This window comes from Xiphophorus hellerii, chromosome 5, assembly GCF_003331165.1.
Source record: "Xiphophorus hellerii strain 12219 chromosome 5, Xiphophorus_hellerii-4.1, whole genome shotgun sequence".
NCBI lineage: Eukaryota > Metazoa > Chordata > Actinopteri > Cyprinodontiformes > Poeciliidae > Xiphophorus > Xiphophorus hellerii.
Window position 1 is genome coordinate 28,189,297 of NC_045676.1, and position 260,750 is coordinate 28,450,046.

Here is a 260,750-nt window from a genome sequence, read left to right on the forward strand (position 1 = left end):
ACCAAACAGCATTATTCTTGAAGTCCTCATTCTTTCCAGCAGCAATTAACAAAGAGATTATTATGCCAGCTACTCCTGGTTCTTTGTGTGACCGACTATTATTTATTTATTTATTTTTTCCTTGAAGCTCTAAATTCAAACGGGAAACACAATCAGACTTTATCTTTGCTTTGCTGCCCCTTTCTAAAACCATCCAACACGCAAACTAACCTAATAGTGACTTTTACAAACTTCAACATAAGCATAAGAAATAATTCCTGTGAGTAGCTGTGGTGGACGAGAGTGGAAGATTAGCAGCCGGCTTAAAAAAAAAATAAATTATTATATATTTATATATGTATATATGAAAGAGCTAATTACAGAGCGAGAAAAAAAAAACAAAACACAGAGGCAGAAAGAAAACGAGAGGATTTAGAAATGCAACACACAAATGAACACACTGCCACCATTAACCCCTTTTTCTTTCTTCTTCTGTCACTCCCTGTGATATTCTCAGCCGGTCTCAGTGGTCGGTCTTGCATGAATGCTCGAATCGCAGTGTGGGGTGCAGTGGGGATTTTATCCTGTGGCTAAGCTGAAAAGCAAATGTGCTTTACAACTCAATAACTAACTAAATATAACCGACTGAACACACGGTCCAACAAATAAAGCTTGCGCCAAAGAATTTCTTACAATGAGGGAACTGACAAAATGACTCATGTTCCCTTTTGTATGGTAGTACATTCTACCTTTTTGTATATTGGCTCTCAGTAGCAGTTGCCAAGGTGACGTACAGCTGTATCAGAGCTTAATTTATTGTTATTCACCGTTTATGCAGGTGTAACTGCTCATATCCTGTAGTGTTATATCTGTTTAGACATAATATTTACTATGTTTATAGGTTTGGGCCAATTAAAGGTCCAGTTTCATCACAGCACTCATAAAGTTAAGTCTTAACAGGTGGAAATAACTTACGTTTTGCTCCATGATTTCTAAACTGTGTGTGAGAGAAATTTGGGAGAAAAATACTGGCAAACATACTCCACGATGCAATATGTCTGATATATTCTTGTCAAACAAATGAAAGGGGCAGTATTTTGATATATCGACTTCAACAAAATACAAAAACATACCTGGAATGTTGTTTTAATCCTTTCTTGTTACATGTTTCATGTAACATCCTTTCATACATGTCACATTTCTCTAACATGCATGTTTGAGAAATCCTTTAGTCTCCCATGGCAACCATTCAGCTGTGCTAAACGCCTGGTTGGGCCTAGCCCCGCCTCCAAGACACAACTCCTCCTCTGAGTTGCATTTTCCAAGCTTCCGCCTCACAGAGCAGCTCCTCTCCCGTGACTCTCCCACTCAGCTCCTTCAGACTAGCCAGCAGCAATTAGCAAACAGCTGATGGAACTGAGCTCATTGACTTCCTGAAGGTGGAGTGTCGGAGCCAGAGTTTTTAAAGAGACGGAGGCCCTATTTTAAGGTGCTAAAGATCAAAGTCAATTTTATTTTAAGTCATATTTGATATATAAAGCCTTTTCAGAACAACTGAAGCTAACATAGTTACTTGCTTGTGCTGTAAAATGGCATGGTGTGCCTAGAAAACGCGTACTGCCCCTTTAAGAATTTTTGCACTGCCACATTTTTATCAGCTTATTTATTTAGCACTGAAATACAAAAGCTGAAATGAAACCTCAACCGAAGCCGCAAATACCAGATGAGTTGAAGAGTAGAGCAGGAGCAAAGAGAAGAGAGAAAAGAAGGAGGAAGTCCAAACCATCTCTTCCATCGATCATAATGAGAAATGTGAGATTTCCGGTGTTATGTTTTGCGGATTTGTTTATTTAAGGTAGCAGAATTCTTCTCCTGTAAATTTAATTTATGTCAGTATAAGACGTACAAAATTAACACGAGCCATACAGAGTTTCAACTCTTTCAAATTATGGGAAGAAGCTGTCAAAAACACAGCGTCACGGCTGCAACTAAAGACAGACGTCTGCATGTGGCATTTAGTCATTTTAGAGGTTCACTGCAACAGAAACCACAAAGAGACTGTACGGCTTCATGCGGCACGTTGTATGCAAACAGTGTGAAAGTGGCTATTGAGATAAGAGAGCGTTTTTCTTAAAAACACTTTTTTTGGAATGTCCTAAAAATCCATAGGAACACCGGTCTTGTGGACGTGGAGTCGATGTGGAAAATCGTGACCTTCAAGAAACGCTAATAGAAAAGCAGCACTTTTCTTTGACAGTCAAAGATCTTGACCGTCTTTGTTCCTGCGTAGTGTTCATGTGTGAAGGGTGGAAGAAAGATCAACTCAGAGGACTCAACCGTGTTCAAGCGCTCTTTAATGAATTAATGCGGGTTGCTGAGCTAGACCTTCCTGGAAAGAAAAAGAAAAATCTATAGCGCATCATGAATTAGATGATGTGACGATGAGTGATCTGGCCCTTATTAAAACAGAGGAGCTTGCTTGTCCTTGTCAGCTGGCATCTAGCCCACACTGGTTCAGATTCATACATCTCGTATCTTTATGTCGTTGCACCACACATAAATATACCAGACGCTTTATGAGCGACACTTTGACAGGACTGGGTTGGATCTGATGGACGTCTGTAATGGAAAATCTTCAATTCCACCACATCCCAATACATAGAGACTGTAGAGTCCAACACGTTACTGGAAATATATTATAATATATTTTAATCCATTATTTCCCCGATATATTTTCTGCTATATTATTATGTAAATACACTCAATTATACATTGATGATACATGAATTATACAATAGATCATATTTTTATGTAATGTATTGAAATGTATTGCAAAATATACAAATGATTGCCAGTCATTACTGACTTTGACTTCCTTTCAACCATAAACATCAGCTAATATACTCTGAGCTCCGGTGGCTTTTTTTTTCTTCTTAATCTCGTTGAATTTTGCTGCCTTTGATACGCAAAATCCAAAAGAAATGTCCACTCATTAAACGAAATGAGCAATTACCACGGTAACCCTCTGCATCCCTGCAGTGACCCTCGTTTCGACCACCATGCGTATTCATCTCATCTGGACGACAGGCGGACGGATCAGACGGAGTGGAGATGAAGGGAAATGGGATGAAGGGATGTAGGTGCAGCATGGACACAGATTTCTAGAGGAGCAAATGTCCAAACACACACACACACACACACCGACACACACACGCACAAGCACGCTGGCCGCCGTTCCACTCCTGTTGAATAATTCAACAGAACAGAGGTGTTATACGGAGGGCAGCGGTCTGTGGAGTGCGCTCTGTCAATCTCACAGTAAAATATTGTGTTGCTTGCCCTTGTGTTTTATCCCTTGGCGTGTGATCTCTGGAGTAACATCCAGAGATGTTACTCACTCTGGATGTGAGTAACATCCAGAAAGCTAGTCTGGATGTTACTCACATCCAGACTAGCTTTCTGATACAAATAGTCGGAATAATAAAGAAAAAGAGGGCAGTTCTAAAACGATAATAAAATAGCCCAGTGATTCTGATTGTGCGCTAATGATATGCTCAGTCCAAGAATGAACAATTCAAGCTTTTTTTTTTTAGAGCACAACTGTCCGGACAGGAAGCAGTGGACTCCACGAACCCAAAGGAGCAACTCAGGAATTACTTCCTTTCTGACTTCAATATGGGAGTCTTAAAAGTAGACACTGGCAGAGCGTCTCACTCAAAGGGGCAGTATTGTGTAGCTTTGCATCATGCTATGTTATTCCCTCATCAGAAACATACCTGCGGTGTTGCCTTGATTCTTTCATTCATGTTAGAGAAATCCTTGAGCGTCCTGTGGCAACTGTGCAAAACGCCTGGTGGGACTGAGCTCCGCCTTCGAGGACCCTTCAGCTCCTTCAGACTAGCCAGCAGCAATTGGCAAACACCTGTTGGAACTGAGCATCTGCTGAGCTCATTATAGGAGCTACTTCTCAGTGAAACACTCATTAAAATATTGTTATAGGGTTAATAAAGGGGTGATATTGTGATGACCTCCTGAAGGTGGAGTGTTGGAAAGAGCAGGAATTTATTAAAGAGACAGAGGCCCAATTTCAAGGCGTTAAATTACAAGGTCAAATTTCTTTGAAGCCACATTTGAAATATACAGGATTTATTATAACAACTGAAGGTAACATAGTTATTATAAAATGACACTATGTGCCTGGAAAATGCACGATACTGCCCCTTTAATAACCAGAGTGTAGCAGTCACAGCTAGGTTGTATATCCCAGCATTGTTATTTTTTTTTCTTTTTAAGATTTCTATTGCCCCTCGAATGTTAGTAGAGGTAAGATAATTGCTGAAATTGTTTTAGTCATTGATTAGACCTGTTCCTATTTTTACAGTGTAGATAAATAATTCCACCCCAACATTATTTTCAGGACAGAATCAAAACATAACTGAATAAAGAATTTTTTTTTTTTACATTTTTTATGTTAATTCCAAAATTAAAAACCTTCACTGTAATATAGATTGTAAAAAAAAATCCCCCATAAAGCAATAAAACGTATTTTGTTTGTCTGGGTAAAATAAATAAATAAATAATTAAAAAAATAAAAAATAAAGATAGCTTTGTATCTCCATTCACTTTTCTGGACCTAAATATACATGAGAAATGTCCACAGAACCCCGTAACAGAATTATATAATGTGAGGTAATACATTTTTAAAATGTTACTTTTTGTTCAGTTCCACACTCACAATATGTCACTGAATTTACTCTGTTTACACGAAGCATAGTGATTTCCTGTGGTTGACTAAAATCTGTTTAGATTTATTTACTATCCATTGGTAAAAGTAAATTGAATAAAATAAAATAAATCTAATCGTTAAAGGAAATATTTAAATATTAGCAAGAACAAAAGAGAATAAAACATAATGTACACTGATTTGACTGGAATTTATATTCTGTAACATGGGTTTTAGTTTCAAAACGATAAGTACCAAATACTGATCAGCAGGGGGCAGTGGAGTGCTGCATAGTCATTAGGACTTGAACTAAAAGCGGAAGAGAAGCACAACTTCACTGTTAGATGGGAAACATAGTAACTGGGCTAGCCTGCTTGACGACGTAATAACTTTAAAGTGTAAAAAAAGAGAGAAAGAAACATTACATTTTGTGAACACTCAGAGAATGAATGAATGAATGAATGAATGAGTCATATTCATATATTCAGAGAATCAAGTGGAGCTAGTGGAAATAGTCATACCTCTTGATTCTCCTCCTCCCACTACATTTTTTCATTTTACCACAAAAATCAGTGGGACATTCTTAGGACTTATCGTATAACAAACAGCATCTATTTGTATTGGCTCATGGGGGATGAAAACAAATCCGTCATAGTTTTCAGGTTATTTGTAAAAAAAGATATTGAAACGTTTTTCAATCTTATAGTTCAATTTTTTATTTGCGTCTTTCTCCGAGAATCTCAATACAATATGTAAAAAAAATAAATAAATTGTGGTTGTAATGCCACAAAAGTTGGGAAAAAATGAAAGGGTCATCAATGCTATTGCAAGGTGCTGCATAGATGCAGATAAGGACTAAATTGTTGATACCTCTTGCAATTTTCATTCTACCGCTGACTCAGGCATCGCTATGACAACAACCGTTGACAGCTTGTCTTTGGTGAGGTCAGGACTCAGCTGGGCCACTCAGAAACAGAACCACATTAAGCCAGAAGACACATGTTGACAAAATTAAGTGCCATTTTATAGCACAATCAAGTAACTATGTTACCTTCAGTTATGTAAATGTCGTGTATATCAAATATGACTTAAAAAAAGGACTTTAAATTGGGCATCTGTTACTTTAAAAAAGTCTGTTCTTTCTGTTACTCCACCTTCAGGAAATTATCACAACATGGCCGCTCTATTAACCCCTTAGCAACGTTTTAAGGAGTGTTTTACTGAGAAGCAGCTCCTATAATGAGCTCAGCAGATGTTCAGTTCCACCAGGTGTTTGCTAATTGCTGCTGGCTAGTCTGAAGGAGCTGAGTGGGGCAGTTGTGGAGGGAGGAGCCTCAAAAGTGGCACTAGGTCCCCCCAAGCCTTTTGCACAACTGAATGGTTGCCATGGGAGATCAAAGGATTTCTCAAACACGCATGAAAGAATCAAGGAAACACTCCAGGTCTGTTTTTGATGAGAGATTTACATTATAACATAAATAAAGTCAATTTTGCATAATGCTGCCCCTTTAAGATTGTTTTAAAAACCTAAATTAGCCCAAATAATATTGGGCTTAGCTATAAATGAGAACAATTCTGCTGCATAACCAGACCTCCATCTCTGATCTCAGGTGGGGCTCTGATGTAGCATTAATGTGGTTTTTCTCCAGATCCTCCTTCTTCCCCCTACAGTCAGTTAACATGCATGCTAGGTTAACTGATGACTGAACTCAAAGCTGACCTCTGAAGAGAGAGAGAGTTCATGACTGTGTCTTTGGGTTGGACTGCCATCGTGTCCAGGGTATGTCCCGCCTCTCCCCTGCTGACAGCCAGGACAGAATCCAAACTGCCCTGCCACTCTACGTTTTTTAATTTGAAAAAAAACCAGTGAGGGACTTGGTGAATTAATAAAACATGAATTATTGTGTGTTCTAAAGTATTTTCCAAAGAAATTTTAATTCACTCAAAATGAAAAACTGCTCTTAAATGAGTCGCTATAGAGGCCGTGATGCGTGCGGTCTTTATGACAATTATCATGTTTGGTATGTCGGCCCATACCGCTGCCGTTGCTCGCCAGTAGCGGCAGATGGTACATCCACAGGAGACGGCCTGGCCGCAGGGCTTCCATGTCACCATCATACAGCACCATGGCCAACATGCCTCAGTGCACCGGAATTTAGTTTTTACTTTTTATTTTTTTCAATCAACTGAAAATATGGAATTGAAATGAATCGGAATCTATCTTGTTGATCGCGACATCACGACAAAAAACACAAAAAACCATCACACATGCACTCAGACCTTTCACTTGTTATATAGTATTATAAAAAATGGGATCTATTTCTACTTATTATATATGTTTTTTTTTTGTTCACTTGTAATTTGGAAAACATGAAAAAGTGCTCCATGTTGAACATCACTTCAAACTCACAAAGCATTTGACATAAACAGCAATAAACAGCTTTTTTTTGTTGTTTTTTGCAGAATTATTTTATTTTTTTAAAACTTGCTTAAGTGACTGTATGTGAATAGTCTTTGCTATGTAAAATGTAAAATAGTAAAATGCCAGTCCAGGTTCAGGACTTGTCTTAGCACAGTAAGACTTCTTTTAAGAGTCTAGCTATTTACTAGTGTCGCCAATAGCAATGTTGATGATTTAATTTTGTTGGATCTCAGTGTAAACTTTTATGTAGTTGATTAAATTCTTCTTTTTAAAGTCCAAACTTTCCCCACACTACATATTCCAATAAAACCCATGTTGCCACCATCAAACACGGGTGCCATGGTGACTGTTGTCTTCAGTACACTCTCATCAATATCATCCGCCTCGGTCAAACACTTGACTCGGTTTGCAACTGCTGCAGAACGCCATCAAATGTCGTCATGACTCGTCTTGACCCCAACCTGTCTATTCCAGCTCACGTCCTTATCCTCTCTTTAGATAGCCAGATTGCCAGTCGTGACACGAAATTACAGGGGAGACGAGGACAGACTGTTAAATGTCAAGAGAGACGGGGCTGGGAGGGGAAGGATGTGTACGAGTGTGGCCATAAAAATAGAAACTACCAATTGCAAGACTTCACTCACCTCAACTTTGTTTCTCGCTGGTCTGGAGCAACAGGCTACAGCTGGAGATCACAGACACTGAGGTGAACAAACTTTTAATATACCGAAGGGGTCAGTATTCGTCCTAAGAACAGTTATGGCTTATGAATTAGTCCACAGCTTTCTGAACCTCAATATTAGCAAAAATAAATAAATAAAAATTAGTATACATACAAGCTGAACTTTAACATGTATTGACAAAACATTGGAGCAACCAACAAGGTCAATATTCATGTTTTTTTTTGTCAAGGTCATGAATGTTTTTAAGCCTCAGGGTGAATTTGATTTGACTTGACCGACGGTCCTTTGAGTTGAGTTGGACCTAAAGTGGGTCAGCATCCGACGATTGCTACTGGTTTCATATGTGTTACTGTCAGGGTCATGAATTCAAATTAAGTTTTCTTTTGCAGCAGCAGCAGCAGAGAGGGAAGGTCAGGAAATAAGCAAAGTGATCACAAGTCTCTCTCTGGCGTTGTTTTGTGTGCACTGCAGCTGTCAAGATGTCCCAGCCTATCAGGCTTAAAGCCCTTTGCACTCATAATAATTGGCCATTAAAGCATCATCACAAGCACAAAAGAGCACCAGTCCCTCCACTTGCTGATAGAGCGAAAGACACTTGTGAGTTTTCTGGAGGAGCTGGGAGGCCCTCAGCTTCCCTGGAGCCCGGAGCTGCCAGATGATGAGGCAGTGCTCTCTGCCATTACGGCCTAGTCAGGGGCCACTAATCTGGGCTACATAGCCGGGAAGAATGCACTGGAGTGGATCCAGCTTCTCCAAAGACAAAGAACAGCATTGTGTGTGTGTGTGTGTGGGCGTGGGTGTGTTTGTGTGCGTCTATACCACACACGGCGGACGTTTTGTCTCTTGTAATGTGGCATACATGCGGTTTCATGGTTTAAACATGCACCAGGTGGTTAGGTGTCATAATGTGCATAATGTGTATGGTGACGGATATTCAAGATGTCCGACATGAGCGCCCACTTTTGTAACACACACACACACACACGCACACGCGCCGAGCAGTGCTGATCTAAAAGGCTGGCAGCCGGTGAAAAATGCTGTGCAGAGTATGGAGCGACCTCACCACTTGACCCGCCAACCTCACTGCAAAGCAGTTTAACGGCGTCGATTTCTTTCCGCTTGTGTCTTTTTGTGTGTCATCCGGTGCGCACGCACGGCGTGTGTGTGCGTTTGTGTGCGTATGTGGGCGCTTCCAGGTAAGCCAAGACCGTAGGTGGTGGGGAGTGTTTTGTTGGCTCATGTGGTAATATGTGTAGGATAGAATTCTGGACAAGTGTCCATTTAATCATCTCACCCAGAGAGGTGTGTGAGCCTTCTTATGCTACATTCAAATGAATAAAAAGATTTAAAGAGAAGGTTAGCAATGTTTGCTTTATAAAATATATGGAAGCATAAAAAGCACTTTATATATGTTTATTTGGCAACAGAAAAAAAGGTTACTTGCAATGTAACCCTGTCCATGGCAGGTAGGATTTGGTAACTGAGCTACAAACAGTAATGCTCTACACATGTATATAACAGTGCATGGTATTAGCATTCATTAGTTGGAAAACTTGATAATATTTTAAACTCAACTTTTCTTGACTTCTTTTTTTTTAATTCCCTGGGCTTCAGGAGAGTAATCCAGCTGAAAAATGGATTGTAGAAGTCAGAAATAATAACGATTATATCCTTCATTCTCTTCAGTGACTCCATCTCCATGTATTTTTAAATGCTTCATAATATTTAAACGCCTAGTTTAACCTTTAAGGACAACCAGAAAAGGACATAATTTAACCACATAGGCAACCACATATAAACTCTCTAGGCAAAGGCCAGAATGAATTTTTGTCTTCAAATGTCTTTTTATTGACATTGTCATATGATATGATGACAGTGAGTCACCCTGGCCATTACCTTCCTACACAATTCTGCTCAATTCTCATCTCCCCTTCAGAGACATTTCTAAATTAACATTTAAAGCAAAGTGACTTCCTTTAAGCCTTCCCAAATATAAAAACCTGTAAAATGGATACATTTTCAGACATATTTGGATTGAGATAATAAAATATTTCGTTTGAAAACGTGCACATATGGAGGTTTTTGACACATATTCTTTGTCAGCTGTTCCCGGAACATGCTTGGTACTACTTGCATGAATGTGCAGTAGAGTAAGTTTCCCTTAGTTGCTGCTGAATCCCTGGAGGCTACATCACCTGCTTCTTTCTGCTGCTGCTGCAAAAAAGCAAATAAAATAAATCTGACAACTGTTTGCATTTCAACTGGTTGCCCAGGACCATTCTTGCAAGAACAACAACTTGCGTGAATATTTATATTTCAAGCTTACAAAGTGAGGCATAGTGATTATTTGTGATTAATCACAACGCTAGAGTGTGATTAATAAATTTAAATAAAACATTTTAATCGATTGTCATCTCTATGTGTGTCTATATATATATATTCCCCACCCCTTTTAAATTCTTACTGGCCTCCTCTGGCCACCCCAATGGAAATTTTCTAGGGGCGCCACTGCTAATATACCATAAAACAATAAAGCATCCAGCGAGAGCATTTAACCCTCAAGGTCACTGAAAATGACCACAATGACAAGTTGGTTGAAATGGGGCAAAACAAGAGTAATCACCAAAGATGACCCCTCCAGGACATTTTAATGGTCTATTAGGCTGATGCACCGCTGATCATTCCAGGGACAAAATTTGCAGATCAGTTAAACAAACCATTTCCCAGCAACGTGACAAAACATCCATAAACAAGGACACTTGATTAGGCCTTTGCTTCAGCGGCTCCCTGAGTAACGGGCGGCTTTGGCGATGAAAGTCTTGTCAGGTCGACATCTAAGACCGCCGGAGTGTCGCCAACACACTGTCACATGGTGAAGAGGTGACTTTCTGGAGGACAGGCCGCCGCCCGTCCTTTATTTTAATGAGGAAATCTCTTCAGGAGGCTTTTCTCAACGTGTGATCAGCGCCTCGGAACACGTGACTGGCCTACTGCTCGAGTAAACACGGCGGGATTGAATTGAAGAGAACTATTCATAGCACACAACGATTTTAATGCAATATATTAGCAGTGTAAGAATTGAAAAATTATACCCCATTGTCTGTGTTAACCTGAAGAGATTGATAGCGACCATTGGGTACGTGACGTCAGGCTCTCCAGAGCTCTGCCCGCTCCGCCGTGACGGATTTCAAAGCAACCTATGCGCTCCTGTAAAGCTTGTCAAAAAAAAAAACAAATGTCTGGGAGCCTAATATCAATTTTACTTAGTCGATTTCACTTTAAAAATTATCATAAGATGCTCTGCAGTTGGCTGCACAAACAAGGACACAAACTAAACTTTGTCATTTTATTGTATAACTTTTAGTGAGGAAAAATACGGCGGCAAAAAATAGCAGCCATCAATAATAATGACTGCCTCGATGTAATCGTGCCTATGCAGCAAACACATTTTGCAAGGTAAGAAGATTAACGTACATATACTTTATGAGTAAGTATGATTAGAACGATACCAAGTATTGTATTATGATGCCCCACGGTCATGTAGCCCAGCATGTAAACAATTTCAGTCGCTCTGTTCGATACTACGGTCCCTCACTTCCAATGTCTGTCATGGCGCCTCGAGTGACAAAGTGAGTAGTTGCAAAGGGTCAGTACATAATTCTCATGTGACGTCACCCTTTTGTGAGCTTCGTAACTGACAGCCATCTTGGCAGGCAGTTGCTATGACAGTAAGTCAAAATACAAGCTTAGCGCTAGCTCTCGCCTCTTTCCTATCTAACTTATAAACCGTATGAGTGCATTACAATTATTACTCTAGCACAACTTTTGAGTACTCACATCAGTGTATTTATATTGTCCATTCCTCTTTGTAAAATTGCTGAGGCTTTTGGATTTAACTCTGGACTTTGACTAGACCTTTTTACCAGATGGATATGATTCCTAGTGAAAGGTGAATCTCTGCAACAGATTCAAGCATTCTGCAGCCTCAAACTGGTTTTGAGTGTTAACCTCCATTAACGTTCGTTCACCAGGTTCACTGACCCCGCTGAAGAAAAGCATTTCCCTACATGTCTTGTCTTACTTCTTATGTCTTTCATTCAGTTGTGGCTTTGACATACAGAATATAGATCTATATAGATCTCTCTATATATATATAGGTAGATAGATAGATCTATATATACAGTACAGACCAAAAGTTTGGACACAACTGTGTGTCCAAACTTTTGGTCTGTACTGTATATATAGATCTATATATGTATATAGATCTATATATTTATATAGATCTATCTATCTACCTATATATATAGAGAGAGATCTATATAGATCTATATAGATCTATATACATATATGTGATACTTTTCTATTCAATTATTTGTTTAAGATCTGAGTTTAATCAATCCCAATATTAAACTTAAGACTTTAGAAAAGTCATCAGTCATCGACTCTCATCGATGACTGATGACTCGTTGACTCGTTGACTTGTTGGGACTTTGAATCAGGTTACTTTTGCCTTGTCGTACAAAATTACCCCCTTAACCCGTAAACTGGTTTTTACATCTACAAATAAAATGCTCTACATCCTATCCAAAGACCTTCCTCTCCATGCTGTTGCAGCTTTTTGTTTGACTATGTCACCTGAAAATTGACACCTATTTCTTAAGGCTTTATTTTGCCTGGTTTGCCTTTGCTCGCCGAGTAAGTTTGTCCCAAGACAAGAATCCGTACAGGAAACTTCAAATAAAAATCAATCACAGAGTGTTGTTTCACTGCTGCTCGCAATATATAACTGCGTCCACCATGTCCTATTCCCTGTGGTCCATCAGTGGTATGAGAACCTGACATGAAGAGAGACAATTGAGCTTTGAGAAGACGGCGTGAACGTGACCGAGGTACTCAGCAGCCGGTCTTTACTTTCTGGGGAAGATCATTCTGTGGCGTCTTGGAGAACACTTGACCTTCCTTGTTGTGCTGGCAGAGGATGAGGACAGAGTGTAATCCAATGGGATTTTGATACATCACACTGCTGCTTTCTCTTTGTCTTTATGTAATTACCAATAAAAACACAAAGAGATGCTATTGAAGAGGACTGGGGATACAGAGACTGGGGAAGGAAACGCAGCTGACCAACGCTTGTCCATGTCAGGCTATTATAAAATATCAAATATATGTGAAACCAAAAAGTTTGGGTGAAAACATATTTTGCTTTATGTTTCTGAAAGTAAAACTAGACACTAATTTTATGTTACATTAGTTGCGGGGACTAGTTGTGGATTTCTTTGCCGATGAACTAAAAGCAGATCAAACTCCCCAAAAATGTAGATTCACTCTATCAAAGAAATAAGAAATCCTTCATTCCAACAAAAGTTGTTTCTAAGAGTTGAGTTTTTTTTGTTGTTGTTTATGTCAATATTTGGATTACTTTGGTAAATTATGACTCTTGCAAACTGAAAATGCTTTTATTTCTTCCTTGTTCTGTCAAAATGTAAAGGACCTGTCTTCACAAAGAGAACAGATGAGAGAAATCTGAGCCTTTTTGGTAGCTTTGGTTTATTCTTGATCTGTTTTAGTTATTTCTCCCTTTTTTTATAGCAGACGATTGAAATGAAAATGAATTCTGTCAACATCCACACAATTACAATACTGTCTCTATATGGTGTAGTGTCAGAGGGTGGTAACTCGAACATTTTAAAAAATATTTTAACGTCCTATGACCGCAAGGTAAGGAGTTTGGCTTTCATAACGGTGATGAAGTTTGCTGAAGGAAAAAAAAAACGTTTTAACATTTGGGTCAAACGTGAGACGTGAGTCGCATCCAAAGCAACGCGAAATCCTCTGCAACGGCCTTGATGTGAACCCAGCTGACTCAGATCAATATGTTTTATCAAACCCCCATCAATCCACCAAAAGAACCAGAAGAATGATGAATAATAAATGAAGAATGAAAAACAAAACTGTGAGATGTTGCAGGTTTGTGTCATGTTGGATTTTAATTTCCTTGCCCACATGCAGGTGCGCACAGAAGAACAGACTTTACGGTTAAGAGGGTTTGTTTTAATGAGGTCAAACGATGGTTCGAGAATTGAGACTGGAGGACGTCAGGAGGAAACGAGAGTCCAGGTAGGTTCGGGGGTCCCGGGCCGCAGCGGATCAGAACGGCTTGGAGGTGCCAACCAGCGAGACGCGCCTGACCGGTGAAGTTCCAGGCTTGGCTCCGGGAAGCGGGATCAAGGTCTGAGAGGTAACAGAGAGAAAAAGGACAAAATGACTGGACAATACTTAACATGGACTATGCGAGATCTTAGGGCTGAGTCTGACCAACAAGTGGTAACCATCGAGCGATGACTGGTGGTTCCACCGCTTCTTAAGAAGCCTGCAGCTGGTTACCGGAATCCGACGCAGGTGCGTCAGGCTGTCAAACTCCTCCGCGTAGCTCGTCTCTGGAAAGAACCCTCACTCCAACCTGAATCCTGACAGTTTGGGGTCCAGCTCCATCCTTAGCTTTTATTGTCGGTTATTTTAATTAGCAAGTTTTCATCAGATGTTGCCAGATTTATTTCGTCCACACTGCAAAACTTCTCAAAGTGAACAAAATGTTGCTCACGCAAATATTAGAACCATTCAGCTTCTATGCCCCACAAATATGGAACAAACTTCCAGAAAACTGTAAAACAGCCGAAACATTGAGTTCCGATAATTACTGGAATATTGACAAACATATTTGTTGCATATGAATGATTTTGATGATGACATTTGACAGAATGTTAGGTTCGTTGCTGGTTTCTGGATTGATGACTTTATTACGTTTTTATGACTCTTTTTCCTGTGTTTTTCGTGACGTAAAGCACTTTGAACTGCCTCGTTGCTGAAATGAGCTGAACATAAAAACTTCATGAGCTGTTAAAAATAACTGGGGTTTTTTAAAAGCTAAATTTTGCTAAAAAGGTCACTGTCCTTGGTGCTGATCCGAGTTTTCTGTAGAGAAAATCCCCATCTTTGTGTCGTAAGTTTATGTTTCCGTGCTTTCCTCACTTGCGCGCGACACGGGGCCGCGCGCGCGCGCACCTGCGCTCTCTTTTCCGTGTCTCTCTCTCTCTCTCTGCGTTCACGACTGCTGCCGTTTAAAATATTCATTCGCTGCACCTCAAAGGCCCTTCTACTTCCCACTCCACCTGTACCCAGCGGCAGACACAACCAGCGCCTCTACACGGCGGTAGCAAATATCAGCAAAAAGACACCACCAGGCACCTCACACGTCCAACATTTCATCTCCGCGTGCGTTTGAGATCCTTCACGTGGACCCTTTTCGCCAATAAAACATCCGGACAGGAGAGTGTAGTGAAATGGTTCAGACGGTCTTTCAGCCAGGGATGAAGTCACCCACAGAGCGCGTCCCTGCTTTGTACTGCGCACTCTTTAACGATCGCCCGGTGATGTCGGTGCGCTTCGGAACGTGCGCCGGGATCCCACAGTAAATAAATAAACAAATATATAAGAATAGTCGCAACAGGCGGGTGAGATAGCCAGCAAAAAGCTGCGTTCCGCTCTAGGTTTAAATGGAAATGTAGTTCCCTCCTCTCTCTCTCTTTTTTTTTTTTTTTACATTTTATTATTGTTGTTGGCGTGTGCACTGAGGAATTCCCCCGACTTTGCAGAGGCGAGTCCCGCAGAGATGCGCGTTCAAAACCAAGTGACGGGCAAGAAAGCTGCGTTCCGCTCGCACCGCGGAGCGCGAGGAGCGTTTGGGTCGCGCGATTGAAGTTGGTGATGGAGCGAACAGCCAAGAGGCACGCGACGAGGAGCCTTTTTCTGACATTTTGATTTTTGTTATTTTCTCTTTTTTTCCCTCCATTTTTTTTTTATTGTATTTTTTTTTTGCAACGGTGCCGATCTGCCACCCCGAGACGCGTGTTTGAGCTCCCCGATCTCTGGGGGCGCAGCGCGTCAAGCCCGCGCTGGCTGATGGAGCTGCCTCTGTTCAACTTGGATGCACTTCTCTCCGCCGGTCTCATCGCTTAAGTTTGTAGCGATTGCGTGAGCAGAAAGCGGATGGAGAAGGGAAGGAGGAAACGCGCTAAACCAACGTTCATGGCTTCAAGGCGCGTCGGGGTCCAATTATTTACCCCGTCCTTCTTTCACGGTTATGCAACAAATTTCACCACCGAACGACTCAAAACGACAAGGAAATCACTATTCGGGACTTTTTGAACTCCGAGGACGACTTCGGTTGTGATTGTGTTTTGTTTTTTTTGGTTTCGAGAACAAAGCGGTTGGAATATCGAGCCCGATCATGGGGGAGACGCAGTGCTCTGGAGTTACGGTGAAGAATTTGGAAAGTGGCGCTCACGTTTGAGGATTACCAGGCGGTCTTTTAAAAAAAAACTATCTTTCTTCTCCTGAACAACACAGACGTCCAGTTTGATGTCTGAAAAGGTAAGAGAAACCAACGCGTCTGTCTGTCGTTTCCCGTTGCTTGTATTCGGATTGCAATGAAACAAGAGTTTAGCTTTTAAAACACTACTGAAATCAAATCCCGTCGATATTAATAATAATTTTTTTTAAAACACACATTTCCGATTCATATGAGTCTGTTGCTTGTATCTCAGAGGCCTCGTAAATTTTGGGGACATTACATCACTTTTTAACATCAGCGTGACATTTATTTATTTAAATTTTTAGCTGAATGAACTGCTGCATTACAGATATTGAATTTGAGTTTGGACATTAAAACTCAAACCGAATAATAATAATAAACAATGTATCTAATTAATAGACCCGTGTTTCTCCCTTTTTCTTTGACTATAAAGTACATGCAGTACGTGGCGTTCACGTTTAGAGCCGCAGATCAAACAGAATGGCAAATTGTGTCACTACTTCAGCCTCGATTTTAAAATATACCGAAATCTCGCTCAAAAAATAACAATTCGTGCTATTTTTGTTGTCGCCGATGTTCCGGTTCAGACGGTTCGATGTCTGAATTATCTGAGAAACGAGCATCATTTAACTACGTGTACGAATATATTCAGTTCGTTTATTCTTCCTATGTGATGCAAAACGGTTGTCAACTGGTTGTGCAGAAGGAAAATACCTGTTAGGACCTCTGTCTGGGTCAACTCATGGCAAAAAAAAAAAAAAAAAAAGTTTCCCATCCAGGCAAATGGGGGCGCTCTTTCGGCTGAAATTATGTGTTCTGTTATCCAGAAAACAAAATCTCAAGTTTATGAAAAGTTAGAAATAAGATCCCTTAGCTGCAAGGCATTTCTATATCAGAATATAAATAAGTATTTTAGGTTCAATATGTTTTGAATATATTAGTCAATGTTCCATTTATTGTGGTTCAAATGCATGTCTAAACAGGTGGGGTTTTAGCCTTGATTTAAAGGAACTCAGTGTTTCAGCTGTTCTGCAGTTTTCTGGGTGTTTTTATTTTTTTTCCAGATTTGTGGTGTATAGAAGCTAAATGCTGCTTCTTAACATTTGGTTTTGGTTCTGGGGATGGAAGACATCTCTTCTGTCTTTCACTTCTCAGGCACTTTTAGAGGCTGTTTAGGAAGCAAATGCCAACTTTTCTTTGTGATAAGTGATGTCATATTCAAGTGACCTCTGAGGGCCTTCAACCTCTGTTTGCAAGACCGAAGGTGTATCGATCACCTGACAATATGTAAAAGTGACTTTTCTGAGCTTTACATCATGATATTAGTCTCTCATCAAAAACATATCTGGACTGTTGGTTTAATTCTTTCATGCATGTTTGAGAAATCCTTTAATCTCCCATGGCAACCATTCAGTTGTGCAAATCACTGGATGAGGTTACTCTGATTGCGCTTTTTGCTGAAAGCACTTCTCTGGGTGTCGAGATAATTACCACAATCATCCAGACTTTCATTGTACAGGAAATCAGCAGCGTCTTGACCGATGAGGCAAGCGGTTCAGTCCGTCAATGTATGGAACACAAAATCGAAACAACTATAATTGTATTTGATTCTCGTGGGGATTATTTTGGTGTTGGGAGATTGTAATTCCGGCTGTAGATTTGCTTTTATCTGGATGCTTATTATGAGATACGGATGCAGGACAACATCCATCTCTTTCCTGCCTCTAAGAATGCACAATATATTAGGATATCGGTATCAGCTGATGTTGGTAATTTAACATATTGGTATTCGTCCGATAAGTAAAACTACGCTGATGTAAACAATAGATGTTTATTTTCATTTTGTTGCTGCCTGTATTTCAGGAATTGGGGGTAAAGAGGTCGGCCATGTGGAATTTGTGCCATCATGTGATGACATGACTGAACAAGTGGTGCATCAGAGGATTATTGGGGTGTTCAACTAAAGCGGAAAAGCAATGTAGCAGTGTGTTACAAAGTGTTGGGAAATATATATATATATATATATATATATATATATATATATATATATATATATATATAATATTGGTAATATTGGTTATCAAATATAATAGCAATATTTATATTAGGTATCAATATCGGCCCAAACTTTTACATTGATCCACTCCAATTTAAAACAAGTTAAGGAACTACTTGCTAATGTTACCAAGCTCGTGACACTGCTAAACCAGAATGGCTATTGCTTTCCAATGCAATCCCAGTCGATTCTCATCTCCCATCAGTTCTCCATCTGGGATTTCTCCCATGGAGTCTGATTTCTCAGGAGGAACTTTTTCTTGGCCAATCAGCGAACAATGATGTTGATTTTCTGCTCTGTTTTAGAATTGTTATTGGACTTTGGTGGTAGTTTGACAACAACAGTGGAGGAAGTAAACAAAGACATTCAGTCCATCTTGGCCACGCCTCCAAATATTGAGCAAAGTCGGAGCAAGAGAAACGTGTAAGACATTTTACTGCTGTTAAGCATTTTGACTCCGCACTACAGTATGGGATGATTGTTTACAGCGCACGCAATTTTCTGTAAGCTAATTAGCATAGCTTCCTACGAAGGAAGCTATGCTAATTTCCAGACCCTCTGTACAAAGAGAAGCGTAGAACAAGGGGCTGCTTTTTACCAGGCTACTGTTAAACCTGATGGATAAAAATGTGGCCAAGAAATGTCTTTGCATGCTTTTATGGTTAAACTCTGTATGGCTCTGGTTAATATCTGTTTGTCAAATGTTTTGCTGTTGCCCATCTACAGATTTAGATGAGGAAAACATGGATTAAAATGTGTTTCAATTGCAGGTCTCACAGCAGTTAAACACTGATTACAGCAATTATCACTCCAGAGAGGATAAAACTAAACATGATCAAAAAAATGTTTTTAAAAACTCGTGAAAAATCAAAAGTTCTTAGCACTCTTACTTCCTCACATGCTTACTTTGACACCATCCTGCAGCAGGAACAACAAAGCCACAAAAAATTCTGCGAATGGAGGAGCGTAGTCCACACGCAGCAACACACAGATGATAATAAGCTATGATATACTGTAGCTTTGCTGACAGAGAATAAGCATTTGGGAAAGCAATAGAGAAACTGTGAGAATAGGAACAAACAATTCTTCAAGGTCAGGTCTCCTCACACACCAACACACTCCCCCACACGCATTCTGTTGGAGAAGAATCCAATTCTCCGCAGAATGAACTTTTGCCAAGGTGGTCTCCAGAGGATGGTGGGGGTCTCAGGCCTCTGGCCATGAGATAATCACATTCAGAGAGCGACCTCTGGTGTCCATCTCATCAATTCCTTGAAGGAAGTCCATCTTCCAGGCTTTGTTTTCTTTTTTCCGATTTAATAATAATAATAAAGTGGCCCATGTGGCCTTGACAGCTGTTAATATTCTATATCGATTTAGATGGACTTGGTGCTGCGGAGTTGCCCTGCAGCATGACAGTCCTGGATTCCGACTGCTGCTGCATGGAGTTTGCACATTCTTCTTTTGAATGCCTGGATTCCTTCCAGCTACAGCAGCTTCGCCCCAATAGTCCAAAAATGTAGATTTAATTGGCTCCTGCAAACCGACCCAGAGGAGTGCATTGTTGTTTGTCCCTGTGTGTCTCTGGGTTGCCTTGTAATAAACTGGCAGATATTGTCTAGAGTCATTACATGCTAAAAATGTAGCATAAGTGTTTATGTCTCTAAGTTTTGATGATTGTGGCTTCGAAGTAATAAAAATCCAACATTCGGTTTCTGAGAAAATATTGCTTAAAGGTACTTGCAGCATTATGAAAAACTGACTTTTTATAGGTTTGTGTCATGTGATAATTTTATTCCTTCATCAAAACCACACCTGGAGTGCAGCCTTGATTCTTTCATGCATGTTTCAAAAAAAAAAAAAAATCCTTAAATCTCCATGGCAACCATTTAGCTGTGCAACCATTTAGCCTGGGTGGACCTAGCTCTGCCTCTGAGGCACCTCTCCTCCTCTCTAAGCTTCTGAGCTTTTGAATTACAGAGCAGCCGTCCCCAGCGACTTTCTCACTCTGCTCCTACAGACTAGCCAGCAGCAATTAGCAAACACCTGATGGAACTACACATCTACTGAGGTCATTGTACGAGCTGCTTCTCAGTTCAATGCCGGTAAAAATGTTGTTAAAGGGTTAATAGAGGAGCCATGTTGTGATGACTTCCTGAAGGTCAGTGTCGGAGATAGCAAGAGCGTCTGTCGTGATCTGTGTTTTGCCATGTGTTTATTTTGAGTTTCCTGTGTCTCCGAGTCTCCGTGTTGTCCTGTTCTCCCCTTGATCATTCCCAGGTGTGTCTCGTTTCTGTGATTACCCTCTGTGTATTTAATGCCACCTGTGTGTCTGCGTCCTCGTCGGGTCCTTGTCTAATGTGCGCTTAGTCCTTCGTGCTGTCCATTGGTAACCGGTTGCTACCGGCGTCGAGCCCTGGCTTCAGCTCAGCCGTGCTGCCCGGTGTTAGTGGACTGTTTTGGTTTTTGTTCATTAAATCATCATTTCTCACTGCATCCTGGGTCTGCTGCGTCTGCCTCACCACCACCACCTACACCGCACTTCATGACAGCGTCTTAAAGGAACAGTGGCCAAATTTCAAGGTGTTAAAGATTGCAGTCAAATTTCTATTAAATCATATAAGATATATAAAGCATTTTTATAACAACTGAAGATAACATAGTTACTTGATTGTGCTATAAAATGGCACTATGTGCCCGTTTAAAACCAATTAAAACAAAAACAAAGAAATGATTTTTTTTTTAATACAGGAATGATTTAAAACTAATTAAAACTATGCCCATGTACTGTACAGTATACAAACTCAACGCTTGTTCAGGGATCCTTTGGTCTGAATTACTGCATCACTGTGGCATGGAGGTGATCCGCCTGAAACGCTGTTGAGGTGTTGACGAACCCCATGTTGCTTTAGAAGGAACCTTCAGGTTGTCTGCACTGCTGAATCTGGTGTTTTTCATATTCCTCTTTATCATCCCCCGTAGGATCTCTATGGTGATCAGGTGAGTGTAGTTTGTTGGCCAATCAAAAACAGTGATTCTGTGGTCATTACATCAGTTGTTGGTGTTTTTGGGAATGTGGGTAGGTGCTAGGATTGTCCCGATCTAATGTTGATATCAGAAATCAGTCCACATCGGTTGACCCAATACCATAATATTAAACTAATACCCAAAGCTGCAATATCGGTATCGTATCAGGAGAGAATAAGTTGAATTGAGACACCTATTGTAGATATGAAGTCTAACATGACTTGGCACCTGAAGCCTGGACTTTCAGCCCAAACTTTGGACATGAGAAGAAAAGATTTTTCCTACATTAGTTGATCATATGACTTCCTAAGTCATCCCTGATTATGGAAACTAACATCTTACTGAACATCAATTAACTTGGATATAGTTTAAAAAGTGAACTTTGGGTCACTGAGCTACACTCCTTTCCCTTGTCAGCCCAGGTAAGACTCTTCTGAAGTTGCTTAAAGTTCAGTAGTGTCTTAACATAAGCAGCCCATCTTAAACCATGGACTCCAGCTTTCTGTGACGATATTTGGTGGTACTATTGTGATAACGATAAAAGTGACAATAAGAACTGTGTATTGCTTGACTGACTGCATGACACAGCAATTATAGCCCCGCAAACCCAGATAACTCTCTTAAAAAACATAAACATTTTAAATATGCTTCTTTAGGACACTAATCGTATAATGAAGTGTGATTTCTATCACTGAACTGCACATAAGAGCTGCAATTTAACTATATTTTCAAACTTATTGATGCAAATAGTGGAGAAAATGGTAAAAAAAAAACCAACATTTTAATAATCTAGAGAGTTTTAGGGTTGGGTTAAACATTGATAGCAATTTATTGCGACAACGATAAATCTGAATTATTATCATGATAAACGATGCACCCTTAACTGTAGTAACACTTACACATTTCCTCTAAACTCTGTAAAGGGTTTTGCTTCACAAACCTTTCGAGACTTCTTTGCCGAACTCGGTTAAAGTCAGGTTGTTTCTCTTAAGTTTTTTCCCCCCCACATAAACAAAGAAATACTGGAGTAAAAATAAAGTGAAAGGACATACTGTACATTTGAATTCATAAGCAGATTTTTATTGCAAATTACACCAACAAGTTATCATTCTCGCTGCAGATGTACATGAAATATTCTCTCAAGTAGCCGCTGTCTTTAGAACGGCTCCGGCCCTGTTATTATGGAGGCCCTTTCATGCTCTTGCTGTAGTTTGTCAGAACATATTTGATCTCTCTCCATATTAACGCCTGTAGCTCTGTGAGGTATTACGGGAGAAGGAAATTTGCTTCGACTCTCTGGGCCACCGACACGCACATAAAGATTTTATGATGTTTAGATTTTGGCGAGGTCAAGCTTGGCGTTTAACCCCATCATGGCGGTCATGAAACAACAACATTTCTTTTAGAGCGTGCGCTCTGGGCAATGAGCCGTAAAGTGGGATCAGGGAGCCGTGTTAACCTCCTGCGTCTTAAATTATATATAAAGCGACCTTGCCACATCTTCCCGGCCTGGTGACTGGAGAGAGCTGGGTGGCAGTAGCAGTTTGCTGTGAGTTGAAGAAACCCTCTGGCTGTTTCTAGAAGTGAATTTGGGAAGATCTGGGTGTAAAGATGAAAGAGAATCACATTATTTTTTATATAGCGAAGGGCGGTGTGTCATTTCGCCTCTGATTGAGGGTCCTGGGATGAACATGCTCTTTGGGAGAACCTTGACAGATTTGTCATAGAGTCTGTCACGGAAGTGATGATTTACTTCATTAATTCCCTTTTTGAGCCAGTGAGTTATACTTTGTGTCTTTCTTTTTGTGTGTGTGTGTGTGTGTGTGTGCGTGTGAAACCTCCATCTGTTCCCGTCGGTGTCTTTTGACTCGCAGCTCCGGTTTTCTCTCCGTAAAAAGGCCGCTTTGTTAAATAAATTAGCAGTTTCTGTGACAGATGCACCTTCAGTTTGAGTTATTATTAAATTAATAATTAAATTAATTTAATTTAATGAATTTTTTTTGGTATTTGTAAGTGCTTGAGAATTTATGAGGATTAATTGTCAGGCCTAATTAAAGGCTGCCACGTTCTGCGAGTTAGCATTTCTACAAGTAGATGTTGACTTCTAAAACTGAATTCACACTTTTGAATGTAATATTTCCAACAACAAAAAAAAAAACAATTCAGAGAAATTTGATGCATGTAAACATGCTTTTATAACAGGCTTTGCAAACACATACAGCATTGTGATATTTCTTCTGTCCTTGGTTTTGATTTTATGCAAAATCAACAGACATTAATAACCTGGGTTAAGACAAAATGTTCCCAAATGATGATTTAGGGATAAAAATAAAGAAGCTGCACACACAAACCTGGCCATGTTTGAAATATTAATCACCTCTACTCTTCGATCATGAATTAACAGTAATTAACCGCATTTCTTGATTCAGTTCCACCTGTCTGACAACATGTAGCTTAGTAAAATATCTGAAAAATCAAAACATTTTGTCCCATATTGGGCAGGGAAATGCTTACATTTTGCTGAATTCATTACATAGATTTAAACGCTTTGAAAATTTCAATGCAATTGATCGCATTTATTTTCCATGCAAAGGTTCCAGGTTGAACCTTTGTATTAGCACGTTTATGGTACGCACCTAAATCTGATGCACATGCAACAACAAACAATAGCACTTTACACCAATCTGATGGTTTAATTATCTAAATAAAAGACTAAAAAATATAGATATGTTTGTTGCTCAGTAACTAAGCAGCATAAAAGGGTTTTGGATCAAAAGTGTTGCTAGTTTTTGATTAAAGCAAAAATTAACTATAAACTCGGCTACTAACTTGATTAAAATGTTTAATTTTAATCAATTTTAATTTCAATCCCACCACTAAGACAGGACTGGAGGTTATAGTTGCCGTAGTTAAGTTCAGTGTTCATGATTCAGAAGTGAGTTCTGAAGTTTTAAAGTTCTTTTGGAAAACGTGATCGGTTACATCTGGCATAAATCTAACACGGCATTTTACAATAAAGAATAACCGTACCTAAAGTCATTTAAGGTTCTCATAGTGCACGGCTTAGTGGGCAATTACATTTTAAAATATTTTTTTGTATTTAGTCGGGTTACTTTTGACCAATTTTTCTCCCACGATTCAAAACGTCTAAGTGTGACAAAGAGGAACAAAAATAATCTTAAGGTGTATGTTTTTGCATTTTTTTTGTTCATGGCCTTCCAAGCTCCTATGTATCATAAGTACTGCTCAAATGCCCATGAAAAATAAAATTTAGCTTTTAGTTATTTACTGATTGGTGTAAAAAAAAAGAAAAGAAGAAGAAATCCAGAAATATCTGTACGTCAACATTTGTCCTATTACATAGCAACTGGAAATAAAAACTCCTTGAGAGTTTCTAGTTGTGATTATCTAAAGCAACACAATTATTGCCACAACAACAATAGAGTCCAATGAAAGAAAAGAGTGTATCTTCTTGCCTATTGGTCGACTGGAATCGCCTCAAAATGACAGTCATCATGCCACAGCTGAGTCAAAACACTGTAAATGCAACTGTTTCAACGGTGAATCGACCATTTGGGCAGCCACGTCCAAACAGCTTGTCATTTACTCCCACAACTCGTCAGACACGCCAGTAACACCCACAGACATACCTCCGTTTTATGGTTAATAACCACTTGTTCGTCAGAGTCTTTCAAAGCAACCGCAGCAAAGTAGCTCATAAAAAAAGGAAAAGAAAATCAACATTAACTTGTTACAGATTTGATGAGAAATATTGACACTGTTTGAAGGGGAGTGTCTCAGAAACGGACAAGTGTGGTACAGTTGAAAGGTCGGAGGTAAAATGATGTCACATTTGGTTGCAGTGTTCTGCAGCCAAACGGGTAAATCTATAGTAAAGATATCAAACAAGCTGAGAAAAAGTGGGCAAGGGGGTGTCTGCTGAACCTTAGGTTTTTTTCAAATTTATTTTTCAGATTTTATTGGATCACCTCATTTGCAATGCAACGGGAAGACAAAAACTTAGCATGTAAGAATATAAAAATTGATGCTTTCTTGTTGAATTTGAAATTTTTGTAATCACGTTAAATGCAAAGGGTCACATTTCTGTCTGAACAGCCGCATTTTCCGAGCTTCAGAGCTTCTGCCTCATGGAGCAGCCGTCCCCCGCGACTCCCCCACTCAGCTCCTTCAGACTAGCCAGCAGGAATTAGCAAGCGCCTGATGGAACTGAGTATAGACGAGCCATGTTGTGATGATTTCCTGAAGGCGGAGTTTCAGAGAGAGCACAAGTTTCTTAAAGATACAGAGGCCCAGTTCATATTTAGTTGAACTTTGTTGGGGGTGTGGACTTGTGTTTGTTATCATGGGGCAATAGTAGAGGGGGTTTGCCTTCCAGTGAACTAATTACCTTAAACCACACTTTGACAACATCACCAGGATTTGAGATAGAAACTGCTAATAGTTGTAATTCCTTTCTATTCTGGCTGCTAGGCTCTAGTTGTCAGTTGTTTACAATTTTGAAAAAAAAAATATTGTTGGTTTTGCTTCTTGAAGAAAAATGTAGAAGTAAAAACACACAGTGAATATACTGTAGCTTCTCAGGTTTGATATTTTTAAACATATAATCTACATTTACTCAATCTTTCAGTAAAACCTCAAATAAACGTGCACTGGAATCATATTTGGACACGGGGCAGAGGAGGAGGAGGAGGAAACCGTTTCCTTTATTTCTTTATAGGCACCCCCAGGCTATTTTCACTGATATTGCACTTAAGCGACTTCCACATCGGCTTCAGTCTCAGTTTAGTTGTTGCTTTTTAGATCGAGCATAACGGGTGATTCATGAGTCAATCGCATCATCTGATGGCTCGGAAGCAATAAATTGAAGGAACTTATAACTCACCACAAGCGTGATAACCAATTTTTAGAGACCTTGATGGCACGCGCGCGCACACGCACACACACACACACACACGCCGTCCACTCATGAGGTGAGGCCATGATGCTGGTTTTATGGGTCAGCTTGGTGGCCCAGTAAAATCCTGCGCTGCTGCAGTCAACAAACCTAAGGGAAGAATATGTTCAGCATCAATTTTGGATGACAAATCGTCGGGGCTTTCTGGTGCACAATGGAGAAAACTCCGAGCACGACGACGAAGAACGACTCTGGTCACAAACAGCCCTCAATCATTGCCAGACTCACTGGAATCAATATGTTCTCATAACTCAGGGCCCCTGACCCTGACCACAGATTATTATTGGCCTCTGGAGACGTGGTACACACACACACACACACACACACACACGCGCACTCACACATATTTATATATACTGAGATGCAGGCATTCTTCCACATGCAAAGCTATTTTCTGTACTATTTGTGAGCTATATCAAAAGCCTCCAGTATTATTTAAACAGATATTGCCTGAACAAATAATAATTTTAGGAAAACTATTCAACTTATTTTTATGCCTGTGACATAATTTTGTGATTACGCACTTCATAAGCAGATGTGATTTAAAGTACTTAAAGAGAATCTCTACAAATGGTAGAGATAGATAAAGATCAATATTTTAAAAAATAAAATCAAGACCATGTTCTGTTCAATAAGATGATAACAATAGGGTTTTAGGCTGGTGAGAAAAATGTATGAGTGCCATTCAAATGATCAAAATCAGTAAAGTTCTGCTGTCTGGTCATATGTGTTTGTATTAGTTTTAATAGAAATAAATATGCAAAAAAAGAATTGAGAGAACAAAGTTGGTAATACAGTAAAAACTCCAAATTGGGAGATTTATTGCTGTGTAATTATGTGCTAATTACAGTGAGTACATGTGTAAAATGTGTCAGAGTAATTAAAATTGGGGTGGAAAGTATTGTAGCGGTTATACTGCTGTAGTTATTGATGGTAAAGCTGGAAAATCATGGTTATATAGGCATAACCAAACAATAAAGTCAAAAAGTCTACATTATGTATACTGAGGAATTTTTTTTACATATTCACAGTGTTAATTTGTTGTTTTTACGTAAATGGCAAGCAAAAAAGCTATCAATGGAGCTGCCTTCTTTGCTTCCTTTATTTAACTGTGACATGATAAAGTCACAGTTGAATGACATTAAATACAAACTTTCTTTTTAACAATTTACAATCGTTTTAAGAAGTTAATTATCAGTCAGCTTAGTAAAGTAATGAAGTGACGTTTTATTGTTTTACCTGGTAATAGCTTATGTAAACAATACTGAAACACACACTTTGTCTCAGTTTGTATATAATCATAAACCCTGACTATTAAGTCTGTAATTAACCATTTTTGATTTGTTACTGTAACATGCAACCAAAATTAAGATACCAAAATGTAGGTTATATGCTAATATTAGCATATAACCCTGATTGTACTCTACAGTTATTGCCTTGTTATTGTCTCATTGACTACCACATATCTGCATAATAGATTTGATAAACACATGATTCTGTACAATTACAGCCACAAGATACTTACCCAATTATTAGTGAGGTCCAGAGATTATTATCTGTATCTTTAGTGAGCTGTAACAGGTGGTGACATGAAAAGAGAAAAAAAAACAACAAAGGTAAAAACTACATTTTATTTTCAACACCTGTTTGAGAAATATTCATATTCCAGGTGGTTAACCTTTTTGTTTTTCTTTTGCAAAACCCACAAATGGTAATCCAGCAGTGTGTGTTGTGTTTGTTAACAGGTCAGGTGGCGCACAGGAGGGGAAATTAGTATATTCCACAGAAACTGGGATCAAAAATGACTTTTATGCAAATGTGATTAAAGAAGGAAAGCTCTGACATTTATGCTCCAAAACCAAAGGAGTAATCATTTACAAAATTGAATATTTGTCTCTGATTTGATCCTTAATCACCTGCACTGATTGGAGCTGTTAATGTGTGTGTGGGTGTGTGTGTGTGTGTAGGTCTCTTGAGGGCTCCTGCAAGCTAATTGATTGAAAACACCAAAGCAATGAGACTGTTAGCCACACGACGCAGCTAGCAGAAGCATCTATTTTTCTCAGTCTCCGTCTGTCTTTTAAATCAGATCCACTTGTTTGCTGTCATTTATTTATTATACCACCTTATTATTATTTTTATTTTTTTACCATTATCCATTTTAAAATACAGTTTGGAACAAAGACTCCCCCCTTTCTACAGAGGATCGCTTTTTTGGGAAAGTAGAACACTGGAGGGAGGCGGGAGGGGGAAGCGCATCAGTTCATACTTCATTAATATGCATAAAAGTTTGACATTTTTTGCCATCTTTAAACAGTCATATGCTAACAATATCATGCACATAAAAACAGGATTCCCATAATGCAGACATACGCCTATGGATAAATACATTTTGAGTTTATTTGCCAACAATTATAAAATAAAACAATAAGACAAGATGTCAACAGCTTTCTTCAAAACAACAAAAAAAAAAGCATTGATCCTGACTTTATAATTTTGCAGATGTTACGCACCGTATTTTTTTTAAAGACGCAACTAGGGTTTTCTCTTTGCTGCATTGAAACATAGATATAAAATGACAGAATTTCATTAGAAAACATTGACATCTACAGCTGCCGCTTAGGTAATAATGCTGAAATGACCCAGGAGAGACACTGACGTGCTCTTTGCCGAAGCTTATTTCGTTGTGGCGTATCAAAATAAAAGATGCCAGAGATTACCTTTGAAGTTTGACGCTTCCCCTGTGATGCAACGCGGGGAGAAGGCAGTGCAACACGGAGGCGCCGGTCTTGTACCGCAACAAAATCGCTGTGTGCAAGACACATGTAAATGTGGATTATTATCAAGAAACACAGTTGTTGTTAAATCCACGCCAATGCATTTGTGTTCTGAACACAGAGTCTATACGTTTCCTCTGGTACCCACGAACACGACTTGCAGACTCGCATCCCCTTTTTGCCAATTACTGCTCTCAATTTAGAAGCAGCAAAGCAGGTTTCTGAGAATCATTAGCCCAGACTTTGAAGTGCTCATCCTTCCTCCTGTACACTCAGACTTAGCAAGAGCTTGTTGGCGGGCTCTGCTTCATGAAACCAGCAGCTTTACATCGATGCGGGTAAACAAAACCGGAAACTTTCCAATAAAATGGATCCTTTCGAGATGAAAGACGAGGATCCGGAGATTCCTGTTGGGCAGGGCCTCGTCGGGTCAAAGCTCCTGTCAGGAAAGTTATGCAGGGAAACGCTCCTACAGACTAGCACCTGCAGGACATGATGTCCTGGTTCAATGTTAAGTGAACTGTGGGTGGAATCAGATAATGCTCATTTTCAAAAAACTTTTTGGAAGTCTGTCATCTTTTAGATTAGAAATGTGAGCAATAATTCGAAAGAAAATTCAATTTTTCCATCTTAAATGCGACAAATATTTTGAACAAAACTAAGAAATAAGCTAATCTGTAAAAACAACATATTAGCTCAGTTTACCTGTTTGCATGTGTGCACAACCGTCATTTCATTTTTTTAAAAGCAGCTTTCGATTCAATTTCAGCTGTCACTCTGTCTAATTCCTAACTTGTCATCAGCTCAACTTTTGTGGGATTTTCTTTTGAAGCCGGTTTGTTTGGAAGCTTTGGCTAAAGTTACAGAATAATTCATAATTCGGTGGCATTACATAAAGCGCATATTTAAGACGTTATTAAATAGTTGGAGGAAATATGTGACCATTCCAAAAGCTAGGTGTTTGTTTTTGGTTTTTTTATTTGTGAAGATGCATCAGAAAAATGCTGTCAAGAGGGTTACAGCAACACAGAACGAGTGTCAGGAATTTCCTCCAAGTACTAGCTGCATTCAGTTTCTCGTCGACTCAACATGTCTGGAGTAAAAACATTAGGGTTTTATTACAGTAGCCTTTTCTTTGAATGAAGCTGACCTCGGTGTTGTGTTCGGATGTGCTACCCGTCAGGTGAAGCCAAAAACACGACGTTTCGGCCGCGACTGCAAAGGGTTTTCAGCGAATGAACTCTGTCCCCGCAGTGACACATGGTGGTAACAACAACATGCTGAGACTGTTTGGTTTCTATTTGCCAAAGATGCTGAAATTGAATCAAAATGTTTTCCAACCAAGTATTAGTTTTAAGATGTGATCTCGCAGAAAGTTCCCCCTAATGAAGGACAATAAAGGACAGCTCTATTCTTAGCAAACAAAACAAGGTTTTGCCAGTTTGCACATTTTCCCCTTTTACATTTCTGTCTCTCATTTGAATCGTATGGGATACATTTTACATTACGACTGAATCCTTTCTACCGAAGGCAGCCGTTGCTCATGTGAAGCTAAAATCCCAGGACTACACAAAGAGCAGCACTTTGCACCGCTGTTTTACATTCACCTTCCATGCCTACACTAAGTGGTCACTAAAGGAATTTCGCATTATTGTCGTCCGGTAGAAAAACATTATCTCCAGAGGCTCCTGTTATTATATCTGGAGAACTTAACAAGGCTAACGTGATCAGAGCTGCTCGTCCTGAACCAATCTACAGCTAATCAGATCACTGCTCAGTCCTCACGCTGCCATCCCAGTGGGAAAAGCTGGAACATGAGCAAATAATGGAGGCAGTAGTGGGGTTACTGTACAGACATGTCCCAATTAAGGAACCTTAGACCAGTCGACGTCTGTGCAGAGTACAGAACGAGAACGACACTCGTTATTTCCGTTGGCGAGTAATAATAAAGTGAAGCATGAGATGAACTCAGGAAGATAATGAAAAGACTAAATCAAACTGAATACGACAATGTAGTTAAAAAGAGTAAATGTCGGCAAAAAAACGAAGAAATTTGGAGGTTAATCTCAGACATTTTCTAGAAGAAATTTGGGAATTTCAAATGTTAAAAATATTTGACTTTTGGAAATTTTCTGAGTTTCAAAAGTCGAAGATTTCTGACTTTTTTTTTTTTTTTTGCTGAAATTTAAAAATTTCGTCAAAGGCCAACTTGAAGTCCGGTTCACTGCAAACTACTGAATTCTCTCCTGCTTAAGAATACACTGGCAGGATTGCAAGCCGGTGTGACGACTACAGTTCTTCTGGACCGTAAACCTCTCTAAAGGATCGAAATAACACACAGTTACTGTAACGATGGGCAGGTTTTTCATGACAATGCAACCGACTTCAAATGAATTCAAATCAACTGAAACTTAACTATTTTACTCCCACAAATGTTCACTTTACAAAATTTGCTCCCACCCACCTTCAGTTAATTCAGATTTCCTTCTTTGTTTTGTCCCCATTCTTCTTTTCCATTTCCTCACACCTGTAACTAATCCTTGATTGCCATCTGTTTCCACAGAGTCTAAAATGTCTGCGTCATTGTTTTGCCGCTTCCCCCCCCCCGTTCCGTTTTGGAGAGGCACAACACCACGAACGCATGAGAGGCAGTCCTGATTTCATATCTGCTGGTGTCTCCCTTTGTTTATGTTTATGAAGGCTCATCGTTTCATGCATCCTGTTAAAGTGTTATTCCTTCTCTCTTTCTCTCTCTGCGTGGGTGTGTGTGTGTGGCAAATGTGTGTGCATCACTGTCATTCCACACCTGGTTGTCAGAAGTGGTTACTCAATGTCTGTGGCAGGCAGCTGATCATTAAAGCGGAGCTAGATAGACAGATGAGAGGGACGCGCAATGAAAGGAAACACGTGAGCATCAAAACAAAAGAAGTACATTGTCTTCTGAGGGAGTGAGGCTTCGCGCGCTTGAGTTAAAGCGCCTTCGGTCCTAATTTTGCTCAGTTTTTGCAGAACCGTCTAATTTAGATGCCGTTTCTCTTCCCCCATGTGCAAATCCACCCACCGCTGTTGGCTCACATTATCTTTTTATTTTTACTTTTGTGTTTGTGAAGCCACTGTCACACTTTTACCTGCACATTGTGAAACCAAGTCAGGATTCCACATTCTAATATGGCAGAGAAAGAAAGAAAGAAAAAATCTCCTTTTTTCAGGTTTGATAATATGATGTGGACGGAACATGTTGAAGTTTGTGGGGTTAGAATTTCTTTTAGATAGGAGAAGGGCTGCCGATGGACGCACCGGCTGGTGAGAAGCGAGACATTGTATTCAGTGATGGGAAGCAAGAGGTGCAAGTATAAAATGCGTGTGTCCAGTTCTGCCGTGTTTTGTAGTTTCTGAAGATGTTTTCCTAGGATTCCAACGAGAAGGTCTTCACAGTAGTCAAAGTATGAAGAAACAAGATCGTGAGCCGGTTTTTCTGCACCAGAATTTGTAAGAATTGGAAACAGCTTGACTTGGAATATTTGTGAAAACAGCAGCAGCAAAGCTGACAAGTGTTAGTTTTGGTCTTCCAATGTGAGCCGAGGATCGTTGTAGAGCGTGTTGCTGCTTTTACATCTGGTTTTGTTTTGAAACAAAGACTTTAATCTCAATGAGACCTGGATGTTTTTAACTGGGTAAATGAAGAATAATAGACGGATTGGTGGGTAGCTAGTGCTAGTGAGATGTATAGCAAGACATAGACTAAGACTTTCTGTAAGCAAGACTAAGACGTACAGCTAGATATCTAGACAGATTGACGGGTAGCTATAGACATTTATCTTTCAGTTTTTTTCAATTTATTGCTTCCATGCAGTAAGCTAACAGTGCTAACCACCATACCACAATGGCAGGAATAACTTGTGACAAAAAGAAAAACACCCCTGAGAGAAGTTGTGTAGGTTTGTCTGTAGCAGTTTAATGGTAATATGTCTCGAATGGTACAATCATATCCAATAAATTAAGAAATGCATTGCCATGAGGCTTGTTTGTTGGATAAAGAATGACAACCTTTAAAAAGGTATTTAACATACGTTTTGATTAAGCCCACGTTTATGCATTCAAAATGTGTTTTTGTCGGTCCGATGCAACATTGTAATCATAAATGTCATGTTTTTGTTAGTCGTAAGTGGAAAAAAAATCATAATTAACACAAATAAAGGCTCCAAGATATCGGCATAATGTGTAGTTGATCTGCATAATGTGTTTCACTCAGTGAAATGAGTCACTGAAATAAATTAACTTTTCAATAACAGTTCGATTTATTGAATAGGTCGGTACGCGTAGAGGCTCAATAAATCTCACCTTGGAAAGCGGCGCAGTGCGAGGCTTCGTGCTCTTCTGCGGTGCATCACAAAACCAACGTTTCACAGCAATAATGCAATAATAACGAAGAGGTTTCTGAGCGCGCTGCGGGGAGCACCGCTTATGGTCAGACAGGACATCTTAATTGGGAGTTTAACTGTTGCTTTCAGCACACACACGCACCCCCCACACACACACACACACACACACACCCACGCACCCCCCCACACACACACACACACAGTGCAGTCATACAAAACTAGGCTTCATGCTGAAGTCTGAGCAGGTTCCTGGAGGACAAGGGCAGCTGATAAAATTCCCCATCATGCAGAACTTTGCATTTTAGAGTAAAGTGGGAATGTCTGTTTTGGCTTCATTTGCTTAAACCAGCAATAACGAGACTTGAAAGCTGTATTGTGTTTCTGCTATTAATATCTTCAGTTTGATGTCGGTAATTTCGTGTTTACTGCAGTAAACCTCGACCTTGGTGCCACTGGGCCGTTTAATTTTAAAAATGCATAATCTTCTCATTGTGACATTGTTTTTAAGAAAAAGGTTACATCTTCAGAAGTCAAGTCTACTTTTGCCACAGGGTTCATCCCTCTTTAATTGATCATTGAGTAAACCATCAGCTGATCTAGGGGTAAAAAAAAAATATTTTAATGAAGTATTTCGGTGGGTAGTTTTCACATTATTTGGGTTTTTTTTCTCTCTAATGATTCTTCAAATGCCACAATGCTCAATTCGGTTCAAGTCAGTTCACTTCACTCATGTTGTACCAAAACAGCACAAATATCACGTCAAGTCACAATTTATCAAGCAGATCCAGTTCAAACCTAAACATGTCTGGGAAAACAAGTGAGTTACATCAAACCTCTACTCCCACCCCTAATCATGAGAAATGCTTGGAATATCCTTTTAGTAAAGCTTGTGGTATTGTCAGCCTGTCAAACTTTGAACATTATCCTGCGTGAGTTCTGGTGCTGCCCAAGAAAACTTAGAATGGCAGCACCGTGTAGTAAAGCAAATAAAAATCCCTAGACGAAAGTTTCTGCAGAGTCTGCCAGCAGTCACTGTGGTCCCAAGGTGTCCGGCTGGCAGACAGTTGGACACCAAAGACATGAGAGACTCTTTAACTCGGTACTAAGGCTGAGTGAAATGAATCGTCAACAAGAAAAAGTCGTGAGATTCAGGGATGGAGGTAAATGCCATAGTCCAGATGGAGAAGTTTGACCTTCTCTACCTCTCTTGACATTCACAGGCAGTCATGGACGCACAACTGGAAGCTAGGATTTGGATTCAGATGGTCACTTTGAGCTATAAAACTGGGGACACACGGTCTGATTTTATTATTTTGTCTGATCATACCCCCCCTAATTCCCAATAGAGAAAAGTCTACAGTTGTTGTCACAGGTTGGCAGAGCATGTTGAACCGAAAATCTGTTGGAGTGAGAGGAGTATCGATCTGACCCGATCTCAAAGTTTCAGGTTTCAAACATGTTTTGAGTTTTTTGAGTGAAATTTGAGCGCAGTTGCAGGGTGTGAACTGACTACTGACCCAACAGCAAATTGCGTATTTCGACATGACGTCGGCTGGAAGCCGCTGTTTTTCAAAACGGTTTTGTGTTTCGCCTTGTTCACACAGTAAAATTTCAAAGTTGCAGGTTGTCTTTCAAAACCCGAGAGCGCGCACATGATGATAAAAATGTGGGTTTGGTCCTGCAGCGTGTGCTATTCATTTATTTATTACCTTTTCTTCTGTCATTTCTTTTAATTTTTGACATTTAACATTTGTGAATCAAAAAAAAAAAAAAAAGAACAGGAGAATTATTAGTTTGGTTAAGTTTCTGGACTATTTGTTGTAAAGTTCCAGATAAATATAATACAGCAGTCACAAGTTAAATTGGCCTCATGATATGTTTTTCGTTCTTTGAGAATTTTCCCGTCAGTACAGAGAAACTCCCTTTTGTCAGTCATGAGGTAAAAAAGAGTGTCTTGTTTTATGTAAAGCAGAATATGAAATTTTATGCACACCCACATAATAATCAATGGCTTTTGCCTAGTTCCACTCCCACAAATACTGATGCAGCGAGCCCTAGCAGAGGCGTTTGAATGTCAAATATGATTCAATTTAATCTAGTGCAACAACTTGCAAATGGCTCATCAGAACTGTCAAACGATTTTCATTCCAGGATATGGATATTTTATTGAGGGAAAACAACAGGCAAATATGCAGCACTATGCTTATTAGTGGTAGAAAACGAAATGCTTAAGCGTAAGATGCTTTTAATGACATTTCTTATGTTTAACTTACAAAACGTACGTAAGGTTGATGTTGAGAGGATGGAAGTTGTCAAGTTAAAGGGGAACTTTAGAGCTTTGCTGTCTTTGAGAGGATTTTTCTTTGAAAAAGCAGACATGTACCAAGGAAAAAGCCTGGCGTAGGAGAATGGAAAGGCTACGGAAAAGTTTGCTCAGAAATGGGATCTGGTCACCATGGATTCCATGGAGTATATGAGGACTGAAGGTAATCGGAGTAGATGAGATTTGCCCAAGATGCCGAAGAGTCTGACAATGATTGGATTGTTGTGGTAGACATGTCTTTAATATTATAGGACTTGGAAAACACCTGTGAAGCGCCAAGCCAAGGTGGTGGTCTCGGCTTTTAGAAAGGGGACTTGAGATCCTTTTTCAAGTGTCCTTACTTGCAATTAGTTTGATTTGTAGAAAATTTGCCACCTTCAATTCAAACAAAATCTGTGCCAAATGTTTGTGAAGCAAAACTTTCCATTTGTGCTGCTATCATTTTTAAGATTTTGCTAAACGTTTCTGGAGGTCAGCCACAGAAACGTCTCGCCCGGATTTATGAAGCGTTGGTGTCAATCAAAGTTTGTGCTGCTAAGATTTTCATTTGTGCTTCTTTTGTTTTGAAGATATTCATGAAAGTTTAAAGGTCAAAAGTTCAACCTGCCCCTCCACTTTACCCAAATCAAACAAAATCGGTGTCCTAAGTTTGTTCTACCCTCTGTGCTACGTATGTGCAGGAAAATGTTAAACGTAGTTCACCGACAACAAATTTGTTTGATTTTGTAAATGTGGGAGGGGCTGGTTGACCTTCTGTGACCTCCACAAACTTTGACTAATATCTTAAAATGATAGCAGCACAAACATTTGACAGCAGTTTTGCTTGATTTCAAGGAGGTGGAATTCCAATAACTGGAATACTTAAGGATGTATTCCAGTTATTCTGGAAAAATCTAAACTGCGTCCTTTAAGGCATTTTCAGAGGACTGCTTTGGGAATATGCAGTTGCTTTGAATTACTTTTCTTGCATTAGAAAAGCAGGAAGGTTTGCATTCTCAGCAGAAAGTCAGTCTTGCTTGGACTCCATGTTATCGATTCTGTTTGTATTGTTCGTGCACAGAATCTCAAGGTGCAGCCATGTTGTTACCTCTAGTAATGTGAGTGCTGCTCTGGCCTATCATGGTAAACTGAAAATACTTAGAAGAAATTGTTTTAAATGCTACATCTACAAATCAGATCTCATCAGTGGTCGTTGGGACAAGATCCCGTAACTCAATGTCTGAGATTAGCTTCTTCCACAAGGTGGCTGGACTAGAGGGAGGGGGAGAAGCACCAACGTCTTTTAGGGGCTTGGAGTATATCTGATGGTCTTCTGCATCAAAAGGAATCATTCATTCAAGTTGGTTTGGGGATCTGATCAGAATTTCGTCTGTACACGCCCAAGAAGTAGAGTCTCTAAGGCACGTGTCAAACTCGAGGCTAAATCCAGCCTGCCGTAGCTTTTTATGTGGCCCTCTTCAGGGGTGTCAAACTCCAGTCCTCAAGGAACAAATGTCTCCTTACGAACATGTTGACCATGTTTTTTGTTAAGTCCTTTTCCTCTCTTTCTCCCGTGGTGCCTTGCATAGTCCATACAGTATGATGCCGTGTTGGGGCCATTGTAGGTAGAGAGGAAAAAAGAAGAGTACATTTCTGCCCAAAAACTCAGAAATTTTTAGATCAATTCCTGAAATTTTCTAGTATTTTAGGACAGTTTTTAGATGTCAAACTCCAGTTTGACACCCCTGTCGCCCAGTTTGTCTGCAGATTTTAGATGTGCCACAGGTACAAAACACTGGAATGAAATGGCTTAATTACCTCCTTCTTGTGCAAATCAGTTCTCCAGAGCCTTAATGACCCAATTATTCTATTCAGGTGGTGCAGCAGAGGCACATCTAAAAGTTGCAGGACTGCGGCCCTTGTAGACTGGAGTTTGAGACCTGTGCTCTAGATTATTGACAAAATACTCAGTGTGGTTAAATATTACATTATCAATCAAATCATTGTAGTTTTTATCTGTTTACTGCCAAATTATATTAATCAGTCCCCCCAGTTTTTTGAGAATTATCGTGGAAATTCACGCAAAATCAACAATCCATCACACTTTTTTCGCACTAATACATAATAGGTAGTTAATTGTAGATTTTCCACAAAAATGGTCAAAAACTTTCCTACCTTTACTAATCAGCTGCCTCAGCCTTAATTGGTGTCCGATTATAGCCCGCGATCTGAACAGCAAGTAACAAAAAGTCGCATTTGCCGTCATAAATAAGCGCAAATATCGCAAATGTTTCCTAATTAGTACCACAAACACTCACGATATCTCACAAAATCCTGGAGGAACTGAAAAGATGTTCAATATTATTATTTACTTTTAAGAATTCATTGATTTTTTTTAAAAAGTTTGTGAACAGGTTTTATCAATACATTCTGACACAACCGGCCCTTTAAGAGCACTCATGATCTTGATTTCACCCAAAGCGAAACATGAGTTTGACTCCCCTGCTCCAGGGCATCCTGGAAATCTTCCCTCGAAGGATTTTCTGAATGTCTTCCACAATTGGGAAGTTATGGGTGAATTAATAGATTTTGATGTTTTTTGTGTGTGTACTTATGTTTCCTTTAATTTTATTTCAATATAAATTGAAATAAAGAGGAAAAAAGGGATTTTTTTTTGTCCCTTAGAAATATCCCAAAATGTTTATTTAAAATAATAATAAAAAAGCTCTTGTGGCCCTTGTCAGTTGATTAAAGGAGCTACTACTTCACAACACAACAAGTGCACCTCATTAACTGGCTTGCTTTTCATGCTCAGACATTTTTTTTGTTCCATGTCCAAAATAAGGGTAAAGCTTCTGCAAAAACCTTTGGAAATGTAATTACTTGTGTGAGGTATTTTCCTTTCTTTGTTTATCAAATCCACCCTTTTTCTTTTTATGTGACTATTATTTTGTTGTTCAGCGTGTGTAATCTCCATCTGTTTGTTCTCTCCCCCATACCTACTGCCTAGCTATGTATTTTCTTTGGCATGTCCAGCTCTGTGTTGTCGGTGGTCCAGTCTAATACAGAGGTGTGACCAAGTCACTGTGTTGCAAGTCTCAAGTAAGTCTCAAGTCTCTGTCCTCAAGTCCGAGTCAAGTCTCAAGTAAAAACAGGCAAAAGTCGAGTCAAGTCTCAAGTCAGGAACCTTTAATTTCAAGTCATTTCGAGTCGTTTTTATTTTATTTTTTTAAATAATTTGCAATTATACATAAAATTCAAATAATAGACCATTTGTTCTTTTTAAAATATGTATTTGAGGTTCATTTGTGATCCTCTTATTCATCTGGCATTCTTCAAATCTGTCAGAAGTAAACAGATGTCAGAAAATAAATTACAGCCTTTCATGAATTACATTTGACTTTAGTTTACTCCTTCTATTCATAAATAAACATCAACACTACAACAATCATAGTTTTCAAAAAATAAAATAAGTATAAATGAAGTTATCACAAGTAAACTCAGGAAGGTCTGGTGCACAGTGTTGTATAAAGTACTGAAATCTCAGAGTCAAGTAAAAGTACAAGTACCTCTCCAAAATATGACTTTGGTAAAAGTCCAAGTCACTGACTGAAATGTTACTTGAGTAAAAGTCTTAAAGTATCTGAAACTTCTTGTACTTAAGTATGGAAATTACTGTAAAAATGGATGTACTCAAGTAATGTAATGAAAAGTACAAGTAAAAAGTAAAACAAAGCAAATGCAGTTTGAATGACATTTTTTATATTTTGGTAAACTTGTCAAATACACTTAAAATAATGTACACAACCAAGTGCAGGCAAAATTAAACCTGCTAATAGATATACCTGCAGGCATCATTTAGTTAAGAAAATTAGGTGCTTTACCTATAGCACAAGGTTAACTTAACCTGCTTTACAACTGAACCAGCTTCTTAGTATACCCTCCAGGACAGAAAATACAAAGTTTTTGTAAGCCTTAAGTTTTCCCTTCAAGTAAGGTCAGTGCTGAAAATGAGAAAAATAAATAGTACAGAAATGCGGCCAACATGAAGAAAAAGAGCTGTTACGATTACTCTACTTCACAAATCAGTGAATCAGTCAATGCTACAGTCAGTAGGTGGTGCACACAACTGGTCATTATGCAAAAGAAAAAAAGAATTGGGAGGGAAATGCAGCTTATTGGCATCTGTAAACCTGGTTTTGAACTTGCATGCCTTTCCTATATTTGTTAAATTTAGTCTAAATTGCTATCGCTATGGCTTCTGTCCCCCCTTGAACAGAGGAGTCTAGGTAGCCTGCTACAGTCAACATTAGGCCTAAGCTAAATACACCACGTATGGAACTGAAACAATGCCAAACAAAGTTCATTTATGGTCAACGTTTCACAATACAGTAGTGCCTAGTGACCAAGCTATAGTTACTGAAACAGGAGGATTATAACCATTTCATAAGAAGTTACCTCGATGTGTTTCTTCAAGTTGGACGGGGAATTTTTGTAAGATAGAATTTCCACATCTTCGGGCAGGAATAACATAAACTGCATGCGGTACGACGAATCTTTAACACCCACGAAAGAGTATATTGTGTTTAAATAAGGCCATGGGCTCTCATCACCAGCTGGTGGTTCCCCTGGAGCCGTGAACGACGTAGTTGCAGTCGTTGTGGTCTCCGTCTCCTCCTCCATGTGGCTGCTGCTGATTGCGAGACTTGCTTTGTGTTTAATGGGAGAAGCAAAACAGGTGTATCCTATTGGTGGTGATGAACCAGCCCAGGCAAGTAGGCTACCGACTTTGTTCGGTAGCCTACTTGCTAATCAGTAGGTGGGATCAAAACACTTGCGTTTCTCTCTTTCGCTTTTTTGTAACGAGTAACTAAACCACACATTGAAAATGTATCGGAGTAAAAGTACGCAATTAAGTTCGGAAATATAGTGAAGTAAAAGTGAAAGTCATCAAAAATTTTCATACTCGAGGAAAGTATGAAGTACTCCAAAATATACTTAAGTAAAGTAGTGAAGTATTTTTACTTCGTTACTATACAACACTGCTGGTGCATTTATTTTTCTGCTTTTATTTCTAAGTATGTTAGTTTCAGTCCTCCGTAAATATGGGACAGATATTCTAAACACAAAATTTATTTGGGACAGTCACTGTATTTGGTCTTTTTTTTTTTTCCCAGCAAAGCTATACTACTTGGAAATGGGTTCTGTGCGACATGTGACAATCATGCTGGTCAGTGCATTAAGTCAAAAACAGTTGACTTAATGCACTGACTGCAGTAAACAATATATTGTCAATATAATTTCCCAACGTAGATGTCTTCAAATACACCAACCATCCTTAGATGATACTAGACCCGGCTCATCATCATGATGGGACAGAGAGACTCTGTTCCCTGTGTTCAGGTCCAGAATCTGCTTTCTGTTCCGGAGCCCCGCTCACTATCCACCGGCTTCCTGAGCTAACACGGTGCACATTATTTGTGGAGGCATTTGAAGGACCGGATTTATGGTAAATCATCACCAATTTAACCCGGAGTACACATGCTAACACGAAGTTAGCTATAGTCAACTATCTTACAGCAAAAGAAAAGTGCCACCTACCGATCTTTGTGAAGCTTCAAATGCCGGACAAAGTTGGACTTCGTGGCATCTCCATCCGATATTCTCTTCTTGCATGTTTTACAAGTCGCAGTTCGTTTTTTAGTCGAAAGTTCATAACCTACATAGCCAAAAGAAATTACTCGCGGAAGCATATTCGAGCGGTTATTTTGTATTTCGTTCCCTGAGCTCTGTAGCTTTGCCGCGTTTTTTTAAACGTCCAAATCCTGTTAATTTGATTGGTTGTGCTGCAGCTACGTACACATACATACATAAGGAGAGAGGAAAAACACAGTGACGGTCTGCGCATATTGATACGGAATGAGTGAAATTAATTAATGACGCCACTTTATAAATAATGTGTTTTAAATTTTAAGACTTTGAGTAAAAAATATCAAGTCTTTTCAAGTAAACAGCTTCAAGTCGAGTCAAGTCCCAAGTCAATGGCATGAAAGTCAAAGTCAAGTCCGAGTCTTTGAGCATTTTTTCAAGTCAAGTCTCAAGTCGTGATTTTAACGACTCGAGTCTGACTCGAGTCCAAGTCATGTGACTCGAGTCCCCACCTCTGGTCTAATATCTCTAAACAATGCCCGGAGGCGTTTTTACAATACAAAACTATGCAAGACGAAAGAACCCCAGGCATAATTGAGCTTGTATATTTTATATTTTGCAAATAACCACAATGGTGAACTAACCGAGGATAAAAGTAAAAGCTGAAAAAACATGTTTTCATGCATTTGTGCCTAATGCGCAGGCCATAAAATCTTTGTTTATTTGTACTCGCAGTGAGTTGTATTTTTGGATGAACCAGAACTGAACTCTATATTTTTATGCTATTTGCTTTTGCTTAACATTTTGGAATGAGCATTTGATCGTAAGGACATTTGTCCATGGTTGGACTTTTAATTGTTGCGGAATGCGTAAGACATGCAAGGTAACTGTGTCTGCCACAGCAAAGTTCAACCAGTTAGTAAAGTGATAAGCTGAGTCAGACAGTGTGTGTGCAGCACATGCCTCCCTCACTAAAGCGGTGCAGGTGATATCGACCGTCTTCACACAGCTCCTGAACAACCAGGTTGTTAATTACAAATAGTCAGTACGACGGAAGAATTAAAAAAAACATTCAAACTTATATTGGGGGGTTGATGTATGTCAAAGGTCGTGCATTCAGAGGAGAGCCAATAAAATAAAGCACATTTGTTATTAATCTTGTATCAAATTCTTTTTCTCAGATTGTCATCAAGACAAACATAAATGTTTTAGAGGTAGAATTTCAGTCAGTAAGACCAAATTTGTTTTCTTATTCACACCAAGATTTTGACAGTAGCGAGGTACCATATAGAATGTTGCGAAAGTAATAAATATTGTAACTGGAGTCGTCAGAGGAGTACATCCAAACAAAATGAAGCATTATGAATTCCCACTGTTGCCATGATCCTCTAAACCCCTTGTTCACACTTCTTGCGTCTCCGCTTCGCTGCTCCCTGCAACGGAACGGACTCTGCAGTAAATACGCACCCATGACTACATTTTCTCAAAAATGTGGGTATATTTATACATATATGCTGTCAGTTAAACATTGACTTTTATTCTGAAACACCTTGAGGTAAGTTCTCTTGCTTAAGTTTCAGTAGGAGTGTTTGTCAAGGCAGACGAAGTAAGCGCAATGGAGGGACAAAAAATAATGATTTTGGAAGTTGAGAGCAGCCGCATTTTAGACAACACTACTCATTCTTTTTATGACTGATTTTATTGAACACACTCTCATTTCCTATGCATTGTTAGAAGCACTTCTGAGCAGAGCAGAACCACGTAGAATCTAAATTAGGGTGATCAGGAACGGCTGCGATCCCCCGCCGAAGTGCGCATAGTGGAGCGGAGACGCATGCAGTGTAAATCTGGGGTTAAGGTTGCTGGTCATTTTGCTCATTCACCATTTTGCACTGCAGTAGTTTTGATCATTTTGCCCTTGCATTTTTTAGTGTAGGGTTTGGGATTCATCTGCAACTGTACATTTTCTAACAACCATTGTTACAAAATGCTGTTCTATTTGTAGCCGTATCCGTGTCTTACTTATTTTGAGAGTCACTGATTTAAAGTACATTTTCATACCCACAATGTCAAAATCATTCATCCAGCTATTGACTATACCGACTTATTCTGTCAGGGTCACAGGGGGTAGGAGCGTCTAAAGGGTGACGGGGTAGTGGCCTATTGCCAATGGTCTTTGGCAATAGGCAAAAGGTGGAGTACAGCCTGGAAAGGTTGCATGTCCATCACAGGGCAACACAGAGACACATAAAGACAACGTGCACGGTCAATGTGGTCAGTTAACCCACAGTCACACTGTTGGACTGTGCGACTAACATAGCCATGAACTGCAGCAACATTGCTATCAACTGAATTAATATCTCTGAGATTATCAGTCGAGCAGCCCAAAACTGGATTAGAGAATGTACAATGATCAACTAAAAGGCTACAGCCAACATCTTGGTACTGCTGAAAAAAGGAGACATTTAAACCCTAATCTCTTGACATTACTGCTTGTATTAAAAATGTTCATAAACAGCAGATGATGCTTTGATGAACTGTTTATTAGTTAAAGGTCAGTGACGGGGAGTACGAGGTTTAAAAAGCCAACAATTCATTGGCGAGAGAATGTGAAAGTTAAGTTGAGCTGGGGTCCTGGGAGAGGAGCTGTGAGCAGGACAGTGTCGGTGCCCTTTCACGCGTAGCAGCCATTGCCCGTGAGAATACTCGGTGACATCTAACTGTGTAGGTCATCGGCTATTGGAAATTCACCAGGCCCCCTTTCTCAAGTGTCAAACAACAATATACGGCTGAATGTTGCAGACCGGATTTCAGCGCACACAGTTCAAAAACCTTTCATCTGTTGTCTGTCAGCTCCTGCTGAATAGCAGAGAATGACGTGACGATGGGAAGCCGGCCTTACTGACGCATTCACGAAATGATTTATCCGCTCACACTGAAATGATCGCTTACAAATCTGAGCTGTTTGTAACAACAAGTTTACTCTATCATCGCTTTTAAATGGTCTCTTGGGCCTTTCAAAGTTTCCCTTCGTCTCTGTTCAGACTTGGAAGACAGATCAAAAGGTCTTTCGCCAGTCTAGACTGTATTGTTATGATTATACAATCTACCTTATTTGTTTTATTTTTTTCCCTTTTGCTGTGTTCCAAACATGAATGCAAGTTAATTATTTCTTTCTCATTGAGCTGTGACTAGCCCATTCATTGTCCACTTTCCCAAGACTTCTAATTAATATAAAGCAACAACAGGTAGCAAAATAAAGGAATGCGATGCAATTCATGAGATTGTTGTATGTTGATGAACTTCTAAGAGAAAGCCAGAGAACACGTTTTTCCTCTTTTTAAGTCCTGTAATTATTCTGTCAACTCTATTGACGGATGAGTTGGTTTTAAAACCTCCTCAATAAAATCTATAATTGTTAGTCTCTAATGTGTTGTTGGACCTGGATTTCACTAATGTTTGAAGTTGAGGGATGATGTACTTGAAATTGTATTACAACCTTTGGTGATTATTATTGAGAGAGCAGTAAAACAAAAAAAAAAAGACAATTAAAGTGTTTAAGAAGTGTTGTAGTCGTGTTTCAATCAACCACTGGTGCGCAAATTGGAATAACAAAAACGAACTTCCTTAATAGAAACACGGCAACTTCGAAAAAAGCCTCGTTTTTTTTAACGAGAAGTTTATTTTGCGCTGCGACGGAGTGGTTTTTTCAGCTGAAATTTGCGTATTTCACAAAACTGCAGTGTAAAACATTTTTTTGCGTCACATGCGAAAAAAGTGACCAAACAAGCGCACGCGGCCACTGACGGAAACGACAAAGACGACGACAGGAAGAGGCAGGAGGATGATGGTGCAATGTTTTTTTTTGTTTTTTTTTATGGACTTGTTACATGAGCAAACTTATTCACATGTCTGTTCGACATATCGGCAAAGGTTTACAAGATCATATTCGTATGGAAACGTGTGTAGCAAACAAACCAGAGGGAAAAGAGACTCTGACTGGAATGGAATAAAACCGTTGAGGAGCAAAAGCTGCAAGTTATTAGAGTCGCACAAAGGAGCCGCAGCTATTAACACAGAGGAGACTGATTGTGGAACGAAGAACAGGTGTGCGATTAACTGAATATAACTACATAGGAAGCATGAGTGGTGGAGTAGAAGAAACACAAAATGATTGCAAAGGACCAAGAAAGAGGATAAAAAAAATTTTTCCAATAAGTGAACAGAGCAGCGATGACTAAGCAAAGCAAAATACGAGAGTTCGAGCAAATTACAAAGCTAATATATTAAAAAATCCAAACCCGGAGGCTTCAGTGCACCAGCTCCATTAAGTAAACCAAATGTCGCACAATAATTGCTTTCAGTCAATATTTTCTAAACTGAATGGTGTTCATTGATGCTTTTATGGAACGAGCAGCGGAAAACAATAGCTAAATGAATTCTAAACACTTTTTTCTCAATTTATTGACGTCTAACAAAATGATAATTTCCCATCCCTCCAGCTTGCCAATTGGTCATATTTTCTGATTAATCTTAGATTAGAGTAGAATAAAATAGTATAGAAATATCCCTTATTGCCCCACACTGCGGGAATCCAGATATCATAACAGTGAGTTAAGGTAAGTGGGAGCGTGCATGTTAACATAAAGATAAAAGAAAAAGAATTATAGAAATAAGAGACTGTAAAGACAAATTTCCAACATGCGAAGCAGGAAATCAAGCAGCAGAACTGATGGTTTAGTCCAATGCGTGCTCACAGACTTTACCGCTTCACATTTAGGTCCATTTATACGAGTATCTGTCAGCCACTTAAGGAAACATGCGAATGTAAACAGTCTCATGCTGAAGCTGGTTGAGTGCATTCAAGTCAACACAACCTTAAGCGAGTGAGATGACTAAATAAGAATGTCATTAAAAAAAAGAGCAAAACAGAAAGAGGGGAATAAAAGTTTAACGATACACCGAAACAAGAAACGGTTCTAAAACATATGAGAGGTGGGAAAGCACAACTGGAAGCGGATCAAGGAGCCATTGTGCTTCAGCTCTTGCGGATCAACAGAGGTGAAGCAGAAGAGTGGAAGCGGGAAGCACAGAGACAATCGGGGGGGGGAGGAATAAGAGCAGCTGGAACAAGAGCAGTAATGAGCCGAGGCTTTTGAACAACACCAGGTGAACGTGTCACACTCTTTAATGCTGCTGCAGCATTTTAATTGAGCCAGAGGCGCACAAAAAACACTCCACAGATGTTTTTCAAGTACCCTCAGAGTGTCCTTGTTTTCATCGTCGTTTTTGCTTTTAGTGTATTGTCTGAAAGTGTCATCGCTGGTTTTCTTGATATGCAAATGTTCTTTGGAGAAAAGAGAAAACTATTGGTATTAGGTACTCAAACATGCGCAGGCGTTTTGTGTGGCAGCGTACTGACTGTGCTAGATGACTTTTAAAAACACCCAAACAAATTTAAGAGAAGATAAATTAGTTTCTCTCATGTTTCCAGAAGTATTTATCTAGAATATTCTTTAGTGCCATCAGGTCTGAGTTTCAAAGATGAATGCATCTGTTTTAAAGGGGCAGTATTATGTAGTTTTCCAGGCACAAAGTGCCGTTTTATAGCACTATTGAGTAACCATGTTACCTTCAGTTATTATAAAAGGGCTGTATATATCATACATATTTGACTTCATAATTTAACACTTTGAAATTGGGCCTCTGTCTCTTTAAAAACTCCTGCTCCTTCTGAAGCTCCGCCTTCAGGAAGTCATCACAACATGGCTCCTCTGTTAACAACATTTTTACCAGCGTTACACTGAGAAGTAGCTCATAGCTCAACTGATAGGCAGTTTGATCAGGTGTTTGCTAATTGCTGCTGGCTAGTCTGAAGGAGCCGAGTGTTGGAGTCAGAGAGGGAGGGCTGCTCCGTGAGGCGGAAACACGGAAACTGCAGCTCACAGGAGGGGCTTCGTGCTTGAAGGCGGAGCTAGGTCCATCCAGGCGTTTTGCACAGCTGAATGGTTGCCATGGAGATTAAAGGATTTCTTAAACATATGAAAGGAAGGGGGTTTTTTTTATGAGGGAATCGCATTATAACATGATGTAAAGCTCAAAAGAGTCAATTTTCCATTACACTGCCCCTTTAAAGGCTGATTTGCAATCAGGTGGCAGCAGTGTTCACTATCAAAGGTTTAAAAGTTGCTCCAGAAAGACAATGTGAAGAAAGACAGATTGTTGTATGGAATTTGCATTTATGTTAGAGAATTTGCCAAAAAAACACAAATGAGCACGTGTTACTTCCGTTGACACCTGTTGCGGTACCTTCCACGAACACGTTGTCTCACAGCCAGAGCGATAACGTGCGTCGACTAAACGAGAATCTGCCGTGATAGATGCGAGAGCGCTGCCCGTTTCGCTGGGAGCAGATGGGAGGAAATGCAACACCCCGCTCGGTGGTGAATGGCTGATGCAATCGCTCCACATTTTCTGCTCCATCGAAACCGAAGTGCGAGCGTTTGAACACGCCGGCTGGTGCGAGAAGGATCTTAACACATGCGCTTTGTTTGGTTTTATGTGTTGTGGTAACAAAAGGAGAGAGTAACACTTTATCCCGGGAGGTGTGGATAACGCTGGCACGGGCCGCCGGCATATTTCTTTGTGTGACTGAGCGCGTTCAGACGGGCCGGACATAAAGAGTTATCGTGCTCTGAGAGAGATCTCTTATATTTCATACTAACTTAGTATGCTTAGTTAATTAGTAAAAAAAAAAAGAAAAGTAAAATTGTCTAACCAATCTTGAAACTTTCAGGATTTCTTTTTGGTAAATAATTTAGTTTAACTAATTTGGCTTGTGTGTCTCTGTGTTGCCCTGGCATAGACTGGCGGCATGTTGGCCACCTGTTGGCCAACGACCCGGTTCCCCTTTGAACATTAGCAAGTATGTACAATGGCTCATTCAGGTTAGCCTTACGCTATACAGGTAGCTCTCATTATATAACTCTTCCAAGCGCTGGCTTGTTTGTAGCCACTTCCTGTTAGCGCACCTCGACTGTTAAGTGAAGTAACACTTGCTTTTTATAAGTGGAAAAAAAGGATTTTTAATGCTCTCCAACAATAAAACTAGCAATGTTAGTCCCAGTTGCTATAGCTTCATGCATACTGTAATTTTAACTTGAAGCTGCAGCTTCACATATTAGTGAGTCGCGGTACTTAATAAAGCTCCATCTGTTCTCAAAGACATTACCAGTGAAAATTATGCGATGAATAACTCAGCAGACCAACTTGTTCAGCTGCAACGGACTGCGATGACGCTGCAAAACGTTTTCTTTTTTCACTTGCATGGCATGCTGCCATCACTTTCCTCATATTGGAATATAAATCCAGAATAATAATTTACAGTACAACTAATGTATTGCAATTATTTGTTTATATTTATTTCTAAAAAAGGCAATTACGTTTACACACACACACACCCCACACAAAAAAAACAAAACAAAAGTAAATATATATATATATATATATATATACAGTACAGACCAAAAGTTTGGACACACTTTCTCATTGAATTCAATGAGAAGGTGTGTCCAAACTTTTGGTCTGTACTGTATATATATATTAAGTGTGCTGTAATAAGTATGTTGTTGTACTAGTGCTGAGCTATCAAACTTTGTAAGTCAGTACGTTTATATCTGTTTAAAAAAAACAAAAAATAAAACGTTTGAGTCAATTCAGCACTGATTTTCTGTATCGTATCCGTATTGGTCGATACTAAACCTCTGATATCGATATTGGTATCGGAAGTGAAAAAAGTGAACTGGTGCATCTCTATGCTCTTCATAAGAAAATACCCATAGTGTTAATTATATGATCATTGCAATCATCGGCTCACTTTGCCTCTCCAACACATGTAGATGAATTGTATTTTTACAAATTTGTCCAGGTGCATCACATTTTTGTCAGCGAAATCAAATCGTTTATTTCTGCCAAAATAGTTTTTAACATTTTTTCAGAGGGTGGATGCAACGGACCGAAGTCCCAAACAGTGCTAACCCTTGTAACAAAAATATGTCATTTAGGGAGCCGTTCATGTAGATTAAGACGTACACGAGCGCTAAAGCTAGCTGCTCTAGAAACATCCGTTTCAACTCAGTTAAGTAGGAAATTGCAGCACTTTAAACCCCTGCTGCGTAAAACCAAAGCATGTCGGGATCCTTTTATTAAGCCAACAGAAAACTGTGCAAACTTGTTAACAAATGACAGTACCCGACTTATAAGCAGATGATAAGAAAATAATGAAATAAATAAGGTGAACAAGTGTGGTATTTCTTTGTGCCTCCCCCCGTCATGGCTTCCCTGCGGCATTTCCTTACTGTCTGTCTCTGCCTCTGTCTTCTTCTCACCTCAGTGCTCTGCGAACTCTGAGCTCCCATGGAGTGGGTGTGCTCCACACTTACATAAAACCAGCAGGTTACACAATTTAAATGCTCCCTCTACCCATGTATGTGCGCATGCATGTTCCCCTGCATGTGGGCTAGTGGGGCTAAAAGTCTTGACAGAGTCTAATATAAAAGGAAACGACTAATGATATCACTGCATGTGAGTGCGTGGGTTTTTTGTTGCTGTGCAGTGCTGTGTATATTTGTCGTGTGCATGGGTGTGTGTGTGTGTGTGTGTAAGCCTAGAGAGAGAGACTTTCCTTCCAGAAAAGAAGCACAGCTCCCATTCATTATGTGTTTATATCCACTTCCACTTTGTTCTCTATATGATATTTAAAATTGATGTGGAGTTTTTGATTATCTATATGTGACAATTCAAGGTTCTCACAGCTGACGGGTTGTTTTTTTTTTTTTGCACATTTAGTGGAGGAATGTAGAGATTCCCTCTCAGATAGCTTACGCCTTGCACATTGGTAAAGTACTGTTAGTAAAATAATTGTTCACCATCCTTATGAAGATGTTAAGCTATGACAGCATATTATTAGGCCCATTGTAGGCAGAGAAAATTAGTATATTTTCACCCCCCCAAAAAGCTCTGAGGTTAATCTCAGAAAGGTTTTAGGACAAACAAGAACATTTCGGATCTCCAAAAGCTAAACATTTTTTAGAAGAAGAAAAACCCTCACCTTTTGGGATTAATCTCAAAGGTTTGCTAGAAAACAAGACAAAACAAAGCAAAAATCTGAGATTCTCAGAAATATTCTATAAAAAAAAACTTGGAATTTTTTGAGTTATTTTGCTTTAGAAATTTCCAAGATTTTTTTTCTAGAAAATTTTCAAGAAATAAACTTCCAAGTTGTTTTTGTTTTGTTTTATAAATCTCAAAATATCTTTTTTTGGTGGGAACTTACTCCATTTTTTATTTTTTATTACCTACAATGGCTCTAATAAACAGTCGTAGTAAGTCGAGAAAGCAAGATGTTTGAAAGCTTGTATAGAAAGCTACAGACGTCTCGATGTCACAAGACCTTTCTTTGATCTCTCTTTACAGGTCTGTCACTTCCAACTCTTGGTTCCTTTGTTTTATTTTAAATTACGACATTTAAATGCGACACTTAAGAGACTTTTGAACATCACAAACTTGACGTGGCATTACTTTTTAAAAGATTATTCAGTAATCTGTAGTCGGATTCCTTTTTCGAGGCAACCATGGCTACACTGGCTGTTACATATTATGTTGAGTCGATTGGGTCGGATCAAGAATGGGGAAATAATGCCAACAATACTTTTCACAGAAGGCTTAACATGTCTATGAAGGTTTCACAAGTTAATCTGATGTTGACTTGAATGCACGTACATATAAGAGTTTGGAGACGAAAACCTTAGTAGAACGTAATCTTGCTGCAACATTTAAAGTAAGATTTACTTTAATTTCACACTACGCCATGCTGACGCTCTGTCTGCACTCATGAATGTTGCTGACTTTGGATACCGGAGTGGCTACACCTGACAACCCGCCTGATTCTGAGTAACTCACCGTCTCTTGAGCATTAAACTTTAACGCCCAGATGCATCAGTTGATCTTAAAATATAGCAAAAATTTCCACTTCACGCAATATTTTGCCAAAAGTAGCCTAGCCCATCGAAGGGCATTTTTAATTCCACACCATTCATTTACCGTTAAGAAATACGGGGCGCATAAAAAGTAAAAAAAACAAACACATTTCTTTCCTCATTTTTTCTTTCAACCTCCTACCTTTTTTTGTGTTATCACTAATAAAACTCCTTTGAAGCTCAGAGATGCGCCATAATGATTTTCTTCCCGTTTCGGTGCTCAGTCAGCGGTTCCGATGCTTAGAGAGTTACAGCGGTCCAGATATCGACAACCCAGCTGTCATCTTCGGTTAGCGAGTGTGTTGGTGGAAGTGTTTTTGTTTGTTGCTCACATTCTAATCTCACACCCTAGCACAACTTCTTTTCTTTTTTTGTCCCTTTCATTTGCTTCTTCCTCCCCCTTACCCTTGTCATCTGTCTAATCCACCTTAGGTCTCTCTTTTTATTTATTTTTATTTTTTCAAAACCCACTTATCTCTGCTTTTTTTCCCCCTGTGTCTGACTCTCTCTTTCTCTCTCTCCACTGCCGTACAATGGATGCTGTCGCTTAAGAGTACCATCCTTTCTTATCGTCTCTCTGCGGTGTCTCACACATCTTCCAAATAAAACACACACGGGAATCCAAGAGTATAAACCTATATATCCCGGCTCCTTGTGCAACACATGCTCACTCGCACAGAACTCAAGGGTGCTCCTGTGTAATTCCAGTGATGAGTTCTTTTGCCTCGGGGCTGATCTTTCTCGCGGGGTATCTGTCAAATCAACCACCCCACGCACCAGCCCCGTCTTTTCTCTCCCATACATCATCCCCGTGCTCATGCCTCCCTCCACCCTCCGCTCCCTTTCCGTCTCTCATATGCATACAAATTTCATCTTGTTTTATTATATCCATCTGATTCCCACAGCCTCTCCTGCTCCTAACCGCCAAACGCCGTTCTCCTAATGTTTCACCGTTTCAGGCCGTCTTCCGCTGTGGAACGTAGTTTCCTTCCATCATACACACTCGCGCGTGTGTGTGTGTGTGTCCGTCCGTCCGCGTTCAGCCACGGGGGGGGAGGGAATTCATCAGCGTGTTTGTAGAAGGGGGTGAGCAGCTTCCTCCCTTTTTTGAAATCAAAAGCCCGTCGATGCCACTAACGAATGTGTGCCAGGACAGAAAATAAGCAACGGCAGCCCTGATGGGGGTGGTGACTCACTGATGGGATTTATTACGGGAGTAGAAGGCTTTTAGACGTTTTTGAATATAAAAGATTGTGCGAGAAACGGCTACGCCTGATGATCAGCAATTAGTTTAGTGCCGTTTCTGCAGGTCGTTCTGCCGACAAACACATCAGATTTGACTGATGCGGCTCGACTCGACGGGATGCATAAAGAGCGACGCACGCTGGTTAAAACTCAAAGCTCAAGGTACCGCTCATTATGTCAGGGGACGTTTGATTGAAAGTCAGCAGCAATAATTTATGCTGCGCTCGGGATTTGAGCGTCGGGGTCGTCGGGTTTACATGCAAAGACTACGGTGCATCTTCGAACGTCGAAGTCTCGTGGCGCGTTTTCACAGACTTACCCAGACGCTGGAGTTGGAAAAGTCTGAACTTTTGCATCTGTACACAGAGCATCAACCAATCAGAGAGCCTGCGCCATGTGACATGGTGGTCTGTCCTGGGTGTCCTGCCAGGAGATGCAGGAAGGTGGTCAAAGTGGGCTCGGGTCAGATCAAATTTATGCTGAAAGGGAACCACTGAACATGGAGTAGGTGATCAAACTCGCCAAACTCAGAAAGACTCTGAAGTATCTGGTGAATTCAAACACAGTACAGAGGTACCAGACGACATGGACTGGTATAAATGGGTAGGGTTTATGGTAGGGGTCAGTCAGGGCTGGGCTGTAGAAAAATGCACCATGAATACCTTTTAATGCATCTGTATTTTTCACATAACCTCTCAAAAAGGTTGTTGAAATAAATAGAACATCTTGAGAAACATAGTTCATAACAAACCTTTTTGAAGGTACAAGACTAAATGTTGTAAAAGAAAGACACAATAAATAAATAAAAAACCCAAAACTATATATATATATGTATATATATTAATACACAGTATAAAGCATTAAACTTTACCCATGATGCACTACAAATTCCCAAACTTCTGGTCAATCACTGTGATAGGCTGCTTCCAGTAAACATGAGGTGTGTGTATTTCCACTCCTCCAAATACTTACTCCTCATGCGCGTGTCAATAATTTTATTTATCTCAGGAAGTGAGAGACTGATATACGGTCACTTCCTGTATCTCTCAGGGCCGTAGATAGACAGATTGTGTTAGCAGCAGAGGGCTACAGCTGCATCGCAATCTATTTTTACCAGCCATAGATCCTAGTGGTCTGATACTGTCAGAGCCTCACATCCAGACTAATGGAGGACAGGCTTAGAAAAACACAGCAGTTATTCACTCACACAGTAAAAAAACCCAAAAAACCCCAAACCTGTGGGTATACAGAGTCAGAAAGAAGCTAGCACATATTGAATTTAACCAAAAGATTGATTATTAATCTCTACACAGCAATTATTTTTGTTGCATTGTGAATGAAAAAAGGAACCCAATAAGTGAAAAAATTAAAAGGCATTTAAATAATAATAAAAAAAAACAAACATCCAGAATGCGATCGAATTGAAGATGTATCGTACATGTAGCATTGACATTTCCACAAAGCTGAATGCTCTTAGGAACTAGCTTACATCGACGGCTGGTATTGATGTTTACACCAGGAATCACAGCAGCACAGAATTTAATCCGGCGGGGAAGATGCATTTTTTTCAAAAATCCTTATTTATTTTTTTTTTAGAAAAAGAGCTGCAAAGAAATTCTCTTGAAAAACCCGATGTGACAACATGAACCGTCGTGCAGCTCCGTTTAAAGTTTGATCAAAAGCTTCGAGTCGGAGGCCAAAGAAACCGGAATAGCTTCTCCGGTCGACTTCTGACAGCGAAAAGAAGATTCTTAGACCCCAGTTGGTATTTTAAGTTTTCCTCGTTTTTCTGACTTAACATCCGAACTTCAGTTTCAATGTACTGTTGCAATCCCTTGATGTTTGGACAATTAGCTTCAGTGATTTTCAGTCTTGATCATTTCTTAATTGTTTTTCTGCTGTCTTGTTTTTTTAGTTTGCTCCTTTGTTTTACTTCAGTTGTTTTCATTGTTTGTGTTTAGATCTTTTTCTAGTAGATTAGTATTTCCACCTCAGCCCACCGTTCTTCTCCATGCTATCCCAGCTGCTCATCATTTCCTCATTTATCCCTACCTGCACCTCCCCCAACTCCATCCATTCATCTGTAATTAGCTCTTCTGGTCTTTCTGTGATTTCTCGTCAGTATATGTAAGCTCCCTGGTTTCATTATTCTCCACTGGTTCCTTCTTTTGCACCTCAGTTTTCCTCCAGGTCATCCTGTTCACCCATAGCCTCACGGTTTTGCAGGTTTTTCCCTCGTCTTCATTTAAAAATCTAAGACAATTCTGCTTTCTGGTCCGCAGACTTAAATACAGTTGGTTAAGCAAAAAATGAAAGCATTTGAAAATGTAGACTAACACTGATCAATACCTGTTGTGATGGTGCAGTGAGAGGGTGGAGAAGGAGTTAGCAGCAGGCAGTTAACCACACTAACCCGATTCAGCAGAACGCACGATTCCACACTTTGACTTTATTTCACTTTGTCCATGTAAAGCCAGCTCTCTTAACTTATTATCTTCTTATACATGAGAAAAGTAAGAAAAGTTGCACCGCTCTGCACCTTAGCAGATGTCTCTCCACTCTACAACATGGAAGCGAGTTCTTACTCTGTACAGGATTACAACAAAAGAAAATGGAACAGGCGCCCTCTAGTGGTGATACCTAGTCGTCTCTAGGAACCAAGCAGTATAATTACTGTAGACCGTGTTTCCATTAACCATAAAACTGCACGATTTGAAATTACGAAAATAAATTTCCTTTATGTGAACACGCAAATGAAAAAAAATCTCATGCTTTTTGATAGCTTTTGCGTTAGGATGAGGGCAGGTTGTTTTTTTTTAGCTGTACTAAAATGCACTTCACAAAACTGCAATGGAAACCTTTTTTTTTTTTCCGCATCACAAGAGTCACATGATCAACAGCCGGAAGTTACTACTGGTGGAAACGACAAAGAAGTCGACAGGAAGAGGATGATGTATATTTTTCTTTTCCCGGCGACGTGCAGCTGGCTCCACCAGACCTCTCAGAGCATCACATGAAAAGTTGTGTGTCATTTTGAACGTGTTGAACCCACAGCTCTTCTGTTAAATCGCCGATTACAATTTCCCTCATACGTAGCCGCTCCCAACCAAAAGGGGCTTGTTGCTCCAACGCCTCCATGATAGCCGATAGATGATGAACGCTAGCGTCAATTATTATTTCTGCTATGACTGTTCACATCTGTCTCTGCCATTATCTTTAATGACTTATCACATGTAATTTTATTTTAATTTTGTGTTCAATGGACACACCGGAATTGCGAAGTTGTGTTTTTTTGACATTACCAGAATATGGACAAAAATTTGCACAAATTTGTAACGGTGACGCAGCTAGTGAGTCATTGTGCCGTTTAGCAGGATACCTTTTGAAGATACATAGTTAAATCACTAGATTTAGACTTGTAAAATCACTTAAATACAACCTAGAATGACGCCCCCATTTAACACTATAGTCCAAAACAGACCCAATATTAGGTCTGTTTTGGACAATAGTGTTAAACACAACCTAGAATGACCCATTTAAAGAAATTCAAGAACAGATGAGAATCAGTGTATTTGTATATTTACAAAGCAAAGAAGAAACTATTTAAAAAAAAACAAACATCTTAGGCACTGAGTCAGGGCTTTCTCGCATCAGTAAATGTCAGTGTTCATAAGTCAATAAAGTGACAGTGATTAGGGGAAAAAATGACCTCAATGGGAGAGTTCCAAGTCACAAACCACTACTGAAAAAAAGGAAACACAAACACCGAACCCTGTGTGCCAAAGTCATTGTGAAGATTACAAGACACAGAGATGTGCTGTGGTGGCGTAGGGGGTTAGCACGCCCCACATTTGGAGGCCTTAGACCCGCGGACGTCGCGGGTTCGACTCCCGGTCCCAACGACCTTTGCCGTATGTCCTCCTTCAAAAATGGCGCCAGCTCAGCTGGCTGCCTGCAGACGCAGCTCCCGTCGTGTGTGTGTTAATCTGTGTATAAAAAATTCTTGCTGTAACTGCAAAATAATTTCCCTGCTGGGATGAATAAAGTAATTCTTCTTCTAGAGCCGCTTTCGAACCAGGACGATTTGCTGAAATTGATAGAATCTTGATTCTTCACATCAAAAGCAGAATGTCAAACCACATCAAGATTTAACACACTTTGGTTATTTGGCAAGACAATGGTCCAGAACACACCAGAATGTTCTCCTTTTAATGGCTCAACATGAGTAAGAGTTTGGAGTAATCTTCTCAAATCCTGGATGTTAAGACATTTGAAATCTTGTTGTGCGATCATTCACCGGTCACTGACACTAAAAAAACCTTCTATAGTGTCTGGATTACTATTGTAAGCCTGAACAAGACGCACTGGCTGTTATCCCAAATGTTTATTGCCACCAATAAAGGGTGGTAATATTACTGACCATCACTTTTGAAATGCTCTATTGAAGTGAAACGCCTCTTTTCTTGGTCTGTTGTTCTAATTTGCTTGATCAGAAACAATTGTGACAGAAAAAAATCAACAGAATCTGTGAGGCGACAAATACTTTTCCACAGCACCACACGTGGTTTTTTTTTTTTTCTGAGCCATACTTCTCGGTCTAATCCACTTTAACTCTGCGTCTGTGTCAGGCTTTCTCGTTTTATAGCCTCCGTACGTCCAGATGAGTCTTTCTTTGACCTGCTGGTGCATTTCATCACGAGGGGGACTACATCAGTGAAAGTAGTCGCTCGTGCGAAGCCACAGTAAAATGACTGCGGTCGTGGGGCAGTTTGAGGTTAAAACCCGTCCTTGAGGAAAGCACTCTGTTCTCGTGTGTGTGTGTGCGTGTGTTGCTACGGCAGGTTTCTGCTGGGCTGAAAAGGTTTACTTGAAGTACTAAATTTAAAATCCACACTGAGCTGACTTCTTCTCGAATAAAATCAAAGCTCAGGCATGTAGCGCGTCGCGCCACGTTAGCTTGTTGCACACTCCAGTTCATGGCCGAGCCAGAGCAGGTCAGAGACAACCAAAAGTTTACTCCTAGCAGGTTGAATTTCTCTCAGTTACTCAACCGGATCTCTACCAGTCGTGTCAACTCTTGTCTCGTTCCTGCAGCAGCTTGTTAGAGGCCCAACTGTTTGCACGCTGTAGTAGTTGAAGCAGGCTGGGACCTCATCCCAATCTGACGTTTTTTTGATTTTTTTACACTGTTTCAATCAGTTTACACATACATTTCTAACAAGTTCAATCATCTTCTTGTTTTCAAAGTGACCATGATTTTGTTCCGAAGCTTAATGAGTCACATGTGGAATTCGAGAGAGAACCAAAATGGAGGAAATATAGGTGAAAAAAATGTTTCTCTTTAAAGGTTAGAGCTCTCGGTCAAGGGTTTCGTGAATCCCCCCCAGAATCTGCTTCTCAGCTCGGGTCTTCTGGTTTTCACAACATCATTTGCATCTGGCTGGATCATCTGCTCCCCTTTGAATCTTGGGGTACCTGTAGTTCCAAGGTTCCTTCTGCAGAGTTCTGAACAAACCAGCGTCAAGGTTTGCTCCTTTCGGATGGATTAGATACTCGATGTGCCAGCAGTAACTTGAATTTTTGGATCCAAAACTCTTCAAGTTTCAGAAGCAGGTCTTCTCTCTGCCTGTAGGAGAAATGTTTTGTCCTCAGGCACAGGAGGAGACCGTCTCCTAATGATGGGAGACAAAATTTTATCCTAGTCGTGAGAGTTTGAAGGACCCCATGACGTTAAAGAGTATCTTTCCTGAAACTCTTCTTCTTTCTGTTGCTGGAACAAAGAGTGAACGCAGTGTATCGTTGGATCAATAGTTCATAACAGCCTTTTATAATCAGTTTTTCATTATTGGAGATCCAACAAAGTACAGTGAACCCTCGTTTTTCACGGGGGTTGCGTTCCAAAAAGAACCCGTGATAGGCGAAATCCGTGAAGTAGCTACCTTTATTTTTTACAATTATTATACAGCATAATTAAATACTCTACATTGAAACCAAAGAACAAAAACTGTTTTCAGGCCTAAGCATTTTTTAAAACAAATAGAATGTTTTCTTACAAATAACTACAGTAAAATAATCATTTTAATCATCAATACGAAGTACAGTAGGACAAATTGTGACTCGTGTATTTCGCTGTTCCTGTGGCTGTGACGCTGCTGCCTGACTCCGCTCTCTAGTGTCTTTTTCTTCTGAAGCCTGTGTGGTGCAGGTGTGTTTTTTTGAGAGAAGAACATAGTTATCAGTAGTTGTTGTCGCTCTTGTTTCTTCTGGGCAAAAATATTTGCCAAAATTTGCCAAGCTGTATTACGTATATTTAAATACCGTAACGTTATTGGCACATTACAGTATATAAAGAAGAAGCGCGGAGACTGTTTATCCAATCAGGACGCAGAACACAATGCACTGTGGAAAAAAAACTGCACAAAAAACTCTGCAAAGCAGCGAGACTGTGAAATACTCAATAAAAATGTAATGTTAATTCAATAAAGTTCAATAAAGTATATAATTCAATAAAGTTCACTTTATTTCTACATTATTAACTATCTGTAGATAAGAAATAATAATAGATCATTAAAATAATATTTTGGTGGGGCGTGCCGTGGTGGCGTAGTGGTTAGCGCGACCCGTATTTAGAAGCCTTGAGTCCTCGACGCGGCCGTCGCGGGTTCGACTCCCAGACCCGACGACATTTGCCGCATGTCTTCCCCCCTCTCCTTCCCTGCCTCCTGTCAGCCCACCATCATATAAGGGACACTAGAGCCCACAAAAAGACCCCCTGGAGGGGTAAAAAAAATGATATTTTGGTATCAGATTAACCCGTTTTTGTAAATGCTGGCCATCTTTTTTTTGTTATTTTACAATTATTTTCACAAGTGTCCGAAGGCCGTCTTGTGAGGTTTTCTAACATTAAAATGGCTCAAGCTATGCAAACATTAAACCTCAGTAGGATCAATTCTTGTTAATGCTTTTTTTTTTTTAAACAACTGTCATGTTTTAGCTTTCCAATTTCAATTTCAATTTGAAGAGTCGTACATGTGGCAAGTTATTGCACATACTTGCATTTAATTGTTTTAGCAGATGAACAGGGCGCTATCAGGCAACAGGAAGTATTAATGCATTGATGAACCAGACCTGTGGAGGTTAATGAGTCCATTCCACATATTTTCACTAGTTTTACTTTGGTATACCTTCACAGGAGGAAGCGACGCTTCTGAGGTGTTCCGTGAAAATATATCCTCTCTGAATAACTCCAATCTGTTTTAAAATGTTGTATGAGCTTTACAGGTTTAAGATCAAGTCGTAACATTCGATTCATAAATGTCGCAAAACAAAAAATGTCAACATTAAACGCTGAAGGAGGAAAAGCAGCGTGCCAATTTCCATGTCAGCATTGTCTAAAGATGCATAAAGAAATCCAGTAAAAAACAGAAGTGACAAAAACACACAAATTCAGTGACTTTGTTTCCATTAACCGTAACTGTGCAGTTTGACATTTCGATAATAAATTAGCTTAATTTAAAAATGAATAAATACAAATCTTGTTTTTTGGTTCATTATTTTATAATGTATACAGTTTTACTTGATCAAGTGTTATTTTAAAGAAAAAAAAAGGCTTTGCAATCTGGCATGCTTATCTATTTATTTTTAGTCTGTTAAATCTGCAGTGGATGAGGTGGTGTAAAAGGTAGCACCACCTCATCCATCGGGGCTAGAATGAGGTGGATTGTTTGGCCGTATCACAATTTGTTTGTTTTGCAAAACTGCGATTAGAACATTTTATTTACGTCACACGAGTCACATGATCAACAAGCAGAAGTTGCCGTTGACACAAACCACAGAGAAGGCGTTAAGAAGTAGCTGGAGGATCTACAAATTGTGTTTTTTTATTTAATGTAAATGCTGCCTTTGCACAATTGTGTGTGTGTTTGTGTGTGTGTTTTTTTTTTCAACATTAGGAGAACGTCGATAAAATCTTGCTCACATTTGGAATGGAAACGAAGCTGGCGGCCGGGTATTAGTCAGACTTAGCAAACAGATGCAGACAGACTTGCTCGTATTTAAACTTACGAAGGCAAAATCTCACCGGCATGAAAACACACAAGCCACTTGTAGCTGCATTAAACCCCGCCAACGTCTCAGCAACACCTACAGAGTTGGCACACCTACACACACACACACACACACGCACACAGGTTCATCATGCACACGGAGCATTCCTCGTGCCAACAACTAAGTCTGAATGTTTTGTAAAGCATCACTAGAGCTCTAAGCGCTGGCACCGACTGTCTGAATAGGGCGAATCCACACAAAGCCAACGTGGCTAATCGGAACTGCAGCAGCTGTAAAACACCTGCTGCAGTCCAGATTGCAGAGAAGTGTAGCAATCCTTTATTCCCTTAACTGCGTCTGCAGCCAAACGCCTCTTGTTGCTCAGCAGCGTTTCTCCTGCCTGGGTCTGACGGGGAGCCCAGCTAATTGCTGTTTATGGTTTGAAGTCGAAGTTTGAAGCAGAGGAAGAGAAACTGAGACCGGAGATGCTGGGTGGTTAGCTGACTGGAGCTTTTAGATGAATAAATCTGCAGTTAGTCGTCTCCGCTAACTGTTTGGCAACTGTATCTGGATGAAATGAAAAAACTATTTGTTCCTTTTGGGCATGAATAATTAGTTAGGTCAATCTTTATACGGTACAAACGCTGTGTGAAGCAGGAGTTTCTCATTTTGTGGAAAACGATTCAAATCGCCTTTTGTTTTTTAGAACTTAATACAGAAAACATTAGGAGACCTCTTGCTTTCTTCAAGGTTTCTGTGAAAAGTCGAACTTCTTGAATGGTGAGATTTACAAGCATGAATATCTGAAGCTCATTTGGGTCACTCAAGTGTGACTCAAATTCGCTTTTTTTTTCCCCCACATGCGACCCAAATCTGACTGTTTTTTCTGAACAACCTGATTCTGATCTTTTTACCCCCCCGCCCCCCCCCAAAAAAAAAGCCAGTTTTTGCCACTTCCATGTGCTACTGTTTCGGACGTGTATCCGGTTGTTTTCAAAGCCTCTGAACTCTGAACGATCGCGTCATATTTTATCCAACTTTTACGTCATCGACATGAGACACTCGTCTCAAGTTTACACCAGAAAAAGCCAAACGCGGTAAATTTGAACGCAAGCAAAGGCTGAAAATTCAGATCATGAGTTTATGAAAGAGGTTTGTGTCATTGAAGCGCTTCAAACCGCGGTCCCACAACTCTTAACTTTGAGTGATGCGTCCAGACTTCGCAAAAAGTTGCAGTCAGTTCTTTGCAAAAAGGCCGCTGCTTTTAGCTGTGCTTTCTTTTCATTAGTTTCCTCTGTGGTGTTGTGATTTTTTCGATGATGCAGTCTGCTCCCAATGCTGGATAAACTTTAAAATGAATCCATAAATGGCTCCATGCCTAATCATTCCATCGGTTTGTGACGTCTACATTCCCACATTGCATGAAGACCTGCTGTGTGGATGTAGCCAGAGAATTTCTGGAGAACATTGAGAGCTTTTGCAGAAGCAACGTTTTCTGAAAATGTGCAGTTCAAGGGTGAAATACAAGGAAGGAGTTGTAGGTTAGCATTTATCTTGAGGATGTTGCTCATTGCACCATATAGCAGGTAAATAATGTCAGATGAAGATTTCTGCATTCGCATAAGACCGAAGAAACATCTGTGTGTTATCAGCACACACTGCCTCTCTCTCTCTCTCTGTCACTTCAAGTAAATGCTGCTGCTTCATTCGTACACCGTCTCTCCAGCCAGTCTCCCAGAATTGTATTTATTTATTTATTTTGCTTGAGGGCTAGGTGTAGAAATCTCCACCAGTGCAGAACAAATCCGGCTGACATTTGCGGTCTCGCTCGCCGTCCAACCCAAAGACATCTCTACAGGATTTCAGGCCTTGCGGTGTCGGTGTGGAAACGGTTCGTGTCATGTGTCATGTCCAGCACTGCAGCGATCTGCGGGGCTTCCACCAACTCCTCCGTCGGGCTTTGCTGGGTAAAAAGCTTTTGTCAGGACACAGGATTTTTGGATTTATTTTCGATCTTACTTATCATTATGTTTTAGTTCTCTTTAGGTTAGCCCTTCATGGTCATTTCAGTTTTATTGCTTGAGGTTATTTAGTGTGATTAAAATTGCCTTGTTGTTTTCCTTATCTGCAGCCCTTCATAGTGTTTCTAGTTAGGTTTATTCTTTAGTTAGGTTCTGTTTTTCTTCTATGTCTGAGTCTGTTGAGCTTCTTTAGTGATTATAGTTTATTTTTATTTAATCCCTCTAGTTCCCCCTGTAGAGTTTCTAGATCTTATTTAGTCACTTTAGGTTTATTTAGTCTTTCTCTAGTAATTCTAGTTAGGTTATCTTTTTGTTCAGATCTTCTAGTTTCTATGACTCTATGTCTCCTTCTTATTGGTAGATCAGCCTTCTTTCTGTTTAGGTTTGTTCATGTTTTCCCTCATGTCTTTTTGTCTTCTAGTTTATCAGGCTTTCTTTAGTATTAGTGTTTCTTTTGTTTTGAGGTATTTTCAGCTCTCTGGTGTTTCCTCTCTGTTTTTCTCCAGTATATCTCCGTAGCTTACCTGTGCCATCTTCTCCCCACCCCTCACACCAACTACTCACACCTGTAAGTGTGAGTAGTTGTAGTGAGTAGTATCTCATCTCGTTGGGCCCATTGTTCCATTTACTACTTCTCAGTATTTAAGCTCCTCTATCCCCGTCACAACTCGCCTGTCCATCGTGTCACCCTGATCGTTACTACCCATGTTTCTCTCATTGGATTACCTGTTGTTCCCTTGTGTTTCCAGTTTGTTTTGCTTTTGGATTTTTTGTTGGTTGATTTCTTCATTAAACCATCCACTTATTTCTACCTACGTCTACTGCCTGCTGCGTTTGGGTCCACCGCCACACCCCACCATGACAGCTTTGGCTTCAGGCTAACACGAACAGGAAGTAAAAACTGGGAACATTGCTGTCCAGACATGAAACCACAGAGGCGTAAACACCTTTTTAACCAGTCACTATCAGGGAACTGGATCATTGCTCTAATGCTCTTTTGCTTGTGGTTATCAAACTTTCCACTTGGAATAAAAAAATATATTTATCATGCAATTATGTCAGTGATGACATATATTTAATGAATCTAGTAGAAAGATTTCAGAGATACTAAAAAATCTATCTATCGTGGAAGACTTGATGCAAAAGGATATGGGTTCTTGAAATGTCTTGCTATGTTTTTTGTTTTTTTTCTTACAATGAAAATCTATTGCGTGTTTAGACCATAATGCACTTGAAACTTTGGTACCACTTTATTTGAAGGGGTGTGCATAAAACTGACATGATCATAAATAGGATATAACACCTGTGATGAATATGAAGGGGTCTTTATGAAGTGTCATTCGGTAAATAATGACACTTTCAAAGCAAAGCTGCATTAAAAGTCAATTAAATGTGCCAACTTTGCATTGAAAGTGTCATTATTTACCGAATGACACTTCATGTCAACAGTCATAAACATTCATGAAGACTCCTTCACTGTCACAACAGGTGTTGTATCCCGTTTATGACAGTGTCATGTCAGTCTTATGAAAACCCCTTCCAACAAAATGTTACCAAAAATTGTTTGTTTTTGTTTGGCAGTCTCTGCCTGTTAGTTTGCCACATCAGTTGACCTTGTGGCTCTCAATGAGATTAGTATTTAAGTGGCAAAAATACCACAAGTATATTTTTTTGGTTGTTATGGTAACACTAGCGGGAGCCAGAACACCAGACAGTTTTGTTTGGTGTTCTGTGGCATAATTAGTTATGCCACATTTGAATAAATTTGTAGAATAGTTGTTGAGTTTAGCCTCTTCCCAATCAAGGAAAAAAGAAACACATTTCCTTCTGAATGAGTCGACTGATCGAATTTGTTCTTGCTTCCTGAAGGAGTACAACAGTGAGGCCTCTGTACCGCGTCGCTCTCGTTTTACTCTCTTTCAACAGAACATAATTAGATTGAAAACTGGCTGTAAAAAAAAAAAAACGTGTTTGTAAGCAAGTGGTAACTTCTTTAGGGCGCTACATGTTTGATTACAAGGCAGTTCTAGGATTTGACTCGACATCAGTTTCACAGGATCAGAATCGGTGGTGCTGCTTCTATTCGCACAAGTGCAAATGAAGTTAGACAAAACCTACTCAAAAAAAAAAAAGTCAGTAATGTTTAGGGTTTTTTTCTTCCAAAAGTCTATAGCAAACAGAATCTCCGAATGGTGACGCGTCTGCCTTTATCATCTCATTTCTAAGTTCCTTCAAAGTTTCGTCTCCACACCAGACGACTTGGCGCTATGTGGGATCCTCGCTCATTTGTCGGCTTGTTTTATATCTGAGGCGCAACGAGCCGAAGGCTGAAGGAAATGTCAGGAAGTGGGGGGCCTACTTAAAGCTTTTCATCTAGGGCTGCCTACGCCATTATTAGACTGCTGTTTGCTTTTTAGCTCCCTGTGCTTGGATGTAAATACGCCTGACCAGAGAGGGGGGCGAGGGGGCGCTGACGTGATTCAGTCCTAACGAGTGTCTATCATATTCAATATATACATTTGGCTTATTTCGGTTTTATCTTTAAGGCGATGCAAGTGAAAAATAATTTGGGATTGTACAGAAAAGCAGTATGTCATGAGTTTTATGAGTTTGTCGTTTGTGTGGAAGTGAGGCTGCAGGACAATAAGCCTCCAGCACGTCTACTAGTGAGGATGTGTGTCGCATCAAAACAGCCAGCTGTTAGCCTCTGACTCTGCTGTTTTGATGGTTTAAGCTGTGTGGGTGTATCACTGTGTTTGACTTCTGTGGTCAATGCATTTCATGGTAATTGATACCTGCCACCAGGGGCGCCGCCAGGAATCTTGGGCCCCAAGACAAAAAATTGAATTGGGCCCCTCCACACAGCTGCTGTTACAATTTCTTGAGTCTATCTGATCTATCAAAAGCATCACAATTTTAAAGGCTTGCAACGGCCTTACTTTCTTTGGTCCAATACTGATAACTAGCACAATATTTACTGCTCATGAATTTTACATCAGACAGTTTGCAAGTAGGTTGCTTAAATGTTTTCTATTAGTTTTAGATTACTGAAATGTCTCTCCCCACGAGCAACAGTCATAGGCAACATGCAAAATACACATAAAGCAATCCAGACTTCTCAAAAAATGCTATGTAGTTGCATTTTGTTCAAGCTGCAGTATTTAACTTTAATAAAAAAATATGTTTTCTCCATATTTGTTAAAGCTGGCACCATGTTGTGACAGTTTGTTATGAGACAGAAAATCTGTGAAAACAATCAATCTCCTCCCTGAGCTACTATTACTGGCTAAAGCAACGCAACGTTCCGACCAAAACAACCAATCAGAACCAGGAGGAGGGTCTTAGCGCTGTCAATCAACCTCATTCACTGCTAAATGTGCTAATGGTGGAGAAACAACATATCATTACAGGAAAAATGTTTATCTGCCATCACTGGTAGCTATGCTAACTAGACTGAGCATTTACAACAGGCTATGCTAGCTGCAGCATAGGGATGAGCAGCAACACGAGGTTGTGATTGACAGCACTAAAACTCTCCTGCTACTGACTGGTTGTTTCTAGCACTTTGAGAAAGCAGAGGAAATTGATTTTTCATAGATTATCTCTCATACTGTACTGTCACAACATAATGACAGTTTTAACAAATATGTGAATATATATATATTTTTATAAAAGTTACATACTGCAGCTTTAATTTCACTCAGGAGAGGGAAGATCAGGAGGAACTAGAGCTGCTGCTGACTGACTCACCTGTAGTTAAGTGGTAAAAGGTGCAGGAACAAGTTAAATATATGAATATCTTGGTAATTTTTTTTCCTTAATTCATTAGTTGCTAGTGAAATGGAGGCAAACAGTCTGTAGCTAAGCTAACTATGCTAAATGGTTGATAATCTCACACAGTCTACCCTCCTCTCAGAGAAAAACTGGGTTACAAATTGACACTCTTAACTTTTTCTCTCTCTCTCTTTTTTTTTATTTTAATACCTGATCATTTTTCTTAGCAGCGTAGTAACAGCCACAGTCGTTATTGTTTTCTACTTCTGCTGCTGAACATCGTCTCCGTCAAGCTCCAAGCAGGAACGAACCATTTCATGCAGATCCACGGGGGTTCAGGGCAAATATGGATGTGTGTTTTTTGGTCTGGGAGTGGGAACATTTAATTTTTACTGCTTAAAACAATCTTCGAAAATACAATATGATTAATTTTGTAATTAACAGGGCCCCCTTTTTAAATTTTTGTGAACAATAAATAAATTGTGGAGGGCCCCCTGTTGGTCAGGGGCCATTAGAATTGTCATAACTTTTCCCCCCTATTCGGCGCCCCTGCCTGCCACCATGCCTAATTGGCTGTGAATATTATGTGTTATGAGGTCATTTGCTCGGTGAAAGGTGCAGTAGGGAGTTTACAGTGTGACGTTGTCTTTTTAGCGCCAATTATGAGAGCTCACATCCAGCCTCTGGATTTTTTACCACAGGTTATTTCTCAACTTGTGTTAAGTATTTTTTTCTTTTTTTTTTTCTTGAGCTGATATGAGTTGTAACAATTTTGTTGTGGTGTGTAGTTGATTGATCTCTTTAATGCGTTTCTGTTTATTTTCTCATACTCTGTGCTTTGAATGTGTTTTCCTAGAGCGGTGTTTCTTGCTGATTCACTTTTTTTTATTTTTTTAAATCCGATACCGATATCTGAGGTTACGTATCGGGCGATACCGGTCCGATACAGAAATCAATGCTGAATGGACTGAAAAAGTTTCAGACACAAATGTACTGAATTACAAATTTGTTTGATGACTCTGCACCAGTACGGCACATTTAATTACACCAATAGCTTTGCAAGCTTGGTCAAACATGACATAATTACGTAACTTTTCATTCGTTCAGTTGGTGCAATTGGGAGTAGAATAGCCAGTGTGAAATAAAGAAACTCAGATTGAAAAAACTGCCTTGGTCAATCAATACCACTATCAACGAATTTTATTGGCATTGTATGTCGGATGATTGTATTACAGAAGTAGAAAGAAAATGTATTGTCTTCATGTTGTTCCACTCGTAAAAATGTATAAAGCATTTGAGGTATTTGTATTCTGACCCTTATTTTAGCGATTAGGCCAACATCCACATGCATGACTTGTTCTGAAAATATAATTCACTATATCAATGAAGTACAATAAAGAACAAGCGGAATCAAAGCTGACTTTTTGATACTCCTATATACTTTCTGCTTTTTACAATAAAACAAGAATGTGATTTTTTTTTTTTTAACGTACTTCAACAATTATCTACACTCTGCAGGACACAGAGAAGAGTACATCAACAATTTACTAGAAAAACATTATGCGCCATTGCTTATACCCAGTTATTGTAACCTAACATAGTTTTGCCGTTTATTTCTCCCCGTACACGGAGCACAACAGGAGACATCTTTGTTCTTGCACGAGGGATGAACATTATTTAAACAGCTTCTGTTTGTCTGTCCCAGTAGAACTAAAGAAAATATTCAAAATTGTAATTCAGTAACATGAAGCATTAGTTCACTGCCAGCTGTGCGGACACAGACGTCCATAAGAATCAGTCATTAGTTTTCCAGGTCGCAGGTAGCAGTCGTCATGTGACTGTGAGACAGTCATCTTCTCTGCTTAGCCATTTAAATTCATGGGGTTTTCTTATTGTCTTTTCAGAAAGCTGTTGCCGTTTGTTTAAAAAAAATAATAGACCAGACAATATAATATCTTTCCATAATTTGAGGGTGATTAAAGTCGCGGTGCTTAAGTAGTTTCAGACAGACGAACAGAAGCCCTGGCCCAATGTTTGGTTAACCTTCTGTTGAGGTCAATGATTACAGCCTGAATAATTCTAGAGACTTCCTTTTTTTTAAGTATAAATATTGAGTGTCTCAACATCTTTGAAATTGTCTATTTATCTTTGCTGTTCTTAGCATTTGCTTAAAGCTACAGGAGGTAAAAAGTGTTTGTTTGTTTTTTTATTTACATATTTGTTAAAACTCTGACCATGTTGTGACAGGTCTGGCAGAAGGCCAGAGGAGCTCAATTTTATTTTTTTATTTTTTTTAACATATTTGTTGAGTGATAGCTTCACCAAGCTATCAAATATGTAAAAACATTTTTAATAAAAAGTTACTGCAGCTTCAAAGAGGCGGTATTTTATATTTTCTGGGTACATAGTGTCATTTCATAACTGTCACGTAACGGTTACGTTCAGTTCTTACAAAAATGCCGAATATGTCAAGCATAACTTAAAAGAAATGTGACTTCACAGCTTGACGTCTTGAAACTGGCCACTGTCTCTTTAAGAAGCTCCTGCCCTTTCCACACATCATCACAACAGTTCTACTCCATTTACAACCGATCTTAGGAGGGCTGGACTGAGACGTAGTTTGTATAATAACCTCGACTCAAAGTTCCACCAGGTGTTTGCTAATTGCCTCTGGCTAGTCTGGAGGAGTTGAGAGGGGGAGGCGGGGAAAAGGGGCGCTCTGAGGCAGAACCTCGACTTTGGGACTGCAGCTCTGAGGAAGAGTTTTGTGGAAATAGGCGACAGTTTATAAAAACTGGCGTTCCCGTAGCAAATGGTTGCTATGGGCGATTCAATGATTTCTCAAACATTGATGAAAGAATGAAAGCAACACTCCAGGTGTGTTTTGGGTGACTCAGTAACATGATAACATGATGCAAAGCTAAAAAGTAGAATTCACATTATACCGCCCCTTTAAATAATACCCATCACCACCAAGAGGGTCGAAAAATGACAAACATCCAAACTTTGTCATTGACCTTTGCCGTTGTGTGACATGTTAATAGCAGAAAACATTCTTAAATCGTATCTCAATGTACTCCAAATAATTTGTAGTTATAGAAGGAAAATAATCATGCAAATCTAACTCGTAATGTTATGACAACCATTCAGTGTACGGCTGCTGAGAGTCGACACGATATGTGCTTCAGCAAAAAGCAAAGCTTGAAACCTTTAGTTAGCAAGCGGCACACTGTAAAAAATAACCCCAATTAAAATCAGCTTTACACACAGGGAAGCCAAACGGCACGTCGATGTGGACAATAAACAGGACGCACAGGCCAGACATTTGGTCCTAACGATCTACATTAAGTCGCCTTATCTGACATTTTAAGACAACCTTTATCAACACCGACTGGTTGGCTGAAGGCCTTAAACAAATGGGGAGGGGAGGACAGTCACAGCAGACCAGCTGGGATTTTCTTTTCTGTCATCTTGGTGTTAAATCTCCTTTGAAACAGCCGTCTGAGGAGGAAGGAATTTTCTATGTCTAACAGAGCATGAGAACAGAAATCTGACAGCTGTTCAAAAGCATAAAATAAACCTGCTTATGTGGCAGTAAATGGTTGCAGCTTATGTACATGGATCCTAAGTGTGGCTCGATGTGCCTCGCGCTCGCCAACCGCATCCATAAAAGCATTTCTCCTGGTCTGTCTTTGGAGATTTCTCCTATTGTTTTGCTAATAGTTATGATTTATTGACCTTGTACCTTTTGCATGTTATTTAAAAGTAACGCCTTCCGCAGTTTCTTGAGGAAATGCTTGACCGTCTGTATTGCTTTAAGTTTGTGGTGTTGTGCCCTCTGCAGTCACACATCAACGAAAATAGCAGATGAATTTCGACTTCCCTTGCTTTTTATTTTGCACCTGTTCTTTAAGCCTGATCACAATTTGCTTTGCCCTTAATAGGAAACTCTGCTGATAATTCGCCGCTGACTCAAACCATCTGTGATCCTCTTAAGCAATTAGAAATTGGTCAGAGCAGATGAAACGACTAAAACAACCAAAGTGTAAAGTTTGTCTTCACGCCGTTCTTACTCAGTAGCTTATAGGAAGATCAGTGTGTTCTGATCCCTCGTTTCGCTGCTGCTGCTCGGGATCTTCTCTGTTCCTGTTCCAGCCGCACACCATCGATTCCATTCAACAATCTAAGAATCCTCTCAGCCGTCTAAGATTCTGACTGAACCACTAAACTCTCCACTCTGACTCTCTGCTTACTCGCTTTCCCCCCCTCCCCTCTCTTTGGTGATCTTTTGCTTTTGATACCTTGTCCCCGAAGTCAGAGCACCTAAAATATCACATTTCTAAAATATTTTTGAATTGATCGTATTGTTTTTTTTTGGGGGGGGGGGGCGATCATATTGTTCTTTTGGACTAATTTGTGTGCTTGTGGTTCTATTTATCTTTGCCTTAAAAGTAGCTTACCACACCATGTTACTCATAAGAGAACATGGTATGAAGGGAAGTTAAAATATATACCAGTAATGGCATTATGTACTTTGACGGTTTGGATATATTAAGCAGCAAGTGATCATTTTGTCCTCAAAGCTGAGGTGGAACAAGCAGAACAAGATGGGCAACTATAAAGTTCAAGCAACTTTTATCGGTGCCACATTGCAACGGTCAGGCCGTTGAGCCTGACCGTTACCGTATGTTCAAAACTGCTGTTCCTGATGCCACCTCTTCAAAATAATTTCTGCAAAACGTCACATCAGCCCTTTTAATGACAACACAGACGTTTACAAATAGACATTCAGCAACAACGACGGCTGCCCCAGCAGGAGGTTAGAGAGACCTCGCTTACCTAGCTTTGATAGCACACTTCCACTTTTTGGCAATTGAATTTGCACAGGAGCGAAATATTTAGCTCTAAGCTTAATGTTAAAATTTAGAACTAAATATTTAGCTTGCTAATTAAACATTTAGCTAGAGGCAAAAATACTTAGCTTAAGTATCGTTCTAACTCAATGATTTACTTGCAAACAAAATAGTTAGCATGCTAAATATTTAACTTTACACCATTTACTTTGAAATGATGTATAAATGAAATGATATCATGGTAAAAATATATGTATATATGTTTTTTTTTAAATTAACCCCTATTTATTTTCTCTATCTTATAACCCAAATTTTTTCTGTAAAAATTCTGACTCTGTAACTTTAAAGTGACATCTCGTACTACTGAATATGTCTCTGCGTTCACTGGCTTAACCATAAGATATGTCACCAGTCCTTTGTCAGTGTGAGCTTGGACTATAATATGCAGGTCTGACTACCTACGTTGTTGTCGTTTCTCATTTCTGTTTTTTTGGGGTTTTTTCCCATTGTCCACAAGCTCCTCTTGTGCGCCGCCTCTAAAATAAAAGTGTTGTTTAAAAGTTTGCTCTCCGTCTCTCTCGCCCAAGACTCTTAGGTTGCCATGAGTGAGGAGGAGGAGGGCCCTGGTGTTGCAGCATCAGCATCCACGCAGTCAGCAGCGACAGCCGCCGGGACCGCACAAGCCGCAACCAAAGGCGGAGATGGCGTCGTTTCGTCCTCGCCCCCCCGCGGGCCCTCTCCTCGCTACCCCGTCTATCCCGAGGAAAAAGAGGCAGAAGCGGAAGAGAAGGGCGTCGTTCAGGAAGAGAGGCTCGAAGAAGAAGAAAAGGAGCTGAAGGTGGTGGAGGAGCGCGACGACGATTCCGACGGCGGCAGCAGCGACACCAGTGTGCTGGTCGTGCCCCATCCTGAGCTGGTTCCTGTGGTCTTCTTCTGTCTGAAGCAGACAACCTGCCCACGCAGTCTGTGCATCCGCATGGTCTGCAGCCCATATCCTTTAATCTGAGAGTGGGAAGTCTGGGAACAAAAATCTCATCTCATCATATCAATCAATCAATCAGTCAAATGTTATTTGTATAGCACATTTCAGCAGCAAGGCATTTCAAAGTGCTTTACATCATATCAAACACAGAAACACAATGCAATATAGAATCAACAATCAAAACACAGCATTAAGTCAAGTTCCATCAATAAATTTGTAATTGATTATGTTTCAAATACAATTCTAAACAGGTGGGTTTTTAGTCTAGATTTAAAGGAAGTCAGTGTTTCAGCTGTTTTACAGTTTTCTGGGAGTTTGTTCCAAATTTGTGGTGCATAGATGCTGAAAGCTGCTTCTCCTCGTTTGGTTCTGGTTCTGGGGATGCAGAGCAGATACATATCTGTATTCGTCATGTTTTACTCAGTCAGTACTTATTAATTTCCCTTCATCCTCTTTAGTCAGTACAATGAAGAAAATCACATTACGCCTCTATCAACAAAACCAGTGTTATGTTGATAGAAAAGGCAAAAACATCAGCCTTTTCTTTTGTATTTCAGCCTTACTGAATGAAGAGAATTTTTTGAAAAAAAATAATAATAATAATTTCTAAGTCTGACCAAACATTCTCAGTGAGATTTAGGTTTATACTTTTCCAAGAGGTTTGGTTGAAATTTTTCCACTGTAGCTCTGACCGCATGTTTTAGGAAACCTTCCCCCCAGCCTGGAGTCTCTTGCAGGTTTTCTTCCCCGTGTTTAGCTCCAAACTCCAGTTTCTTGACATCAACAACTTTGACTTGCAGAATAATTTCTTCTCCAAACACGGCGTGGCAATTACATCCAGACTTGACCTCATCGGACCAAACTTTATCTGACTCGTAGGTCACTTTTGTCGCTTTTGTTTTGTGCACAGATGCGATTGCAGATGAGTATTTTATGTATTGCTTTTATTGGAAAAGTGTGCCTTGTGTTTCTACGTCTTTCTGAAGATCTTCCTTGTTGTTTAACGGATCTCGGACAGATTGGTTTCATGTCACGTTGACTGCTGTGTCAGACTGAAGATGACCTCTAATGTGGCTGGTTTATGGTGAAAAGATGTCCAAAGTATGACTCCGGTTGCATTCACTGGAAGATTCAGAGCTTAAGAGATCTTTGACTGTCCCTCGATGGGGAAAAATCAGGGAATTCATGCATCGTTTTCATTCCGTATCAAAATAGTGCAACTCTTTATTTTGACCTGTCAGATTAAACCTCAGACTGAACAGAAATGTGTGTTTGGAACGTGGCGAAGTGGTTGTGAATACGTCTGCAAGTCCCTGCTAGAGGTGAATTGGATGCGTTTTATTTATTTATTTTTTTAGATTCGAGATCTAACACGTTCAGCCCTGGAGTTGTGCTGCTTTTGCAAAACACAAACACAAAGCTGACGATCGTATCAGACGGCGTTTGCAAAGTGTTACCTCATTTTATCTTATGCGAGTGTTTCGTGTTCACTTCTCTGTTTTGAATTGCTCTCGGGTTCTTGCCCTTCGGAATTCACATATTTGTGTGTTGTTGTTTTTTTTTTTTTATTAGTTAGATTTTTTTATTTCTTTTAAATTCTCGTAGTGTTTCCACAAACGGATTCATATCTTAGCTCTCTGCCTGTGCGAGTAATGACAGGTGTGTCAGATTGCAGGACACGCAGAGCATGCTGCCCCCTCAGATCGGCGCAGGGTGCTTATCAGGAGTCTTGAGAGCAACATTTACAGTGCAATAATGCGTGACTCACGGTGGGAGTTAATATATGGGTTATCAGGAACAGCACAGTCGAGTGAAGAATGCGAACAGGCGAGATATAGCCAACTGGTAGAAAGTCACTGAGGCGGCGAGAGAGAGAGAGAGAGAGAGAGAGAGAGAGAGAGAGAGAGAGATATGGAAAAGGGAAACGGCAGAGAAAACAGGGGAGGGGGAATGAAGAGAGGAGGAGAAGAAACAAAATATGATGAGGAATGAAAGGCATTCTGATATGTACGCTTGTTTCTTTTTGAAAGAAACAAATGTAGGTAAAGAAAAAAAAATACTTCTGACAAAAAATGTTTTATTTTAGGAAGGTGGTGATATTGTCATGTAATATAGTTGGTGGAACAATGTGCATACATATCACTTGAGTTAAAACATGTGAGTTTGACAACTGACCCTGTTAGATGACTTGATTTTTGATGTAAAAAAAAATTTAAAATAGACCATGATAAATCAACTTGGAAACATCCACCTTCAAAGGGGCAGTATTATGTGTTTTTCAAGCACATAGTACCATTTCATAGCACAATCAAATAACCATGTTACCTTCAGTTGTAACAGAAATGCTTTATATATAAAATATGACTTAAGTTAGGAAGTAAAATTTCTTTTAACAACTTGAAATTGGGCCTCTGTCTCTTTAAGAAACTCCTGCTCTTTCTGAAACAAAGGAGAAAAGGTGAGTATGTATGCGATTCTCCAGCCATTTGTTTACATGAGGAAGAGAGAGAAACGTGAGTAGATTGTTCTTGTGAAAAGATGCATCTTTTGCTCAGCAGCAGAGCAGGTGATTACTCAGGCTGTGAAGTGTTCATTAGAGAGACAGCCTGGGGGAAGAAACTGTCTGTGTGGTGGCTGATCTTTACAGACAGGACTCTGTAGCGCCGATCTGAAGGTAAAAGCCCAAACGGCTGATGTCCAGGATGTGTGGGGTCTGCAGAGCTGCAGTGGTAGCTGCCTTTCCCCCATCCCCCCAACTCTAGACCTGTACAAGTCTAAGAAGGAGGGAAGGTCAGCCATGATGATCCTCAATACCGATAAAAAGCTGAAATAAGGTAGAGCTAAAACGAGCAATTGAAGTTAATGTCGCTTTTGGTACAAACTTGTGGAAATTGGTTTTTAACACATTTTGTACTTGTGCTGGAAAGCCCAGTTATACTGGTTAGCTTTTGACATTTCTTTTTTTTTTTTACTTTTACTCCATGAAATCCTAAAAGGTCTTTTGCCTCGGTGAATTTGTTCTCATGCAGAGTGAGAACAATCTGCCGCACATGGACTCTGTGTCAATCTCACAACACTAAATATAATCAAAGAGGCTGAATGGGTGGAAACATGCGTGGCAGCGACTGTGTGTGAGTGCGTATGCGTGCGCTAAAAAGTGTGGGTGTGTGTGGGTGTGTGTGTGTGTGTCCGTTTTACTTTCCCCAAAATAAAAGGGCTGCTATTGACCAAGGCCACTTTCTCGCTTTGTGTGGTCAGACTGAGTGGCTGCGGAGAATTGATCTGCACAAGAAGTGTCCTTTGTGGCCAAATCCACTCCGGGAACTTCACTGCATGTGTGTTGTGATCGGAGTCGACGTGTGTTTGTTTTGTTTTTTGTTTTTCTTTGAAAAGACAGAGAGTTTGTAAAAATTTTAAGCTTTGATTTTGAAATTCTGGGTTTCAGGTTTAAAAAGGGAAACACTGAAATAATGACTGAGTAGATTACCCTTCTCTCAAAGGAGGCCGGTTACGGTGGGGCTTCCGTTCAGTCAGAAGGTTATTGATATTTACTGTATGTTTTTGTTCTCTGCCACATCTGCAAAATCTATCAGCAACATATCATTGTTTTAAATCCACATAATGCTTAATCCAGCAAAACTCTTATTGCAATTGTGCAAACTTGAAATGTTTTCCAAGCACATAGTCCCATTTTATAGCACAATCAAGTAACTGTTACCTTCACATAATATACATATATATAAATACCATATATGTCCAATATGACTTAATAGGAATTTGACTTTAACGGCTTGAAATTGGGCTTCTGTCTCCTGCTCTTTCCGAAACTCCGCCTTCAGGAAGTCATCACAGCATCACTCCTTTGTTAGCCCTTTAACAACGTTTTTACCGGTGTTGCACTGAGAAGTGGCTCCTATAATGACCTCAGAAGATGCTTGCTAATTGTTGCTGGCTAGTCTGAAGGATTCGAGTGGGAGAGGGCTGCTCTGTGAAGCAGGAGCCTGTAAACTGCAGCTCTGAGGAGGTTTTGCACAGCTGGGCGGTTGCCATGGGAGATTAAATGATTTCTCAAATATAAACAAATCAATGCAACACTCCTAGAATGGTTGTTGATGAGGGAATAACATCATAACGTGATGTAAAGCTCTAACAAGTCGATTTTACGTAATACTGCCTCTTTAAGGTGTTTTTTTTAATAGGTAAGTTTTGAGAAAACTAAGCTTTTTTTTTCTGTTAACAAAATAAGATAAAAATAGGCACCACCTCTAACACTTGTGTGACATCTTTCAGAAAATAACCCAAAACGAACAAGCGTATTAGAACTTTTAAAAAAGTGCCATGTTCACCTGTTCAAACAATTACATGCAAATATTAACGAAGAACACTCATTTTAAAAAAGCAGTTTGAAATATTTGAAAACCCATCGTTGGCTGGAAGTTGCATTTAATTGGGAGCAAAGAACAAACTGTGTCTAAATTAGAACTTTTTCCTCCAGACTTTACAGCAACAAATGTATTTTCTCCTTAAATCTAAAAGTGCTAAAAGACATTCAGTCTTTCTGTTTCAGATCTTTCTCTTCGGGGCATTTTGTACACACATCTAACAGAACAAACGCGTTTATTTGGCCCATTTTGCCTGGAAACAAGTTTTCCGTTTTCATACACTGCAACACATTCAGACGGAGGCGCAGCCAGCAGTGTCGCCGTCTGTACGAAATTGCTGTTTGTTTGTGCCAGAAACTAATATTCCCACGCTGGATCATCTTCAGAGTCGCCTAAGAAATGAAATGTCAGACCTTGTACGTCATGGAGTATGTTTTTATTTATTTATTTTTCTCATTTTACTTTTTCACCCTACATTGTACAACAAAGGCCGTTTCCATCAGGGACTCTTGTCACTTTATCCATTTCTCTGTGACTCGGGTTGGGAGTTGGGTTGAGCGTGTCGCCTCGTCATATTAAGCAGCTCTCAGGCAAAGACACAGTCCACTTCACTCTGATAGGGAAGGATTCTGAGAAAGAAGTGGGACAAAAAAAAATGCTGCTCTCTTAATCTCTACTTATGAATGTAGGGAAGGAAGTGAAAGGGAGAGAGGAAGGAGAAAGACGAGTTTATGCAGTCAAAAGAGATTGGGCTCTAAAGCGAGTCTGACAGGAAGGGAAGGGCAGATTAATAATTTTCAATTTGCTTTTATTTGCCTCTGGACTAACACATGTGGCCTTCTCCGCCTCCAGCATCACCGCACTCCGTCGCTCAAGAAATCTCACATTTGTAAATGTCTGCTGATTTATAGACACTCGTGTGGAAGCGCTGCGCCTTGTCTGCTCGAATGTTTTCCAAAGCTGCATTCTTAGTTTGTTTTTCAATTCCATACATATCGCATCAAAAATATAGCTCAAGCGGACCAGTGAGCTTATCATTTATGTTTCTGGGCTGAATTATATAGATGTGCTTGTTGTTGGCTGAGACTTCTCCCATTGTTACTTGATTATAGTTATAATCATGTTGGCTTTATGGCTGTGCTTCTAGTAACGGGGTCATGTGACGTGATGTCAGTCTGCTGAATGGTTTCATAATTAGCAGATGTTTAATGGGCCGTTAAATGTAATAACCCTTGTGGACAAGAGTTAGCCGTTGAAATGAATGGGATCCTTCATGTAGCAAGCAGACACTGGAGGAAGTCAAACCGGTTATAACTGGACCAGAATCTTGTGTGATCTTTTTTTTTTTTTTCTTTTCCCTGCAAAATGCAAATTCAGTTACACTTCGTGCAAAGTGACCGCTCATAGTATAGTGGGAGAAACATCCTCCGGTCAATATAATAATCTAATTATTACAGCAATGCTGCTAAGCTGGACTATCTGTGTAAGATGGTCTGCTCAACAGAATGAATCTGACCACTGAATTACTTTCATCCCTTTGGCTGCAGGTTTCGTTTTTAATGATGTATAACAGCAGGTTTTTGCTGACGTGCGCTATAGGTGACCGTGCGTCTCCTGCTGCTCATGCTCTGCTTTAAACAAGAACCATTAATTAGTTTTTTTTAATTTAAAAGCTGTGCCTAGTGTACGTCTTAGCAGTAATGAGCTGCTCTGTAGATACTGCGGTTTGTAGAGTTAAACCATAGCCTGCGCGTTAGTTACAAACTTGATTTGCGCAGAGGCGCTTTCATAATGTATTACATTTTGTTTTAACATATCTGTTAAAATGCTGTGCTGTTCGGTCGGATGTTATTTCTCACTCTAAAGCGAGACGCTTCACTAAAGATTGATGGTTGCTTCGCTAATAGTCGACAGATGTTCAACTTTCAAGACGTCTTCTCAAAATCGTTCAGGAAACTTCTCAGGTGATTTTGCATTAAACAAACTAACGATAAGACGACATTTAAACTTCCTGCCTTGATGTTTGCTACTCTGGACTCATCTGAATCTTAAACTGAGGGAACGTTCTTGCATTTTTTGAAGCGACAGGCTTTTGCTCTATTTTAATTTTGTTTGTTTGTCGCAACGTGAAATGAAATTAAACCGGCTAAAAATGTTGCAAGCGAACAAACCCAAGAACTGTTTTGGATCAAAGAAAACGGAATAATACAAAGTTCCTCACGTGAAACGTTGTAGTAATACCTGCAGGCTTCCTGTTACCTGTTGACAGACTCGCTCTCTTGTCACTCTTCTGCAGCCTTAATGAATCCCAGACACATTTGCAGATGTGCAGTTTAGTTTCAAGTCAGATCTCTTTCCCTCCGCAGAGCCAGTAAATTTAAGGAATCCGCCGATACTGAAAATAACCAACTTTGAGTCTTTTCTTTCTGCAAGTAACATCATGCAAACTGAAGCTCACCATCGTCAGCACTGTGTTGTTGATTAGCTGGTCACGAATTAGCGGCAATTGACCAAAAATGTCTGATTTCTCTCACCAGCCGATTTCCTAGCGCTGCCTTACTTAAACGTTTCACGTTTGCATGAGGTTCACAAAATCACCATGGCTGAGTTATGACTCTTATCTCATGTACAGTACAGACCAAAAGTTTGGACACAACTGTGTGTCCAAACTTTTGGTCTGTACTCAGTTCAGACCAAAAGTTTGGACACACTTTCTCATTGATTTCAATGAGAAAGTGTGTCCAAACTTTTGGTCTGTACTGTAGCTATTTACGTCCGTCGCGTGGGCAAGCTCATTTACGTGTGATTTTAATTTCTTGCTTAATGGAATCGCTGCTAATTGCAAAATTGTGGTGTTGTTTTTTGGACATTAGCAGAACACAGACAAAAGGTTGCAGCTCCTGCTGCAGCTGCTGATGGTGCTGCAGGGCTGGACTGTATTGGTCTTAAGACTGCAGACATTAAAACGTCCAGGGGAGAGATTAGAGCTGATTAAACAATGGGTGTGAAGAACATTATGAAATAATTTCAATTGCTTCTGTGTCTTACGAAGTAAGCCCTTATGGTTAACCTCCGCAGAAGCTCAGCCGCAGACTGATTTAAAGATGATAACGGCTCACAGGGTCAACGTGACATTTTTAGATCGAAGCTTGGGACGCTGCGGGCCGAGCCTTTCCTTTCTCTGACAGTAACTTCGTTCTGTTCGCCGCCGCTAACCTCCAGCCCAGATCCCGTGTTCAGCAGTGAAGACCCAGTCCACCTGGAGGGTGGAAGTGGATCTGGAGAGCAAACAGAGTAGATTGTAGCTGCACCTTGAGGTGTGCTGAAGAGGTGACAGTCGCACTGCGCTTTCTTTATATCAGCGCGATGGAGGCTGCCTGACCTGGAGCAGGGCACCCGTTAAGGCTGCGTGCTTTCTGCGCGGGGCGGCCATTCAGTACGGCGGTGGGGAAGCCTCATAAACTCAAAGTCAGAAGTTAATGTTGTTGCTAAGGAGCGAAAACAGCCCCAACTCTGATTTTTTGTTGTTGTTGAGTTTCTTTCTTTTTTTCTTTTTTTTTTGTCAATGCTAAAAAAAAAAAAAGAAGTTTTTTTTCTCTGAATTGAGTTAGTGAGAATAGTTGATCTCTTTACCTGAGTATCATCCAGGTGATGCCCCTCAAATTCTTACATTTCTTCCTCAGTTTCTTAAACAATGCGCTTTTTTAAAATGTGTTTATTTAGTTGTTGTTTAGTAGAATTATTCCCCCTGAAATCATGATCATTGATTGACTTTTTTTTTTTTTTCTACAAGGTTTTTCTTAAAAGGTGGATCTTCATTGCAGTCAAAGCTACTCGTCAGGACAAAACATTTTTGTTTTCTAACGCCCCACAGCATCCCGCTTGTTTAATCCCTGTCCTCTTCCCTCTGAAGTGTTCACCAGTGAATAGGTCGGCGTAATGCTGACGGGGACAAGACGCCCGCCAGGAAATCCCAGCGCCGATGCGTGTTGTTGGCGGAGAAGAATATGTGTGAATTAGATTATAGTCTCACATTTTTTTTCTGTCATTGTTTTACATCATGAGGATCAATGCAATCTCGGCATGTAAATGCTCTGTAGGTTTTTGTTTTCTTTTTTATCTGTAATGTATGTTAAAATGTCGTTTTTTGTTTTTTTTTGCTATTTTACCACATCTCAGCAAAAATAAAAAGAAAAGATTAAAGAAACCAGAGCGTGCCTGCTAAAATCCCTCGGCTCCAAGATAACGACGTTCGTCAGTGTTTACTGTGAGTCAGTCCTTTGAAGAACAATCACGGAATGAAGTGAGGTGACAGGAGATGAGGAGTAAACAAGGACGGAGCGTGTAGGTGATTTGCTTATTATACACAGGAGTAATTTGTACATTAAATTTATTTGCATATTGGATTTTTTTTTTTTAAAATGAACCTAAAATGTTGAGCTTTTGTCATAGAAGTTAAGCCCGAACCTGAGCAGATAGAGGTCAGGTTTCCCGGGATCCTGTGTGTGTCAGGATCCCGGGTAGTTTTGGTTTTTCTGCATTTGCTTCTTACTTTCTTGTTCGACTGTGATCTACCTTAGATGTGTGTTTTACTTTCAATCAGTGTTTACTTAAGTAGCAGTTGTTTGTTTGTTTACTCAACATTTATGTTCTACTGGTTTGTCTGTACCACTTCTCCTGCCGTCTCTCTCTCCCTCAGTCTGCCTTGCGCTGTTCCCTCCCAGCTGCACCCTGTTTGTAGTTAACACCGGTTGTTTGTCCAGTAACCAAGCTCCCAGCATTTAGCCACCTCCCCTCACTGGTTTCTTCCATTACCTCAATGTTACCCGTTCCCTTTTTAGTTCCAGCTGCTCTCCTTCCCTGACTCCCTGAGATTTCCTTATTTTTCCCCGAGTTCCTTTTTAATTGCTACGTCGTTATAATATTTTATCATGTACTCACTGCCTCTCCCTGACCTCACCTTGAATCCATCCATCTCCAGAAATCACGACAACTTAACCAACTAGTTGGAAAAAAAAAAGGTTAAATCCACCGCGATAAGAACTTAAGAAGTAGAAATAAATTAAATAGGTAATATTTTTTGTTTTAGTTTGTGTTGCTTAAAAAAAATACCAGTAGGTATTATGAAGTAGGTTTTCTTCTGATTTTACCAAAATGTCTCTTCTGGTTGGAGACAATAGTAGCGTTTTGGTGGCCCAGCTACAGTCCTTCACTTGAGTCAGACAATTTGTGGACAGAAAACAAAGTTAGTATGGAAAGTGACTTAGAATTAAAAATCTATCAGAGGTATTGATAATTTTGGGCTGGGATGAAAACAGAGCACGGCACGCATTTTTTTAATTTAAACGACTGTGTGACGGCATTGAGCCACAGTATATTAAAAACGTGTTTGGCGCCATCTCGTCAAAATGAAAGCTGGCACCGAAACAATAAATTGTCCAAATATTTAAAATGAATATAACTAGACTAAGTGAATTAACCATTTATGAAATTCATAAGGCTTCCCACAGCGCCTGGATTTAATTATGTCAATATTTACTTCATTTGACATGAGCAGTGCATACATTTTCTGGAAGGCAAAAAAAAAAAAAAGGTAAAGTCACTATCTTGGAGCAGTCATCTCATGCAGAGATATGGACCCCGGAGATTTAATTTAGAACTCTTACTTGCATGTTGATCCACTTTGCATTAACTTTCTCTGCTCCACACAGCCTTGTGCAGCTGGAGCCGCCCATTGCTACTTTGCCTTCCCGCTGCTTGCTGCCAATACGCATTACTGTCATCGTGGCATCGCCCACCGGGCCTGCAGGTGCTGAAATAACACACTGCTTCCTGTGGAGAGATGGCTAAGGGGTGTGCGTGTGTGTGTGTGTGTGTGTGTGTGTGTGCACAGGTGCGGGCGTGTTTCCATGTGTGTATGTGCGAGTAGGTGACAGGTCATCTTGAATGTGCCCAACCAGTCAAAAGATTTCGGTTCGCAGGAACTGGAACAGCAGCCTCTGTACTTATCGGAGAAATGAATTGTAAGTTTTAAACAGCAACGTATAAATGTGAATCCTCGTAGCTTTTATGTACAGCATGCTTTTAACAAGCGCTTTGCACATCTAGGTAATAGAAGTACAGTAGGAGTATATGGAGCTGAGGCAACCAAAGAGCGGAGCCAAAAAAAAACAGAATTCAGGTGTTGTAGCAAATTTCGCTTTGTTTATTATAATGAGAGATGATTCAGGCTTCTGTCTTCCTTTGTGCATCAGCTGGCACAAATTTCTGAACTGTTCTTTGCAGAAAAAAAAAGGAACTGAATTGTATGCGGTGTGTACATGACAAAAAGTACACATGGTTTAATGTAGTGGAAGAGTTTAAAGGGGCAGTATTATGTATTTTCCAGGCACATGGTGCCATTTTATTGCACAATCAACCAACTACGTTGCCTTCGGTTGTTGTAAAACTGCTATACATCTCATATATGACTGAAAAGAAAGTTGACTTCATAATTTAAAGCATTGAAGCATTAAGAAGCTCCTGCTCTTTCTGAAACTCGGCCTTCAGGAAGTCATCACAGCATCACTACTCTATGAACCCTTTAACAACATTTTTACCAGCATTGCACTGAGAAGTAGCTTCTATGTTGAGCTCAGCAGATGTTCAGTTCCACCAGGTGTTTGCTAATTGCTGCTGGCTAGTCTGAAGGAGCTGAGTGGGGGAGGGGAGAGTCTGCGGGGTGGGCTGCTCTGTACGGCTGAAAACTGCAGCTCAGAGGAGGAGCTGCGTCCCGAAGGCGGAGCTAGGTCCAACCAGGCATTTCACACAGCTGAATGGTTGCCGTGGGAGATTAAAGGATTTCTCAAACATGCATGAAAGTATCAAAGCAACACTCCAGGTCTGCTTTTGAATAACATTATAACATGAGGTAAAGCTCAAAAACTGTTGATCTTTACATAACACTGTCCCTTTTAAAGAAAACACATGCAAGATGAGCTTTTTCAATGAGGACCCGTGTCATACTCTGTTCATATATGAACGTTTTTAGATGATATATATATAAACCACCAGATAAATGAAGACATTCCCCGAAATTTGGTAAATGGCAGTCATTAGTCTGTCATTAACACTCGCCTCCAGTGATTGCTGCCTGCACCGCACTATCTTGGGAGCTGCTGAGCGGCGTGTGTTGACGCGTCGTCCGCGCGCGCGCGTGTGTGTGTGTGTGTGAGGGCGTGTACGACAGTGTTTTTCTGACACAAGCAACTCAATTTAGGAACCCTCTTGTTGCCACTGAAAGTGATCTTCGTCCCTAAGGATACAACACGTTGCTCCTCTCATCAAGATAATGAATATTAATGTCACCTTTTTCAGGTCACACTACAGTGACGGCAGACAACAGGAAACATTTTTAGTACGTACTGTATTGTGACAAACAAGGGTTTGTTCTTCCCTGTTTATCGTTTTTTTCCCTACAATTTATGTACTGTTAAATAAGTTAAATAAATAAGTTAATTACTTAACACTTTTTTACACTAATCTCTACTTTCAAATAATACTTTAAGATCTTGCTGGCTGTCTACTGGGTCTATTTCCTTTCAAATGTTGATGAGTGAATGCAGTGAAGCATTTAAGAAACCGATTCCAAATTGCAAAATCAGCTAATTATTTTGTGGCTCCAATCCAATTTAATAGTAATTAAATCCAAAATAGTATTTTATGTTTTTTTTTTTTATTGCTCTGATTGTCAAAAACACTCCTGACATTTTTCCTCTGCTATTATTTTATTTATTAAAATAAATCTGAACAATAGAGCTAAGATTTTATTTTTAACCTTAATATAAGATAACATGCTTTATTATCCATTAGATCCCCATAAAATGTACTATTCTTGGCATTATTTTAAAAATCCTCAAATTGCACCAATATATACACATACTCAGCTATAAAATCATATACATCCCAAACATATATCCATAGCATCTATGCGTACACACAAAGCTGCAGTTCTCAACGAGGAAGCGAGGGATTATTACAGAATGTTGTTCTATAAAGAAAAAAAAAAGCCACAGATGACGAAATCGTATAAATAAAATCAGAGCGTTTCCTAAAAATGGAATCCAGCAGAGACTTATTCCCACTTTTTGTGTTGTGCTGACAAGATGAAAATGTCCTCGTGTGTGAAAAATAATCAGAATTTAAATGCGGCCCCCGTCTCGGCACTTCCCCTCATCTTGCGCCGAGGCTCCTCATCTCTGCTGGAGTGAATTTGTCCGAGTATCGGTGGTCACTCTGTGCGCTTCGACGTTGCTTTCAGTTGCGAAATAATTTCAGTGAAGAAAGACAGAAACTCTGCGTCGCCGAATTGATGAGGTTAAAGAGAAAACCTGGACTTTATCCTTATTTCATCTATCGCCTGCCTATAAAACGCAGGACAGTGAGAGAGAGGCTGAAAAGCACAGACGAATAAAACAGATTGTAAAACGGGAAACAAAACTGAAATAACACCAGATGGTGTGAACTGGAAGATTTGCTGAGCTTGCTCATCTTTTAATAAAAGCAGAATGCTGCCTGCGATTGAAGGCTCTCTCTTGTTTTTTTTGTTTTTTTTCAATTTCCTCTCACCACAACTGAGACACAGAGGTACAGCTGTTAGTAAACCAGCAGAATCCATTTAATGTGTCCCACCAATCTTCACAGGTCCTACTGTGTACTGACTCTCCTCAACTGAAAGGAGGTGAGTATTTGCCAAATGAAGTAAAGGTTTTACTGCCTAAGCCATTGGTTTTTAGTGTCTGTTTTGAGAGATGCACATTTCTTTGAAAGCAGGAATGAATATGTTAAAGGATTTTATTACATTGTAGTTTTCTGGCCGATCGATAATTACCGATTTTAAAAAAAAATCTGACCTGCCGATTCCGATTTTGGCCGATACCAATTTTTTATCTTTTGTCTGAAATGTTGCTAAATGTAGCAAGAAAGTCGCTGAGTTGCTAGTATTGGGATGACTATTGTTAACTGCAAATGTGCAGACATGATCCTGTGGACTGGTCAGTCAGTCCGACTCTCTCACAGCAGAGCAGAAGAGGACAGCAGTTAATCACCGATCTCCCACAATTAAGGAAATCGGGGCCAATCTATTGGTGCACGCCAACATTGAGAAAATAATCGCAATACTGAGGTAAAAAAAAATCACAATTAGAATATTTTCCAAAATCTTTCAGCCCTAAATTAGAGTCTGAGAACTAAGTTTGGAAAAAATAGGAAAGGACACAAACCACAAAAAGGAAATGTAGTGATCTGGAAACTAAATTCAAAACCAAAAGGATTAAACAAAACCACAAGTGTCATTAATTTCATAGTCTATTACAGATGACAAAAAAATGTTGACAATAGTTGCAGTTTCCATTACAAATGTGCGCAAAACTTTGTCAATATGTCACTAATGTAAAAAGGCATAATTTCACAATTGCCGATTTATCAGTGAGCCTCTAAACTTCATCGCTAAAAAAAAAAAAAGTAAACATCAGTATTATGCTAAAAGAAGAACATATATTTCTAGATGGTCATGTACAATTTCATTTAATTCCTTTAGTCTTTTATTACAAGTTGAAATGATGGTTTCAAAATGACTCAGATACTGAGCAGTATCTTTGTGTTATAAGATTATTACTCTGGTGTAATAATCTAATAACCAGTAAAAGTTTGGTTTCTTTTTTCTTTAGTTAAGATCTTAATAAAAATGAAATGATCACAATTCAGGACATAATAGGGATTTGTTCACTGAAACTTACACTAAAAGTACACACACAAACACAACACACACACGTGGAAGCCCCGTCCAGTTAACACTGACATGTCTGCCTTGGGATGTAATTCTCTCACATTGTTTAATGCCGGATTTCCCGTTTTTAACATCCTGCTCACCATTTGGTGCACAAAACCTGGAAACATACAAACATTTTTATCAAAGATTTATAGCATGCCATTAATGCAAGCCTTCCTAATCATTGGTGTCTGGTACCTTGTTATCCATGGACTTTTGGAAATCTTTCAGACGGGGGGGAAAAAAATGAGATGTTAGACTCCAATTTTTTATTTTTTTCAGATAATCATCAAGGTCACAGCAGGACTACTCTCTGGTGCTAAAGGAGGGCATGCAAGACTAATGGTAACACAACAAAGGATTCTTTAATATTTTGAGGAGCGCTGGTTGCCACAGCAACAGGGCAGAGATTGTCTTGATGAATTTTACTGTATGGCAGCTGTGCGCCGGCCACCTGGGAGAGAAGCGGAGAGGACGCCTGATTTAGACGGGAGTCTCATTGATTTGGCGAGGTGGAGAGTTGGCATGTTCCTAACGTTTCTAATGACTAACGCTCAGGATTTATCTATTGATCAGAAAGGTGTAATTTTCAAAGATCCGTAAAGACCCACATATTCCATTCTGCAGCCACTGGTTTAATTAGTAACTGGTCAAGCTTGGCATTTGTTGCATCTATTTGGACAGCTTAGAGTCTTGGATGAATGAAGCACATTAATATGAAAGGCTGGTATTTAAAACAATGACACAACAAAAATAAATACAATTAAATGTCTATAATGTCCATTTGAAGCTACAGTGATGACAGTAGAAATGAAGTACACTCCCTTTTGATTCTAGGGTTTCCATACTGGGACATATCAAGAATGGTCATTAGTTTTAATTACAGCTCTGGAAGAAATTAAGAGACCATTTAAAATGATCAGTTTCTCTGATTTTACTCCTTATAGGTTTATGTTTGAGTAAAATGAACATTGTTCTTTTTATTCCATGAGCTACTGACAACATGTCGCCGAAATTTCAAGCAAAAATGTTGTATTTATTAGCAGAAAACGTGAAATGGTCAAAATAACGGAAAAGATGCAGTGCTTTCAGAGCTCAAATAATGCAAAGGAAACAAGTTGATATTCATTTCCACACAACAACACTAATACTTTAACTCAGAAAAAGTTCAGAAATCAATATTTGGTGGAATAACCAGGAGGCTTTCAATGGACCTCAGTGCAGTGGGCTCTTCATTTGTTCCAGAGCTGCTTAACTGCGTAGGATCTGTGCGAAAAGTGTACATGCGGCAAAGAAAACTCAAGATTTATAAAACCACGTGCCATGCGCATGCAAAGCAAATTCCTCTTTATAAATCACAGTTGCTCTTTGTATGTTTGTGTACAAAGTTTCACCCCAAGTGTTGCTTTCTACACATCCACATTCAACCAAACACGGTCAGTATCTGAAGTGTGTTTAGTTGATCAATAATATTTCGTGGTTAATAATGGCAACCATGGAGAAAAGAGTTAAAAACAAAAGTACAATTTTATGAGGTGGAAATTGATGTGTTGGTGAGTGAGGTGGAAATTCGGGAAAAAAAACCAACTTTTGGTAGCCACAGCAGTAGAGTGTGTGTGGGTGTGGGTGTGTATGTGTGTGGTAAATAAAAAGAACACACTCTCCACTGCCCACCTCCGCTGCACTCCTGGGAACTTGGTTCACATTGAATTCAGATAGTTCACACCTAGGTTACTTATTTCACCTGATTTCTGAAGCCTCTGGAAATTTGGGAAAAAGTTCAAGTTACCACTCCAGTATGAAGTATTTCAAATTCAATTTTTAACAAATGAAAAATTTGTAGAATAGCTAAAACAAAAAATGCATACTGTGTTTGCATCTGTTTGCTTTTTCCTAATTTCCCCAGCTCAAAAACGTTGTCCTTTAATATAGCTGATTTTACATACCGTATTTTCCGGACTATAGAGCGCACCTCACTATAAGCTGCACCCACAAAGTTTAAAAAAAAAAAAACTGGACACGTACAAATATAAGCCGCATGGTTCAAAGCGTGGGAACAAAGTAGCGGCTTATATTCTGAAAAGTACGGTATATTTTCTGATGCTATCTGAGAGTCAAAACACACTGGAATAAAGTCCAGGAAGTTGTGTGTTGAATTGCGACCACTTAAAACAACTCGGCAAACTTAATACTCTAATGTGTGCACAATGGCCAAAAAGAAAAAGTTAGATGTAGGTGAAGGAAGCAAAGTAACTATATATGTCTGACTTCCTGCGGTGTGCTCTTTCACCAGTTTCTGTAATTTTCACACAAGAATGCGTTCAAACCAAGGACAATAATTTTTCTAAAAAAGTTTAACTTAAAAAACGGTTTATTAGACTGAACTTCTACAACACTTTCCCAGATATTCTGACCACTCAAAGCGTTTTACACTAGAGTCACATTCACCCATTTCACACTCACATTTATACACCGATATGTAGGTCAGTGGGCAACTAGGGGTTAAGTGCCTTGCCCACATGCTCATTGACCTGCGACAGGAGAAAGCTGGAATCAAACCTTCAACCTTCCAATTGCAAGGCCCCTACTCTATCTGCTAGGCCTCCACTCGCCCCGAAGGAGGCATTATTTACTCTGGGATATTTGCGCTAAGCGTGTCTCACTGTTTCATTGTTAAACGGAATTGAACGGCTGCTGTAAACTGGCATTTGGGACAAATATTTATTCCATATGCAGAAACGTGATGCTGAAATGTCCATGTGGGAAATGAAGTAGCGTTTGTGTGAATCCCCTTTCTGACGGTTGACAGGTTGCCAAAGGAACGCGAGGCACTTTGCCTCCTGGACGTCTGTTTGGAAACAATTAAAGATTGCAGAGGAGAGGCGAAAGAGAGAAAGGGAGAGGTAATGGAGTCTGGGTTAGAAAACGTAACTCCATGCAGCGAGGTGTTAAGAATTTATCCAGCACCTGCTGTCGCATGCTTTCAGCTTTCCGTCTCTTTGCGGCTCTGTCACACTGAGGCTTCCGGCTCATGTGCGTCATTTTGGTAACGGTCCACCATTTGCCGCTGAATTGTGGAGCTTTTCAGTCTTTTTTTATTTATTTTGTTTTGACAGGTCTGTGATGTACTCACTGAATATTTTTCCAAGAGTTTTGAATCACACTTCTTTATTGTGAGTTATTCCCGATTAAATTATAATACACAATGGTCTCAAAAACTTTATTCAAACTAAAAATGGGTGGACAGAGAGTGATTGTCAAGTAGTGTGGCTTATCTTACTGATGTTGTTGTCAATTTGCTGGCTTTGATTTCTTGCTTGCCTTTCATATCTGTAAACAAACCATCTTATAGCCATGCATTCACATAATTTGAAGTGTCTGTCATGACCTACTGCAGGAATGTCCAAAATTGTGTGCAGCCCTTGTCCACAATACAACAGTAGCAGAAATGTATTGATCAAGATGTGCTTAAAACAAACTAAAGTGATTTTTTCACAGATAAAACAAATGATTCAAATATATTAAAAATAAGCAAAAAAATAAAATAAAATAAAAATAAATAGAACCCCTGTCATATTGTTGTAGCCTAGAATACTTCCAGGATGATTTACAGATTCTTTGTGTAAACATCAGTACATCAGATTAGGATTTTGTATTATTTTTCGGACTATCAGCCGCTACTTCCCCCCACCTTTTGAACCAGGCGGCTTATAGGCCGGTGCGGCTTTTCTGTGGATATTTCTTCAACCACCAGGGGGCTCTATAGCAGGAGGCTAGTCATTGGAAGTCAACATTGGAAATCAAAGAAGAAAGTGATCATTTTCATTTAGAACAAGCACATGCTAGCAGCAGGCACGAGTGAGAAATGTTTTCAAACTCATCATGGAAACCACAGGAAGAAGTTCATATGAAGCGGCTTTTAAATTGAGGAGTATCGATCTGGAGGATGGCAGCCGAGACGGAGGGCTGCGTCCTTAATAGTAGATTTATTAAGAAAAACCAAGAGCGATGGAGATACCAGCGGCTTATAGCCCGGTGCGCCTCATATATGTACGTTTCCAGTTTTAAAATTTTTTTAAAAAAAAACGTTGTAGGTGCAGCTTATAGTGAGGTGCGCTTTATAGTCCGGATAATACGATACACAAAACTATTTTCAATGGACGTCCAGAAGTAAGTGACAGCAGAATATAAAACAGCATGTGCTGGAAAAAGTAACACAGTCATTTGCAAACATCTTTATTTTTAAATACAGATGTTTAATAAATGCTTAAAGCATAAAGTGATCTTGAGCTACGTGAAACTATTTTGGAGGTAATCTCCCTCCAATATCCCTGCCGTGTTAGAGCTCTGTGCTTTGAGATCCACTATTGGAGAGTTGATGAGTAGCATGTGATTGTTACAGAGAAAAAAAGAAAATAAAATAATAGATGGAGACTTCCCCAAGGTACCCACACTAATTGACTCATTTTTCAGAAGAACCAGGAGACGGACTGACACGGTGTTAATGGTTGCGTTTGCATCGCTAGCGTTTCCCCAGGAGCCACCAGGAAGTCTTCGCCACTTTAGCAACACTTGGACTCTGTTTGTGTCGACTTCACTTGCGGTGGGATAATATAGCCTCCAGATAATCCTCATAGCCTTAAGGCTGTCATACCTACTTAAGAGTGGAGAAATAAGAAAAAGCTGACCCCAAAGTATTTTTTTTTTCCTTCAGTTTTGCTTCCCATTAAAATATGTATTTTTCCTGGAAAGGCTTTGCTGTTTAGAAAAAGTCCTCCATCCTTGAAAGTAGCAACAACAACAAAAAAACAGTGTCAGGTTCGTTTTTGTGTGAATGTTATCAAATGTCGATTGCAAAGACGATGATCAGCGTTTAATTGTAGGCGAGTCGTTCCTTCATTTTCAGCACATTTTCTTTTTGAATATTCAATGTCGTATGGGGGGAAAAAAAGTTACTGAAGCTAAAACGAATAAAACAGCAGCGACAAAGCAATAAATACAACGCTAAACCCTTAAAACCCATTTTCACCGAAACTTCCAACATGTTCAAGAATTCCAATAGTAAACAGAATATACCCAAGTAAAACTTTAATGGCATTTCATTCAAGATCATGGCATTCTTTAAAAGTTTACTATAACGTTTAACGGCTTAGTGGACCCACAGACAATAAGTGTGAGTTAGTTAACACACATTGGTTTAGTTAACACAGTTAGTTTGACACACAAACGCTGTATGTATGTCAAGCTGATTTTGAAAGATGGATGTTCAATAAAGTTTTTTACAACACTGAGAAATTCAAGTAGAATAAGTAAAACTTCAAAGAAAATGCCAATTTCTTGTGTTGAACAAAATCAATAGTTTCTTGAAGATTGTTCACATCTTACACGAGAGGAATAGAGTAAGAGGCTATGAAAAAGAAATGGATACATGAATCGATTTTCAGACACCTCCCTGCTCTCCACTTAACATTTGATGACTAAATTTAAGGATCTAAAGTTAAATTTATTAAACTGCTTCCCTTAAACTCTTACATTTCTCCTTAAGCATGTGAAACATTGACTTTAAACATGTTTTCCTGCAGATCTAACTATTTTTGAAAGACTGATACCCATCAGCTGGCACTCACTCATCCAGCCTCAGACTGAATGTTAGGTGTGTGTGCGTGGGTGTGGGTGTGTGTGTGTGCTCATGAAAGAAAGAGTTTAAATGTAGGTGGGTGAATGTTAGCGTTTATGTATTCGAACCTGCTGGGTTTCTTTTGCACGTTTTCTGCTCATGTAAGCACTGGGAAGTGGGTGTTTGTGTGCAAGTCTCGATATGTGTGTGTGTGCGTGTGTGTTGTGCGTGTGTATGCGTGTGTTTTTTGCCCACTCACAGCCTATCTTTATCCACGCTGTGATGTCTACAGTAACCTGTTTTCTCTGTTGAAGGGCCCAGAGAATTCTCTGCAGTTTCCTCTGTTTGGGATCAGTTTTCTAATATTTAAGTTACTTTCTTTTATGATTTGTTTCTTGTTAAGGCTGCTTTCCTTCTGTTACCAGCAGCCTGAGGGAGGACCTGGACTTCCTGGGCAGATCAAGCTGTGCAGCGACTGCCTGAACAATTCGTATTGTTTTCAATCTGTAACACTTTGACTCTTCTCTGGCAAAAACACCTTGAACCGCACTTTCTCTCTCCAGCCTGTTTGAACTCTTTTTGGTTTTTTTCCCCTCTTTCCTCTAAACTGGGCTTATTCATGCTGTTGTGTGAATTTTTGGCACCGTCACACATTCCTAAACTTTTGCTTCGTAGGGCTTTTTCAGATCCCGGAAAGAATCGCTGAATCAACACGAATTAATGGCCTCGCTCAAAGAAAAAAAAAGACAGAAGATGCTGCAGCTAAGTTCTGTGTAGCTGCACCTGTAGCATCGCTAACGGCTCATTTAGCTTTTTTTATTTATTATTTGAGGTGTATGTGTGAGTGCTCGTGGAAAGATTAAGTTAAATGGAGAATTTTGTTATTTTTTCTGGTAGTGTTCACGTCAGAGAACACTAACAACAAATTTTAAAAAATTGTAAAAACAATGTGTGCTTTTAGATAACAGAAATATAAGCTTTCACACATCTTTGTGTAATTCATACAATGTTTCTCTTACTGATAAAGTTTCAGAACTAAATTGGTTTTTCACTAATATTCAGATTTTATAGGAAGTGTCTGTACATGAAGAAGAAACTATAGGGCCACACTATGTACAGCAAGAAAGTTTACAAATAAGTTTTAATATGCAGCTCTGGAAAAATTAAAGAAACCACAGCAAAATGTTCAGTTTCTCTGATTTTACTTATTATAGGTTTATGTTTGAGTATAATGAAGATTGTTCTTTTATGAATTACTGACAACATGTCTCTGAAATTCCAAGAAAAAAAATGTGTACTTATTTGCAGAAAATAAGAAATGGTCAAAATAACAAAAAAAGATTTAAAATAATGCAAAGGAAACAAGTTCATATTAATTTAGAAACAACAATGCTAATGTTTTAACTCAGAATGATTTCAGAAATCAATATTTGGTGGAATAACCAGGAGGTTCAGTGCAGTGGTCTCTACATTTGTTCCAGAGCTTTATATAAAACATTTTCCCTATTATTCATAGCAGAGTTGATGTTTTTTTTTGATGTGGTAAACTATGGACCAATCGTTTTCTTTAACTGCCTGTTTCCACGTGGTTCGAGCGTGTGAGCATGATGGTCATCCTGCTGAACTGTGTGACCCTGGGGATGTACCAGCCCTGCGAGAACATCGACTGCTCCTCAGACCGCTGCCAGATATTACAGGTACACAAATCCGCACGTCATTTTCACAGAAACGGTGTTTAGAACTGGTCTGCATACACCTAAATTATGAGTAATGCACTAAAAAGGGATAACTGTAGGATGTCAACATTTGAACAGTTGTATATGGATATAATTTTAATCATATTCATTGTAATCTTTTACATTTTCTAATCATTTTAAGGCTAAAGTTTATTGAAAATTGTGATTTTAGTCATTATGCGATTATTACCACCATAGTTTCACCTTGTAAGTCTTTTGCCGCGTAAAACTGGTGCGAATATTTATTTATTTTCTTACACGGACATATACAGTACATGCACATTTTGTACATTTTTTCCTTAAATTACCCAACTCATTTCTTTTAATTTGAGTCATTTCTTTTAATTTGAGTATGCAAAACAACTGTCTAGTACTGTTTTTTCTAATGTTGTACATTTTCCCGTACTGTGAAGTCTCTTATTCTTATTTTACCTTTTGTGTGAACATGCATTCCTCACTCTTATTTTTAACTTACTGCAGGAGCAATATGGTATTTTATATTCTGTCATGTTTTAATAAAGGGTCACCATTCATTATTAGGGAGCGGTTTTGGTATTTTTGAATTAGCCTGAGTCTCGAATAGCTTTGGTATCAAGCTGCTAAACACAGAACAGCCTTTCTTTAATGCCTGAAGTGTCTTTAGTGGGTGCAACATCTGCACTCAAGTGTGTGCATACATGGCTTTAGTCTTTTGCTGGAAGCCACTTCTTAAACCAGCTTACTCTCCTTTTCCTTACATTCTCAAACCACACACACACACACACACCGGCGCACACAGACAGGCACATCTTGCAAACACTGGCAGTAGATTGATTTAACTCTCTAAGGGGGGCCGATTGTTGAGTTGGACCTAATAGAGTTTCCCCTCCAAGTATCTATGGACTCTGTTTAATAGCAAAAATGGATTTAGTGAGCAGCTTCACCAGAATCAATGGATTTCTTTCAGAAAATTTGTGGTTCAGTAACATATTGCTTAATGCTGAACATTCAGCTAACATCTGTGAACTCTTAACACACGTGGATCCTCGGGAGAGGCTTTGTCTTAACTTGTAATAGATGATTGGTGGCTCAGTAGATCTTAGTAGATTTTACACCATTGTGCACCAAGATGAGTGGGCAGCTGAAACTCACAAATTAACGAAAAGTGAAACTGAGAAAACATTTTCAGTAACTGAGATAAAGAAAAACCGCATTTCATAGTGGAAAAACTGTACCTAACTAGAACTATGTAATGCCTTTACAGAACTAGCTAAAACATATTGAAATTATGGACTTAATACCCTCCATTTTCATGTTTATGTATCTATTTGTTAGACTTTTGAACTGATGTGAAGTTGATTTATTTATTTATTCATTTTTGCCCCACACATACAGTTTAAGTCATGTGACATTAACTCACACTACTCCATGCTCCTCCTGGCGGCTACGCTACGCTAGTCTGCAAAATGGCGACAGCAAAAGTTGGGAGAAAACAATCAGTCAGTTGGTTGTTTAACAATAATTGAATCGATTTTTTGAAAATACTATCTTCTGTTGAGTGTTGATCACCCACTTCATATGTACATAATCACAATACAATTCTTTGACATTTCTGAATTCTACACCTAAAAAGTAACCAGAATAAGAAAAAACTCAAACTATTATTAGAAATATAAACCGAACGAAACAATATTTATCTAATACAAAGTAGCACACTCTAAAAACTAAATCTAACTGAATTAGACAACTAAAAAGTAACAAGACTAAACTAAACCATAGAAAAACTGAAAACTATTATGACCCTGCTGTACAGATATTTCCAATTATACCTGTGAAAACAGAATCAGAAAACAATCGTTGCAGCTTCGCACAAAGTACCAGAGAGCAAAGTCACAAAGTTGTTGCAGCTTCTCCACTGGCCCTCAAGATGACCATAAATTGACTTCTGTATACTTTGAGTGGCCCAGGGTAAATATCACACTCTATTGAAGTCGTCAGTCAGAAAGGTTGTAAAACATGAACCCAAGAGAAGTTGATGCAAAACTCCAACAACAGCAGCAACTTGTCCTCTTGAGTGTTTCAGACTGTGTGCTGCATAAATCCTGATTGTTTATTAAAAATCATGCTTTTCCCTTTTTTTTTTTCCTCAAAGCCTTCACTGAATATTAAGTCTTTGCAACATGATGGTTAAAGTGGAACAGCTCTGTGGATGTTATGTAGATCCAGTATGCAGTCAGAAGGCTTTTCCATCCCAAATATTCACATTGATAACTGCAGTAAGAGCTGAAACCTTCTGTAAAAGGAAGCAGCTGTGCCACCATGCAGCCATGTTTCCATGCGCTTATATAATGAGTCGCATCTCAACTCTTTTATTGGTTTTTGACTAGATCGTCCTTAAGATCATCTCAGCTCCCCATAAATCTTCACCATGTCCAATAAATGTAGATCGGACAGCCAAACTCCCGTGAACCCTTTAGTCTTTCTGCAAAGATGAAAGATTTGATCATGTGGTCAGCAATGATCTTTATATCCCTAAATTGAAATTCAGGAACGGGTGACCTCATAAAAATGCGTACATGTGAAGTTGGCGACATGAAAACAATTCACCGATCATAAATATCATGTTTCAAATTGTGCAATAAAAACCCCCCCAAAAATCATGAGTTGTATGAGAAACACAATATTGATTTATGAAGTAGGCAAAACAAGCAAGTTCTGTATATGGAGGTTTCTCTTTGCTTGACCTGAAGGATCTTGTAACAGTACAGATACAATTTTTTTTAAATTAAATTTTATGTTAATTTTTCATGATGATGGAAAAAATATATGAACATTTTTTCCCATGGTAAAAAAATTTTAACCCCCAAAACCTTTTTAACCCAATATTTGTTCAAATCTACCCAACCTGTGACCTAACAGGATTAGCCAAGCTGTAGACTTCCGATAAATTGCCGACTCGACTCCTGAGTTATGATTTTTGACCCAATGTTTGGTCAAACTAACCCAACCTGTGATCCAACGGCTTCTACCCAACAGACGGGTTACGAAAACAACCCAGCCTTTTTTAGGGGGCATTGATTGTAATATTTTGGTTCATTTCTGTAACCCTAACACTCATGTGATTTTGAAATATAACCTATTGAGTCAAAAACAAATATAACTACATCAAAGCTGACTATGTATGCAGGTACAACCTTACATACTTTTAAGATGCAGGAAGGCTCCAAGTCCGATGTCTAAGTATCTGGGTTGGTCTGCTACTGACAATGTAGAGAGGTTATTGAGTTAGTAATATTATTTATAAGTAATAATTAAAGTAATTACATATCTCAGTCAACAACAAATGTGGTAGAATGGATTAATTTTATCAGCAGTTCATCGGGACGTCAATAAAGAATATTGAGGATCTCATTTTAGTCTTTGCAACAGTTTTTGTTGTCGGGATCGTAGGTCAAATTGAACCCAGTTCTATCCTCGGGGATTACCCAGCGTACAAGAGAAGAGAGCTTGTACGCTTCATCATTTTTATGGCTCTGTCCATTTTCCCCTGGACGGTTGCAAACTTTAGTTCTTCCTCCTTATTAGCTGCCCAGCCTCGTGTCTCGAAAATAATTCCCCAGAAATCCGTAGGCAGCGGGGTGCGCTGCTCTTCGGCTGCGAGCTCGTCACCGAACAAAGACGGTTCGGCTTGAGATCGTGCCGCTTGCGGTCCTGCCCCCCCCCCCCCATGAAAATCAAATTACAAGCAACGCCGAGCGTGTCAGTTCGTCTCTAATCCCCCGTTTACACAGAAGAGAACAGTTAATCAAAGCTTTGTGCTCAAAACAGCAATACCCCGTTACAAGCTGAGATCGTTTTGATTTGTTTTGTTATTTTTATTTTCACCCCCTTCTCTCTCTCCATTTAATTAGATGCTTGATTAAAGCTGGGTGTGATATGAGGGCTGCCCATGCGAGGTTCATCTTTGATTACTTTTCAAACAAATTATTTTCTATTATCCTACCATTTAGGGGCAAAATGCTCAATTTCTACGGGGAAAAAATAAGAGGCTAGAGCAGCCTTTGGGCAAGAAAAAAAAATGTAATTCATATTTAATAGAGAGAAGACGAATGGGGCTTTGAGATGCAGATAAGAAATTAGAGAAAAGATGAAACATTAACTTAGAAGAACAAGAGGGAGCAAGTTTAGAGAAGAAGTTGGTATGAACTTTGATTTTAGGCATTTATTTTATGTGAGTTTGCCTCGCTTACCATTCTGTTCACTGTGCATGAACAGAATGTTAAGGCCTGGTGGAAAAGGCTAAGAGGAATTAACTTCTGTGTCATACTATATTTTTAAACCAGGAAAACAAAAGAGTTTTTAGGTTTTAATCTGATCAACTTAAAAAAATTATACATATATATATATATAAACTTAAGTGACATTTACTTTAAAAAATTGCAACAATTGTGCTATCAAGGATTTTGTTAGAAATTTTTGAAAGGATGGACATTCCATATTTTCCAGGCACAAAGATACATTTTATAGCATAGTTAAGTGACTGTTGCCTTCAGCTTTGATGAAAATACTGTATAAATTAAAAATAACTTCAAAGAAATCTGACTTTGCATCTGACGCCTTGAAATTGACCTCTGTCTCTTTAAGAACCTCCCACCCTTTTCCAGCACTCCCTCAAGTCATCGCAGCAACTCTCGACTGTCTGTGGAGCGTTACAGTTTGTATAAAAACCTCAGCAGATGTGCAGTTCCACCAGGTGTTTGCTAATATTGCTGCTGCCGCTAGTCTGGAGGAGCTGAGTGGGGGAGGCGCAGGGGAGGGTCGCCCTGTGGAGTGGGGGCTCGTCTGGGGACTGCAGGTCCAAGGCGGAGCTTTGGGGAAATAGGCGGGGCATCTCAGAAGCAGGCAGTTAGGCACCACCTGAATGGTTGCCATGGGATATTTAAACATTGCGCTAAATTTCATCAGTGAGAGACTATGCAACTGTGATTTTAAAAAAAAATTATATGTATTTCATCTTTAGTTCAAAATAAATAAATGAAAATGTTTAAATCTCAAGATTTTTCACATCTTTAGCAGCAGTGATGTATCCAGCTCTGTTTTTGAATTTGTATGCTCAAACTTTGAAAGTGCATGATGTAAGTCATATCCTCTTCATAAAGGAGGAGCAGACAAACATAATAACTTCCTCATATCACTGTGTTTTCTTGACAGTGGGCGATATGGACCCATCGAGTTGGAAAAATAACATGTTTTCTGTCTTTAAAATTTCATTGTCACCATCAAGTGATGTATAAAAGCTAAAGGTTTTGTTCAGTCATGTGGGAGACAAAACAACTGCTGCCATCATTACAGAGCACAGTCAGTTTGTTTCTCTTTATTACCTTCTAACAGAGGTCAAACACATTTTGTCTTCTTTTCCCAAAGTTGCTTTTATCAAAAAAATGTTCTTTTTATATATCTGCTAGAACTGTCACTGAATCATGACAGTATGTATATGAGACAGATTATCTGTGAAAAGATCATTCTGCTCCACCTCCTCCCTGAGCTGCTATAGACATCTGAATAAATGCAAACAACCAGTCAGAGCCAGGAGGAGGGTCTAAGCGCTGTCAATCAATCTGTTGTACGTGCCGCTAAATGTGCTAATGGCAGAGAAACAACTTACTAGTACAGGAAATCCATCATCGGTGGCTGTGCTAACTAGCTTGAGCATTCACAACGGGTTCTGCTGCGGGCAGAGAACAGGTGAGGGAGATGAAAACGGGCCAAATGGAGCCTGATTGACAGCGCTAAGACCCGCCCCTGGCTCTGATTGGCTGTTTCTAGTCAGCATTGGAAGCACTTCTTTCACTGATTATCCGTCTCATGCCACACTGTCACGATATAGTGACAGTTTCAACAAATGTGTCAAAAAATATTGTTTTTATAAAAGTTGTGTACTGTAGCTTTAAGGTAAACACAAAGTATTTATTTTCCTTTTATGCAAAACAGTTTTAAAAAAAAAACACTTTCCCTTCTGCTATAGTTTGAACCCATTAACTTTATTTGTGTTCTTCGTCAGGCGTTTGATGCGTTCATCTACATCTTCTTTGCCATGGAGATGGTCATAAAGATGGTCGCTCTGGGAATCTTCGGCCGGCGCTGCTACCTTGGAGACACGTGGAACCGGCTGGATTTCTTCATCGTCATGGCAGGGTCAGAACTTCCTGTTCCCGTTGTTCGATCCTCCTCTAGGCGGGGTGACACGTGTAGTGAAAATTCACAAAGTGGCACAGAAACATATGTAAATAAGATGCAGAATGTAGAACATACAGACCAAAATATAGCTGAATCATTTAAAGTTGTGTACCTTAAACATTGAACATTGCGCCGTACTGCAAACGTTCAGAATCGCAGCCACAGCTTGCCAGTGCAGCACGTTTGAATCGTTCCAAAGTTCAAATGTAACCATGACTTATGGCGGCTCTATTTAAAGACTTGGCCCTTGAATCGCTTTTTTCGTCTCAAACTGCTTTGTCTTCCTGACACGCTCCTTTGCGCTCTCATGCATGGCTGATCATCCCATTGTTAAATATATATGGCAGCGTTAAATATTAATATGTTGATAGTCGCCGGCTCTCACCTGGGACAGCGCCTCTATTAACGCTGTGATGATGCGGCTAATCATCGTGAAATAATTCAATGAATCAGCTGGAATGAGCCTGTCATAAATCCTGCATCGGATTCCTGCTGCTGCTTATGAAAGGAATCTCGGACACGTCTCTTACTGCTGGGATGGTTTTATGAGGAGTTTTTAAACATTTCACAGGCAAATGTTTTCTACATGTCGGGTCATTTTTGTTTGATAAGGACATTTGTTTAAAGATCTGAAACACAGATCCATAATAAATGGATTATTAATAATCCATTTATTATTAATAATAAATGGATCCTGAAATTTAGCAAATGTTTGTAAAAAAAAAAAAAAAAGCAAAAAGAAACTGACATTATCTACCATGAAGGACTTAAATGACTCCAAATCGAATAATTGAATTCTACCATGCAGAACGCCTCAGCGCTTCTGTCTTAGGCAAAAAGTCACTAGCTGTGTTTCCATTAGTAATAAGAAATTAGAATTAGGAAAATGAATTTGCTTAATGGAAATATTCCAGTTTTGAAAAACTACAATTTTTCAGTGAAAGGTTTTTTGCGCTAGGATTAAGTGTGTGTGTTGTTTTCCATATTTAAAAACTTTTTTTGCATCACACGAGTCATGTGACCAACAGTCAGATATTACTTCTGGCCAAAACCATGAAGAAGAGAACAGGAAGTGGTAGGTGGAAGAAGTTTTATCTTATTTATTTTTTATTTTTTTTATACGGGTTCAATAGCTCTCCTGTAAAATCGCTGATGACAATTTCCCCAAAATTCTACACACGTTACCGCTACCAAAACGCTACATACGTAGCCGTAGGCGGGGCTTGTGGCTCCAACACCTGAAGAAGACACTGACGTCTCCTCTGATTGGCTGATAGATGATGAGAGCTAGCACCACGGCTGAATTATGAATATATCTCATGTAACTGTTCACATCTGTACAACCATAAGTTAATTTCTTATGAATTTGTGTTTTTTCAACATTAGCAGAATATAGGCAGTGATTTGAGAACATTTGTAATGGAAACACAGCTACTGTCAAAATCTGATGCAAACTTGTGGCTAAAATCAATTTTTACTCATGATTAATTGTTTGACTCTACAATGGAGGTTCTGTTTGTTTGTTTTGTTTAGTTTGTTGGTTATTTTTGGGATATTGTATTGTATTGAATTTATGGGCTATTGTTGCCCTAAAAATTAGCGAAGCACGATATGCGGTGTCGGTATCGACCATATTGGTTTGGGTCCGATTGATAAAACTGGGCCAGTAGGGAAACATTTATACTATGTGTGTAACATCTGTAAAAATCAGTTATCAGCCATATTATCAACATTAATATTGAGCATCGATATTGGCCCAAATTTTCATATGGGTGCTGCATCCCTAGCAAAAATGGTTCCCACATTGCTGGATTCAAGGAAATTGATCATACTGACTTACCAAAGAGTACTGGGACTGTAGATTCCTAACATCTCACTTTCCCACATATTGCACACAAAACATTGCAGTGAATTGAAGTTATACAGAGTAACTGGAGATATTAAATGACCTGTCTTTATGAATCCCAATAAATGATGTTTAAATGTGTAGGAGGTTACCTGCGAGCTTCTGCTAAAACGCCAGTCTATTTAACCACGGGATCCTTTCTATCCTGTCTTGTGAGGAGGGAGAACATCAGGGTGTGGAAACCCTGAGGCTGTCCAGTTACAGGTCATTAAACTTCTTGACTCCTGCTCAGGTCACATGTTCTGTCAAAAAACTCTGTGATTTGGTGTCAAACTTTTGTTCCATCGGTGGACACCGCAGACAGCCTTAGCAGACAGCCTTTTGTCCTTCTCGGGTTTATTTCCGTTAATATATTCATAGAATAATTTCAAAGAAAGACAAAAGGCGGCTCAACTTCTAATCTCAGTCCTGTGGAATGCTAAAATTCATTCCTAAAAGCTAAAGTTTAACGTGTTCTTTCATAATTTATGTTTCTGCAGGAACATGTCTTTGCTCCTTACCAGGATCTATTTTTACAAGTAAACACCCCTCATGTGTTATCAAGCGACAAACTCACATTCTGAAACAGAAACATCTTGCTTAAAAATGTCAAAACATGTGGAAATGGCATGAGTGGAGAGAGATGCAAAAAATGATTTTAACAAAAAGTCAAAAGATTCTCTGAAGTCGGGAGAAATCATGACACTTTACGCCAAAACTGCTGTAGCAGATCCTACATCCTCAGTCTTAAAGACTAACATCTAGTCTTTAAGCCTCTGGAATAAAAGTATTTTGTTTTTTAAGAAGGCTTGATTTAAAGATTGCAAACAGAGGTAGATGAACACGCTGACATAGAGGTGACTAAACTGGTTTTAAGATCAATTTCATCTCTAATGCTTTTCTAATTTGAACTTGAGAGCTTGTTTGCAAAGGTAAAGAGAGACAAAAACTCAGACTTTCAGCCGTCTCTGCAGCGGAAGATGATTTTTTTTTTTTTTTACAAAAAGGCTATAGAAAATGTCTTTTTCGCATAAAATGTAAAGAAAATACATTGAAGTTTGTGGCTGTCAAGACATCCGGGATGTGTTTATTACATTTTTCCTGGTGTTCCTTTTTCCTCTAAATCCTCCTTTTTATTCCCCCATCTCTTCTTTTTCATTCAAAACGGAGGTATGTTTTTTCCTACTGTCATTAATATGGTTTTTCTCTTGACTTTCTAGCTTTTATCTCTCAGTGGCACAAAGTTTCAGCCCTAATGCCCGAGGGGCTTTTGCATAATGTTTGATCTAATCCCTTTTTCCCTCTGATTCCAAAAAATGTTCAGCTCTAATATCTTTCCTCATCCTCCTGCTCCTTCTCCCTCTCTCTCCCTCTCCTTCATTCATCATCTCTTAAGTATTAGGCGCTAAGTGGAGACCTTTTCCATCATCTTTTGGCCAAATCCCGATGCTTAACGTGTGCATGGCAGAGGGATTCCGCTGCCATTCCCCGATTTCGCTCTACTATCACACCGGCCACATGCAGAGTGTGTAGCGGCGTGGGAAAACGCCGCGCCCCCCGGGGAAACGCGTGTTGCAAATACGCAAACCGAACCGTAAGCAATCTGCAGGAAGGAGTCGACGAGCAGCGGGAGTTTGGCTTGGCTTGCTCAGATTGGAGCCACGCGTAGTTAAAAATGAAATCTGAGGATTTTTAGAACTTAGCTGAGAGTTGGAGGAGGCAGCTGGCCAACCTGAAACCAAACATTTCCTTTTGTACATTTTTCTGACAACTTCGTTATACAAGATACTTCATGACTGACATGTTTCCAAAGGTTGAACACGGAAATACTTGGTTGTTGTTGTATAGTAGGGCTGCAACTAATTAGTAAACGATTATTCTATCAGTTATTTGAATTTTGTGCCATTCAACAAATTTTTCATTCAACCACTTTAGTGTTTCTATGTACTATTAGAAATATATTAAAATATGCAGATGAACAAATGATTCAGTTCTTTTTTTAAACAGGGAAATATAGACATTTTATAGCTTAAAATGCAACAACATGACATTCCTCCAGTGAATGTGAACCAGGTGGAAGTTATCAATGCCACTAAAGATGTGTTTATCGTAAATCCAAACTATATGTGTATTTCTGAACAGTTTTGGCTTAGTTACTGCTCCGAATATGTTGTATATTTTAAGCGAAGGGTCTTTTTTTGAGTTCATATCGTCCAGTTGGTGATTCATCGACCACTAACTTAGTTGACAATTATTTCTATAATCGATTCATCACAATTAATCTGATTAATCCGATTATTAATTTCAGCCCTATTGTGTAGATTAGATTATCATTCAAAAATGATTTAATTTAAGTAATTCAAAGTAAGTTGCTGCGTAATATCTTCAAAGTGAATCTGTTTGTATGGATTATTTATATGCAAAGTGATCAATTTAAATGGCTAACATAAAATTACCTTTTTTTTCTTTCGTTTTTTTTCCAAAATAGGGCCTGGTTATATCTAGATGTTATTTATCTGTAAGAAATTTCTCCCTAAAATACAGAAAATCGTCCATCTGCATCAACCAACATGCCAGATTTCGCCGCCCAAAAGCCTTCAGAGGGGCACAAACTGCCCCCGGACCGCACTTTGAACACCCCGGTGCTAATCGCTTCTCGTTCCGCCCCGCGTACTACGCCATGCTTGACACGCTACTAGTCTGAGACTCGGCCCAATCGCAAAAAACTGTCGCAGTGCTGGAAAACTGGCTGAAAATGAACCAAAAATAGCCCAGTTCGGCCAGATGGCGACGACGTGATAAGGCTACATCCTGTTAGAGACACCGTGCTAATCTGTTAGCGATCAAACCTCTGCACCAAAGCTTGCCTGTGGCAGGCTGCAAGAAAAAATCATTTGTTTTCTTGTCACAAAAAACACACTGGACATTTAAAAGAAAAGAGCATAAGAGTGTGGAAAAAGCAGAATGAAAGCAGTCTGCTTTAGTTCGCTATAATTATCATGCCTTCCACCTCTGCTCGCTGTCAGCATCGTTTTCCCCAAAGTGACTCCGACTCGCCTTTAAAGAGATTCATTTCTACATTTTCTACAAAGCAACACGGAGGCAAGCAGTCCTGTGTCCCTGACACACTTCCTGTGTTTATATGTAGCTGCAGAAATGCGTGTATTCTCTATATTTAGAGGTGTGTGTACTCTTTTGTCAGCCTGTCTGGTGGGATGTGCTTGGGTTAGGCTATCGGCGTGTTCAGAAGAAGCTCCTGAGGCCTCAGAGCTCCTTCAGACCCGTCTGACCTGCTCTATCTGTCTGCAGCACTCAGCAGAAGCAGCACAGCAGAGAAAATATTCCATTTGATCACACTGCGAGTGGAGGATTTGTGTAATTTAGTCCCCGCCCCTCCTCCCCAAAAAAAGTGTCAAAGTATAATGCCAGAGTTTGTAATTTTGTGAATTTCTCCTTCTTTTTTTTTGCAACCCTAACATGAATCAGAACCAGGAATTATCCATCTAACACGAAGCCCCTTGTTCGTATTAAAGATTTAGCTGTTTCCATGTAAACCTGCCAAACTGACATACTCGTGGTCCACTTCATGCATGCCCACACGCAACATCAGCCGAGTCATTCTCCCAGTTCATATCTGCCGTGACTCCGGGCTAATTCAGCTAAAATGTACCCTCACAAAGCAATTACATTTTCACTTGGCATTAAAACGAAAGAAGAAAACAAAAGTGCTCTGAGGGAACTGAACCTCAGTTTGCCGCCTTATATGCAAATAAACACGTAGGTGTTGAAACGGTGGGCTGTTAGCTAAGCAGACAACAAGACCTAACCGTCTGCTGATGTATCTGTAACATCACAGTTTATGTTTTTGATCACTTGGGATGGATTCTAATTCAAACACGAGGTGTAAACTTTTCTGTTACTTTGGCTACAAGCTCTTGATGAGGCTAATTAAAGGGGAATTGAACTTTACATAGGTGTACAATTAAGCTCCAAATGAGCTTAACATGGATTTATTATTGTTTTTCTGAAACCAAGAACAGTACTGTGTTTGTTTTATCATTCAAAATGGCTTTTACCAACAGATAATGAGACGACGTACAAGGAGGTTCTAGATACACAACAAAAACTGCAAAAACACAAAATTTTACCAAATATTTTGGTCTAGTGCAAATATCTTAATGCACTTGACATAAGACAAAACTAACTTACAAGTAACATTTCAGCAAGATATAGGAGCTTGATTTAATATTAAGTAGTTCCTTAATATTGATGAAAAAGTACTACTTCCATTGGCAGGTTATTTCACTTATAACATGGGAAAACTGTCTTGTTACAATAATAAATGTTCACAACAAAGAAGCTTTGGAGTTTGTTTTTCAGCCATTCCTGGGGATGATTTGATCGATCTGATACCAAGTAAATACAGCATCAGTATTGCGATACTAATACTTTTTTAATACAGTTTGATATCTCATCAAACTTCTGTCCTTTTGGTGTTTTGTTTTTTTTTTTCTTTAAAATGTTTTGATAAAACTCAGGACAGGGGAGCTGTGGTGGCGCAGGGGTTAAGCACAACCCACATATGGAGGCCTCAGTCCTGGACGCGGCCGTCGCAGGTTTGATTCCCAGCCTGGTGACCTTTGCCGCATGTCTTAAGTCTCTCTTTACCTACTTTCCTGTCTGAGCACTTTCAAATAAAGGCCATGAGAACCGAAAAAAAAAAAAAAACAGAACAGGATAAACAGAAACGATAATAAACTGAATGTCTGAGATAAGTCAAAATTGTTTTTTTAATGTGTCTAATAAAAAAATCCATCTAAAACCCTAAGCTACTGAGCTAACGCTAACAGAATCTAGCAGTGGTGCCTCCCGTTTGTCAGGACGTTTAGCTTCCCGTCTGTTCACGCATCCACGCTACCCTACCTGTTTGTGAACACCAGCTTGTTCCTGTAGAACATTTGCGCTGCGTAAATGTCATATCCATGAATCAAACAGATGCTGGGAGGATTACACGTTTTAACAGCTTCACTCACATTGTGAACTGTCAAACCTTTCACTGTTAAGAACGGCAGACGGAAGGGCATCCCTGATGCAGATCTGCACCGACTGAACATCACAGCTTTTATGAAGGTGGGACTTCTTGCAAGGTTGCTGTTTAGATTAAACTGCAGCAAGTGAACCCCATCAAATGGCAACTGTGTGTGTGTGCGTGTGTGTGTGTGCGTGTCTACTACAGTCTGTTTTCTGAACCACTTCTCACACTGATGGAACTCTGGTGTCATCTTGTGAAAGGGCAGATTAAGAGTGCATCGCAACACAATAACAAAGACGTTTGCCACACATTTAAATAATAATAAAGTGACCTTCCCCGAACACACACACCAGGCCTTCCAGCACCGTACGCATTGCTTATTCATGAGTAAACAGCCCCAGTGACAACTCAACTGTTTGCTGTTGTATATTATTGCTCTGACAAGTCCAAAATGTGAAAAGACAATTTACATGTATATAGCAACAGATTAATATTCATCCCAGAGCGGTATTCCATACCCCAACCTTTCCCTTTAAGTGAAGACTATAAAGTAGGGATGCACAATATTGGATTTTTCGTTGATATCCAATATGCCGATACAATAAAACTTATTTGGCGATAACCGATTCCAATATCGATATTTTTTTGCCTAGATCTACTTACTGAAACTATATGGCTTTCTCTACTGTGGGTTTAAAATGCTGCATTATGTTTGTCCGTTTAGCCTGCTACCAAATGCAAATGCTAAATATTAGGTTGAAAATGTTTTAACACTTTCAACTTGCATTACGTTTAAATTTATTCATGACATTTGCTCTCTTTAAGACAATGACGACACTGAAACTTGCAAATTTGACGTTGTGCTGCAGGCATCACTGTCTCTGGTTTGTCAGATAAAAACAACACATTTTATATCGGTGAATTATTTTGACGAAACGGCCGATGTCCGATTTTAAACTTTACAGCTAATATCAGCCGATACCAGTAACGATAATATTGTGCATCCCTACTATAAAGTATTATAAAATACCTACTAGTATAAATGCAGAATGCAAGATGTACGGCATTCTCTGTTGGTCGAAACAAATGTAGTAAAATTTGAGAAGAGCTTTTAGCTTAGCCTCATTACATGGCTCAAACTAATGGACATAGTAGATTGAAATAATGCATTTCATTTTTAGTAATAGCTGTTGTATTGGAAGAGATTTGGGTAGAAACACAAAGTGTCTCAGATGAACAAGGTGCCCATGCAACACATATTCTGTATCTGTAGATCAAATCAAATTTTATTTGTACAGTACATGTCAGCAACAAGGCATCTGCCTTATATCATAAAAACACAAAATTACAAACTCATAAAACACAGAGTCAACAACTGAAACTTTACGTTTTGTCATCATTACATATCAGATTGTTGATTAATGTTTTATTGATTATGTTTCAAAAGCAACTCTAAGCAGCTGGGTTTTTAGTCTAGATTTAAAGGCACTCAGTGTTTCGGCTGTTATGCAGTTTTCTGGAAGTTTGTTCCAAATTTGTGGTACATAGAAGCTGAATGCTGCTTCTTCATGTTTGGTTCTGGTTCGGGAGAAGCAGAGCAGAACCAAAACCAGAAGACCTGAGAGGTCTAGACCTGGTGTTAAACTGAATTGGTTAAGTAGGGCGCGCACAATTCTATCCGACATTTATTATTCTTTTTATTTTTACTGCTATGTGCCTGTACATGCGTAGAATAAAACCTTTCAGTTGCGTATTCTGCTCGCGTGCATTTTCACACCTCGGTAGGATGCTTCACTCCGAGACTTGGTTTAAAAAAGATGCCGGAGTCAGAGATGCCGATCTCTGGTGACGAGTAAACGATCGGCTGGAAGGCGACAAAAATGTCACGGTTTCCACGTTACATACTTATGTCTAGAAAAATTACATTGATTGTTTATGTCTTGATTTCACCTACATTAGTGGGTATGTGTATGTCTAGATAGACAAAGTGAATGTTTTTCTAGTTAGAAAGAAGAACATCATTAATATGAAATTTTGAACATGTATTTATGGAAATGTACTGAGGATTTCTTGTTTTTTTTCCACTTGACACGTCTTATGCTTCTTAAGTCAATCTTCTCTCAGGAGTTACGGAGGGGAAAAAAGGCTTTAGTGTCTTTTCAGCAAAGAGACAAACTGTTGCCTTGTGCTTGCTGAAAAAGCAGATGTGAGCTCTTAAGAACCACGTCTTACATGAATAATCAGCTCTTATTAAAATATATTTTTGTGAAAACGTTGGGGATTACGCGCTGTCTCCCCGAGTTAGTTTTTCTCTTATGTCTACTTAAATGCACCGACTGTCACTTGTTTCTTTGATGACGGATGCATGTTGAGTGAGCCGCATAAGTCGAGAGACAACCTGATGAATTTACAACAGTTATTTTAGCAGCTTAGCAGCTTATTTATTTTCCTTTTTATAGTAAAATGACTTATTGACGTCGATAGCCAGGCGCTGTGGAGACCGTGCCATTTGCATTTTACCCTGCATGCACCATGAAGGCTAAGGAAAGAAATAAAAATGATGAAGTAAGAAGGGAGAAGACAGGATTGAATCATCCGTAACCAACCTGCTTGATATGTTAGTGGTTTATTACAGGAGTTGCTAAACTTTTACTGCAGCCCCCAAACAGGCTTGGCATCTTCTGGCCAGAGAATATGTAATATATGAGAATATTCTATAAAATATGTTTTATATATAAGCTTTTGAATAATGGAGAAATTCAGTGTTAGGACCTGCCGCCGAGTCGGGACCTGCGTCCGAGTCGGAATTGTCCCCTGAATCGCGACCGGCCTCCGAGTCGGACCGGCCTCTGAGTCCCTCCGAGTCGGGAGGTGTTGAAAAAGACAGAAACGTACTCCTATTCCTTCTGACAAAAACGGTGGGCGAATGAAGTCCAAACCTTTTATGGTTCCTGAGATATCAACATTTGTTTGGAGGCATCGTTTAGCACAGTGACTACAAAAACCATGCCGCATGCAGCACGAAAAAACCAACGTCAAAAGCTCAGATTATTCCCAGGTGTTAAACAGCATAAAAGCTGTTAAACTGTCCAACTTCAAAATGGCCGCTGCCTTGTGTCCTCCATCAGCCCTGAAACTGGATGATTGATTGCCATTGATAGACAGGACCTAAAACATCCACTGTGAAACACAACGGACATTTTATATTGTAATTCTCAATTCTGCCACAGGATGGAGCGGTTTCCCCCATGGGGTGAAAATTTAATAAAAAGCTGAATATTATTAAAAATATAAAGGTTATGAATACCAAGAGATATAGCCGGCATTAGGAGAGCAAGCTGAGTAGTATAAAAGTTGAATGGTGAAAATAGCCTACAGCATTCACACTAATTACCTTACCTAACTGGAGGAACAAAGCAACTTGATAAATGTGAGTGGCAGCCAATCAGAAAGATGAAAAAGACAAATAGTGTATTCCTGAATATTTTGGATATTTAAAATGTCTTCCATTTCCAGTGTTAAATGTTCATTAGAATTTAAAGTTTACTGAACTTTGAGAATGTGTTCTTGCATTATTATTTTGTCATTACCATTACATTACTTAAAAAGATGGTCTGAAAACAACAATATTATCGCTTATCGCAATAACGTCTGGAACAATTTATCGTACAGCAAGATTTGCTTTCGTGACAGACCCAGTCATAGTGACTGAAAAAGAGATTATGATTTAATCAATTTTTTTTGTCATCTTCTCTACAGTTTTCTGAGCCCTCCTGTTCGTTCCCTCTGGTGTACTAGATGTGTTGTACTGTTAGGTTGGAAATAATACAAAAAAAGAAAAACACAAAGCAGGATTGAAGAATTAGAGCATCCAAACGGGAGAGTTGGAGTTGGAGAGCAGGAGACTAATGAAAGATCTTGTGAGGTGAAAAGTTGGTGGATAAAATACGAGACCCGGGATGATAGCCTCGCGTCCGTGCGCTCCACTTCACTCCTGTAGCTTCTCTCTGACTTTATAACCACTTCTGGGAGACAAAAATGTACCGCGCTCATTAATCTCATTTTAATAATTGATGCTGTCTTCTCCAGGAGGAGTTTAGTCTGGACTGCAAGCGTAAAACGAGACGTTTAGAGCTCTGCGGTAATTGCCACGATAGTATATTCCTCTCCATTAGGCCGGTGTACGACCAGTTCCTACAATATTTATTTAGCTATAATATTTTTCTGACCAAACCCATCGACTGGCCGCGTTTCTAATTAGATAGCTGTGGTAATACATGTTTAGGCCATTGGAGAACAGCTCTTTTTGGCCGCTAATTAGCATTAGCAACTGCTTTCAAAGATCTTGCTCTTAAATAAAATCCAAACTTTGGTATTGCAACCCAGATTGGAGCAGCACTGAACTTCTTTAGCCTCCTTTTATTCTATTTTCTCCATACGGAACCATACTTAGGCGTCCACATACAGTCTGAAAAAGATTAATTGGTTTCTGTAAATTGCTCTCAGTGGAGTTTGTGCATGAATGAGGTTTTTTTGTCCTGTGGGTGTGTGTGTGTGTAGGTGGGGGTGTGTGTGTGTGTGTGTTGCCCTGTGATGGACTAGCAACCTGTACAAGGCCGCCTCTCGCTCAATGACTGCCAAAGATAATATTTCTATTCTGTGTTATAATTTCTACTACAGTTTTTGTTGTTGTTGTTTTTTATTCTTTGACTTTTTGACTTTGAACACAAAGTAGTAAGTAGTTAGTCTATATCAGGGTTACTATAGTTTAGGGTTTTTCATTATAGCTTAGTGTAACGCTAATTAAGGCTAGGCGCCTGACTACGGCCAAGTATGGTAATAGGCAGTCAGAAAGGTTCGGCTGTGTATGTGTGAATAAAACACCATCAGACAGGAAGTAAGTTTAAGTTATTGTATTAAAATTTACATATTTGCATATATTTAGAAAGGTATTCAATAATAATAATAATATTTTCCTAAACACAACAGGAAAACAACAACATAAATAAACCCTGATGACGCCCAAGAGTCCGTTCTTTTGTATCCAAATTGATTAATCCTCCATCCATCAATAATCCAAATGTTTTTAGTCCATGATCCAAGGCAATAGGTCCAGAAAAGAAAAGCAGTTTGGTTCAATAAAGTCCTACCGCAAAGCTGCGGTGATCCAGTAGCTCGCCATCCTGGGTTGAAACAGGGGTGGGAAAAAAAATCTGACCTAAACAAGGTCATAAATAAAAATAAAAATCTAATTAGCATTCACATTTAAACAGTTTTACTTCTATCCAAAACAACTACACATTTATCAGTGAAATAACTGCTGTGGTCCATAAAGCATTTTTCACGTTAAAGATCAAATTAAAATTACAGATCAAATTAAAGTGCACTTTCAAGTTATATATAATTGACTTAATTGTAAGTATTGTTTCAATAAACAATGAATTGGTTTTTTTGTTTTGTTGCGCAACTCCAAATAAATGAACCAATTCCAGAGTTCAATAGGCCGTTAACAAAGTCAATGAAAAGTAATTAAAAGTATCCTAAAAGGACAAATTTACAAAAATCAAAGGGCTTATTCAATATTTTGAGGGTCTGTCATCTATTCGGGAACAAAAAGAGAATGATCTTTTAATCTATAAGACCATTTGTTAGTCACCAATACATGGATTTTGAGTGGCCGTGTCGCCACCGCATTTTGTTGTTAGTTTCAATGAATAACTCTGGTCTAGATCAGACCTTTTCTTGGCAACAGATGTTGCTAAACAAACTGTCAATATTCAAGACATGTCCTCCTCCATTTTCTTATTTAAAGACATTTAAGAGACTCTGTCCTTCTTGAGAAGACAAACCTAGAGCTCAGATCAGAGTTTAGAAACTTTAACGAACCATAACGTTTTTATAAACTCAAATAGTAGACAACGGACTACACTGAATATGTTTAATTGTTAAAATCCTAATATGATAATATTTCTCCTAAATCTTTCAAGTATACATGTTTTCCAATGACTGTTGAAAATACATTAACAGATGATGAACTATGTCTGATTGATAAATGGTTTTTGTGGGGTTTTTTTTGACAAAACAGACATTTTGAACAAATTTAGTTGGTTTTGAATGTGTAGGGAGACCTGGATGCTGTTCTGAGAATGTTTTCTTTAGATTCCCTTTTTTCACTCATACTTGAATTCATGACAATACATTTGTATTTTATTTGTTATTGCTATGACAATATACATAGTTTTTACAGTTTGGTGGCTATATGCAGTGCGTTTCCTCTAAATATAACAGAAAAAATGAACAAAAAAACAAAAAACAGATCTCAACTACACAACTCTGTGTCATTAAAGGAAAATGCAGTGAACTCTGACCTAGCCTTCTGTCTGTGTGTGCTATTAGCACATTTTTGTCTGAGTAAGAAGCTGTAGAAAGAGAGGCTGGCTTCCTCCTGTCATGATCGGGGTTGAGACATAATCCTGTCAGCAGCAGTGATTTCATACTTCACGGGTCAGCAGCTGGACCCACACAGCTGCTCACAGGCCTCCCTATTGAAGCCTGGGTCAGCAAGACCCAGAACCTCCCTACACCAAAAATGTTCAGGTAGGTTGGTTGGACTGAAAGGCAAATGACTCATTCTCTATTGCCAGTAACAGCAGCTGCATTTCCTTTGACCATTTAACTGAGCAAATGGACATTTAAAAATGAATTTGCTTGATGAAAATATGACAATTAAAAAAAAGAACTCTAGTTTTTCGATAACGTTTTGGCACTAGGATGATGTGTTCTTTTTTTTTCTAATCTAAATTCGTTTACTTCCCAAAACTGCAATGGAAACACTTGTTTCGCATCGCACAAGCCACACGATCAACAACCGGATTTTACTACTGGCAGAAACCATGAAAAAGACGACAGGAAGTAGTTGGACGATGGTTTTTAATGACTTATCGCATGAGCAAACTTATTCACGTGTGATTTTATTTGCGTTTCCTATTAATGAAAACACTGCATTTGCGAAATTGTGTTTTTTCAACATTAGTGGAGCACTGACAAAGTTTTGCGTGAATTCGTAACGGAAGCCCAGCTGGTGAGTTCTTTTTTCTCTTGGGATTTCATTTTGTGAACAAAAGTATTTAAAAAAAAAAGTCAGAGAAGTCATTGTATACGTCATTGATGTTGAGAATGGATTTCCCCTCATCCTTATCACTCACACTTCCCACACTATCATGATACAATGGCGAATAATTTTTCTCAAGAAAGATCAGAACAACCTTGAATAATTGACATGAAGTACTTTAGTTTATTTTCCTTGAAGGGCAACTTTGCTCGCAGCAGAGTCTACCAAATCTGAAAGCATCTAAACAGAATCTAAACATTTACAAAACGATATCGGGACTCTTGGCACCGCTCGGCACCATGAATAATTTAAAGCTCCAAATGCTACGGAAATAAAAGAGCTCAAGGACAGGTTTGATCTTACCCTTTAGGCATCAGTAAACCTCCTTAATGAAGAAGTCTGAACTCTGAGGAGGAGAGTTCTTTCAGTCTTTCATGATTGATTTTCTGCCCTCTTTGTGGCTCTTTTTTTGTGGATCTGATTGAGGTCTCTCAAAGCAACGTGAAGTAGTGCGTTCAGTGTCAAGAAAGGAAATATAAGAAATGAGCAGCAGCAGACTGTGGAATTTAATCTTGACCATGTTTGTTTTCTGACATCAAACTTTTTAATTTTACTGGTTTACTACAGAATTATTTTTCTTGATTTATTTTGGGGCTGGCAAAAAAACCCAACAACAAAACATTAGGTATGCATTACTGCCACCGATTGGTATGGAGTGTGGCCCAAAACGTCTGTTTAATTGTAGATGTTATATTGATGATCTCATTTTGTTAATCAGCGTTGTTTTTTCCATAAAACCTTATCAAAAGTTGAATACTCACAACTTTCTCAATCTCCTTGCGTATTTATTTATTTCCTTATTTTTCCTAAATTCCTCGTTAACCTCCTTTCTACCTCCCGTCTCCAACATCTTAAAAATCCTGCTGCATTGTTTCAAATTCTCCACAATATTGACATTTTCCAGTATCGCGTTCATGTTTTGTAAATAGTGTACAACTGAGTCCAGTGTAACCAAATCTCAATCTTGTTAGTAATCTTCTGTTTCTGCTTCCTGTTCTCATCTCTCCCCCTCTTTTTTGAATGTTTTTATATCATCGTCATTTCTTACCTTTAGTCCATTCTTCCTGCCACTTTTCCCTTTAGTTCTTGTTTACTTGTGCTTCTTGCCCCTGATCTACGTGTGGTTACTCTAAAGTTGCCTCCTCTTATTGTTACCTTTTTTTTGCCACTCCATCCACTTTTTCCTTTTTCATGTCCTTCAACCCCAATATGTGCAGGTACCTATAAAAATGAAACTTCTAATCCCATCATTTGATTTCTGAACAATCACAGTTTAATATCTAATAAAATGCCCGTCTGGCGTTCTGGTGTTCTGTGTACTGATAAGTGCTGAGCTATAGAATATAAACACATTGTTGTTCTTAATGGTTTTATTTCTTCTACCCGCTGAAGTGCTCATGATATTGCTAACATGTCCTTCTACAGAATTAGGTGGAAAACCACCTGCATTTCTTTAGTCTGTATGATTAAGAAAAAGATCAAACCAAACAAACAAAAAGAGCCCCTAAAAAAACAGGAATAAGTTTGTAAATCTAATTTACAAACTCATCTACACAATTAAATGTTTTCCAAGCTAAAACAATTGACTCAAAAGGCTACTTTAAAGAGTATAAACGATAAAATACAGAAAAAGAGAACCGTCCATTTGGTTGGGCCCGTTGATACAATCAGTGACGTCATACAGGAAGTGCAAGGTCCGGCCGCTGACACAAACACCTGCTCCGGCTGCGGGATCTAAATGGACGAGCAGTGGTGGTGAGTATAAAAAAAAAAACAGAAATGATTTACCAGAAATTTACCTTGTAACAGAAGAAATGTGTCCAATGGTTCAGTAGTGTTCGCTTTAAAAAACACAAATGCTAATGTGACGTCATGCTAGCGCAAACAAACCCCGGGACTGTAAGTAAAGCACAATTACGACAGCAATGTTTAAGCTAAAGCATTCTGGTCAACTTTAGAGAGATGAAATCAGTCAGAAATGTGTTTAAGGGAGAAATGGTGAATAAATACAAACTTAAACATTTAGTCACAAGCAGCGCCAGCCATCTTTAGCCACGCTAATTAACCTGTTTCCATTTAGCATGCTGAAATGACCAAAACCAGCACACTATTCCAAAAGTTAACATAGATAAATAAGAAAAAAATATATATATTTTTAAGGGTGTGGTCAACATAGAAACCATTAAGATTTCTTTAAAAAAAAGAAGAAAAAGACAGAAATCTGAAGGCATTTTTCCGTGTTGTTGAAAGCACAGGAAATGAAATGTTTGACTTTTAAACAGGGCAAATCTGTTTCCACGTGCTGAGTAAAGGATTTTAAACCATGTGAACCTGATGTGTGATTTTTTTTTTGAAATCTTGGGTTGGAAAAACATGAGCTTCTTCTTCGGTTTTTATCGTTTCTTCTTATTATTTGAATTTTTCAGCATTAAATGACTCTTTACCATCAAATGTCCACAGAACAGGAAGTTGTAATTTTTAAATTTTTTTTACATGCCAGCTCACCAGTCACAATGTCCACTAAAGCCTAAATAAGGCTGAAAATAATGTATTCCTTCTCAATCCCTCCAGCCTCCGCTGCTCTTCATCACCTTCCTGCTAATTGGAAACATGACATGCCTCTTCTAACTAATACAAACGCCACAGAACATGGCAGATTTTTATCCTCTTTTTTTTTTTTTTAAACATTTCTCCAACTTTAGGAAGCCTTTTCCTTTTCCACTCTGCCATTTAATTTAATAGTCGTAGGAATTGCGTTTCTAATAGTTTTTTTTCTTCTCTTGAACTGCCTCTAAAATCAACTCAGTTACTTTCCAAGTCATCATTAATATTCTGACAATTCCTAAAAGACGATTCCTCCGGGTCGTAGGTCAAGTGTTTGAAAGTGAAAAATTCTCCAGGGCTTTTTATTCACCTGAAAAAAAATTCGCACATTCTCTCATGGAAATCTACTTAAAACGAAGAGTTGGAATATTTTAGTAAAAGTAGAACATTTGTGTCAAATACCTGAAACTTTCCTCCGTTTCTCACACTGTTCTTTTGCACCTCTTGACAACAGTCTGCCCTCTCACTTCCCCAGCACTCGGTTTTTTCTTTCTTTTTTTTCATTATTTAAGTCTTCAAGCAGCTTTTTTATTTCTGTTCAGGCAGGTATATATGTGCCCATTGCTCTCTTCTCTCTGTCTGTGTGTTCCTAAAGTTGTAATTATCTCCAACGCTTGATAAAAGCCTTGGGCTCCCTCCGACTCTCCCTCTCAATCTGACTTTATTGCCTTCATTATATTGCACTTAATCAACGCTCGGCGCCTTTTCAGCTCTGTTTCTGATCTCTTCCCTCCTCCCTCTCCATCGTGTGCTTCTTCTCCATCTCCTGCAGTATTTGTTTTCTCCTCTGATTTCACGGCAGCCTCGCCTCGTATTTCCCGCTCTCTCCAGCTGTCTTCCGTACCGCGGGCGAAGTATATTTGTCAGTGTAATGAATTGTCAAAAATGGGTCAAATAGCAGAACGCGTTCTCTTTGCCTTCCCCTCTCGTTTTCCATTATCGCACGCTGTTCTTGGGTTTTACCTGATGCCGGGGTTTCTCCTCCGCCTCCCGTTTTTCGCCGCCTTTCGTGACTCTCCGCTTTCGTCTCAGACGGCTGCACATTCAGTCTCGGGGCCTCTCTCTCTGTCTCTCTCTCGCTCGCAGATGCCTCGGGACCGACAGGACGCACTTTGATGCTTTGCTCCGTGTGCTAAAAGACAGCAGAGCCACTTTTCAAGAGCCCAGGAGGATCCACTGCACTTATTCAAGTGCAGTTTGACATTTTTTTTCTTTCTTCTTTTCTTCTTTTTTTCATCTGGATCCAAATGAGATGCCTCATGGTTAGCTAACAATTTAAAAGAAAAAAAAAAAAGCGATAAAAATCAGCTTGTTTGCAGAGATATCCCTCGAACTTTATTTGAATAAGTTGAATTAAAAAGTCCATTTATTCAAGCACATTATTCATATTACTCCCAGCACGGCAGGACCCAAGCTGTGTGGGAATGTGTGTGTAGGGGTGTGTGTGTGTGTGTGTGTTTCTGCCTCTGCTTTCTATTGGGAACAAATCTGGATGGATGAAATGGATAATGAATCATCTGAGGGCGCGACTAAAGATAAAATTACCACTAAATCATAACGCGATGCTAATTATTATCATCTGCTTTTTGTTGTTTGTGTGTGTGTGTGTGTGTGTGTTTTCCAGGATGGTTGAATATTCCCTGGATTTGCAGAACATCAACTTCACAGCCATCAGGACGGTGAGGGTGCTGCGGCCTCTCAAGGCCATCAACAGGGTGCCAAGTAAGTGGCCAAATCTCTTCAGACTTCATTTTATTTCATGTTCTGAGTAAACAAAAACCAAAACTTTTATTTCATCTGCTATTTATTTTAACCACTCTGTAATTTGGCAGTTTAGTTGTTCCGTACCCGACTTATCTGGGTTACTGAAAGGTTGCGTCTGCTGCAGAACATTTTGTAATAACAGTTTGTCGATCCAAACCCTTTTTGTTTTTTTTATTTCCTGCTTTGATAACGGAGGAATAAAGTGATTTTTTTTTTACTTTATTTATGTGATTTTGCCACTTTCTAACTTTAATTTAGAAAGTTTATTAGAAAATATCTGTTTTTATTTCTGGTTTTAGTCGTATTGAGTCGACTGGGCGTGTATAAAGGCATATAATACTACATATAATATAATAAGACATATAATAATATTTACTTAAAAATGTATACATGTGAACATTCTCGTGGTTCTTCATCTCCATCATGTATTAGAAATGGTTTAATTCCAGGTTTGACAGGTTTGGAAGCAGGTTGGGTTGAAATAAGAATTTTTAAAACTGCAACGTGAACATTCAGCTTGTCGTATTATTATCAGTGATGTGCGGTGAGGTGCAACTCTGGTGAGGCACTGACTTTATCATAATAACATATACAAATATAGAACACCTGCATGGTATTGTTTACATAATTAAATGTAGCACATGAGGACAACGCTGGAGGGCAAAAAGACTATTCTTTTACATGTCATGCGTAGCAGCGCTGCCGCCGTAGAGTAATTCTGTTGACTCAATCAAACTTGGACATGTAAATTTGCACAAAAATCTGTGAGGGACAACGGAGTCCCAGAGCGAAATTCCGTGAGAGGTGTACGGAGCCCCGTGCAGGAAGAAAAACGGCGAGTGACTGAGGGTCATTGCGCGTAACGGAAACCCTGTAAATTCCAGACACTAACAGGTACCACAGAATTGCACAAAAATCCGTGAGGGACGGCGGAGTCCCTGCTCGAAATTCCATGAAAGAGGTGTACGGAGCCTCGTGCCAGAAGCCCATTAAAATGCTGTCTACATCGTTTTAAACTGTGTAATTGTGAGCTTGAGTGGGAATAAAAATAGCAACAGGTATTTTGTTCCATATAACACAGTAGGAGTGTACCAGGTAAACCTTTATGGAGGCAAACTTGACTAAAAACTCACCTGTTCAGGATTGTATTTGAAACATAATCAGTTACAAATTTATTGATGGAACCTGACTTAATGTTGTGTTTTGATTGTTGATTCTATGTTGCATTGTGTTTCTGTGTTTGATATGATGTAAAGCACTTTGAAATGCTGAAATGTGCTATACAAATAAAATTTGATTGATTGATGTAGATATTATTAATTTCGTGCTGTGCTCCACAGCAAAGGGAAAAACAACTCAAGTAGGCCTACAACTCAAAACCACGTCTTTCTCGCTCTCTGTATTGGCCAGGCTACATGCAGACTCGTTGCCATAGGAACTGACAACAACGGCCCTAAAAAAAACTCTGAAATATTTCCCACAAAAAGAGCAGAACATTCAGTCTGTTGCAGTAGTATTGTTTTAGGCTTAATGTTTATGTTGCGATTATTAATAAGTGATTGCTGTGGTAAGAGGAGAAAAGTATAAATATATCGCTGCACTCTACTTTACTGTATGGCTAGCTCACTGCTACTGTCTCTTACTCTGTAGTAAGAGATGGATGGATGGATGGATGGATGAAAAATAAATACTTTAGAGCACAAACCAGAAGGTGAAAATAGCAATATAAATTATTTTACCATTATATTTTTCCATCATGACAGGTGAGGTTTTACCTCACTTGCCTCCCCTGACCGCACGTCACTGATTATTATGCAGTACGTACATGTACTTGAATAAAATGTATACAACAAGCACCATTGCAGGAGAACATTCTGCAAAATACATCCCAAAGGCCTTTCTGTCAAGTTATTTTGGATGTGTAGCTGTTGCCTTTTTGAGCTATTCTCTACGACTAAACCAACCAGGAAGTTCATGCTTCAAGATTTTGAGGACTAATCGAAATCTTGAAAATGAACGGCCTACGAAGAAAACTGTCAATCCAGAGGGGGCAAAAAAAGGAAAAAAGCTTCCAACAGTCAAAAGCGTCAATGAAATGATTAAAACGCGCCTTTGAAGCCGGTCACATCAATTCCACGAGTGTTTTGCTGAAGTTGATGTCCTTTTGATGAGAACTGTCTGAGCGTTTTTGCTCGCCACATTTTTTCCTTCTTTTTTTTTTTTTCTATGTTGATATGACTAAATTGTGCTTAGCAGGCAATCACTCTAAGTGGCTATGAGTACTCTCTAAGTTGGAGGCTGGTGCTTGAAGTTAATGTTTTGCTTCCTTTGTAATTGCTTGCTGCGCACCACCCACAGCTCATACATCTGCAGCGCAAACGAAGCTCTTTGTCTCCCTGCTTTTATAAAAGTGTGGGAAGCCAATATGGCTGGTGAAAAAGAAATGTGGTTTTATTGGTATTTTTTTTTTGTCGCAAATCATGTTGTGAAACGTCAATTGATCCTTTTTTTATCGTTATGTTCTAAATTCTTTTTAATTTAAAATTTATTTTACCAAAATTCCATGTTCTTGTTTTTATGTCATTCTTACATCCTTCCTTTATCACAGCAATTTTTTTTTTCTTTAACAATATTGACACCAGTTAGGTATAACATTCTGTTGGCCTGTTTAATAGGGTATTGACCCACTTTTGTACTGCTAATGTGAGTTTCTGGCATGATTTGAGAAACGGTGTGTGTATGAGCCAGTGTTGTTACACGAAGTGCTCGAAAAGTGTGTGACGGTGCGGAGGGAGAGTTGAGAGATGCGATCGGGTCAGCCCAGTGTCAGGAAATGATCGAACGAGACCGGCCGGGTCGGTTAACATCATTGATAATGGCCCAGAATATTCTGTTCAGCTCTGCCGAGAGGTAAATTGAACACAGTGATGCATATCGCTCAAAGCGAACTGCGCTCATGCTGTAAATACACAACATCATTCATGAAATTCATACTGGCGTTTAAAGGGGCAGTGTTATGTAAATTTGACTTTGAGCTTACGTCATGTTGTTCTCTCATCAAAACTGGAGTGTTGCCTTGATTCTTGCATGCATGTTTAAGAAATCCTTTAATTTCCATGGCAACCATTCAGGTGTGTAAAACGCCTGGTTGGACCTAACGAACGTATCATGTCAGGGAAATCAGGCAAAGCCCTCGGCTCCTTCAGACTAGCCAGATGCAATTAGCAAACACCTGGTGGAACAACACATCTGCTAAACTCATATGAGCTACTTGTCAGTAGGCCTGTCACAATAAGTAATAAATCAGTTATGCGCATGATAAATTCGGATCATAAATGGGCTCAATCATTTCCATTTGCGTGATTTATCATTTTTCTCTTTTCTCTTTTTCTACCAAAAACTGGACAACAAAAGTCGTCAGTCTAATTTTTTTAGTCTCAACTGGCTCTTTTTTGACGTACAATTTTGTTTACAGAGACTTCATAATTCATTTCGTTTGTTGTTTGTTTATTTTGGATATTTGAAATGTCCCCCTGTCCCAGTGTTAAATGTTCATTAGGATTTAAAGTTTATTGATATTTGAGAATGTGTTCTTGTATTATTACCATTACATTAATTGGAAATTGTCTCAAAACAACAATAATATTGTTTATCGCAATAACTTCTGGGACAATTTATCACCCAGCAAAATTTGTCATCATGACAGGCCTACTTGTCAGTGGTAAAAACTTTGCTAAAGGGTCAATAGAGGATGGATTTTGTGATGACTTCCTGAAGGCAGAGCTGCAGAAAAAGCAGGAGCTTCTTAAAGAGACAAAGGCCCAATTTCAAGCTGCCAAATTCCAAAGCCAAATTTCCTTTCAGTCATATTTGATATATATGGCTTTTTAAAAAAAACGTCAACTAGAAGGTGGCATAGTGACTCGATTGTGCTATAAAATATCACTATGTGGTTGTAAAACGCGTAATACTGCCCCTTCAGGAGAATCATTGTAAGTAGAAAGTGGTTTCTAAATCTTTTGGTTTGGCATAGCTTTCAAACCTTTATTTTTTTTTCCCTGTCTTGTTCACTTGCCGATCTGTTTTGCTTCCGAGACATCGAGGGCAAAATGTTAATTTGGTGTCTCCTAAATCCCAACAGTGTCATGGCGTCCTGAAGAAGAGATAATCAGTGTTATGCACTTAACTTCACCTCTCTTGGTTGATAATGTTAGTCATAATGTTAGTCTCCTTCCACTTGGTCTGACTCTAGCTTTCTTCAACCGTCTTCTCCTATATCATTTACATCATTTCATCTCATCTACTGTATCTCTCCATGGTATAGGCACTAGTCATCCTCTGGGAGCAATTTGTTCCACAGGGAGAGAGAAGGAGATGAAGGGGAAAAAAACGTATGATCTTGTCCTTTAAATTGTGAATTGTGGAGTCAGGAAGGCTGAGCTGATCAGCAGGGACAGCAGGACCATAACCTGACATTCTCACCAGATATTTCTGTCTTTATAAATAATGGGAAAATGAATTTCTCTTGGTTTTAAGCCAGATACCAGGTGTTGGGTTTATGCTGTGGTACTAACAGGATGCTCTCATGTACTGAACTGCAAGAACATGCATCTGTTGTCAAATTCATAACAAAACAATTAATAATAATGCAGAACTTCCTCTTTTGACATAAGCAATTAAGAAACAAACGCATGATCAGCACCTAATGGATTGAAGAGTAATTAGTAAAAGCCTGAGTAGAATGATACAGCATAAGTTGATTAAAAATGTCACCATTGAAAGCAAATATTGATCAGCATCATATCATTATTTTACATAAAATAAATCAATAAGATGGTGATTAGCATTAAAGGTGAGCTGGCAAATATGAAAATAAATGCAGAATCCAGCATTTCCAATAAGGACATGGAATTTGGGCTGGTGAAACTTTTGCACGAAGGGAAAATTCGAAGGTGATGGGATTGTGGGGGTTAAGCGAAAGAGATAAATGGAGTTGGGGAGATGGGATTATCCAGCCTTACGAGGGACGGGTGGAGATGGAGCGGAGGGAGGGAGCGATGACGAGAGGAGAGATGCTGGGGAACCCACATGAACAGGCCATTACGATGATAGATAGACGCGAGGAAGTGCAGGGGACAGAGGGAGGGAGTCATCTGTTGAATAGAGATAAAGCAAGCGAGGGACAAAAAGGACGAGAGGAGTGGCGTGAGGGGAATGAAGGGAGCGGCGATTATGAATGATAAAAAGAGAACGCGCGTTCAGAGCCATGCCGAGTTTTATTTCAGTGGATTTGTTAGCGTTGTGGTCGCCGTGTTCTGTGAAACACACAAAAAATTGGAATTCAGGTGTAAACAGAGTAATTGCTGATTAATTTACAAGTTTGAGTGTTTATGGTTTCTGTCAGATCTCGAACTGATGAAAGACACAAAACGCAGCCAGAAGCAGAACCTTTATACTCTGATTGGTAGGCAATGTGGGGTTAAGTGCCTTGCCCAGAGGCACATTGACATGTGGCAGGAGGAAGCTGGAATCAAACCAACAACCTTCCGATTGCAAGACAACTTACTCTACCACACAGCCACAGACGCCTGCGTTAGAATATGCATTCAAACTAAGCTAATATCACATATTTTTAAAATTCATTAAACACAAGCATACTAAATAACTTAAGCTTAGTGATTCTTTGCATTTTTTTAAACCCAGAACATACATTTATATTTTTAAAACATACATTTGACCAAAAACTAAATTATTTTCAATCATGTTTCTGAGAGTCACCTTAATTTCACCGTAATTTCATGAATTATGTAAAGCAAATTTTCAGAAGGTTAAGCAGATGTTAATTCAAAAAATGAAATAAAATATATATTTATATAAGTATAAAATGCCAACTGAATTGTTTTGTGATCTAAAATGACTTCTTTTATTCCCTCATGGAAATCTGCTTTTATCTTACCAACAGCTAGCTCATCACAGAGTTCATTTTATCGACTCTCACCACTGTTTAGTGAACTAAACACACACTTTGGTGGTTCACACACACCTTGCAAAAGTGTGTGTGGAAGAGAGCGGGAGGAGTGTGATTGGCCTGAAAATGAAGTGGCTGGATGGAGTTCAGCCACTAGCTGCTCTGACATGTCAAAATGCCTTCTGGGAAAAATCAATACCTGGAGTCCTTCCGTGGAAATCCAACTCTGGGACGACGCTGTCGGGCTCGAATTATGCAGAAAAGTAGAAGGTCATAACTGCTGATTTGTAAAGATTATTACTGTGAATTACCCTCATCATCCTCCATCAGCGCCGCATGTAAGTGTTTATCTGTTTAAAGCCGCGTCCCTGAGGGGATCCTGCCATCTTTCTTGATTTTTAAATGAATGTCACTTTTATGATCTATCAGCTATTGGCAAGAAAATGATCAACATAGATTGGAAGTGTCCCATATGATCCACTATTATTATTATTATTATTATTATTATTATTATTATTATTATTATTATACCCGCAGTTGTACCTGCAGTTATTTAGCTCCATGCTCTGTACTTGTAGCATGGATAGGGAAGCAAATCTTAGCTATAACAAAAACAATTTACCACAGAGCTCATCTCAGAGTGCAGCATCAAACACACACGCATGCATGTGTACACTAACACCTGTTAGCAGGAGATGACTGAATGATTGCGCTCGTACTCTCGGTGGAGGATCTGTGTGGTGCGAGTCAATTAATTGCACTAATGGAAGTTCTCCATGTCTGGCTCCCACCGGCCGCAGCTTAAAAGCCTGGGTCTGTTGTCTGCATTACCCGCAGTCCCCACGGGAGGCGCCGTGTTGGCAACCAAGGCAACGGCCATCAGCGTATTCCCACTCTGTTGGTTTGTGTCCATCTGCTCCCAATGCGCCTCGCCTTTAATCTGGTTTGAGCCCGTCTCAGCCTGGTTCTCACCTCGGCTATAGCGTTTCCTTCTGCTCACCGTTTCCACAGCTGGCGCAGGCAATTTCAGCTGGTCAAAGTTAAAGACATTATCTATTATATTTGGTATTATTAAATCAATTGTACGAGCTAATTGAATACTTGTTTTATGTTCCATCGCTGCTAATAAAAGATTGTAAAAGATTTTACACCCTGAAGACGGAACCATTGGAGATATTAAATTCTAAGCTAGAGGAATCCTTTTACGCTGCACATTATAACTTGAATAATTGATCGTCTTTCCTTTATAAATTGCCCGTAAATGGCTGCATATTTCAATCTTTTTTTGAATTAAAGCCTAGTTTGATAGTGCTGCGCTTTAAGCTGCTGCAGACTTCAAACGGACCTAATCAATGGGAGACGTCCGTTTCATCTTTCTCAAAGGAAATCCCGGCCTGTGATATTTATTACCCGACAGAAACAAAGTCAAGGTTAAACTACACCTTCGCTGCATTTTCACCTGAAAGAAATCCAGTTACAATCGTCAGCCGATTTAATTTCACTGCTGCTTTCAGATGATCGGTTAGAAGCATGTTCTGGTGTTTACTAGAGAACATTTTACACTGCCTGTAGAACATGTTCACCCACTGGGTGTTTTACCCCTTTTTTTTTTATTGCTTTTGCAAGTCATGATTAATAAAATTTGGTTTTCATTACAGAAAATTTTACCAAAAAAAACTTTAATGTCAAAGTGAAAACTGAATTCTGTAAAAAGTTCCGTAACATATTCAACAAATAATGACTGCATAAATATTCACTCCTTTAAAAACAGGTTTTAATGACGGTTTTATAAAAGAATATGTTTTACTTTCTTTCTTTTTTTTAAAATAACAGCAACCCCTCTTGGCCCCAATTAGCTAAATACTCCATCCGTCTTCAGTCTACTTTGCATGCAGCGTTAACCACCGGTTTAATTTTCTTCTGGAGATCTTTGCCGAAGTAAAGGCTGTTTGACTATTGTTACTGTGGAGTTTGATGATTTATTAATTATAATATTGCAATTAATGGAATGAAAATTTCACAAAACTCTTAATAGTTTCAGGATGAGCAAGAGGATGAAAGTGTTGATGTGGAATAATGGATATTTGCGTTCAAGATGAAACTACAGGAGTCGGTTGAAAGACTTTTTCTTTTTTCTCATGTATACGCTCATCTGGAACACAGCGACGTGTGTCTAGAACAGTTTTTATTTAAAATATTAAGTGTGGCATAAAACGTCATATTGCGGTCATTCTAGATAAAAACAAAAATGAAAAAGGAGTAAATGTCCACTAAAGTACCATCACCTTTTTTTATTAAACTTCTAGAAAAACGTGGAAATTTCTGAGTTTGAAAAGATATACATTTGCAATAACAACTTCAGAAATGTTCATATAAATCATCTGAAAATTTTCAGGAAACAATTTTATTGTTTTTTTTCCTTCCAAGTTCTCAAATTTGGAGCTCAGGAATTGATTTGGGTTTTTTTCTGAACATTTCAGAGTTTTGTTGGTGGAAATATACTCCTTCTTTTTCTTTTTCTCCCCCAATCTACAGTTGCCCTAACACAGCGTTTTAATTATGAGATACAATCATAAAACTCTCAAATTTATTGTTCAGTGTTAAGCACGTCATCTTTAAAATCTCTCTCTGGTGAGCAGGACATTGCTGAGCAACGTCTTGTTCATGTCAGTTTGATATTCACCACCCGGCTGTCACAGAGTGAGGACCTGAAGAGGCATAGCAGACAGCAATGACATGGCCTCCAAAGCACTTACCTCCCAACTTTATTAAAGTGTGATCCACACAGGCCCAACTTTAGAGCCCTGAGGCCCAAACCGATCCACCGTTCCAGGACCAAACAGTTCTACTTAATATCAGAACTGCATTTGAGTAAAAGTATTGATACTCATGGTCAAAACTTACTCAAGTGCATGTAAAAGTTGATTGGTCAAACGTTTACTCACCTTAAAGTACTTTTGAAAATACTTAACTATTCAAAAGTACAAATTATATTTTTTAATGTCAGTACTTTGCAGTGTTATTTTACCGAACCTTTTAGCTTGCTGAAACCAGCTGATGATGCATTGACACGTTGAGCCACTCTGCTACAAAAAGTCTACACCATGTGTGAAAACTTAAGCAAAAAAACACAATTAAAAAATGTCAGCTAATGTTATTATTTTAATACTTAAAATTCCTAACACACAATAAAAGCAACAACAACAAAAAAAAACAACAGGAGAGACTTTTTTTCTCCCAACAGCAACACTGGTAACTATAAGTAATGCCATATTTGACATGGAAGCTTACAAACACCAAACATGGCGCTAACATCTGGCCATGGCGGTGCTGGTTTCTTCAACCGTCTCCATTGCTGAGTTCTGTTTGAATGAAAGTGGGAGCTCAGCTCACGACACTTACAGAGGATGACGATGCGATCCAATATTTGTCTTTGAACTGTAGCAGAGAGAAAGTCTGACGTTCCCTCAAAAAAGAAATACTCAAGTAGAGATACTCAAAAAATGGTGCAGTACTCAAGAAAATTCACTGTTACTGTCCACCATTGATTAAATGTTTGTACACAATCCGATCAACTGATAGAGTACCCTACTTGGAAAAAAAATGTTTGACAATAAATGGCTATAATACTTCAGGGTTTCTCACAGGAAAACTTGCTAAGTCTGGTGGTAGAAGTGCTATGGCAGTCATCCAGTTTTCGAATTAAAAATGTTTAAAGTTGACTGGAAATGTGAAAATATGACTTGGTGATTATGTGTTATTGAAAGACATTATTTGCGATACCTAAACATCAACTGTAAAGTCGTATGAAAGGGAAACAAAAATTAATCATCTGAATTAAACAATTCTCAGCCTGGTGGCCCCGCCAGGCTGATAAAACCCTGCGGGATACTTTTTACACATGTATACTGTGCTACGTGTTAGTGTACTCACCGCATATCTGTATAAAGGTCAAGCTGCCTGCTTTTAAACGCTGCACTTAGCATGTTCACACTGCTTTCACTCGTCTGTGTGTCACTGCAGGCATGCGTATCCTGGTGAACCTGCTGCTCGACACGCTGCCCATGCTGGGTAACGTGCTCCTCCTCTGCTTCTTCGTCTTCTTCATCTTCGGCATCATCGGGGTGCAGCTGTGGGCGGGGCTGCTCAGGAACCGCTGCTACCCAGAGGAGAACTTCACACTGTGAGTCCAAGTCTAGTTTTGTGTGTTAACCTGTGAAAACGGGTGTAAGAAACCCCTAGTGCACTTCTGTCTCCATGGAAACGTGACTGTAACAACGTGCCCTAATTTCATTTTGTACACAAAAAAATAAATAAATAAAAAGTAAAAAGCTTGCATGAATTAGAAAATACGTTGCAGCTCTACATGTGAGTGACGTTTGCAGTGCCAGTGTCTCCCAGCTCTCTTCTCATCACCTGATCTGAACCGGTGAGAAGAATAATTACATCATCTACTCAATTTACTGTTATCACAGCAGAAAAAAGAAAAGAGATGAAGAGCCCCTCCGGCTCTCAGTCTCTCGAGTCCTAACATAATGAGGCTAACCTCGTTGTGCACGGCAAAATGTGCGCAAAGCAAATATCATTATCTCGGAATCGAGTTTGGCACTTCATTAAAAGTTGAAACGTGCGTGTGGTTTTTTTGTTGTCTTTTTTTTTTTCTTTTACATCATGTGAAACTTCTGCTTACGGTATCAGATGATAATTCATTATTAGTCAAGTGGAGATGCACCAAGCCATAGGTGAAACTTAAAGGTAATTTTAATCATGTTTGGATCAATAGAAAAATGATTTTAAACACTGAAGGTGTGATGCTGCAGTTTTTACCGATTTTCACTCATGGCAAAAAGATTCTGAGTTTAATTCCTCTCTTTTACCACAATTCAATATGAAGGGGAGTACTTGTTGTTAATGAATTTGAAAATGAAAATTTAAAAAAGCAGTTTGCTGCTAAAGATAACCAAAATTATTTAATCTATAACCAGTCGCATTCTGTCAACTGATTGCTAATCGGAAATATTTTAAACCTATCTGTCTGCGATTGGCTGCTCTGAGAACATGAAATGTGCAACCATTTTCAATTTAATTCACCTTTACTGTAATACACTACATGCACTGATTAAAAACAAATTCCATCTAAATTTCTGTCAGAAACATCAAAAATAAATTATTTTTTTTAATCTCTCTTTGACATAATGTCTGTAGATTAACGGACTTCCTCGAGCCAAAGCGCTGCTGTGTAGCGCGTGTATCAAAACTAAATATGGGCCTTTTAAAGTCCCAGAATCAAACTGTAATTCTTTAGAGAAAACTATGCTCAGTAAACAGCACACAGTTTGTTTGAAGATGGAATGAATGTCAGCTAAACTAAGGTTCCTCAGAAAACTCAGGGAAAAAGAGAGTGAAAGTTTACAGTTGTTTTCACAGCATGGGGAAGTATAGAGAAAAAGACTACAGATATTTTAGTTTCTTTTTTTCTGTATTTCTTGTGTGCATGTTTGTAAAGTGAAGTGCATTTCACTAAAGTGCCATTTTACAGCACAATCAAGTGACTATGTTACCTTCAGTTGTTGTAATAATGCTGTATATCAAATATGACTTAAAAGAAATTTGACTTTGTAGTATAACTCCGTGAAATTGGGCCTCCGTCTCTCATCACAACATGGCTCCTCTATGAACCCTTTACCAACATTTTTATCAGAAGTAGCTTTTATAATGAGCTCAGCAGATGTTCAGCTCCACCAGGTGTTTGCTAATTGCTGCTGGCTAGTCTGAAGGAGCGGAATTGGTAATTTGGGCGACGGGGGGCTGCTACATGATGCAGAAGAATGGGAGCTTGGAAACAGTAGTATGGAGCTAGATCCAAGCAGGCGTTTTGCACAGCTGGATGGTTGCCATGGGAGATTAAAGGATTTCTCAAACATGCATGAAACAATCAAAGCAACACTCCAGGTCTGCTTTTGATGAGGGAATAACGTTAACATGATGTTAAAGCTAAAAAAAGTCCAATTTTGCACAATATTTAGTTACTAATAGTGTTTTTAAAAGAAAAATAGATATCTACTTTGCTAGTTTATATAAAGTCTTGTTGGTGATCCCAAGTCATAACTGTATCTCGGGTTTTATTTATTATTCGTTCACTTAAATAAGAAGCAGGTGCTTATTTGTGCTTATGACTTTTAAATGTGATAAAAAATAAATAAATAAAGGATGAACTCTAATTGTAGTGTTTATCCATCCACCAGTCAGAAGTTAAAACAATCATTTTAATGTTCCCCAGCAGCATCAGGAGCAAATCAAAGTTCGAAGCCGGGATATTTAACAGGTGTTGTTTGTTTTTCCAACCGGTCCGTTAAGAGTAAAGCTGTGACTGCCTGGGGAGACCGAACTCTCAGCCAAGCGCTTGATTAGCCTGCTTTAGCGGCATGGAGGAATGGGTTTGACAGGTGTTAGCACTGCCAAGCCCAGTGAGAAAATAATGATCTGATAAGAAGCTTTGGGGTAGGTCATCACCATGGCAACCATGTCATAAACAAAATGGAGACTTTTAAAGGGAACACAATTATGGGATGTCCTACCCCTACACTTGAACCGATGGCGAGTTAATTGTGGTAATGTCGTCCAAAGAAAATAAATTATTTTTGTCTTGTTGGCCGTTTCATGTTTTTTTTTTTTCTTTCCCTAATTGCTGAAGGACAAGAAAAAAAAAAGCAACTTTAATTCTTTGCTCAGGTGTCAGTCATTTCCTCAGGTACAAAACGATAAAAGGTCTGTCATCCGGTGAAGTTAATCATCTTCATACACAGAGACACATCTCCAGTAGTCGGTGTAATAATGAGACGGGCTGCTGCTACTGCATGTGGGCTTAGTCACACACAGCAGTGGCGGAAAAGTAAAGTAGAGAAGGTGGGTGGGTGGGTTACCTCATTTATTTCTGGTGGCTTCTCGCCGCTGCCAGAGCCTGTGGTCGGCAACGAAGGCAAAAACACAAGCGGCAGAAGTCGCAGGTGGCCCACAGGAAATCATTTCTGGACAGACCCGCGGCTGGAAAGCCGATGCTTTCTTAACGCACGCATGAATGTGAGCTCATATGTAAATTGCCATAGAAACGAGAGCTTCGCTGTGGAGATCCGTGAAATGAAAGTGCTAAGTAGTTGCCTAAGAATAGTAAGATTTGAAAAAATAAATTTTTTTTTAGCTATGAGAAGGTTAGAAAATCCAATATAGGGTCAGCTGTGCTCCCCGCCTCTCTAACAATGACCGCTGGAGACAAACAATCCTGCAAGGATAAGGGGGGTTCAGCCGCTGGATGGGAGGAAGAAATAAGTGCTTTTCCTCATTTTTATGAGAATATTTGATAAGATTTGCAGTAGACTTAAGTTATGTAACATCTATGTCACATGGATCATACATAGGATCCATAAAAATGCCATCAAATAAAAAGAATACAGTCCACAACCCTCCAACAAAAAGTAGGTGGTATGAACCTGCTGGATGTCTAAGAGACTTCTTTTGTGACAGAGGTGGAGTTTTTATTTATTTATGTCTTCAGTGTAGGTTATGTACTGATTAATAATGTAATTTAAACAGGCTACAGCTAGTTAGATTTAAATAACCAAAAAAACAAATTACCAGAATATTGTTTCTATGAGAAGGCAGGAATGAAAGGATTAAAATTTTCACTCCGCTTTTGCAAACGGAAAGAAAAGAAACTTTTATGTAAGTCGAGTCAAATGGAGGTAGAGGTGAGGGTGGGAATAAAATCTAGCAATTAATTCTAATACTTATTTTTTTATTGGTAATAAAAAAATGTGTTAGCACTTCCTAAATTTGGTGGACTGCGGACAGTAATTATATTTCTGTGGGTCAAAAAAAGAGAGAAATCAGAAACATAGGTTTAGACCTCTACTTTTGAAAATAGGGGAGCAGCTTGACACATTGAGTTTTCACTTTTTCCTTTTTTTGTGTGCGTGTTTTATTCAAACCTTCCTTTCTTCGGCCACAAGAACTCTTTGAAGAATCTAATATAAGTTGCAACATTAATGTTCCTTGGGATCAGTAAAGTATTTTAGAATTGAATTGGATTGAATCACTCCACACCCCTAGTATCTCCGTTTTGATTTACTGTACAGGATCGCCATTACAAATCAAAAGACTTTAGTACAAACTTGTAAAATCACTTTGTTTTGGCAGAAAACAGAAGAGCCCAACACCAAAAATCAAGCCAAACCTTTTCGTCAAATCATCCTTTGAGAAAATGCTGTTTTGTTGCTCGGTTGCATTTGAAAAGTGTTTTCTTTTGTAAGATAGTCCATCAGGGTTTATAAAGGAGACGCTGAATGCTTAAGAGAGACTGACTGAGTGAAAAGCGACGTAGCGCCACAGTTCTTCTGTTGAACCAGCTCACACGCTAGGTCAGATATAATTGCCAACTGTCTGCATTTATCAGTATTTTTTTTCTGCTCTGCCCCTGAGACAGAAACTCAGATCACAGATTGTTCTGCTGTTCTTTATGTCCTACCTCTGTTTTATCCTAATGTGAAGACAAATAATATAAAAATGTATCTTTTTTCATTGTTTTTAGTATTCTTGACTTTAAATCTGTAAATGCAGTTCAGTTGGCTCATAATTCTATCATTTTCTTTCTGACATCCTGTTTCTTTGCCTAAAAAAATAATACATTAAAGCTTTAAATGCATTTTTGACTAACTCTGACTTCTAGCAGTTGACTATGATGGTAAAAAGATAAATTGGAATAAACTAGGTAGGTGAAACCAAAAGTGTCAACATATTTTTAAGTCTTAAAAACTGTGAAACACTTTGGAGTCCTCTGGACTTGATAGGGTGTCATACAAGTACAAAGCCATTTACCATTTTACCGTTTAGTAAAGCAGATTCAGTACAATGCCAGGATCTCAAACCAGACAGAAATTATACAAAAAGTGGAAACAACTGGGAATGACGGCAACTTGGACATAAATAGGTAAGCCACATAAAAACAAACGGCCGGTTCAGCAAATGCTGAGGCCAAATCAGTCGCTTCAGACCTCCAAACTTCATGAGTCCTTCGGAATCGACTCAAAAACTGTAAATATAGAACAGACTTTCATGGAATGGGTTTTCAACCAAGCCATATTTAAGCGAGTGTAATGTAAAGCAGTGAATGCAGCGGTGTAAAGCACACTGCACTCGGACTCTGTGGCGGTAGACGTGTGTTCTCTGTACTGAAGAATCATGCTTCTTTCGATGGAAGAGTTTGAGTTTTGTAGTTGCCAGGACAACAGCACTTCCCTGGATGCATTGTGTCAAGTGTAAAAGCCGTTGCAGATGGGATTATGGCTTTTGGCTGGTTTTGAGGAGGCAGCCTCTTAGTTTCAGTGGAAAAAAAGAAGATATGAATCACTTTGTTTCATTCTCAGGAAATAGACTCAACTATAAAACTTAACAGGCATATTTAAGCTCTTACTGTGATTTGCAGATTAGAGGGAAAGAAACCAGAAAAAATTGGTGAAATTAGTGATTCCTTGGGTTGAGCAGTTGGTCAGACAGCTCTGTGTGAGGCTGATCTGTCACCAGTGTGAAATCAGTCAATTTGACTGCAAGCAAAAGTGCAAAGTACAACATGCAAGGGTTGGCACACCGAGAAACTACATAAAATGGTCAACTGTGGGGACAGACGGTGCTGATGGCGCTGAGTTTGAAGTGTGCGTGTTTCTGTATAGTGCCGTCTTTTTGCCTGTCCCCGTCTGATCTCATTTTGTTCAATTTTACCATTACACGTATAATGAAGTCCCTCTGTGTCTCCCCATCCTTTCATCCACTCATCTCCATCTCAGAGAAAATACTGCTCTATGTTCCAGTCTCAAACGGCAGAGCTGCGTGAGATGACCATGAAGGACATGCAGTTTTGCTCGCTTAGAAAACATAAACAATACCCAAGGCTGAGTGTCCCCTTCATGGTATATAAAAGCATTTTTTCCCTAGTTTTGTCCCCACCCTTATCTCTCTGTTTCTACGAATCTGTGGACTATCTAATCTGAACGTCAAAATTGGACCCAACAGAACCTTAAACAGAAGGTGATTTCAAACCTTTTAAAAAACAGTAATAGCCAAAATAATTATACGACACTCAGCGTACAAAACATGAACCCCCGTCTCCACATGAAGGTTTTTATTTAGTTGTGCCTGGAGCAACACAACTTGCAGTTTAAATTACACTTTTTTTTTTAATAAGTCACTGTCTAAATCTAGAAAAATGACACAGAGAATTGTATTAGCATGATTTGTTATTGCTCTTTGAATCCCACACTTGTTTATTTTTAATGATGACTCAATTATGTTTTGGTTTTTTTTTTCTTTGGACGGAGACCGAGTCCTAGTCTGATACTTCATTAAAATCAGTACAATGGTGGATATTTGCAGCAAAATAGTGCAATCTACTCAGTCAGTATTGCATGAGCTACATTAGCATCGTGACAGAGGGGCACTTAACTCGCTCTGCCAGGACGTTCCAGATACGGCAGTCTCTCCAATCCCCTATTCCTGACAGCAACATATATTATTTCTGGAGCTTTCGGAAGCTTCGCCTCGCGATACTGCTCCAGCTTGACTAGAAAGCTGCTCTAATGTATTTAAACATCTTTATTGCTTAGGGTCACATTAAGATCATGAATTGTCAGCTTGTTAATCTATGATTTGAATGTTAAAATAATATTCAACCGCACAACTGCTATCTGGAAGATCTAAATAGTTTGGTAAACAGGGTTTTCAGTGGGTTTGGTTTCCACACCAAGTAATAATGGAACAAATGTTGCAATTTTTTGTCTACTAGACTATCGGGTGTGAAGACCTTCTATTTACAAACTGCGCATACATTTGTTTTTGGTTGACCTGATTTAACCCAATGCATGATTTTGGCTTTTTAATTGGTCCGCCAACAATATTTGTTCACGTTTATAACATAACGTCCTTTCAACACTTCCAGGACTACGGGTATCGGTCTCCCCCGACCTTACTACATGGCCGATGAAGATGACGAGCGGCCCTTCATCTGCTCGTTACCCGTCGACAACGGCATCATGTCCTGCTCAGATGTGCCAGCCCGCCGTGAAGGAGGCCGGGCCTGTTGTTTGGACAAAGAGGACGTTGTCTACCGTCAGTCCATTGGACTGAGTCCTGAACCTTTGACCAATAACAGCGTCAGTGTAGCTGGCCTGTGCGTCAACTGGAACCAGTACTACACCAGATGTCATACTGGAAGCAGCAACCCACACAAAGGTGCCATCAATTTTGATAACATTGCCTATGCCTGGATTGTCATCTTTCAGGTGAGTGAAAAGTTCCATCAGTTTTAATTGTTTTGTTTTGTTTTCTATGGCTTTGGTTTGAAATCGTGTTTAGCCTAATGGATTACGTCCTGCCCTTCCCAAAGTTCATGACAAGGCATTGTTCTGGTTTGAATATTGAAGTGGGCTCAAGGATTTGACGAGCCAATTCAAGCACTTCAAGTGGCTTCATGGATTAAGAGCTTTGCACAAAACTGCCTGTGAATCACCAGCAACAGAAAACAAGAGTGGGTCAGGATAAAATCTGTGCCAGCAGCATTTACCTTAAGCGTCCACAGAAAAGCAACTTCATGTTATGAATGCAGACCAAACTGTTAGAAAACATAGTTTATTCCAATTAAGTTGTGCAGCCTGAAATGTTTTGAATTGGCATTCACTATTGAGTGTTATTTGCAGTGTTCAATATGCTGCTTCCTTTTTGCCTCTTTTTCTGATAAGTTTAATAATAATTTAAATATTGTACATACAGCGGAGATAGATTTAGGCATATAGTACTCAAATTAGCAAAATTCGGTGTAACTAGACATAAACTCGACCACGGTTGGGTTTATGCCTATGCTTCTAATCAATCGTTGGTTAATGGGACATATATGCCATTTTGGCTGTAATATGATGTTTCAACTGGATTTGCTTCAATGGCTGTCCAGATAGATAGATTTGATTCATAGTTTAATATACATAATTTGGAACAGGTTTTGTTACTCAGAGATGTTACCTGATGTTTTACCTGATTTCAAACTTATGTTAGCAAAACTGACTGACTGTTAGCTTTAGCTTGCCTGGAAAAATAAACAAGCATATCGCCAAAAAGCTCAAATCCTTGATGGAACCTTTTACTGAATGAAAACTCTGTGGCCCTGAATTTATTGTGTCTTCTTTACTTTAGGTGATCACTCTGGAGGGCTGGGTGGAGATCATGTACTATGTAATGGATGCTCACTCTTTCTACAACTTTATCTACTTCATCCTCTTAATAATAGTAAGTCTTGACTGTACTTTTGTTTAAATCAAAAATGTTGAACACATTACACGGACTGACTAAATGCTTAATGTAAATGTGGTGAATCTGAATAGGTTAAAAAAAATCACATGTACAGTTTAGTAGAGTTTTCATGAGAGATTTGGTTACATTACTAATCTGGACAAATATGACATAAATTATGAATTGTGAGTTTATAATCATGTAAGGTTGGTTGAGTTCAATTTGTCAGTAGACCTGTATTGTTTCTGTCCTCTGTGTCTTACCTGTACGCATAGCTAGACGTGCACTCTCACAAATCCCTACATACACACACACACACACCCCTGCTGAGAGCTGCTACACAAATCCCTAAAGAATCCTCCCTTTTGTTCCCATAAAACACTTTTTAATTCCAGTCCTTTAGCTTCTCTATGTGTGCCACAGTACGCTTTTGTGTGTGAGCGTCGATGCGTGGCTTCCTCGGTATATTTCTATTTTAGCTTGTCGGCGTGTACTTAGAAGTGTGTGTGGAAGTGTTATCATAATGCAGCGTGACTGCTAGCTCCAGCTACTCTGCTACCCAGGGGCTGTCTTGTCTTTTTTATTAGACTTTTAATTGCCTCGCCTTCTGAGGCAGACACAAGCTTTTTCGCGCTCTTCCCTTTCCCCGCCGATACTCTCTTCATTCGTTAATGTGTCACTTCTCCTAGTATCACTCTATCTCCTTGAATGTGTCAATCTCTGCTCCCTGCACTTTCACACCCGCAACACATTCCCCTCCGTCTCTGCTTTCTCTTTCTCTCTCCCCAAGTCCATCTTTTCCATACGCCATTCCCCTTACACTATTTTTTGTCTTCTGACTGCCTTATATCTCTCTTCTGCTGCCTTCTTTTCACCTCTGCGTTCTCAGTCGACTGTGTAAGCAGTCGTCACTCATGTAACTGGATGCGATTCCATTACAAATGTGTGCAAAAACTTTGCTGATATTTTGCTAATGTCGAAAAAACAAAATAATAGTGTTTCGTTTAAATTAAGAAGCTCAATTAAAATCGCGCATGCGTACATTTGTTCACGCGACAAGTCAAAAACATCCAACTATTTCCTGTCGACTTCTTCATCGGTTAGCTCCGGTTGTTGACAGTGTGACTCATGTGATTTGACAAAAGCATTTCCATTGCAGTTTTGCGAAATAAACCAGTTTTGATACGGTTAAAGAAAAAAACCACCTCATTCTAGTGCCAAGACATTTCATCAAAAAGAATTGGCATATTTCCATTAAGCAAATTTATTTTCACAATTCCAAATTGCGCAACTACTGTATATGGTCATTGGAAATGCTGCTACAGTATGTCTACAATCTATTCTCAGACACATATTGTCACAAACAATAAAACATTCAAAGTTATTTTCTCACACACACACACACACACACACACACACCCCGACGCACGAAGACAAATTCTCACGGTCTGGCTCTGATTTGCTGTTGGACACTATCCAACACATCAAACCGCCGACATTGGCTTCCTACTGCTGATTTGTGAAATAATGGCCGCCTTTTGATGTGAATGCGTCGTTTACCAAAGGATGAAGAGAGGAGGAAGGAGAGAAGAGTAATAACCAAAGGCAGGAGTGAGGATTTGTGGAAATTAAAAGAAAGATGATGAAATGTGTGTGAAAAAATTTAGATAGGGGGAAGAATGGCCAGATATGCAGCATAGAATACGCGAGGGAGAACCGTAAGATACCGAGTGGGCTTAAGAGAGCCTGTGATGAACGGGGATAAAACGGGAATGACTGACAGATGTGAAGAGGAAAAACTGGGAGGTGATGGTGACGGACCGGAGTGTCGGCATGAAATCCAGGAGAGGATTGGAGGGCGAGCGAGCGAGGCGATGCGAGCGCCGTCTTTGATGTCAAGTGGAATGTCCTTAATTAGAGTGAGTCTCTCAGCGTGTCCTCTTATGGCTCACATGCGCAGGGCAGACACCCTGATCACAGGATCGGGGTAACAAGCGTGTCATACAATAAGATACATGCCAAACCCTTCAAATTAAGCCAGTGTAATGCTACATTAAGGCAGGTACATATACAGTTTGTGCCATACAGCATAAAACATCAAAAGCCTGGCATAATTTGAATCCCAGACTGAGCAATATTGCAACATTCATCACATCTGATCAGCCAAGGCCCACTGGGCTGGAGCAGGACCCACTTTTACCTCGCTACCTCTCACAGGCCCCTCTTCCAGCAAACCAGCTCCACTGTTAAACTGGTGCCAGTGCTTACTTTGCACCAATTCCCATTGGTTTCACTACTTCTTCTGACTCCGGAATCAATAAAGTGGTTCTTACGTAGCACCAAACCTGAGGTGGACCAGAGGAAGGAACTGCTTTTGTGGCTGCAGACTAACTGAGACCAGCAACCAATCTAAACATTGAGCACCACCATTAAAAATCTGGAGTGAACTTTGTTTCCAATCTGCATCGTTTAACTCAAAAACGTAAATTCACCACACTTAAACGTTAATGAAAAAGCCACATTAGGCAGTCCCTCCACGAAGTTGTGACGTTGCGTTCGCAACTGTTGACGCAAATTCAGTCGTCATTCACAAATTTTTGCGCAGACTTGCGATTTTCACCTGTCATTGTGACGTTTGTCAGATGTTATAAAAGCCCACTATTTTAGTGGCCAAAGGATTGACAATATTGTGCAGAATTTGTCAACATGGACATTCTGAATTAAAAGACACACACACAAAAAATCCAAGCATACAATAGTGCTTCAGCAATAAAATACTTTTTTGTTTTTACTATGGGGCATTTCCAACATCTTTACCACCCCTGGTTTTCCACAAGTAGTCAAGTTGTTTTGTTATTGTAATTTGTACATTAAAACCAAAAATATATTTATTTCTCTTTCACTTTCTATATTCCAATTTGACATTTCTCCCGCTTGCCATCGTCAAACCGGCGGACAGACGGAGAGGCTTTTATTAATGTCCAACAGACTTTCCAACACAGAGTACTAAGCCAGCGAGCAACAGCGGACTGAACGTATGGAGGGAAAAGGAAGTATGAAGAGAGAGAGAGAGGGAGACGGGTTTAAACGGTTTGGCGGTTTCGCTCTGATGCAGCTAAAATGAGGTAAATCAAACTGAGAGATGGCGTGGGATACAGAGAAGATGACAGGAGATACGGCTTGAGGGGAACTAGATGACATGAGATAGCATCAGATGGAGAGACAGATGAAACGAGTCGGATAAAGCTGACAAATTCCTCAGAGTGATTATCATCGTCGAGAGTTTGAACAAGAAACCCAGCAGAGTCGGAGCATTATTTGGAAAACAGCTTGACTGTTTAATTGAGATTTAGCATCCTCAAACAACATCCTCAACATTATTTGGTTTCAAAGTCTGTCTGATAAAGCCTTCTGCTCTGACATGCGACTGTGACTCAAACAGTTGAACGCATCTCAACAATTTGACAGTGTTAATCAGTGACAGAAATCTCTAAGCACATGCCATTAAACCAACATAGTTTAGAAGACTAATCATGCTTGTCGGCTCGGTTTAACTGCAAATTTAGGATTTTATTGTTTGCATCAGTTTGCACATCATGCATAAAGTGTCTCTCAGAAGTCTCTACAACCACATTTAAATGTTTTGTTGTAAAAACAATTGTAGCTATGATAAATCTTTTACACTAATGTAATGTTCTAATCAGCTGAAAAATTGACGAATTTGTCAGAAATAAAAATGCACGAAGCAAGAAAAGTTTCAAACACCTGGTTTTATATGTCTGCACATTCCTCAACTAATACTATGTTGAACTTTTTTGACTCTTTTTCAGAACTTTGTCTTCTGGAGTCAACACCTGAAGTTCATTATAGTGAATTTGAAAGTTTAGCTGTCGACTTAACTCTTCTCTGGAGTGTAAAGTTCTTTCTTAATCAGTATAAAAGCTTTGCTAACTTCTCTTTTGACATTTCAACGCACCCCCTTTATCATGGTGATTATGCTAGCTTTAGTAGCCTCTAAGCTATCATGGTGGGCTAGCCTGTTAGTACAGTCTTTTTTTTCACACGAGGAGAAAATGTCCTCTTCAGGGTTCTGCTGAGCGTTTCTCCTCTTTGCTTGTCCCCTTATATTCAACTGGAACAACTTTCTAATATCTACATACCGTTATTTGCCTCTCCGCCGTAGCGGAAGTCGGCTAGCTGCTGACTTGTGACATTCACGGTAGCAGCTTTGTGTAGCAGCTATGCTGTGCTAGCTTTGATTTGTTTATTTTGTAAGAGCTGACTATAGTAAGACAAATCTATGTCCTGTCAGTGTACCAAGAGAGTGTGAGTATAAATATTTCAAGGGGGAAGTGAATGTGCTGAATGGGTTCTGGGATCCATTATCGTTCTTTCTGACCACAAGTCTTGTAAAATCATCTGAAAAAACAGCGATTCTGATGAAAACTCAATACTTTGAATCGATGAAGTGGAGCTTTACCCATGGAGCACTTTTCACAGCACCCTATATAGACACGCTCATACGTCTGCTCTCACCTGCAAGTATTGACGCAGCAACGGGAGAAAACAGAATCGGCTGATCAGGGTTATTGATCACTACCTTCAGAGATGTATATTGTGTCCCTGGCTTGATGCATTTCTTCTCGCATTGGTTTTCAAAATGACCCCTGCAGGTTGGGATGACATTGATGTTATTTTTTTATCCTCCCACTCTCTTTCTACGGTAAAAAACTATATGTTTAAGTTCGGTGTATACAACTCTAAAAATGATAGTCTTTTTTTTTTCCCGGACGAATAAGTAAATTAAATAAATTCCAATAGTCTTTTTTTAATATATATATTTACAAATTGGAGCCTTAATGTGTGAAAGTTAGTTTTGATGAGGTTGTAAAGCCCAAGAATCATTTTTGCGCTTTTTCTTAAGCTTGATCCAGATGATAAAGAAACTGAGGCTATTGGTCCTCGAACCAGCCAATCAGATTTGATTTCTGATCTTGGTGCCTTTCCTAGCTGTCACTTGCTTCACTCAGTCAATCAGTCAAATTTTATTTGTATAGCACATTCCAGCAACAGGGCATTTCAAAGTGCTTTACTTCATAAAAACACAAAAACCAAAGTAATGCAACATAGAAACAACAATCGACACATTACATTTAGACAAGTGCCATCGTTAATTTCTTAATTGATTGTGCTTCAAAGCACCTAAACAGGTGGGTTTTTAGTCTAGATTTAAAGGAACTCAGTGTTACCGCAGTTTTGTAGTTTTCTAGAAGTTTGCTCCAGATTTGTGGTGCATAGAAGCTGAATGCTGCTTCTCCTCGTTTGGTCTTAGGCCTCTCTTTGGAAACTTATTTGTTCAACCAAACGTTCTGCACACCTATCACCCTCTCAGGTCGGTTCCTTCTTCATGATCAACCTGTGCCTTGTGGTCATCGCAACCCAGTTTTCAGAGACCAAGCAGCGGGAGCACCAGCTCATGCAGGAGCAGCGAGCTCGGTGCTCGTCCTCTTCGACGTTGGCCAGCGAGCCGGGAGATTGCTACGAAGAGCTCTTCCAGCTGGTCTGCCACTGCCTTCGCAAGGCCAGGAGGCAAACTGTTGCCTTTTTTAATAGTTTGCGAGGTAAACCCCGTGGGTTTCGGGGCGTTGGGCGAGGAAGACGAGTAGGGGATGAGAGGGAGAAGAAGGCCAATGGAAGGCGAGAACTTGAGAGGAGACTTGTGTCCAGGCCTGGTAGGTGGCTGTGAACATGATAAAGACAGCAGTAGTTATAATGCACACGATATATACTGACCTCCAAATGTTTTCTGTTCCCAGGTCATCCGTGCCCTCATCGTCATAAACAAGTCCACGCCTCGTCAGCCGAGCCTGTAGCCCTGACCGCTGCCTCGAAGGTAGACGGTTGTCCTCAGTGTGCTGCAGCACTGGAACTTAAAGACGGAGTGGGAGCTGTCTGTGTCGCTGGCGATGAAACAGAGGAGGAAGCCGTGGACAAAAACGACAATGAGGATAAACAAAAACAAGGAACCAAAGACGAGGACAAAAAAACCCCGAAAAGTGCCGAGAACCGTATAGGATGCAGTCCAAAGAAACAATGCAAAGAACTTTGGCAGGACACGAGGAAGAAGCTGTGGAGCATCGTAGAGAGCAAATACTTTAACCGAGGCATCATGATGGCCATCCTTATCAACACCATCAGCATGGGGATTGAGCACCATGAGCAGGTAATACAAGCATTAATTGATAACACACCTTAGTTAGCATATTTGACCATCTGTTTTTCCTTGGAACTTTATTATAGTTGTTAATACTCCAAGGATTTGACATCTTAAGGTCATGTCCAGGTGTGTCTGTAAAGGTTTTTTGTTACTTAGACTGTGCATCCTTACAGATTCAGCATCTCGGGAGACCAGAAAAAAATCATTTTTGAAACCAAGTTCCAGAGTGGATACAAAATGGCGGTTTAATGTTATCATGTGGCAAGACGGCATCATTTTTTAAATGATGGAGTCGAAGCTCCGTCTCTTCTGCATGTGGCTCACTCTGACATATAACAAATATGGCGCCATTCTGTGTTATTTGTGTCGTTGCCTCGCAGTGTTACAGTGCCGCCCATCGGCCCGGAATAGCTACTACATCATTTTCTGTGATGCTGCACATTTTTTCTTGATCATTTGCAAAATGATCTCGTCTCTCGCACTCGTCTCATTGAATACAGGTCCCCTCCAAAGCTGATAAATGAACTTAGTGCAAGGAATTGTGATGAACTATTTACATTTTTAGCATTTCTTTTTTTGGATTGACTTCCAAATTGAGCTATCCTCAGGGAATGTTGCAAGGTTCCCAAAGCCTAAAATTATCTTCCGTTGGCAGAGTAAAAGCAACAACAGAATTTCAGAAGTTTTATTTGCATACATTGCAATAGCAGAATGTGAAAGTTTGGTTTAATTTAGAGAGAAAAAATCTTGGTCCTACTTTTTGAGCCTTAAAATTATGATCAGAAACTAATTACAATTTTATTCAAATTCATTTTAAAAACAACTTATAATCTGAAGGGATATAAAACAACAAAATACATTGAAATCGAGACATTCACTTGTTCCACATTTGGTTTATTCCAAAATAAATTTATTTAAAAAAAAAATATATATATATATACAGTATATATATATATATATATATATATGTATATATATATATATATATATATATACTGTATATACAGTATATATGTATGGGTGTGTGTGTAATTGTATCTGAAATGTTTTAAGCTTTTTTTCCATATTCATCAAAAAGTAAAAACAAAGCTAAAGTTATATTAGCTGTGTTATACTGTATTATCAGGATAAATCAAAGTGATATGACTGAATATTGTGATGATGAAATCAGGTCATATTAATAATTTTTTCTCACTACTATAATTTATTACTAAAAATATAGTAACAAACTTCACATTGAACCTTATATTGAAGTTAAGTTGAAACAAACTATCTCACTTCTGACTCACTTCCAAGCCAGCTGTGTTATTACAAGAGCACTTCCTGCTGGAAATGTTCAAATAAACTATTTCCTGTTGCAAAGTTTTTGTTTTTGTTTTTACCTGCACACTTTTGCTATTTAGAATAGAAAACAAATGTTTTAAGTGTGGATTTAGAAAACATTTTCCAATGCCAATTAAAATTTCTCCAACTTGGAGTACAGAGAAGAAAACCTTCCAACTCCTACTGTAACACAGGGTTAAGAAGTGAATATGGGAATAAACTGGCGTGTTGTCACTTTGTCAGCCTGGGGTAATGTTTTGAGAAGTTTTGAGAAGGAAGTAAATTTGTAGGGATCCAGGCGAAATGTAGAATGTGACTTACTGATTATTTCCAAAACCTAAAGGACATGATTTTACCAAGCTTAATAAAAAGAAATAATAGAAATGTTTATGTTCGCCAAGCCCCACAGTAATAAAAGCAATGCAGTGGCATGTTTTCTAGCTTTTTCTTCCCCCTCTGGTTTCTATGTTTTGCTGTCGCTCAACTTTTTTGAACTCTTTGTATTTCTATCAATATTTCGCTCTCTCTCTCTCTGTCTCGCTATACCATCGCCCACTCATGCCTGCCACCGCCGCAGTGGTAGGTCGTCTCTCATCCTAGCTGCTGCTAAAAATAGCGAGACAGAAGGGAAGTGACAGAGAGACTTTGCTGTGTTAATGGGGAGGAAATACAAAGCTGGGTTTGCCTGTCTAGCTGCCTGGGAAGGAAACTGGAGTGTTCCTTCGCGACATGGTTAAACACCGGAATCACAGACGCTGTCTGTTGTGACTGTGATCTCGTTCTCACCTGTTCTGTTCTGGGGGGGAAAAACACACGTGGTTCTTCAAAGTCCTGTGGCTAAGGCCACAGCCGCTTGGGGAAGAAAGGTTGCATAATTTACAGCACGTATACCATTAGACGAGGTATTTCTGGTTGCACTTTATTATTTATGAGACACCGAGGTGGAAGTGCTTAGAGCGGTTGCCCAACAGCAACAAGTTGCTGAGTTTAAATCCAGGTTTTAAAAGCTTCTGATTCAGAGCTTGTTTTTTTGTATGTTCTTGGGTTTCTCCAAGTATGCTGGTTTGTCCCTCAGTTCGAATACATTCAAGGTGCAATAACTTGAGATAATAGGTTGTTATCGGGTGTAAGGGAATGATTGTACGCTGTTTATCACTTTCGGAGGGTTTTGTATTTCCCCTTTTTTTTTTTCCCCCCCGTCAGTTTTTGCGGAGCTCGATTGGCGAAGGAATAGTCTGGCAGCTTTTCCGTTTTTTTTTGTTTTTAAGCATGTGCACAGTTCGGTATAACCACTGAGAAACAATCACTGCTAAATCTTGCTAAAACTTGTGAAAAAAAAAAAAAAAAGCTGAGGAATTACACTTATGAGCCCAGGCTTTGCAGTTAGAGTTGCTTTAGGAATTATCTTTTTCCTTACGTTCTTCTTCTGCTGCCAACTGTTGAATCCAAGCAGATTTCATCTCAACTGCTATGCAAAGACACTAAGATGGTTGATGACGAATGGAATGCCAAAGCAGAAAAGGTAGTGCAGGAAGGTATTACAAAAAAAAAGAGTGAAAAACCTGAAGGAAAACGCTGCCAAATCTGCAAGAATTACATTAATCTACTGTAGATCTGATATCTGCAACAACAGACGTTCCACAGTGAGCTGAAGTCGAGTAAGAAGAGAGACAGAGTGAAAGCAGACGGCGTGAAGACGGTAGAGGTAGAAGTAACAGAAGCAAAGACAGTGATTTTTAAGACTTTATAGTTGGTGTTGAGGTATTAATCTTCCAATCTTTCGATAACACATAATTATCAAGTCATACTATCAAATTTAAACAAAATGCAAAAAATGTTTAACTCAAAAACACAACGGGCCGCTGGATGAACGACTGCCCTAGCGCCCAACCACCAGGCATAGCAAGTTTTCTGGGGGAACTGTGACTGTGACTACATGTTGTAGTAACATGCATTGTAGTAACAGGATTAATAAAGCTTAAATAAACATAAACATGACTACAGTTAAATCTGTTCAGCCAACCTTAAACATATTTTGGGAATTGCATCAAGAAATATAACAAACTCACTAAATACCATTTGTGGAATCCAAGCTTTGTTTTCACACCTGATGGTCCGGTAGACTTGGTTCGATTGGGATCGAAAATCACAACATTTGTTAAATTGTTTTGTCAAACAAACCAAATCTTTTGAAAAACCTGTACCCCCCCTCGCCTGTGGCGGCGCTGTACCAAGTACCAGATTTCAAGGGTTCTAGAATTTCCCTTTTGTCTTTCGTATAAGACCAGGAGCCATTTCTCTTGCTAGCGCTAAACACACCCAGAATGCTTTGCACTGCAGTCCACTTCCTGCTGTCGGAGCGGTCTCCAAACCAAACTGAATTAAATTCAATTACACGTCCTCAGTTTGAGGTTTTGCTGCAGTGTTGGCGACTCAAAATAATCGACTGTCCACTGTCGCTACGCGCTCATCCAGGAGGAGTGGTTGCTGAGTGTGAGTGACTTTAAGCAATCTGCTCTGTTTCCTTGGATGGAAAACTTTTTATTGTTTTTGCCAATTTAAGTGAGAAACTGAACGTGACCTGGCTGTATAAACGGACTGAATGTCCTTTTCTTTTTTTCTTTTTTTGTTGCCCCGAGATGACATAAGTTGTGAATCGGCACTATATAAATACATCAAATAAACATAAACGGTGGCGCAGTTGGTAGCACTGTCGCCTTGCAGCAAGAGGGTCCTGGGTCCTGCTGCTCTTTTGTTTTTCTTCTTTTTTTTTTTTGTCAGCCCACAGTAGTGGCACCTGGAGCTGCTATAAAAACAGAATAAAGAATAAAATACTGTACAGTAAGGGCAAAATATGGTGAGTTTGACACAATAAAGAGCTTAAAAGTTTATGCCAGCTGTAACCAAACTGCTGATGATATAAAAGAATGAATTATGAAAAATAGTCTCACATATTTAGTCTAACATTCCTACAGCTGCAAGAGCTTCATTTAACATATTTGATTACAGTTTCATTTGTTGCAACTTGCTTCAAGACACTTCCCTGCTACTTTCTCTAATTCTCTTGTCTTTCTTTAGTTTTAATCCTCCTCTCTCTGTTTTTATTTATTCATTTTTTTTCTTTTCGAATTTCTGATCTTGCGTCCTCTGGCGGTCAGCCGGAGCAGCTCACCAACGTGCTGGAGATCTGCAACATCGTTTTCACCAGCATGTTCTCCATGGAGATGATCCTGAAGCTCACTGCTTTCGGCTCCTTCAACTACTTGAGGAACCCCTACAACGTGTTTGATGGCATCATCGTCATCATAAGGTACAAGCAGAATAACCTTAGACCTCACACTTACGACAGGCCGAGGTTCTTAAAGGGCAGACGTGTCATAACTTGGTGCATTATGCTCACAATGTGTGAGTTTAATTCAAATTTAATGCGTTACAAGCAGGAACAAGTGCAGTTAAATCATGTGTCTTACTGTCATTCTGTGTTTCCAACTTTCTGTCTTTGACTCTTTTTCTGTCTTCATTTTTTCTTTTCTCTCTTCTGTCTTTCATTTTTTCATTCCTTCTTTTTTCTTTATCTTTCAGTCTTTCTTTCTGTCATTATGTCAGTCTGTCCTTTCCTTCTGTCTTTGTCTTTTGTTTCATCTTTCTGTCTTCGTTAATTTTTCTTTCTTCCCTCTTTCTTTCTTTTTTCTCTTTCTCTCTGTCCTTGTCTTTTTTTCTTTCTGTCTTTGTCTTTTTTTTCTTTCTGTCTTCCTCTCTGTCTGTCTTTGTTTCTGTCTTTCTGCCTCTGTGTTCTGGTTACTCAGTAGAGGTGGTTTCTATTAAATCACCCCAGTTTTGTCAAAGTGTCAAACACGCGCTGCCCGGTACAAATGCACCACCTGTACGGATCGCGATGCCAGCGTGTCAGGCAGCAACAGGAACATGTTTTGTCTTTTGTTGTGTGTGCCTGGAGCTTTCTGTGAATGGCTGCGGCTTTGATCTGCTTGTGCGTTTTTGTTTCCCCCCCCCCCCCCCCCCCCCCCCCTAGTTCATATGGTTAGAAGTCTTTGTCTGTGATCCCCATTAGACACCTCAGATGAAATACACATCAAAGCATGTAAAACTGAAAAAAGATCAAATGTGCAACCCATCACAGAAAGATGCAGGTTGATTGAACGTTTCTGCGTCTGTCTTCTAATCCCATGCTTCTCGGCCCGTTTTTTTTTTTTTCTTCCCTGTCTTCATCTTCCTGAATGTCCTCGGCCATTGAGGAAAAAGCCACTCTATGGAAGTGCCTCCGTTCAGTACTCAACGGTTCAGGGGAAAAGAGTATTTTGATGTGCTTACTGGACCCTTTGATGGCTGGTTGGTTCAGTCCGAGAGAAAAACTCTCAGTCAACGCAAAGAATATCCAAAGATGCAAAAACACCATAAGTCCAAGTTACGTAACACATCCAGTGTTTGAAACATATAAAAACATAACGAATACTGGAGGAAAATAAATCAAATGCACTTTGGAGAAGATATGAGTTTTTTTCTAATTAACCCCTTAGATGCCATGGTGCCACCAGTGTCCTCATGGACACATTGTCCTACATGTAAGCATTTTGAGGGTGACTGTTAAGAGGATTTAAAACAAACTCTCTGATTTAAATTGAAACGTGAGCCTGCGTTTTGTTTCTCTGACGCCGCAGCGTTTGTGAGATTGTCGGCCAGTCGGACGGCGGCCTGTCGGTGCTCAGGACGTTCCGGCTGCTGCGCGTGCTGAAGCTGGTCAGGTTTATGCCGGCACTCAGGAGACAGCTGGTTGTCCTCATGAAGACCATGGACAACGTGGCCACCTTCTGCATGCTGCTCATGCTCTTTATCTTCATCTTTAGGTAAGGCGATGCTCTGCAACACAGAGCTGATTCTTTTTTTTTTTTTTTGAGGTTTTAGCGTCACAAACTTGAAACACATCCTCATAAAAATATCTTCTGTTTCAGAAGACTTTGAATTACATGTGCAATACTTGTCGTTGTGTTACAAAGCGCTAATATGCCCACCTATGCATGCACTGTCAGTTATATTGTAACTGTTTTTTGCTCATATTTCTTGTTGTAGTTGTATTGACTTGATTAATAATTACATCACAGGCATCAGAATATGGAGGACCAAAGCTGACATAATTAATAAGAAAAGCAGAATTATATACAGTATAAATTTTTTTTTGTTTTTTCCTTTTCCTTAAACATGTGTTTTAGTCAAGAAATGTATGTTCTTGGTTATAAATATTTCAAGGTAATAGAATCTACATCTTTATATCCGTATATCTTTCCTGGTTCTTGTCTGCTCTGTTAGGGATTTAAAGTACATTTTATGTCTTTTTATGAGTTCTTTTGATCTTGAAATTTCCATTGAAGTTTATGGAATCCCAAAACTGTTCAGCAGCAATTAACCTAAGGTTCAAAATACCAAATAAATACAATTGAAGGTCTTTGTAGAACTCCATACACAGAGCCTTACTGATTTAGAGGGATGTTGTAAAACTCCATTCATATATATATATATGAATTTGTTGGAATTCATAAGATAATGTTTAAGTACTGCGGGGTAAAAGGTAATAATCATCGTTCAACTCAAGTCAGTTTTCTTTTAAATCAGAACAGATGAACTTTGTTATCCTCCAATTTGCTTTAAATGATCGGTGAAAAAATAAAATAAAGCTAACCCATATATCTATATTTAGGAGTCCACAAAGTGTAACGTATTGTATATTAATTAAAAATATTTCTGTGATGGTGGTGCTGTCTGGTCATGATTACCATGTGAATGCTTGCATTTTCAAATATTTGTGATACAATAAAAAGAAGTGTTTAAAAAGTTTTGCACATTAAGCGATCCACGTGACTCTTTTTAACCACTCAGTGAGTTTGCTTGAAAAAAAAAATTGCTTTTTAGGAATTAATGCTATCCATGTTTTTGGATTCAACCTTCTAATCAATGTTAACAAAGACAAAAACAACAATTTGTATAAAAAAAAGAGAAAATGACATGCTCTGCATACTGTAAATATAGAAGATTGCGATTATATTCTTTAGCCGATGTGTTTTCATTGCCTGTGTGGCTTTTTTTGTGTTGCAGTATCCTCGGGATGCACATCTTCGGCTGTAAATTCAGTCTGAAGACAGAAACTGGGGATACAGTCCCAGACAGGAAGAACTTTGACTCCCTGCTCTGGGCTATCGTCACCGTTTTCCAGGTAGCCGACGTGCCAAAGTTTCAGATCTAAAGTATTAGAAAAATGGAGCCAATGTGTGTTTTTGATAACAATCTACACATTTTTATGGAAGTATGTTTAGCTTTAATTATTGGTAGAATAGAATAGACTTATCTTTTATCTTCCCACAGTGGGGAAATTCAGGTGTAGCAGCAGGATCAAGGTAGGTTCACACAAAGATCAAGAAGTCTTGAAACTGTGTAAAAAAAAAAAAAAAAAATTAGAATAATTTTCTGTACTTTATGGACAAGATTATAACATAGAAATACTCTGCAGTTATCAAAAATAGGGATCCAAGAAATGTGCAGGTGAGTAGAAGGACTTTTTTTTTTATGTGTACCTAATGTGCACTTGTATTTGTGCAATAAAAAAGACAAAACAGAATGTTTGCAGCACATGAGAATTAAAAACAATGCAGAACAAACATGTGCAATACCAGCAGAAATGTTATTTAAAAATGAGTAAAACTGTGAAAATAACCAAAATAACAGAAGGGATGAAAACACTTGAGTTTGTTGGGAGTGTGACAGCTGCTGGGAGGAAGGATCTGCTGTGACGCTGCTTTGTGCACCAAAGATGCAGCAGCCTGTCATTGAAGGAGATCTAGAGTTCAACAGTTTCATGCCTGGGTTGGGCGCCGCCGGTGGGTGTTATTGTGCTGATTAATATCCATCTTAGTGATGGTAAACAACAACCAACTTGTGCTAAAGTGTGTGTGCAAAGCTTCCGTTAAGATTCTTTTTGGTTTCCTTTGCTTTTCTCCAAGATTCTGACCCAGGAGGATTGGAACGCCGTGTTGTACAACGGCATGGCAGCCACCTCACCGCTCGCCGCTCTTTACTTCGTGGCGCTCATGACCTTTGGAAACTACGTCCTCTTCAATCTGCTGGTGGCCATTTTGGTCGAAGGGTTTCAGGCGGAGGTAAGTCATGATCATAAGCTTGTTTTAAAGGGAAAAAAACCACAAAATATTATTTTGGGGCTTTTATTTATTTGAACTGTATTTTGTATTCTCAGGGTCACTGACCGGTGCACCGCACAAATTAGGGGGAAATATTAATGCCTCCAAATTCACCAAATAAGCAGCTAGATGTGTAAAACGTGGACACAATAACAGCAGGACAATGAATATAAACATAGACTGAAAGTGGGAACAAATAATGTTGCCTAACAAAAAGCGAGCCAGTTGTCCCCAACTTTAAATGTGGTCAAAATAAACATTGAACCAAAATTCAACCAGAAATATGTCAGAAGTTTCTTTATAACAGTAAAAGAAAAAAAAATGCGTGGTTTTCTCTGAAACTTGCCAAATATTATTGTGTAGATTAGGGAGAAAGTCCAGGGCAAGTTAAACATTTTACCACATAAGAAAAAAAGTATTCAAATATTGTATTTTATTCCACCCAAAGCAGAAGAGTCCAAATAAATAATTGAAAAAATTAAGACATTCCTCACATTTCCAAAGTTGTGTCTAGAAATGTAGACACTAGAATGATTTGTAGGCTAAGCTTATAATATTATTCGTTTAATATTTTCAAGACAAAAAATAACCATAAGAAATGAAAAATGATGAAAAAAAAGAAACCAGACACAACCGTACTAACAACTAGTAACATGCATAAAAAACTTCTGGAGTTGTTTATTTTTGCTTGTCTCAACTGTTTTGTTATAATCTCTGTTTTGCGATCGCGTAACACACTGCAAGTCTTTTTGCCCATCTTGCAATACATGTACAAAACAGCATGAATGAATAAATAAGTGGATAAAGATATAATTCTTTATAAAATGTGACATCCCAAAGCAATTTACTGCGGAGCAAAAACTACAAACTTGTATTGTTTGTAGTTTTTTTTCAGCCCCTCCATCCTTTCATCCTCAGGGCTGACGTCCATCTGTCTGCGCGGGTCGATGGCGTTTACACTGTGACCTTTGGCATTTAGAGCTAAATTAAGCTCAGCATTTGTGATGTACATGACGCCACATTTGACGAGGCAGATCCAATTCAAATGCAATCGATGCAGCTGTCCAAACTGGCTGCGTACGTCTTACATCAACTACTAACGCGTTTACATTATCACGGCTGCATCTAAAATACAGCTCAGCACTTTTTTAATCTGCAGGTTTTTTCTGCTTTGGTGCAAAAATGAAAACTATGTGGACAATGTGTTATTTTTCTGGGTGCCACTAAGATGTGTAGTATATCCAGCTTTCAATTACAAAAGTATAAACACATAACACACAGCAGCCTCTGGCATAATTAATGTATAAATAAAATTAAAAAGGGAAATCAACACACTAAATAACATGATTTTGATATGACCTGTATTTTGCAAATTCAGGTGCATCTTAATTCATCAGAACATGAAAACTTGAACAATTCATGTCAGTAATACATTTAAACATTTAAGTCATGTCATATGTAGACTAATTACACACAGTGTAGTTTCTATTAATTTTGATGATCAAAGCATGTGTCTTATGAAAACCAAAAATATCATTCTTCAGAACATTCATTTAACCAATTACAGAAAAAACCAAACATCTTTGCATACATGTTCAATTTAGTGTCATTGTAACAAATTGTCCCAGAAGTTATAGTGATTAACAATATATTGTTGTTTTGAGACAATTTTCAAGTAATTTAACAGTGATGGCATAATAACCCCATGTCTATTATTTCGGTAGGTTTTAGTTAGTTTTGTAAACGCACAATTTACTTCCACTTAGTTATAATTTCTTTCTGTTAATTATTCCAGTAAACAAAAATGTTTTCTCCCCGTCAGTTTTTATGTCATTAGTTTTAGTTAACTTGGTTAGTAGATGTTCAGACATTATTTTGGCGCTTTAGCATTTCTGAACCATCCCTCTCACTTGGTAAACGATGCTCCCATTAACTGTCAAGCTAATGTCAAAAATGATTTCATTCAGAAAGATTAGTTTAATAACTGTCAGCTTTTTAAACGTTGATCAGTGAATTACCGGATCCACTGTATAAGGCTGGGAACGTGCTGACACACGTCAACAGCAGCTGTCAGTCTTCCAGGATGTTCCTCTCCTTTTTTCCCCACCCACCGCTCCCCCTCAGACTCTCTCACCTTCATCGCCTTCATCCGCTTCACACACATATACGCACCCCAGGGATTATTGAGCCAATTTACTGTCGTAACAGCTGTAGGAAAATCCCTGTAGGTCTTAAACAAACCTGTGAGGGTCTCTTGAATGGTGTGTAACGGTTTTAAGCATTTACTGATTTGATCTCCAGAAAGAACTTCATATTGAGCCTCTTAGATTTATCACCCTTGCCCCGCAGGGATTTTTCTGCTTTTATGGTAAATCTGCAATGATTTCAAAAGAGATGACATTTGGAAACATAAAAAATGTGTATGTTTTTTTTTGTGTGCTTTTAAAACACTAAAATGTGAAACAAGAACTTTTCAAAAGGACATTTTTAAAAAGAAAAGATGCGGTATGTCGTTGAAGAGCGCCCTGTGAGCCTAATGCTTCACGCTCCTGGTTTGTTTCTCCGCCTGCAGGGTGATGCGAATCGCTCCTGTTCCGACGACGACCGCTCGTCCTCCAACTATGATGAGAGTGAGAAACGAGACTCCATTAAGCTGTCTGGTGAGTTCATTCGCCTCGCAACTCAAGCGCCGGTTCGTTTCTACTGCAGATATTTTGTTCCTTTGGATCAGTAATCTCAGCTTCAAGCCAAAAAAATAAAATATCTACGACAAAATCAAATAGAGTGGATGGATTTTGATATATTTCAAGATGTTTCACAATTTTTTTTTCAACTCCTATACTGATATCTGAGGTTTAGTATCGGCTTATACTGATCCGATACAGAAAAACAGAGCTGAACTTGACTTAAAATGTTTGGTTTTTCTTTTAAACACAGACACAAATGTACCGAATAACACATTTATTTCTTAACTCTGCACCAGTACACTTGAATACACTAATAGCTTCACAATCTTGGTCAAAAGTAACGGCAACAAACCTTTGCAATTGCAATCCTAAATTCTAAATATAATTTAAAATAAATAATACATCATGATATTATTCAGAGCACATAGCATAGAATTAGACTGAATAGATCTGCCATATTTTTATCAGGCACATTGTCATGATACCCGATCTAGTACTTTTTTTCTTTATATTGGGACCGATACCGATATTATTATCGGATTGGTGCATCTCTACTCAACACAGGATAATGTGATGGAGATAGAAAAAAATATTTCAAATCCCAAAGCACACATTCAAAATGTGTCCAATAGAAACTGTTTGAATCTTGGACAAATTCACATGCAGCATAAAAATAATCTTAATCAATGAAAATGCAAAAGCATGTAACCAAAACATTTACCATTAAACTATTAGATGAATTTAACATCATTCTGAAATTTTTTTGGGGAAAAAAAAAAGACTGTTGAAAATAAAACGCATACGTCATGCCACACTTTCCAGTTTTCAATTTATAACAAATCTGGAAAACGACGCATTATTTTCCTTCCAATTCACAATCTTTTGTTTCGCTCTCTCGCTTTGAATACATTACAGAAGTTTGTTGCCCAGAGTTTGTGCTCAGAGGGTTTATTCAGCAGTTTTACAAGATGAAATACATTTTTATCTTTGATTTGATCTCACAGCAAACCGTTTCAGCCTGCAGCCGAGGGAACGCCAGCAGCTCTTCAGATGTGATCTTTGCAGTGTAAAAAGCTTCGGCTTATTTCCTAACAACCAAAACAACAAACGTCCACACTTTCCACTTACATAAGCAAAACACACAGCTATTGTTTTCCCTTTTTTCTTCCTGACGGATCTGTTTATGTGAAGTGTGATTCTTCACATAACTGAACTCGGTTTCTGTATTGAGGATATTTAAAACATGTTTTTATCATGAAACTATATTTGACTTTTTTTATAAATTCTATATCTTCACAAAGAGTTGAACTCCAAAGAAAAATTCTACACTACAATTAAAGACAGACAAGACAAAATGTAAATTTCTACTCGCCTAGTTTTATTTTCTAATAAGAGATGCACTGATTTTTTATTTTTTGTAATGTAGGATGCATGCTCAGCACCCCTGTTTAGTCCGTTTGAATCAAACTTACCTGGAAAGTCCAGTTCGTTTGTGTATTCGTATTCGAACTCTGACGAAGAAAGCAAACTCTGGTCTGCATAAAATCCTAGGTCCCAGTTCGGTTAAAGTGAACTCTGGTGTGCTCCGAAAACAGGAAGCGAACTATAGCGCAGGGCATTTTGGGTAAATGCAACCAAAACAAATGTGCGAGTCTAGCAGCAGAAATGGCTCTTGGTCTTTTACCAAAGATAAATTCTGCCACCACTGAAATATGACCATACTCCATTTTTGTTTACATTTTGCAAAGAAGGAAGTTAAGTTGCGTTTTCTTCAGAGGATTTTGTTGTTTGCCTCAGTGGTTCTGGGTGCAGCGCCACCACAGGCGAGGAGGGGAACAGGTTTTTTGCGTGTTTGTTTTTCATTCTCTGCAGTGTGAAAACAAATCATGCCAGATGAAAATGCAACAAATTACGGGTGCTTCGATTTCGACCAGTCACCAATCTCCCAAAATTCAGGAAATCACCGCCGATAAATCGGTGCACCCCATAGCAAATGTTTTGATTTTGATCCCTGATCGAACCTAATCTACTTGACCGTCAGGCGTGGAAAACACCCTTAATCAAAAGACTGTAGCACAAAAAGGAAAACAATGCTTTACTTTTAGTTATTTTTCTCTCTCCTCACTCACCTCTAGATCCAAGGATTTGTACTCTGACACCAAACGGTCACCTGGAGCTCGGGGCCCTGTCGGGCTCCAGGGGGTCCTACTCCTCAGAGAAGCGCAGCTTCACCGTCGAGTCGAGGAAGAGCAGCTTGATGAGCCTCGGGCGGAGCAGCCTGGAGAGACGCTCCCTTTCTCTGGTACTTCATCGCCCTGTCGTCCCCACAGAGTCAGACTGAACATGCAGTTTATGTCACATTAGCTGTTTTTAAACTCCGTGTCATAATTTCACTGAGGCGTGTGTTTGCTGTTGCTATGACACCGCTGCGACGATGGAATACAGGAGGAGGAATTTGTTGCTATATCAGCACACAAAAAAATCCCTGAGTTTGTAACAGGTGCACATTGTTGTAGGATTAGTTTTCTAACACTGCCATCTATGTCTGTGTGGGAGGGATTTTAGATTTGATCAAGTGAATCGAGTTTGATGCGCTTTGATGTATATTCTATTCATTACAGCTCTGGTACGGTTTCGGTCTCCTCATTAAAATCACATAATTGCCTCGGGTAAGCCGCACGCACCCAGCTCTTAATGTACATGCACAAAATACATTCTTTTCTTTCTTTTTCCTTTTGTAAACTGAACTGAAGCCTTATGAAATATATACACATATATAAATATATGATGGCAACTCCAGCAGGGAGATGTAGAGAAGTGAAAACAAAGTAATCGGTGAGATAATGAAATGTGGCGGCGCTCGTACCTCAGAGGTTATGATGCTAAACTCAATGTGTGCATGAGATCCTCCTCACTTTGATACCTTTGAGGGTTTTTTCTATAACAAGGGACCATTTGTAGAACCTGGTGCTGAAAACAACTGGATGACAGGCATTCAAGAGAGGTGTTCATGAAAAACTTTTATTTCTTGTTCCGGCTGAAGTTTTGGCAGCGCTCATTTAGTCAGCACTTTGATGATAACACACTCCAGGGTGTGTGAATCAGATCCATTTAGTGGTGCTCTGCTCTGCTTTGCTTTGCTTTGTTGTTGTTGCGCTGCGTTGATGGGACTGGATTTGATGCGGCGCTGTGATACGATCGGTGTCACTCTTTTTAACGGATTGCTTCTGAGTTTGATAGATTCTGAATCAAAATGATTTTTTTGTTGTTGTTGTTGATAGGGAACTGAAATCTGGTGCAAATTGGAGGTGGAATTACCTTGACTTACTATTCAAGATTACAAAAAGTGCTATCAAATGTTAATTAGATGTACATAAAATGTGATACTTTATGCTGAAGTACTCAACTTTGAACATTAGGCTTTGTGTTTGCATGTGCCCTTCTACTTGTTTTTTTTCAGCTTCATTTTTTCTTTTTTCTGTTGCTCTTGTCTCAGATCATCAACTTTAGCTTTAATAACATAAAGCTACGTAATTTTTAAAGTTTAATCAGTAATACTTTTAGAACAAATTTATGTCGGATCATGATTTCTTGGTTAATGTCAAGTTGTCATAACGAAGACATTTTGAATAATGTCAACTTTGTATTAAAAGTGTCATGATTTACCGAATGACACTTTATGACAACAGTCATAAATATTCATGAAGACTTACTCATGTTTATGACGATGTCATGACCGTCTTATTCACAACCCGTCAAAGTTTTACCAAACTATCTAATCTAACCTGGTCTCATGTGTAAAATAACTGTTATTTATTAAATGATGGTTTATGGTAGCGCATCGTGCCATATACTGAGTAGTATGGAGTGGATAAAACAGGCTCCGTTAAAACATAACATTAACTTGTTACAGTTTTACTGCACTAACTTATTAAGCTAACCTAATAAATTTGAGTATCAATTATGTGCTGTAATTACTTAAAAGGCACCTAAAGCTTAATTTTTTTGTATATGTGAATAAATCCCACAGCTTTTTGATGTCACATTTTTTTAACTTGAATCTTCTTGTAAAAAAAAGAAAGTTTCTTTCTTTATTAACTTAGTTAATTTTGAAGTAATGTAATTTTTAAAATGTCTTTACCTCTAAGGGCCCTTAACCTATTTAAATCAAGTACTTAGTATAGCCAAAGCAACATAAGTCAAATCCAATTAACTTATTCAATTAAATAAGTAATTCTGTATTCCCTGGGCTCAAAGTTTCCCTGGACTCGATCAAAGCCAAGTTGTATTCATTCATTTTTTCAATTATGTACAATGTTACAATTTACAGCGTACCTCCTTAGCAAAATCTTGACTCTGTTTAGATAACTGTACTTTTTACTATTTGTGTTTATGTTTCAGCGCCATGGTCGCAGTTCCAACTACCACAACTGGGGGCGACCTTTTCCTCCACAGTCTGGATGGAGTCGCAGGTAGACAATTCTTTGCTGTTTATTTAACATTTTGTCTTAATAAATTCTTAATATGAAACCTGAACTGTCCATATATGTGATTCATGTCTCAGCTGTGGTTTTTGCAGTTAACCATTACTGCAGCAAATGCACAGAAGATTGTCGATTTCTTTAACATTAACATTTCATAAGTTGGCCACGAACACTTGTTGGTTTTTATTTCTGCTTTTCATCTTCTGCTCTTCAGGTCCAGCTCCAACAGCCTTGGTAGGCGGACATATGGTTTCAGTGGGGCGCCCCCTGTTGGCGGGAGCCTGCGCGTGCGCAGCACCCGCTCCCCCTACTCCTACCACCACGCTTCGGAGCAGGAGTCCCTTCTCTCGCACCCTCTCCACTCGCATCACTCCCATCATCCTCTGCCGCCCCCGATGTTCCTCTCCAGACATTTCGGAGGAAGACGGGATCGGCGGGCTCTTTCCCTGGAACTCCCAGAATTGCTCCGGACTGGCGGGCAAGCTCCGGCACCGCCGCCCGTTCAGCTCCCCGACCACGGGAGAAAGAGCGGGTCTGGGGCGGCGGGCTCGCTCACCGGAGGCTCGGGAGCCGGCAGCGGTCTGGGAGCGGACCACCGTGACTGCAACGGCAAGGCATCGGGTCACCACAACCATCTGATGACCGATGTCTTCCCTCAAGTCAATGCACGCAAGGACAGAGCAGATCTAGACGAAGAAACAGACTATGTGAGTGGACAAGCTCCATATTCTGAACACTACAATTCCCTTTTACATTGCCACCTAAATGTGAATTTTACATTTCTAGTTGCTCATGTTTGCACGTTGGACAATAATATAGCTGTTAAATACACCGTGTTCCAAATTATTATGCAAGTGATATTTTCTCAGATTTTCCTAAATGGTCAATGCAAATGATGGTCAGTATAATTTTCAAGTCATGAACTATTACAGTATAAATCAAATTTTCCTGAACTCCCCAGGAGAAATTTTTTCAAAAATAAAAAACTCAAAATGCAAAATGTTCCAATTTATTATGCACAGCAGATTTTCTAAACATTTTATGGATTATAAAGAATTGCAAACGGTCATTCTTTGAATGTGCAGCATTAAGTGTTCACATGTACTAACATCAAAAGCTGTTTCAATCAAAAACATCTTAACAGACCAAGTTACATGTTAACATAGGACCTTCTTTGATATCACAGCTCAATTCTTGATCCATTGAACTTGTGAGTTTGTGGAAAGTTTCTGCCTGAATTTCATTGCAGGATGTCAGAAAACCTTCCCAGAGCTGCTGGTTGGATATGAACTGCATTCCACCCTCAGATCTTCTGCTTGAGGAAACTCCAAAGGTTCTCAGTAGGGTTGAGGTCAGAGGTCAGAGGAGGATGGTGACCACACCATGAGTTTCTCCCCTTTCATGCCCATAGCAGCCAATGACACAGTGGTATTCCTTGCAGCATTCATTGTCATGCATGAAAATGATTTTGCTACAGATGGTACGGCTCTTCTTTTTGAACCATGAAAGAAAGTGATCAGTCAGAAAGTCCATCTACTTTGCTGAGGTCATTTTCACACCTTCATGGACTCTGAAGGGGCCGACCAATGATTCTCTCCTCATGATTTCGGCCCAAAGCATGACTCCATCACCTCCTTGCTGACGTCACAGCCATGTTAGGACGTGGTGGCCATCCACCACCAATCCACTACTGCGTCCATCTGGACCATCCAGGGTTGCACAGCAGTCATCAGTGAACAAGTCTGTTTGAAAATTAATCTTCATGTACAGCTGGGTCCACTGAGATCGTTTCTGCTTGTGAGCTCTGGTTAGGGGCCCAATAGTAGCTTCATGCACCGCAAGCCTCTGGAGGATCCTCCACCTTGAGGCTCCAGAGGCTCTAGCAGCTTCAAATAACTGTTTGCTGCTTTGTACGGGCATTTTAACAGCTGCTCTCTTAATCCTGTGAATGTGTCTAACAGAAACCTTCCTCATTATGTCTTTATCTGTACAAACCCATCTTTGTTCTGAATCAGCCACAAATCTCTTCACAGTACAACGATAACGCTTCAGTTTTTGTTAAATATCTAATGTTTTCATACCTTCTCATACGGCACTACACTATCTGATGATTTTGGTCAGCAGAGATCCTTTCTCTTTTCCATATTGCTTGAAACCTGTGGCCTGCTTAATAATGTGGAACATCCTTCATAAATAGGTTTCCTTTAATTGACTCACCAGACAAACTAATCAACCAGCTCTCTGAAATTAATTATAGTGATTCAAAGAGCCCTGACACACAATAACATCTATACATTTAATAGCACAACAAAAAATGTAATCTTTATGACACTTAAATCCAATTTGCATAAGAATTTGGACAAGGTGTAAGCAGATTTGTTCTCATTATTGACAAAGGCAAAGACATAGTTTATTTTTTTTCCTGTTGGTTTGCTTGGGTTTTAGTGAGATCTGAATAATGACATGTCTGTAATTAATTACTCGATGGATTTTCACCAGTTCATAATCTGTTAAATCATACTTGGTTACATCAACCTGTCCAAAAACTACAGTGGGAAATTAGCATTTTCTTGCCATAATCTCTCGTCTTAAAAGGTTAAAGAAATGTTGTACATTGTCTATGTGTAAATAACTAAACAGTATATAAAACAATACAATGTTATTGTGTTTTATTTGATTTGATTTCAGGAAACTTAAAACTTTGCACACCCTTTATTTCTACCATTATACCAGATTCTTATTCACTCCTTTCTCTGTTTTCATTAAAGAGTTTGTGCTTCCGTATCCAGAAGATGATGGAGGTTTACAAACCAGACTGGTGTGAGACTAGAGAGGACTGGTCTGTCTACATGTTCTCTCCTCAAAACAAGTGAGTACAAACAATCTTTTAACTTATAAAACTCAAAGATGATTTGGGTAAAATACATAATTTCTTTAAGATGTTGTTTAAGTCTAAGCACAAAAAGTTATCAAAAAGAATGCAGTTTTACAAATCCACAACATGTAAATCAGCTGTGAGATGTAAAGCTTAAGAAATCATTGGAGTGAATGAGACAAAATGTTTTGGCTTTTTGTAAAAGTATATGTATGGCAAAGTATTAGGGCCTTTGCAGACCCCCCCCCCAAAAAAGAAAAAAAAAAGTAATCGGAGAAATGTACTTCTTTTTTTTAATATCTACAATGGCCCTAATACACTGTTGTGCGTATACATATATGAATATATATCAAATATCAAATATTTAGTTTTGTAGTCAATTGTGTTAATTTATTATTAAACAAAGCTTAAACACAGAAATGCCAAGTGAGAATAGCATTGAGAGGAAAACTGTTTATTGACAGAGCAGAGATAAACACAGGAAATCAATCTACAAAGCAATCTTCGCAGGCAGGGCTTAATTAAAGACCAAATCAAGAATGGAGACGTAATCATCAGTGATGGGGGTTTGGGAAATGAAAATAAATTATGACAAACTTGCTGCACAGGTGGGTGAAGTTGTTGGCAGAACAACTATTAGTTATGCACTTCAGAACTGTATGAATAACACTAAACATAATCTCCAATAGAAAATCCCAAGAAACAAAACTGAAGTTACGTTTGGTCTAGAATCAGTACACTTCTTCAGCTAAAAGAGATATAAATTAGTGATCAGGTTTGACATCTGGGCCTAGTGATGGTCCTGAACATTCAGAGCCACCTAAAGACGGTTACAAAGTCGGCCTTCTTTCACCTGAACAAACATTTCCAGGATTAAAGGACTAATGTCTTAGCAAGATCTAGAGAAACTCATCCATGCGTTTATCTTTAGTCGCATTGATTACCGCAACAGTGTCTTTACATCCAGAATGCTGCTGCTAGAGTTCTCACTAAAACCAGAAAGTTAGAGCACATCACACCGGTTCTACTGACACTGGCTCCCTGCAGCTCAGAAAATAGACTTTAAAATACTGTTAGTTTATAAATCACTGCAAGGTTTAGCACCACAATACTTTGAAGATCTGCTGTTGTTGTATCAACCTTCCAGATCTCTCAGGTCTTCTGGTTCTGCTTTGCATCCCCAGAATCAGAACCAAACAAGGAGAAACAGCATTCAGCTTCTATGCACCACAAATCTGGAAGAAACATCCGGAAAACTGAAACACTGACTTCCTTTAAATCAAAATCCCATCTGTTTGGAGTTGTTTAAATAATTAATAACAACTGGAACATTGATTAAAATGTTCAATGTACATTTGATGGTGATTATTCTTGACAATTGTAATGATGACATTTTACAAAATATATTTTTTGCTTGTTTTATAATTGTTTATTGTGTTATGTGCTCATATTCTAAAGCACTTTGAACTGCCTTGTTGTTGAAATTGGTCTTACAAGTAAACTTGACCTGACATCAAGGTGTAGGACTGCTTTTTTTTTTTTCAGCATGACATGGGAGCTGGTCTGACTTGGTGGAAAGATGAAAAGTACTAAATAAAGGCCAATACTGGTAAAAAAAAAAAAAAAAACTGTTAGTGGCTTCAAAAGACCTGAATAGCTACCCCTCAGCAGAGCTACACTGGAAGCTCTAAGCTGGCAGAGTCTCAGTCTTCACTCAAAGTCACTAGAGAAACTGTCAAAAACGCCCTCCATTCTGACTCACCTTAACCCATTTTCAGAAGATGACTGGGCAAATTTCAGTCTGTCGGTGGGCAAACGACTGAGGGACAGTCGTTAGAAAATGGAATAAAAATAAAACGTTGAACGCATTCAGTGGTTTCTGCAGCGTTACCGAATGTTTAGAGAAAGTAGTCTGCTGCCAGGACATCGTTTTTTTCAGTCCCAAATTCTAATTGATTGGGATATTTCTCCAATAACTGTGATTAAAACAAAAAACAACATCCGATGACCTTTATTCAAGCCAGTGCAGGATTGGCAGTGGCTTGAGCTTGGGATGTAAATGCCACAGATGTAACTCGTCAGAGGGGAGAGCAACGTGGCGGGCATGTGTGCTCATTGTGTTGAGGTGCACTTTGGCAAAACGGTTCGGCTAATTCTTTGTTTAGCGCTCCGGTGCCAAGAAAGCCGGTTTTCTCAGTAAGACTTAAAGAACCTTAAAGCTGCAGTGTGAAACTTTTATAAATAATGTTTGTTTTTTTAAGATATTTATTAAAACTGTCACCATGTTGTGAGTGTTTGTTATAATGGCAACAGTCTGAGCTACTATTGCCATCTGAAGAAACCGCTCCTGACCAAAAACAACCAATCAGAGCCAGGGGGATGGGCTAAGCGCTCTCAGTTAAGCTCATGTATTGGCTGATGTCAGAAAAGTGGAGAAACCATTACAGGAAAACCCTTTATATGCCTTTTTTGGGGGCTATGCTAACTAGCCTGAGAATTTACAAGAGCTGATTAACAGCAGTAAGACCCGCCTCCTGGCTCTGATTGGTTGTTTCTAGTTAGCACCGGAAGAAGACAGAGGATAGTAATTTTTTCACAGATTTTCTGTCTCATGCCACACTGGGACGACATAGTGACATTTTCAACAAATGTGTAAAAACATATATCCTTTTATAAGTTACTGCTGCCTTCAAAAAACACAAAGGTTTGGAAATGTTTAAGGCCTTGCTGGAATATTGAGGAATGAGCAAGCAGTCAATTTTCAAATAATTTCAGTTCCAAAAGAGAAAATGGCTCTCTGGTTCCACAAATGGCTTAATAAAGAAAAGAATAATGCAGCACGTTTCTTCAGTGGCTGAGCTGCTGCTTTTCCAGAGGCTGCAGAAAACTCCCCATGAACACTGCAAGAACGAAAAATCACTGTCCTCCACTCGCTCGCTCGCTCACCCGACTCCCAGCGTGCTGATGACCACTTAAAGGAAGCCAAGCCAAAGGACGGTGTGTTGGCACGCCGGCAGGTGCCATCTGTCAAGCATCCATTTTGTGTTCCGCGCTCTTGTTCAGCCACATCTCTGGTAATAACTTGCTGCCTGTTGTTGTTCAGAGGGGCTCCGCATATGCGCGTGTGGGAGTGTGTGAGCATATGTACGTCTTTGCCTTGTTTATGCCTCATTCCACTTTGCACGCTTGGGTTTGTGTGTGTAGGCATTTGCGTATGTTTGTGTTAAAAGTCGACCCGGGTGGAGCTAGAAACAGGGAAAGAAGACACACTTGTGGTGATTTCACATCGGATAGTCCGGTAGACTCGGTTCGATTGGGGACTGACCCTGCGACCTTTGCTTAGATTTTCAGCTTCTGCGATTCGCTTTCACACTGCACTGTCAAACAAACCAATCTCTTTGGAAAACCTTTCCACTTCCTCACCTGTGGTGGCGCTGCTTCAAAAACCACTGAAGAAAGCGACATGAAAGCCTCCGCACAATTTCCTTCTTTACAAAATATAAGAAACAAAATGGAGCGGCTTTCGATTTTGGCGATTGTAGGATTTGTTTTTTATTTTTGACAAAACACCACAAGCCATTTCTCCCTTTAGCATTAGACTCACAGATTTGCTTTGGTTGTATTTACCCAGAATGCCCTGCACTATAGTTCACTTCCTGTTTTTGGAGAGGTCTCCAGTCCTATCCATTCAAAACTTGTTCACTTCGGGGTTTTTTGTTTGTTTGTTTGTTTGTTTTGGGCAGGGGGTAATATACATTTAGCATCCCGGTCCACACTCCACTCCTGTAGATGGCGGTATGGCACATCAATACGTTGCTTTCCAACCGCCATAAAAAAAAGAAGTGGAGTTCACTTCAGCCGAATCGAGACCGAGGCTTGTAGGCGGACCAGAGTTCCCTTTTTTTTTTTTGGTCCGAATCAGAGTTCTGTTATGCCTCGCCAAGCGAACTGGACTTCCCAGGCAAACCTGCTGAAGTTTGGTTAAACAGACTAAACAGGGCTGGTGTGAATCCATCCTAACGGAGGAATGAGCCACCCAGGTGGGTTGTATGGTTGTTATCAGTGCCTCAATGGCTACCCTGTCCCCGTCATCAGCTACCCCAAGTCGATGGACAGCGTATCCTGGTCTGCAGGAAAGGCAGCCAGATTAGCTAATTGATTTCCTCAGCCGAAGCGCAGCAGCAGGTATCGCGAGGTTCCTCAAGTCTGCAGTTTATGTCCACAAAGCAAGCACCTCATGGCTTTCTCGTGGTGCATGAAGTTAATATAGTTCTCAGCTTATACTTACTGTGGGCATGATCCGGGTCTAATTTTCTAGAAAGGGAGAAGCACAACTCCGAGTGCAGTGCTTTGTTTTTTGTTTTTTTATCCTCCTAAGATTTTCCCTTCCTTTCAAAAACTTTTGCGTTTTATTTTATTTTATTTTTTTTACCCAAAAGATCAAATTAATTGCTCGGAATAAAATGAAGCCAAGCTTGCCAAAGCAATACTTTGTACAGTAATTGGACAGATGCTTGGTAATTTCCTATACTCTTGAGCTGTTCATGGATTCTGAAGAAAAAGAAAGAAAAATAACTAAGATAATTACTGTTTAAGAACTATGAAATGGATAAAGTAGAACAAAACTACATAATTAAGAAGTAAATGTTTTTCTTTGTTTTTCTACAAATATGATTTGAGAAGTTTTACTGGTATTTAACCTACATTATTCCTATATTTCTTATAAAAACCCAATGCAGTCAACTTCGAAAGTCACCTGATTGGAATAATTATTCTTGCGTGCTTAACTTAATCACAACCACTCTGCGAAGGCCTCATAGGTCTCAATTTGGACATGTGTTTTCGATGTAAAATGCAGGCAAGATGAGGAATAGATCCAAAATGAAGAGATTTAATGATAGACTTAACTTTTAGTAAAACTAGAACTGGAAGTTGGAACATGAATCCAACAAATGACCAAGAAAACCAGGAGAGATGATTGTTGTGACGAGGCGCAGACAAGAGACTGAATAGTGGTGCAGAAGCAGCTGAGTCAGAAATCTGAGAGCAAAAATCCAATGCAGGGGTCAGCAACTCCAGTTGTCTGAGTGCCACTGTTCTGCAACGTTTGTTTGCAACCCTGCTCCAACACACCTGAATCAAATAAATAGGCGATAACCAGGCTTTTCCAAAAACTGCTGACAATACCAAGGAGGTAATTCAGGACTGGAGTTACAGACCGCTGATGTAACGGAATGAAAGTTTGAACAGAAACTACGCACACACACAGAAAACAGAGCACAACTCAACATGAGTGACCCAAAGACAATAGGAGACAGAGAAAACAGGAAGTAAACAGAGAAGAAGAAATCTTATTTTTCAAAATAAAACCTTTGGGCAATGCTGAGAACGTCAGCAACAAAAGACCAAACAACAGCACGTCATCTGAAACATAAGTACAGAACACATAATACAATATATCATGATGAGATGTTTTGCTAATATTTAGACTGAAACATAACCATGTGCTGGAATTTGAAAAGTATTTTTTGAAAATCTATGTGAAGCACTAAAATACTATTATTGTATCTCTGTCCTCTCAGATTCAGGCTTCTCTGTCAGTCCATCATTGCTCATAAGCTTTTTGATTACGTGGTCCTGGTCTTTATCTTCCTCAACTGCATCACAGTGGCTCTGGAAAGGCCTAAGATACTTCAAGGAAGCCTGGTAAGAACAATAATTGTCACCGTTACTTATTATTCTCTACACGCAGTAAATTTTGCAGTGTTAAATATGTAGTGCCAGATTTTATTGACTCTTTCAGAGCTGAACAACAGATTGAGTAAAAGCATCAAATTAATACCAATCTGATAAAGACAAAATAGACTCATGATAAAATGAACTCTTTAAGTGTTTAACTGTTTGATTCTTTAAGAAAAAACTAGCTATTAACTCACTCTTCACAAACTAGCACGGCTAATGCACAAATTAGCTAGCTAAACTAGCTAGCCTGCTAGTTTATGCACTAGCTAGCTGTGCACAAATTTAGAGGGAAAGTTGGGTAGACTTTCATTCTACAAAATAGCATTACTATTGATATGTTTGATTGAACTTTAAAATCACTTCTATTTTAACAGCGTTTAAATACAAGTAGCTACTTGATACATTAGCTACAACAGAAGCTACTAGCTACAGTAGCTGTTAGCAACAGGAGCGTCTAGCTACAAATAGCTACTTGTATTTTAAAGTTTTTAAAATACATGTGATTTTGAAGTTCAAACTTAGTAAAAGTTTCAATAGTAAAAGTTGGAATTGCTATCGTGTAGAAGGAAAGTCAACCCAACTATTGTACATAAAATGACTCTAGAAAAGACAAAATTATTGTTTCAACCATTTAACACAACATACATCCAAAGCATGGACTATTTATGCTTTTATTGGAGTATTTTTTAATAACCATTGATTTCAGCCCTTGACTGGAGTCGTGTTTTCGCTCCTGATCCTGATTCAATCCAGTTTAATGGACCTTATTAATGTAAAAAATAATCTAATTCATGAACGCTCTTTAAGAGAGTTCCTCAACAATCCTACGTTTTTCAACAGTTCATTATGTTCTGGCATCTGGGTGTATTTTGATTTGATGCTGAGCAGTTCGTTCAAGCAAGTGATGCAATTAAATTGAATCTGAACACTTCTGGCAAGTTTAAGATCCAAATCGCTGTTCTCTGACAACTCCTGTCAGAGAGGCTTCAGAGCACAGCACAGGGTTAACATTTATAGTGTGTTTTGAATATTTTGTTGCTTTGAACCTTCTAGGTGGGTCAAACAATTATTAAACTGTATCAAACAATTAGAATAAAAATTATTTTCCTTTTTTTTATATATGTATATCCATCAAACTATTTCTATTGTCTATTTGCACTGTAGGAAAGACTGTTTCTCACCCTTTCAAACTACATCTTTACGGCCATCTTTGTCGCAGAGATGACGGTCAAGGTAAAATGCTTCCAACTCTTTTTTTCTTATATTGTTTTTGCTGTAGTTCTGCCTGTTTTGCTGTCATTTTAGTTCTTAACACATTATCTTAAATCCATTAGGCATTTCTTTTTGTCTTAAAAAACAAAATGTGTTCCTATTAAATATAGAAATGTTTGAACTGAAATTATGAAACCACATTTGTTTAATGGAAACATAATTTTGAAAAAACTCCAGTGAAAGGTTTTTGTGGTGTATTTTGCAAAGCTGCAATTGAAGCACTTTGTGCATCACACGAGTAACATGATCAACAACCGCATGCTAGTGCTGGCAAAAACAGCAAAGAAGAAAACAACAGGAAGAAGAATGATCATTTTTTTGTTTTGTTTTAGTTTTTTCAGACAATCTGTAGCTGGCTCCACCAGACAGCTCACAAAAATTGTGTCATTCTAAAATGTCGAATCTGCAGCTTTTCTGCAAAATGGCCGACTACAATTTCCCCAAAATGCCACATATGTAGCTGCTCCCCTCTCTAAGGGGCTTGTCGCTCCAACGCCTGAATAAGATGCTGACATCTTCTCTGATTGGCTGATAGATGATGAGCGCCACGGCTGAGTTATGAATATATCTCATGTAACTGTTTACATCTATCGCTGCCATGACTTTTATTGACTTATCGCATGAACAAACTTATTCACACGTGATTTTAATTTTATGGAAAAACCGCAATTGCAAAATTGTGGTTTTTCCACATTGGCAGAATATAGACAAATACTCACGCACATTGGAAACTTAGCTAGTGTTACCTTTTTAATTTTGTTCTGGAACTTGGATGTTCTGGGCATTCTTTTACTGTATCATCTGATTGACAACCCTTTTTTGTCTTCCATCTATCCATCGGGAAAGGTGGATCCTTCCCTAACTGTTTATCCTCTAGCTTCCTATTTAGCTCCTCCTGTCGGTTTTACTGATAACTCTTGGTGTTTTAATCCGTTGCACTTGTATCATTACTGATGGGCAACTAGATAATGAATTTAATTAGAAGACTATAATTCTTCAGCTGGCCTTCAGCCACTCCTAACCTCCCATCAAAAACACACACACGCTTTCTGATTTATCCATTTTGCCTTGTAGAAGACATTAAACCGTCCATTATTAAGATCTTTGAGTCTCCAGGCCTTCTCTGCACCAGTATAAATCCTACAATGATTTTTTTAATAATTATGGATAATGAAGGCAAGTGTAGCAGATTGTTACCTAGATTGTGACAGTGTATGGTTCACTGGTACTGCTGGATGGAGCTGGTTGCAGTCTTGTATCCCTTTCTTTATTTTCCCAATTGGTAATTTAATCAAAGTAGCTCCATTATCATCTTTCAATTTGCTGCTCCATTTGCACTTTCTGATCTGGTTTCGAGTCTCTTTCTACTACTTTTCTTGCATCATACATATACATTGCTGTGCGATCCGTCTAACTTGTGACTTTCTTCAGATTCAGTTTAATTCACTTTAGTTTTGTCTGAAAGCACCAACTCAGAAACCTGGTCCAATCCAATGGATTACACAGAAATGCACAAATAAATAAAAATCACACTCACACAATGACACAAAATTGAAAGCTTTAATACAAGACAGACAAATTTCATTTACTACGACAATTCCTCTATGTAAAAAAGCCCAGTTAGAAGCTTTAAACTATTGATTTCCCAGCAATACCTCAGGTGGGCCAAGCAGGTGGTGACAGTGCAAAGAAATCACTTCCATGTCACATCAGAAACCCTCCAGCATAACCAGGTTTAGTGCGACTCCTGATTGGAAGTTTGAGAAAACAATAGTGGTCCAGAATTGCTCTGTATGGCAAAGAAAATCTCAGTATGTAGAGTTAAAGTCAGCAGCTGCTCACTTAGTGGCTCGTTCTAAGAAAAAAAGAAATTGTTAAACCAGGATAGAGAAATGATTATTGTGGTAACTGTGTCCTCTGTGGAAAAAAATACTGATAGAACTTGAAGTTGTTAGCAGAAATAATTACTGAGGCATCTCTCAAAATATATTAAAATAATGTAAAAGGCTCATATTACTTGTTTTTATTTACAGTTTACAAATTAATTGGAGAAAAATAACTTCTGAGACATGTTGTGTGATCTGTTGAAATGTAATTTTTAAGGTGTTTCACCATAACGACCATTTGCTACGTTTGCAGGGGAGAAAAGGGGGAAACAAGCAAACCTGTGACCCTGAGCTCACTACTTTAGTTGGCTATTGGACAACAAAGCCAGTTTCTTGGAGTGACCATAAAAATGTCTGTCATAGAAAATTTATGGGCAGAGTAGAAAGGTATTTTATATTAGTGCCCACAAACAGGACTCAATTCCACCAGATCAGTAAGGAGGAATGGGACAAAATTCTAGCAAACTATTGGAAGAAGCTTGTAAAAAGGATTTATGAAAGTGTCAGTGGGGTAGGCTGGTAAAAACAGGCCCTTTGTTTCATGCTTCACTATGTGCAGAAGGTCTGGCCCCTCAGCTCTTGAGAAACAATTACTTTCTGTAGGCATGAACTCCATTTGAAGTTTAAAATTTTACCTAATTGTTAGCATTTGGCTGTGACTTATGCAATGCACCAGATTGATGCTATGAAGCTTACTGGAAGCTACTTGTGCTGTAAATAACCGTCCTCTAATGCGAAGAGAGAAACGCCGAGCCGAACAAGATGGCTGTTAATGGTAATTCAGCATTTGGAGGAGTGGCCAACAGGAACTGAACGGCTTTGTTCACTTCCTCTGCTGCCTTTGCCAAAACTACAGGCAAACTACAACTCTGAAACAGTGCAGAAGATTGACATCTTTAGGCACAATTTCTTCTGTTCACTAATCGGCACGGTTGAAATTCTACCAGAGGAATATAGGTTAATGGCAGAAAGCCCAGATGGAGATGTGAAGAGAGATGATAATCAAGCAGAATTTCAATGCCCAGTCTAGTAGTGGGACAAAGTGTCTCTCTCTTCTTCTTCTTTTGAGCGTATCAGTTTTCTAAATTCCCTGTTTCAAGTGATTATTTATTAAAATTCCAAGATATACATTTTTCTCACATGAAGAGCCTTCCTCACTAAAGCAAATGTAACTGTCTTAAGATCTTTAAAGACCCTAGCTTTTTAGAATATGTTTGCTGGTGTCGGGCATTAGACTCCATTTAAACGCATCATGAGTAACTTCAGCTTCCTTCCAACTATTTCTTCGAGTTCCAGGGCTGAGGCTGTGATTTCTGATGAATGCCATTTCGTGTCTGGGTTTCCTTCAGATCTGCATCATTAGATTTTCTTAGAAGCTGAATAAATTAGGCTGAAAGAAATTAGATCAAAAAGACGGCCTGGTGTCTTGCTTTTCAGCCGTGCCACAGTCACTGAGCCGGATACGGCGAACACAATGATTGCCATTTCCCAAAGAGCTCTTCTGAAACTTCGTTTCAATGTCGTTCCAGTTCACCCTTAACAAGTACTGGTTTTAAATTCTGTTCAGCCAGGTTCAAATGAATAAATTTATTGTAATAGTGAGAAAGTCTCCAGTTCCTACTTGAGCTATCCATCCATCCATTGTCAAAAGCTGATTATCCTTGAAGGGTGGCAGATGATGATTTTGGTGTGGGGGGCTCTTTCTCTATGTAGGGTGTGTGTTGATAGTACTTTCGATTTAAGGTTTGCTTTATATTCAAACCACCGCTGAAATATCAATAGGCAATCTGTAAAATTATATGCTGTTCTCATCAGTCCAGTAGAATCATTTTGAAGTCACCGTTTAGCATCGCAGACGCAAGTAATCCCATTTTAAACTGAAAAAACACTTGAAGAGCAAGTCCAATAATAGCAGGGATGACTGAAATATCAGACTGTAAACGGAGTTTGACTGCAATCTAAAAGTGACTTTATTGTGACACACTCTGCGTGTCACACCACCGACAGAGTAAGAAAAGCGCGAGGTAACCTTTGTCACTGTTGGCATTGAAGTGCCAGACGTCCAATGAATCATGTTACCGGGGTGATGTTTAATCTGCTTTATTTATATCCAGAGGCATTCCAATAGTAGCAGTGGAACCTCAGTATAACCAGGCTGCTATTAATAACAGAACAGACATGTTATAACTCCATATGTACGCTGTCAAAACATAAAAACCTGATTTATGGGATGTGGCTTGGACGTACTGCTGTACAGTTTGGATCAGTGTGGAAAGATTAAGTTTTTTTTTTTTTTTTGGAAGACATTTTTTAGAATATGTTGGAGGGTTCTTAACAAGGCCTATCTTGTTGAACCCTATGTTCTATTATCTGGATGGATCCATTCTGAGACGTGCCGCTTTTTGTTTTGTTTCTTAATTTCTGCCTGAAAATTATTTGACAAGGAAGCTTCTCTTTCAAGGCTGTTGTTGCTGCCCGTGACATGGTGGTGCAAGTTTTTTCACAAGTTTGTCTAAATTTACGGTAAATGCAACTCAGGCCTGGTATTTATTTTGTTAAAGCTAACAAAATAATGAAAGCTGAAATTGAAAAAATATTTCCGTTTACTAAAATAAGTAAAAACTGTAACTAATGGGGTAAAACTGTATCTAACTGGAACTAAATTGTGCAATAAAATAATAAAACTAACTAAAACATGCTGAAGTTATAGACATATCTTTTGTTTTTATATTTATGAATCTATATATCAGCCTTTCAAACTGATGTAAAGTAGATATTATTTCATCCACTCAACCAGTTTACATCAGCTGCTGACAAATTACGACGCTCCATACTCCTGCTGGCTACGCTAGTCTGCAAAATGGCGACTGCAAAAGTTGAATTTCATTTCATTGTTCAACAATAATAGAATACATTTTTTGAAAATGGTATCGTCATCTGAGTGTTCATTACCCAATATGTGCATCCATAATCACAATACTACACTTTGGTTAATTTTTAGTTGCTGAATTAAAAAAGGTCAAAGTATGAAAAAACTAAAACCACTGTAACCAATAAAAACTAAAGCTAAACAATATTTAATAAGTAATGAAAACTAGCAAACACACTCTAAAAACTAGTTAAGATCAATTGAATTGGACAAAAAGTCACAATGAAATGAAATGAAAATAAAATAATAAACCCCAAACTGTTATTCTCGTGGTGTGAAAGTTTATAAAAGGTTATATTATAGAACAGTAACAAACACAATGATGCAATTATGGTCATATGTCAATGAAATGCTTCTGACTTATTTCCACATCACTTGATACATATAGTATACTTGTAATTATATTAACATATTAATATTATTTAGTTTTTATAAAGATTTACAATTGTTACTCCTCTTTGTCATTTTATTCCACTGAGATTTTTGTTGGGACATAAAAATGCTACAAAAACACCCCAGAAAAAGTTGCATTTCACATGTTTCTGACGACGTCTTCTATTTTTGGTCTTGTATCTGCCATTCCTTTCACTCCATCTTTCACTTTTATTCTATGTACATTTCTTCATCATACCTGAATTCTGCCTTTCAATTCACTGACTGGTAGCTGTCTCACACTTCCCTCAGCCTAGCGTCTTTCTGTTTTTCTCTGAAAAATTTGCACTGAAATGTTTTTTTTTCTTTGAGTCCCTGCTGGAGCAAGAGTTTGTTATATTAAATCAGAGCAATGAGATAATATGCAACATTCGGCAGTTTAGCCACATCTTTGTTATTTTTGCCTATGAGTATCGAGAAGTTTGATTAAAGGGGCAGTATTATGTAAAATCAACTGTTTTGAGTCTTACATCATGTTATAATGTTATTATAGTACGCTACAGAACATTGCAGCAGTCCTCCCTCTTGACTTTCCCACTCTGCTCCTTCAGACTAGCCAGCAGCAATTAGCAAACACCTTTAATTGTAGGAGCTACTTCTCATTGAAATGCTGATAACAATGTTGTTAAAGGGTCAATGGAGGAGGCATGCTGTGATGACTTCCTGAAAGCGTAGTTTCAGAAAGTGTAAGATTTTCTTAAAGAGACAGAGGCCCAATTTCAAGGCGTTAAATGATGAAATCAGATATCTTTTAAGTCATATTTGATATGAACGGCATTTTTGTAACAACTGAAGGTTATCATAGTTACTTGACTGCGCTATAAAATGACACTGTGACAGAAAAACACATAATGTTGCCCCTTTTAAAGAAGATTTTGTAAACAAAAGCTGAATAGTGTCCTCTTGGCAGTCGAGCAGAAAAAATGGCTTAAATTTAACTGAGCTTTACAAAAAAAACACACAAAAAAACTAGACTGCAGTTAATTTTAGATTTCACATCCTAAATTACTTTGTCTCACAGGTCCATGTTGGTATAAATAACTTCTTTTCATCAGTTCATTAAAGTTAGTTAATGTTTTTAAGAACAATTTCATTTTACCATGTTTCTGACCATGTTTAGCCAGTTTCTGACAAACACAAATTATTAGACAGAAACAATACTTTAATTGTTGTGAAAACACTTAAGGTAGTGTTTTTTAGAACATCTCTATGCATTTGCTTTGGTTATCTTTGTGTGACATTGAAGTGTGCCAAAACCAAAAACAGAAGAAATCTGTAAATTAGCTCATACATTTTTACAACACATTAAACACCAAAGATCCCATGTGTCTGATGAGTCGTCTATTCATGTGGGTCATGTCTCCATTCGCTTTCCCCCCAGGTTGTGTCCATGGGCCTGTACCTGGGAGAGACGGCGTATCTGAGGAGCAGCTGGAACATCCTGGACGGTTTCCTGGTCTTTGTGTCTCTGATTGATATTGTCGTGTCAATGGCAGGAGGCGCTAAGATCCTGGGAGTCCTGCGCGTTCTCCGGTTGCTCAGGACGTTACGGCCTCTCAGGTTAGTGACAAATGGACAGAATTTAGCCCATCGCCATAATCAGATCCTTTCTTTTTTTTTTTTGTTACCCTGATATTGATGAAAAAGTATTATTTCCCCTGTAACATCTGGAAAATATCTTGTTGTAAGTAGGTTTATCTGCCAATGGAACTAGTACTTTTTCATCAGTCTTAAAGAATTATTTACTTAAAACAAGGATAGCTATTGTTTCGTCTTATTTCAAGTGTAATAAGACATTTGCACTAGAAAAAAAAAGACTAAAAATACTGACACTTGGTGTTTTTGTAGTGTAGCACTTCAACTGTCCAATATAAGCTTGTTGTTACCTAAATACTACAAAGTCTGTCGAAAGTCTTACCTAGAAAAAATGCTTAGTAAAGAAAAATAGCAACTCATCTCTGAGTAGTTGCCAGGCAACATGCCGGACCACCACCTCCAACCACTGCTCCCAGCCATGCAAAAAATAGTCTGGGACTCGTCTGCCAGACATGGCGCTATCTGTCCGTCCATCTATTATCTTTACTCGGTTAATCCTCTCCGGGGTCATGGAGGGCCTGGAGACTGACGGGCTGACACTAGACAAGAGTCAGGGTTCAATCTGGACAGTCCATCACAGGTCCAATCACAGAGAGAGCGGTCTGACTCGGAGCGGGTAAAAGTCAGTGAGTTAACTGCTTTCTCCTCCCCTTCACTACCTCTTTGTTACTGAGCTCAAAGTCTCCTTTGTAGTGCAAGTTTTTTTTTTTTTTATCTTCTTTCTAGGTCTGTCACGCTCTTATTCTGTGTGCAATCATGTAAATAAAAAGGAAAATGCCATCACAGCACTGGTTTCAATTCATGAGCTACAACAGACGATCTAACAGACAGACTAATGAAATAGAAATATGGCTCTATCTAAGAGTAAGAAACCAAAATCTTGGAGACTTTGTGACTCTTAAGACCCCACTCTTTGTTTTGACCTCTCTAATAATGACTCTGGAGTTTATCTTACTGTCTTTACTCTCCTTCTCATCGTCCATAGTGGAAAAATAAACTTGGTACGTCATTCAGGCTTGTTCCCCAAATTCCTGTAGTGTTTTTTTGTTTGTATGTTTGTTTTAATTATTGCTCTGACTCTTCAGACTAGCATCCATTTTGTTGGAGCTATTTGCTGACGATTGAAGGTTAGGTTAGGTTAAACGTTATTAATCCCATAGGGAAATTGAGGTTATCTGTTGCTCACACATTAATTCACATCCACACAGCATTAAAATCGTACAGCTGGAGACATCCATAAAAGGTACAATAATGCAATAAATAAATATATTACCACTAAAAAGAGGTCTAGTAAAAGTGCTTAAATATGTTAAAATACTAGTTACCTCGTCTCCCTCCTCTTCCCCTCCCACAGATAGCAGCATTATAAAGCCTAATGGCCTGTGGAACAAAGGAGTTTTTAATCCTCTCAGTTGAACAACCCAGTGAGAGGAACCTGTCACTGAAGGAGCTCCTCTGGTTGGAGAAAACAGTGTACAGAGGATGGCTAGTGTTCTCCAGGACTAGACTGAGTTTAGATAGTGTCCTCTGTTCCACCACCATCTCCACAGACTCCAGGCTCACACCGACCACGGAGCCAGCTCTGCAGATGAGGCGGTTCAGTCTCTGTGTGTCTCTCTTCCTTGCATTGCCCCCCCAACAAACGATTGCATAGAATATAACAGTAGACACAATGGACTGATAAAACATGTACAGGAGCTTAGAGCACACAATCTCCTCAAAAAGTACATTCTACTCTGTGCTTTCTTTTACACATTATCTGTATTGGAGAACCAGCTCAGCTTATTGTCTAGTTGTAGGCCCAAGTATTTGTATGTGCTGACCACCTCCACCTCTATACCATCGATGGTAATAGGCTGAGGAGAGGGGGGCACCCTACGGAAGTCAAGAACTATCTCTTTTGTTTTAGAGATGTTCAGTTCGAGTTTATTCCAGTGGCACCAGGCCTCAAAATCCTTCACCAGGCTCCTGTACTCCCCCTCTCCACCCTCCTTTATACACGCCACAATGGCAGTATCGTCCGAAAATCTTTGCATGTGGCATGTAACTGAGTTGTATTTAAAGTCGGAGGTATAGAAGGTGAAGAGGAGGGGCGAAAGAACCGTGCCCTGTGGAGCACCTGTGTTGCTGGTCAGAGTGGTGGTCCTACAGCTCGCCATCCTGACAAACTGTGGTCTGTTGGTCAAGTAATCTGTTATCCAGCACACCAGATGGGGGTCCACAGCCATGATGTTCAATTTCTCCTGTAGTAGATGGGGCTGGATGGTATTGAAGGCGCTAGAGAAGTCGAAAAAAAGCATCCTCACAAAGCAGCCCCCTCCATCCAGGTAGGAGAGGGAACGATGAAGCAGGAAGAGAACAGCATCCTCAACACCCACCCTCTCTCGGTAGGCGAACTGAAGAGGGTCCCGTACGTTCTGCACCTGGGGTTGCATCATGTTCAAGACCAGTCGCTCTAATGTTTTCATGACGTGGGACGTCAGAGCAACTGGCCTGTAGTCATTTGGCTCACTTGGGCGACCCTTTTTTGGAACAGGGACTATGCAGGATGTTTTCCATAGTGTGGGAACTACACTCAGTCGCAGACTCAGGTTAAAGACCTGCTGTAGATGTTCCCCCAATTCCGCAACACAGACCTTTAGAGCCCTTGGACACACCCGGTCTGGTCCTGCAGCCTTCCTAGGATGAAGTCGTCTCAGCTCAGTCCACACCTGGTCAACAGTGATGGAAGGAGGATGAGTGGTAGGAGCGAATAGAGAAGGTGAGAAGGAAATGGAGGCAGAAAGAGGAGAGATAGAGGTGGAAGGATGATGGATAGGAGGGCTGGAGGAGGATTGCGGGAGGGAGGAGGTGGCATGGGGGAACTGAACCGATTAAAAAAAGAGTCAAGTTCATTGGAAGACCAACACACATCCGTCTTACAGACATACCTTATTTATTTTCTTTTCATTTTGAAGCAGAAAGCTCCTTTTTGTCACGCTACATTTATACTCCATAGAAACAAGAAATCCTGGATTCCTATTTTAAGGTTTTAATAGACTTTAATCAACCTCAAGATATGTATCTTAGAGACTTGTGTTGACTTCAGTTTACAGTTGATGCGGTTAGTGCCCAAAAACTAAATATTTCATAGCAGAAAGTTGTTGGGGTTTTTTTTTACCTCTAGAGATATACAGTACTTTCAGATAAAATGTTGAATTTTTCTACCTATGAAATGTCACTGCAGCTTTTTTTTTTTTCATCTTTATGAGGAAAGCCACCAAGTGTATTGGATGCTTTATTTTGTCATAAACACCAATTAAAAAGATCCAAGTCAATCCATCTATGACCAATTTAGTATACATCTGTTCTTCGTATATTACGGTGAAAACACAAGCTTTTTCATTTGCTACTTTGATGATAATGACATGGCAAACTCAGTTCCTATTTAACAGTTTTCCATTGAAAATCAGCTTTCTTGCTCTCTGTCTTTCGCTCTATATGTGAGTCTTTGTCTCACTTGTTTTCTCTCTGTCTGCCTTCGCGTGGGTCACAGGGTTATCAGCAGGGCTCCAGGGCTGAAGCTGGTGGTGGAGACGCTAATTACTTCCCTCAAACCCATCGGAAACATTGTTCTCATCTGCTGTGCCTTTTTCATCATCTTTGGCATTCTCGGAGTTCAGGTACATGAAAGCATCTTCAGAAAAGTACCTTCCCTCGTGCCGAATAAAATTTACAAGGGGTGCATCGATTGCAGTTTTCTGGCCGATCACCGATCTTTGAAAAGCCTGACCTGCTGATTAAGTTGGCAACAGTGGCGTGATAATTGTTGACCGATGGATAAGAACAGTTTCTGATTTCAGTATTGGCCGATGGTCGAGCTTCCAAAATGTAGAAAATCGAGGATTATTATTCTATTTGTTGATTGTGTCAAATAGTGACAGCATCTCTAGACAAAGACAAATCATCTGAACTAATGGAGGAAACTTGAATGAATGAGAACCTGCAGTCCCAAGTTGCTATTGGTTCCCCTCCCGTCATCTCTCGTTCCTCCCCAAAGCTCAACTGGCGTTAATTTCAATATCCCCCCGCCTGCATACGTTGCTTTCCACATTCTCCGTCTATGACGTATTTGATAGGAATGAGGCAGAAGACCACCTGACCGTTGCCATCAAGTTGCAAGTTGAAGCTTTATTTGAGAACCAAACGCATTACAGACGCTGAATATGAGATTTCTTCAAAAGCGTTGTAAAAGGCGGCGTCTGGCTGTGCTTACGAGTGTCGTCATGCCGTTGTCAGAATGTGTCTTTGTTCGTCTCGCTCACTCATGTCTCCCTCTCCATTTGCGTTTTTGCCTCAAAAGCTCTTCAAAGGCAAGTTTTACTACTGCGTGGGTTCGGACGTGAAGAACATCACGAATAAAACGGACTGCATCCGAGCAAGTTACCGATGGGTTCACCACAAGTACAACTTTGACAACCTTGGACAGGTACGGGACAAAAACATTACCAAAACCAAAAACAAAAAGATATTCCCTTTTGTCACGTCTGTATTATTTTTGAACCTGTAAAACGTAGAGCTGTCCACAAAAGGTCGTTCTGAAAACGTGGGAGATAATTCGGAAAGTATTTTGCTAGAAAATTCTTTTTAATAATGAAACTGATTCTTCTGATTTGGCATAATATTTTTTTATTTTTTGCAGCTCCTGTTTTTAAGAGAAAAACATTAAGAATTATTTACTGTCTTTAGATAATTACGGAAAAACTCAGTGTTCAAGATGCAGCATGAATCGACTAGTACATTATTGTGAGGGAATGCCAAAGTAAAACAAAAAAAAACAATCACCCATGTACCCTAGGGGCCACCGTAGACAACAAATGAAGTAAAAGTACAAATTCCCTATTAGACAGGTAAGATTTTTATCTAAGCGTGTGTTTTGTTTGTGTTCCCATAGGCTCTTATGTCGCTGTTTGTTCTAGCATCAAAAGACGGCTGGGTTAACATCATGTACCACGGACTGGACGCAGTGGGGATTGACCGGCAGGTAAACACATGTGGCGTTCAGTGACCCATTTTTCACGCTCAGTCTAACCGTTCTTAACTCCTCGGTGTTGCAGTCCATTGGGTTTATGCACAGTCGAATCGATTACCTTTTGTCAAGGTGTGACATACTGTCTTTTTAGTTGGACGGTATGAATGCGATCCTTCTGGTCCTGTGATTCCTCAGCCAGTTGGAGCTCCCTACTATTCCCTAAAGTTTTACAACAGCGAGGCACACTTGGAGGCATCGTTATAAAAACTGCTACCAAACTTCAAACAGCTCCTGTTGATCTGAATATTTTAAAACTCCAGCTGTCACCTGAAAAAACCTTTTCAGATGGTCTTTGGAACTGAGCTGGACTCCAGCTTTATGTTGTCGATACTACCGCTACACTAATCTTTCTTTGTGGAATTATTTCATGTTTGCCTTTGTGGTTAAAAAAAAAAAAAATCAACAAAGCTGATGGGAAAACCATCAGACAACGATGTACTCCTAATCATTTCCCCATTTTTCTCAGCTGATATGACAAATAACCGAGGAGGAATTATATAATACACAAGCCTTTTACATTTATTAGATCATTTATTTTAAACAATGTTCCAGTTGGTTTTGCAGTTTTATTTCTAATACAGTCAATATCAGGCTTCCAACTAAGTTTTCTCTCCAGAATGATCCCAAAAATTTTAGTCTCGTAAACTGTCGAATTCAACTTCATTTAGGGAAACATTTCTTAACATGATGACTTTGTTTTGCTTGTGATCGTTTGACCGCATTGCAGTAACATAGTTATTAAAACTTTGTTTCAATGATGCCCTCTTTAACAACATTTCACGTGTATAGGTTTATCTACAGTTATTTTTGGTCTGGTAAAGCACAACGTTACTCTGGGTCACCTTCCTAAAATAATGACCTCAGTCATTTTTTGCCAAAAGTGACTTGTTTTTTATGCCTAAAATGTCTTTTGGAAAGAAAGAGGCTTTGATTTTTTTTTTATGCCAAAATCTCTTTTGGCAAAAAGTGACTGAGGTCATTCTTTTTGAAAGTTGACAATATGTCAGTCTTCTTGTAAACTGAATTGACCTGAAGTGTTTCATGTGTGTTTTAGTCCATCATCAACTGAACAATCCCACCACTTCCCCTAGAGGCAGTGTTGGGTAGCGTAGCTCATGCAAGATCAGCAAAAAGAAAGAAGAAAAAGATGAAGATTCTGGACTTGCCAGAACTTCAGTTCACATTCTGCAACGCATTTAATGAACTACTGCGGTGCCTCTTTTCATTTCTCTGAGACTACGCACTATCAAGATCCCCTTCGCTGTCGCCATGTTTGTTGTCGTCTGAGACGCTCCTCTAAATTTGGAAGCTAATTGAAAAACGCCCTCTAGTGACTCGGTTGCCCATCAACCGTGGCAACTTAATAAACGGCTTTTAAAGTTGAGGGGAGTGACGCTTGACAACGGCCCTATTTACATACATAAACGGAGCATAAATGGGGCCTTAATAGAGCACATCCGGTGGGCGGAGGAGAAGTTAAAATACTAAGACGGCGTCTTCAGACAAAATGTTCTCTCTGTTATTCGGCTTCAGGAAAATAACAATGCTGCTGCAGCTAATTATTGCAGGTAGACATGCAGGAGGAACATTTGGAGAACGTGGTTATTGCGTTATTAGACAGATCCAATGACATCAGTATATATATAAACATAGGACACTTAAATGGGCAGTATTATGTGTTTCCCAGGCACATAGTCATAAATTTATAGCATAATTAAATAACTTTGTGACCTTCAGATTGCTGCAGATATCAAATATGACTTAAAAGAAGTTTTACTTTGTAATTTAACACCTTGAAATTGGGCCTCCGTCTCTTTAAAGGAGACGGCGTTTCTTTCTTAAACTTCTCCTTCAGGAAGCAATCGCAACATGGCTCCTCTATTAATCCTATAACGATGTTTTTAGCAGAGAAGAAGCTCCTATAATGAGCTCAGCAGATCCACAGTTCCACCAGGTGTTTCTAATTGCTGCTGGCTAGTCTGAAGGAGCCGAGTGAGGAAGGGTTTCTCTGTGAGGTGGAAGCTCTGAAGCTTGGAAGCTGCAGCTCTGAGGAGGAGCTTTGTCCCTAAAGGCGGGGCTATGTCCGCCCAAGTGTTTTGCACAGCTGAATGTATGCCATGGGAGACTGAAGGATTTCTCAAACATGCATGAAAGAATTAAATCAACACTCCAGAGAATAACATTATAACATGATGTGAATCTCAAAGAAGTCGATTTTTACCTCGTACTGCCTCTTTAACAAGTGAAGAAGAAAGTAAAAGAAAGCATTCTCTTCTCCGAGAAACTTCATCTTTGCAAACACCGCCCACGGTCACCTCTGCGGTCTGACTCCTCTCTCACTGCTGGAGCTCTCTTTAGTAACTGTGGCATCAGAGCTGTTGTCCTTTCCACCTCAGCTTTGGGTTAGAAGTGTTTACAATGCAGTGTTTTCCACAGGAGTGACCATAAAGCTAGAGGATATAATGCAAATGAATCATCTCTGGTGGCCATCTCTTAAAAAAACGACTCCATCAGTAAGAACGGGCATCATGCTGGATGAGTCAGTCTGCACGTCAGGGAATACCTCACCGCTCTCCAACTTTGCACAGCCTGACTAATTTCATTTACACTCCATGCTGAGCTTTCAGCACTTAGATTGAAAATGTGTCTCTCTCATCTCTGACTTTATTGCACCTGAAATAGATTTTTTTTTGTTTCCTGATGATTATCTCCTCTTCTCTAAATCACTCCAGTTTTTTTTTTCTTCCTCCTTCCCACATTGTCTTCCTGATTCTATCCTCTGCTTCGATTTTTGTCTTTCTTTTGTGTTTAGAGGCTTGACGGCCAATGGGAGTCGTCGTTTATGTGGTGGAGGCTTGGTAACGTCGCCGACTTAAACAAACAAGAGCTTATTTTATCTGTCAGGAGTCGCCTATAGAAACTCTGAGTCACAAACATGCTGACCTGTAGAGATTCAGAAGGCTGTAATTAAGCACAGGCACAACTTGATTCTTCTAGATTTAGCCCAAGCCTTCTAAACATTAACAAGTGCAAATATTTTAAGGAAGCTTCTTAAAGTCTCTCACTGGAGCACAGTTTTGGGTTTGGATCTGATCGAAATCTACTGAGGGTTGAAAGAAACTCAATATTTTCTTTAAGCACAATGCCAAATGATGGATTTGTAAGCTAGCAAACCTGAGACAAAGTGAGGGCAGGACTTAGAAAGACACTAAAATCGTCTGAACTGATGATTTTAGTGTCTCAAATCATCAAAAATTGCATCATTTTGTTGCCAAAGAAATAGCGGTTGATACATGGTAAACACAAAAACCTCCAATTTTTGCACAACACATCAAAACGCCTGGCACATGGCAGTGACCACACTCAAACACACACACATGCAGTACTTCCTGTTGAACTCTTCAATCCTGACCAAACTCTTAAGACCGGAGGGAAAAAAAATGTTTATCAAAATCTTTCCAAGTATTTTTGGTCTAGTTTCTAGTGCAAATATCTTATTACACTTAACATGAGACAAATTAACTGACAATTAATGTTTCAGCAAGACATAGAAGCTTGTTTTAAGTAAATAATTCCTTAATATTGATGACAAAGTACTTATTCTATTGACAGAGAAATTTTGAGTCTCAGGTTTTTATAGGCAAACCTGAGTCTGCCTATAGAAAGCTCAAGACCAAAATACTTGGTAAGATTTTGTGCTTTTCGGTGCGATGGTGACCGTGTTGTAAATCACTTCAAAATGCTAAATCAGCTGCTCAAAACTTTGAACACCGCAGTCTCAAAAAAGTCAATATGCCAGTAAAACTGGCTTTCATGTCGTTTTCCGTTAGGCGTTTACATGTCACAGTTCGCTGGTAACAGAGGCAAAGACACTTTCCGTCTTTGAACATCTCAAGATCTCTGAGCTTCACTGGCAAATACCTTTCTCCATCAGTAAGAAAGCAAATACCTTTCTTACTGAGACTGTCAAGGTTGAAGACAGTGAGACATTTTAAATGAAATCAGACTTTTCTCCCTTTTTAAAAGACTATGAGAGTTTGGACAAACAAAGATGGGGAAAAAAAGTGATGCTTCAGTCAGCAACAATGTCGGGATCTGTGAGAGAACGGCCTAAGCTACAAAAATATATCTTCAAAGGCAAAAAAAAATAAAATATCAGCTCTGTTTTGACTTTGCAAACAGCACTAAAGATAGAAAACAAAAATATGGATTAAAGTTGTTTTTTTTAATGAAAAAATGTTTACTCTGGACATGATGGCTTCCATGTCTTTAGCATCACAAGGATATCCAACTAAAAGAGTTTTTCCTTTCAACGGAAACATTGCATTAGACATCTGTCTTATTGGGTTTGTCAACAGGACAATGCAACGGTTAACAATGGCAGAAAGGATTTCTTCCTGGACCATAATGTCCTTTAAGGCCTTCAACACAAGTAGTGGAGCTACTCACTTCTGAGCCTGTTCTTTTTTGACACTTTAGTTCTATTATTTATTTTTATTTTTTTGCATTTTTATCTTAAATTTTTTATCAATAAATTAACATCGTCTTTAATTCTAAAGCATTTTGTCAACTCTTTTTCTTTTGTTTCCTTTCTCTGCATTTTGTTTTTCAAATTCAGATTCCTAACTTGTCCACATGATGCCTAAATATGAATACCTGTTACTGTTGACACAAAACCTTACCAAGTATTTTGGGTTTAGTTTCTTGTGGAAATATCTTCATACACCTGAAGTAGGACAAAACTAGCTTACATGTTACTTTTTAGCTGCATGCAGAAGCTTGTTTTAAGTCAAAAATTCCTTAATATTAATTAAAAATAAATAAATAAACAAAAATACTTGGAAAGATTTAGTGTTTTTCCAGTATATATGTGGTTTTGATATTGACATTTATACGCAGATAATCCTCTGGGTTTTTTTTTTTGTTTTGTTTTTTGCGCCAATGGTGTGGAACTGTTATCTTGTCATTTTTCAATTAACTGAAAAGCTAATTTTCTTATTTCACAGTTCAGTACTTTTCATTTATTACAGATTATTTTATATTTTTAATTCCAATCTGACCATGCTCGTGGTTTCTTATTCCATAAGAGTCACTTTTTTTCCCTCCCAGTCATTCATCATTTCATTTGTTTCTCTCCTTGTCCTCTCTCCAGCCGTTGACCAACAACAATCCGTGGATGCTGCTCTACTTCATCTCGTTCCTCCTGATCGTCAGCTTCTTCGTCCTCAATATGTTCGTGGGCGTGGTGGTGGAGAACTTCCACAAGTGTCGGCAGCACCAGGAGGTGGAGGAGGCGAGGCGCAGGGAGGAAAAGCGCCAGCGTCGCATGGAAAAGAAGAGGAGAAGTAAGAAAGAGAAAGTTGTGGATTGACATGTAGAGGTAGTAAATTAGGTAAGATTTTAGGAAGTGATGAGTTTATGAATCGGGGAAGGTGAAGAACTGAGCAGGGAGAAGTAGCTGGCATGGGGACTGAACTAGAAACAATAATCTTCTAAGGCAGGGGTCTCAAACTCCAGTCCTCGAGGGCCGCAGTCCTGCAACTTTTAGATGTGCCTCTGCTGCACCACACCTGAAAAGAATAATTAGGTCATTAGCAAGGCTGGAAGAACTGATCTACACAGGGAGGAGGTAATTAAGTCATTTCATTCCAGTGTTTTGTACCTGTGGCACATCTAAAAACTGCAGGACTGCGGCCCTCGAGGACTGGAGTTTGAGACCCCTGTTCTAAGGTAACAAAATTAAAATAGCATCAAATGGAGCACAGAAAAAGCTAAAACCAGACAAACATCAGTTTAAGAATTGATAAAGTAGAAGACTGATGTCTACTCTTAAATCTTGGAGTGTTTGAGAACAAAATGTAGTCTAAGAAGAAAGTTATGTAACATACAGTTATATTGGGCTGAAAACTTTAAAATAAGCTCCTGCTTTTAAAAAACATAGATAATACACGCTAAAGTCTTCCTGTAACATAAATGAGAATGAGTCTTTATTTGAACTCATTTAAAACTACTCAACCTTCGGCTCACAATTATGAAACTTCTTCCCTTAATATGAGCTCTTATTTTTATGTCTATCTTTCTTATAATTTCCTCTGCTCCTCATTTTTACTGAAACTGTTGTTAAACCTTGTTTGTGCCTTGTGTTTTCTACACTAATTCTCTTTCTTTGTTTTCTGTTTGTTAATATCTCTGACTTTATTGTTTTAATCGTTGCTGTAAATTGTCTTAAATGCTCTATACAAACAAATTTGACATTAACATTTTCTATTTGCCTTGTTTTTAAAAAAGCACAGTTTCTCCTTTGTTTTTTGGGTGGGGGGGAATTTTCACATGTGTTTTTACTAGCCAACCTCCTTCACATTGTATAATTGGTGTTCTTTTGTTTTTTTAAATGTCTCAAAACCATGTCCTGTTTATTTCGATCTTTCCTTTTTTTTTTTTAAATCCTTAATCTGACTTTTTGCCATCTTGTGGTGCAGAAGCCCAGAAACTGCCTTACTATTCTTCCTACGGCCGTACCCGGCTGGCCATCCATGCTCTGTGTACTAGCCACTACCTGGACCTCGTGATCACCTTTATTATATGCATTAACGTCATCACCATGTCCCTGGAGCACTACAGCCAGCCACAGGTGAACACACATCTTGATTCAGAGGGATTTTGTGGACTCGTGTATGGCGTCAGGACATCTGGTGATGATTTGCTGTTGGGTCTCTTGCAAACGCTTGCTGCTGATTTCTGCCTGCTGTTTGTTTTTGATTATTTTTTGTTATCTCAATAGTTTTCTGCTCTTCCATACCAAACGACTGTGATAGAAGCAGACTACACATAAATCCTTATGAGATTTTTACTGTACAGTAATTAGAAGTTTTCCACATCCGATACGATACCGATATTGCAGCTTTGAGTATTGGCCGATACCGATACTGACCCGATACGATACCAGCACGAATAATGCAGACTTTGATTACTTATGGAGAATGTTAGAATATTTCTGATCAGGTGATATTACTCAGAGAACAATAGTCAATAGCAATAGGTATGACCACTGAACCGACCCATGTATTATTATCCAGTGGGTTTGCATGCAGATTACAACTGCTGCTGAATAGAAATGCTGAGGCGGACTAAATTCTGGAGAGGACTGCTTCTGTTGGCGTTCTAATATCTGAGATTTTAGACAGGGGCTAATATAATCCGATACTCCTTTTTTTCTTGGCTAATATCCAACCGATATCCAATATCAAATTCGAATCAGGGCAATACTTATAGTAATCTTGAACAAAAACACCAACATTTCACAGTCCTACATAGAATTATGACATTACTTTTACTTAAAACCAACAAAACAGCTCATATTTCTGCCAAAGTGATGGAACATATTGATTATTACTGTAGTACTAGCAGTAGACCTGGAGTATTCATGGAGGTTAGAGCCCAAAACCCCTCATGAATACCTGAAATCTGAAAATACTTAGAACTATATTAATAGCTTGAACTAAAAAATTTACGTATGCATAGATTTTAATATTTATTAATAAACACGGACAGTGGATACCGTCCGTGTTTATTACCACAGTAGCTAACGTCCAAGATTATCTTCATATCTGTCCTTATTAGGCGTACAGCCAATCAGCACCTAGGAAAACAAATGGTGCTTCTGGATTGGCTGCTTTGTAAACTGCAGCCAATAGCGTGCCAAGCAGTAATGCACATTTGTATTTTTAAGTTCCCAAGCTGTATTGGCTAGTAACTGATTTATTACTAGCATATAAATCAGTTAATATGCTAGTAAGCGCCACAGGAAAATCAGCAAGTATGTGAATTCACAAATGCTGAACTACAAAGAGGCAACGGTTCACTATATGGCGTTTCTATTAGTTTACATGATGACTTGCAAGGAGTTCACTACTCCTTTATTATAAAGCATCATGTAACTGAAATTGTTTGTAGGATATGATAGAAATTACCAAAGCTTCTTTAGCGTGTGCTTCGCCTCTCCATCTACATGCAAATAAGATTTAATCATCATGTGTTTTCAATACCTCATTAATTGCAGAGTAGTAGCTAAAAACAAACAAAAAACAAATGCTGCGCATTTCCTCTCCAGAGTCTCATATAATTTACTTGTCTGTCTCAATTAAACTCGCCTCTATTAAGAGAGATTTGTTGGCGAGATCATTTGCTCCTTCTGTCAAAACACACTCGCAGAGCAACAATCCTCATAACCAGCTGAGATTATGTTCTTCTGAGTTCTCAAAATGAAGCGATAAATAAATGAGCAGCAGAATCAAATGAAACGAACAAAAAAAAAAAGTCCAGACAGAAGACATATTAAAGTTTGCGTTCCTGATGCCGTTTTTGCTTTCAAACTTACATTTTTTTCTCTTTGAACTTTTCTGCTTTCAGTCGCTTGAGACCGCCCTGAAGTATTGCAACTACTTCTTCACCTCCACCTTTGTCATTGAGGCGTCTCTCAAGCTAGTGGCCTTTGGATTCCGCCGCTTCTTTAAGGACAGGTACACCTCTGGCTTTTTACCAGATGCCTGCTTTCTCATTTCAACTTTATCTTTCATTAATGTGCTTATTTTAATGGCGTTCTGCTTTCAAATATGTTAATACTGGGCTGATCTTGTGGAAATGACAGTTCAGCCTAGTTTTTTTTTGTTTGTTTGTTTGTTGTTTTTTTACCGCTGGCAGATTCAAGTGTAAAGTAATTCTATAATTTTACCAGCATGTTGAATGCTAAAGTTTTTACAGTTCTCAGCCAGTAGCCAAAAATGATACTCAAGTAGGAGTAGCACTACTTCAACATATTCCTACTCCTCTCCATCTAAAAGTAAAAAGTCTCCATCCAAGAAATTAGTTAAGAGTAAAAAAGTATTTGGTAAAAAGTCTACTGAAGTACTGAGTAATATTTAAAAATTATGTAATCAGATGGGCCAAAATATAAAGTTAAGTGGAAATTTTGGTATTTTAAGAATCAAAATGACAATAATCCTTGTACGTAACAAAAAATGACCAAATTTGGGAAAAGAAAGTTTTTCCAAATCAGTGTCTTTCAATAAAAAACTGATGAAACGTCAACATAAACTGCAGGTGTGTCTGTGTCTGGTGAATTTTTGGTTAAAACATGTTTGTTGTTCATTCAGTGGGTAGAGAATCCAGAAATATTACTCAAGAGTAGAAGTACTTCATAATAAAATTACTCAAAGTACAGTGTAGTAAAAATACTCCTAAAAGTAAATTTTTTCCAAAATGTTACTCAAGTAAATGTAACTAGTTACTATCCAACTCTGCGTATGAATGCCTGAAAGCATCACTGATGTGATCATAGGCTGGTGGGCAGCTTCTTAATGTGTTGATTTTTGTGTCTTTTTGTCTCGTTATGACAAGCAGCCTGATGCTAAATCCTAAATTTCATTTCTTGTCTGTAGACTTCCAGCAGCAGAAAAGCCCAAAAGTTACGATGCTGCCAGCATTCACAGTTGAAATAATATTCTTGGTCTTGTGCAAGCTTCTCCGTTTCGACTCCAAATGTACAAATGGTCATTAGGAAATATTTCCCAGATCTGAGATCTTTGTCCCTGAGAGGATTTGTCAATTGTAATCTGGCTTCTTATCCTTTATATATATATATATATATATATATATATATATATATATATATATATATATATATATATATATATATAGTCCTGATCAAGTTTTCTGTAATTTAGCAAATAGAAATAAGTTTGGTCATTCTAACTGAGCAAACAAGAAAAGTTTAGTCTGGTTTAACTTCAGATGATAAGAAAGAAAATGGGTTTGTGTCTTTTTAGTCAGTGTATGTAAATATTTGGCTTCTTCTGCAGATAATGTGTGTGTATCTAACCTAACTAGCATTGCTTACAGTAGTTACTCATCTTAAGAAAATGCAAATAAGGTGAAGTAAATTTGGGGCCAAAATATTTGAGACTATACTTTCAATTAGCTGTTAGCATCTCCATTCCATTATTGTTATTAATATTAATGACAGCAACAGCCTTTCAAATTATGGCCAAATGGTAGCAATTCATCTGCCAGGTTGGAAAGTCAAGCAAATTGCGCACAGAGTTCATACAAAGCATTAATATTCATTGCAAAATTAGTATAATTTAGGCTTTTTGTATGTGAATTCCCAAATTTCAGAGCTACACACTTAATTAGGCAAATCTCTGCTCCTTTTTTGCCTGATTAATGTCTAATTTTACATCTCAGATATTAGAGATTTTGTTGTTGTGTGTGTGTGTGCACGTTTGTTTGTAATACCTTGTGGGGACCAATTTGCTGACACATACTACGTTGTGGAGACCCACTGCTCCTTGCGGGGACCGAAGCCTGGTCGGTCCCCACAAGGGGAAACACTGTTGTTGGGTCAGGGGTTAGATTTAGGACTAAGGTGTGAATTGAGTTTTGGTTAGGGATAGGTATGTAAGGGTTCGGTTTAGGCTGTAGAAATTAATGGAAGTCAATGGAAAGTCCCCACATAGATAGCCACGCCAACCTGTGTGTGTGTGTGTGTGTGCAGGTGGAATCAGCTGGACTTGGCTATAGTTCTGCTGTCGGTGATGGGCATCACTCTGGAGGAGATCGAGATCAATGCCTCCCTTCCCATCAACCCCACCATCATCAGGATCATGAGGGTGCTCCGGATAGCGCGAGGTAATTCCCCCTACAGTCGATGCAACAACAACAAAAAAAAAGTGCAGAGACAACAAACACTTCATATCTCAAGCAGCTTCATCACTTGTATAGCTGCCTTTATTGCTGCTAAATAAAGCCAATTGGTTAGCGGTTTTAAATGTCTCCCGTTTGGCACTTTGCTTCCTCATATTTAGAGGAAATTAAAGCAAACCCCCGTCGGGGCTTACAGTTTATTTTAACTTCACACTGAAGAGGATGAAGTCTAATTACATCAATCTTGTATAATCCTCACCCGTTAACGTTCACCCTTTGCCCTCCGCTGGGTTGCTGAGGGACTGCTGAGAGGACCCACGGGTGATATGCTAATTACTTTGCAACAGCTAGCTGTAATTTGGAAGCAAGAGGGGCATTTGACCGTGTGAGGACTACAAGTCACTTTCAGTCTTTCTTTTATGCTCTCGTTATACTTGCCACATTGTTTGACCTCTGGAAAAACTTTCCTTGACTTCTGAAAACAACACAGAAAATATTTAAAGTTGATGTTATTTTCTGTATTATGACTAAACTATTATTATTCTGTCATTTACTACCTTTTTGTGTTTCTGCCTGTTTATGGAAAGTGTAAATATTACACATTTTGTTGAACGGAATGTAAATGTGATTGACTAATAAGAAAATGCACTTCGCAATGTAAAAAAATCTATAAGAACTATTAGAAATTGATACCTAGGTGCCTTTTGAACGTTACGGACGTATTCACACCAGTCCAGTGTAGTCTGCTTTAATCAAATTCTAGTTTGTTTGCTTGGAAAGTCTAGTTTGTTAGAGGAGGTGAGAATGCGCAATCAAACTTTGATACGGACAAGAGATTGAACTCTTGTACGACTCTGTTCGGGTAAGATTAACTCCTGTGCATTTCGAATCCATATGTGTTCAGAGATCACTCCAAAAGCAGGAAGCTGACTGTAGCACAAGGTATTCTGGGTAAATACAACCAAAACAAACTTGCTAGACTAGCCCTAGTGGGAGAAATGTCTTTTGACAAAAGTAAAATCCTACAACCGCTAAAATATGATGCCACTTCATGTTTGTCTACATTTTGTGAAGGAGAAAGATGAGCTCATGTCCTCTTCCGAGGTTTCCATGTTGTTTTCTTCAGTGGTTCTTGATGCAGCGCCACCACAGGCAAGGAGGGGAACAGGTTGCTCATAGGGCTCGGTTCATTGGATGCCTTGCGGTGTGAAAGCGAACCACAGCAGCTGAAAATGCAACAAAATATGTTTGGTCCAAAATCAGATTGAGTCTACTGGGTGTGAAAACACCCTGTAAAAATAAAAAAATAACCTATTCTGCAAAATATTTTTTCTTTCTGTGAATTATTAATTCTGGCATTATTTTTCCGTGTAGTTTTTGCTACGGTGATTCAGTTAGATTATTTTTTCTATCTCTGAACTCATCAAACATCACAATCATCTCACACAGTTTTGTCTTATGTAAGCAGAGCACAGCTGACTAAAGCTCCCATATTTCCAGCCATCGAGCACACAGCCAAACAAATACAGAGCCTTGACATTATAGCTCTGCCAAGCCCAGCCGCCTCTGCCAGGAAACCAAGACTAATATTGAAGTCATCATTTACAGACCTAATATTGAAATCCTCTGCAGCAAGCCATTCACAGAGGCGCCACCAATCTGAGAGCAAACACAAAACTTCAGATTTGGAATCCCTTCTCTGGAATAGAACCAGTGATGTTTGGATTTTAGGATTTGAGCTGCTTACATTAAGGTCTTACATGGACTGGCAGCGGCATTTTTGATCTGATCACAACAATACGAGCCAAGAAAGTAGAGGAGCAACCAGATATTTTATGTAAACATAAATGTGATGATACCTTTGCAGTTTCTCCTCTGTCTGAGATGTAAACGTTTTAATTTGCACATTATTTAGACTAAAGTTGAATCTCTCCTTCAGGGCTTTTAACTGAAGATTACTATCGGGCAATAATAAAATAAAATGCATATTACTGCATGCCAATAACAATTAAACTGCCTTTTATTGTTATTTACTGTTATCTAGTGGCATATCAACTTTTAACTTGTAATTATTAAGCACAATTGGGGGGTTTTAATGACCGAATTCTGCCATGAATATTTGTCAGTACCCAACTACTGTACTTACTTTAAATAAACTGTAAGCGTGGATGTTATTACATATTAAATCTGATATTAGAACGAGCTCCTGTTAAATGCCTTTTATAGGAGTAGTGTAAAGAAAATGGTGTTTCTGCTGTAATAACATAAAAAGTGTAATTTATTCAAATATTTTGATGCTCCAAACTATTTTAGTGTCACAAATTGATGGTGCTGCGGTTTGTATTGAGTCTCCAGATATCTACCACACACGTTGCCCCATAAAACATTTTTTAAGTGTGTTTGGGTCTGTTAGCATTTTGGAAAATGTCTTCGAGTGTCGACAGGTCTGCCATTGAGCTCCAGAAGAATTTCTACTGGGCCAATTAACATTAACAGCCGCTTTGTTCGGCTCACCAGTTCTCTCTTTGCAGTGGAGGACAGTTGTTTACAACGCAGGCTATATCCGCTAAGCTTCTGAGCGTCAAAGTAGCATGCCACCGACACGTCCAACCTTTGGCAATTGGGTAAAATTTAAAACTTCAACAGAGTCCACGCCTGCAGGAAACGAACGTTTCTCAATGTTGGAGGGTCCAAGTGGATGAAGTGAGGCGTAGAACAAGGGAGCTGTGTTTCATCAGGCTAGCATCAATCCACATAGCTTAGCTTTTCCAAATCCTAATGATAGGTATTTTCTCAACCTTTATAAAAAGAACCACAGACAATGTTATAGTTTTTCAACCAAGCTTTTGCAACAGGAGAAGGCACAGTAAACCTGGCATTTCTGCCAGGCTGGCTTCTGCCAGCTGTTCACCGTGCGTTCTGCCATCCTACTGCAGAAGCTTGTCTTTTATTAGCAAAAAGACAAGACAAGAATGGAATGTGGGAGAGTGAAAGCAACATTTTATCTTGACAGCGGGGAGGGGGAACACAGAAACTAAATTCTGCACACAGGCAGTTTCACAACAACTAAGGAGAATTCCTAGAAGATAAGACACCACCTGTAAAAACATGCTTGAGGTTAAGGGAAAGGCCAGTTATGTCTTTACACATTTTATCAAGTTCTTTCTCTCTAGGATGAGAACACTAAAACCTTTAAATGAAAAACAAACTAGTAATATAAAACTACTAATGTAAGAGTGATAACAAAACATAATAATTCTATCTCTTATTGACATCTAGTGCTAATACGTTTCACTTTTAAGTAATTAATTTTAAAAATTATATGTTTCTCTTATCATTGAGTTTAATGAATGCTTATGCTATATAGCGGCTGTTTAACGGATATTAAGTGCTACCGTGTACATCTATTATTTTCGTTCGTTAGTTCCAAGGAACAGCATGAAATCTTTTGTAAAAGTAAAATATTTTAGAAAACTGCACTTCATGACTACAGTCTTTGTAGAAAGATATGCATTTTTAAACAAATAAAATAATCTGTCTTTATGTTTGAATTAGAATCATAAAACATTTTCCATTTCTATAAAAACTTTAGCAATAGAATATTTATCTTTGTAAACACGCGTCCATATTCCTGCTATCTGTGAAGCAGTACACATCCTCAGTGATGCACATGTGGATTTCTCCCCGGCAGCGTCTGTGTTCCTTCAGAAATTGGACGCCTGGGAACAGCGGAGGGTCTCCTGTGTGGCGTCCAGAAACACATTCCCCCTCTATTGATCATTTCTCTCTCTCATGTTCCCTGTCTATCTCTAATGTATCTTGATTACTCACCTCTATATCAGGCAGGACTTTTTTTTTCTAGTTTTCTGTTTCACCGGGGGTTTTTTTTTTTTCGATACCTGAACTCCTTTGCCTTTTAAGCTTGTCCGTAGCGTTTCAAAAATCTACTAAAATTGGATGATTTGTCCTGCGGCCAAACTTCTCTTATCGTCTGCCATCTCTTCCCAGTGCTGAAATTACTGAAAATGGCAACCGGCATGAGGGCCTTGCTGGACACAGTGGTCCAGGCTCTTCCTCAGGTATGTCTCATCACACACACACACACACACACACACCGCTCACAGTATCTTCCCTTAGCTTATTGCGAGGACACCTAGGAGTTAATTAACATTTGCTAAATGATAAACGACCAGAAACTGTGACTGGTCCCAGAGAATTACTGACTTTCAGGAAGTCAGGTTATGGCAAAGTTCTTCTCCCTAATGCCATAAAAATCTGTCTCAGGCCTTTTTATCTGAATTTTGGGGAAATAAAGGAACTCTAGTAGCACAAAGTTAAGGGTTTTATTCCCACAGCTATTAATGAGACAAGAGCAGCTGAAGATTTTGTGCTCCTTCAGTACACAAAGACTCGGCACTCAAGCATTTCCTTCATTTTCATGTGCTGTTAAGTGTGAAAGTATGTGAACAATAGCTGGATTTTAGTCCTGTTAGCGTCACTGAGACGTGTAAGGTTAGAGTTTTATTGAACATTGGTTTCCAGTGCTGACTTTCAGCTTCAACAAAGGGGTGTTCACATAAAATATGAAAAAAGGTGGAAGAATCACAAAACCACAGCTGGCGAGAGAGTAAACATACCTGCTTAAAGGGACAGTATTATGCTCAATTGACCTTGACGTCATTGTCGTCATCTTGAAAATGCAACTCCAGCTCCTTCAGACTAGCCAGCAGCAATTAGCAAACACTGTGCATATACTGAACTCATTATACGGGCTGCTATTCTGTGCAGCACTGGTAAAACGTTGTTAAAGGGTTAATAAAGGAGCCATGTTGTGAAAGTGGAGTGTTGGAAAGAGCAGGACTTTATTAAAGAGACATCCTCAGTGATGCACACTGAGGCCTAATAGACGCCTAATTTCAATGCGTTAAATTACAAAGTCAAATTTCTTTGAAGTCATATCTGATTTAAATACAGCATTTTTATAACAACTTAAGGCAACATAGTTACTTGTTTGTGCTATAAAGTGATTCTGTGTGGCTGAAAACACATAATGCTGCCCCTTTAAATAGGTTATTTAAAAAAAAAAATCTAAAATCTTTTTCAACAGATCTTCCTTTTTTATTTATTTGAATCATTTAATCTTTTTCATTTGCATTAATCCTTCACACCATCTGTGTTCTCTGCTGTCTCTGGGGCGTTTCTCTGTGTATCGGGAAAAGCTTCGTTCCGTTTCCAAGTCATCATCAATTTATGAAGCGCTCTTAGCATTATCGTCTTTCACAACAGATTAAGTAATAACAGAGTGACGAGCTCGGTCTCACTTTACATCTAATAGTGAGAGAGCACCCAGGATTCAGCTGTATGTGTTTATCAAGTATCTTCAAATGTAACGGTGCGTACAGAAATGTGAGTCATATATGAAAAGGTGGATGGTGCGTGTGAAGAATTGACTCCTGAATGGAGCCTCAGTGGTCTAACTCCCTGGTTAATATGTCAGTGTTTTTGGGGAAGGGATCTGAATACTTGGTTGATTGACGAAAAAAAAAAAAAACTGCACATGATGTATATTTTAGAAATTCCGAGTTCTTCCCAAAATTTGCAAAGACCTAGAAATGTGTTTCTGATAGGAAATTATATAAGTATGTATCTCTCAAAAGATGATCAATATAAACTCGGGAGATTTGGAATCTCTAAACCTTCATAATACAGCATGAAACATGTTGGTACAATGAAGTTAAGTTTATTTTAAACCTATATTTGCTATTATCTGCTAATAAATGTAAAAAAAAACAAGAAAGAAACAAAACAGTAGTATAACAGATGGGTAATTGTCAATATGTGACACTATGCTACTCCACTTTACAATCGAACAAAATTATAGATATCAAGAGTTTTGATTATTAGTAGAGAATAAGTGATTCGTAGTTATTCCTTGCTTTTCAAACTGGCACTACTTTTTTTTAATCCAAGTACTTTTGTAATGAGATCTTGCCTGGATACAAAACTGTTGTGATAATTAGGAAAAACAGATGCCTATTTATTAAAATTGCTTCCCCAGAAGTGCCACTAATACCCTTGGAGTGCAGAAGGTGATGAAGACAAAAAACAGCAGGTGCTCCATCATAGCTGCCGATCAAAATGCTATTTTTTTTCTTCGTGGTAATGAGGGGACTAGTATGTTGAAAAGATGCCTGCAGAGATAAATTAAATCAAATTTTCAAAATGGGAATATAAACTCCCAAAACCAAGTGTTTAAAAAAAATGACTTCTTTTCTTCTAATAATGGCAAAATAGGAGGACATGTCATTATTCTTTCTCTGTGTCTCTCTGAAGTGTGATCAGCTTTTCTGCAGATAACATAAAACTTACATTTGGTCCTTTGTCTCCTTTCTCAAACATTGTGGAGCCATGTATTTATGCTTTTTTTTTTGGTTTTTGAATGCATTAAAAATGCCTAATGGAACTGGAGTTGTTTCTCCTTGAAACAGCTCTTTATGGAGGATGCCACTAATGGACTCAGGTGTTCACCAAATTTTCTCTTTCAAAGTTTTTTTTTTCTGATTATTAGTATATCATTTTAACAGCAGCCTTTCTCTAATGTGTTAAGGTAAATTTCCACAAAAATACTTCTTGTCCAACGTGTTTGCTTGCTCTCCTTTCATTATGTTCCTCATTTTGTGTGACAGAAGGTGGAACCAGAAGGAATTGCAAACACAGGGCATCGCAAAAATAAAAAAGTAAAGTAAAATAAAATACATTACAGAGATTTACCTTTAATATAGCTGACCTATCAACTGAAATTACGTATAGTAAAAGAAGAAAGAATATTGACTTAAAGTCAATATTGGAGACATGGCTTACTACCGACTGGATTAAAGTCAGTTAATCCAGTATTCTTCAATAAGGATAAATTACATGTTCCCATTGTTTTTTTTCTTAAAAACATCACAACTGGGCATATATATGAAATCTCAAGTCATAGTAAATTTTGTTTAAAAAAATCAGTTTCACAGCATTATGATACTAACACAACAGTTTTCTGTATTCAATAAGTCAGAATGCTGAATATGGGTTGAACAAGGCTTGTTTGTCAGATTAGAATATGTTCTGAAAATACTTATTATTTCTGTTTTAGAAATGGTATTGATATGATGTAGTAATATAATCTTAAAGTTGTGCTTTCATCACCTGTAAACAAAGAGATATAATATTTAACAGAAATAAAGGCTGGAAAACCTCAATCTGTGTGTAATTAATCTACACAATGTTTCACTCAGTAAATTGAGTTGCTGAAATAAACAAACATCAACATTCAAATGTATTAATTGTGATTATATAACATGACCTTATTGTTTGTATTACTTATCAAAAAGCATCAATTGCAGCAGAAATCAACAATGATTATCAGTTCTGAAATCTATTACCTCTATTTTGATAGACTTGATCAGAAGCACACACTAACTTTAGTTGTAGTTTTTAAAGAGGCAGTATCATGTATTTTCCAGGCACATACAGTAAAGTATCATCTTGATTTGTGAGATGCCAGATTATGTGATATTTTTGTAATATCTATCAAACAGATGTAAACTTTTAACTGAGAGACATAGAAAATCAACTACTTTGTAGCTGTTAGTAAATCCCCCCCCAATTTTAAAGTAAATTATAGTTGAAAACATTATAACAATGTGTAAAACCATGTTCCCATTATAAATGCAAGAGTCTTATTTGTGTTTTGCTTAGATTTCTATACAGTTGGGACACTGTAGGCGCATAATTAAAAAAGTATGCTCAAAGAAAAAGCTGACCAGTGTAGGCGTGCTAGCAACAGAAAGAAGCTGTTTGCTTTTGTACCTTAAGCTCGTCACTCACTGGCTTTTATGCTTTATCGGTCTTAAGCAGTTTTACGGCACTGTGGTTTGTTTTCATTCTCTTCCCAAAGGAGCGAAAGGGATCACACTGGTTTGAGTTACTTGCCTCAAACTGCTATGGGCTTTCCGTGAACACAGCTTAGCGCTACTTTCATCTTCACTTCCTGCGACGGTTCTCTTTCATCTTTTCCTTGAGTGACGACTGTACATGTTATTGTTTCCTCATCGACAATCACTTTATTTTCCTGCCTCAAAGATTAGCACAGATACATATTATTCAGAAGCACCCCACCGGCTTCTCTGTGAAGCGACTTAGCTAATGGTGTGCTGCTAGCGCCCGCTACAGCACCCCAGTGGGGGTTCCTTATCCATTTGCTTTGCATATCTCCCCGTGGAAATGCTAAGTAACCTTACAAGGATGGATTTCCAGGCAATTTATTTCTCTGTGAAGTAAAGTGATTTGCCTTGACACACCAGTGTGTGACTGCCTACATAATAAGCCTGTACTTAGATTGTTAGCATTTACTTTGGATCTTATGAAACATGCTTATTTTTATTTAATTTTTTTTATTTAGGACAGGGGTCGGCAACCTTTTCTATTCAAAGAGCCATTTGGGACCGCCTCCCAATAAAAAGAAAGCACTTGGAGCCACAACCCATTTGGACGTCATATGTATAAAACCTACAGTATATGCTATGTACAAAAATCGATACCATGTTGCGTTTATGAAATCAACGAACTGCTGCAGAGAACACAAAATTTTATTTCTGCATGTAACAAAACGCATTTTACACTTGTTGATGCTCAATTTCAAACAAAATACCCTCTGTCTATTTGGGTCTTTGTATTTAAGAAATAAAAATCGAAACTTACCCAGCCCGCACTGAAGGAAACATAGAAACAGAATGCAGTCACCTGTCCTCCTCTTATTCAGGAGATAAAAATCAAAACGTATCCAAATATTATCCACCGGTACTGAACGAACCAAGCAAACCAAAAAATGCGCAGTCTGCTTCTGTGTCCCGTAGTACGGTACGGAGCCCTCTAGGGGACATGGGGAATTTTTTTCTTTTGCGTTACCTCGCAAAACTTTTGCGTTGCCTCGCAATACCGTACGGGTCAGTTATGCAGCTAATTGAACACTGCAAGCCTTTCTTACGGTGGGCGCCGTACTTTCTGCTTTAATATAAGGTTATGTGAGGTTTTTCCATGAATGTTAGTATGTTTTTGTGAAATATCTGAAGTTTTATATCTTTCTTTAGGATAGAAAGGCACCACAAACCTACGATATAAACAGAAACCTTCCGTAAGTAGGAAAGAAATTAAAACACATCCTAATTTGGACTATTTCTGAGTTATTATCGCGGGTAATAAATCATCTGACAGGTTTGATTGTGTCTCTGTTGTGTTCATAGTCTGAATGGTTTAAAGAGCTGCTTTCAGTGCCGCTCCATCTTAGCCTTAACAGACATAAACATGCAGTAAAAAAAAAATCGATTTTCAATCAGTGTTTTGCACCAAACAGTTTTTACTATTAACAAGTTTTTATTATTAAAAACACGACAAACTAATGATGGTAAAGGGATTAACTCTGGATTAACTCGGGGAATCTCATCTGTCCGTGTATCAATCAACTCCAAACCTTTTCTTTATTCTGTCACAATTATCGATTTATTCCATTTTGATGATCAGGCTCAAGATGATGTTGATCGATGAAGGCCGGGATCTCTGTAGGTCTGATGAGCTTCTTCTCCGCATGGATGGTGAGGTCACACAGGACTTGGGTGCTTGTCTTTGCCTTTGTCTTCATCTTTGTCTTTGGGGTCTGAACCCAGCTGATGAGAGAAGTGAGATTCAAAGCCACAGGTTGTGGGCCTGACGGCTTGGTCCCCATGCGCAGGACAGTCTTCGGCCCTGTGGTCCCAGCTCTTCTTCAGCTGCAGAGTTCTTTGTCCATCTCGATCTTGGCTCGAAGCTGCCTGGAGGATCCAACCAAAGATTCCTCTTTTGCACCCACCTTTTATAGGGTTTATCCACCATTTTGGTGCGTTTGCATTGGCTAGCACTGTTGCTGTGCTTGTTTCATTGGCTGTCTGCTTAGACAGATGATCTCATATCCATCACTGTTTTACAGACATTATGTCCTGATGTCTGTGCTAATGTCTCAGGGTTGCCCAATGGTCCTCCTACGTCCATTGCCTGCACAACCTTTTCTTTGAAACATTTAAGTTGTTCAACAACCTGTTTCCAAATAAGGCGTTGATCATCTCTGCTCTCCTGTTAGTTCCTCTTTTTCCCTTAACCTTTCACCTTTCACCTACCATCTACCTCCAACATATCAGTGATGTTTAATTGCAGTTACACATTTTACACCATTTCAAGTTCAATGTCAAAATCACATTTATAACTTCTTTAGCTTCTCTGATTTAGCATTCATTTATAATTTTATAACCATAACTTATTAATTACTCTTATTATAATCTTAATGTGAGTTATTACAGATGTTTTCTGAAAAGAAACCGATAATAATCCATGATTCTAATTATTTGATACCAAAGTTACAGTTACTTGTTTTACTTGCAAGCATTCCCACAAATGTAAGTGTAAGTATTATTACAAGTAAACCAGTATTATGATGGAAAATTTGGGTGCTAAAAATGTTCAAAACTTTTGTTTTAATGTTACAAGTTTAGCATAATCTTCAGATTTAGAAATTTATTTTAAAATGATTTTAATTTATAATTTTTTAATGATTTAATTTTAATAAAATATTCTATTTCCCGAAGTCACTGGGAGCCACAACAGAAGGATGAAAGAGCCACACGTGGCTCCGGAGCCATTGGTTGCCGACCCCTGATTTAGGAGTATGATAATAAGCTTAATAGTGAATAAATTGAAGCAAATAAAGTTTAGTTTGTTTATATATCCAGTGCTGGTGCTTTATCCATGTGGATAAAAAATAATTATGATTATAGTAATTATAATAATGACTTAAAAATGTGTAAAGAGTGTTAAAGTGGCAGTATTATGTAAAAATGACTTTTTTTAACTTTACATTGTGTTATAATGTTATTCCCTCATCAAAAACATACCTGGATTGTTGTCCTCATTCTTTCATGCATGTTTGAGAAATCCTTTAATCTCCATGGCAACCATTCAGCTGTGCAAAACACGTTGGTGGACCTAGCCCCGCCTTAAAGACAAAGCTCCTCCTCAGAGCTGCAGTTTCCAAGCTTCTAAGCTTCTGCCTCACAGAGCAGCCCTCTCCCACCCAGCTCCTTTAGACTAGCCAGGAGTAAATAGCAAACACCTGGTGGAAGAGCACATCAGGTGAGCTCGTTATATGAGCTGCAAAAAACAATGTTTTTTTTTTTCTCCGAAGGGTTTTTGCGGCGCTAGTGGCTCGTATTTTTTCTACAGTAGGCAGACAGGAAGGAAGGTGAGGAGAGGGGGGAAGACATGCGGCAAAGGTCGTCGGGACCAGGAGTCGAACCCGCGACGTCCGCGTCGAGGACTAAGGCCTCCAAACGTGGGGCGTGCTAACCCCCTGCGCCACCACAGCACGCCCCGCGAAAAACAATGTTAAAGGGCTAATAGAGGAGCCATGCTGTGATGACTTCCTGAAGGCGCAGTCTTAGAAAGAGCAGAAGTTTCTTAAAGAGACAGAGGCCCATTTTCAAGCCATTGAATTACAAAGTCAAATTTGTTTTACGTCATATGCAGCATTCTGAAGGTAACATAGTTACTTGATTGTACCATAAAATGATAGCATGTGACTGGAAAACGCAGCCCTTTTAGCATAAATATTTAAGCAAACACTGAAATAAAGTAAGATGTTTCTGTATGACTGGTAAGAAAATACATATTTCTAGATGTAAGGATCATGAATATCAAACTTTGGCATTCACAGTCTATTATTTAAAGTTCAGCCTGGTTTAGCCGAGATGACAATATGATGTACGATACGTTTTGTGCTTCAGGTGGGAAATCTAGGCTTGCTCTTCATGTTGCTGTTTTTCATCTACGCTGCTCTTGGAGTGGAGCTTTTTGGCGAGCTCGGTATGTGCTTGAGTTAATATTTCTGCACAAAATGCAAAAAAAGTACTTTTTATGTTGAAGTTCTCTGTGATATAACTCCACATGATCTTATGAGAGCCCCAACTGATCTTTTCTTCTTTTTTTTTTCTTCTCATCCTGTATCTCTTCTAGTGTGTAACGCCGACTACCCTTGTGAGGGAATGAGCCGCCACGCCACATTTGAAAACTTTGGGATGGCCTTTCTTACACTCTTCCAAGTATCAACAGGTGACAACTGGAATGGCATTATGAAGGTAGGAGTTTTGGTAAAAGTTTAGTTAAAACCTCAAAATTTTAAGGAAAAGATGAGTGAAATTCTGAATATTTTCTTAAAGGGGCAGTTTCATATAAAATCAACTTTTTTGAGCTTTACGTCATGTTATAATGTTATTCCCTCAACAAAAACATACCTGGTCTGTTGCTTTGATTGTTACATGCATTTATGGGGAATCCCTTAATCTCCTCCTCTCAGTTCCTTCAGACTTTGTCAGCAGCAATTAACAAACACCTGCTGGAACTGAGCTTACAGTATTATATGAACTACTTCTCAATGAAACGCTTGTAAAAAAATAAAAAAATTTAACATTTAATAGAGGAATATTGTGATGATGTACTGAAGTGTCAGAAAGAGCAATTGGTTCTTAAAGAGACAGAGGCCCAATTTCACAGCCTTAAGTTGCAAAGTCAATTTTTTATAAATCATATTAGACATATATGGCATTTTTATTATAAGTGAAGGTAGCATGGTTACTTAATTGTAATGAAAATGGCTCTATGTGCTTGGAATGTATATAATACCGCTCCTTTAAGAAGCATTTAGTGAGGCAGAAGCAAGTAGAACTAAAATTGCCAATCCACGCAAGTACTTAAAATGTACGTAAAATCATAAAAATGTTTCCTAAGTTTTAAGTATTTCCAGTTCTGCAGTCATTCTTTGTAAATGATTAGGTGTCTAAACCAACTTTCCACATGTCCTGTTGGTTTCTTCATTTCTCTCTCGTTGTTAGGACACTCTGAGAGAGTGCCCACAACATCTCCCCGGCACCGACTACGGCTGCCACGCCGGGCTGCAGTTCATCTCCCCGCTGTACTTCGTGTCGTTCGTGCTCACGGCTCAGTTCGTCCTGATAAACGTGGTCGTCGCCGTGCTCATGAAGCACTTGGACGACTCCAACAAGGAGGCGCAGGAGGACGCGGAGATGGACGCGGAAATTGAACTGGAGCTGGCTCAGGGGGGCCTCTGCTGCATGATGGGAAACATCGGCGCCATCGCCGGGGCGACAGGCGGGGCCGCAGCCGCGGCAGGTCTGGGGGGTGCGGTCGGGAGTCTGGGCGGCGGAGTAACGGCGCCACTTCAAGACGGAGCGGGAGGAGGAGGAGGCGGCGGCTCTGCTCACGACGGACACGCCCACCCGCGATGTCGGCTCTACTCGCCATCTCAAGTAAGTGGAATATCAGGCAATCAAGAAAACGATCGCTACACTTTTACTTTAAACATGCTGATTGGAGCTCTTTAAGGAGAAGCTCAGCTTAACCACTTTGCAATCATGCAGTTTAGAATACATTAACTTTGATCACATCTCTCCTTAACATTTGCATTTAGATGATCAGAGGAAAACATATGGAACTTTTTCAGTTTTTCTTCAACTTGTGGCTCATAGAATCCGTCCCGATGTGTTTGTGTTCTGTTTTTATGGAATAGGTGGTCATGATAGTAATACAGTTGCATTTTTGTTAAATTTCAATAGAATACTTCATAGGATGCAATAGAATTAAAAAATAGAGAATGATGATTTTGGTTTGTGCAGTAGAGCTTAAATCTGCCATATGTTACTTTTATGAAAAAGAAAATACATTTTTTTACATATTTGTTAGACCTATCACTAAGTCATGACAGTAAAGTATGAGACAGATGATCTGTGAAAAAATTCAAGCTCCTCTGCCTTCACCCAGTGCTAAATAGAAACAACCAATAAGAGCCAATAGGAGGGTCATAGCACTGTCAATCATCCTAGTGCATGCACTGCTCACAACCTTCCCCTACGCTACAGCTGGTTTGCCACAGCAAAGTCTGACATGAGTGCTAACACTAGTTAGCATGTCTACTGCTGTCTGTGGATAAACAGTTTTTCCGGTTTGGTAATTTACCCCATTTGCACATTTAGCAGCCCGTACACGACCATGATTGGCAGTGCTAAGCCACTCCTCCTGGCTCTGATTGGTTGTTTATGGTGGGGAGCGCTGCAGTTCTTCAGATGGCAATACTAACACAGGGAGGAGGATTGAGCTTTTCACAGATTATCCGACTCAAAGCGTACTGTCACGACACGGTAACAGTTTGAACAAATATGTAAAATAAACATATTTTGTAAAAGTTAAATACTGCAGCTTTAAATAGGTTAACTGTGCAATTTCTGATTGGATTATTCTTTTTCTGTTATGATCATTTCTAGACTTTATTAACTTCTCTCACAACACCAGTTGACAGGCTTTTTGGTAATAATGCAGCCAGAGTTGCTTATGTTGATATGAAATGCATATGACCTACTTGAGCAAATACAACATGAAGACACAAGGCGATACTGGAAGTCACACAGAGGAACCCAGCTCACAGATTTACCAGGATATTAAATAGCGGCTGTCTCCGTTATTCTAAAAATACCACCAGCGAACGCTCCGCCTATGTTGACTTTCATTCCTCAGCCGCCTGATTCATGATATCATAATCGCACTAGTGTAAAATTATAAGCCTTCTGCAAAATGGGAAGAGGCGCTTTGAGAAGGTTGTGAGCAAATTCGAAATGAAGGAAGTAAATGTACCGAAAAAGTCCGTGTGGAAATAAACGGGAAGGAGTGAAAACAGGAAAAAGAAGGAAGCAAAGCTCTGCATTCGAGGACAAAAAGGGGGGATGGAGGAATTGTTGAAGTAGATGAATGAGTAGGAAAAGAAAAGAGTGCATAAAAGTTCTGAATGTACCGAAAGAGAACTCTGCTTAAAAATGAGAGATTAAATTATCTGAATTTTGTGGTTGATTTCTTATCCCTGGAGTCTGTAAAGCTTTAAACCGTCTATTTCAGTTTTTGTTGAATATAATGTCTCCTTAAGAGCTCTATTATAGGAAGATATAAAGTAAGCATTGATTTTTCATTTCAAGCCTTACTTCTGTGACGATTCATAATTAATTATCCATGTTAGAAATGGAGGTGGCTTCTCTCCGTGTGTGAGAGAAAATTTTATTTTTATTATAAAGAGACAATGTTGGTGTGTGCTGAAAGTCAAATAAGTGGCAATGAATTTTTGGACACCATCCTGATAATAAAAATAGATAATTGTAAGGATTACATTTCTCACTTAGTAACAGCATCAACACTGAAAAGTGTTGTTACCACAAACTGATAGTTCTTATTTATGGTGCGTTCACTGGCTGAAGTGAGGCTAGATTTTGATTTTGGGATTGCTCAGACACTGGTCAGAGCTCACGAAGCTGTGAACTGTCAGGTTTCAAGTCCCGACTAATTTCCTCCCACATTTCAAAAAAATAAATAGGAATCAGACTCCGCCTCTAATTCCTACATTCACATTTTTGTCAGCTGTTCAGATCAAAGTTCAGAATCGAGGGGAAAGTTGTCTGATTCCACTCATCTGCCGTTTTATCAGTTCTTCTGTAATCAACAGGGATCCAGTTATTTCATAGTCGTGTTAAGTAACCGATCATTTGAAGTGACATTGAAATATGAACCGATATCTTTGTGCATCTTGTTATTTAAGTGCCAGCTGTGACTTAAACTCACATTGAAAATGATAATTAAAAAAAACTTAGCTTCTTTTTCAAAAGTACTTTTGTTAACAAACTAAATCTCGCAAGAAGTTTAATTTCGTCACCACATTGTCTGGATGAAAGGCTTCAACTGCCAGCTGCTCCTATCTTTTGTTTGATTGTCTTATTTGATGATGGACAGAAACAGAACAATGACTCTGGAGGTTTTTTTTTTTTTTTTTGTTAAAACCAGCAGGTGACGATTATTTTAATAAGAGCTGTCAAAGTGAATAAAAGATAATGAAAAAAAAATTTAATGAACAAAATCAGAGTTGAGATCTGTGACATCAACTGCAGAGGTTGGGATTCTTTTTGTGGCTTTAAACAGAGTTTGACTTTATCTACTTAATTATGTGGAAATGCTCGTCCTGCCTGCTTTAAGTAATCCTGGCTCAGACGTTTTAACCTGCTGAACTGTACAGAGTTACTGCCCAGCATATTGTTCTGTTTTGCTGTATTTACTATCTATTACACTTTTCTTTTTCTTTTTTTTAAGTACTTGTTTTGTTCCCAACTTGAAAAGACACGACGTCCTCTTCATATTAGTCATCTTCACAGCAACTCTGATTAGACTCTTTTTGGGAACCCTATCAGCAAAAATGCTCTGTAACCTTTCGTAGCATTGTTCACTAGCAAGAAATGACCTTTGTCACCCATCAGATGAAATAGCATTGAATCAATGGCGGAGCGGGAAGGGAAGAGAAAACAGCAATAGATGCTCTCAGAGGAGGGAAAACGGTGAACTGTGAGTGGGTGGCAGGCTCTCCCACAGGCTCATTGTCAGCTCACTGATGTCTTTAACTTTGCAAGATTGAAAAGAGAATGGAAAAAGAGAGGGAAGGGAAGACCTCCTTTTTCTTTAGAATTTGTTTATTTCAAGGAATATTCTGATTGGTCAGCAAACAGCCATTTCAGACATACAGCTTGCATATTCCTTTATGCTGATAGTAAGAGGTTTTTCAGAATGAGGGGTTCCCAACAACATTTTGCTGATAGGCTTGACTGAAAGTTGTCCATAACAAAGAGAAGGGAGAAGTTGGGTTGTGTCCCGATTGGCTTATTGGCTCTAGGAAATTACAAAGGATTCTTTATTCTTTTTTATTACTTGCGGCTCATACCAAAAATTCATGGACTGTTAATGGTCTGCATCTGGTAAATTTAAAAAGATGATGTGGCTTTTGTCCAAAAAAAAGAAAAAAAAGTTGAAATTTAGCTATAGGGGGCATTCACACAAGCTCTGATTAGTCTGCTTCAAGTAAACTGTAGTTCATTTGTCTAGAAAGTTCATTTTGTTTGGGGAGGCGTGAATGCACAAGCTAACTCTGGCCCGCTGAAAAACCTAGGTCTACGTTCGTTTTGAAGTGAACTCTGGTGCATTGCGAATGTGTATGTGAATGCCAAGCGGGCCGGAAACCGCTCTGCTGGATTCTGGTGCAGTGCATTCTGGGTAAATACATCACACACAAATGCATAGGTCTAGCGTTATCGGGAGAAATGGCTTGTCATCTTTTACTAAAGATGAAAGAGAAATGCTACAACCCCAACAATCTGACTCTACATCAGTTTTCTTTACATTTTGTGTATAAGGAAGTTGAGCTCAGTGACTTCTTCTGATGTCACTGTGAGTAGTTCTTGCTGCAGCGCCACCACAGGTGAGGAGGTGCACAAGTTTTTCAAAGTGTTTGGCTTGTTTGACAGTGCAGTCTGAAAGCAAACCTCACCAGCTGAAAATGGAAGTTGGATTGGTCCCCAAACGAACCGAATCTACCGGACTATCAATTACATTATCTAAGAATTCCCACCTTTTGTCTTTGCTGTGTCAGAATAAAGACTTGAGATCTGACGTGTGGAATCCCAGCTCTTCATCTAAATCTGGCCTTAAAACAACATCATAGTCCACCATTTGCAATAGCTTATTTCCAAACAAAACACTTACAAAAGCCAAAACGATATTATTTTAACGTGCCTGTTCAATAATTCATGTTGTCTGAATAATTTCACTTACTAATGACTCCAGCATGAGGAATCTGTGACGGGGTTGTTTCAAAGAAATATCCAAAAAAACAAACAAAAGAGCAGTGACCAATTACCACTAAGTAGACACAGTGTGAATTAAGATTTGTAAGGCCTTGAAAAGTGAAAACGAGCAACACCAATGCATTAATATGTTAATGCAGTTAATAAGAACTGCCTTGCCACCTTTATTTGTGTAATTAAAATGTTTTCCAGTCTCTCTCCCCCTGTCTCTCTCTTTCTTGCACACTAAGAGAAACAGAAACGGAGGGAAAAGTGAAACTCATTAAGGGCTAGTACAAAAAATATTATGAGTACATCCTATCTATAATAGTATATTGGCCAAAGAAATGGAAAGCAGATTGATGGGGCGTTTCAGCAATTCTTTTCAAAAAGTGAAACTGCTATTATGTAGATTTATTACACACAGTAATGTATTTCAAGCACTTATTTCTAATAATGTAGATTGTTAGGGTGCAATGAAAACCCAAATTTTCTGAAAAATTGAACAATAAGTACAGTAGAGCTAAATGTTTTTAATAACAAATGTTATTAAAATGCTAAATGTTTTTAAAAACAGCATTGATGCTGTTACTGATGGTAGTTTGTTTACTATCACTGTTTGTTTTGGAGTTGTCTCTTTAGTTTAGTGCTTCTTTTTGTTTACAGTTTATATCAGTTTCAGGCTTTTCCCTTTTGTTCACAGAGCCTTGTTTGCTTCCCAGCTCTTAATTATTTACCTCCACCTGATCCCTTCCCCAGCTGCATCCACTCACCTGTAATTAGCTCTTGTCCTTTTTTGTCATTGCCACGCCTTCCTTAATATTTAAACTTTTCAAATTGCATTAATTCTCACTGGTTCCTCTATTATATTTCCATGCTCCATTGCTTTTTTGATGCCTTGTTTTCTATGCTGGTCTTTGTTTCACGTTCAGAAGTACCTTTTTTTTTTTGCTTTTTTTCCCCCCATTTATTAAAGTCATCAAAGAATCCTTGCTCCACCACGTTTCTGAGCTTGGGTCCAACATTCTTATTCATCATAAAACTATCATGTAGTTAAAACTGTTAACTACAAAAAACATAACGCGCCTCCAAATCGTAGTGCAGCAAATAGAGCGGCTGCTCCCTCCGTCTTTTATCAAACGCCTTTTCTATTTGTTACATCTTTTATCGCTTAAAATGAGTCCACAAACTATCACTGCTGCTTCTAAATGGTCATCCGTGTTTGTTTATTGTAAATTCACATATTTTATGTTGGGGTTTTTACTGGATTTTCTTCTGGAATCGGGATGTTCGTGAGTGGAACCTGTTGGACTTTTATCGGCTCTGTGGTCACAGAGATCTGTGAAATCGGCCGACAATCCTTAAATCGTGCCGTGTGAACCAGACCTAAAACTCACAAGCTCTACTGTCTACTCCTATCCTCTCGACCTCTGCCCTAACACTCTCTGACTCTGGTCGCTATGGTAACGTTTAAACATCCCTTCAAAATAAGATACAGATGTGCAACAAAACCAAACATTTTACTTACGATAACGATTAATAGGAGCACTGAGCTTGTTTCTCTGCAGCAAGATGATCCCTTCTGGGAATGATGAGAGACAATAACACCCGAAGTGTTGCTTATGCTTGGTCTGTAGTAGCGAAGCAGTTTGAAGCTTCATTGCCTCATTAACGAGCCGGTCACCATATCATACAGAGCTTGGAATGTGGGAATCATCAACCGGGATAAATCCATTCTCCTGTCTCTTCTCTGGGTCTTTTCCCTTCATAAAGAAACTTTCCAAAGAATCTGATCTGTTTCTGACTCATTTTGCTGCTTGTGGCTCAATGTTGGCACGCAAGATGTAACCGAGAGAATCCGGTTAAAGGATTTTCAAAATAAAAGATCCTCCAGACTCAGATAATACATAAAACGGAAATATTTAATTTCCCCGCTGCCCGGGGGTTGGGGACCACTGCCTTACATAAGTGTTTTTTCAAACTGGGGACCACCAGGGGGCACTCTGGGGGCCTCAGAAAGTTGGAGTGAAGAAGAAGAAAAAACATGGGGAAAAAAAATATTTAATCTTATGAAAACTTTTAAATCTTAAATTTTTTCATCATAACTTTGGCTTTCCAATTATTTTTAATAAAATATAAGTTAAAATAATTGAATTAAATGTCATTTATGAAGCTCAGTTAAATTTATGTAGCTGCTTTGCTCCTCTAACTATCGTAGCAAGCAAGAAATGGAAACGTTTCTGACAAGAGAAAGATTGAAGGTTTTAAAAAAAAAAAACAAGAACTGGGAGAATAAAATCAAATTTGATGCTTTTAATATAAAACATTACATATTTTATTATTATCAAAAGAGGGGATTGTGTTGAATATTTGTATTATCTGGTAATAAAGCCATATTTTCTGAAAGTCAAATTTTTCCACAACAGAACTCATGACCATCTGAAATCAGGAGGCATGAGGAAACATTTATGCTAAATGAATGTAATAATTATACAATATTAAATAAAAAAACATTAAAAGTTCATGTTTCTTTACATATATTTTTTAGCATTGTCTGTTAGCTTGCAGAGGGGACCACAACCAGAGGTCAATGCTGTACAGGGGGTCATGGGATGGAAAAGTTTGGGAACCCCTGCTTTGCACTACAGTCAATCATTCATAAACATATTCACACACTGATTATGGTAAGCTACATTGTAGCCGCAACTGCTCTGGGGCAGATTGACAGAAGTGAGGCTGCCAATCAATCTGCGCCGCCGGACCCTTTGACCAACACCATCCGTCAAGGCGGGTCAAGTGTCTCGCCCAAGGACACATCGACGGAGCCGGACGGAAGACGAGCTCGTAACATCTGAAACTCAGTCCCTTTGTGCCGTTTTCCCTAAATACACCCAAGCAGTACCTTCATTGTGACAGCTTCACTAAAGAAGCGCAAATCTTCATAAGTAGTTGAGCCACACGGCACATCTCTCTGTGGCACCGTCTGAATGTTTTGAAGGAATATAAAGCGTATATTGAGGAAGATGAGCGTGTTGCACAATAGGGGCTTCAGAGTGTGAAGAACCCAGGTAGCAGTGAATCAAACGGGGTCATGGGCAAAGTTTACCACACTCACTGCCCAGGACAATCAATCAATCAAGCTGCCTCGCCCCCCCACTGTGCGCCTTGCCAGCATGTGAAGCGATGTGTACACTCAGTGAATACTTGGGCGCTGCCAAGGACTTGCTATTGTCTGTTGCCCTCTTCACCTTCCACCCTTTAGCAAGTCTTTTTAATGGTATCTGGATGGGCAAGGAAAAAAACAAGAGGAAAGGGTAACCACTGCAGGAACAAGCACAAAAACATTAGCAAGAGATGAAGAGAGAGGAAAGAGAAAGTAAAACAAAAAAAATAATTACCTGTTAATTAAGCGTCCAGTAGTTTAGAAAGAGCTTTGTAACCAAACTGCTCCATAAAAATAACAAGATACCAGGAGGCAAACTCTTAGGAGATGAATAGATTTTGACTAGGTGACAGAGACAAGATGGAAAAAAAAAAAAAATCACAATTAAACTTGCGAGGTTGACATTTGTCTCCGACTCCGGCCCCGTCGGCAGGAGGTACAAGTGCAAGAGTCAGTGATAACCGTCTTGCTGCTGCCAGTCGGAGCTGAAAATAACATCGGCTCCAACGTATTGCGCTTAATTAAACAGCAATTCCTGCGATGCACTCGGCATGTTCTACAGAGGAGGCAATAATGAAAGAGAAACCATAAAGGAACGGCGGAAAAGAATAGCTGACGCTTTAGTTTCTTCAAGTCTGAGTTCGGCATCGGAGAAACCCGACACAGATGATCAGATGTCGGCTAAGTTGACTTTTATTGACATCTAGAGAATAGGGATTTGATTGTCTTCTTGTTGCTTCTGAAAATGAAAGCTACATTCACTCTTCATCTTATGAGGTTACAGTAGCACCAAGCTACCATGTTTTTGCTCATGTTCCCAGTGAGGTAAACGGCGTGTTTGTTGATGTGTGCTGCAGGAGAGCCAGTGGCTGGACAGTGTGTCTCTGCTGATTAAGGACTCATTGGAAGGGGACATGATTGACAACCTCTCTGGGTCCGTTTTTCACCACTACTGCTCTTCTCCCGTCTGCAAGGACTGCAAGAGTCACCCGCAAGAGGTGAGTGTGGAAAACGCAAAAACACACACATTCCCTCCCTGTCTGTTACAAACTAATTCATTTTGCTGACCCTGAGGAAGGTGGAGACGGTACATTTATTATCTTATGAATTAGATGTCAATGTGCTGTTGCTTTTTTTTAACGTTGAGAAGTACAGCGTTGAAAACATACATTAACGATGTTGACATTTTTGCAGCTTCTGAGTTCTTCATGTTGGTCGTTGTGAACATTTGTCGCACATTTCATGTCAGTTACCCTAAAAGAAACATATTTGCTGAGAAAGACGGTGACCTGTTCAATGTACATTTTCTAAGCTGCGTATAAATATAACCTGATAATGTTTGGCGTTTTATTTACCGTGTTGCCGTCTGCGCACTGCAACGTGTGTGCTTTTGCTTCATGAATGGATGAGCTAATACCACTCCATCAACATTCTCATTTGAATAACGTGGCTCTTTTCAAGCCAGATGTAGACCACGTAGATCACCAACGCATTAGAGACACTTTGAGTGTCAGGCTTATTAGTGTATCTCGTCCCCCCCGAGATGCATCTGTCCCTGCAGGTCAACACAAGACCAAACGTCACTGTTGATCCACCACATGCTCCACTTCTAAAGGCTGTGTCCAGGTGCGTATATTCTCTAAAAAACAAATATCAGTGATTCATGAATAGACGAATCAAGACAGACAGTTTACATGAAAAGCAACAAAAGTGTTGAATATTTATATAATTCTTCTTGTTTTTAAATCTGTGGAGACAAATATATTCAATGAAACGAAACTCTATAACCTAATATCAAGTAGTAATATTAACATTATAGTAAACATTTAGTTCATTAAGAGGTATGTTTATGCTCAATAATCTTGCTTTCATTTATTTAAGAAATAAAGAAACCACCCTGTAATCCAGTCGATAATACTGTTAAGATAGTTTTTCATGGTAATGTTGTCTTTATTAGGTTAACAATTTAAGCTCTTTTTGTTAAATAAGTTCATTTCCACCTTACAAAATCAGTTTTTATGTTCATTAAGGTCACGTGATGTATAGTCTTCCATTATTAGTCAAACTTTTCTTTTTTTCTTTCAAAAATTATTTTTCTCACATCCTGGAGGACAGACCTCATAGCTGATTTATTCAGTGACCTGCGGGAGTTTTGTGACATTGTCTCTGCATAATACAGTCATGAAATGTCCAGTTTTTCAGTGACAAACATTTGACACATGCTAGTGTCATGAGCTAATGTGTTGCTTCAGTAAACTAGCTTCCTTGCTATTGAAAGTTCAATACACCCATTTTGCTTATTCTATCTACATAATCACTTAAATGTTTGTGTGGAAACATGTTTTATTTTATGAGTCAGGTACATTTGCTGTAAAAGGGCTTTACATAAGAGGTTGTATTCAACAGTTTTGAACTAACGTGTCTTCTACGCATAATCTAGCAAAGTTACCTTGGACTGCTGTGAAGAGTCATTTACAGTTAATACAGCTGACATTTCTAACGCAACTCAGTCAGTTCTATTTTCTCTTCACAGTAACTCCTATGCGCTCGTCTGACAACAGATGTTTAAAAAAAAACCTCATCAAAACTGCTTTGACGTTTCATGAGTTAACTAGTATCAGAACAGAACTCGTATCTTGTGTTGTAAGCAGTAAAGTTGACCTGTTTCCCAATCAATGGCCTTTGTTTTGTGATCCCAGTAACTATGCCCTAACTGCACCTATGGACCTACAACTGAAGGGTGCCCAGGAATGTTGCGGTACACATTGGGTGTATGGTCTGCTTTTACAATGGAAACAGACAAAACTACATACTGAACTACAACAACCTGTGCTGTACAGTGGAAGTGAAGCATTACAGATTTTAGTACTGTTTGGCTTAACAGTGCCACGCAGTTGCTGCATATTTGTTGGCTCTATATTCATGATCCATCCATGTTCCTTCATATCCCAAAGAGACTGCATTGGATTGAGAGTTGGTGGCTGGTGGTCAATGAATCCATTGAACTCATTGTCTTGTAAATAGACAAAACGTTGAGGCCTGGAAGGTGTGCAGTAACTTTAGTGTTTTGAAGTTGTTGTTTTTTAAACTGAATCTACATTTCTAGCTGTTTATATGAATTGTATGTGTATTTATTGTTTGTCTGGGCGGCTGTTTCTATGCAATATACTGTACACTTTTGAGTCCATTACAAAATTCCGCTATGGGACAATAAAGTTTGTTCTATTCCAAGTACCAATCAGATGCTATGTTGGTACATAGTGGTTATGCAAGGATATTTAGGTCTGGTTATGTTCAAGGGACATTTATGTAAAACTTTGGAACCAAAGTTTTACAAGGGAATACCCTCAGCACACATCACTCTACCACCAGCATGAACTGATGAATTCATACTGTCATGTTTGCATTAAATTGTGTCTCTACCATCTGAACGGCACAGCCGAAACAGAGACAGTATCAGACTAGGGAACGTCTTTCCAAACTGTTACTGAGAGTTTATAATCGCCCATCATGTGTTTTAATACTGTAAATTACTCCAGTCTAAATAAATGTGTGTACAAACTGTGGTTTTGCGTTGCGGTGAAGTGTGTGACCGAGACGTGATCCTGATCTTGTGCATGTGTTTTATTTTGAATCAACGCCGTTGTGAATCTGGGTTTTTGTTAAAAGTAAAACTAATCACTCATTAACTTTTAATGTGTGTTTAAACAAATTAAAAAACTGTTTACACTAAACAGAAATAAGTCAAAATCTTGTCCTGTTTTAGTTAGAAAAATACTTATTAAAACACTTAAGACTTTTACATTCTCCTTCACTTCAAATCAGTTGGTATTCCTAACCTATACGTCACATTTTGTTTCCTGATTCCTGACTGACTGTTTGCGATGCAGGTCCGACTGGCAGAGGTGGAGCAGGCGTCACTGATGTCAGAACAGCTGTCAGACAAATCCTCCTCTCCAGCGTTACCCGATGACCTCAGCCTGGATGAACACAGCAGCTACCAGCTGCTTGTCAGAGACAGTCAGGTGTGTGTCTCGACTCGCTCGCTCACGCCTAACAAGACCTTTCCAACTCACTTGTCACACTTGTGTTGTTTCACACCGGTTACCCATAATTCTCTCCATGGACGAGATATTGTTATATTGAATTTTACGCTTTTTTTAAAAACAATTTATAGCACCTAAGGGACTTTTTTTTTTTTTTTACGTCAAACTTTAATGAATAGAACAATAATTGAAAAACCATTCATACCTCTTGAATATTTCCACTTTTTCATGCTAAAAAGCAAAGTTGAGAGCATTTTAGGAGGTTTTTATGTGATAGACCAACACAATGTGGTGCGTAATTGTGAATGGGGAGGAATATGATTTATAATTTTCATGTTTCAGACGAAAGGAAAATCTAAAAAGTGAGTCTTGCATTTGTTTAAACTCCCTGGGTCAATACTCTGGAGAACCACATTGTATACCACTACAAATATTTAGGAACATTCTTTTACAAGCTTTATCATTTAGGCACTGAAACTAATGTCCATTCTACTTTGTGAAATAAGTTAAACTCAGTCTGATTGTATGGATCGTGTCTCTGAATTCAAATTTTCTAAAATTCTCAATTACATGTAAGCGTGGACTTTGCATGTGCCATATTCTTCCATTTTGTTTAGAAGGTTTGGTTTAAACTGTTAACGCTACATTAAAGCTGCAGTAAGTAACTTTTACAGAAATATGTTTTCACTTATTTGCTAAAACTGTCACTATGTTGTCATGACAGTATAATGTGAGACAGGTAATCGGTCAAATCCTCCACCTTCTCCCTGAACTGCTATTTCCATTTGAAGGAATGCATCAAAAACAACCAATCAGAGCCAGGGGGAGGGTCTTAGCGCTGTCAATCAAGGCTGCTCAAAGTCCTGATGGTGGAGAAACAACTTGATGTTACAGGAAAACCGATTCTCAGCCATTATCTGTGTTCATGCTAACTGGCCTGAGCTACCACAACATGCTATGCTAGCTGCAGCTTATCGGTGAATAAGACAGAGAGTGAGGATGAGCCTCACAGGATTGTGATTGACAGCGCTAAGACCCGCCTCCTGGCTCTGATTGGTTGTTTTTGGGGCAGAAGGCAGAAGAGCTCCAATTTTTCATAGATTATCTGTCATATTCTATACTGTCACGACATATTGATAGTTTCACTAAATGTGTAAAAAAAAATTTTTTTTTGCAAAAGTTATATACTGCAGCTTTAAATATCTTTGTAGCTTCATCCCCAGCTGGTCTGGTGTAGTTTGGTTTTCCTCTGTTTGTTTTCTGATGTCCTTTAACAGACCTTCACTGAAAATCTGCATTTTACTCACATTTAATGACACACAGGTTGACTTGTTACTTCTTCTAACAGCGACTGGCCGCTCCTCATTTACAGGTTTCAGTATAAAGGGTATTGAATACAAATCCATGCCACACTCTTCAGTTTTTCCTATGGCAGCAAGTGACACTATGTATCCTTTCCTGCCACTTCACAGTCATGCACCATTTGGTACTGTTGTTCCACGCCAATTCCCAACAAAACATTTGTAGATTTGCTGATGTAATGAGACAAAAAAAAAAAATTTAATAAAAAATGTAAAAATTCAAGAGGTGTGAAAACCTTGGTAAGACTTCAAAAGATACTGTCATTTGGGCTTTAAAGAGCTACAAATCATCCTGACAGGCTAACTTGCTAATCACCTTTAATTACCATTTATGCTTCAGCGAGTGACTGAAACATGTCTCCCACTGTGTTTTGATGTGGTTGAACTGGTGTGGGGGTGTGTGTGTGCGGTGTAAGACCGAATGTGTCTTTCATATTTCCATCCTCAGACTTGCTCTTTGCTTCCAGCCCACCTGGCCTGTTTCATCTCTGCTCAGTTCATTTGATCCCGCGGTGCAGTCGACAACAGTGACGACGACGACAACTAAGCAATTTGATGCTTTGAAGGCGGTTGTTGTTATATACCTGTTAGCGCTAGAAATTTCAAATCAGCCTTGCATGAATGCACAAAGGTGGGGGCATGATGAGCAAGCGTTTTGAAAGTGGAAACAAATTGATTTCCATCACGGCGCGAGGAAATGAAAGGCTTCAGTGAAACTTCAGTGCATTTTGGGCAAAGCGCCAAGTCTCTGCATAGTTTTCCTTCTGGACTGACCCAGCTTCTTAAGAATTTCTTCTGTGTTTTTTTGTGGGGGGGGGGGTTTCTTCCAGAGGGGCAGCAGTGACTCCCACAGCTCAGAGGAGTTGCTCATGCAGGAAGGCCGCAGGAGACTTTACCCCTCTAGTTCAGGAAGCGAAGAGTTCCTCCATCCACCTCTTAAACCTCCTTCTGTGGAGCAGCAAACCTCAGCACACGAAAAAGGTACTGCAGAGGATTTTTTATTTTTTATGTTTTTTTAAAAAGCTTCTTTTTTAAATTTTCTTTTTTCCTGTTGTGGAAAAAAATGTATTTAAAAAAACACTGTTAGATGTAATCACTCAATCAGGTTTATTTGTATATTGTGCACAATACAGAGAGCTTGTAAGACAGTGAATGATGAAGAAGTTCTGAATGAAAAGCTCCTCCAGGCAGAGTCAACACATGAGTTGTACACCAAGGATAAGAATCCAAAACATGGGAAACAGCTGCAGGAAAACAACTTCCAATCTTGTGTGTGTGTGTGTGTGTGTGTAGCTCAAGCAGGTAATATAACATTTAATATGTTATATTAAATGCTTGTGAGAGTTCACAAGCATTTAATATAACATAATCAGCAGATGTTAACTTATAATCATTTTCCCACCACATTTCCTTATGTAACGTTTTCTGGAGAAACATTTATCCGCCGCTAACGGTGGCCATGCTAGCTAGCCTTAGCATTTGTGGCTAGCTGTGTTGTGGTGAACTAGTTGTAGCGTAGCACGGAGGAAGAGGGGAGTAGTTGGGAGGGAGGGGTGAGAACGGTGTGTAAACGAGAGTAATTGACAGCGCTAAGACCCCCCTCCTGGCTCTGATTGGTCGTTTCTGACTGGTGTATTTCTGCAGTCAGTACTGGGAGAACTGGGAGAAGGTAGCAGATAGATTTTCTGTCTCATATGTCACAAAATAATGATAATTTTAATAAATATGTAAGAAGAAAAAACATTTTTATTTTATAAAAGTTCTATAGTGCAGCTTTAAGAAAAATGCCAAAAATGAGAACAAATATGATTATTAGTAGTGAGGCAGATAAGAATCTGATACCTCCTGATTTCTCCTTGTCTCAACATGAGGTGAAATGCTTACTTTAGATAAATGATGACCCATCTGATGACACTTATAGGCCGTATGGTTTGATGTATGCACACGCTAAAATGCTGATCAGGAAATTCGGCTGAGTGCTCAAGTTGTTTGAAAATAGCTCTTTTTAAAGCCTTTCGTAAACGGCCCATCTGTGGCGACGGCGGCGCACAGGAAGCAGCACGCAGAAACTTTATCCGGCGTACATTACTGGTACGAGGCTACAACTCGACGTGCCACATGGAGTAATGCTAGCCATCTGTTTGTGGATGTTTTTGTTCCCCCATGCCCTGCAGTGCTCAGGAAGCTCATGTGTAGATTATCTCTCGTTGCAATTTTGGAACGCGTCGACTTCGATCTCTTTTTACTTTTTATTTTATTTTTTTACCTCTTTGCACTTCAGACCCTTCACTGTGTCCAGAATAAAGATGGTCCGATTCATTTTTGATGTATTTACAAAAGCTGATCTTTACTAAATTGTCGCCTTCCTTCCGCAGAAGGCGATGAGAACACACACAGTGGGGCTGCTGATGTGGCTTCGCCCGTGTTTCAGCTCCCTGCAGACTTTTTCCACCCAGCCGCCGCAGCGCATTCAGACGGTCAAGGGGACAGCATGAGGCCGAGGGACATGGACCTGTCCCGGCTGGCGTCCCCTGCCTCCTGGGCCTCTCTACACTCTCCCGGAGCCAACAGCAGGCCTCTGAGCTCTCAGGTAAAAGCACAAGGCTTTTCTCTTTTAAACATGGAAAACACATCTAGCTATGTTTTCCATGTGTCTAATTTAGAGAGAGTCTTGACGCTTTAATATCCTTGAATCCATGGATCTTAAATCCCAGGTTTTTTGGACTTCCAGTAACATAAATCTGTTGGTTTTGCCTTTAAGTCAACACTTAACTGAGTGAAGTGAGAGTTTTCAAACAGTCCGGCCTTTCTTCCAGACAGTAACTGTGTTTTTTTTTTTTGTTTTCTGCAGCTGAACATTTCTTATCGCTGTTTAATGAGAATCCTACTCCACAGTGAAACTAACACAACGCCTTTTGTTGGCTTCTGCATGAAACAACCCAGAATTTAAAAAAAGCAGCTTTTTTTAGTTCTTGCTCTTTTTGTAACCATGGAAACAGATCCCCCCCCCCACTCTTGTGTACCTGCTCGGTTTGTTTACCTCGTGCCTGAGAGTCTCTGTGATCCTCAGCTGCTACAGTAATGCTCTGCGGCGCTCGGCTAATTAGCCTACCCAGCCCAGAGCCTGATACTGACGCGCTGCACGCTGTTTTCCCCTCTGGCTCAGGTTCTTACTGTCTCCCATGTTGCCTTTTTATTCTGTTTCTTGCATTTCTCCCTCCCTGGTGCTCTTTCTCTTCGTGTGTCCCTTATGAGCCTTATTAGTCTTTTGGATACACTCATGTCAGTCTGACTTTGTTTCAAAACACAAACATGAGAAATAGATAGAAAGGTGGATGGATAGTTAGATAGATAGATAGATGGGTGGATAGATTGATTTTTAATCTCTGAGTGTACTTTCATTACTATGCCATTATTATTGTAGTTGTTGAAAACAGACCCAAAATGACAATATTATCATTTATAGCAATCATTTCTGGGACAATTGTGACAGGTCTACCAACATTCTGTTTTATAAAACTCTTTTTCTTTTTTTGCAGTATTCAGATTACCATAACTTTGGGTTTTCAGTGGCTGCACAATTATCATCAGAAAAATAGAAAAATATCACTGTGTGTAATGAAATGCATTAACTTTTCAAAAACTCAGTAATCATTCTCTTTGTGCAGCATCCATCGCACAGCGACTCGTCCTTGGCCACGGGCAGTTCAGATGGCAGCCTGCAGGCCGCGCCGGATGAAGGGCTCGGCTTTGGCGTGTGCCCACCTCGACATCTGGATCTCCCCGTGCCCGTCCTCCGCCCGGTCGCCGCCATCGCGTTGCGCCCTAAAGAGCAGCCCACAGCGGACCGGGGGCAGTCACCGCAGATTGGACAGAGTTCTGCCACTCGGAGGAAACAGAGGAGCCACAGCAGCAGCGGCCCCGGCTGCCCCCAACAGGACTGCGTGGACCCTTCAGATGAAGAGGCGGGCACAGGGACTGGAAGGGACGGCTGCCACCAGGCCCTCTGCGGCGAACACTTCTCAGAAACGCTCAACAGTCTGTCCCTCACGTCGCTGCTCGCCCCGGGCTCTCTGGCACCCACGGCGATGAAGAAATGCAACAGCACGGGATCGATAGTCGGCTCGAGCCCGTCCGCCCGGGGTAAAGACGGCCGACACACGTGCGCCGTAGATCCCCCCGGATTCTCGTCCAGTCCTTGGATCGAGGGGAGGGGAGAAGCGTCGCTGGAGGACAGTAACGCGATGAAGAGCAGCGCTCGGCATTTCAACACAAAAGACAGGAAAAAAAGATGAAACGCACGTTGGTCTTCTGTCGCCGAACAGTGAAATCCTCTGCGTTTGTGGTGTTTGAACGTAGCAGGAAGAGACTCCTCAACGCGTGTCCTTTGTTCAGTGCTCTGTTGTACTCTGTCGGGATCAGTCATTTCTTTAAAAGATGCCTAATTCTTTCCTTTTTGCACAGGATATGGTTACTTTTTGACAGGTTTTAGCAGTAATTACAAGTTGATTCACTTTTTTTTCCTTTTTTTTGGCATAGCCATGATTTGGCTTTGAACTTTGACAGGCTTGGGGGTTTTATGGAAGAAGCATTTAGAGAGCACAGGCCTGAAGTTTGCAGTGATTACTATGATGACATTCAATTACAAGAGACGGGGCCCCATTGACCCCGTGTGCCCACAGCCTTTGTGCAAAAACAAAACAGTCTTACGTGACTGCAGACGACCTCTGAAGCTCCTTTTTGAGGAAACACTGAACTTTGTACAGCTAGTCTTTTAAGGTTTTTTTAATATCCACGGATAACAGTAGCATCCCCTTTTTTGGAATCTTTGGTGAATCTCATAGATTAAGACAGACTATGTATTTTTACTTTTTAGACTATTATTATTATTATTTGTTCATTTGTTGATTTTGAAGACACACCCACCGGCCTCCGTTTGTGGGAACCAGGCAGAGGACAGGAATATAAAGGAGCCTCTGACCTGACAAAGGGACTCTTGTTGAAAAGAGTCCATGAATGCTGCTGAGAATTAGAGTGAGGAGTAGGTGGGAGCATTGTTCACTTTAACAGAGGGAACCATTTTTACTTTTCAAGTGCATATGAAGGGCTATAATGTACTGAGGGCAAACCTGGGCTAAATGCTATGGTTCTTATTCAGTTTTATTAGAAAATATTATCAAGGCACCTCCACTGACCTGAAAGACCTCACGACTTTAGACATGGAAAATGTAGGCAATAGTTGTTTCCATACTAAATGTTTTAAACCTCCAAAATATATTTCAGAAGAGTAAGTAACCTTAGAAGTGAGATAATCACTTTTATATCAGAATAATGAATACTTTTCGCAGTCTCTGCAAGAAGACAGCAGGTCCTTGTTAGCTGTTGGGGCAGGTCTTTGGATAGGCTTAAAGGGATCTGGTTTAATCCAGTCTGACCAGCTTAGCTAAAGCACAGCCTTCATTAACACCGTTTTCTTTGTTTTTGGGGGATTTTCTTAGAGGGTTTTCTTGTGAGTCTTAATTGGCAGGGTGCTCAACAGTTTGCACCTTTGCTCTTTCGTACTTTTGCAGTTCGGTTTGTTTCATACGTCGCTTTGGACACGTTGTTGGTACCCGACTGTCCGTCAATTCATAGCAGCCTTAGGGAATTTTCACACCCGCACTGGTAAGAAGGGAGTCCAAATACTTTTTGTTAACATCTATTCATAGTCTACCGCAAAGAAAAGAAGTTATGTGATTTCAGCTGAGAGAACGAATTGCCATAGAGGCAAACTGATCCAAAGTTTTTTTTTGTTGTTTGTCCTTTTTTTTTTTAGCAGAGCTAATATCTAGCTTATTGGCTTGGAAACCCTATCGGTTCTTTGAGTTGCAAAGACACATATCTAACAAAAATGAGTGCTGAAAAGGTCATCCTAAAGTTATATACTACTGATCCAATCCAAACAGAATATAAAGAGACCTCTGTTATGATCCTTAAACTTACAGTATGTAACTTTTACAAAAATGTCACCATGTCATCACATTATGGTATGAGGCAGATGATATGTCTGTCTCATAAAAAAAAAAAAAATTGAGCTGTCAATCACCCTCGTCCACACGCCGCTCATACACTTTCCATCGCAGGCATGGTCATTTCCGTGGTTTCGGTTTCCTGAATAGAACGGTAACTTGTTTCTCCGCCATTAGCACATTTAGCAGCACGTGACTGAGGATGGCTGACAGCGCTAAGACCCTTCCCTTCGCTCTGATTGGTTGTTTTTGACCGGGAGCGGCACATTTCTTCAAACGGTAACAGTAGTTCAGGGATGAGGCGGAGGAGCTCCATTTTGTCACAGATTATCCGTCTCGTATCGTGCTGTGACAACATGGTGACAGTGTTAACAAATATGAAGAAACAAACAGAACAAAACACAAGTTTGGATCCTTCTTTACACAATCGACCACATAGATTTCCTTTAAAATCTATGTGGTCGAGTCGGTTTTTCAAAAGTGAGCCCAAAAGTTATTTGACCCAGGTCTGCTTGAGTGTAGCACGTCTTTAGAAAACAGCATAGCAAGCAATGTTGGTTAAATTGATGTTGTATGTTCATATTTGAGTTGACTAAACGGGATTACAAATTGTTTAATACATGTCACAGTCCATAAATAGCCAACCAGGTAGACCTCAGGTGGACAAATGCACACAAAAAAAAAATCATACATACCATCGGAAATATCATACAAACACCTTCATACCAAGATGTTGATGTCAACACTATGCAGGATTTCTCTGTGCTTGTTTCAGACAAGAGAGAGGAAACCTCGGTGTTTATGATCGCTGCTCTGTCTTCATCCCCTTCGTTAAGCTAACCCAATTGCATTACCAAGTATTAAATGACTACCCCACCTCTATTTGAGATATGCAATATATGCGATGTGATGATGTACAGCCAGATGTGTGAGACTCATAGAGACAGACAATATAAAGAGAGGAGATTGTAATTCATGAATTTATGTATTGGAATAAAATGTCACCATCATTCAAAAAGGTCACCAAAAGGAGGATTGTGTATTCATGTATTCTGAATTGTGTTTCCTTTCACCGCCATCTCAACCCAATTTTAGTTTACCAAATTGCATGTTTTTTTTTTCCCTTTCTTTTTCTTTTTGTTTTCTTAAATGTCAAACTTGTGTCATAAAACAATGGAATAGCTTTTCAACCGTGTTTGATGTCCTTTCGTAATGTTTTAATGAGACAGTAAGTAAATCTTTGTTTGTGTGGGATACCTCATGTGGGGTGTAAGGATGCATTAGTCCTGTCTGTGCTCTGAACCACCATCTGGATATTCAATGGAAGATCTACTGGGAGCAAATGCAGTCGGTTTAGCAGTAGAATCACACGGGAAACAAAAAATGACTAAAAAAATGTAGTCAGGATCATGGCAGCAACATTTTGTACAGACTGCAACCGGTCCAGGAAAGTTTTGCGCAGATGCGTGTAGAGAGTGTATTACATTAATACAGAGGAGACAAAAAAGCTTGAAGAAAATATTCTACTTTAGGAGAAGAATCAATGGAGCTCAATGTGGCATTATTACTCCAATCATACAAACTGGATCAAACCAGATGATTGATATAAATTTCAAAGCATAAAAGTTAAGTCAAAGGTTATCTCAAGGTTTCTAACAGTAGATTTAGCTAAAAACGCCAAGAGGTCTAAGGATCTCCTTTAGCTTTAGTTTGTTTTTTTTTATGTGGTGCAAACAAATTTAATAGTTTTTTTTCTCTACTTACTTGAAGACATCTGTCAGCTTTTAGTTGAAAGCTTGACATTTCACTAAAATGTGCTGTTTTGAAGCCTCATTAGGAAGACGAGGAATATTCAACCGGATATCAACTGCATTACAGACATATCCTTAAAAGAGATGACAGCAGAGCAAAAGCAACAACGGGCCCTATCATCCAATTGTAATTCTGCTGGAATGCTTTAAATAAAAATCCCAGACCTGGAAACAGCTCTGATCCTACTCCACACCAAAAACTAAAGGTTTACTCTGTTCTTAAAGGAGCTGCAGCAGACTGGAGAATCGCAGCGGATCAGGAAGATCAGTACAGATACTCAGCTAAGGTAACTCCACATAGGAACATGGACAATGGTTAGCTGAAGAAAACGGCACTGAGCATATCAATAGTGTGTTGTGAAACCGTAGAATACTAACACAGTGTGTTATCTCACTGATAGACACGTTCTGTTTTTACTGTTTAAAAAATGCTAACATTTCAAAAGCACATGGGTGTACATCATGCTAGCTGTTAGCTCGCATAACTTCAGTGATGCAGTGAAATAAAAATGAAACACTGAATCAAATAGCATCATCAATGTGAAGCCCTGACTGGCACGCAGTTCTTATGCTCATTGTTACCAACCTTCCTAAAATGTTCCTTAAGGTACAGCTTAACTTAGCAGGTGGGTTATGTTGTTGTTAGCTGAAGTTAGCTTAAAAAACATAGCTTCTGAAAGAAAGAAAAAAAATCACTGTTGTAGTGCTTTCCACTTGAAACAGCTGTCAAGTACTGCACATGCACTATTTATTTACATAGTGTGGAACATTTTTTTACCCTATTTAGAAATTCTTCAAAACATACAGTAGTTGCCGGTTAAAGTTTTGCTTCATGCGTTTAAGGCTGGTGAGGTACAGAGGTACTCTACATGTTTGGTAGGAACATCTCCCTCTTTGCTAGCTTATTTACTGTATTATACTGTAGGCAGGGCTGCCTATGTTTTATGACGTTGGTATGATTTTCTTAGACTAGCTTATTTAAAATTAGGCAAAGTTGCCAAATAATGCTATGCTGTACCTGCTGGCTAACTAAGTGTGATGCAACCTCTTTTATTGTAGTACATCCCTAATTTCAGCTAAACATTTTGTCATGTTCAGAACATCCAGTAGTCTCTCTACTGCGGCTGCATGTTACGCTTTTTCCTTTCAAAAGGAAATATTATCTGCCTCCATCCTGGAGAAGACGCTCTGAGGAAATTACTAAGCACAGTACAGGATTGATAGTTGGGTCGGACCCACATAGCAGACTGACCCGGCCCGGATCTGGCATTCTGCTGCCACATCTGGCAAACCTCTGGCGCGGCAAATTGGATGTCAACCAGACCCAGGCCAGGTCTGGCAATGATGGCAATGGTTCACATGAGGCATGCCACACCTGAGCCAGATCTGTCCATTCAAACACGGGCCAGTTATGGTAGTAGTTATGTCACCCAGGTGACAATTCATTTTCTCATAACTCTAAAAGGGAGTTAACACAGGAAAGCTAAATTGTCGTGGCAGAAGTGCCCAGTTATGGTCCAACGCTTAGCCCTCTAGGCTGCAATTTATTCACTCACATGTACATTTATTATTATTGATTCTTTAATTAAAGATGAGTTGTACAAGTTTATGTGTGCATCAGACAAATTAGTCCTCAGTGTCACAATAGCCCTTAGACTCAAAAAGGTTGGTGACCCATGTTACCAACCTTGGGGGGTGTCCCAGGGGGACACTTGAGTTTAAATGTCTTATTCAATATCACTACAGTGGTGTTGTGAAGTATCTGATAAGTCAGATCAGATGCAATGTCCAGTCAGTAACTGTTATCCAACCAGGAGATCATTTAAATTTAAAGATTCATTTTTGTTGTGGTTTGACTGCTGTATTTTTTTAAACCTACTTAACACAAAATTAATGTCATTCAGCTGTGAGGATATGGAGAGAGAAGACAACAGAGGAAGAATCAGGACAGACAGCTACTTCATCCCAAGCAATAATGTTTAAACATTATTTTTAAAAACTGTATTAAGATCTGTAATTTTTACAACTATATATAATGCTTTTTTGACCATATGACTTAGTGGCGAATGCCACAGACAAGGGGTGAAAGAGGCAGACATGAGGTCAGTGATAGAAGAGACAAGTGATGACATCAGGTAGGAATAATTACATTATGGAGGCAACAAAAAACCTATATACCATGATGGTTGGAATTTCTGATGACCATCTTTCATTGTGTTTTTTGGGGGGGGGGGAAATTAGTGCAGGCAGACATGGCGAGTCAATCACCACAAAGGAGAATGTAGAGCAGTACATGGTTGAAAGTGGCCCACAGAAAGTTCCTGATGGCCCATATCCAAGATCAGAGAAGAGTAAGAGGTGTTTTTCCAAAGCATACTGTTTTCGTTTACTGTCTAATGGAGAGAAAGTTGAACGAGATTGGTTACTGTATTCTAAAAATACTAACAGAGTCTATTGTTTTGCATTTAAGCTTTTTGGTGAAGCTAAAGTTCTTGACACATGCCTTGTGGCAGGGTGTAATAACTGGCGATGTCTTTCAAAAACACTGAAGCACCATGAAACCAGTAGTTCTCACATAAACGCTTATCTGATGTGGAAAGAAATGGCATATCGCTTACGCCTAGGTAAGACTATTGATAGTGAACTGCAGAGAACCATGGCAGCTGAAAAAGCACACTGGAGAAGTGTGTTGACTCGAGTTATTGACTGCATACTTTTCCTTGCAGAGAGAAACTTGCCACTAAGGGGGAAAAATTCTCAGTTAGGAAATCATAAAAATTGAAATTTTCTGGGAATCCTTCAGCTCATAGTACAATATGACATCACTCTGGCAGAACGTCTTAGAACGGCTGCCTCCAAACAAACCACTGGATATGTGACATGGTGCACTCAGAATGAATTTTTAGATTCAATATCAGTGTGTTTTGGGTAAAATATCTGCCCAGAACTGGACTGCACACCTGATATTTCAAAGCAAGAGCAGGCCTCAGTCATCATTCGATGTCTTGATACAGATCAGAAGAAAAAAGTCACTATTGCAGAGTCTTTTGTGGGGTTCACTGCTGTGAAGGACACAACTGGGAAAGGCCTCACACATACACTAACAGGGGTACTGGAGAATCTGGGGTTGGATTTGGCTAATTGTAGAGGGCAAAGTTACGAAAATGGCTCTAATATGAGGGGAATAAACAAGGGTGGTCAAGCTTTAATACAACAGAGATGTCCAGAGGCCCTATTCATCCCCTGCTGTAGCCACAGCCTGAACCTTTTGTTATGTGACGCAGCCTCATCTAGCAGAGAGTGTCTAGCTTTCTTTGGCACTGTTCAAAGATTGCACACAATCTTTTCGTCTTCTGCGAAGAGGTGGGACATTCTCACAGAGTTTGTCGACATCACACTGAAGCCTCTGAGTGACACCCGGTGGGAAGCAAAGATAGACTCTGTCAAAGCTATACGTTTCTAGTTGGGGGGGAATTTTAGATGCACTTCAAAAGCTTGGAGAAGTGGCAGGAGACAGCAAAACTGTCTCAGAGGCAAAGGCACTATCTGCTGAGATTGTTTGAATGGAGTTCCTTGTGTGCCTCATAGTTTGTTATGACTTATTATGTGAGATCAACTTTGCAAGCAAGGCACTACAAGCAGCAGATGTGTCAATGGACACAGCCATTAGGCTAATCGAGTCTCTGAAAGAGTTTTTGCTCAAGTACGGAGAACAGGACTTTCAGAAGTCACTTGACATTGCAGGCAAGATAGCCGTCGAAATGGATGCTTCTCCTGAATTCAAAGAGAAACGACTTAGGAAGCAAAAGAAGTTCCCAGATGACAATTCAATGCACTGGTCATCATGAAAAGGAACCCACAAGGCACTTCAGGTGCATGGTTTTCAATGTTATTGTTGACACACTCCTGCAAGAGCTGCCTGAAAGGTTTTCCAATTTTCAACTTGTGTCTGGGAAATTTAAATTCATCACTAAAATGGAGCACATGACAAAAGCTGAGCTGGAGGAATCAGTGACCACATATGCCCGGACCACCTGTGATGTTTCAAGGGATATAATTCAAGAAATATACCCAGCAAGCCGTCTACTGAAGGGTTACAAGGCTCTAGAAAAGTTAATTTCCTCATTCAAGAGAACCTTGATTTGGTATTTCCAAATTTGACAGTAGCCCTTAGAATATTTTTAACCATGCCTCTCACAGTTGCATCTGCAGAGAGATCATTTAGCAAGCTGAAGCTCATCAAAACATACCTTCGTTCAAATACGAGCAATGATCGCTTGTCCCAGTCAGCAGTGATCTCTATTGAAAACAGTGTGGCACCGTCTATTTCATTTGATGCTATACTTGACAAATGGAGAAGTGCAAAGCCACTGGGTGTTTGTGAATTTTTTTAAAAATTGCAGTTGTGGGACAATTTTGGGTGAAGTTTGGTGAGTTTTTGAATATGTTAAAGCCACTTCTTTTGTTGGAAAAATAATAATGATAATAAATCCTATGATTCCAATAGGCCTTTGCAGCGCTTCGCTGCTCGGGCCTAATAACACCAGCTGCACCACTAACAACAGATTGCAGTGTGAACATACTCAAAAGTGACAATTCCACTGCAATTTTAGAAAAAGTGGTAAACCTTACTGAGAACAAAAAGGCACGGTTGCCTGGCAACCTAATTTTTGTTCCAAAAGTAAGCAGAGAATGTTTCATAAGAGTTTTCTGCAAGAGCGGAGGAGAAAGGTTTGAATACAAACATTACAAGTTTTGAGAAGAAAGACATGAAGTCCTGCTTTCAAAATGAAAATGTACAGTAAGCAGCAGTATTAAACGTTTTGAGAACAGAAGACATGTAATCCTGCTTTCAAAATGAAAATGCGTGCTCTCAAATTATGGCAGAAAATTTCCCCCATAACGTTCACTTTATGCGTTCAATTAAAAAGGAATATTTTCACAAATGGATATTTTACAGCACTGTGCGCGCCACTGTTGGAAGGTAATAAATAGCGTACACATACCAAATTTGGTGCTTCTCCAACTTTTCCAGATGGAATTCTGACTTCAGAGAGTGTTCTGGATCCATTTCCAATTAGGAACTTGAAACATCTAACCTTCGAGTTCAAGGAAAATGCACGATTATTGCAGTTGAATGGTTATTCGAGTTATAAATAACGGCTTTTAATCCTAAATCTTTTTCATCCTAGCTGTTCATAAATTTTTTTGGTTTTACTTTTCCCTTTCTTCTTTCATTCAGGCAGGTGACAAACATCTTTGCAAAAATCATCGCTTAACCTAAGAGCTAATTTAGTAAAACTGTTCACTGCTATACTTCCATTCACGTGGAAAGCAAATTTTTCCCAGATTCACACGCGTCCCGTTTGGGTTTTCCCCAAATCGTCTCACTTCTCAGAGCTATATTCCTGCACAGAATTGGCACTAAGCAAATGTCACAGCTGAGGCCCCCTCTTGTGCCGACACCTGGTTAGCTCTACATACCAGCTTCATCAAAGCTGGTATGTAGACGAACAGCTGGCTCACAGGTAATCCAGCCTAATTTAGCAACCTGTAATGAGGACTGGATCAAGCGAAGAGGCTGTAGAGCAGAAAGTGTGTAGACTTGTTTTTTTTTAATACTGTTTGTGGTAAAATGGATCTTCAGTTTGAGATAGTACCTGTCTATTTGTTGAAATTTTAGCTTTTCGAATTTACTACTGCAGATGAAAATTAAATAGCACTCAAACAGTTAAAAGTATTCAGTTTTAACTTATGTAACTATTAAGTTAAACTTATATAATTATAAGCTAAATTTTGGACTGTTTCCTATTCATAAAAGCAGTTCGAGTAAGATGTTGTCTGGACAGAGAAAATTAGTTCTAGGGGGAAAAAAACCTGAAATTTTTCTGAATTGATTGAGTGCAAAAGGTTTTTGTAATGTGGTAAGCTCGACAAAATAAAAGTATTTAGGCATTCATTTATGTTAAATAGTTGAATATGTCATAATTTTGTGGGGGTCATTATTCACGTTGTGATTGAAGGGATTTATTTTGTTGAAAAAGCCAAATTTTGTTTATCATGGCTTATTTGTAAAAGCAATGAAAGGAGTAAAACATCCAAGGAGGTGAATACATTGTATAGCCATTATAAAAAGATAAGCAGTAAAGCCAAAAGGTTTTGTATATTACAGTTATGTCACAAACAAAATATTATTTTGAGCCATATGAAAGAAAAAAAGGCATATTATACCTTCCAGTAGATTAAAAAAATGACAAAAGGAAGGAATATCCAGTTTTACACAAATATATACAGTAATAAATACCATAAGAACAAGACCATGCCTCAGTACTGTATTGCCACTCAGCCTTATTTAACACTGATGTTTAATAACAGCCTACCAAGATATTTATTCCAAACACATGAAATCAGTCATGCCTTTATATTTGCTAAGTTCCTGTATCTAGAGGAAAACTAGTCTAAGGCGTAAAAAAAAAAAAATATTGACAATTACAAATCATTACCTTAATATCTCTACAATACACAGAACATGTAAAATCTCAAAGGCTACACTCAGCCCAAGCAAAACAAGTGACAATGGTTTAAGGTTCTGGATAATTAGCTGCGCGGTGCCAAGCATGTGCACTGCCTGGAATGTCAGCTTCATCCTTTTTCAGCCAAAATGGTTGGAGGGACAATGGGCGAGTAGCGGCCTCTGAATCAGGGCTGGCAGGGTTTGGTGCAGTGACTGGTGTATTTATGGGAGTAGAGCATGTGTGGAACCATTTAACCACATAAACTGAGAATTTAAACTTATTACAGAAACTGAGTGCAAATGAATAACCTAACTGTTCCACGAGTTGTGAACTAAAAGTCTTACCAGCAAAGAGAATTAGACAATTCATTTCATGACTTTGGGCACTGTTGTCCACGTTTGTTGGTCATTTTTGACAATCATTAAGGTTGCATTCACACCAGCCCAGTTTATTTCGCTTCAATTCAACTCTTTTTCGTTTGTCTAGAAAGTTCGGTTCGTTTGGGGAGGCGTGAGGGCACAATCAAACTCCGGTGCAGACCAAAAGAAGGAACTTGGTCCCAATAAAAGTCTAGGTTTCGGTTCAGATGAAGTGAACATATGTGTGGATACATGCAGAGACTGCTTCAGAAGCAGGAAGCAGACTCTAGAGCAGGGCATTCTGGGGAAAAAACAGCCAAAACAAACGCGCAAGTCTAACAGTAGTGAGAAAAATGACTCGTGGTCATTTACCAAAGACAAAAGAGCTAAAACTGCTAAAATTTGATGCTACTCCATTTTGTTAACATTTTATGAAGAAGGAAATTGTGCTCATGTCTACTTCGAAGGTTTTTGTGTCATTTCCTTCAGTGGTTCTCGTTGCAGCGCCACCACAGGAGAGGAAGAGAACAGGTTTTTTTGATAAGTTTGGATCGTTTTACACAGTGCACTGTGAAAGCAAACCGCACCAACTGAAAATGCACCAAATGTTGCAATCTTGGTCCCCAATAGAACAGAGTCGACCAGACTACCAGGAGCGAAAACATCCTAAAATGCCAAAGGTGCATTGAACTTTACCAGCAACTTGCGTACTGCTGAGTCTTTGATAGACAATACATTTGTAAGGATTTGTGGGGGTTTCTATGTATTCATTTAGTTTTTTGTCTATTGAGTCTCCATGTTGTCCTGTCTACCCCATAATTGTTCCCAGCTATGTCTCATTTCCCTGATTACCCACCTGTGTATTTAATCCCACCTGTGTTCCTTGTTCCTTGTCGGGTCCTTGTCTATCTGTCTTGTCAAGCTGTCTTGTCATGTCAAGTCTATAGTTAGATGTCCATTGTTACCAGTCGCTACCAGCTAACAGTCAGTAGCCTTCCGTTCATTCTGTGCTGCCTGGATTTTGGACTGTTGTTTCTCTGACATAGAAATAACTCGGAAATCACAGATCTCAACATTACTTCAGCCCGGAGATGAAGTAATGGCCGACACGGGTTCCCAGATGACGAAGATTCTGTCAGAGGTGGGAGCAACACTTATCATTCCTCCACTTAAAAAATCCACCCAACTCAACATGGAGGACACCCAGAAGACCCAGGGTATTGCTCGACTGAGGATTTCAGTGGAGAGGGACATACGAAGGGTGAAGGAGTACCATGTCTGGAATGGACTTGTTCCTCTTTCTATGGTAGGTTCAGTCAATCAACTGTGGGTCATCTGCTGTCTCCTGTCAAACTATCAGGGGCCTCTTGATTTAAAAGGAGACAAACCAGTATAGAACCTCTCTATTCCTGCAAGTCACAGCTCTTGGATGAACATTCATTAATGCAAGCAGCTGTGTTAGAAATGAAATCTCTCCATATAGATGTAACCTGTGTTTTTTTAATCTATTAATGAGTGAATGGATGTTGTGTACAACTCTGTCAAATCTATTGTAAATAGTTTGTCTTGAGTGATCTGCATATATACAACTTTTGCATTTTCTTGTACATTTTATACATCTGGCAATGAAGTATTTGGAGGAGCACCGATGTCACCCAATGCAGATGGAGGGCAGGAAGTAAATGCAGCCCATTTATTTCTGTTGATCCAGCATCAAAATGCCTAAAGTCTGTGTCCTGTACGGTTTTTCCAACCATTCTCAGATAAAAACAGGCGGTGTGAAAACTAACAATGCTAGAGTTTGCAGCGGCCACTTTCTAACAGGTAAGGATCGCATGGTTTAAATTGTATTTTCAAATATTTTATTGGGCAGTTACTTAGAAAGAAAGTGATCAACAACCTGACGTTATCACTGGTGGAGAAGACGGAGAATACGACACACAGCGGTGGGAAGATGATGGCGCTGCGTGTTTTGTTTTTTTAAACGACTTATTGCGTGAACAAACTATTACTGTGTGATTTTAATTGCATTTCTTATTGGAAACACAGCAGTTGCAGAATTGTGGGTTTTTTCGACACCACCAATAAAGTTTTGCGCACATTTGTAATGGAAACGCAGGCAGCTGCAGAGAGATTACTTACTAACAGATCAAAATATATGACATTTAAAGAGAACAGAACAATCCCTTCGGCATTTTGAAGGACTTTGAACCCTGCAGCCTAACATGGCTGTGCAGGGCCATGAGCAGCAGCAGTGGCACTGCCTCGTTCAGAGCCAATGCTGAGTTGGCGTTGTGAGCATGCGGCAGACAACAGTCTTATCCTCATTAACTGGACAAATGTTAGCAGTAAGAGCATGAGGTGCTCGTTAGAACTGGATCCCTGTCTCTCAATTTCTCCTTCAAAACTTTGGAAAACCAGTTCAGCTTCTCATTTTATGTGCAGATTAAAAATAAATACATTTTAGCTCTTTGTCAAGCGTTCTGATGTCAACGTAGCGGGCATAGCTTTGTGACTTTTGTTAAGGCACTAATTGGACGTAATAATTTGCCAGAACCTCGCTGCTTCTGGCAGCAAACTAACAGGTGAATTTCCTTTGCTCTATCCCCTAAGGCCCAACACCTCGGAGACGTTCGACTTCCACAAACCCGGAGACGGCAGAGAGTTTTGTGACATCCAAATTTCAACCCCTACATATGCTGTGTCAGCTTGTTAATTAACAGAGAGCATCTGCTGGTGCAGCAGAGAGAAGGCTGCGGAGGTGCTGAGCCAAAGAATGAGGAAACTGACCCAGAACTCGGCCCCCCATTCTCCGACCGCCCCCCACTACCAGCAGACAGATGGGTAGGCCAAAAGTTTCTCACTGTGCACTGCTGCAGCCAGATCTGGTGTAGAATCTCAACCCTGATGCTTTGTCACCCTGTTTGTGGAATCCAACATGTCCAAGCATCACATATTTTTTTCGATTGTAACTTTGTCTAAGGAACGCTATCTGAAGACAGGTCCAACAGCAAAATACTCCTTTTTCTTTCATGACAGTAGCTTTGTTTCTATTACAAATGTTTGCAAATTTTAATCTATGTTCTACTAACATCGGAAAAACTGATATTCGCAATTGCGGTGTTTCCATTAAATAAGAAACGCAATTATAATCATACGTCAATAAGTCATTAAAAATTATGGATGTAAACAGTTACATGAGATATATTTTAATGCAGCCATGGTGCTATGCTAATCATCTATTAGCCAATCAGAGGAAACGTTGGCCTCTTATTCAGGTGCTGGAGCAAAAAGCCCCGCCTACTTGGGAGTGGCTACGTACGCTGCGCTTTCAAGTACACCTCGCTGCAGCAAACAGAATGGGGCGGGGTCGGACAACTGTCAGTCTCATACCTTATATGGAAATGGTGGGGACGGACCACTGTCCGTCTCATACCTTATATGGAAATGGGACTATTTCATTCCGGAAATGAAGGGGGCGCTAGTGACACTATTTCCTGTACCGATCGTGTTATAATAATTATACTAATAATAACGTATTTTATTTGACAACGCCTTTTAAAACACCCAAGAACACTTTCAACATTAAAAATACAAATTAAATAGTAAAAAAATGGCTACAAAACGTGATATGTCACGTGGTATGTCTGTCACGTGGTAAGTCACTTTTTTATTTCCAAATCTTTATTAAACCTTTATTTAAAATTATATTATTAACAAACAATCTAGAATAAGCAATAAGGAAACATTATGGAGATGTATTTATCTATCCTTACACCCAATCTATCTCAAACAAAAGTAATAAAACATGAATCAAATCAATATTTTGGAGACAAATGTACATTACATTAAGAGCACATTTATCCATTCATTAATTATCATGAATTATCCCTATAGTGGGGTCATGAGGGCTGCTGACCCTGGACAGATGGCCTGTCCGTCGCAGATTAAGAAAACAGATATAAACAAATGAAGTTCAAATAATATATTTTGATGCTGTGAATGGTACTCTTAAAATAAATAAGTTAAAATCTAAAATATAATAGCCTCTGGCTTATTAAATAAGAACTAGATGGTAAAGAGGTTTGGTCTGTAAAACATTTAGTCAACAATTTTGGCCAACTTAGTATGTCCATTCACAGCGCACTTTTGTTGTTTATTTGCCAAATATTTTTCTTATTATTCACATTGTGAATATAATTTACAAACAAACCAAAGGACTTTTGAACTTCTAACAAGTGAAGTTCAGAAAACTAGAATATTTTTGGTTGCAGGTGACCTGGCTCAGCTGTTATCATTGTTTACCATAATGTCTCATTGGAAACTTTTGCTATAAGGACTCCAGTTCAACCAGTAAACTGATTGGTGTCCCACTATTCCATTTATAAATTCCATATCAATTCTATCAATTGCAATCGATTCATAAAATAAAGCCCTTAAATATCCAATTGTTGCAAAACCCAAAGAGATTAATTTAAAACTTTAAATGTAGCTTCAGCCTGGAAAGACTCACACAGAGAGAAAGTTTTAGAAAGTTTATTTGACAAGAAATAATCTTTGGGGCTCGGACCCCGGCAGTAGACACTGCGCTGGTAACTGCCAGAGAGAATGATCTTTTTTCTATATGAAAACCTTTTTGAATAAAGTCACTGGTTACATAAATTAAACCAGTGTGTAAATTCTAACTATAACTGTCTTCATCTCAGCTGCTCAGCCAATCACCTGATCATGTGTCTCCATCCCAGCCTAACGGCGCCGGGCTCACCTCCTCCACCCTTCATAAAGTCCGGCTTGATGTGTGCAACTGCTCCTCATCTGAGCTATCATCACCTCCACCCCGACTACACCTTCGCTCTGCTCGTTTAATCTTGTTTGTAACCGAACAATATGTTTCTGTATGTGCTTGCTTTATTACAAAAAAACCCCAAGTTGATTCTGACTGTTAAAACATAAACAACTTAGCTGTATGTCAGGTTTGTAAAAAAATTTGTATTGATTCCAGTCATTGTTCAAAATGTATAGGAAACATTGTATTTACACATATAAAATATTGCAAGTTATTAGCTTTGCTTGCATTTAAAATTTTTAAAACAAGGTTATCCTATTGTTAAACAACGCTGTTACAATATATTTACAACTACTTTATTGGTTCTACTCTCTCCAACAAATTACAGCCACAATGTAACTTTGTGTGGAAACGGCACCATTTCTGTGAAAACTAAATAATGTAAATCAACTGAGCTACAACAAAAGGAACATTCAAAAATGTAAATAATATTGAAAGAACACATTATTAAAAAGGATGACTGCACAAGTCAAAAGGCAAATATTATTTAGCAGAAATGATTTAAAATGGCATGTCACAAAAAAAACGAACAATGTGTGACAACTGAAATGTGTGAAAGACTGAGGAAAGCAACTAATATTCTCCTTGCATTCAGTATTGACAGTCAGTGCAGTGTCCAGGTCGGCCATCACAGTAGTAACCAGGGTACTCTCCTCGTCTTCCATTGCCGGTGAAGCCCACAGTCTTTATATCACCGGTGGCAGGAAAAACACGTTACAACCGCAAAAGGAATCCGGTTTTCTGCCTTGAATGTTTTTTGAAAATTTGCCCCAGTTGATCTCACCTGTTAATGAAAAATCGATTTCATGTAGTTGAAATCTAATTTCACATGTTTTAGGTGAAAAAAGTCAAAGGTCCTTACCATCCAGCCAAGCAAAGTGAGTCTTCTTCCTGAAAACTGGCTCAGACACAACGGCTTCAAAGCACTTGCAGGTCAATGCCAAGGTGAGGTAAGCTGAGTCTCCCTGTGCTAGCGCCACCTCCTGGAGAACAGCTTCAAGAACATTCAGAGGCATCTGAAAAAAACAAAAAAACAAACAAAATAAAAAATCACATTGCACATTATGATCAGTAAAACAGTAGTTAATAATAGCCATTTCACCAAATACTTTGTTACTCTTACTTGTGTAGTTTATTGCAGTTACTTACTAAAACTATATTGAAGTAGTGCTACTCGTCATTAGAGTATCACATCTGGGTACTACACCCAACTATAATGGCTGCTGTTAGTTTATAAAATATATTAAGACTTTCCAGAAATTTAACATTGGTGTACAAAACATATTTAAAAAAGATCAACCTTTAAAAATAAAAGAGAAACACTAGAAAACTGGTATGTAAAAAATATTTTATATTTTTCAAGTGTAGTTATACATACCGTTATGTTGAACCATAGTAGTTTGTGCTAAATGGTTCTGTAGCTTGTATGAGCAACGGGAACAGCAATATTTATGTTCATGTTGCAAATAGATACGTGGATCTGTATAATGAAAATAAAAAACAGTTTGAGCATAAAATACATTTCTCAATTATACATGTTATCTACTTTTCTATTTTTATCTAATGGTGCCCTGCGGGATAATAACTAGCTATGCTACATGCTAAAATTAGCCTTCCCCTGTATGAATTACGAATTTCACTAGCTCTTAATTATATTTTCAACCTAATCTAGAAAAGTGTATTGATTTACTATGTGAAAAAATTTAAGAAGGTAAAAATACCTTTTGTTGACTTTGTGAGTTTTGCATTGTTGATCGTGAGCCGAACACCAGTGGAAGAACCACTCAAACTTCTTTCTTTCTTCTTCTGTTCCTCTTAACTCCGCGTCTTAAGGTATTTATACTAGTGATTATGAAAATAGCGCCCCCTTCATTTCCGGAATGCAATAGTCCCATTTCCAAATAAGGTATGGGACTGACGGAAAGGTCCGTCCCCGCCCCTTTCTGTTTGCTGCAGCGAGGTCCTTCTCTGCGCTTTGGGGAAATTGTAGTTCATTTTTCTGAGGCATACACAGTGAGTGTATCGTGATTTTAGTTACATAAGAGCGATATTTCGTTGTCCATCTATGGAAGCGTGGAGCATCCAGACGGACAATAAAACACGTTTTAATATAAGCTTCTGCTTTGACATGATCACAGCAGTGCCAAAACACATGTACAAAAATCCTCAATAAAACATAAAATACAGTATTTGAAAATCAGACATGTGACCAGACAAGTGAATCACAGCACCGTCATCAGCCGGTGTGCCGCTGAACTGATGCGGTGAAGCTAACAGTAGCAGGAGAAGCTAATAAACACTGAAGAGAAGGAGAGCTGCCATCGATACAGTTGCAGCCATGCATGTTTTAATGTTACACAATACAGTTTTAGCAGGTTGCTCAAAGTCTAAACTGGTATTGTTGTGCATTTAAGATGTAAAGTTTACCTTCGAGCAAACGCCCCCCAAAAGAATCCCAGCGACCCCCTTTTGTAAAAATACCCACCAGCGCCCCCTGCTGTCCTCTGAACGCCCCCCAGGGGGCGGCACCGCCCCCGTTGAGAAACGCTATTGTAGTGTGTGTTTTTACAGAACAGCTGTGGATTCAACACGTTTGAATGACTAACTCAAGCAATGGTAGAACCAGCTGCATCTCCCAAGAATGCCGATGGCTGCAAATAAGTGCGTTGCTGCTGTTTACTAACTGGCGTGACGTGAAAAAAGTGTTTCCATTGCAAGTTTTGCAAAATTTCAATGCAGCTGAAAAAACCACCTCATCCTTGTGCGAAACCTTTAATCGAAAAATATTAGCTCTTTTGAAAATTGGCCTGTTTTTGTTAAGCAAATGCATTTTTTGTAATTCCATTTTGCGCGCCGTTGTGGTCGACGGAGACGAAGCTAGACGAAAGAAAACTGTAGAACGTATAGTTTAAACTATACAGGTTGTAATTCAGCTGAAAATGTTACCGCGTTGAACACAAAGCGCTGTGTCCATGAAGCTAAAGAACACATTTATTTGAAGTTTTCCCTGCATGTGCTTGAAATGGAATCTCACGTTTCGAGCTTTGAATTGACAAGTTATAACATGCTAATGTCAGCCTACCACCTTGTCCCTCATTTTATTAAAGTCTGTACCTGTTAACGTTGAGACAGACATGTTGTTCAAAACATAAGGATGAAGCAGAAACTCGAGTTGTCTGAGGATGTCAGATTCCACCTTCTTGAAATCTACCATGTTGCTTCCTTAGTCGACAGATCAAAATAACCTTAGGGGAGTGGGGGAAAGTTTTTAAAAGTAAAAGAAAAGCCTGGATATTTGTGCATGTTTTTCTTACATTACCCTTTTTACTTACTTGGACCTTCGTTTTCTCCCTCTCTCTCTCTCTCCTATTTTTTATCTTGTTTTGCAGCCGTTATAAAAACTGGTTTTCTTGTCTCACGGTGTCACAATGAAAAATAACCATCAGTTTCTACCAAGTCATACAAGTGGTGGTGACATCAATAGTGTTTCAGATGATGCTCTGATGCTGAATGAGCTCATCAGCCTCTGTCACTCTGACAGAGGCTGAACTTGTTTCTGTCACCGGCTGCCAAAAGCCAATCAGATTTTGTCAGTTTTCTTCTTTCACAGCCCCTGTCATTTCATAGACTCGCTTGGCAAATGGGGAAAACATGAAATGTGGTTTACAGGGACTCTAAAAAATGTTCCTCCTATTGAATGCAGCAACAATGTTGAAAATCCCCCCCCCGCCCCATTTAATTCTGTTTGTGCATATTTAGAATACCACACCAATTTCATTTATAAAAATACAAAAACATAAAGACCGACGCAATGAAACCCGTTAAAACAAATAAGGTCTTACTGACGTTAAAGTCAGCGAACAAAGAATAAAAGTGGCTTGGCTCAGTTTGGTTTGTGTTATAAGTGTTTGAATCTGTTATTTTGAGGAAAATTTGCCCATTTTCTTTAGAAAAACTACCATGGTGTTCTCAGGCTTAATTGGATCGGTCCTTCGTAATTACATACACTCTATATTGTGTTTCAAACTCAGTGTCATGATGGGTTCCAGTTTCTTAACACCAGGAGAACGGGAAATCAGATAAATAAAGTTTATTGAACAATATGGAAAGGTTGGTGAAAGGGTCTGGTCCTTGGGAAGCCACACGGATCGTCTGCACACTGAAGAGCAGCAAAGGAAGACGGTGAGTTTGGGGAAAATCAGTAAACAGGGACTTCAGAGAAATTAGACTGATCTTATTTGATTTGCAGGTTACTTCCACCAAGAGGAGGGGAAACTATGGGTTTGTGGTTTCAGTTCCTTTGTGGGTGTCCTTTAGGTGACCCAGGTTCCAGAGTGAGGTTTCGACTGAGTAAGAGCAGGGTTGACGATGTGGAGGCTGCACTGGAGAAGGAGAACTGAGGAAATCCAGGAGCGGTTTATGGTTAAACTGCAGAGACGACGAAGGGGCTCGGGCAACCAGCGGGTAACTATCCACGGCGTCATGGGGGAGGAAATCCAAAGCCAGGCCTAGGGTTTCACAGGGAAACTTCCAAGGCATCACAAGGAATCACCTGAGAGAGAGAGGGGCAACAAGAATCAATAGCTAGAAGGTCTCCTAAGGAAAACACAACGCACTAACTCAGGGGGCTCAGAGTACCATTACTGGCAAACACTCAGACATCAAGGTGCTGGCAGTCTGCTCCTCTTAAGCTCCAGGATAATTGGGTGATGAGACACAGGTGCGCTGAACAGAGTCAGCGGCCCCTCCAGGAGTGCAGCCTCTAACACCATCTGGTGGATGAAGGATGAAGCAGCAGGTGAACGGAGAAAAAACCCACAAAGAAAACCAAAAAACCCCGGTTCCCAACACTCAAACCGTTAATTTTGTTGTTAAACTGTTCCTTAATTTCACACTACGCGTAGCTACAAAACTGACAAGTATCTTTAGATTTAAGGTTTTCTGACTGCAACTCTTCCTTAAATCAAACACAATTAGTCTTCCTTAGAGTTCACCACGACCGAAAAGAACTGCTGGGTTTTTTTTCTTAATTTTGTAAATCTTTGAAGTATTTTGTTGATTCATCCAGAATCCATCCCCACCATCCCTGTTTAGTCTATTTTAATCAAACTCTAGTTTATTTGCCTAGAAAGTTTGGTTCATTTTGGGGAGGCATGAACTAACTGATGTGGACCAAAAAGGTGAACTCTGGTCCACCTACAAACCTCTGTCTCGGTTCGGTTGAAGTGAACTCCGGTGCGGTTTGAATGCAGATGGAGATGCAAGTGGACCAAAGAGTGCTCCAAAAGCAGGAAGTGGACTACAGTGCAGGGCATTCTGGGTAAATACAACCAAAATACCAAAAAAACACTCGAGTCTAATGCTAGCAGGAGAAATTACTTGTGTTTTTTTATTTATTTATTCTTTTTACCAAAGACAAAAGAGAAAACAACGGCTAAAATCTGATGCTACTCTATTTTTGTTTACATTTTGAGAAGAAGGAAGTTTTGCTCAATTTCTTCTGAGGTTTTTCAGTCCTTGTTGTTGCAGCGCCACCACAGGCGATGAGGGGAACAGGTTTTTCAATTAGTCTGGATCTCTTGACACAGTGGAGTGAGAAAACGAACCGCACCAGCTGAAAACGTAACAAATGTTTACAACTTTGGTTCCCAATCTAACCGAGTCTGCTGGACTATCTGGTGTGAAAACGCCCCAAATCCATCGCTGCATATTTTTTTTTACCGTTCTTCTCTCTCAATTCAGTTGATTTTTAAAAAAAAATTTTGATTGTAAGTTTGCATGTTTTACTTTTCTAAGCTGTCGTGTCTGTTGTTGCGAATCTTGAGCTTGAATAGCTTGAAGAAAATATGTGAAAATATACTTAATGAATGTTAATGGATGCTTGCTGTCTTTGGTGCTGCTCCAATTAAAACGCCTGTCACCTTCCTCAACGGAGAGAGAAAAACCCTGATTAGAAACCCGATGGAGACGGAGTGGAAGACGCGGCGGCGTTAGGAGAGCACTCAAAGGGCGCACTCGGAGCAAGTCGCCTGCCCTCTCTCGGAGCTCAAACAAAGGTGATTTACATAAACGCGGCTCCCTTTTCTTTCTCCCTGCACCTTTTAATAAAATGTGAGCTGGTAGTTTTTGTACAATTGTGACAATCAGTGCAGACAATTAGGAAATAATAAGCTTGGAACTGCGCTTTTACACACAACACTGGGAGGAAATGAGTCAGTCTGCTTCGCCTTCACCTACAGTCAAATGATTCTCTGTTCCTGTTTTACTCCATAAAGTCTTTATTACTTTTTGTTTGGTTTAATGAAAAAAAAAAACATCTTGAAGATGCCCAAATATTATTTGTTCTTAAAATGTTTAGTTTTTTTGTTTTTTTTCAGGGGATGATCTTTAGAAAAGTTCTTTAATGATTTCACAGTAAAAAACAAACAAACTTTTTAAAACATATGTCCAATCATCTGTGCATGTTACCCTTTGATGCAAAAACAATTAAACAAAGAGATTATATAAGAACTGTTTATATTTCAGTCCTACAGTGAGAGCATTAGCTGCACTGCTTAATAATAAGAAAAATGCAAATTCTTGCATTAGCATTCACTTATGTCATTTCCATGGACATAACTCCATAACTCTATATATATATATATATAGATATCCACTCTTCACCTATCTCTTGATATTTTGTTAAGCTAGTCCTCTATTTCCTAGTCTTTCTTTTCTTTCTTGGGTTCTTTGTTTTCTTTTATTCATGTAACCCTGATACATCTTTTAGGTTTATGTTGTGTGGGGATTACTTGGCCTCGCCCTCGTTTCTTTACGGTTGTCTTCTGAAGATTTTGTCTTTGATTTCCTCAGCCCTCGTCAGGTACCAGGTCCTGGCTGATTGCTTTTTACTTTAATGCATTTTTCATCAGAGGGCCGCCACAAAGGCTTTTGTCACTTGTCTTTTTGTTCCTCCCGGATCTTGTTGATGTTCTGACCGCTTGATATCTGCTCACTGTGTCCGTAAAGCTTGCCTGTGGGGTTTTTATTTTTTATTTTTTTGGATTATTTTGCCGTTGGTTCCTGCAGTTCTCGCCTGTTGTAAGTCAAGCTGTCAAATATCTTTTATTGCTTCTTTTTTGTTTGTTTGTTTTCTTGCCAATTTGTCCAATATTTTAACTACTATTTTATGGAATCTGATGACGTGAATTATAATAACAAAAAAAGAATCATGGGCACAAACCCATTTGATTATTGTAATGGAAACGATATAGAAATTGCATTTATTTTATGAAGTTTACTTGACAGCTACAGACACAATAACACAGACAAACTGAACTAAACAGAAGTCCCATGCTTGCATCATGTTGCTTATAGCTAATTTGTAGCACTTGTCGCTAAATTGGCTTTTCTTCTTCTTTTTTTTTTTTCAAACAAACAGCATACCTGTCTGCAAAAACAGATATGCTGTTGCTATTTCACTTCCTAGGAACTATTAGGAAGTGAAATAGTAATAATAATGCAAAATACTAAAACCTGACAGTGGCAACATATGCAAAATCATACATATAAAACAAAGAAATTAAAAAGATGATAATAAACAGAAACATTAGGCGTGAACACGATGCTGTTTTTGACGTAGCCAGAGTTTTGTTTGTTTATTGATGATCTAACCACTAAAAATAATCTTTAGCGATCGAGCATTTAATGTAGAGGACGTTTCTGTCATCTCTGCTTGCTACAGGAATCTTTCTATGCTTTGTGTTTCTGGACTCTGATCAGTGTAGGCCGGCCCGGATCTTGTTTCTTTAGACTGACGCAGATGTGGAATTTGCCTTGTGTGGCTGGAACTTCCCAAGGAGGCTAAACTCCAAACTCTGAAGACATTCAAACCTGCACCAGCTGCTGCTGGATTCTGTCCTCCTCCCACTCCACAGTGAAAGTGTTGCTACAGTTTCGCTCTGACAGTTGACAGAAACATTCTGCATCTAAATCTGCCACAGGAAAAACGAGCGAAGTTCCTGCTACATCTTTTTTTTTGGTTGCCCAGCAACTGGCACCGAACTCAAACACGTTCAATGTTTCCTTTAAGCAGTTTTAAACCTTTTTAGGACCGACTGTAACTCGTTGCTCTGGCCATTTGTGGTTCCTTACTTTCATTTTTGCATTTTTTTTCAAACAAAGGATTTTGTTTTTGCTAAAATGTTGGCTCCAGGACAACAGCTGTTGCGGTATGTTTTGTTTTATGTGTTAAAATACCTTGCGGTGGATTTTCACAATCTTTTAAACTTGGAGATTACTTTTATTTTTTGCCTCTTTTGTCCTTAATATGAGATAAAATACAATATGCTGGTGCAGATCCTCAGCCAATCAGGACATGACAATCTGAAATACTTTTGACTCATTAATAAACTTGTTTGTTTACTTTTTAGACATTAACTTCCCTACTTACTTATCTCTTCATTTTGTTATTTATTTACTCTTTATTTACTGTTCTACTGACAAATTTATTCTTCATATTGTTTATTATTTACTTTTCAGTTATTTACCTACTTGTGCTCTTTTTTTTAAAGATTTTATGGTGCATGTGGATTGTCACTTATCACACAGGAACAGCATTTGTCAATCATATTTAATTATCTTAATTGCATTTTTACTGTTATCCATTTACTTATTTATCTTAAAATATGTTCTTAGCTTACATAAGTATACTTATCTTTGTATTTGTTTTCTTCCCTTACTTGTTAACTTATTTGATGCTTATTTTTTTTAATGAATTTATTTGGTTCCCTTTTTCCTTACTTACATACTTACCTCTTTATTTAACTGTACACCAAGCTATTTATCACTTTCCTGGCTTGCCTTTTTTCTTGGTTTTAAATGCAATTTTCCGAGACTCATGCTTCCATATTTTTATATATGACAAGTGTAGGGTAATAATTGTAATGGCAGAAATTCAAGGACGCCCACATGCACAGTACGCACACAGCTAACGTATATCACACACACGCCCGTGGGCCAGTCGGCCATATTTCTTTTTTTATTTTCCTTCTGCGTAGTTTTCAGCGTGTCCTGCAGAGAGCTTAAAGCTGAGCCAAACTTCACATTCAACTCCAGTCCTCATCTTAGAAAACCCACATTGGTGTAAATGACAGCTTCTGACTGGGGAAAAAAGAAAAAAAGAAAAAGATGCTGGTAGTCTCTGTGTCTCATCCAGTCATGTTGACGGGCAATAATTTCCCCTCCACTTTATACAAGTCAGATAAACCTTTTAACGTTGGTTCTCAATGTGAAAATGGTTTATCTTCTTAGATTAGCTGCTCGGTCTGACGTTGGCCGTTTTTTTTTAGTTTTCAGTAACTGTTCACGTTTGAACGTTGAACCAGCTGCGCTCGCTCGGATACCCGCTGTGCCTCTGAGTGCTGCATCCATAATGCGGGTTTCCTGCCTGGCCTCGCTTTTCACACAGTGGCACGACGTCTGTCGTCTTGCCCAACTCGCGTGTGTCGCTAACTGGTGACAATTTATGCAGGTGAAGCGCTTTTTAAAAAGTCTAACCTAGTTGATGTTTTCGATTTTTTTCTTATTATCCAGAATTGTTATGGTTGTCTATTTCCATCAGTGTTATACCAGTAGTAAGTTAAAGTTACTGAAACTGTTTGAAAGGGTAAAATTGCACCGCAACGTTTACTGCTTTGACATTTCATGCGACACACCAACACAAAGCCTTCACTTGAAGTAGTAAAGAAAAATAAATGGCAATGAAAACATTTTGAACAAATATGCTGAAAGGGTAAGTATTATTTATTATCCAGGCACAACGTGTCATTTCATGACACAATCAAGTAACTGTTACCTTGAGCTGCTCTAAAAATGCTACATATTTTTAACAGGACTGAAAAGAAATTTAACTTCGCAATTTGAGGCCTTGAAATCAGGCCTTTGTCTTCTTAAAGAGACAGCTGAAGGTGACATAGTTACTTTATTGTGCTATAAAATGGCCCCATGTGCCTGAAAGATGTAAAATACCCTCTTTAAGATATATTGTGTCAAAGAATGGGCAAATATTTCAATCTGTAGACGTGCATAGCCAGTACAGACAAATTCTGAAAGACTTCTGGGGAGTGTTGATGCAGGGTAGCCCCACTTTCCATGTTTTTTTTTTGTTTTGTTTTGTTTAAAAAAAAATCTAAAAATCTCTCATCTTTAACCTACCAGTTCACAAACATGCCCAGCTTTGTATATTCATAACCAGCAAACATTTCCACATTTTCTCATATAAAACGCAAATATGTTCCAAGGATACGAAAACTATACACACATTTTGGTGATGTGACCTTCATGTTAATGAACAATAAATAAATCAAAGTCCAAGCGAATCAGATTCCTCGAACGGCACAAACAGTCCTTTCCGCTGTAAGTGGAAGGCTGATAATTGACAACCAGCATTTTCTCAGTAAGTAATCACACTAGGTCAGTTTGGTCTGATCTGTTTAGCGGCAGCCTCAGGATGCACATTGTCCGCATGTCATTACACGCTTCCATACAAACAGACGAGTGCCTGACGATTTAACTTCCCATCGCTCGGCCGGCGATCTTCTCCGTCATTAATAATGAACGCCATCGCAGCCGCAATGAAAGGCATGTCAATGAGGAGCAAGATGGAAGAAAGCGAGGTCCTAGCGATGATAAACGCGGCAGGTAAAGGCGACGCAATCATTTTGCTGATGAGAAGCGATGCTAGCGATGCATCTCCCAGGCCTCCAGTGGGAATGTATTATCAAAGAGCAAGAAACAAGGAGAGGGCTGGGAGGTTTCAAGCTCAATACTGAACCACGTGAACTGTAGAAGAAGAAATGTCGATTCAGTTTCAGCAACCTGACGACACAAAATCTCTTGGTCGCTATTAGGGTAATGAGCCGCAGCTCTGTAAACCTCCCCTGAATGCGATACTGAGCCCAATTATCAAATCCTTCTTAAATCCTCTTAATCATGTATGCTCTTGTAAGCTACACTGATGAGGTGCCACATTAAAACGGCTAATAGGTGAAGTAAATTATGTTGCTGCTCAGATAAATGCGACGTCTTGCCGCCGAGCCTGGCTGTCAGCCTCCGTATGGATGTTTTCCCAAGTCAACAAGCGTTCCTCCACGGCATTAGCTTACATCGCTTCTGAACTCCTCAGTAATAACTCAAAGAAAATAGTCAGGACCCAGGCTGTTGACTTAATTTTTAGTTTATCTCTGATCTGAAGCTCCAGTCTGAAACCCAGTAACGTCTGTTGGCAGTCTTTGGTTGCTCGTACGTGCAAGGACACAACTCACGTCCTATACAATATTCTATGGATGAATGTACTGCTGCGGCTGATTATGTGTTTTAAACTCTTGTCATTTTCAAATGAAGGCCTCTGATGTATTTTAGTAACAATCTACGAAAAGGAATCCAAGCAAACCTTCACTGCATATGTGTTGGTGTGGTATTCATGCGAGCTTTAGGGTTTTTTCACACCTGCTGGTCTCGGTTCCGTAAAGTTTGCTACATTTATTACATTTTCAACTGGTGTGGTTCGCTTTCACACTGCCACTGTGTCAAACAAACCAAAACCAAACCCTTTGAAAAACTTGTTTCTTCACGAAATATAGACAGCGAAGGAGTGGCGACAGATTTTAGCTGTGTCAGGATTTCTCTTTTGTATTTGTAAAAAGATCACAACCTACTTCTCCCTCTCGTACTTTCGAGGTGTTTTCACTCCTAATAGTCCGGTAGACTCGGTTTGACTGGGGACCAAGATTGCAACATTTGTTGCATTTTCAGCTGATGTGGTTCTCTTTCACACTGTCTCGTCAAACGATCCAAACCGTTTGAAAAACCTATTTCCCCCTCCTCGCCTGTGGGGGTGCTGCACAAAGAACCACTGAAGGAAACGACACAAAAACCTCTCAAAAAGACAGTGAGGAAAACTTTCTTCTTCATAAAATGCAAACAAATATGGAGTAGCGTCAGAGTTTAGCAGTTGTAGAAAATTTCTCCAGCTAGCGTTAGACTTGCATTTTAGTCTTGGTTGTATTTACCCAGAATGCCCTGCTCTGTAGTCTACGTCCTGCTTTCAGAGGAAGCATTTGGGATTCAGACTGTGCCAGAGTTCTCTAGAAAACTATAAAACTATTGTTGGACGAAAGCTCTGACTCCCATTTAATGTTTTACTTATTTTGTATGGAATAGTGCCATTAAATTTCTCCAACTAAACAATGAACTTAGATAACATACATATCTGGTTTTCAATGTTTAAAATGTGCTGTAGCGTCCCTACATTAACCATTTAAACATTTTGTTCTTATCCAGAGAATTTTCTGAATGCAACACTTGAACCCTTGGTATTAATAAATAAAAAAAAACATCTCAGTAGCTTAAGTCTGCAGTGATTTATCTGGCAAATACGTAGAATATATCAACATGTAACAAAGACATCCATGATTACTCGTGCGCAGAGCAGTGTATAATGGTAGTGATATAAATAAGAGCTTTCTGCAGGAAAGGTCAGAAGAAATTGTTACAAATTGCTTAGCAACACCTCTCCTTTGGAAGATATTGTATTCTTCTCTCCCGTTTTTGGCCAAAACGATATATTTATTTATTTTCCGTTAAATAGATTCATATCTGAATACAAATGCATGCACACTGGGAGACAGAGAGACACTCTTTGCTGACCTTAAGGCCTCTTAAGGTCAGCAAGAAAGTGATATTTAATAGCCTGGAAAAACTCTGCATATAGAGCGAGGTAAATTACATTTCTCCCGTTTTACACGGCTGTGATTTGTTTTTGGTTGGGTTTTTTTATACACAACATGTAATCCATCCCACTGTTTCTATAGTTCTCACACAGTTGCAGGAAGGCGGGGTCACCAGTGGGCAGTGGTATGGGAAGCTACGAATAATCTGGACTACACACGACTACACACATATGGCCACATAACATGAGGCCATATGAGAGAATCCCATTTCAAAAGTATAAAAGTGTTAGAAGTATTTTCTTTTCTTTATTATTTCTTAGGTTTATTGAAACCCATTGCTAGAAAGAACATTTCCTCAAAATGTGTATTTTTCTGTTTTGATTTACTTTGTGTTTATTACAAGAACATTTACATATGATCTTCATCTAACAAATTTACTCTATTAACAAAATTGAAGAATCTATCATTTCATATTCCTATCAATTAGTCCAAACCTGAACATTTGTTATATTGATTGGCTGCATCTCCAGTTGGACGATTTTGTTAAGCACATGTCTAACTGATGATCAAGTGTTCATTGAAATCATATCTAGGCCTGTCGCAATAATCAATAAATCAATTAATCGCATGATAAATTGAAACAACCTCAGTAATTTCCGTTGGCCTGATTTATCGCTTATCTCTTTTTTTCTCTCTTTCTACCAAAAACTAAATGATAAAAGTTTTCAGTGTGGAGGTTTGACCTCAACTATCCTTTTTCTCTGAAGGGCAATTTTGTTTACATAGACTTCAAAATTCCTTTTATTTGTCATTTTATTTATTTATTTGGGATATTTAAAATGTCTTCCAGTGTTAAATGTTCATTGGAATTTAAAGTTTACTGATCTCTGAGAATGTGTTCTTGCATGATTATTTTATCATTGCCATGACATTGCTTACAAAACGGTCTCCAAGCAACAGTATTATCGTATTTCGCAATAACTTCTGGAACAATTTATCGCACAGCAAAATTTGTTATCGTGGAGCAAATATTAGCTGGGAAATACCACGTCTCGTTCTGAATTATTTCAGTATGCAGCGTCCATGTTCCTCTATCGTACTGGTCTGGCTCTGAAGTGAAACTGTGCTGGCAGCCATAATGCATAATGCATTGTTAACTTACTGGTGAAAAACCTTTTTAAAAAAATGACACATTGTTCTGTCACCATTAGGAGAAATTGACCCAGTTTTTGCTACTTTTAAAAACAATGTGGCCCCAATATAAAAAATGGAAGAAAAATAAATGCACTCGCATGTTTGCACTTTTCCTTGCAGATGCATCCTCAAAGAAAATTAGCATCATTCTCACAGTCTACACTTTATAAATAAAATAGCAGAAAGATAAATGATCCAACACTATGCTCTTTCAAATGTGAAATGATAATTCAAATCAACTGAGAACCAGGTTAGTCACATTTGTTTATATGAAAATATTAACGCCAACATGTCATTTTGTTTGTGAAATGACATGTTTACTTTTTTTTTTCCTGTCAAGGAAAACAAAGTGTTTTGCTTTTTTTTTTGCCTTTTGTTCTTTATTCTTAGGTTCTTTATTCAGTATGTAACAATAACATTTCAGCTAAGGTAAAGAAGACGATATTTTAGATTAGATTACATGGAATGCATATGTAACCAAAAGGCAAGGAGACAGGGACCAGGCTCAGGCTGACAAGTTGTCCTGCAGAAGAAAAAGAAGATGAGGCCCCTGGAGGGAGGCAGAGCGGGGAGTTAATGATCTTTCTGCATGCAAGGTTCATGGTTCAGGAGGCAGTGAGACGAAAGAAAGTGGCAAAACCCCATTAACTCCTTGACAGAGTCTGCCACAAGTAGTAAGCTTTATTTGCCCCTTTTTCTTGTCTCTTTTTTTTTGTTCTTTTTCCTGCTTTGGGTGTTTGTCACTTAGCTGTCTGCCTTCATCCCTCACTCCTCCTTCGCATTCCAGTCTTTCTCTTGGGATCTTTTTATTCGTCCATAGCTGTTTTTCTCCTGAATGAATCTTTTTTTTTTTTAGCCTTTATCTCCCCCATTTATGTTTCTCTTCTTTTTCTCCGGAGTCTACCGTACCTCTTAATATTTTCCAATCTGATTTCTGCTGAAGTTTTTTTTGTTAACTTGTTCTGTCCTCTGTGTGTAAATGCAATTTATTTCTTACATTTTTAAAGTGCGCTTATATTACCATGTACATGCTATGACGAACTAAATCTTAGTTGTTTTCATGACCATTTGAGCAGATGGCAGTGAATATAATGTGAGGCGTTATTTAACTGTGTGGAGAGACCTGGAGAATATTAGATCTCAACAAAGACACATAAAAACACATTTAATTAGATTTTTCATATTCTATCTTTGACTTCTGCACACTGGTTCTCACAAGTATAATTATTTAATATGAACTCTGTAGAAATCAATAGTTTGAACTAGGAGTGGGGATTTATCATTTATCATATATCATGATAAATTTCTTCTCATGATAATGAATAATGATGCTTCAATACTCCCAAAACTGTCTGTATGGTTGCAATTATTAATTTGACTATTTTCTCCACTGTTTGTTCAGTGAATGCATTAATAAATACCAATCAATTTTTAAAAATTACAGTTACTATGTGCAGTTTAGTGATATAAATCACACTTCTTTATGTGACTGGGGTCCTAAAGAAGTGTGCTACAAATGGGAACGTTTTTCAAGAGCATTAATTGTGTTTGTGGGGCTATAATTGCCGTGACACACAGTCACGGTTAGCTACAAAAGACGTGATAAATAGTTCTTATCGTCACTTTTATCGTTATCACAATAGCACCGCAAAATACCGTGATGAAGTTTAAGTCCATATTTATGCCTCACACCTACTTTGAACCATGTTTTTAGCTAATTGTAAATCCTGTAAGATCAATAATTTAGTGACGTCAGTTGATCTACGACCAGTGCAGCAAGTTCAAATTTAAGCTAGCTGATCGCTGTCATTTTAATTCATCTTTTTGTTTATATGTACGTATTCGGCATATGTTTGTGCCACCCCCACAAAATGGCACCCTGCGTGGTGAGCCATACTGACCCATATAAAAAGTCTTCACTCAACCCTTTTAGAGTAGTTTTGTGGTAATCTAATGACATTAAGGATTCTGCGTTGTTGGACCCAGAAAACCAAGCTCCGTCTAATATTTGAGGGTAAAAAAATCAAAAGGTAAACACAGAAAATACAAACCTACGTTACACATCCCGGTGATATTTTGTTAGGATTTACTGACCCAGTGAAACGACAGTCATAGTGTGTGACTCTCAGAGACCCTGGAATGTGCTTTTACTCTTAACGCCTGGCCTGCCAATAAAGTCTGTCGGTGTTGGATTTAATCACTGTAAAGTCTTTTTAAGCTCATGAAATGCTTTAATGTGAAAATTTTGTACGGCCTCCGGTGTCCAGCCCACAGGGTTGATTTAAACTTTGCTGGAGAGCTGTTGTTGCTTCGTTTACAGCTATATATCACAGAACGGACAAAGAGCCCAACCTCAAAGGCAGGACCAAATACAAGGAGTGATGTGTCAGAAGCACCCAGCAAGACACATAATAATGGCCTCCACCAGCTGCCATTTAGTCCCGGTCATTCCTGCCCAGACTCAAAATGCCACCAACTGCGTGCATATAAATCATCAGATGAAGAGACAGAAAAGAAATACCATGTGCTGTTTGATCGTCTAACATCAGGATAATTGAACGTATCTGCCGATAGTCGTCTTTCTTTGATTAAATATTAAGTGTGACCGCAATGACCGGGGCACATTTAGCCTAGTCACTGACTGGCAGACTACAGCAGTTGTGTTTCCGTTTACCATAAAATGGCGCAATTTGGGAATTCACTTAATGGAAACACTGACAAAAAACCTGTTTTGTGATCAAAAGTTTTTGCGATAGGATGAGGTGAGTTTTTTTTAATTGATTTTCACAAACCTGCAATGGAAACACTTATTTTGCATCACAGGAGTCACATGATCAACAACCGGATGTTACTACTGGTGGAAACGTCGAAGAACATGACAGGAAGTGGCAGGAGGAGGATGGCGGGACATGTTTTTCAATGACTTATCCAGTGAACAGAGTTATTCACGTGTGATTTTAATTGCATTTCTTAATTAATGGAATTACAAAATTGTGTTTTGTCAACGGTGGCGGAATACCAACAAAGGTTTTGCGCACATTTGTAATGGAAACACAGCTAGCGTCAAGAAAACGGACAACTTGACTGAGTTTAACAAAATAAATACAATCCCCAAAATGATTGTGAAAATGATTATTTCAGGCCTAACAGAAACCTGATTCAACAGGAGCTAATAAACAGCTAAATTAAATGTTTAAATCTAATATTTATGACACCGGGACTTTTGTAGCAGTTCTTAACTGAGATGGAGAAAACACAAACTAACTAAAAAGAAAAGAACAACTACGACCCAAAAGGAAAAATTTAAGCCTTGGGCTCTGACGATTTTAAATATTATTAAACTCATTAAGGATTTAACATTAAGCATTTTCTGAGTCTCCCATGAACCTCAGAAAGGGATTTTGGGGCCCATATTTTATTCTAATCTGCAGATCAAACTAACAGAGGAAATGAAAAGGGAGGATAAACCAGTGTTGTATAAAGTACTGAAATCTCAGAGTCAAGTAAAAGTACAAGTACCTCTCCAAAATACGACTTTGGTAAAAGTCGAAGTCACTGACTGAAATGTTACTTGAGTAAAAGTCTTAAAGTATCTGAAACTTCTTGTACTTAAGTATGGAAAGTACTGTAAAAATGGATGTACTCAAGTAATGTAATGAAAAGTACAAGTAAAAAGTAAAACAAAGCAAATGCAGTTTGAATGACATTTTTTATATTTTGGTAAACTTGTCAAATACACTTAAAATAATGTACACAACCAAGTACAGGCAAAATTAAACCTGCTAATAGATATACCTGCAGGCATCATTTAGTTAAGAAAATTAGGTGCTTTACCTATAGCACAAGGTTAACTTAACCTGCTTTACAACTGAACCAGCTTCTTAGTAAACCCTTCAGGACAGAAAATACAAAGTTTTTGTAAGCCTTAAGTTTTCCCTTCAAGTAAAGTCAGTGCTAAAAATGAGAAAAATAAATAGTACAGAAAATGCGGCCAACATGAAGAAAAAGAGCTGTTACGATTACTCTACTTCACAAATCAGTGAATCAGTCAATAGGTGGTGCACACAACTGGTCATTATGCAAAAGAAAAAAACCCCCAGAAAACTTTGGAGCGGGGGGGGGGTGCTGCCCACTGAGGCGGCTCAGGGATTACGTGACACGCAGCGCCGTGCGCAGTGCCCTACAATGCACTGTAAGCTATGTAATGTGTTTTGAGGCAATTGACCAAAATCCCGGACAATTTTTAAATTCCCCCCGGACATCTTTTTAGGTCTGAAAAGTAGGACATGTCCGGGAAAAAGAGGACGTCTGGTCACCCTATCACCAGCTGGTGGTTCCCCTGGAGCCGTGTCCGACGTAGTTGCAGTCGTTGTGGTCTCCGTCTCCTCCTCCTTGTGGCTGTTCCTGATTGCGAGACTTGCTTTGTGTTTAATGGGAGAAGCGAAACAGGTGTATCCTATTTATAATCAAATGCAGAATAAATATAATGAATATTTGCAAATTTATACGGATGGGTCGAAAGACCCTAAAAGTGAAGCAACCAGTATAGCTGTAGTGATTCCTGAATTAAAGATTAGTATTTCAAAAAGAACATCTGATTATTTGAGTGTATTCGCAGTAGAACTAGGTGCTATTTTAGTAGCTTTAGAATGGGTGGAGGAAACTGATAGGAATAAAATAATAGTTTGTAGTGACTCTCTATCTGCATTGACGAGTATCGGAAAGGGACGTACAAAAAATCATCAAAATATTTTATATGAGATTATGGCGGTTCATCATAGGATATGTGAACAAAATAAAAATGTTGTATTATTCTGGACTCCTGCTCATGTAGGTATTATGGGGAATGAAAGAGCGGACAGGCTGGCTAAGGAGACAATTAAAAAAGATGATATTGATATGCAAATAAAGTTATCTAAATCTGAAGGCAAAAGTATAATTTGGAAAGAAAGCAAGAAGATATGGGAAGATAGGTGGGTAAATGAAATAAAAGGAAGACATTTATTTAGAATACAAAAAACAGTCGATGTAGAAAGGATCAGAGGATTAAACAGGAGGGAAGAGATAATTATAAATAGAATACGAACTGGGCATAGTTTCCTAAACGGAACTCTTTTTAAGATGGGGAAACACCTTACTGGTTTATGTAGATGGTGTGATGAAGTAGAAACAGTGGAACATGTTTTGATTAAATGTAGGAAATACGCAAGTCAAAGAAGATTATTAAAAACAGAACTAGGTGTTAGTAGGGAATTGAAATTTGACAAGGTGATCGATCAGCTGAATAGTATTGAGGGGAAAAAGAAGATTTTTCGTTTTTTAAAAAACACTGGGATTTTTAAGAGTCTTTGAGGAGTAGGTGGTAGGAGGCAATAGAGGGCAGTAGTGCAACATAATTGGATGCAAGCTGCCGTTAAAATCTAAAGAAGAAGAAGAAGAAGGTGTATCCTATTGGAGGTGATGAACAAGCCCAGGCAAGCAGGCTACGGACTTTGTTCGGTAGCCTGCTTGCTACTCGCTAATCAGTAGGTGGGATCAAAACACTTTGTTTCTCTCTCTCGCTTTTTTGTAACGAGTAACTAAACCACACATTGAAAATGTATCGGAGTAAAAGTACGCAATTAAGTTCGGAAATGTAGTGAAGTAAAAGTGAAAGTCATCAAAAATTTTCATACTCGAGGAAAGTATGAAGTACTCCAAAATATACTTAAGTAAAGTAGCGAAGTATTTTTACTTCGTTACTATACAACACTGGGATAAACTGAATGCTGATGGAGGTAGATTAGAGTGTTGAACTTAACATAAAAAGCAGATACAGTGCAGCACACAATGGAAACAATGAATAGCATAAGAATAGATGTAATTTGCACAAACCACATAATTTAGACGAAGGGAAACCACCACAAAGATGTAAACAAGTTATCTCCTTAGCTAAAACTTATCCCTGAGAAACCTTTCTTCTCACCATTGTTCTAAAACATGTAGGGCTGGAACGATTAATCGGATTAATCATGATGAATCAATCATTGAAATATTCGTCAGCTAATTTAGTAATGAATTAATTGTGGAGCATACAGACTCAAACCAAAAGGCCATTTGCTGAAAGAACAACACGCTCAGAACAGGAAATGAGCCAAAACTGTACAAAAAATATGTAGCCAACATGTAGCATTCAACATTACCAAAAATAAAAACCTTTGTAAATATTTTCTTACCAAAACTCCTCAAGTGGCGAAGTTTTAGCTTTACCTGGTTCAAATTCTGTAGAAATAAATAAATCTCCAATGAAGCACCTTGTGTTATCCAATCATTATTAGCTAAAGGAATGTTATTTAAAGAATTTAACATGCCTATTTGCATCTTTTAATATACTTCCAACACTGTAAACAGTAAGCTTCAGTGGTCAAATGACGAATCTGCAGAATGTGCCGATTAAAAAAACAAACAAAACTTGATTAATCCTCAGAATAACTGACAGAATAATCGATCACTACACTAACATTTTGTTCCAGCCCTAAAAACCTGCCCTTATTCCACTGGATATAAAAAGGTTTACATTCAAGGACGGATCATTTCTGTGCTTTTTACTCCATCGGAATTTGCTCAATTCGATTAATCGAGACATTTTGCGAGCAGAACAATGGTGGAGAACACAACCCATGTGGAATAAGAGCAGACCTTTGCTCAAACTAACGAAGTGATGCAGTTTTGTATCTGAAAAACAAACAAACAAACAAAACAGTCAAGCTATTACAATCATATATGTAATGAAAACCTGGAGATTTAGGGGCAGCTATGAAAGCAAACGGATCGCAGTCTGCCATGTTGCTTCTAACGAATGAGCTCGGTGACAGGGCCTCAGCCTTTTGCCGTCACATGGGGGGAAAAAAAATAAAAATTGTATTGCATAATGACATCAAACCCTCGCTGACAGCCGAATTGCCCTATCTGTCTCACTTAAGTAACCCAGCTGGAGTAGTGAATGATCAGCTGAGGAATCGTTCCTCAAAGGCGAAATAATTTTGCTTCTTGAGAACATATCAGTCTCTTTCTTGTGAGAACACCACTGGACTGCTGATCAGCGTTACGGCCACTGATACAGTGAAACGTCCTTCACACTCGGCTGAACGTTTCTTTGGGGCTTCACGTTTCTACCCGGAGAGCTGAAAGAGCAAAGCTGGTGCAGCCGCCTGCGAATCACATGGACAAAATCCTAACAAAATCCTAGAGTACCTGTAGGAACAGGAACAGTGTTGAACTGCTGCCACCTACTGGCCAAATATGGCATAAGCGTAGTCTGAGGTTTTGCTAGAAGGCATGGTGGGTTAACTGGTGAAGAATCACTGCTTTCATTTATTTACATGCAGATGTTTTATGCACTTGCTTTTAACTTTCAATAATTTTTTTTATGCTTGTTTGTATTTCTTATACCTTTTTGCTTCTGTTGCTTACCTGTCTATATTATTTTAAGCAACCCCTTGGATTAAATTAATCTTTTGAAAAGGGAATTTTAATACATTATACTAACATGATCAACAGGTGATTGAATGGTACACTTTGTTTTTTAAAAATTTGACATTTTTCTCAATTTTCACACTGCAGATTAAAGTTAATATGAAGATAATTGTACAGGGCTGAGTGATTTGGAACAAAGGTTTTGATTAATTTCCTTGTTTTGATATATAGATGCAGACTGGAACAATGTGTGGTTTTATTAATCAGTTTTTATAAATTATAGGAGACACGAATAATGAAACCGAAGAAACAGGACAGAGAGTCAAAGCAGGGGTTCTGTTTTTGTGGAAAAACAACAAGGATGTCATTATTTCATGAAAAGTGTTTAGCTGAATATACCTCCTGCTGTGTATCATCAGGAATCTGCTGTTTGAGTCCATAGCACATGATTTCGAAACATTTTGCATAATTTCTGTGGAAACCGTTACAAATTCTGAAGTGAAGATCTGGTTGTTTTTTTCAAGCCCTTTCCAATTTAAATTGTGATTAATTGGTAATTTAACTAAAGTACTTCCCTTTCTCCCTTTGTATTTTTGGAAATTAATATACACACCCAATTAGAGAAATTGGAATATTATTTAAAAGGCATTTCTTTCAGTAACTATCACCGTTGAATAGATTAATTACACAGAGACTGATGTGTTAACACCTTTATTTCTCTCAGTAATGATGATTTTCCAACAGTTAGTGGAAACATGACATTTAAAATTTAAATATCACATCAGACCAATTTAAAAAAAATATGTATTTTTAAAAAACAGGAATACGAGTTTAGTGAAAAGCTTGTTGAATACCTACTGAAAGATAGTTATTTTCAAAAGCTACTTTTAATCTGACAAACTAGACTCATTCTAATTTATGGAATATGTCCGTTTACATCCACTAGACATAATGTTATGTCTGCTGACAGTAACTGTTGTTGGGCGGAGAATACACGGCTGCATAGCTGTAATGTCAGAAGGTGGTATAGCTTTGCATTTCAGCAAGACTGACACGTGCCGAGGGTTCGAATAGCACAAGTACAAGGTGCTATTGTCCAGGTTTCAATCCGTCTGAGCATTTTTGGAAGGTGCCGAACATGTCCAAATGACAGAGGGCCCACCCCGTAACTTCCACGAGTCCCAGCATCTGCTGCTAACATCTTGTTCCCAGATACCACAGCACAACTTCAGAGGTCTATCTGCATCCAGACCTCATCCATTCAGGGCTGGTTTGGCACCAAAAGGTTGACCTTCTGAGACAGTTGGTCACATAGCTAGGAATATGTTCATGTTCTACGTCTCTCAAGGCCTTTATGAATATATTAGGGGTGAACAATATATTCAAAGTGTTCTGAACTTAACATTTTCCATACCAGTGTAATTTTTAGCCTGTTGGACGGCGTCTCACGACAACAAAGTCTCATTCCAGACACAGTGGCATTGCCCAAAATGCTAAAGGCTACAGAGGGATGGAAGCACAGATGAGAAACATGGTTGATTGTCTAGTGATGGGTCATGCTAAAAAAAACAGACTCCCATGAAGTGAGAGTTGGCTTCAATTTTTTTTTCCTCGTTTGCTGCTCAGCTCTCACTCTCAGTAGCTCCGCCCTGCTCAGAACGGTTTGATTGGGCGCATGATGGCTTGTCTTTTTTTTTTTTTTTTTTTTTTTAAACATTCTTTGGTTCTGTTTTTGTTTAGTAGATTTTCTAGCAATATTTTTGTTCATTTGTTTTTTGTTCTTGTTTTTTTTCTGAAAATTAAAAGTTTGATTAGAATACCAGACAATTTTATTTTTTTTTAATTCCTGCTGTTGTAACAGAACAAATACATCAAATTAGGAAAGCATAAGGCTTCTCATAAAAAAAAAGCAAATGCAAAAGTATTTTATTAACGTAGAGAACATTCATAGCTCGTGAGGTGAAATACGAGGCTATCGATGGTGGCGAATTAACAGCCGTTTGGGAGACGAGCCAAAAGAGCCGGCTCTCTGAAAATACCTGCACTTCCCATCCTTAATAACGTGATCAGAATTTCTTTTAAACCAACATCGCCATCGCAGGATTTTCTAACATCGTGCTGCTCTGTAGCTCTTAAAGTTTAAAATTTGCTTGACGCAGAATTTGACATCTTTATGGCATCTATTTATTATACAATATTATATGTGCAGCATTATGGATGCTCAAAAAACTGACTGTTTATACAGACGCACACACTACAGCTGGAGGTTTT

The 260,750-nt window shown here is 39.0% G+C and overlaps 1 protein-coding gene and 3 long non-coding RNA genes across 5 annotated transcripts; 2 read left to right on the forward strand and 2 right to left on the reverse strand.

Moving 5' to 3' along the window:
* Window positions 1-13,836: 13,836 nt before the first annotated feature.
* On the reverse strand, window positions 13,837-14,201 carry LOC116720657 (uncharacterized). The gene is made up of 2 exons (XR_004339437.1): window positions 14,123-14,201; window positions 13,837-14,038 (listed from the first exon to the last, which is right to left on the reverse strand). It is a non-coding gene; the product is annotated as an uncharacterized LOC116720657 (long non-coding RNA).
* Window positions 14,202-14,871: 670 nt separating this feature from the next.
* On the forward strand, window positions 14,872-224,779 carry LOC116720298 (voltage-dependent T-type calcium channel subunit alpha-1I-like). Of its 2 annotated transcripts, XM_032563460.1 has the most exons (38): window positions 14,872-16,237; window positions 71,910-72,312; window positions 93,697-93,808; window positions 99,888-100,021; window positions 118,380-118,477; window positions 128,511-128,670; window positions 135,472-135,814; window positions 136,719-136,811; window positions 142,207-142,546; window positions 142,631-143,037; window positions 147,513-147,664; window positions 149,031-149,216; window positions 150,460-150,577; window positions 151,362-151,517; window positions 154,129-154,216; window positions 156,379-156,545; window positions 158,645-158,715; window positions 158,942-159,434; window positions 161,496-161,596; window positions 167,185-167,308; window positions 168,509-168,577; window positions 175,245-175,423; window positions 178,995-179,121; window positions 179,802-179,927; window positions 180,393-180,482; window positions 185,683-185,875; window positions 187,010-187,161; window positions 188,940-189,049; window positions 191,083-191,216; window positions 195,240-195,310; window positions 203,081-203,159; window positions 203,310-203,431; window positions 204,185-204,619; window positions 213,032-213,172; window positions 216,065-216,199; window positions 218,412-218,562; window positions 219,957-220,171; window positions 221,250-221,876. In XM_032563460.1, the coding sequence occupies exons 2-38, from the start codon at window positions 71,924-71,926 to the stop codon at window positions 221,874-221,876; spliced, it is 6,888 nt and encodes a 2,295-aa protein (XP_032419351.1). In that variant the 5' UTR covers window positions 14,872-16,237; window positions 71,910-71,923. The 2 variants fall into 2 exon arrangements, with proteins under 2 accessions (XP_032419351.1, XP_032419352.1); XM_032563461.1 differs by lacking the exon at window positions 14,872-16,237 and having other exon boundaries at window positions 71,924-72,312; window positions 221,250-224,779.
* Window positions 200,790-202,540, forward strand: LOC116720299 (uncharacterized). The gene is made up of 3 exons (XR_004339370.1): window positions 200,790-200,884; window positions 202,031-202,035; window positions 202,528-202,540. It is a non-coding gene; the product is annotated as an uncharacterized LOC116720299 (long non-coding RNA).
* Window positions 224,780-238,085: 13,306 nt separating the features above from the next.
* LOC116720681 (uncharacterized) lies at window positions 238,086-238,927 on the reverse strand. The gene is made up of 3 exons (XR_004339440.1): window positions 238,842-238,927; window positions 238,499-238,600; window positions 238,086-238,136 (listed from the first exon to the last, which is right to left on the reverse strand). It is a non-coding gene; the product is annotated as an uncharacterized LOC116720681 (long non-coding RNA).
* Between the last annotated feature and the right edge of the window lie 21,823 nt (window positions 238,928-260,750).

Coding starts and splice junctions, on each gene's coding strand:
- LOC116720298 (XM_032563460.1), top strand. CDS start 71,924: ATGAGTGAGGAGGAGGAGGGCCCTGGTGTTGCAGCATCAGCATCCACG. Junction 136,812..142,206: donor ACTTCATCCTCTTAATAATA/GTAAGTCTTGAC, acceptor TCACCCTCTCAG/GTCGGTTCCTTCTTCATGAT. Junction 154,217..156,378: donor AGACTCCATTAAGCTGTCTG/GTGAGTTCATTC, acceptor ACTCACCTCTAG/ATCCAAGGATTTGTACTCTG.